Source organism: Phasianus colchicus, chromosome 3 (assembly GCF_987193195.1).
Source record: "Phasianus colchicus chromosome 3, bPhaCol1.hap1.1, whole genome shotgun sequence".
Classification (NCBI taxonomy): Eukaryota; Metazoa; Chordata; class Aves; order Galliformes; family Phasianidae; genus Phasianus; species Phasianus colchicus.
In genome coordinates this window covers 36,129,498-36,331,673 of record NC_143438.1, presented here as the reverse complement: position 1 = coordinate 36,331,673, position 202,176 = coordinate 36,129,498, and the positions used below count along the sequence as shown (strand labels likewise).

The 202,176-nt window shown below is 42.0% G+C and overlaps 6 protein-coding genes, 1 long non-coding RNA gene and 2 other non-coding genes across 11 annotated transcripts; 6 read left to right on the top strand and 3 right to left on the bottom strand.

Moving 5' to 3' along the window:
• Positions 1–1,360: 1,360 nt before the first annotated feature.
• LOC116226532 (uncharacterized) lies at positions 1,361–6,722 on the top strand. The gene is made up of 3 exons (XR_004166344.2): positions 1,361–1,448; positions 4,338–4,460; positions 5,626–6,722. It is a non-coding gene; the product is annotated as an uncharacterized LOC116226532 (long non-coding RNA).
• Positions 6,723–28,095: 21,373 nt separating this feature from the next.
• On the top strand, positions 28,096–86,166 carry PARD6G (par-6 family cell polarity regulator gamma). Its single transcript, XM_031589067.2, has 3 exons — positions 28,096–28,397; positions 38,932–39,154; positions 83,370–86,166. The coding sequence occupies exons 1-3, from the start codon at positions 28,326–28,328 to the stop codon at positions 84,227–84,229; spliced, it is 1,155 nt and encodes a 384-aa protein (XP_031444927.2). The 5' UTR covers positions 28,096–28,325; the 3' UTR covers positions 84,230–86,166.
• Positions 86,167–87,051: 885 nt separating this feature from the next.
• BLOC1S4 (biogenesis of lysosomal organelles complex 1 subunit 4) lies at positions 87,052–93,425 on the top strand. Its single transcript, XM_031589068.2, has 5 exons — positions 87,052–87,291; positions 87,397–87,468; positions 87,660–87,761; positions 89,083–89,217; positions 92,477–93,425. The coding sequence occupies exons 1-5, from the start codon at positions 87,052–87,054 to the stop codon at positions 92,570–92,572; spliced, it is 645 nt and encodes a 214-aa protein (XP_031444928.2). The 3' UTR covers positions 92,573–93,425.
• A 7,366-nt stretch (positions 93,426–100,791) lies between these two features.
• GLIPR2 (GLI pathogenesis related 2) lies at positions 100,792–124,989 on the top strand. 2 transcript variants are annotated; one of them, XM_031589071.2, is made up of 5 exons: positions 100,792–101,017; positions 111,495–111,603; positions 115,267–115,370; positions 122,120–122,197; positions 123,240–124,989. In XM_031589071.2, the coding sequence occupies exons 1-5, from the start codon at positions 101,005–101,007 to the stop codon at positions 123,398–123,400; spliced, it is 465 nt and encodes a 154-aa protein (XP_031444931.1). In that variant the 5' UTR covers positions 100,792–101,004; the 3' UTR covers positions 123,401–124,989. The 2 variants fall into 2 exon arrangements, with proteins under 2 accessions (XP_031444931.1, XP_031444930.2); XM_031589070.2 differs by lacking the exon at positions 100,792–101,017 and adding an exon at positions 104,008–104,385.
• Positions 124,990–130,321: 5,332 nt separating this feature from the next.
• Positions 130,322–130,394, top strand: TRNAV-AAC (transfer RNA valine (anticodon AAC)). Its single transcript has one exon. It is a non-coding gene; the product is annotated as a tRNA-Val (tRNA).
• Positions 130,395–136,027: 5,633 nt separating this feature from the next.
• TRNAV-AAC (transfer RNA valine (anticodon AAC)) lies at positions 136,028–136,100 on the bottom strand. Its single transcript has one exon. It is a non-coding gene; the product is annotated as a tRNA-Val (tRNA).
• A 10,467-nt stretch (positions 136,101–146,567) lies between these two features.
• On the bottom strand, positions 146,568–150,022 carry LOC116226268 (uncharacterized). The gene is made up of 3 exons (XM_031589072.2): positions 149,845–150,022; positions 146,971–147,117; positions 146,568–146,752 (listed from the first exon to the last, which is right to left on the bottom strand). Exons 1-3 carry the CDS (start codon positions 149,990–149,992, stop codon positions 146,724–146,726), a joined length of 324 nt encoding a protein of 107 aa, XP_031444932.1. The 5' UTR covers positions 149,993–150,022; the 3' UTR covers positions 146,568–146,723.
• A 13,879-nt stretch (positions 150,023–163,901) lies between these two features.
• Positions 163,902–168,452, bottom strand: ALG2 (ALG2 alpha-1,3/1,6-mannosyltransferase). Of its 2 annotated transcripts, none has more exons than XM_031589074.2 (2): positions 168,200–168,452; positions 163,902–167,541 (listed from the first exon to the last, which is right to left on the bottom strand). In XM_031589074.2, the coding sequence occupies exons 1-2, from the start codon at positions 168,335–168,337 to the stop codon at positions 166,639–166,641; spliced, it is 1,041 nt and encodes a 346-aa protein (XP_031444934.1). In that variant the 5' UTR covers positions 168,338–168,452; the 3' UTR covers positions 163,902–166,638. The 2 variants fall into 2 exon arrangements, with proteins under 2 accessions (XP_031444934.1, XP_031444933.1); XM_031589073.2 differs by having other exon boundaries at positions 163,904–167,541; positions 168,002–168,452.
• On the top strand, positions 168,385–173,054 carry SEC61B (SEC61 translocon subunit beta; the record flags this gene model as incomplete). Its single annotated transcript, XM_090138292.1, has 4 exons — positions 168,385–168,738; positions 168,863–168,960; positions 169,379–169,480; positions 172,732–173,054. Coding segments are annotated over 4 exons (642 nt in total), but the record flags the coding sequence as incomplete, so codon positions are not given.
• Positions 173,055–202,176: the final 29,122 nt, after the last annotated feature.

The window sequence follows — 202,176 nt, the reverse complement described above, 5'->3', positions numbered from 1 at the left end:
GCGATCTGCTTCTGCCTAGAAATGCTTTCTAATTGCAGGAACCACAATTAGAACTGGTGCTTAGGAAACAGCCCTGACCTTAATAGGTCCTCTCCATAGTTGGTGCAAGGGACACAAGCAGAAGCCCCTCCTCTTGGGGATCAGCATCTGCTTTGGCTTTGAGTCCCGTATCTCCCTGTAGCTGCTTTTTGTGGATATGACAAAAAGGAAGATCCTCATCATGTGTGTGTTTACTGGTCAGCTGTGACAGCCTTCCTGAGCAGAAGCCAACCAGATGTGTGGCATCTCCACGTGAATCCTGGAAACGTGTCACTGTGGGGTTATTTTTCAGGGCTGCTTGGAAGAAAATCCATTTACTTTCTGCTCTGACCCTCTGCTTGGAACAGTTGTGTCTGCCTTGTTTCTTTAAAGCTTAGGCTTATGAAACCTACTGTGTTATTTCACCTGGGATTATTTGTCCATTAAACATCAGTATCATTATTCTCATAGTAATGGCATTTAAAAGGCATTGCCATAGGGATTCCAAATTAGATCGTGGTGACTGCAGTTTCAGGCACTGTATATGCACAGAAACGTCTGCCTTGGGGGTGATTTCAGGCTCTTTTTCCCTTAACCTCTTTCTACCACACCTCCACACTGTTGGTGGGGTGGCTGTGGTAGGTATTATCAGCAAACACACACAGAGGGAAAAATCATGAGCAGCTGTGAGGAGGTAGAAGCTCCTCACAGCCATGGACAGCCCCTTATATGCTGCTTTAACACCCACCCTCAGCCAGACCAGACAGCAGCTGAGATCAAGCAAGCTAGGACAGAAATGCAGAGGTTTCTCAAACACTATGAGGTAAGAGGATGGTGCCGGGGTAAAATGCTAAAGCTGTGTTTTCCAGCTGCTCCAGATAGAGCATAAATGCAGAGGAAACAATGGGTGGAAATGCCGTGCCTGGAAGGCAGCGGGGTGGGCCTGTATGACTGTGCTGCGCAGAACGAAACACCAGATGCTGGAGCAGACCCAGCCCAGCTGTATCACACCACTGCCCACGAGGTTCAGATGGCATATGCTTCTTCTACTTCCCATTTCTCAACTCGTGGCATTTGCCTGAAATCTGATTTGCTCAGATACAGCTGTGCTGTGTAAAATATCAGAGACATAACCAGCAAAAACACAAAAGCCAACATGCAAAATGTGTCACTTTGTCTGAGACCTCCCTGTGCTTAGAGGTTTCCCAAGACCACAGACTGACCACCAGCTTTGCATATCCTTTGGCTGCTAATAGGGTAGCAGTAGGGAATCATCACTGATGGCACACAGCTGTGAAGTTAAATCCCCACAGAAGGAGGTCTGGAGGAGCAGCCACAATGCCCCACCTCCTGCAGACCATAAAGAGCAAAGCTGCTGTACTTCAGTATGGTCCCTAAAAGGTGTCTCGGGCTGAGATGTATCATAGGAGGTGAGTTAGAGCTCTGAGGGATGAAGTTTAATTGACAAAATATATTTTATCCCTTCAAATAAATGGTACTGAGCAGAAAGCTCAGCGGAGGAATGCGTGTCAGATGTTAATGGTAATTACAGTTTTTCCAGTTTACAGTGCTTGCTTTTCCCCTGGTCCTAAGCCAGGCTTTTAAATGATGTCAGCTAGTCTTGCATAGCATTTGATTATACTAGTATCTTATCTTAAATACCAAATTTTGGTAATGCTATGGAATAATTAATTACTTGTTTCTGTTCTGTTACTTTTAATTAATTTAGAGATTTGTGAATGTATATTTTCTACACCCTTAAGAGAAGCTGAGGTGTTCTTGCTGATACATGGTGTTAGCTGAGATCTACATATCTTTGTGTTGTGAAATTGTTGTGCTATTGGTAACTTTAGGTGCACAAAAGCAGAGATGAGGGTGCATGGAGAAACTTGGGCTCCCTCAAATTCTTTGGTGGTTGCCTTTCCCAGCTGGGTCAGTAGCAGGTGCCCTGCTATAGCTAAAGGAGAGCTAAGCTGTGCAGAGGTCTGCTCTCTGGCTACTATGCCAAGGCTACTTCTAGTGTTGACAGCAAGAAGCTGGCATGCTGATAAGATGAGAACCTGAGTAGAGGGTATTAGTACTGCCCATAGCTTCACACTGAAGTGCTCACATTTACATGGACCTCAGCAGGGTAGAGCATAAAGTCACTGCACATTCATTAGCTCTGAATGCGTACTAGGCTAAGCAAGCACTGTTAATCTGGTTGTGCTCTTCACCTCAGCAAACAGATACTTAAGGCAAATGTCTCTTAGCTGCAGTATCACAAACCAAATGTGCTAGTTCAGTTAGTTGAGTACTCTTAAGGCAGGGCCACAAGAATGACCCTTAAAAGCCACGATTTGCCTTTGGAGCTGTTTAGGTGCTTCTCCACCAGATAGACATCAAGAACAGCATTCACACAGCTAAGATCACTCAGCAAAGGAGGAAAGATTACTTTAGCAAATGATGTAGATGTGTTATGCAAGGCCTTTGCTTTCCCTGAGCTGTTTTCTTTGGCACTTAAGCAGAAGTGCATGCATATTTGCTGGTAATGTAGGCTTGCTGTGTAACCTAGTTACTCTGCCCAGACTCAGTGTGGTTTCAAGACACCTCCTGTCCCTGGTCCATGTGAGCTCTAGCTGGCAGCATTAGTAATCTTCTATGTAAATAATAGCAATATGCTCTTGGAAATAATTATTTGTTCAGTTTTAATGAAGCATACCAATGAATAACCAGATGCTAATGTTGTTGTTAATAAAATGTTGATGTGAATGTTTAACTAAGACTCTTAACTGTAATTAACTGGTGACAGCTGGGTGAAAGAACTTCCAGAACCCCTTTCAGAGACCTAGTTATGGGAACTAAAGACAGAAATAATCTAGACTTGCTTGGCTGATTACCCATGCGCAGTTGGGTCATCTTGCATGTCTGAGAGAGCCAAGACAAAATAGCAGTCCAGATCAGGCTACCTCTGCCACTGTGATTTGGTTGTGATGGTCCTGACTGCAACTTGTGTGTGCTGGAGAGTTGAAAGATAAGGTTCCTCCTGTAACAAATACATATGAAACATATAATTATGCTTCAATGGCATGTGAAGAGTTTTGCTTGGCTGACTGAACACAGCCTTTGCTACCTAGTATCTTAGACTTGGGTTATCCTTTTATTGTCTTAGATGCCCTATTCTAACTTCAACCTGTGTCTTTATGCTATTTTATTCTGATGTTCTTATGTTGTGCATGCTAAATGAAGGCATTTAACACCAGAAAGAGCACTTGATATCAGTAAGAAAACCCAGTTGCTACCAGGAGACAGTAAAACAATGTACAGTAAAACAGAAGCACCTGGAGAACAGAATGAAGCCAAACTACTGTGAACGGATAACAGGATCCATGCACAGGCATAAAGGACTTGAGGAACCAGAAATTGCTCTGTAGATTGAAAAAACTGTTACAGATGAGAGCTTATTCTACAAAAGCAGGGTTTCTAATGCCCTAGAAGGAACGTATTCAAATTGGGTTGGCTAAACAACACAGACCTCTCAGGGAGTTAGGAGAGCTGCTATCAGAAAAAGTCTAGATGCAGCTGATGATGATTAAAGGCTGATGAACTTCAAAGTAGCAGGAGGCCATCAGGTGCTCTGAGCTATATAGCATGAAAAGTTTAGGAAGTGTTAGTGGCTATCCTCACTTGAAGCACTGATTAGATGGCAAAGTTGTGGTCAATGCTATTTGTGAGTATTCTTTTCTGTTCTTGGCTTGCTGCCATCTGGAGAGCAACAATTCTACTTCTTGATTATAGCAAGTGATTGTGTTCTGTTGTCTTGTGAAAGGTGCTTCTCAACTTTAGCAGAACTCTCTCAAGGTTTGATGAAAATACTGAAGAACAAAGCTGGAAGTTGTGCTGTTCATCTTTGAATTTGTCTGCTATTGTTTGAAGAGTTTGTTCTCTGACGTCACTTACTTAGCATTACTTGTATTCATTGCAGTGCTGAGAAAAAATAATTTTGTTGCAGACTATTTCCCTTTCCTTGGCTGTTAATCTTCACTTGTTCAATTGAGGTGCCTGTCGTATGATATACTTCTACAATCTTTAATACTTATGCACTGTGCAATAAAGTACTTAAGAAATCATTAGACCACGGTTCTAGAGCAGGAAAAAAACACCTTCTAAAAGGAAAGTGGTTGCAGTAGTTTATAGCACTAGCTGCGGAAACTGTATTTGCACCAGAGCCTGTGCCAATCTGACAAATCCCAAATACAGGAAATGTCCCTATGCAAAGTGAATCTATTTTATTTTTTTTCCCTGTAAGTTTTCTCATGGTCTTTCTGCCTATCTTTTAGGTTGTTTATACTGGGAAAGTGTTCTGATCAAACAGTGCTTGTGACAATTCCTTCTGCCCTCACATGCAATACCTTCTACAGGGACTGGGACAGATACAGGCAGTGGAGCAGGAGAATATGAAGGTCAGAATAAATCCAAATCACAATGAAAAATTTAACAGGGACCTCTGCACCTGACACACAGGAAATGATCCAAAAGGGAAAGAATGATTTCCACCTTTCGGGAGGAAAATGTCTTCACTTTATCAATATTCTCTTGTTTGCACGGACACCTTTCGCTCTAACTGAGCTGTCAATGGGCTTGCTGAACAAGGTGACTAGAAATGCAGTTGAACCCAATCTGATAAGATCACTGTGGTCTTTATTGCTTTCCTACTTGGTTCTGTGCTGATAATGGCTTGTCTCACTGTGCAAAAACTTCATCTCATATTGAACTGTTGCTCAATTCTGTCTGGCTTTCACCTCTCCTCCTCCAAGTGCACAGCTGTGAACTACTGATGACTTTGCCTTTACAGCCTGCAGCATCATGGGGGGCACATGGATGCTTTAGTCCCAGCTGCAGGTGGGAGAAGGTCCAAGGCCTTGCTTCTGGCTTAGAGTCTTTCAAATGATTGCCTGCAGAAGAGCAAGGAGGCAAATGCCACCAAAATGGCATTTTGGCAAGATTGCAAGTCCCATAACAGTTCAAAGTGCTGTTGGGGTTTTTTTTTTTTTTTTTAGTTTTAAAAAATTAGATTGACCTAACAAGAAAATTCAAATTTTGAAATAAAATTAAATAGGACAAAATATTTCTAGTGCTAAATCTTTTAAAAGGCAACTATGGCTCCTAGTTCACCTTCTTGTTTAAGACTACGTATAAAGATGAGTGACAAGCAGTGACCCCATGCTGGTGGTTCAGTAAGCCTGCTCTTTATATCTTATCACATTTAATTAAGATCTGAAAAGCTTGTGGCCAACATCACTTGTCGTGGCATGTTCATTAGTATGTCAATCCTTTCTCCTTAACTGGCTACCAGTCTGAAGGTCTACAGAACGCCACCATCCAAAACGTAGATTTTGGGTGCTGTTGGCTTTTATGCCTCTGCTGAAAGAGCAGGTGCCTTTCCCAGTGTTCTCCATAAATGTTTCTGACTCTTTGTGCCTCTGCTATCGTGTCTTGCTCACGAAGGATTTGTTTACTCCTTTCTGAAAGCAATTTTAAAACATCTGGATGCAATTACCTTGCTTTCAGGGCTCTTTATACCTAATTTTATTTATTTATTTATTTTTGCGTTTCAATTTCATTCAGGCACTGGCATCTCTGAAGGACTCCTTGCTGCATATACTCCAACATGATTGAAATAAGACGCTGGACTTACGGCCATAAAGCAGGCTTTATTTCAGCTCAAACAGAGCTCCGCAGTTGTAGCCCTTCTCACAACTCCCTGCTGTCGTCTGTGTACTTCTTCAATCTTTCTCTTATGTGAGCCCAGACTGGCCACAAGGGGTGGCCTGAAAGGGATGGTCCTTAGCAATTCCTTGAAATACCAGGACTGGAGAGGTAGCAGCACATTATGCTTGAGCCCCAAGTGCTTCAGGGAGCATTTTGGATACCTGTTTGTGTCCTTGGTAACTACTCTCATTCTTACGTTTCTTTGTCTTTATTTAATCAATTTATTGGAGGAATTAATATAAAAAAAAAAAAAATGCAGATAGGCAAGAGGTTAATACTGAAGAACGTCTTTTCTTCATATTAAACAGACCAGGCCAGAGAAATGGAAGAATATTTCCATTTAAAATACTGTGAATATTTCTAACTTTCAACCATACAAATGGTAGAAAATGACCATATAGTACACAGTTTATTCTCTGAAAAATCCAGAATGGCACCCTACATTTCTGCACAGATTTAACGGCAATGCTGTCATCACAGGCTTTCTAGTGTGGGTTTGGATCCGGTGCTGGTACCATGCAATCTGTACCATCCTGTCCCTTTTTGAACGCTTCCCTGACTTAATGGCTTGGAAGGATCATCTCTGTTATTAGAAATAAATATATGAACTAATACTGTTAATTGACACTGCCGATGTCTTTGTCTCGCATTTGCTGCCATTGTGGTGTATCAAAAATAGGTAACTTTCTCATGTGCTTGTCACGTTAATTAGACACTTTCATACAACATTAAATATCTCTAAGAGGCAGAGCAAAAGTCCCCAGACTTAGGGTAATATGGGGTGCTTTAGGAAGTGTGTGAGTTCAGGAGTAATTTGGAAAAGTAATACTCTGTACCCAAGAGCGTAATTGTAGCTCTGGCTGCTTTTTTCTCCTCTTCTCAGATGGGGAAAAGTTTTGGAGGGGGCTGTTTGAAATGTTTTTGCTACACATCTTAATTCCTGAGAGGGTTCTGTGTGAAAGCTAATAGGATACAGGAGAGTTTTCCCTCCTCACTGTTTTCTGAGAGGCCTCAGCATCGTGCCTGAGGGATAGAGGGTACATCTGCTCCACATCAAAGCTGATTAGGCATTTCTCTACCCTTTGTCATTCTGTATTTTCAGTACATTCTCTGCTCTTTCCATAATTTTCCTTTCTTCCCATTCTTGGCAAGCTTCAAGGACACTGAAAAATTCACTGTTGTACACAAAAACAAAGAAGTATAAGGCTTTGTTCTTTGAGCATCATCAGTATGATTTCTGGTGAATTCTCAGCACCCCTGCCTGTGGCCTGCTTTACTAATTCTGTTATTGGTATAATTTCCAATATAAATTCTCTTCATCCACTGTTTATTTTATTAGCTTTTGGTGAGCTTTGCTGCAGATCTCCAGATGGATAGCAGTTTAGATTACAAAGGTACCTTTAACCCTGTGACAGCAAACTTTGGCCTGAAAAAAGCAATTTTTTCTTTTGTTTACAGTGCAGAAGATGCCAAAATCCACAAAAAAGTGTGATAATCCTCAACAAAAGTTGACTCATCAGCATACCACCAGGTTACTAAATGGCATACTGTTGAGTTCACCTCTAACACAACATCTTGGAAGTGTATAGGCTGATTTCTACTGTTTTTCCTTCAAGGATGGAGCCAAAGGCTTACTCAGACTCTTGGCTAATTGGTCTATGAAGCAGCAAGTACACAATACATTTAAAATGTTGAATACATTAATCTCTTGATCTGCTCCTGGATGGCAGCCCTCTGACCATCTGCCCTCTGTGCCTCTTTGTCTGGGCACCAAGGATGGGATCCTGCTGTAGGTGATGCTGGAGATGTACACAAGTCTACCTAGGAAAGCTGAAAACTGTCCCACCAGAAATGCCAGCCAGCACTAGTTCTTTCTATGGCACAGAAAAATAGATAACAGCTTTGGGCATCGATTTTGCTGAGCTCAGAGTGATTTTGGCTTCTGCATCTGGCACATAAGTAATCAGAAAAGCTGTGAACATACTCCCTTATATGCTATCCCTGTGGAAGGCTGCAATGTGCTGGCTTATTTTGTTCCTTGTGTTTTTCCATGAGCCTTTCAGTACCAGAATGCAGCACTGAAGCTTCAGCAGATCCATAGTTTGGTCTGCTTGTAAACTGTTCTGAGAGCATAAGGTCATCTTCATGCAAACTAGCTTTCTCATCCTTAAAGTCTTAAAGGACTTTGCTACTTGTTCCCAGTTCCCTTACCTTGGATTCTGACTTTCCCTGCTGGTTTATGCAGTTCTGAATAGTTTCTATTGACCAAGGGCCAGATCTTGCATGCAATGTTATTTTGCTGTGCTCAGAAGACAAGAGTGGAAGGTGATGACATCAGCAAATAACTGGAAGAAGCAGGAGAGGAAAATACAAGCTTAGTTTTTTGTAACATCTCGGATTGGACTTTGGCATAGGAAGACAAAATGCACAGAGGGCTTTGTCTCTCCTATCCAGGCCTCCTGACTGCTACTTCTTTCATGAAACAGACTTAACCCCTTCCTGTCTATTGCCTTTCTTGTTTGGGGAGGCCACTCACCTGCATAACAGTGGATCAGCCTTCAAAAGCTGAACCATCATGTGTACAATTGCAGCACTATACAGCTACCATGGAAGAGTATTTTGTGTTTCTTCCAGGATTCATCTGCAATGTGCTTCTTGGTAATTCTCATCTGTATTATGTTTTCTGTTTCATTTTCCAGGCTGCTTTTGTTTTCAAGAAAATATAAACACATTGTGCCATCACATCTCCTTTCTCAGCAGTAGCGGTGGGATTCCACCGTGGGCATCTGCCATGTCTCTTCTGTACTCCTCACTGCTCTCCTCTGACCTTGGAGAAAATAAGCCCTCCTGGTATTCTTTGCCAATGGAAAAAATCGTTTCAGTTTTAATTTGCCTTTTAGGTTGTTCTGTTCTCCATCCCAGTGCGGGCTTTACAGAGCACAAATAGTTAGAATGTGCCATCTATGGGTCTGAGAAAGGCTTGCAAGCTTTAATGATTGATAATATAAGATAGTTCTGCTATTTAAAGAGGGAGTCAAGCTATATATTTCATTAAAGGAGTAATAGTAACTATTTGAAGGCAACTCCCAGCCCTCATCTCAAAACACTATATCAAACTGCATCACCCCATGACTGCTTCCTGATAAGAAGCAGGTATTCATTGTGTTGTATTCAGTAGTGCTTTACAGGAGGAAAAAAAAAGGTTGAACTGGAGGAAATAAGGAAATAAAACTCGCCTGAAGCTTTTCCTTTTTTTTTTTTTTTTTTTTTTTGTGAACCTCACTGTGTCATCCATAGGGATTAGTAGCTGACTTCACACAGCTGTTACTGATGTCCTGGCTGCTAGGCAGGCCTAGGTTAATCTCAGACCAGAGCTGTCCTCTCTGTTACTCTTCTCAGTGTCATGTTCAGAGATAACTAAGGCTCATTTGGCTGGTAGAACCTCTTTAAGCCAAAGAGCAATTGTTTGGTGATAGGGGGCTGGAAGAAGTTAGATTCTGCTAGAAGCTGGTCTGCACAAGCAGAACTTTTCCCAAAAGTGCCCTGCAGAATGAGCAGGGAAGGAATCTCAATAACAATATTTATCCAAATCTGGGTGGCAGTGAAAAATTTAGGAGGGGATGTGACCAGATTCATGGTGTTTCATGCTGATGATTCCCAAGAATCAGGAGAGCAGGATCTGGTCTGGAGTCAAGACGCACACTAGGCTCAAGGCAATCTGAGCCAGTGAAATGCAGAGGCTTCCAGGCATGTCAGCAAATCAGTGCTCCACGTGGTTCATGGTTTGCTATCCACATGTGTGCTCTTAGCCCAAGGGAACTGGAGTTAGCCCTCCATGAGGAATGGTTAGCTCATCAACTCAAATTACTTGAAATTCGTTGTGGGCTTCGACAAGCAGGGGAAGGCTGGCTCTGCAGGAGCAGGAGCTGTGGTGAGCTGGTGTAGCCCTCAGGCTGGCCATTTCCCACATGGCTTGGTGGCAAAGCCCTCTCTCTCAGCCACAAGCATCCATCAGCAGGAACATCACATGGATCAACAGAAAGTGGATTGTGTCCCTGTTTGTGTAATGGCCACCAGGAATGGACCCAGTGAGACAGCAGTTCTATCAGCCAAGATGGAGCTCTTGGTGTCACCTGAGATTTATATTTAGCACCTTCTGATAAACAAAGGGATGTTTTCTGTCCAGCACCTCTCAGTAGAAACAACTTAGGTTTTTAAGCATCCTAAACATTTAAATCAAAAGGAACAACTTTTGTGGCCTCCTCGGAGGTTGTCCATCAACAGCATGTCAAACAAAGCATTTCCAAGAACAGCCTCATTTCTTTGCTTTACAGCTTGCCCTAAGCCTTGCAGTTTTGTTCACTAATGCCAGAGAAGTCATTCCCAGAATAAAAACAGGCATTGGAGTCTCCAGATCCTCATGTGGAGCAATAATGCTGAAAATATATATCCTAAAAAGTTTTACAGCCACACAGTAGAAAATGCAACCAAGTTATGAAATAACCACTGGTGGGCACTTCATAGTGGATACAAGACACCCAGAATAAGCAAGAGAACAGGCAACAAACCAGAGGCACTCAACCTGTCCACTCCACAGGCATCAGTGTCCTCTGAATTAAATCTGCTGCCACCATCTTTACTAAGGCTCATTCTCTGTGACCTGCTGGTGTAGCTCACTGGGTGCTTTCTTAGAGCAGAAGTAGTGCAAAGCCCAGATGTCCTTCAGAATGTCCTCAGTGATCCTTTTTAGTCATATTCTCTTTGGGTTAGTGGCCCAGAGAAATACTAGGTCAGTTACAGACAGTAAGGAGAAGAACAAGGCTGAAAGGAGGATGTTTTAATGTATGCAAGAGGTTTCTATGAAGAACGAGCTAGTCTGCAGGGTGCAACCACTCTATATTCTCATTTAATCATTTCTGAATAAATATGTTCCTCAGCAAAGCGTGATATTGATTCTCCTGAAGTCACGCCTGGTACTTGCTCCCTTGTTTACCATGGATGCAGATGTCATTCAGCTCACCCCATGTGCTTATAGTTTATCTGTCATCTTTTGACTTGCTGCTCCCTTTCTTCGCATCCCCAGATGCCGGCTGTGTCTAAACCGTACTGCCTTTCTGTACCGCCTTTCACTCAGCTCATATGCATACCAAATTCAGCTTGCTTTAAAATCCTGGACAACTAGAAGTTCTCATCTTGACTCATACTACTCTCATTGCATCCCTACCATGGCTTCCACTTCTCAGTGGTGTCAAATATGTACATTTTCAAAGCCCTTTCATAAATAAAGAAGGAGCTAATCTTCCTCTCTGGTTACTGATAGGACTCCTGCAGATCCTCAGTGCTGGGCTCTGCAGCTTTTTGCAGAGCCACTGAGAGGAATACAGGCATCTACTGCTTGCAAATAAAAAAGACTAAAATGATAGTAGCCATACTAAAATCAGCGCCAGCCCTGGCCCACCAGCCTCCTCCTTATAGCACTCCTGCAAAGGCTGCTAGCATCACACCAAAGTGTGTGCACTTTGACTACACTACAGCACCTTGAAGAGCTCCAGGAATTAACTACAGGAGCTGTACATGCTGCCCTCTTCTCCTTCCCCAGTGGTAACTTACAAAAGGAGGAAAGACAATCCAAGGAAGATCTCAGGACTTATCACAACAGTTGTTAGCGACTGCTTTCTAAGACCTCTGACTAACAAGCCATGCATTTGGCTTGAAACAACACTGAAACTCCCTAAGCAGAAGTACTGTAAGGGATGTATATCATGCCGATGCTGTGCTATTTGATTTGCGCTCCAGCTTAGAACCAGCCTGTGCTCCTGGAGATGTCAGAAGCTAACTAGCTAAAAGGGTTGGAGGTAGCTCCAACTTCCCCTTTTTTGTTTCACATTTGTTAGGTTGGGTAGTTTGCTGCAGAGTTCTGCTTTTTAAATCTGTGCAGTTGCATGAAGTGATGGCTACAATATTCCTGTTCTTTTCTATTATTCCAGGTGCACACGGGCACAGAATCATAGAATCTTTTGAGTTGGAACAAATATTTAAAGGTCATCTAGTCTAACTCCCCTGCAAATGTTAGTACTTGGATTTTATTCACAGAGAAACTTATTTCTGGCACACACATCTGAAATAACCATCCCAGAATTAAGGTTTCATTATGCTTAATTCCAATATTTTTCCTGTGGGTTGTTTTAAGAACACAAGAAGATCAGGGTGACAGTTAACTAGTAACTGTAATCTTTGCAGAGGCAGAAATTAGGTATGATGCTACACACGTGCTTTTAAATGGAGTACAGAAAGGGGGGAAAAAAAAAAAAAGCTAAGGTTTGAGACACTCAAGATTTTCTTTCCAGTGGTCCACCTGTATTCATTCTACATGCATCCTTCCTGCTATATGCCCTAAGTCTGATACTGTAAAATATAAATCAAAACCATATGCTGCAAGCTGTCGGACTTGACAGCCTAAAATATCCAAGAGACCACAGGATAGAAATCTCATTACAGCCTCACGGCTGTTGTGCAAATGTTTCAAGTTCATATTTTATCCTGACTGTAATGATCAGGGACGTCAGACTGGGAGCAGAGTGCTCGTGTTTCATCCACTTGGCAAAAGATGGCTGTGCATAGCGGCGCATTCAGTGCTCACGTGTTTTGCTGCTTGATTTGTGGCTCACTCCGTTCTCCCATTGCACTGTGGCAAATGCAAGAGGATTCCAGCATTTCCAGCTGGTCAAGCACACAGCTGATGAAACTGCAGTTGATTAAAAGAGCAGTCCTTGGGTGTGCAAAGCAATTAGCACATTTGTGAGAGTGATGGAAGGAATAACAGTGACTGAGACGGAGTCCCCAAGGTGATGGCTGGGCAGGGCAATACTGCCCATGACTCCTCCCCTCCTGCACTGGCTCTGTCTGGGACACGGAAAGGAAAATGTGAAATGGGGGTTTAGGGACACTATTACAAATGATGATTTATTTTAATCTGACACATGACCTGTCTTAGTTTACAGCTGTGGTCAGATGGTACTTGCCACCTAACTCCAGGCAACCTCTGACACCTTTCATTATTTCTAAATGAATACAACAGCAGAAATACTGGCATATGTAAAGGGATTATGCATAACTAGAGACTTCAGAAGAGCTATGTCTTCATCTGTTCTTTAACGAGGAGATTTGCTGTCGTGCAATCCTTTGGATATGTTTTTCTCAGGGATCAGTGGATACAGGTGGTACTCAGGGTCTCCCTCCACCTCTGTGCTGGATTCTCCATCTGCTAAGTAAGTTTTACCAGGTGCCACAAGCTCCAAAACTGTATGTACTCTTATTCATGAGGACAGGCATTGCCTACAGCAAGTGCACCTTCTCCTGAGTAGAAAACACCCAGTTATGCTAGGTTTCTGCCCAACCTTTCTTCCTCTGCTGCCCAGCAGAGCCCAATTTAAGAGCTTACACTGCACTCATTGATAGATGCTTGAAGCTCCTTCAACACATTGCTTCAAGTCCATCCTAGAGCAAAGGACGAAGGTGTGCAATTAAAGTTCTGCTTAGCAGAGGCTGTATGTCCTAATGAAGTCAAGGAGAGACACACTAAGAGTTATGTAGGTACTTGCATTTGTTTACAGAGGAAAACACCAGTCTTCACCAACATGTAACAAAGCGCAGTAGGTATTTCACAGACAGGGCTTCAATGAGGACATGGATAGAAAGTACCAGAGTGAGTAAAATAATGTAATGTCAGTCTCAGAGGAAAAATACTATGCCAAGTGCCTATTTGAAATTAATAATTTTGGATGAAAAGTTTCTTTAAGTCTCCTGAAGTCAGCAGAAAAGATGGTCTGGCATTGAAATGTCTGCCAGATCAGATTTCACCTCTGAATAAGAAGATTATTTGGGATTTAAAAGGTAACTGAAATACACTTTTAAAACATACAACTATTTTTTGCCTTTGTTTCGACTCTTGTCAAGACTAGCAGCTGGGGAACCTTTGTGCAACACATGCCTGGTTCTCTCTTCCCTCAGGCGTGGATGCGCAGGGTTGGTGGAGGCAGGAATTCCTCTGGCACATCTGCTGACGTGAGGCTCCTGGAATCTGCATCCTCCCTGAGCCTGCTTTAGCTCACTGTCCTGGTGTCTCGGCACCCGCCTCCTGTTCAGGAGATAAGAGTGCCTTCACAGAACCAGTCTTGCAATTACCCACCTTCTAGGTTTTCTTTCCCTGACCTTTAAAGGGATGAACTGCTTACATGCCTTTGTGCAAGAGCCAGGCTTTTGGAGAGGTGGCTGTTTCAAAGGAGCAAGTATGGTCTTTTCGTAAATACCATGTCAGGCCCACGTAACTTGCATCTTATTTATAGCAGTCTTAATGCACACTGTGGAGACCAGGGTTGCTGTTACACAAGAATATTAATCTGAAGCATTTCAGAACTGTGAGTGAGGTAGATAGCTGCATTTTTTGAGCAAGCTGCATAGCAGTTGTTGACTTTAGCTTTGTCTCAAGTTTCATAAGCATTTTAAACTATTCGGTGCTCTAAAGAAAATGATAAATTATTACAGATGAGCAGCCAGCCTGTGAATTATTTGTTAAGCATTTGGTTTTGGCACTCAAAACCCAAACTGGATACCTAGGAATGAGGACAGAAAACTGTTTTGTGATGTCAAGCATATATTTTTGTCTCTGTATGCACTTAGGTAAATATTTGAAGCCTCCTTCAAAGACTCTTCAGCTCACGTCCCCACAGTACTCACCTGGACTGAACAGAAAACAATTTCTGTAAAGAAACCTTAAGACATAGCTTGCTTTAATAAATTAGGGCTGTATATCTTGTGCTTGGTAGAAGCAAAGAAAACAGCTGAACTTTTTTCAAGCTCACGAGCATTTTTAGAGGCTTGAATGCTTCTTGAAAATCTGGACCTAAGACTCTTGGTGAAAGCAACAGATATTCCTGCTTTATGTGCTTAGGATGAGACAATGATCAGGGTCCTTTTGTCTGCAGTAGACTGAAAATAAAATTGATAATATTTGCCATATCCTGCGGCAAGAGCTGTTATACTGGTACCAAATCCAGCAGGAAAAAACAGCACTGCATAGTACTTGCTTCACTCTGTGCTTTATGGACATAAAAAAAAAAGCACATAGCCAAGTATTAGTCCAAAAAAGCTCTGGTGTAGTACACACTGCTCTTAGAAACACAGAACATCACAGCTTGGAAGGGATGCATAAGGATCACCAAGTCCAACTCCTGGCTCCACACAGCACCACCCAAAAATCAGACCATATGTCTGGGAGCAGCGTCCAAACTGTCCTTGAACTCCAGCACTCGGGGCTGTGCCCACAGCCCCGTGCAGCCCGTTCCATGCCCACCGCCCTCTGGTGCAGACCCTTTCCCTCAGCCCCAGCTGCCCTCCCCTGACACAGCTCCATGCCGTTCCCTCGGGCCCTGTCGCTGTCACACAGAGCAGAGCTCAGCACCTGTGAGGAGCTGAAGCCGCCATCAGGCCTCCCCTCAGCGCCTCTGCACTAAGCTAACACAGGGACCTTAGCTGCTGCCATGCTATATCGACCCTCGCACTGATAATCCAGAAAGCTTCACTATCTGCTGAGCTTGGGGGTAGATTCATTAGTACTCACCACATCTTATTTGAATTACGCATACGGCTGGGTGTGTAAATTACAGGAAGACTCTGTGTTTAAGAGTTTCCGCATCATGCTGAGGCTTGGGGAAAAAAAAGTAAAGTTTGACATATAATAAGGATTGATGTGCTACTTCAAATGGTAGTGTTACTGGAAAGGAAGGAACTTCCACAGGAAGAGCAAGGGAAATTATACAGGAATCAATAAAGGTTGCTAAAAATAGTATTTGACTTATCTTCCACACGAGCTAAAATGCCCTGTGTAAGGCATGCACATGCTATATCTTGGCTGGCACATCCAGACTGCTCCTACTGGCGTACAGGTTGTCAGGATTTCCTCAAAGGTCACTGGGTAGAGGGAAACATCTCTAGAGGATAAGCGAGGTTGATCCCACCTACTGGGATCCCACCTACTGGAACTTACAGCAAAGAAAAGGAGAGTGCTGTTAAGCCCACTGTTTTCCTAATTAACATTAGCTTTGCATGCTTAAAGTCAAGCATGTGCTTAATTACTTTCCTGGAAAGAGCATAGAGAGCTGAGCACTCAGGGAGACTGAACTACTAGCTAGGAGGAAAGCAAAGAACTGAGCAAATATTCTGGATGAACCTGACAAGCAAAACAGGGAAATGGGGAGAGCTTGCCTGCAAGGATGACTAAGTTGTAAGCTCAGAAGCATAATAGGTCTAAGGTGAGAGAACATGATTAGTCAGGCAATTTACAGGTAATATGCTTTCATCATTTTCTATTCAGCATTAATTTTCTACAACATTGGGCAGGAGCTTGCTCAAAGGGGAGGAAAGAGGCAGCAAATGGGGCTGAGGCAACATGGAGCAGGTCCCTCTTTCTCCAGCATCATTACTATTAGTGAAGGCACTAACAAGTGGAGTGAATGTCAGGGACAGTGATGGGTGTATGGCTGCTGGCTGGTGAGGGAAGGCTGTCATTCTGCTTTCTTCACGTCTGAGAGGTTCTTAGAATTTCAGCACTGTGGCTGCTGTTCTATGTTCTTTGTTCTATGCAAACTCCACTATCAATTAGTTCTGATTTAAGCCTCTATTTATGTGAACACTATTAAAGAACAATAGATTATATGGTTGGGGAATACATTAATACCAAAGATTGTTCTGCAAAATGTGAGAAAAGATGGTTTGGGCAAAATTAAAGAGGTTTTTATTTCTAAGACATTTTTAAAGCCTATTACACAAACTCTCCTCAGGGCTTTCTATGCTCCTTCGTGAAGCTTGTGTGGATAGATTGAGAGCAGTACAAGGCCCTAAATTTGAAGATTATAGCCCGTAACAAATCACAGAAGGTTTTTAGCATTGCTCCTGTTAATCGGCACCAGAAAAACATGTGCAAGAAATAATACCCTCCCTGCATGCCCCCACCTCTAGCCTCCCCATCTTGCAAGCAAAAAACTACAAGAGCCAACAGATCTGTTCTGGCTTGTTTTATTTCACTTTATGTTTATTAAAATGCTGTGTTTGCAGTTTATATTTCTTGGCACACTTATTTCAATGACATTTAAACAAGAACAGCAGATTGGCTGACAGGGTAGATGGTTTCATTTGGAGTTTTGGAATGAGCCTGTGTCTTATAATCATCGACTGCATTATCTGTACTCTTCATTTGCTTTTGTTTAACTTTGGACAGTGAAAACATGCTCAGCTGTTTCCCTTTGTTCTCTACTTGTTTCCGCTTTCAGTTTCTCAAGTACCAGAGGGAGAAATGCAGCAACATCCAAGTTAGTCTACCAGAAGCAAATGTTTACAACCCAAAAGAATCGTCAATGTAGATGTTTTTACTCAACAGCAAAAAAATCTTTATTGAGAACAGGGCTCGTGATGTGTGATTTTACTTGCTTCTTTGCCCAATAAACAGCACTTGGTATCAAAATTGCCTGGCACTGATGAGCAACCCTTTGGAGGCTGACCAGCTCCTGGACGATCAGCTGCTCTCCTGCTCCCAAAGGTTTTTGAAGGGCAGCAGAGGGTAACACTCGGAGTCATTTATAGTTTGGGATCATCTGAAGCATTGCTGACGGCAATTGTTTTGGCTTGGTAAAGCCCTCTGTTAAAGGGGGCTAGTTTTCAACCAGGTTGCTCAGGAGCAAAGAATCAAGCTCTGATATCTTTTCCTCTGTGCAAGTTTTAGCTGCTTGTTTGACTAAATTCTTTGTGCCCAGAGCCATTCCTGGTGCTAAGCACCTCCATTCTATATAATTAACCTCTCCGACTCACGAAAGAGTGTGCCCCATACCCAAACCATCTTCTGGGAATGGTCTCTCTAGGACCTCTGAGGAAAATTCTCTTTGGCCCCAACAAAACCATGCCAGGGGCAATATGAATACTTCAGAATGCTTTGCAGTCTGAACAAAATTGTTTAACAACAGAACAATCAAGCTCTGTCTACTGAGAATTGTCCCTGGCATCATTAACGGTTGTGTGCCTATATTAGCAAATTAGCATCCACATGTGGCTCTTCTTCCTACAGCTTGATGAAGCTTAGTCTGTGTGTCCTGTTCAGAGTCTGGCTTCATGCTCTTTGGCCCTGGAACTGGATTTTCACAGCCAGACAGCACAGTCTTGATGCTGTCCATGAATGGCATAAGCTTCCTCATGCTCTGTCTTTCAAATAATCTGACCAAAACACTGACTACCATCAGCCCACTATGCCCACTATACCATCAGTCCACTCACTTTGGGCATTCTTAATGAAAGAGCCCTTTTTCAGGAAGAGCTGAGCATATGTAATTCCCAAGTACTTTGTGAAACCTCGCTCTGAACTCAGGAACCAAAGCTCAGTTGACTTCAGTGGTACACAGCTGGGATCGCAGCTCTGTGGCTGCTCTGCGTCCCTGAATACAGGGATGCCTTCCTCTGGTCATGAAGGCTCCAGTTAGAAAATGTCAGTTTTAGTACAGGCAAATTCATTCTCTGTAAGCCAAGCAAGGCAGCTTCAGCTCTATCTGCTGAAAGCAAGCGGAGATGAGAAGACAGGAAGTTTCCCATAATCCAGCAATGATAACATTTAATATCAGGTTCTTTTAGGAAAATTATACCATTCCTGCATGTTTTATTTGGATGGGAAATTTTTTCAGACTAATTTCTTTCTTTACTTGTCAGCTTCTCTCTCTCTCTCTTTTTTTTTTTTTAATAAGATCTGAGAAATGAAGAGTTCTTCCTTCTGTATCACCAGAAACAGATGTTTTACATGATCTTGTGTTTCATGAAGCAAAACTAAATCAAACTTTCCCTACACACTGAATATTGAATATTGGATATCCTGAATGCAGCAGCGCTTCTTCTCTTCTGTCAAGGGTGGAACCAGCAGTCAAATATCTGAAAAATGTCAATGAAATTTTTAATCCTGTTCTATGTTCACAGGCTTGCTATGAAATCTGAGGAGGTGAGTACAGTCTGGACTGATATCCTAGCACTGATGCTGAGTGTGACATGAAAGAGCTGAACAACAGGTTGCAGGTAGTCACAAACAAAATATCAGCATATGCTGTAGATATGCTACTAGGAACAGAAAAGATAAATTCAAAACTCAAAGTCAGATGCCATCGATCCAAAAGTAGTGAGCACATATCATGAATGAAAAGGGGAAGTATCTGTAGGTTCCTTTCCTAGGAGGAAGTGTGCTCATACCACAAAGTCAGTGGGTTATTCCCAGCAGGGGAAAGAATGAGGTGAGTTGAAATTGGCCATGCTGACTGTGGAGGAGAGTGATGCTGGGGAATGCCGAGGAAAACACAAGATACTGTGCTGTGCCAGACGGTACCTGCCCATGAAGGCCATCTGAATGCCGTCAGCAACCTTGAAAAGCTATGGTGGCCAACAAAGAAGTCGGAGTGTGGAGCTGCTGGAAGTTGCAGTTGTGGAAACCTCTCATCCTCACTAGGAGCAGACCTGAAGTGCTTTCAAAGTTGGGCTGACACTGGGTGCAATCTAGAAATGTCAGGAAGGAAAGTACAAAGTAGCTTCAGACAAATTCCTACAAGAAAAAAAACCACCAAACCAACAAAACAAAAACCGAGAAGGACTTTTGGCCTGAATTTGATGTTCATTCTACATACAGGTTCATTAGCAGCCATAATTGTCCTGCAGGCAGTGGAGATTCTTCTGCTTCACATTGTTTTTCCAGCTTCTCTGACAGGAGATAATGACTCAACAGTTGTTTTAGCCTTGTTAGCAGTGTAATTTCATGCATTTTAACTTTGCTGTTACTGTGTCTGAGGCCCAAATCCTGGCCTACCAGTCTATGTGAACTAACTCTTCCTTTTCTAAGTAAACCCTTGGCAGGATATTAAAGGGAAGAGGTACCTTTGGAGATTTTTTACTTGTGTTTTTTTTTTTTTCTTTTTTTTTTTTTTCCAGGAACATCCTTCAGTCATTTGCCTGGAAGCTGACTTAAGCTGGGAGACCCGTTCCCACAGTTTGGTGGCTGGCTTAAGAATGAACAGGCTGTAAGGCAGTGCTTATTTTCTCAGGAGTGTTCAAGACACACATGACAAAGTCATTGACACAGAGTTCATTGTTCTTGTTTTATGTTTATGCCTGTCACCTACTTCTTCATTCAATCTATTTCCAGAACACCTACAATTGGTAGCACGTTTTCTGAAAATAATTTGAAATCGCAAAACCAGACACTTTCCACAAGGTTCCCAAAGGAGAAAAATGTAGGTTTTATCATTATTAATTCTTAGCTGGCACATTTTTCTGAGAATTACTGGTCACCTAATAAATGGTTTTGAGGCAACTTTACAGTATAGCTCAAAACGTGCTGTACATTACTCCAAATTTTATACTTTTTATGAAAAGATAAAACTAGCATCCAAGCATAGCATATTTTGTACCTGCATTATTTATAGCTATTTTATAGACTGCAACCTTTCTTAAGAAACACAATCAATTATAGACTGCAGCTTTTCTTAGGAAGCATAATCAACCAAACCTATCTGGAAAGGACTAGCATTCCAAGCAGTTATACACAGTTCAAAACAAACAGTAAAAATGGATCCCTGCTGTAGCTCTTCTCCATCCCAGAGAACCTTGTTTCAGCCTTGTTTCTTTCTGATTTTCCTCAAATGATAGACGATTCATTTCTACTGTTATTTTACTGTAAGTAGACAGCCATTCCTGAAATGTCACTCAGCCGGTCATCTTTGTAACAGGTTAGGAATGAATGACAAAATATCCACGACTACTATAGTGCTAGTCTTTCTGGTATGCTCTTTTGATTTCTAGCAATTGGCAGCATAGGGTTTTCTAGAACCCAGAAATGCATCTTTGGATGTCAGGGGGAAATTCTTTACTGTGAGAGTGGTGAGGTGCTGGAACAGGCTGCCCAGAGAGGTTGTGGATGCCCCATCCCTGGAAGTGTTCAAGGCCAGGTTGGATGGGGCCCTGGACAGCCTGGTCTAATGTTGAATGTGGAGGCTGGTGGCCCTGCATGTGACAGAGGAGTTAAAGATTCATGATCCTTGAGGTCCCTTCCAACCCTGGCCATTCTGTGATTCTGTATCTGCTGCTCTGTGTTTACCAGCTCTAACATCCTTTCCTCCATGAATGTAAGTACTTTTGAATTACAGTCTTTTGTCTTCACAGCATCCTGTGGCATCCTATTGTTAAATGGTGTGTTACAGGAGAAAAATACTGTCTCTTCTTTAAACAAATATATGTGATAATTCCACCTGATGTTTTCCATTCTCGTATTATAATAAAGTGTCAGTAATTACTTCTTGTTCACCTTCTTGATACACTTAACAAGTTTATAACTTCTCCAGCTTCTCATCTCAGTCCTCTTTTTTTTTTTTCCTCCCAAATTGCAGTACAGAAGCTGTAACATATCTCCAGCCATCATCGATACCCCTTTCTGCATCATTTCTTATTCTGTCATGCCATCTATGAGAGATGAGACTAGAATCATGCACCAGATATTCCAGATAGAATATGGAACACTATATAAACTGTGGGTTTATATAATGGCGTTGATAAAGCTTTGCTTCTTCCCTTCCTAATAAACCCGTGAGTCAGTTTGTCTTCTCAGTTCCTACTGAGTGCTGAAACAATGTCTCAGGAGATGACTTAGAAATCAGGCATTATGTCTCTGCGGGGTGATTAACCAAATTGCCTTATGTAGTTCTTAGATCTTCACATATTTCTCATTGTGTTGCTTTAAAAATGAAAAAGAAAAAAAAAAAAGTGTTTTTATTGTTAAAGTGCAAACTTGCCAACAGGAACTCCTAATAGGAATTACCTGCTAGACACAGCCAATGAACCCAGAATAGGGCAGAGACCAGGGTGGCTGCAGTGGGCAGCCTGCCTTGCATTCAGGTTTCTGGCCCTTCCTAGCATAAGATCTTGTCTTCACTTTTTTGTGGCATTGCCAAAAGTGTTCAAGCTGAAATATTCCCCGGCTGCCTACCTCAGGCTAGTTTAGTCTTGCTGGGAGTTTATTTCATTTGTGGATTTTTGTGGTTTGGAGGGGGTTGTTTGGTAATTTTTTTTTCTTTTTCATTGTTTGTCTCAGGCAAAACAGCTTTACCATTGCCAAGTAGGAGGCTAGGGAATTTTCTTCTTATCCGTATTTGATGGAAATAAATTGTGTCCTTTCATTTGGAAATTACTAATGACAGTGGGATTGGAGAAAAAGATTGTACTTGGGCAGAATATATTTGTCCATTATTTTGTTGAGAAGGAGCATCCCCACTGGCATGCATCTGATTTTTTTACAAACCCTTATCCTGTGAGGAATCCCAGTTTGTACGAGGAGAGGTAACAAGCTGATGAGGGAAGCTGTTACTTACAGGATCCTATTTCAATTCTGTTCTTCAGTATGACCTGAGCTCATCAATGTCCGGTTTCATCTAAGTGAGCTTCCAGCCTTCACAGAGTGTACCCAGCTCTGGCTCCCTGCTGCCTTCTTGCCTTACCCCCTGCACCTCCTCGGATACTAATAAACTGCTTCCCTGTTCTGCAGGTAGGAGTTTTCCTGATCACTCACAAGTCTGAACTATAGATTGGGCCAAAACTATACACCATCATTCCCCCACCAACACACTTATGAAAACCAACAATCTAAACCAGTTGGCATTTTGCTGACTCTTCACAACCACGCTGTCTCCAGAGACTGTTTTGTTTTGGCACTCAACATCAAGAATAACGTCAGATCCTAGCCAGTCATGTGGCGCCAGTGCAAAGTGAACTAAAGCCAAGGAAGGGAGTTATGGGAAAAAAAGGCCACTGTTCCAAAGGAATGTAAATGATATCACTTTTCTCCTTAACAGCCCCAGTAAAATATCCCTCCCAATGGCAAGTGCTTCTTTCTGCAGTTGCCTGCAGTAAGGGCACAAGTATGGATTGGATTAGTGTGCTTCACAGAGGCTAGATATTTATCATAAAACAGCATGTTTCAGTAAAAATTCCTTCCCCTTCAAAACCGAGCTGAGCAGTGCTGTCCCTTGAAGTTAGCACGAGATGTGAGGGCGTATGGATAGCCACGAGAACTGGAGCATGCGTTATCTGGAAGGGAGGAGAGCCAGTCGTGCGCCTCGTTACTGCACTTGTACTTTTCAGGAGTCATCATTTGCATTATGACATCTGCTAGAGATCTTAATTATGGGTTGTGGCCCCACTGGAGTAGGTCTGAACAGATGTAAGTGTTATGTTTCTAATTATCTTAACACCTTTCTGGCAGGGTGTCATAAATACAAGTTAATTAAGCCCTATGATGCAGAGATACAAGTGTTTTTTTTCATTCTGGTTTATAAATGATAAAGCTGAGTGACTAGCTCATGCCTATTACTCATTCCTTAAATCCAAACCCTCTCCAGGTCCTTCTTCTCAACTAGGTGCCTTCCACCTTGTGGAAAAACAGCACATTTTTGCCTGTTGCTGATAAAATTAACAAAGCACATCCCATTCTCCTGCCAAATCTTAGGAAACTTTTCTTACAAAGATGAAAAACACAAGGCATTTCAACTTCATGAAAAACCTCCCTTCCAGCTCTCTTGCTACCTACCTATAGACTGGGTCCTTCCAGAGACATAAATATTCCCTGGCTGCTCTAATTGCAGAGAAAGGACTGCAGGAAAGGAGCTGGGGCAAAACAGGTTGGGTGGGCATTTTCTCCCTGCCTCTAGGTACAGCATGTGAACCAGCAAGGCCAGCAAAACATACACCCACTTTGCAGCCAAATAATGATCTCTTTCCACTGGCAAGCATCCGCTGAAATCACATTTTGTTTTGCAGATCAGTTTCTGAAGAGAAAAGCACAAGAACTAAACTTTAGATTTTCCAGAGCTATTGAGGGAATCTTGAGCAGTCAGGTAGAGAGATCATTAAAAGGTCTTAAACATGACCCAAGGCAGACACTTAGAAGTTTAGATAAGCAGAATTAAGCAATTAGAATGCCCTCAGCTTGAGTTTCCAGAAGTCTTTTATAACACTTGGTATGTGAAACTTGCTGATGTTCATAGTTATGACAAAAATCCCAGGCACCAGACCTCAGCTGGAATAATCTCATAAATTAAATTCTCTCTCATTTATTTCATAGTTGTTTTATTGCAAAATCTCTGTGGTAAACTGACCCATACCTGGAGTGCTGAATTCAAGCACTCTTTGTTCTAAAGTCTTCAACTGTAAGGGAAAAAATAAGAACTAGGAAGTTCAGTTTTCATCTTTTGAATATGAGGTTAATATTTTTATTGTTTATTCATTTATTGTTCATTTAAAGGAACTGGCAAAACTGATCTCAAAGATGCCTAAATTCAGGAGGAATTGCTGTTATACCATACTGCTCTGCAGGACCCCTGCCAGTCAAAATAGTACATAAGAAGATACACCTTGACAAATATGTGAATTATTATGTGTCCTTAGTGGTGTTTTGTATTATGAAGAAAAACTCGTCATTGAAAACGGAGGCTGCTTTGTTGAACTGCCCAGACTGGTGAGCGAGAGGCAGCCCGTACTTGGGGGGATTGCTGCTGAACAGATGGGATCACTGTTTTGCACATGATCGTGGAATGCAATAAAATTGTTTGGTTCTGGGAAAGAGTTTTCCTCCCATGATATTATCGAAATGGCCAGAAGGCCTGGTTCTGAAATCCACAGTCCCGCGTGTAATCCCCACACATGCTTGAGGATGACACGAATTACGAAGGAAACAAAGCATTGAAACATCAATTTTGCAGAGAAATATTCTTATTTCTTGATATTAAGACGGTGCAAAGGGAAGAAAACAGATATACAAGGAGCCTTTTTCTGCTAACAGCAGAAACAGGGGAAGGACACCGAGTTACTGCCTCACACCTGACAGCCTGCAGTGACTTCAGCAAACTGGGATGCAGAAACACTTTCAGGAGTGTTCTGTCAGAATGCCTCTCTCCAGCACCTTGACACAGCAGTCCTTAATGTCTCACTTTCCGTTTCAAGTCACTGAGGATGGCAGCGCAGGATGGAGGCTAGGCCAGAGGTTACAAATGGAGGCTCCTCATCCATAGAGGCCAGGGGAAGTCACTCCGCTGACAGGCTTAGGGCCCCCAAAGAGCTGCAGCGAGGCTCTGCTGCTTTGCACCCGCTGAGCATCTGGCCCTGAGCCTGTGGGAAGGAGGATTTAATGTGTCTCTTGCTCCGTACAGTTCTGAGCAGCTGCTTTGAAGGACTCTGGGAACGTGTGCCCTAGCTGAAAGCTCTGGAAAAGATCGATTGTGCAAAAGCATTCCAAAACTTCAGTGTTTTACAGGGCGTGAATGCAGGCTGGAAGAAATATGTAATGTAGTAAGCAGCTTCTTGGCAAATCTCTTTGCAGATCAGGTGGGTGAGGAAGAGATTATGTCCATTCCTACTGATTAAGAGCTGCATGGTGCCTGTCCATGGACTAGCTCTGATGGGATCAGGTGACCCCCGCCTGGTACAGCTATGTGCAGTGGTCTGGCTAACATGGGAGGGACTTTGCTGCGTGAATAAGTGTGAGCTCTCCCTCTGATTGGTTTTTATCATTATTATTAATCAGGAGCTACATCTTTCAGTCTATCTTTATCTTAATATGGTAACTGCTTTAGTAGATCTGCCAAAGAAATCCTGCAAGGAACAGACTTAAAAAGTCATCTGATAACTTTTTTTTTTTTTTTTTTTTTGCTAAGAAGCTTTCAGCTGCCGTGTGTTACATTTTTTAGAGATTCGGAACAGTAAGTCAAGATTTGTATTCTGTAGGACTGACTACTTTTGCTACAGCAGTTCCTTGTTACTTTTCCTTAATAGAAGGTGATGCCTTTAACCACCTCTGAGAGGGCTTGACCTAATAGCTAGATAGGGGGTTCAGCCTCTTATCCCTGGTAATAGTGATAGGATGAGAGGGAATGGCCTCTGGTTGTACCAGTGGAGGTTCTGGTTGGATATTAGGAAAAATTTCTTCTCAGAAACTCTGGCGAGGCAGTGGCACAGGCTGCCCAGGATGGTGGTTGGATTACCATTCCTGGAGGTGTTCAAGAACCATGTGGATGTGGCACTGAGGGACGTGGATTAGTGGGCAATATTGTTGGTAGGTAGATGACTGGACTAGATGATAGTGATCTTTCCAACCTTAACAATTCTATGATTCTATATAGTACATTGCAAATTCCTTAAATTGAGGAATATTGAGGTAATTTATTTATTTGTTGCTTTACCTTTCCAAATAGAAGTTTTCAATAACTTACACTTTCATTAAGATTTTGTAGTTTGTTCCAGTTAACTGCATCCCACGCCAGGCTGAAAACCTCTTGGGTGTTTATATGAGAAACTGAGCAAAAGTTGTACTATTCTATCTTGCTACCAAAACCCACGTTTCAGCTTCCAGCTCTTCTTGCTGTGTGTTAAATGGTTACCCAAGAGAGAACAGACACAACTTGTGGTTGAAAAGAACTGCAGAAGGCTGCCGTAGGACAGTTCTTCTGTTCACTAAGCAAGTCAGGTAAGTACTTGGACCATAAACAGAAGGAATTACATCTATAGCAGCTTTCTCATATTGACATTATGTTTTAAAATTAGCAGTATTACTTTTCATAGAATCATAAAATTACAGGATGGCTTGGGTTGGAAGGGACCTCAGCAATCACCTAGTGTCAACCCCTTGCTATGGGCAGTTTTGCAAACCACTAAATTAGGCACTTTTCTTTCAATTTCTTTAATTTAATGAAGATCTGATCAGCTTAAGCTCTTTAGAGAAATTGATAACTACCACAGAGAAGTTACACCTCTACCATGGTGTGTGTTTTTACAGCCCATTCTAACTTAAATCACAGTTTCACACAGCAAAGATGCTTGGGAAGATAATGTCAACTATACAAATTATTTAGTATTACAGGGATAATTAGAAGATGTATCCTGAACTTGCCAACTTACAACTATGCTTCAATTCAGCAATAGGACCAACTAAAATGAGACAGAGTGAGGCACAGGGAAGAGAGGCAGGCAGACACCCCTGCACACTGGGCCTATGAGCAGTAGTATCTTAAATTTCAACTGTATTTTTGAAGTGTTTACAGTCATCATCCTAACTTCATAAGTAGCTGCTCTCTGTACAGCAACTTCCACCTAGAGACCTAAAGAGCTTTCTGAAAATCTACTCACTGCTTCTTGAACAGGACAGCCTGAACCCATGCCACTATTAGTGAAACCCCATCTCCTTTCCCAGAACCTCTGCTTCCACTATTTCTCTTCTTCTTTTCTTCCTTTTTTTTTTTTTTAAGTCAATCTATTACTCTTACTATCAAGCCATAAATCATACAATGGCTAGAGAAATTCTGCTGTGCTATTTGAGGTATAGGAATTTGAAGGCTGTGTTCATTTCAATGGTCTGTGGCAATGAATCAGGTGAGACTTGAGAGCAGCCTTTTAGTATTTAAGGGAGTGCAGTGAGAAAGAAGGGGACAGATTCTTCGACAGGATCTATTGTGATAAGACAGGGGCAATGGTTCCAAAATAAGAGAGGGGAGATATAGGTTGGATGTATGGAAGAATAACCAACTTTACAGTAAGGATGATGAAGCACTGGAACAGGTTCCCTGGAGCGCGGTTAGACTTAATGATCTTGAAGGTCTTTTCCAACCTGATCAATTCTATGATTCTCGGATTCTATGAGTGGTGGTGGATGCTGCATCCTTGGAGGCGCTCAGGGTCAGGCTGGATGGGCTGTGAGCAACCTGATGTAGCTGTAGGTGTCCCTGCTCACTGCAGGGGAGCTGGACTAGGTGGCATTTAGGGGTCCTTTCTGACTCAAATGATTCTATGAATCACAGCGTAAACACAATTTTTATCCCACACGGAGGTAGAGGAAGCTTCTTCTGAACAGACGGTGGAGGGCGAGTTCTGTTTTTCTGCTGAAATGAAGGACACTGGGAGACATTCTTACTAGTTTTTCCCTTTAGCAAAGAATGGAAAGCCAACAATGAAAGCAATAACAAGGGAGACAGGGATTAAAAAAAAAAAAAAGAGAGAGAGAGAATGAATATTCTGCACTCTCAAAAGCACAAAATTAAAAATCCTATCACTGCAGCAGGTACCAATATTACCAACCAGCCGGGGCCCGTCAGCATACGCCTGACTCGGGGCACGAACCGCGGGGCTGCGGACACCCGCAGGCTTCGGGGCGGAGGCAGACGGACGGGAGGGCGTGGTTAAGCGCGTGGGGGCGTGGCTACGCGGTTCGGGGGCGTGGGCCGCCGTCCCCCCGCGGCGGAGCGGGGGCGCGCGGCTGTCGGCTGCTGGAGCGCGAGCGCGGTGGAGCGGCCGCTCTCATTGGCGCGCCGGGACAAAGTGGCCGGAGCGGCGGGGAGCTGAGCGGAGCTGGGCGCCGCGTGCCGCCGGCCGCGCGCGGGGCGGCGGGGGGAGGAGGAGGAGGAGGAGGCGGAGGAGAGCGGGGGGGGGGCGGCAGCGGCGCCGAGAAGATGAACCGGAGCTTCAACAAATCTCAGACTCTGCGGTATCTGGAATGCAGCGCAGTGGAAGTGAAGAGTAAGGTGAGCGCGGCCTCGCCGCCGGCCGTACGGCCCGGGGCGCTGAGGGCGGGCAGGCGAGGTCTCCGCTCCCGGCGGTGCGGGCGGGCGCGAGGGGCCCCGTGCCCGCCGCCGCTCGATCTTTTGTTTCGCCGCCGGCGCTCGCTCGGCGGGGCAGCGCGGGGAGCGCCGCCGGCCCGATACCGTTCCGTCTCGCCTCGCCGCCGGCCGGCCGGTCGGTCGCGTCTCGGTGTTCCCGGCCGTTCACAAGGTGCTGCGGCTGCCGGGGCTTCAGCTGGTACGCCTCCGCGTGGGGAAACGCGCGTGGAAGCGCAGGAAAGCTGCCCGGCCCTCGTCACCTGCCCGGCGGCGGGATGGCTGCTGCCCGAGGGGCGCCCGGCTGCCTCGGTCCTCACTGCCACCGAAATGCCGCGGGGTTACGGGCGTCCGCCGTGCTCCCACGGCCGGGCGGTTTGTACTGCTCCCGAGGTGGGACGTGGCCCCTGCACTCGTGGCGACTTGTGGTCCCGTTCTGTGAGTGCTGAGTGGTGCCCTAAGCACGGAAACTCCAATCTGAAGCACTGGCCGTAGGTGAGAATTGGCGTCCTCACTCTCTTCCTTTGGCTTACCGTATCCATAGCGTGAGCTCGTTCCCTTAATAACAGCTTTAAGAGAGTCCTATAACAAAGACTCGGAGCCCTGTTTGCAGCCGCAGCGGTCCCAAAAGCGAGCCCTGTGTAGGTGCAGGGTGGTAGGGGGCTGTGAGCACACCCTGTGTTGTGGATGGTGAGAAGGAGCTACTTGGTACTCATCGAGTGATGTCCTGCTGTGCATCAAGCCCAGGGGGTCCCTCTTACGGCACTGTCCTGCGGTAGGGATGGAGCCAGCGAAAAGCTCTGGTCCGTGGTGCCACATGAGGGGCTGTGCAGGACTGGATAAAGCTGCTGTTGGTAACTCCTAAGCACTCAGTTGTCTCTATTTTGCAAGCACGAGGCCTGCCCCAGCCTGCCGTAAAACCAGAAAGTTGAGTCTGCGTGCTGTTGGTTGTTGCCTGTCGGGCAGCAGCACTGGGCCCCAGCTGGGTGCTCCTGGGCACCGTGTTGCAGCCACCAGCTGGGGGGCTTGGGTGGCTTCAAAGGGCTGGGGTGGGCTCTGTGGTGGAGGGGCCCACTGGGAGCATTGCCTTGGCACGTGGCGTGGGGCATTTCTCTCCTTGTGGGTTGAGTCAGACCTGGAGGAGCTGTGGGGAGTCATATAGGCTGCAAACTTGACTTCTAAATTGTATTTATTTATTTATTTAGCCTATGGTGTGATAGCCAGGTGATTTCCTGCCTACACCCAGCTGGTGTGTTGTGTTAGGCCGCTGTGTGGAAATGGCTCCTGTGAAAACGAACAAAACGCTTTCTGGATTAGTTGAGGATTGGCTACACCTGAATGTTATTTCTGTTCTCCAAAAGAAAGACCTTGGAAATCTGTTTGTGCTTGTAGTTATTGGAATGGGAGAGTTTATCAGATCCTTAGTACTGTGCTGGATGAAACAGTTGTTTAGCAGTCCCCAAACACCTGTAAATTTTAAGATTTCTGATGTGTGTCAGAGGATTATTTAAAAAAAAAAAAATCGTTAAAAAAGGGAAGGAGCATCATGGTGGCTAAGCTCACTCTGATTCATAAATGCCTTTCTTGCACACAGTAAGTATGTGAGCTCTGTGGTGAGGGGATTGTAGCTGCTCTGAGCCTGAACTGAGCCAGGCCTGTGGCCATAGCTGGGGACATAGTTGTGTCCATGGTTATTCTGATGCCTTGCTGTTTTTGCAGCAGGATATTTGGGAGTGATGTACCCTCTGCCTACTGGTCTCTAACCCTAGCTTTGTGGCACAGCATAACGTGTCCTGGTGTGCATCAGGCCAGCTTTTTTTCTCTGGGCATATGGAAGGTGCTTTAGAAGTGTCCTGGTCACTGACTTGCAGCAGGTCCTGAAGGGGAGGAGGGAATACGAGCCCTCTGCATGCGTCTGCTTGCAAACATGGCAGTTACAGTAATTGCAATTGCAGAGTCTTGTGCTTTAGGGAGCTGTCTTCCTTCAGGCCCTGTCCTGCCCCCATCTCCACCCCTGAAGCCGGCCTTATAATCAAAGCACTTACGAGCTTATTGCTGGATGGGAGAGGAAGGAGAAGGAGAAACCTGCTTAGAAATTGGCTCATGTCAAAGGAAAATAATAATTGAATTGTAATTATATCTTCTCCCTTTTCTCTACTTCAGTGTTTCTCAACAGAGTAAATTAGAAGCTCAGTTGTTATCTAGGTGTTGTCCCTGCCGCTCAAAATAAATGTTTCAGCCCTTTTAGACAGGATCTGAAGCCACTTTATCTTGCAGGCCTGAAAGAGCTGTGTATTCTCCTGTGTCTCATACTCACCCAGTCTGGTGACAAGTGGTGTGGCTGCTCCCTTTGAAGAAATTACCTCTAATCTCTAAAAAAAGCTTTCCAGATGACTCTTTCTCTCCCGTTCACCACGATTTCTAGAGCAAACAACGTGTGGGGATTCTTGTTTTATTAAGAATCCTTCCTGTTGGCACTAGATCACAAACCTATTCTTCATTTCTCTCTCTCTAGCTTTACCAAGAGGTTGAAGGCCCCTCTCTTTGTGAATGTAAGCCTACAGAAGAACCAGAACTTAGAAGATAGGAATTCCTGCATTAATACTGAGACTTCCTCTTTAATTACAGCTCCGTGTAGTCCATCTTTTCACCCTCCTCCAATTGAGTGAAAACTGCATTATTTTCTGTAAGCTGTATATATCTATAAGAATTCTTTTTCAGGTTTTCAAAATAGTTATTTGCCTGAAAAAAATAATCCTTTACAAAAGCCACCTTGTTTAGTTGCTGTTGAAGAGTAAAAACTTAGAGCAGTAGTTGGGCACTATGAAAGTACAGCTGCCTGCGTCAGGTGCTGTTTTGGGTGCTTGATGGTAGACCTTGACACTGCAGCCATGTTAATAGTGTCATGTTTTCTTGTACTACAAACTGATACACAAATTAACAGTGTGACTAACATCCTTCTACTGTAAACAAGCCCATTAAGATAAATATACCAGTTAACCATAACTGTATTTCCTTTCCTCTCATCTAATTTCTTTTGTTCCATTTAATGTTGGTGTTTGTCTGAATGTCACTACTGGATTTTCAATAAACTTTCAGCTATATTCTGTTGCATCCGCAGTATGAGCATGAGATTGATGTGGGCCTTGAGGACAGGGCATGCTTGTGGTCAACTGTGCTCTGGGTTTTTACCTAGTGACTAGCAGGGGAAATAGTGGCTTCAAATCTTGTGCATGTGTATGAGCTCAATAGTGCTTCAACAGCTCTCCTCCCAGCTGCTGTTTGGGTGTAACAGCCTAACACCTCTGGGGTGCCTTGTCCTGCCTACGTGTCATCGCCTTTTGTTGGAAATGTACGCATACCCATTACATAAAAATATCTGGTTTAACCTTCAGCATCCTTTCTTTTTCCTCCAAAAATTGCTGGTACGGTTCACATACCTTAGCAATCTGTGTCAATAGAGATAAGAACAAACTTATGCCATTTCTGTGCAAAGAGATTGTAAAGATCTGCTGCTTCTCTCTCAAGTTAGCTTAGTGAGAGAGATCTACAGATCATGTTTCCCAGCCTTGTGCACTTTTACTGATCTCACTCTAACTCTGAAAGTTGTACAGGCCTTTTGGAGTTCAAGGGATGTTTTCCATGTGTTGCATGCTTTAAAAATCATGAAAAAGCTGAAAATCCTGTAGGTTTAAAAAGTCTTCAAGCCTGCTTTGTGATTTTAAGTAGTACTTTAGTTTCTTTCAAGTTAGGATCATATTTATCATACCTAGAACGCAATGAAAATAAGTGCAGTGAAAAACCTTATGTCCAGATGTTTGAACTGCTGGTTTTGAGCTTCAAAATACTTGATTACATGCAAAACAAATGTGGCATGGTCACAGAAAACCACAGAGCTTCCCCTTTCAAATGAAGACATTATGCCACAGCAACATCAGCTCAAGTCAGTCTGGATTTTTGTAAAATGTATCAAGAGTAGGTTCTTATCCTTTGAACATCAGTCTTTTAAGAGGTCTTTTCCTTGTTCCTTTTCCTCCCAGCTTGCAGGGCTTTTGGCTGTAGGTACAGTGTTATTGCAATGTACTAAGCAGCATTTGCTAAGCTGCTGGTTCCTCTGTTATTACAACTCCTTGTTTTCCATAGCAAGATAATTCTCTGAAGTGGTCATACTTGATAAACTGAGGTCTGTCTTTGAATGTTAGGTCATTTGAGAGGCAAGTGACTGCAGCTTAACAAGTTACCATCCATCAGCTGAGCCCTGTGCTTGCTCAGTGGCTTTCACAGGTGAGAAGCCAGACTTCCCAGCTGCAAGGAGAACCATTCTGCAGTGGTTCTGCTACCTTGTGTTTTGGCATTTCCCATACTCTCCTGCGAGGTGCTCGATCCACCTCCACGTTCTCACCCTTGCTTTTGTGGTCACTTTTATGCTAGTGACTTGGGAATTCCTGATCTGCTTGAAATTCCATTCAACAAGTCTGTCTTATGGAGTCGTCTTCTAGATTTCCGTCTCGTCACACTGAAACTGTCCTGAAGGCCACAGAACAACGGACCTTTAATTTGCTGGGGTGCTCTTTAAAGTTGAAAAGCTGTTTACAGCTGGAGTCAGAAAGGAATGTCTTCTGTTGCAGGCAGAAATACCTTTGGAGGCTCCGTCTGGCAGCCTGCAGGATCAGCCACCTCTGAGGAGTTCTTCAGGGCTGCAATTAATAGCGCTTTCCTCAGTAGTGCCTTATCATGCCTTTGTGTGCGCTTTTACTAACTGAGAAACACTCTCCCAAAGATTGATTGCTTGCCCGTAATTACATTTACAGTGCAGCCAGAAATTAAGGATGAAATGTACCTTCTGAGACATTCCCTCCCTGGAAGTGAAGGCAAGGTCTCCCTGCACAGTTAGTGCCGTTCCCATTGGAAATTCCTGCAGTTAATTGAGGCAGGGATGTCTGGGGCAGGGTGCGTTGTACCAGCCCCAGGCCACCCAGCCTGGGGCCATCCTCCTGCTTCCCAGTCAGGTCTGGTAAGGTGTGCCTGTGCGTCAAGTTGCTTCTCTGCAGCTGCTGGTGGCTGTGGAGAGCTCTGGCAGAAACTAAAAGGGTCTTAAACGAGTTTGCTACCAGCCAGAGCCCTTACTGGTTACGTCACTTAGAAAATGGTGGGAAAGTGGTTCGCTCTGGCTGGAGACATGTACTAGTGCAGGGCTGCCTGTCTGCCTGCAGGCTTGTGTGCTGCTGGCAATGTGTAATACCAGGTCTCCTGACTCAGTGCTGCTTTGTCCTACGGGTGGCAAGGGGCCAGCTGCTCCTTTTTGCCTTGTGCTGATGGTGGCATGCCATGGATGCCTGCTTTCCGCGCTGTAATTGTGTTAAGGCTTGATGGTGCATGGGGTGCATGTTGAGCAGTGCTCTTGAAAATACGGGACCAGTTTGCTCCACATCCTTTGCAAGTAGGCTTTGGTTCATCCCTGAAATTAGGAGACTGGAAGAGGAGAACAGCCATGTAAGGCAAATATTTCTTTCTTTTAAAGGCTTTGTTGTGAACAACAGCTACATGAAGTAGGACAGCACTGTGGATTTGAAGATGTTTATCATGAGCTGAAGCAGAGAGGGCAGTTATGCTGGTGACCCTAATTGAGAAAGTTACTGAAGCTGGGGGGGATGGGTGGCAAAGAGGGTGTCTTCAAAGGAACAAGCTGGGAAAAAATATCTTTTGTTAGATGATGGTGTGGCAAAATGGTGCTTAGGAAAGCCACTGAAAAGCACAGATCAGTAGTCAAGCAGGAGTCTAACGGTGTGTGAGTGGTGTTTCTGAGTTTCAGACGCTGGTCAGAAAAGGTCTGAAGGTAGCTAACATAGATCTGTGGTTCCTCCATGAAGAGTGGTACAGTAGTTGTACAGAAGTTCTAGGGGAAGCTGTGTAAGGTTCTTGTGTTCAGTGATGAAGAATTTAGGTGAGGAAGGGAAAAGAGCGTGCATAGTGTGGCTCAGCTTACCCTTGTGCATCTGATGGTTGAGGTTCTGTGAAGAGATCTGTGAGAGATGGCTAGAGTGGCACATCTCGTGGAGAGGTGTTGGTCTGAGAGATGTGGTCAGGCAGGAGATAAACTTGTCTGCCAAGCTGTGGAGGGAGAAAGATCATCAGGGACAGGAGAAGGTTGGAGGGGTGAAGACTGCCTTGCAAATGAAAGTCAGAGAGGCAGAAACTGTTATGTTGAAGTACTGTGGAAGTGGAGGGGAACCGTCAGGGATAGGGGAGGATAAGAACTGAAGATAGTGGAGCATGACTGTGATTTATTGGGGAGTGACAGGGCAGGCTATAAGGGAGAGAAGAGTAACAGCATAATGCCAACCAGGAAAAAACTTTGAGGTTAAAGTAGTAAAAAGTGTCTGTAATGGAGTTCACGTGAGGATCAAATACAGAGGGGCAGTTTTGTTCTCCTGGTTACCTCTGTGAAGAACTGGTGAACAGGGGACTGAACAGAATGCAAAATGCCCAATTTCCCACCAGCTTGATGGTTGGGATGGAGCAGAGCTGCTTTGGGGCACGTAGCAGAAGGCAAGATGAGAACTTGTTGCAGAGAGCATCTGCTTGGTTGGGTGACATCTTGCTGTTAGAGATGACCGTGGTGAGATGGAGAGCAGTGCAAAAGAGTGCTGAGTGAGTCAGGAAAGACATGGCTGCAGGAGAAATGGGAAGACAGAAGGATGACAGATGAGCTCAAGGCCCAGTTGAAACCACTTGGTACAAAACCATTTACCTTTTGTCTTCCCTCCTTCTTACTGATAAAGTTGCCCTGGTCAGGGCAACCTGTGGCAACTTTGGTCATCTAGTTGCAGATGATTTTGAAAATCCCATGGGTAAGCAGAAATTACAGTCTGTGCATGGATGGGAGTGTTTGTTTTTCTTTCTGTCCCTGATACTTTGTGGGAGAAGTAAGTGGTTAATGTAATTCATGTTTATTGCTAAATGTCGTTCTCTGATGTTCTCTTATTACAATAGCTTAAACTCAAAGCTAGCAATAAGCCAGAGGGATAGCATCTCATAAACATAGTACTTTTTCTTATAACCCCATAAATTTTTGAAGTTACCTTTTTTAAAAAATGAAAAGGTCACTTTGGCTTGCAGAAAACTCCGTTTTGTTTCACAAAATAGCAGCACTCCGAGGAAATAGACCTCAAAATCCTGTTCCTTCTGCCCTCACTGCTGCACCCCACCCTTTTTTTAGAAAAGTTTTTAAAAAAGAATTTGATTGCTGTTGTGGAGCCCATGTAAGTTTTGGTCAGCTGGCTGTGACTTTCTTCTTTACCGTAACTTTCATCAGAACACTTTTTTCCTTTTCTTGTCATTATTTTTCTTGGCCTCTGGTTTTGCTCAGGGCTCCTGTGTACTGCATGGCATTTGTTCTGGATGCTTTTGGTCATCTAGTTGCAGACAGCAAGTACAGTGGCTGGCAGATACTTTGGAGGAACTTGGGACAGAGTGTATTCTTTGTGAAGCTAAATTGACAATTCTTTCTGGTTTTTTCCTCTCCCTTCCCCCCCCCCCCCCACAACATAATTAGCTCCGTTAGACTAAATTCATTTAAGTTCCCTTGGGTTTTCCTGCCCTCTGACTTCTGCAATAGTAGATGCAGTATTTGCATTAGATAAAAAGGTCAGAATCATTTACTTCATTATAGGAAACTAATCTGCTTGTTAAAACTGTTTGTTTGTCAAACAGTGTAATACAGTATTGTTCTGGCAGCGACTGTGCTAGCAAACACCAGTCCTTGTGTCTCTTTCAATTGAAGTGATAGACTAAAGATGAACTTTGTAGCTTAGAAAAGCAGATAGCCATCTTTGACAGTCTTTGAAAAGCCCTCAGAATTTGAAGTTTCTGGAAGATACACGGTGGGTGTTATCTTGAAATCCTGGCTGAATACAATGCAGAGCACCCGGTCTCCAAGCTGTGTGGTACTGCAAAACCTATTATTACTGTGATACTCTCTATCAGCCTCATTAGGGATGATGAATGAGCGGTCACTGCTGCAGCATTTTTTACCCTCCTCTGAAAGGACCCGCTGACAATGGTTGCTGCCTGTGCATGTGCCCAGGGTATATTAATCAGCTAAGCTACAACTACAGCAGTGCTAGCCTTTAAACAACAAAACATCATCTGCATTTCCGTTTAAATCCCTTTTGAAGGGACTTCCTTCCCCTCTGCGGAGTCGCCTTCCAGCTCCCTTGCCTAGAAGGGCTGCTTCATGCAGAGACACGTGAAATCTCTTACACTAGTTTATTGCTGTCATTCTCCTACACAGAATAAGTTGACTCTTGGCTCTCCCAAAGCTGAGCAAGTTGATTTGGCTAAGCATTGTTAATATCAGCTCTCAGTACCCCAGGTCTGCAGTAGGATCCCCATAGTATGCCAGTACTTCATGTTGCCTTCTACAGATACCTGATGTGCCTCAGAACATGCTTCCTGCAGGGCCTAGGCTAGGTGGCCTGGTCTCTTCACTGATGTCCACCACTCCTGTAGCAGTCTAAGCTCAGCCTCGGGTCGTAATGGCTGTCCTTGCTGCTTTTCTCCTCTCCTTTCCCATGTCACTTTTCCCCTGAACTTGGTGTTCCTAGCGCTGGGCACGTCAGGACCCGCAGGCTCACCAAGGCAGACATAAAGGTGTTTTGTAGGCTGGGGTAAGTGAGCACCATGCCTGTTTGAGGGACTAAGCAAGTGGCCTGCCCAATAACTGAGTGTTTGCTGGGACTGGTACCCAAGGGATGTTGCTTTGGCTAAAGGAGTGCTGTGTTCAGGTGTGCTGAGGAGAGTAGCTCTAAACAAGACCTACAAGAGATCTCGTTGCTGCCTCTTGAGCTTGCTCTGTAAGTGTTCAACTTGTCAGGTGAACGTGACTTCTTTCGTACCTAAAGAAAAACTTTTAGATACTAGATGTCGACTTTCCTATTGACATATTTGAAACTGAGAGAGTAAGCTGTCACTTGGATATTTCTTCGCAGAGGAGCGGGGGTTGAGGACAAAGAGACTTTTTTTCTTCCATTGGAACCAGCTGTGGTTTGTTTGCCTTTTGTGCATTATGATGGGCACTCTGAATTGAAATCCAAACTGGAACTAGCAGTTAATATTACAAACAAGTAGCTTAATTTGACTAAACGAGCTTTCAGATGATCACAACTAGGCTTTGATGCTGAAGAGTGGGATTTTCATAACTGCGGATGTAATTTGAGAACATGCTTGCACCCAAAAGCTAGCAGGGCTTTTCTTCCCCCTCAAATAAATATGATTCTGGTAATGATTCATACTTTTGTTGGCCTCAGCAAAAGAGTGGCTTGCATATATAAGTTGATTTAACAACCGAGAGCCTCTGCTTTGAGAAAGAACTTACAAAAAGTTCTCAGTTTTCTTTGATCTTTTTGTTTGGCTGTTTTTTTTTTTTCTTTTGTCTATGGTCTCTTGTCTGGCATTGACTGACTTTGCAAATGAGAACTTCCATGAGATGCCAGTCACTGCCTTATTCCTGGATTTGTACTTATGTGTTTTCAGAAATGAGTGTGATGAAGAGATTCAGTTGATAAACAGTAGTACTAAATGATGTAAGTTAGGGAAAGAAACACACCAGACAGTTGTCTTATTGGTTTAGCTAGATGCCTGATTTTTCACGCCATTCATTTCTAAGATTGGAGAATCTGATAGTTTCCTCCTGTTCTTAATAGCATACTTGCTTTCTGATATCAGAAGTGAGGCTAATTAAAGTCTTTAATGCAATCACTTTTTGACTTATTTAAAATAACTTCATGTATTTAAAACACATTACATTGTTCTGTGCCAAACCATCTCTCCTGGATTTTTAAAACTAGAAACTGAAGGAGTGACAGAAAAATGAAATCTGTAGAAACACACTTTGAAGGACTTCGCTCATTCTGTATGGATGCCAGGAAATTTTGGGGGCATGTAGAGTGAGTGTAACTTCCTAATAGCAGGCTGTGTGCTTGCATACCACACTAAGAAGTATCGTGGTTGGGATCCCAGTGGTATTGATGGAAAGCATGTAAAGAATTTTTATTAAGGTTGTTTGAATAGCTGAGGAACTTCTTTTGAAAGCAGTAGAGTGAGTACGTCAGCTTCAGAGAAGACTAGTTCTGTGGATGTCTGAGATCATGATGATAATGATGGCACTTCAGAGTTGAATCCTACCAATGTAATCCTCTGGGATGAAAACTTAGTGTGTATTTTCAGATATTAAGGTGGCATGTGAAAGCATACCTATTGTCGAGCAGGGTGGTGTCTTAGTAGCTGTGGTTATATTCTAACAGGAGGGCTTAATGGGGTGTTTGTAGACCTGAAAGCACTGATACATATAGCACTGATACATATAGAAGGGAGAGATGGTAGACACAGTGTTTAAGTGCCAAGCTAAAACATTGTGCTTTAGTGATGTTTGAAAGCAGATATTCTTTGTTTTCTCTTGCAGTTTGGGGCAGAGTTCAGAAGGTTCTCCCTGGACCGCTACAAGCCAGGAAAGTTTGAAGACTTCTATAAACTAATTCTTCATATTCATCACATAGCCAACCTGGAAGTGATGATTGGATATGCTGATGTGCATGGAGACCTTCTCCCTATTAATAACGATGACAACTTTTTCAAGGCTGTTTCAAGTGCTCATCCGCTGCTCAGGGTTTTTATACAAAGACAAGGTAAGATGTGATTCTCATTTCAGTGTATTGAAAAGAGCTGGTACAAGGTGACCCTCATTTAAAGGCTGGGGTGATGTAAAAGGAGCTTAGGATCTCCTTTCAGGGTCACAGGCTGTTCTTTCAGGCACTTTGTTATGATGTGCAGAAGTGGTGTGGTGTCAAGGGAAGTATGGCATCTGGGTATCACCCCAAAACCTTTCTTTTCCCCGGGGAATGTGCCTCGTGCTGCCTGTGCTCTTTTATCACTGCAGCATGCCAACAGTGCTGCCCTCCCTGACTGTGGGAGGGGGATGGTAGTATTGTACTACTGCAGTTCATTTAGAAATCCCTGGTCTAGTGACTACCGACCCTGCACATGGCAGGGGTTTTGAAAATGGATTATCATTATGGTCCTTTTCATCCCAGACCATTCTATGATCCGTCATGATAGTAACATCATACTCAAGTATTCATGCCTGTGTAGCGTTTAAACTGAAAGATATATAGGCATTTAAGAGGGGAAAGAAAAAAGTTATGTTGCAAATGAAGTCTTGTTTGATTCTGATCTGCAGACAGATGATCTCCCCTCTGTCCTTATGTAAATGACTGCTGATTTTTTTTCCTTATTTTTAAATCAAGCACTGGGTAAAATTGCCTGAATGTCAAAGTGACTTCAGGTTTAAGCAGCTGTGTGTTATTCTTGTAAAGCTTTTATTGCAGATAACTGAAACTATTCCCTACCTTCCCCCCACAGACTGTGTTTGACAGTTGCTTCAGACAAGGTGTCTTCCCACAGAACTCACTAAATCCCACAGGAACCTGGTGCCATGTTAACACTGCTTCCACAGTGTTTTCAGACACGTAGTGATTTCTAGCACAGGATTAGGAATTAAACTCACCTCAGTAGCAGAGTCAAAAATGGGACTTCATCTGTGACTTGGAACACTCTTTTTGGAACTGGACTCTGCTGCTTGGGTTTTGTACTGATTAGGATTTGGCAAGAGGCTCCAGCCTGCTCACTGATAGGAGCTAATTTAGTGTGTGGTTTTATTTGGTGTCGTCAGATACAGAGATCTCTGTGGCGCTCCCCATTCAGAGTGTGTTATCTGCCTCCTTTTAGATCTAAACCTAGACAAGTTTTGTTTGTCTGTGTGTCTGTTGTATGAGTGGGAATGTTTATGAGAGAGGACTTGAGTTGCTGTCTCTTCTTTCTCGTACAGGAAATGCCAAGTCAGATGAAAAACCCTCTTATATCTCCTTCCTGCAATGCCTGTTAGGGCTTGAATGTTCATGGTGGATCAGGTCATAAGAAGTTGCTTGCATGACTTTGTCATGCCCGCTTCAGTTCAAGTTTATTCATGTGTCTCTGGATCAATCCTGTTCAAAATATGGCTGTTCTTGCTCTGTGCAGACCACTGGAAGTTGAGTATCCCTGGCTGTGCTGAGATAGGAGTTGAAACAGAACTGCTGGTCACACAAGGAGGGAAAGGAAAGAAAGCTTAGCTAGGTGTGGGAAAAGTGCTCTCTCCCGTTATTCAGTAGGAGATAGTATGCTATTGGTAAAGGTTTTTAACTTTTAACCTTAGTGGAAAAATGCAGCATTTCCCTCTTTTTATTTATTTATTTTTTTAAATTTTTAAAAGCTTGTTATTCAGTGGAAAGAATTATGCTGACTCAAAAAGGAAGCTTATATAAGAGGAAAGACAAGTCAATGCCTCTCTGCATGCGGCAATGCCGAAGAGCTTTTCCAGTGCGCATTCTCCTGTGCTCCCTCTAAAGCCAAAATGAATTCTGGTCTGTCCCTTTGATTAATGGCATCTTTTAATATGGGACTCCTGCAGTTAACACTTGAGATGCATACTTGTCCAAGGTGGTTTGGAAGCATCCACGTTTCCTTGTATGGAAAACAACCTTTAGAAATTGTTCCCTTCAAAATTAGCATGGATTCCTGGAAATCTTGTTTCTCTTCTTCCTTTTCTCTATCAGACCTCTCGCCCCCTGCTTTCTCTGAAGCAGTGCTGGCCCTTCTGCTGGAGAGCTGTGCTGGGGAACAATGTGCTAGGCACCTTTCCCAGAGAGCAGGAAACCATTGTGCCATCCAGGGGAATGTGGTGTGTCTGCACTGCTTCAGCTCACACCCTGAACTCTGGCTGCGGAGGTGGGAAATTAAGTTGACAAGGATGCCAGTAAAATATGAAGCCAGTCCTCTTCTGTGACTTTGAAGGAAACTCCAGAGCACAGACTCTTAAGCCTGTTGGATCATGGATTGCTGTCCGTTGGTGGGAGAAATCCCAGGAGGTGGCTGCCAAAGGTTGTTCCTGCAGTGTTACACAGTAGAGCGGTTTGGGGGACAGAAGTATGTAGGCATGGAAAGATTGAATAGTTGAGCTTCAGGCCTTTTTGTACTAGAGTGGACTGTTTATCAACTGCGTGATGAGTCATTCTATCTATTTTCCCAGATTGTAGCTGGGTTATCCTTTCTCTTGTCAAGTAGGTTAAATAATCGCATTAAATGAATTTAACTGCTTGTTAGCAGAGTGACAGAGCAGGTGACTTACTCTTTGCATAAAAATCAAGCAATAATTTGCTAGCTTTTTTTTTTTTTCTTTTAAATCTGAGTTTTGTCTTGCACTCCTTTAATTTAAAAGCACTTTCCCAACTTGTCCCTAGAGGCCAACCACATAGATTGATTCTCACGTGCCAGATTGATGTCTAGGTGTGAGGTAGCTGTTTTATTCTGTGTCCTCATTCTTGTCTGTGCCTCCAGAGTCCCAAAATTTTCAGGATCATAGCAACTGTTCCCTCTTCCAGGCAGGGGATGTCAGTGCTTATTAGCCAGCCTTTTCACTGAGAACTGGATTGCTATTCCCTGTGTGCCTGCTACAATTACTCTGGATGCTTTTGGGGGTCTTTAAGCCGTGAGGACATCTGCTGGTTAGATCTGAGTGAACTCAGTTCAGAGTGATCCATCTGCTGGAAGTATGTGTTGCTCTTCCCTCCAAATTACAGTGCAGATAAAAATCCTAATCAGACAACCAGACTATAAAAAGAAAAGCCAGTTTTTCTTTGACTTGCTTTCCCAGGCTACAGTATGGGCTGTATCCTCAGTTGCTGTAAGCTGATGTGGCTCTTGACTTCATTAGCACAATAGCAGTTTATGTCAGCTGATGCTTCTAGCCCAAGAATTTGTTCACTTGGCTGTGATTGATATCAGACATATCCAGAACTCCATGGAAGATACCTGTTTTTGGAGGAAAGGATGGATATACCAAAGACTCTAGAACAATGCAAGGAATTATGGATCAGTTCACAATAACTGAACTCTTGTACTCTAGCCGAAACCTGTGTGAATCAAGAGCTTATCTGAAGATACAGCTGTTCACTGTTTTTTCAAGGCTTCATTCGTTCTATGTCTGACTTAAACTACAGCTCTGGAGAGGTGCAGTCTTCTGAATACAGCAAGAATGTTTAAGCTGTGAAAGGGATCAGTATTACATACCACAAATGCATTTCATTTCTCCTTGTATGATTAAATGGAATGACATGACTGTCAAATCTTGTTTGTAATGCCTGTCTGCCGGAGTCGGCGTGTGTGCAAACTAGGCTGTTTTGGAGGCTTTTAAATAGGATGGAATAATCGGAAGTATAATAACTCTCATCATAGACCTGCCTTGAAACAGCTCCTTGAATTCTGTGAGTGAGACACAAGGATATGAATGAAGGTCTGTGAGATAAGAGATTCCAGGTCCCAGTCTGTGATGCTGAAGAAGAACAAGCATAGTGAATGGACAGATAGTTCTAATTCTGGTTGGGCATGCTGTTGTAAATCCGGGCTGGGTTCTGGGAGAAGTGAGGGAGACTGATGATGACCAGACTTTCAGTTCCTAGTAGTCGTAGGATTGCATGGGCAGTAACATAAGAACTGCTGCAGTTAAAGTAGCAAAGCAGGTGAGAGAGCTGTTGAGCAGCTTGGCCTCATCTTGATCCCAGACTTAGGTCCCATTAACTATTTTTTGTTGGGACTGTTTTGCTTTGTCCCCATCACTGATGGAGGTGCATCCTGATGATGGTTTGAGGTTTTAGACCTCTGCTTTCTTTGCTGAGTTTCTGTAAGCATTGCTATTTCTCTGAGTTGGTAGTACAAGCGTAGAAGTATCTCTCTTGGCAGAGCAGTTCTGAAAGAATACTTGAAGGAGTTGGGGTTTGGAGGAAAAAAAAACCAAACTTGTTTAAATATTCAGGCAGTCTTGAGGAGATGTGTAGTGTGTCAGCAGGAACTGAAATAGTGGCTGTTGTGTGAGTACAGCTGTTGATTGTGTGAATCAGCAAGTGTATTGCTACAGCTCTTAAGCAACTTCAATAAAAATAACAGCGAACTAATGTATCTTGGGAACCTTTATCAAGCCTAAAGCATGCTACAGATCAAATTTACAGTCTTTCCATTAATGGAGTTAATTTTAAAACTTTCTAAAAGTTTGAATGGTTTCCTACAGATGAAATTCTGTCCTGTCAGATGCTAGATCAGCATTTCTGTATGTTTTACCAAATATTAGACTTCCTACAGGCACATAAAAGAAACAGCAAAAACCTTAAGAAGCTGAAGAACTTTCTAACAGAGCAACTAACCCTAAGACACTCTGTGAAGCTAACCAGAACAGAGCATAATGTAATAGTTAATGCCTCAAACAAACTGCAGCGGTTAATTGAGGTGGCCTGAAGCTAGTGAAGGCTGATGTCTTGTAGTACATTTGTTTTGTATTTTGCAGTTATCAAAACTGCAAAAAGCTATTAAGTATCACCTTCAGAAACTCACAGTTCAGAGCATGTTCTTCTGTACTTATATTTTAATGGTCTGTTATGATAACAGTAAACCATTACATTGAACACCAGACCTTGATTTTTCTGTGAGAGTGGGTAGAGCTGCAGTCTACCCCCATTTCTCACTTAAAACTTAATCCAAAGTCAGCAGCAAGAAATGTGCATTTACCAGGCAGGCTTTTGAATCTGGTGTTGAACATGGCTTGTTTTAACCGATTTGGAAGATGCTATTTTTCCTCAGCAGCGTGCAGTGACTAATGTGTTTGAACTGCTGTGCCATGCAGTGTGAAGTCTTTTCTTTATGTGCAGATGCAGTTCATAGCTCTACAGTTTATTTACCTGGCGAAGTTCTGCTTTGCTTAAAGTACCAACATCTGTGCTTAGCTTTCTTGTTTCATAAAATCATAGCAATCGCAGTTTTAACATAAAAAATGTGCTAATGGGAATCATGCCCAGGTCTGACTGAAAAGCTGATGGCGAGTTGTTTTATTGTCTTTCATACTCTAAGCAGATAATCCTCAGGAATGGTGGTTGGCGTCTAACCATATGTGTTAAACATGAGAACTGGCTTTGAGGCAGCAACTAAAACCTATTTTCAGCTGTCTAAAACATTCAACCCTCTGCTGAGACTTCTAGAGGAAAAGTTTAAGAGTTAAAGTCTTAAGCAGATTTTGGTTCTTTAGTAACCTTCCTGTTTATTTTACAATGCAGGCGTTGACTTTATCATCTCAAAGTGTTGTCCTTTGGAAAAAGAGCGATGTGATTTTTCTACTCTTGTTAAAGGCATCTGGTATATTATATAATAAAGCAGGTAGCAGTGCATGTTGAGGCACTGAACTGCTTCTGGTCTTGGTTGAGCTGTGCAGATTTTCAGAATACCTTTCTGTGAGTCTATGAGTATTCTTTAGCATCTCTACGAGATGTTAAAATTAAAGTCTGGGTTGCAGAGATGACGAATTGAGGCTTATATGCTCTTGTAGAAGATGAGAGAGGAGAAGCAGCTGTTCTGGCACAGGGTCTAGTTGGTTCAGCAGGAGATGCAGCCCTTCTGCTATCCGCACCATTCCAGGGCTGCTACTGGATCTTTTCTGCCTTGGCACTGGTGTGACTCAGTGGCTGAGCCCTCTGAGTTCTTTGGCAGAAAACTAGTTGCTCTTCTGAGGCACTAGCGTGGGCTGGGCAGGACCGTGGCAGTTTTACGCTGACTTACGTTGCTGTGAAACATTAACTTCATAGGAGGAAGCACTGGTCTGCTTGCAGCCTTTGAAAATGGACAGCACTGCTGTATTGAAAAAGAAGGAAAAGCATCTTGCATGATCTCTTGACAAGATTAGGGGATGCTGGTAGTTCGTGCTAATATAATAGGAATTGCTGCTAGGCTTAAATTAAGTCCTTTCATGATTTTCTTTAGAAACATCTCCCTCTTTGAGCAGGAGGGGTCTTTGAATGCTTGTCAAATCAAGTGATCTTTGTCCCACTCAAGTTCTTTGATATCTGAAGATAAGTAAAAATGCAGCTGTTTGTTCCAGTGAAGTCTGGCAACAAATTACTGTAGCTTCTTTGCTCCACCTTTCATGTGCAAATGATGAGACTGTGTAATCTTTCAAGTACTTTATTAAGCATCCTTGAAAACATTGTTTTATCTGGCTCATCAGACATAAACACAAAACAGCCTTGGATTTTGTTGTTGGCATGGTTAATGATACCTGTTGGCAGAGCAGAGTGAGCAAGGCTGCTTTCCTCCTTGAAAACTCTGTGTTTAGAATAGAAGATATTTTTTCATCTCCAGTTAATTAAATTGCAGCTAGAATAGCTGGTAAGCAAGAATTTTAGGTGTTAGAAAAGTGCCTGGAAATAGTATTGTCTACAAATTGGGTTTCTGGAATAAATCTGAAGCTGGTGTTTCTACAACACTGTGTGCTGCATAAATATTAGCATGCAATGGATGGAGCAAAAGCTTTGTGAAAATGCTGCTGCTTTATAATTGGCCGAAAAAACTTGTGGCACTTTTATGTTAAAGCCATGTAGGATTTGCTTTTGGTTTCTAAGTACAGAAATTTTTGAAGAATTAACAATTGAAGTTTAACTGGTTAAATTTTTAAGTTGAAGCTTAACTGCTGCAGATAATCCTTCTTAAATTGCTTCTAGCTGGCAGTGGCACCACAATTCAGCTGAATTTAGTTAAAGGAGCTTATTTGCAGTGGAAGCTCATGCAACCTTTAGTGGGAACCTCTCCTCAGCTCCTTGCTTGGCTTTCACTGATGACCCATATGTCACAAAGTAAATAACTGTAATCTCCTTATTTTCCACACTCATGTTTGTTGTCTTACGATTGCAGTTTGCTGCTGTGATGTTACTTTTAAAGAAAAAAAAAACAAACAAACTCCCCAGTGATGCCAAATCATGTCCACAAAAAGACAGTCTCTGTTGAAAATTATTTCATGTTTTCTTCCTTGATCTGACCACTGTAACAGGTGGCCCAACTGTATTAAAACTGGAGAGGAAGGCTTGTCAGATGATCCACTGGTGTTGAGGTCTGTATGAGGGAATTTTCCACTATTTATATTTCCTTATGTTACCAGTCAAAACATGAGATTCTGTTTCCTGTGCATGGCTCAGGTTTTTTCCTGTTCTGCAGAGCTGTCATTTCCTCTCTTGATGGAAAGAAGTACAATGTGCAGATAATGAAATGCACCTGATGATCTCTTCTTGACACGTGTTCTGGATTTTTACCTCGAGAGACCTTGCAAGCTCAAAGCGGCTTTCATGTGGTGAGGGAGGATAGATACCCAATACAAATGCACACATTAACTCAGTGTTCAGGCCTTCGGGAGTAGGCTTTCTGCTGATTCTCTTAAGTACTTTAAAGGGCTTATGACAACTTAATGGGTGCACTCATGCACTGAAACCAAGTGAGCGTTGGTTGATGCTTCTTCTATCTGGAGTAAACACCGAAAAAGTAGCTCAAATGACTGAAGATATGACTCAAAAAGCCATAACACAGACAATAATTGTTTTTAAAAGTGAAAACTCCTCCTTTGTCTTAGGACTGCCTGCATTGTTGGGATTGCACATTCCAAACTTAAATGTGAGCTTCAGCTTTAATACTGTGTAAGCACTCATGATATTTTCTAATTCTGAGAGTGAAAGCGGTCTGGGGGCAACTGAAAGCCATCACCTTGATCCTGCCCCTAATGATGTTCTGCTCAAGTCTTGTTTTTTCCTCTGTGCTATGTTTAGAGTAACAGAGAACCCTCTGGGAATATTAAGGAAACCATTAACCTAGAAAACTTCACTGTTGTTCTTGCTCTTCAGTCCCCTGAGATATACTGACACTAAGTAACATCTACAAAATTCATATGAAGAACTTCCACACCACTCATCTCCTTCCTTCTCCTTCCTTTATTTTCCCATATTTTTCTGTCTTGCTGATTTCTCCCCTGTATGCTTTTTTCTTTCTTTCAGCTTTCTGCTCCTTGTGATAGGTTTTGAATTGTTCTGCAAGGCTGTTACTGGGAGGGAGTTTGGGTGAAAGTATACAGGTGCTGGTGCCAACCTGATTTCAAGTGTTGGAAGGAAGCTTAAGGAGCATTAAATGGAGTGAAGTAGCAGTGACAGTGCAGGTAAGGAAATAATTAGTGAGGAGAAAATGCCTGTAATTAATAGAATCAGAGTCATTAGGTTGGAAAGGACCACTAAGACCATCTAGTCCAACCCTCAGCCCACCCCCACCATGCCCACTGACCACGTCCCTCAGTGCCACATCAGCACAGTTCCTGAACACCTCAAGGAACAGTGGACCCACCCTTCCCTCATCAGCTTGTTCCAGGGATCTTCAGTTAACTTTATTCTCTGCTTATGTATGCAAGTTTAAAGGAGAACAATTGATTAAGTTGATGTTACCAGTGGGTAAGAAATTCTGTAGCGCCTGGCTGCTGGCTCCTAGCTGGGTATCTACTATCCTGCTGAGCTGGTGGAACACAGTGTCTGGGCAGGGAGCAGCACAGGTGTGTCCCAGCCTCTGGCAGAAGTGGGCTTTGAGGCTGTGTTGTTGCCACCTCAGCCACTGCAGATGACCACTGCTGATTCTTTGTAAGATGAGGTACCAGCTGAGGACTTGAAAAGGTTTTAAGCTCTTTTACTCACCCATGGATACCACAGGCCTATCAGTTCCAACACCTTCCTGATGACAGTTGGTTTGTTCACTTTGTTAGCCTGATTGGTGCCTTACTGCTTTGTTTTTGTTCTGTCAGGCAATTTACTAGGAGCAGATGCAGTGGCTTTATTTACAAAATAATGCCATCTTTAAGTCTTTGTTTTTGTGTATTTACTGCAGTCAAGTTTTAAGTAGAGCTGGCATGAGTAAAGGGACGAAAACATAATGTATTAAATCAGAAATCCGTAAGGTTTCAGAAAGAGAAACTGTTAAGAGTCTGAATGAATGCTTTACAACAGATCCACAGGTGAGTCCAGAGTAGTGTCTTTGTCACTAGCAACAAAGGAAAAACTGAGTTCTCAAAGCTGCTTCTTCATCTGTTGGGTTGCTTCATGTAGGAGTTACTTTTCCATGTGGATAACCATGTCTTCTTTCATCAGGCTGCCATACCTGAAAGGTTATGTCCTAAGGGTTCCCCCTAAGGCACAAACAGCACTGATGATCTGCTAGTGAGCTTTATGTTTGCAAAGGCAATTGAGCTAATTCTGATCTTGGTTTCTGCTAGGTCTGGCTAACACCTCTACTTGGGCAAATAGGCCAAGCCCACAGCCACGTCAGATTTTATTTTAGTTGAAGATGTCTTTGTGACCTCTTCAAGGTGTATGACCCTGTGCTGGGCATGGCTATCAAAACCAGGAAACATTCAAGTCTCTTGCCTTCTGCTGGTGAAAGCAAAGGTGCTGGTGAAGTGTTGTAGAATCTTCTCTTCCTGATTTTTTGCAGATTTCAGAAAACAAAGAGGGCTTCAGTGGCTGTGCGACAGCATTACCCTGCAGCTCTTGTCACACTGTGGAGTTTGGAGCCTTAACTCTTTTTGTATAAGTACTATCTTCGGGTTGTCCTGAGGGTTGCCAGCCTGCCCTTTTAAAAAAAAAAAGTGCTGGCCTATGCTGTAACTTGCTCTACTCAGGATTTACTTTCTCCTTCCCTGATCTATTTGCCTACTTTCCACTGGTTATAGGGAACATTTAGACAACTTGTTAGCTTAGGCAAAAAAACCCCAATAACACAAACCACCCCAAACCCACCCTCTTGTTCTTTCCTACTGTGCCATAGCACGCTTCCCCTTCTGCACACTTGTTTTTCACTTTATGGGGGATGTACAATGTAATGAAGAAGTGTGATAACAGAGGCTTAATACAGATTTCTGTTTTGGAGGCTATAGCCAGGAATTGCTGTGCAGTGATCTGTTGTATGTGTGCTGTTGAGTACTCAGAGGTGAGGGAGCTGCTGTGGGGGTGATATTTAAGCTTATCTCAAGCATGCCATGGCCAGAGGGGGCAGAGTGGAGATGGGGAGCTCTGAGAGAAGCTGCTGGATGCATATCCATTGTGGCTTTACATCTGCTGCTGTGGGCAGACTGGCTTGGCAGCACCTCAAAACCCACCTCCCATCCCTGAATTATTCCCAGAAGCTTCTGGCTACAGGAGCCAGCTCATGGGTTGCAGATCACAGGAAACAGCTTGCTGCAACAAACGTGTCTTCCTTTGCTTGGATGACCCTCAGTAAAGGTACACCTGCATCGTTTCTGGGAAGTGTAGTAGTGTTGGCAAGCAAGAGAGGGGATGTTGCTGGTGTGTACAAAGCCCTGTCTTACAGCAGGCTTCCACCAGTGTCAAACCCCAGGCAATGTAGAGAGGTGGTGTTTGAGCACCTCTGCAACTAACTTGCAAGTCTTGCCTCTGGATGACTGGAGTAAAGCTAGATATTTCCTCAAGTGTGGGGGTTGTTTTTTTTGTTGTTGCTGTTTTTATTTTTTTTCATTGCTATACCTCAGCTGGTGAGTGGTGTCTGTGTCCCACACCCTTCCTCTCACCAGTTGCATCCTGAGTTCCCAGGGCCGTGTTGCCTAACAAGGAAATGCTACAGCATGCTGTGGGTACCTTTCTACCTTGATGAGTGTCTTACGATGTGTAGGTAGCATGCTTGAGTCCTGTTGGTCAGGTTTATGGGTGTGTGTGCTTATCTGGGAAGATCAGAGTCACTAGCTCCATCTGTCTTGGGAGATGTTATTGCCTGTTTCAGTCTTTCCATCAGTTCCATCCAAATGAGAGAGCTGAAAGACACATGAAGATGGTGCTTCTATATCAGCAGCAGCTGAGAGGAATTGTTTCCCTGCTAGCATAAACCTGGTTAGCTAGCTTGCTCACCAGCACTCACTGAATGAGTTGCTTTCCATGCTTGCTTTCTTGTAAGTGGTGTGGACAGATTAGTTCCAGCAAACCAGATCACCCTTGCTTACAGACCTCCTGGCACTGTAAGGGCTGTCTGTGTTGACGATGCATGCTGCTGGAAAGCTGCTTGCACATAAACATAACAAGGGGGAAGTGACATCCTGGCTTAGGAAGGATGCTCACTGTTGCAAGAATTGCTGTCAGAGGTATTTCTGGGGGTGTGCTGACTCCTAGGTCCACAGGTCCATATAGACAGCTTCCTGCGGTCTCACATCTGTGTGGTGCACAGCAGCTATGTAATGGTCTCACATCCCTTTTGTGTAGCGAGGCTGTGTCAGCTCATGCAGACTTATGTGGCTCGTGGAGATGAACATATTCATGTTTTGTGCTGGGTGGGCTCCCAGCCCCCCCCCCCCATGCCCAGTAGATCATGTATCTCAGTGCCACATCAGCCCTCTTCATGAAAACCTGCAGGGACGGTGACTCTACTACCTCCCTGGGCAGCCAGTGCATTACTGTTCTTTCTGAGGAGAAATATTTTCCTAATACCCAACCTGAACTTTCCCTGGCACAATTTGAGGCCTTTACATCTTGTTATCACTTGATAACTTCATCTGGCTAGAACTGGTTCTGGAGACCTTACTAAGGAGGTTATCCCAAGGAAGCTGGATGTACAGAATTCAGTTCAGAGTTTCTATCTGTGTCAATAGCATAAAGAATACTGACACTTGGAAGGAGCAGAATGACTGTGTGTGGTATCTATAGATGAAAAACTTAACATGAGCCAGCAGTGTGCCCTTGCTGCTCGGAAGGCAAATGGTATCCTGGGCTCCATCAAAAGAGGGGTGGCCAGCAGGGACAGGGAGGTGATTGTTCCCCTCTACTCTACCCTTGTGAGGTGTCCAAGTGTGGAGCCCCCAGTACAAAAAAGACAGGGAGCTGTTGGAGAGGGTCCAGAGGAGGGCCATGAAGATGATCAGGGGACTGGAGCACCTCCCCTCCAAAGACAGGCTGAGGGAGCTGGGCTTGTTCAGCCTGGAGAAAAGAAGGCTGTGGGGTGACCTCGTTGCAGCATTTCAGTACCTAAAGGGAGCCTACAGAGGGGAGGGGAATCTCTTGGAAAGGGTAGATAACAGCAGGATGAGGGGAAATGGTTTTAAGTTGAGGAAGGGGAGATATAGGTTGGATGTCAGGGGGAAATTCTTTACAGAGAGAGTGTGAGGTACTGGAACAGGCTGCCTAGAGAGGTTGTGGATGCCCCGTCCCTGGAGGTGATCAAGGCCAGATTGGATGGGGCCCTGGGCAGCCTGGTCTAGCATTAAATGGGGAGGTTGGTGGCCCTGCCTGTGGCAGGGGGGTTGGAGATTCATGATCCTTGAGGTCCCTTCCAACCCTGTCCATTCTGTAATTCTGTGATCTACCTACACATGCAGTGTTTATCTGAGTCTGGGCATCAATGCTTAGCAGCTTGGATCTCAGTAAAATATGACAAGTTCTGAAATAAGGTGTGGAAGAATAGAGCTACCCTGAATTTGCTTGGTAATGCTGCTGTGGGGAAGCTTTTCTTTTACTCGTTCAAAATGATATTTATTTCAGAAATGAAAGGTAGGAACTGATGATTACCAAAGTTCTAGTTGACACAAGTGCTGTATCTGGCACAGTCACTACCAGCAGACAGCGTGGTTGTGTGCATTTTCAAGGAAAAAGGTATCTAAAGGGAAATAACATATTTAGGTGTCTATCTTATAGGAAGGAAAGTTATTTCATTTTGGCTCTTTTGAAACCGTGTGTCTTCCTATCTTCTTTAATAGTGAAATACTTGGATGAAATCTAGTGCAGTTGTGTTACTCTCTGCTGCTCTCTGTGCAGTAGAACTGGTCACCATATCACTGCCCAGAGCCATTCAGTAAGTTTTTCAGCCAGCCCCTCTTTGAGATGAAGAACTTTCATTTCAAATGATCTTTGTTTATATACAGAACAACAGAACTCAAACTTTTTGCATGTTCACTAACTTAGGAAGCTGCTGTGATGTGTTACATGTGTAGCTTTATTATCTTAGCAGAAGACGTGTGGACAACTCCTGTACTAGCCTGACACATGTAAAACAGTCAAAGAAAAGCTGCTTTGAACAATATCACGGTTTAGTTGAAGAAAGGAGCTGAGTTCTGGGTGTGTTGTCTTATGTACCTTCATTATCTTTGTGAAGCAGGTGAGATACCAGCTCTGTAAGTAACAACTCTAGTCTTAAGCAAGCATTTCACAACAGTTACTTTGACTCATGAGCAGTTGGGAATAGCAGCCTAGATCCATTTTGCTTGTGTGGAAAGGGCTCCCTAGGTGAGACCTTACAAAGGCTTAACACAGTTTGCTCGACTGTCATTAGCCTGTATTTTCTCTGGTGGCTGTGATGTAGTGGGGTGGTTAAATTGGTTAAGCTTGGGGTTTGGGGTTCTCTCCTAAACTGCCCTGCATGGCTCTGCGGTCCTTCTTCAGAAAGAGGATAGAGAGACCATATATTGGAGTGATGCCACTGTGTCTGCTGAATCATGACCATGAAAACTGCCAAAGTGGGGGGGTCTGTGCTAAATAACAAGTGTTGTATGCCAATGGTTATTTTTGGTGGTTTCAATTACAATCCTTCTTTCTTTGACGACTGTACTGGTGTTTGTGTAAATGGATGCTGAGCTGCAACAGCAAAGCCACTGAGTGCCTAAGCCAGATCTGAAGAACAGTGGACACGTTTGCAGCGATGAGCCTGCTCTTTTCTGCTCTTCCAGCCCGTGACCCTGAGAGCCACTTCCTTGTGTAAACATGGATGTAAGCAGTCAGGATATTTTTGCTCAGGAGGAATATCAGGAGAGTTAGCTGGGAAGAGGCAGTGCAGAAGATGGAGCAGTGGTTAGGCTTTTGAGTCTTTGTCTCAGTGGGAAAGTATGAATGCATTTAATAGTGTGTTTGACTGGCTGGGACCCAGCCCTGACCGCAGTGCCTGCTGATGCTGCAGGGATTGCTTTGGCTTTTAGCATATGGATGAAGGAAAAGCACTTTTAGGAGTTTATTAGTAGGCTGAGAAGAGCAACTCTTTTTCTGCCCTTCACCCTTTTTTTTTTTTCTGTCCTCTTTCAGTGAGACTCAGTGTTTAGACATCTTGTGAATGAATGGTGGAAAGCCTTTGACTTCTGTTTTGAGGGGAAGCCAGGAGTGACTAACATTCCTTAATCTGATTTTATTGCACATTCTTGTCTTGGATATGTTTTTTCTTTTGCCCAATCAAAAGAAGAAAACAATCCCTGGTGCAAGTGGCTTCTAAGCTCTGTCTTCCTGTAGCTCCACATGTGGCTCTCTTTATCCACTTGGGAACTGACTTTGTGCATTGTTTTGTTTTTATGCAAAAACTCTGTCTCCAGATTGTGACTTGAATAAAAGCAGGAGGGAGTTCAGATGCTCAAGTCAGTGATACCAGCTGTGGCAGACAGCAGAAAATGACTGTTCTGCTTTTTGCTTTCATTAGTGTTCTAGAAATACCTGGCTTGGCTGTTTCCTGATTAGGGAATCTTTAGGCAAATGCCTGGTTTGCTGGTGTATGTATTTATTTATTTATTTCCACAGGAAACAAAGTATTCAGAACTTCTCTGGAAAAAAACAGGAATGCCTTTCTGTGTGCATAACCGTGGCATTCTTTCGTTTGCACGTGTTACTGGCTGCTGTATGCTGGGGTCCTCTCTGTATGCTGGTAGAATTTTGGCACAGAAACAAAGTGCCTGTGGTCCCTATGTGCAGTTCCATTCACTCCCATTTCTGCCTCTTCCTTTAACTGACAGATGTAGATGGCTTTGACAGGAGTTGAGAGCATTGAAAATGGTTCCAAGGAGACGACAGCCTTACGAATTGTGATCAAAGCCTGCTGGTGTCACTGAAATATGAGTGTTGTTCTTGATGCTTGTTTGTAGCTTCTTGAGTAAGTCTTGCATGCATGTACAGTTTCATTTCATAGGCAGATGGCTTTTAAGTAAAATAACTTCTCAGTGTGCTCTCCTAAAGTAAAACACTGCTTCCTTCCTTTCCCCCACCTCCCAAAGAGAAGTTTGAAGTCTTCAGCTACTAGTAGTGCTCAATCCCATCCTGTTTGTTTAATAAATAATCAGCTGGCTTTGATTTTCTTTTTGCTTAATTTAGTTCGAGTGCTTGGAGGTGCATAGATGGGAATGTAGCTTCAGGAGTGGAGACTTTCAAGGAAAAATTCAAGGAGTAGTAAATGGAAGTAGCAGGGGATGTATCCTTCAGCTAGGCTCTGGGAGACAGCACTGTGGCAGCTTCAGAGAACGAAGCAGTGATTCCCAGAAAAGTATGCTGTAGTTAGCTGTAGTTAGCAGTTAGGTAAACTTCAGCTACTTTATTTAGCTTTGGCAATGCTGGCCACTTTTATTTGCAAATCCCTTGTTTCTAAAGCTTGTGGTTGGCTGCTGAGGTGCTCCTGCACGTCTTCTCATTTTCATAGTTGCTGAGGAAAATCCTTGACCTGAAAACACGAGTGAAGTATCTGCAGGCCTGGCTACACTGATACTGCTCCGGGCAATTGCCTTTTGGCTCCCTCTGTGTCTCTTGGCAGGATATGAACCACTTTTGCTCCAGAAGCCGCATAGTTGGGTTAGTGTGGTGCCAAGCTTGAATTCCTGTGCCTGGTGTCTGGAGCAGGGTAGGTGTGTCTGCAAAGGATGGGACAGCAGTGCCCTTGGCATTGGTGCTCCAGGGGTAGCCCAACAGAGCTGTGTGTGTAAATATATATTCTTAATTTTTCTCTTCCCATGCTGTGTCCTTTTTAGGTTGAGGAAGTGGAAGTGGGTATACACATGTGGCTAGCATCAGATATTCACTACGCTGTAAGCAAATATTCCTCTGCACAACACCTAGATTTCTCTAGCATACATTCTGTGAACAGTTTTTTACTGGTATTAATACAGGTATATCCTTGGACTATAAGGGGTTGCACGGTGACAGCTAGCAAACACATGCCCTCCAGGGTCATGTTTTCCTTTAAAACTTCACATTGACGTTACCACCTAACCTTACAGGAAGGAAGAAAACGGTGGTTTCCAGAGGCTAACCTCAGGCCTTCAATGGTGAGTCATGACTGGGGACTAGAAAGAAGGATGGACTTTCTAGAAATTCAGTGCCTCTAGGGAGGAGGGAGGCTGAACGAGGATTCTGCATGAGGGCAAAGAAACAAACTCTCTTGGAAGCTTTGTTAGCAGTGTTTTAGCTTGAGTTCAGTCCCCCTCTATATGCACATAACTGCCTGAACCACCTGGGGACTGTGACATGGTAGTTCAGGAGAGCTTCAGTGATTGGGTTGATGGAGGGGAGAAAGTGAAATGCCAGTATGTTGAGGTAAAACACCCTCTGAAAAGTAAAGTTTGTTTTTTTGAGAGAGAGAGAGAGCTTTTCTACTAATACTCCAGCTTTCTGCAACAGAGTAATTCTTTGCCTGGCTAAGTCTTTCAAATCATTGTTACACTAAGGCTCATAAGGCTGACTTACAGCATGCATGCTAATAAGAATTTATTGTTTTTGTGCCCTTGAAATGAACAAAAACACTCCCACTCGGTATTTTCAATCTGGAGGAAAGCACACAGTTCCCCTTGTGCATTGCTCTCCCCTTTCCCAGCCACTCTTCTGTGCTATGAGGGGTGCTGCAGATCTGCTTGTGCTGTAATTTGTGCAGCCTGTTTCCCTTTGTAGCCTGAGCCTGTCTTCATACTGGCAAAGATGGGTCTTAGGAAAACTGGGGAGGGCATGCACTTGAGAGGGAAGAGGTATATGGTCCTGTATTAAGCTGAGACAGCAGCTGGAAGAGTTGGGAGTGTTTTGATTAATCCTCCCAGCTCTAAGAGGCATATAAAAGGGAGAGGAGGAGGAGGAATTTACATTCTCTGCCAAAGCTTCCCACAAGTTGCAATCCCTTTTAAAAGGGAGTTTACCATAAAGGGCCAAACTGTACTTTGAGACCCAGCAAAGCATCCAGCTTTTGTCCTGTGGCCCCACAGAGCAGTGTCCCCATGTCCAGGTGGAAGCTGGCAGAAAGGTCTACTTTCTGGGGGAAGCTTCAGATTTTGGGAGCAGCCTTATCCCCTCATGTTTGACTGGGAAGCAGCCTCAGCTGAACCCCTGGTATCAGCATCCTCTCCTTGGTTCCTGCTTCCCAGCCACCCACTTCCTTGCTCCACACTTTCCCTATGGTGATGGACTTCTCCATGCAGGGCCTTCCTCTTCACTGCTCTCAGGCTGAGCCTCTGCATAAACCTTTTACACACAGGGAGGCCACTTCAAAAGCAGCTCTAGAAGCTGATGTTCAAGTCAGGAGTTTTGTCCAATGTTGTCAGTGGTATAAAACAGCTTAAAAAAAAAAAAAACAAAACCAATAAAAGTTTTTCCATATTTAAATGGTAAGGAAGGCGTGTAAGAGAAAATTGAAAGTAGTGTGGGAGGAGGCTTGCTTTTTAATAGGAATGGATAAGAAAAGGTAGAATGAGAGGATTTAGACCCATGAGAAGTGCTAACTTTCCTTGTGGGCAGTGTTATGTTGGTGAGGTACAGGAGGAGGTGTGAGCTGTCCTGTGTGTTCTGCAGTTTGCCCACAGCCAGTTCTGATTGAGCTAACTTCTTACATACGCGTTAACAGGTGGAGCAAGTAACAAGGCATCTTCTCTGCCCTCTGTCAGTTCCACTGGCAGTTTATATTTATAAATAATATTGTTCAGATATACACCAAAGGTCTGCTGGTGAAATCTGTTATGTTCTTAGAGACCAACTGCCTAACTCTTTGCCCTTCCAGAAGTCTGGGTCACTTCTTTTTCAAACATGCTTGATCTAAACATTGCTATTCTGTCCTTCTGAAGCCCAAATCTTCTGTTTGCCTCATGCAACAAATGATTGGCAAATTGGAAAATGTAAGGAAACTTGTGCAGTGCTGTTGCTCTTAGATTATGATATTTCAAATGCAGTTCCCAGTGCCATCCGTATAACTATTTGATTACTGCTAAAATTGCAACCTCAGCGTTGTAAATGCTTGGATTTTTTTTTTAATTGGAAGAAAGGAGAGCATATTATTACTTGTCCTTCCACCTACTCTTGTTTAAAATTGAAGGAGCATTTTTGACCTCTGTGAATAATCAATATTTAAAAGCTAACCAGCATTAAGGGTGCTGCATCCTAAGTGGCTTGCATCTCACACATGCTCATCATACATATTATGTGCTTTCCCTTCTTGGCCAGCTTGGGAAGCAATTCAATTAACCAGTCACTAATTGTCTGTGTCCATGTGGTTTGGGATGCACAGGCATTCCTGACGCAGCAGAGAGCAATGCATTCAAGGCTTGTTCGGCATCTTGTTCGGCAGCTCCAAGGTGGATGGATGTGTGACTATGCTCCTTCAACCCTTGGCAGTGTTGGTGACATGATGCAGTCTTCCACAAGGCTCTCTGCTGCTGGATTCTTAATTTCTGTTGTTTTCCTCTTCCTGGAGGTCTTGCTGCTTGGAGAGGTTGTTGGCCATGCTCTGCTTTGTTCAGGTCCTGTGGAATAGCTGAGTTGGAGAAAAGCGTCTGTGGTGGCTAGACTGGTTTTTGTACTGCTGATGACTTAATCTTCTGACTATGGGATGTGTCTGAGACTAGGTCTGCTGGAGACACACCTGAGTAACTTTGGTTGTGGAGATTATTAAAGAAAAATGCTCCCCCTCTAGTTATAATAAAACTTCTGTCATCCATTTCCTGAGTCCCAGCATAAAAGGTAATCTGACTGAACTATCATGTTTCACTTCTTTTAATTTTCATTGCTCCTTTGCTGTTTGACCAGCAGTCTGTGCCAGCATTGCTGGATCAGGTTAAGTTCAGAAGACCTCATTTTGCTGCCCTTATTTCAGGGAAGGAAATAGTATACTGCTCTGTCCTAGAAGAGGAAATCCTCTCTAGATCGAAGTGTAAAAACTTCATTCCATTAAATGTGGCACATTATAGCAGGAAAGGGCCCTGGTGCCTTGAACCTGCTTGGTTTCGGACTCTGAGTTGTCAGATCCGCATAATACTAACTTCTTAAAATGCTCTCTGCTAGACAGCTGTAGTTCCCCTTCCTGGTCTTCATCTCTAAATCAGTGATCATAAGGCTTAAGGAATTTGCAGCAGACTCGCAACTTCAGTAAGCAAAGGAGACTTCACCAACATATTGTGAATCTCTAGGTTTAGGATTAATTTAATCAGAAATTCAGGTAGCTTTGCATTACAACCTTGCAGCCATCTGCACTAGGTTGTACCTAATTTTATAGCATATGCTTCTAAAACCCTGCTTTTAAAGAAGCATTTCCTGGTTGTTGCTTACATCTCCAAGTCTGCGGGATCTGGCATTGGACCTTATTTGTGTTCATTTGTGGGGATGGAAAGGAAAGGTGTGCAGCTCATCCTGCTTAACAGCATCCCTTGCTGCTCCTGAGCCAGAGGTTTTTGCATGTGGCCTTGGGTGCAAAATCGTGTTGCAGCAGGTTGGATGGAAGGATTAGAGAGAGCCAGCTGTTAGCACAAAGGCTGCTTACTGTCTGTGACGCGGTGTGAAATCAATTGGATAAGTACAGCTCTTGCATCTTACTAGGAACTTTTTTTTTCTTAACCCTTTTAATCACTGTGGGAAATCCAGAATCAAACTTTTTTTTTTTTAATTCTTTTTTTGAAACTGAGGCTAAAATTCTGGGGATTCTTTGTTTTGTTCTTGGTGGGAATATCTGTGGGATAGATGAAGATGCTACCTTGACAGATGTAGTGAGTGAGCTTTTCTCCTGATGTGTCTTGACTGGGGCTACCCAAAGTTTGCTCACAAAGACTCTGAAATGAAGTTGCAGTCATGCTGCCAAAAAATAAAAAATTAGGCACCTCATGTACAGTAAAATTTTCAGGAGTCTGAGGGAGTTCTCCAGGGAACTGCTTAAGGTTAGAACACCTATCTTTCTTGTTCTCAAACTTGGTATTCGTCAGCTATTACCTGGGTGCTGTGGGGTGGCTGCTGGCCCACATGGGGAGAAATGCAGATGCATTTCTTGGGTCCACTAAAAAAACAAAGAACAAAAAAACGTATGGCAACAAGGAACTCATGACCTTAGCTAGCAGGCAACTTATCTATGATTCATCCTGCTCTGTCAAGTTCTCTTGAATAAAGAGATTAAAGGACTTTTAAGATCACACTTCAGATGGTATTTCAGTAGAGTAGGTAGCAGTTGTCTGTCTGGGTGCTTTTGGACTACACATCTAGTATCATGTTTTTCAGGTTAACTTGTTCTGAAGTTGTTTATGCTCTATATGCAAAGTATTTTTACATCCAGCATATGAATAAAATGAGCTCAAATGGGCTGATGCCAAGGTATGACTATGGTAGAGGCAGTGACTAAGGTGGAAAAGGAATGGGTCATTAGTGTGTGGGCAGTCTTTAAAAGAGCATATTGTTTTAAAAGTTCGTGCATTGTGCAAACAGTGGTGTTTGTCTTGGTTGGCAGTTATCAGTGATTTTGTTCTGAGATAAGTGACCACTAGCTGGGCTGTCAGGCAAATGACTTCATGGCTGCACAGCCCAGGCTGAACACCTAGCAGAGAACAACCACAAACCCAGGGCTGACTGTTTTGTAGCTGCTGCGTTTCAAAACTGCCATAGAACAATCACAGCAGGGCTTTTCCTTTCCAAAAAGTCAAGACAATAGACAGCTTCTTCTAAAGAAAAAAAGAAATGGAGGAGGAAGGCGCTAATTACCCTTTAGAAACAAAATCCCTATCTTGCTGGGCTGCTTCTGGTTTAAACTTAAAACATTAGATGAATCTTTGAAGCGGTGCAAGAATCTCCAGGTGGTTTTCCTCTCTCCACCCAACACGTGCCTGGGTTTCCCACTCACTTCGGGAACAAAACTTGTCTCAGGGATGAGGTGAAAACTTTGTTCGTTGTTGCCAGAAGCAGTGAGATGGATTCAAAAGTGGGGAGGCAAGGGAAGTGGAGCAGCTCATGAATCTGCCTTGTCCTCCTCCAAAACAAATAAGGGTTGGATTTTTATTAAAGCCATGACCAAGTTTTATTTTTTTAAATGAAAACATAAGCTTTATTGACTTTTTAATGGGATCTAGGAAGGCCCTTCCTGTTACGTTCTGTTTTTAAGTGTGTCCTCCCTGCCTATCAGAAATCTCTTGCAAGTAGAGTTTAATAATGAATTTTTGGTTTTGTAGCAAAGGGAAGGAGGTCAGGCTCTAGTTGCTCTATAAATGAGATCCCTCAAGCAATCTATCATCAGTATTCATCTCTGTTTCAATTGGTTGTACATTGGCTCTTGCCCCATGGCAAAGGGGGGCAGCTGCTTTGCCAACTGGCAGGAGTTGACCAGTTCATCCTGGTGTTTGTGTGCTGGTTGTGGAATAATGATCCTTCCAGCCCTCTGTTTTCCTAACGAGGAGAGCAACTTTCACTCATCTTACACCATGTGTGAGGATGAGAGAAATCTTCCTTATTTCTGGCTGTGCTGAAGGTGCTTCTGCAGCCTGAACGGGTTTGGGTACTTGAAGTATCCCAAATGAATGGACTCCTATCCTTGCTGTAGGACTTGGTTATGTGCTGGATGCTCCTTTGAACAGCTGTTTGCTGGAACCTTACTTGCTTGCAGGTCTTAGAGCGCAGATATTGCCACTGCTTTCCCTCTGACATTAATGCTACTTGAATTTGCTGGCTTTGGCTACCACTTCCCAGTGTTGAGGTCTCAACACATGCAGTCAAGCTGTGACTTCGATAGATGTGTGCACAGCCACACAGCAGTCTTCTCAAGCAACTATAATTTCTGTGTTGGCAAGATGCAAGCTGACTGTGGCAACTGTTTCATTGGGAGCCAGACCTATATGGGAAAGCTGAGTTCTTACCTCCCTTCCCCGTAGAGTAAGGGGCTTCCTGAGAGTCTCCAGAGAACCATCCCCTCTGACCTGCAGGTATGTGTAGCTGCGTATTACGTTGCCCTTGTGCCTGGAGTAGCAGCAGGTCCTTCGCTGCTGGGGATCCATAGGAAAGTGGATGGGAACTGTTACAGACTTCTGAAAACTGAGGGTTGCATGAGCACTACTCCTTCACCAGGTGTTGCTTGTACAGTATTTTCACTTGGGCTGTGGGAGAGCAGACTGGGTGATGGGTAGTAATGTTGACCTTGGCGTACTTGGAACTGCTTAAGCAGTGCGTTGGAGTCTTTCATGACTGGGTCTGGCATGCCAGGGAATATCAGGAGAGCCAAAGGGAGGGAACAGATGATAAAGACTGGCTGTTTTTGTTTACTGCCCTCTCCCACCTCCATCTTCAAGAAAGGTTGTAAGCAGACACAGTAAAGGACTTAATTACCTTCTGTTAAGTCCTTCAAGAGTAAAAGATGAAGTTGTAAATATAACTGAGACTTCTGTACTGTTCTTCTTTATCTATTTGCCACTGCCTTCTGCTCACTCATTTTCAAGCTCCAACTTGCCAAGACACACATGCCCATTCTTATTCTTCTTGTAAACTCTTTACTGAAATAATGGGATGGCGCCTCCAAAATCATCCTCTTGCAGGCAGATGTATTGAGATCATTTGTCCTGCATGGTTTTCTTGTGCAGAAACTCAAAGATAGAAGCTGCGATTCGTACGATGGCAAAGGTCTGGCTGTACCAGTCCAAAGATTTGGCTCCTGCTGAGAGAGCAGTGTAACAATGAGTTCTACAGATGTCTATATATGTGTGTGTGTGTGTGTATATATATATATATATATCATACATATATATGTTGTCTCTTGTTTTTGGCACAAGAATGAATGTCTGTGAATTGACCAGAATTGGTAGTAGGGGACTGGGCACACAGGCTCAATGGCATTCCTTCCAAATTTGAAGGCTTGCAAATACCTTACTCTGCTTTCTGAATACTGATATAAAGCACATCTTTAGTGACATGTGAACTTTGGTGTTTTAAGTTGCAGGAAATGGTGCTTTGGTGAGGGCAGAGCAGTTTGGGCCAAAAATAAAAGCTTGAGTATCCATGGAATAACGTGGCTGGGATTGGACAGGAGGTGTTGCAGGAGGTGGGTCAGTCTGGTGGTGCTGACTCAGGAAATGCCTGCTGGAAATCCTAAGTCATCACCATATTTGCTGTGTGACAACATTTCAGAAATTGAGAGACTTTTGTAGGAAGTGCTTTTAGCCCCTGGCTGGTGGGGGATGGTGGGGGAGGAGTGAAATGGCTGGTTTATGCTAATCAGCCAGCTGTTAATTAAGTGTATATTCAATTTTTGAAATGATACAGAAGAATTTTTAAGTGGGTTGAAGCCAGACTTGAATGGGCATGTTTTGAGGCTTAGTGTTGGGTACATTTGTGCTAAAATACCTTACAGTGAAGGTAGGGATCTTCTGTCCTGATTATCTAAACAAGCTTAGGCTGGAATATGTTTTTGTAAGGAGGTGTTGATTTTTTTTTGCAGGATTAAATCTGTAACCTAGTGCTAGTAGGCTTGCTTTCTTCCCTAGGAAGTAAGTTGATCTCTTACTCTGGACTGTTACAGTTGTTGATAAAGGAAATCAAAATGTGCATGGTAAAATAATATGGTTGTTCAGCGTATCTGTATGCTTCTAATTCTTGGTCTCCTGTCCACAGAATGGCACTATGAATTTTTCAATTTGGTTTAAGTTGCAGGACTTGTAAACCTACTGAAGGCTCAGTGTATCCTTCTTTTGGCAGCTGCTTGTTTTGTAGGTTGTAGCCCAGAGATCACCACTGCTGAAGGAGAAGAGATACATTGGGAGATTCTGATGAAAGCGGGAATATAAAGGACAGCAACATGGCAATGGCTATCCAAAGGGAAGGGAGATCAGAATCATTCCAGGCACCAGTGTGGCATGTGGGCATTTTACAATGTCTTAGCTTTTCCCAAACGTAGTGTTAGCACTCTTTGCTGTGTTGTCTTCTATGCATATCAGTTCTTCCTGAATCAAAGCCTGTTTGAATCATCCTTTTGAGTCTTGTCTTCTAGATCTCTTTCTTCAGGGGCTCGCTAATGTGCATGAGCAATTGATAAGTCAAATGTCTCTAGTTGCAGAACTGCTTCTACCTCCTCTGCTCTCGAGACTGCGGTGTGGTTTTGGGCTAGCCCTGTTCATGTTCAGACACCTCTGAACGTGTCTGTCAGGTGTGCTGTCATTCCTCTCCCTCCCTCCTGTTTTGCTTGGTAACTGCATGAGATCATCTTTTACCAGCACCACCCCCCTTATGCCTCCTCCCAACACCTAGCATTACTATGTAGACTTTTAAAGTTTTTTTTTCTCTGTGGTTTCAGTTCTTGCTGCCTTTGAAAGACCTCTGCTGAGTGCAGCACTGATTCTGAGCCAGTCTCCTGTCTCTGTGGAGTCTGGATTATATATCTGTATGTCTATGGACTCCTGAGGTACTTTACCTAAAATTAAAAAGAAAAATATATTGAAGAGTTTGAACCGTCCTGGTTACCTCAACCCATCATCAGGGAACAGGGATACTTGAATTAAGTGTTTCTTGGAAGTAAATGCCTCTAATGTTTAAGAAGCTGGTGGTGGGAATAGGAATTGTGAAGCCCAGCAAGGTACATTACACTGTGGAGTCTCACCATAGCTATTGGGCTCAAACTGCAGCCAAATGCAACTCTGCTATGAATCCAAGTGCTGTATTAATCTAAGTCCTGCAACTTGCTGAATTAATTAGACAAAATAAAACATCACAAAAGATCGGGCTCTGACATTGAAGACTTGATCACAAATGTCATAATTCACTGTTTTCAAAAAAAATCAATAAATGTCTGAAATAAAAGATTTATTTTTCTGCAGCTTGACAGTGCATCAGACTTATCTTTAAACTATGAAACTCATGGAGCAGATCTGGGTGCAGCTCTGCTGGCTTCATTGCACTGTGATGTGTGACAGCTGATGCTGTGGCCCTGTAACTTTAGCAGCAGCAGACAGATGCCTTCAAACTAGTTCTTGTTTTGTACTTGAAGGTGAAAACTGAAGCTGACTTTTTTTTTCCTAGAGGAGAAAAATAAGTTTTGGTGACAGATAATGGTCAGAAAATCCTATTCCAACTATTCCAGAAGATCCTATTCCTAATCCTTGGTGGAAATAAAGAAGATACAAATCAAGTAGCAGTTTGTGTCTAGGTGCTGGGAATTGCAAACTTCATCTGCTTCAAGGAATCTGCACCAAGAAAAGCACTTCTCAAATTGGCACAGGATGACTGAGAGATCTTACCCAAGCCTGTTTAGAGAAGTTCTCTCAGTTCTTAGCAATGGTATCAACTCCTTACTTCCTGAAAAAGTGAATTTCAGCTTCCTTCAGTGCAGGTCACAGTGCACCTCTACTACATCGTGATCTGCCATTCTTTTTTTCTTTCCCAGGCCAACTTTCTAGGACTATGCAGACTTCAACTGTTAAATACTTCTAGTGCTTCTTTTTAGTAAATGTAGCCATTAGCCTAGCTCTAACGATTTCCCTCTTTTTCCTGTGCATTTTGATTCTTTTTCCCCTTTGTACTACTCTGACTCAGTGCCCATGATGGTCTTTGGTTTTGTGTGTATACATTGGGCAGCCTTCTCCATATCTGTTGTGAAGTCCATATTTGAGTGGAGATCTATGTGTTTGACAGACTAAGGAGACTGCTGTTCTTGCATCTGGTTTTCTGGAAGACTTTTATTTAAGTAGCCACAGGTTTAGTGGGATCAACAGATGCTTTTTACTCCCTCCACAGGAGCACTTAACATTTCTTTCATCTGCTGGCACGTCACCATGGCTCTGCTGGCCTCTGTCAGTGATGCTGACCAGGAAGCTCCTGTCAGAACCTCCTAGGACAAACAACACTGTTCTTTATCTGTTCTCATTCCAAATATCACGATGGCAGATGTGAACCTTTCCTTTCTTTTGGAGGAAACGTGACTAGGTTGTCCAAGCAAGCTGTGGTACTGTCCCCTCTCTAGGACCCTCTGCTCATATTGAGATAACTGGCTTTCAGATCTCTGCAGATGGGGCTGGGAGGGTCTACCACAGTTAGAGCAGAGCCTGTGTTGTAAGTGTCTGTGTGGGTACTTGAGACTACATCTGTGAGTGCTAAATCCATAGGTCTGCTTCTCTTTCACCCTAAACTAGAAGGCTATGAGCAGTTGTACAGACAGCAGGCATCCTTCTGAAGCAAGTTGCTGTTCAGCAGGAGTGAAGCGTTGAACATCATGCAGTCAACGGTTTTACTGTTAAAGCATTTTTCTGTGCAGATGTGCTCATGTGGCTTACCATCCCTCTGATGTTAGCCATATGGCCTGGCTTCAAGTCTCTGCAGAGCCTTTCATTGTCTGTGCCATAATATATGTGTATGTGTACGTACATGTATGTTTCTTTCCCTAGAAGGAGCTTGATGAGAGCAGAGATTCTTCACTGTCCTTTTGATCCTGTGTTCCTCTGGGATTGCAGGAGAAATTTAAAAGGTTTATTCTGAAGCCAGGGCAGACAGGCAGGTTTTTTGTTAGTGATCCTTCAAATGTTTCTTCTTGGCTCCCTTATCTCCAAAGCAGAAGTTGAGACTTTATTTCCTGTTTGCTTTCCTCAGTAGGTGCTTTAGATGTAGTGCCCATATTGTCAGATGATAACATCCACAAGATTGTTGATTACTGTAAGGGTATACAAAAAACTAATAGTTGATATAGAGCGATCCCTTGTTTGACTTAATTCAGCAGGCCTCACTTGACTTGAACAGAACCTCTTCCAATGTTACATTTGTAGAACTGGGCTCTCAACCAGAGGCTCAGACTGTTGAACTAAGCATGCAAAATACTTCTAAGGGCCAGTATCTTCAACCTATGCCAGAACTTGCTAGTCCTGAATTGGTACCCTTCTGCTATAAACTTGAACCTCAGACTATCCGATCACATAACCTGTGGGTCTGTTTTTTCAACTCCCAGAAATTTCTTAGAAAAGAAGTGAGATGGCAGTGAACTGGGAACTTTAAAATGATATTAGTAATTTTGAGACGGAACTGGCCGGGCATGGCCTTGAAACTTCTTGTTTAGCACAGAGAACAGAAAAAGAAGTGCCTGTTAGTGTGTTTGATATCCCACAGTTAAAACTTAAGATGAAAATAATTTTGTTAATGTTGGTCTGTGGAACTGCTGGTAGCCTTACCATTATTTTGTTAACCTGATGAATCCCAAACCTGTAAACTACCACAAGGTGAGGCACAAAGCCATAGACAGTGACCTGCAGGAACGAGCAGTGACTTCCAGTTGCTCAGAGACTCTCAATAAGGATTTTAATTGGCCACAAAACCCACAAGCCACACTGGGGAAAGATAAGGCAGTGGGTTTAAATTGCTGTAGCAGTCCGGTGATTAAACTAGGGTCATGCAGTGTGTGGCTCACTGTAGCCTGAGTAGCTAGTGTTAGGGTCTGAGTTTAGCCACAAAGGCTAGCTGGAAGAATTGATAAGAAGTCTACCCAAATTCAAGCTTCAGTACATCAGGTAACTGGATATATAAAGCAGTGGGTTTTTTTTTTGCATTTTCACAAGGCTTTTGAATGCCAAAGTTGCAGCACATAGCATGGAGATGCACTCCTGAATTTCTCATGGATAGAAGCTGTCCTTCAACAAAGCTACCAACAGTCTGGATGTGGTCCTTGTAATTCATGTTTCTTTTGCAGCCCTTTCTTTGAGCTTAAGAATATCAGTAGTTCTTTACTACTGTGTTTCAAGTGTGTTTTCTCTCGTGCTTTTCTGCCCATGAAAAGGGTTGGAACACCTGCCCTGCAAGGGGAGACTGAGAGAGCTGGGGCTCTTCAGCCTGGAGAAGAGAAAGTTCTGGGGAGACCTGAGAGCAGACTTTCAGTATCTAAAGAGGGGCCATAGGAAAGAAGAGGACAGACTCTTAAGCAGGGTCTGCTGTGACAGGACAAGGGGAAATGGTTTCAAACTAAAAGAGGGGAGATTTAGATTGGACATAAGGAATAAGTTTTTTACGAGAAGAGTGGTGGCACAGGTTTCCCAGAAAGGTGGATCCCTGTCTCTAGGTATCCAAGGTCAGGCTGGATCAGGCACTGAGAAACTTGATGTAGCTGGAGGTGTCCCTGTTCACTGCAGGGGAGTTGGGCTAGGTGACCTTTAAAGAGCCCTCCCAATTCAAATGGTTCTGTGATTCTAAGAAATTTAATCACCTGTTTGTGTGTTGTTTTTCTTTTTTTTGAAAAGAGCACCAAAGAGACTCTCCTCTTTATTTTTGCTGAATGTCTTTAAAAAGGTGTTTTATCCTGAATCTGATTTGTATCCTAGCCTTTGAAAATTGTGAGATGTGTACTGTGTGTTTGCGTACATATCTACATGTATATATCAATATATAAATCTATACATACACATACCAGTTCTTTGCAGGCATTCTCCCTTCCGCAGACTTGAATGATCTCTGTTCTGTTTAGAATTTGAAGACAGTGTACAAAAAATAACTGGATGAAAGAGGGTGTCTGTGGGATGAGACAGAACAGCAAGAGTTTATATACTATCAGTGTGAATCAGATCAATAGCTGGCCAAGTATCTGGTTCCCCAGGTGGTTCACCCATCCATAGTCTTGCTTTTTATTGGTGTTTTATTTTTTTCCTCAACCCTTCTGTGTTGTGTGGAGTCAGCTTCTGAAGTGCTGCTTGTATTGGTATTATCAGCAGTAACACAATGCTCTAGGCTGATAAGCAAGCTGCTTTTGGACAAGTTAGTCTCTTGTCAGGATGAAGAGCTGGAGTTCAGTTGGCAAAGATCAGGTAAGGTCCACCAGGAACTGCATTGTTAAATGGCTCAGACTGAGCCTGTTGAGTGGGTTTGTCAAAGCTTTGTTATCTGGATGAAATGGCAGCTGTGAGCAAACAATTCAAATCTGGTGTGTGTGTTACAGCTCTCTAATGAGCCAATTACTGTTCTGAGGGCTTTACAGTCCTTGCTTGTGAGAAATGTGCTAGTCTGACTAGGTGCACTGATCTCTCTTCTCTGTATCAGAGCCTGTATAGCAGTTGGAGCCCCAGCATGACATTTGTGAGTGCAGTAGCATACATGTTTCTGCATGGCTGTCCTCTGAAAGGACTGGACCACATCTTCCTTCTAGTCTCAGTTCTTACCCTACAACAGGTGTTGAGCAACATCTTCCTGCCTGCCCCATTCCTCTCCCATTAGTTGCTGCTCAGCTTCTGCAGTGGTTCTTAATGAACAAACTTTAGGTTGGCCTTCTAGATAAATGTGTGTTAGTGACTCAAAAGTTGGTGTGGTGTTTCAGGTGTTAGCTTTTAATTGGAAGTTGCCTCCCAAATAAGTCGTCAAGGTTCAAAGTAAACAGGAATTTGTCCATTTTCTCCACCCTGCTGACAGCATTACTTCCTCTGATGGAAATTATCTGAAGGGTGCAATCCAGCATGTTTCTGTTTTTTTTTTGTTTTGTTTTCCACATCAGAGATGCTGACAGATTCTGGCATAGCTTGTAAATTTTAGATCTGGAGTCTCATGACCATGTTGCTTGCATAGAGTGTGCCAGCACATGGAATGCAGCAACAGTTTTTATGGTCCACTAGAGATGTGAAGAGGGAAAACTAAGAAGTTGGAGGAAGGAAGAAGCCTGATACATGCTTTTTCTTTTATTTTACATGATCAGTAGCATTTCCTACTGCAGCAATTGATTAAATCACAGAATCATAGAATCATTTGAGACGGAGGAGACCTTTAAAGATCATCTAGTCCAACTCTCCTGCAATGAACAGGGATACTTACAGCTACATCAGGTTGCCCAGGGCCTGATCCAGCCTTGCCATGGATGTCTACAGAGACGGGGATTCACCACCCCTCTGGGCAACCTGTGCCAGTGCCTCGCCACAAATATGAATATATATAAATGTTCCACTTAAGTATATCAATAGAATAAAGAGAAACTTTCCTACTTTGTTCTGAATTGTGCTCTGCAGAATGTGAAATCTGAAATTGTGGGCAAAAGTTCTCCAACTTGTAAGTTACTTCTGGAAATGCTTTTTAGCGAGATGCTCCATTAAATTTGTTTGTCTCTGTAATGAAAATGATTTCTTGAAATAGATACAGTGACAGCACTGTCATGCAAGGACAGGCTTTTTTTTTTTGAGAAGTCTGCTAATAATTGCGGTTGGTGATGTGTGCTGACGGCTGTACTATCTGCATGGGCAAATGATACTATCTGCAATAACTGGAAATGCCAGTAGGGATAGTATCTGTGTGCTGCCCTGTGCACTGAAAGCTTAAAAATGAGAATTTTAAAGCACAGTTATCTTAACTGATGGGATGGGAACAAACACACAGTGATGTCTTGTGCTTCCAAAGATACATTTTCTGTCTGCTAAGAAAAATGCCATTTTCAGTGACTGACGATGTAGACAGCAGAAACCTGGCATTTTATTAAAAGTAAATGAGATTCTTGTAAAGCTTTTATTTTGTATTTTGGGGTTTTGCAATGTTAAAAACATAAGCCATTTTTATTTCTGCCATTTAACCATCATCAGCTGAGAGGGCACAGACTGTATGCTATGAAGGAGAGGGATAAAACATGAGGATTAGGACAAGTGTCTTAGTGAAAATGTTCTATTTATTTTAATGGATACCTGAGACATCTATAAATTCCAGGGGAGAAAGGGAGTATTATGTGTTGATGGTTATCTTCTTCCAGTTGAAGCCCTAAGGAAAGTATCCCAGAAACTTTGAATGATAGAATTAAAAAGGCTTGAAAGGATACTTATGTAGTTTTAAAACTGTCTGCAGGCAGACTGCTTAAGACGGGGAGAAAGAGAGAAGATGTGTCTCCTGCTTTCTGAATGAATGTAGTAGAAAGGGTTTGCGTCCTCATTTTTTTCAGGGCACACGCTTTAAAGACGTGCAGTTGTTGCATGCGATCCTTGCTCATACAAATGTCCAGCTTTTATCCTTTTTGAAGTATTTTTGGTAATGAAGGTAGTTTGCATAACTCTGCAAAGTATGAATTGACTGGGAATAATAGATCTGTTAGAAACAGAGAGAGGGAAAGCAGCTTAAGGACCACACTCAATTAATGTGCTTTTTCTCAAGTGGCTGGTGTTCTTGGTATTATTCCTAGTGCTTCTTAGCCAGCCTTTTGTCTGACATTTGTCCTAAGTCTGGTTCTGTGCTGCTTCCATTAATGTCTGCTTCAAGGGTGGAGTTAATGCACTCCATTAGCCATTCTGGAAAGTAAACTTCTAGCTCAAAATGTGAGTAAGGCATATTAGGGTTTTTCTTTGAAGTGGAGTAAGGAAGGCTTCCTTAAGCGCACTGTACTCTTTTAGCACTTCTCATCAGACAGGCAGCAAATAAGCCAATTGCTTAGAGGTTATGCGTTAAAGGGACATGTTGAAAGCCCTTAGCTTTCTGTTCTTAGCTTTAGCTGGTGAGGAGTTGTCATCTGGTATAGCATTAAGCATCTTGCTTGACACGTAAGCAGTTCTCTTTTGTTATTCACTGTCTCATTTATCGATATCTCCCTCAAAACTTAGTTGGTTTGGGTTTTGACCAGTACAGAGAAGCAGTTGGGGTGTTCCTCGTGTGTGAGGTTCCTATCCCAAATGTGGCCCATTGCTCCTGTTCATGAAGGATCCCTCCGGCCAGCTCTTCCCCACTTCCCTCCTGATGCGCAGAGTCCAAGGTGGCAGCCACCTCGCCTAGTCCCCAAATGCATATCTGCTGTCTGAGTCTCCCTCTGCCAGAGACCATACTCTTCTTCAGCAGTTGGGGCAGCTTTTGAAGATGTCTTCAGGTATATTAAGTTGCAAATGGCTTCTAAATTGGAGGCTTTATGACTTCTGAACTGGGGATTTGCTGTTGGCCATACTTAACTAGAAGTACCAAGACACAAACTTTAAGCTGGTAAATACAGCAGCTGCCTCACCAGTTGGTGACATTATTTCCTTCTGGATATTCCCTGTTGCCTTGCAAACTACTGCCAAGGTATATAGAGTGACTCACTTCTTGCTTCCAGGATGGAAGTTCTTAAATCTGAGCTTGGAGACAACAATAGTGATGTTTTTGCCTGCTTGCTAGGTTCAGCAGTTGTCTGTGTTGAAATGAGCCCAAAGGTGACACACCCGTCCCTTGTAACACGCCGGCTAGCAGCTGCCATTCGTTGATGGAATCATTTCTGCGGGGCTGCCTTTTGGTCAGGGCATTTCACTTGGAGGGTTCAGCATTTTGGGCAAGTCTTTGTTGCACTCCTACAGAAAGCTCCCATTGTGAAGGAGCTCAGGCTGGCGCTGCACAATGTGACGAGTCTCCTACGCAGCGTCCTCCCACAGCCTTCCAAGCCAGCGATGCCGTGCTTGCACCCTGCAAGGCAGTGGTGAGAGTGCTGGGAGCTGTTGACTGACATTATTACATAGTTTGGCATCTCCTCCTCGCTTCCTGTGGGCTGTGTAGCACAAGAGCAGGACTTTTTAATTAACGCAATGATCTGAAGCTAGCTAAAGAGCAGAGCTCAGCTAAAACGGCTTCCTCGGTTGTTTGGGCAAGCAGCTGATGTGAAATCTGGCATGTTTACTTAATGTTGGCCTTTGACTGATCTGACATGAGAAGCATAAAAACAAATAGCACAGTGGTGCTTTTCTAGGAGAAATGCTACAAGCCAGACTCCCGCTTTCATGGACTGGCTTTTTGATATCCATAATCCCGGCTGCTCTTCAGTGCCTTACTCTTTCAGTGCATTTTGGTTACTCTGAGGATCAGGATTTTCCAGATTTCTTTCTTGCCCAGACAAGCAGGTGATTCATAGCCATAGTCTTGTTCTTTTTCCCCATTTTCTTTCTTAAACTTCCAGTACTGCATCTGTATATTAAAAGATGGAGACTAAAGGATCAGGGTTTTCCTTTCAGGTTAACCTATCATTTGACTTGCTGTGGCTAAGGGCCTGACTCCTGTAAAATGATACAGACAAAACCAGATGAGTTCCCTTATGTAGTTTGTGTGTTGATCTGGATGTTAAATTACATCCACCTGGAAAGAAAAACTGGACCTGTGCAGATGGTAAGCATGATCTGGATGGGTAAAGGTAAAGTTATCTCTTTCCTACTTCTGACACGTGCCCCCCCTTTTCCCCCCCATTTCCTGTGCAGCACTCTGTACTAACATGGTGTAATCTGCTGAGCCAAGGGTAGGTGTCATTAACTTTGAAACCTGTTAAACTTGTCTCCTGGTGCTCTATCTGCTTAGAATGGGAGGAAGCACTCAGATGTTTCTGGTCTGTGCAGAAGGTGTGCTGTGTCTGAGAGTCATGTACAAAATGCAGTGGTTCTGCATTATGCATTTTTGGCTGTTGTTTTTCCAACATTTGTTGGGCTGAATGTTTGCCCAGTGTAAATACTGGCTCCTAATGGTGATCTCCACAGTGCAGCCACACAACTCTGCAGAGCTGATAGGTTTCAAATAAGCTAACGTGCTAACGAATGCATGTGAAATACAATACAACTCAGAGTTGAGTGTTGGTATTTCTTCTCTGCTGTCTACCCCAGAGCAAAAATGTACAGTGATGGCATCAACCTGTGAACCAGTGTTTTTGTTTTATGTAACTCTTTGTCTTTATGTAATTCTTAGTCTCCACTTTCTTTGTCCTTGGAACTGTTTCTTCCTGAAGATGGGATACATCATCAAATAAAAATTGTCTTGGTCACCATTTGGCTCGTGCTGTGGGAATTCAGTATAGATTTAGTAATAACTGCCTGATCTTACTGTTAAAAGGCTTGCCAATTCCTGATGCTGTCTAGCAATTTAAGAGAATGAGGCAAGGAAAGGCTTAAAAAGGAACACTGGGCTCTTGTCAAAAGAAAATAGAGGGGCTGTAGTCATTATTGTTCTATTTAGGGGGTGAGGATGTGAGCTGTGTATCTGTGGCTGTTACCCAGGAGGCTGAAGGCAGAGGAAGTTGTCAGGATAAGAGGTGAGAAGTCGTGAGCTGAAGTTAATAGGAGCAGTTCAGTGTCTCTGGGCAAGGACACAACTCGTATTGAAGCCTGTCCGAGTCAGTTTGTTGTACTGGGGAATAGTTCTGTTGAAAGCATTCTTGGAAGCAAGCTATGCAGTATAATGAAACTAAGATCTAACATACTGCATCTGTTCTTTTCTGCCTTTGAACAGTACAGATCCCTCCTCCTTCCTCAGAGCTGCTGGGCTTTGCGTAACCTCTGATGTATTCTCCAGGTTTTTAGCTTAACCAGTGGGATGGGAGCAGAGTCTTGTGAACAGCAGACTTTTATTTTTAGCCCTTCAGGATCTACCAATTAGAAGTGCTTCTTGTAATTTGATTTCTCATGCAGGATGCCTTTACTAAAAGGTGACTCTTCCAGAATTTATAGTGCTCTAAATCACTTAGCATGCACTGAAGAGCTGTATGTCTGGTCTGGCTACAGCTCAGTTTTTTCAGGCATGGGAAAAGCCAGTATAGCCTGTGCCCTTCACCTGAAGGAGGGCTCAGGCTGTGAATGCTGTATCCTCTTTTAGGTACATGACTGCGCCCCCACCCTAATGATATAATTTAGCAAGCAAGCTTGGCAATGACTCAGTGTTATCGCCTGTGTAACAGGAAAACTGAGGTTGTGAAGGGAATTCCCAGAATCAGGAATAACGGGTGCTATGCCCAAGAGTGGCACTGGCAAACTCTGCTCTGTAGCAACAGAATAGCATTGCTAGCACAGAGTAGTGTTGGAGTCTTCGTGCCAGGCAAATCGTGAGAAACTTGCTGCTGCTGGCATGGCTGCACTCCCATTCAGAAAACTGGCTTGGCTAGAAGCAGGCGGTCTGTGCTGCAGTGTGTGGTATGGCACTGCTGATGGAATGCAGCGAATAACCTGTGCTCCTTGGGAGCTGTATCGATGCTAGCAGCTGCCAGCATTGATGTTTGTTAAGGAGACAGAGTACTTGCAGGAGGCCCAGGGCTTGGTTTGGTAACCAGAGAACATGCTTTCTTACATCTAAACCAGTAAATGTCAGCTTCACTTGCCGTGTTTCATGTTGCGTTCTGATATCATGGAGCCTGATCTAATCCTTTAATTTCTGAACAATCACTTCCTGTCTGCCACTCCCTTGTTTGTATCATGTGCTCATAGGGAGAAACCCTGTTTTTAGGAAAAAAAAGTACAAGAGCCACTAGTTTACCACACCTAAATAATGATGGGGCGTCTCAAAAACTGCTTAAAGGAAGAAGCCAAGTTTGCACCACTTATGAAACATTAGTGTATTTGTGTTGCTTTTTCTTCCTTGCTTCAGTGTTAACAAACAGTGCTTGATATTCTAGAAGAAGAAAAGCTTTGCAGCTGGGGTTGTGGTGGCCTGAGGGCCGTACCCCTCAAACATACTGGTTCTGATAATACTCACTGACGCTGGGCAATTGAACAATACTCTCTGTTCTGCCTTGCTTGCAAGAGCCCTCTCTGCTGTGAATTTGCCCAAGCTGCAGCCTTTAGTTAGTTTGTCTACACAGTTGGGCTTGGAGCTCTAGCTTGTCACTGAGGAAGGAACACAGTGTTGTAAAAACTTGGAGCAATCATTCAGTCAAGAACTCCACACATCTGGTCCTTCCGCTGGGATTTCCCTCACCCTTTAAGCTGACTGTAAAACTTTAAAACTAACAAATTGATTTTGCCTTCAGCTGTAGAACACATGCAAGCTATATATTGTGGTTGGCAACCCTGCCCACTGCAAGGGGGGTTGTAGCTCTGGGTACCTCGTAGTGATCCTCTATGTGAGGAAGTGAGGATCTTTCATTCCTAAGGCTGACTTGTTCCAGCACCTCCAGGACTGAGGACCTGGACTCTCCTAGCAGCTGGCTGGTCAGCTTCACGAGTGGTACCCGGTAGAGAGGGCAGCCTTTGTCTGCAGCTCTTTGCTTCAAAGCAGCAGTGCTTCGAGGTGCCCCAGAGGCAAGGCTGGGAGGGCATTACTGTGGAGGCCCAAGCTGGGCAGGCAGGGAGCATGCAGCCTGCTGGCTGACCCGCAGGGTGTTCAGAGGTCGTGACAGGCAAGTGCTGTAATAAATGTCTTGTGCCACGCTTGTTTTGAAACCTTTTTAATTCCATGATAAGAGGCAGAATCTGGATTGCATTTACGATCCGATGACTTGGAGGCAGAAACCAGCAAAGTGCTTTGTAAAGCAATGTACATGCTTTTTTTGCCTCCCCTCCAGTGCAGGGTGTATGTGGTATTAACGCATCTTGACAGTTAAGCTATAAAAATATGATTGTGTCCTTTTGTTTCTTTTTTTAGGGAGAGAAAATGAGTCCTAGAAGAATTTAAACTGTGTGAAAACTTACTCTTCCCTAATAAAATGAGGTAGTGACTTTTTAGGATCATCCAGAACAATGAGTGTAGAAGAGTGCCATTTATTCCTTCGAGTCTTAAATCTTCATTAAATATCAGTTTCTTTCCACAGTTTGGGTATTGTTTTGTTTTTTATTTCCAGTTATTTTTTATGGGAATTTAGAAGTATAAGAAGGTGCTTTGTAGCCTGCCTGTCTGAACTAGCTTGGGATGAATAAGGTGTTAGTCAGCAAAAGAATGCATGAGAAAGAGACTGTTTTCTATACTGCAGTAATTCTTCTTGATAGTACCCTTGTATTTCACAGATCTGATGTTTGCAACAGTTGAATGACCCCATTGCTGTGGTTGTGAGCTGTTTCAGTCTTTTATAAAGGGCTTGTCCTGGCAGTAGTGTGTTGGTTTTTTTTTAACTAGGGGAAAAAAAAAAATCTTAGGTGGCAAGAATTGTAGTGGGGCAGGGAAAAGGAGATGAAACCCAGAGAATTTAGTAGCTGAGCCGCAGACACCACGGAGGTCCATAGGTATACTGCCTCCAAAGCTGGTGTTCCCAGCTCTGGGATGTCTTTTCCTTCCAAACAGGAAAACAAGTTATGTATGCTGCAAAAACGTGATCAGCAGTTACCTGCATACAGTATAATAGGCAGTACTTGTCTGCTGTCAGTTTTGCCTGGAGCCATGAAAGGAGGATGACTCTGGAATGAATAGAGTGCTGTGGCAGGTGGCAGAAAGCAGCAGGAGGGAGAGCCTAACAGCATGCTAAATTTGGTTTCCCTTGGGCAAACTGCAGGCCATATTAGCTGGGTGACGAAGGTCCTGCCTGCCTAGTGTCTCTCCTCTGCTGCCTGTTCAGTAGAACTTAGGGGTGGTCTTCACTGCTGGTGATGCTATTCCTGAAATTAGGAAAAGGTTCTGTTTTAGGGTCTGTATCTTCAGGGTAGTGTTCTGACTAGGCACAGTACTGCAGCTCTTCTGAAGCTTTTTTTCATTGGACCTATGGACTACCTTTATTTTATGCTCCCTATCATGGTGCCTTTCCAACCTTCATTTGCAGTTTCTTCAGAGACTCCTGTGAGGCTTTTTTTTTTCTTGTTGGATATATAAAGATTGTATTTTGAATGAATGTGATCCTTAGGTGATTTTCTTTCATTACTTTGTGTTTTTCCAAATACCATAGCTATGAAAAATACAGTGATATTTTCCCAAATTTGCTCTGTGGTTCTATCTCTGTTTACCTTTCTTATCTTCCAAACTTCAAATGTGTGCAAAAGTAACTTTTTGCTGGTACTGGGTAGGAAACAGTCACATTCAGTACTCACAGGCAGTAAGAATCTTATTAAAGCAGTGAATGCTGTTACTTTGTTTAGTAGGAGTTACTTCAGCTTGGCCTCTTCATTTTGGTTTGGTTGTTTTTCTCTTTGCATTCGGTGTTGGCATTTTATTTTGGAAATAAAATATTTCCTTTGCCAATTTGTAGGAGCAAGTAGTCAACAGCAACTGCCTGATCTTCTGATGGAACTGAAGAAGTCACACATCTTTGTTGCAGGTCAAAAAAATGAGCTAAATAAAATGATTAAGCCAAAACTCAAAGCCTGCAACTTTCTACTGCTTCAGTGCTGTATCTTTGGCATAGTGTGGTTTGTGCAAGGAAGCAACATGAAAATTAAATAGGAAAAGGACCCTGATAATCTTTTTCCTTTAAATGAAGATTGTCTTAGCAGCGTTGTCCCAGGGAGAAAAAGAAACCCAAACAAGGACCGTTCTGGTAGAGATAAATGTGTTATCTAAGGAGAATGTACCTCAGATATAATGACAGCAGACTTGGCAAAACAACTGAAAAACCTCCCAAACAAGAAAGAGGCCACAACTTCACCTATAAAACAAGGAATCTGAGAGTTGCTTTTTTGGCTTACGAAGGGGGGGGAGGAGGGGGGTGGGGCGGGGGGTGCTGTGTGAGGGCTTGTAGGAGGTGAGGATTACTTAGAGAGGTACAGGCCTGGACACTTGCTTACATTTGTTAACATCCTCTTCCTCCTAGAGCCTCTCGTATTAAGGGCAAACTTGCAGGTTGAGCAACAGCTTCTGCTCCTTTGGAGCAGCACTGCTCTTCCAACATAAAGAGTCTTCTGCCAAGGAGGGAAGAGGTTCAGCAAGGGAACAGTGGCCTCTGATGACAAGTAGAGAGAAGTGCAGGAGGCTGCATATTAAATTCCAGAGTGATTGTCCCCATTCTTGATGCGAGTGGCTTTGAAATATCTCTTGTGTGTCTGCCACTGCAAAGAAAGCCTGCACCTAATGCAATTATACTTTTGCTTGCTGTAACATGCAAGACTAAGGAACAAAATAATGTTTACTGTCGTGAATGAGAGCAGAATGTTTTGAGTTGATAAACGTGTCGAGTGTAGAGATGTGCATTTGTATTCCTTTGATTTTAATCCTAATCAGATAATGAATGCTTACTACATAGGGAAGTATCTAAGTGGGAATTTACCTTTTTAATATTGAATCACTGTAGGAGGTTGCTTCTCACAGAACAGTGGTTAGGCTAGAGTAGGGTGATCTCAAATTTTATTTCTAGCTTAGTTATTTGGTGATATTTGTTTTCAAAAATGTCACTGTGTTTACAAAAAGTGGAAAAAAAAATTATTTTAAAAACAAATGAATTGAGATTTAAGATAGTGAGAATAATATGCTCTCTTATTAATTTGAACTTGTCCCATTTGGTCTTGGTGCTTCCAAAGCCCCACTGAATGTCATACCTAAGCTATAATGTTTAGGTGGTCTTCCAAAGGCTGGTGAGGTTGTATCATGAGGAACTGACACAGGGATGTGATGGGAGAGAGTAGTTAAGCATGTGTGTGTATGTGCATGCACACCTGAGTGTGTTACTTGACCTTCTAATGGAATAGCTTCTACAGCTGCTCTACCTGCTGTGTTTTTTTGGATTGGTATTCCAGAGGTTGCTGGCAGCAGATAGATGATTTTAATATTCCTGTAATGTGGAATGCTATGTTAGCATTTAGATAAGGTTATTTTTTCCCCATTAAATGTTCCTTGATGAGTGATACTGGCACAGGACTCCTGCCTCCCTGAGCCATAGTTCACTTCATATCTGTTTCCTCTTTAAATCCCTCTGCATGTGGTCAGCTTGTAAGTTGTAGTGAGAGCCTGCCAGCTTATATGTTGTCTGATTGCTTTCACAAATGTGGCTGACTTTGATCTTTCTGAGAAAATAGACACTGAATACAACTCATATAAAGCACGGACGGTGTCTGTAGAGGGGATATGGAAAGGTAGAAGGGTTAACCATGACATATTCCTTGAAATGGTTTTATGACTGCTGCAAATTTGAATGTTCTGTAATAGAGATCTGCTGGATTGAGGGGTTACCCTTCGCTATTAATGACTCATTGGCCTCCTTCCCAAGCTGCCTGAAGTGCTGCTCTCCCTAGTGGAAGTAATTTTGTCTTTGAAGTACTTTCCAGAGCTGTCAACTAATGTTCCACAGTTCCCAGAGGAAATAATGAGCCATGAGTGTATGTACACTGAAAAAATGGACTCTGAAATGAACTGTTCCTATAGGAGCCTGGCAGTCTGCTTCTCTGTGGAATTCAGCTTGTTTATACAATCTTATCTGGCTAAGCTTTGGTATTTCATCTGGCAGGCAGCTCCTATGAAAAGCAGCTGTCCAAGCAATGGGAGTGGTGCTCCTGGTGGCTTTTTCAGAAGGTCTGTAATTTCTTCCTTCATGTAAATTAAAGAAATACAATACTCTTTTGGCTACAACCAGATGCTCTAAGCAGTTTTCTTACCCTTATAAATAGCTCTTTAAGTATGCTATGCTGTGATGTATTCTGTGACTTAAGAATAGGATTCATGACGGCAACCAGGAAGAAGGTATAACGTATTTTGTAAGTCATGGGTTGACAAAATTGTTGGAGGAGTAAATACCTCAAAGGTGTGGGCATCTGTAACTTTGTAGATATGTTTTAAAAGAAATTCGTTTAGTAAAATATCCATACTTAAAAGCAAAAACCTCCTTTATTGGTTTTACTGCTGCTGGACAAGTGGAAGTAGTTCTACCAATAGAGGTGAGAAAACACTGGTATAAAGCAAACTTACCACAAGTGTTATTTCTATATGAAGAGAGCTGTAGCATACAGCCTACCAGCATACTCCCTACCAGAAAAGTTCTGATGGGTAACTAGGTTGTGACAACTATTTCAAAGAAAGGAGACAGGCAAAAAAATAATAAAAAAGGCACAAACATTAACAGGAAGGATGCAGCCTTCAAAGTACTTAAAGTTTTACGTAAGTCATTGCCAGACAGCAGAATGTTCTGAAAAATGTAGTTTCTGTGGAGGATTGGTGCAGTAACATTCAGTGCCTATAGGGGAAAAAAAAAAAAAAGGTTTTTTTGGGCTGTGCTTACATGTAGGGCTGAACTGGAGAGCTGATGATTCCTTCTCCAGCTGTGGTGAATGTTTTTTTTCTGTAGAAAAAGGTGAACAAGATGATTTGCTTCCTATTGAAGATAATGGGCCCAAATAAAATTCAGATCTGTCTTTCAAAATTCAGTGGTTATCCATGATTATCCAGTTCACAGCATATCTGTGTCTGAAATTGCACTGTGTTTTGTACAGGAGAATGTTCGGTGCAGTCTGCCACATTGTAAAGAATAGAGGCTGTACTCAGCACCTGAAAGTTAATTCTCCTTCTGTCATCTGTGCATCACATTTCACTCTGACCACATTCAAGACATAGAAAAACTTGACACCCTGTAAAATACAAGACATTAAGTACTGCTTAGATGTGCCACTTGATGGCACTTGTTCTTCCAGTGCACAGATTTATGTAGGCTTCATTCTGCAAAAGGAGGACTTGATATTGCAACAGGAGAAACATGAAATACAAGCTCTGTCTGGTTTATATACTGAGTACTTGTCGTCTTTGGGATCAGTCAGTTTTGTTGGCTAAAATGGCATTCTTGCTTGGAATCCTGCATGGTGAAAAAATTCAAAACCTAGTAACTGACCTTCATTCAAAGCGTGCTGTTGTAAATTATGCAATGATAGGTAGTTTTCATTTTGGTCTAACGCATACCACCTGAACAGCTCATAACTGGAAAGAGGTAACAGGCCGCTGTTTGACCACCCTGTAGCTGCTAAAAGGTCGTGATATTTGGCTGACTGCTTCTGGTTCTGGTGAGGAAGGAAATTTTTCTTGAGATTGACTTTCTGCTGCCCCAGCAACAACTGATGTTAAACTTCAGTATGGATACTTGGCTTTATTCCTGCTGCAGAAGTAGAAGCTTGGAATAGCACGACAAGCTGTTTTGTTCTAGCAGGTCATCTTGAATACAAGCAATGCAATAATCCCTGTATTGCCAGGGAACGTGTATTTCATACTTGAATTTCTTCTAGAAAAGTTAATTGTGTGTTATTGTTTTTTCTTTAAAAGCTCTCCAAACTAACTCCCTTTCTCCATCCTGCAATAGGTTTTTACCTTTTAAAGTTAGGTCTTCATCTTTTTCAGAAGTGATCCTATTGAGAGTCAGAATCAAAAACTGATGTCTGATGCTGTCTTAAAAACAGATCCAGTCAACAGTGCACTGACTTCATTTTTTAACCTTTTCCAGCCCTGAAATGCTTGAATTTAAAAAATGGTCAATAATCCAACACAACATAACTTGTAATCTCTCCTTCTGCCTGGTTCAAGTTTGGAGGAAAATGAGCATTTTTGTGGCAAACTGGGCTCTTTATTATTAGTGGTGGTGGTTATTTTGAAGTTGCCCAGAGGTCAGGAATTCTGGCAGGGCAGTCATCTAGGGAGACAGATTAGTGGGCTCAGCGCAGGTGAGGAGGTCATAAAAGCAAAATAAGGACTTTTTTTTGTCATTGCCTTCATTGTTCAGCCAAAAGAAGCAATTTCAGATTTGTCCCACCTGTATGTGTCAGATGGACCATTGTGCTTCTCTGGTTTACTTGTGACATTAATACTCAATTATGACAAGCTGGAATGTTGTGAGAATTAACTCTAGGTTGTTCTTGTTATTTTGAGGAAAAGAAAACTCTTGTCAAGGAATCATCTAATCTGGTAAAATGCTTGCAGGCCAGTCATACTCTTTCAGTCTTAATAATCATATACAGAGGTGCAGAGAACAGCTACGTGGGTATTGTCAGCAGAGAGGAGGATGACTGGGGCATGTTTTACCTGTAGTGCAACTGCAGTCACCAGACTGATTTTCTGAGTCTTAATGATGTGCAGCTTCTGTTTTGAGTTTAGTTTTCCAGTGCTATAAGAGACAGTTTGAAACATAAACTTGTATGTAATTTTAACTTTACCATCTTAAAATGAAAATCTGGGGTAAAGTTTGCCTCGATAGCATGCTTTTTTCAGCCTTTATTGGCTAGAGATATTATTTTACTTTCTCAAGCATTGTTATGCAGGATTAACTTATATGAGCAAAAGCTTCACCACACTTCTGTAAACTAATCGTACTTCTGTATTTTACTGTTTGTCTTCAACATAAACTGAAAATCTGTTAGTTTTTATCTGAATAGTGTTAGCATGTTTAAACCCCTGGTGAAATGCTGTTCCAGCTAGTATTGTGCTTCATGTTCAAAATATGCACAGTATTTTTAATATGAACTGCAATGGCACATTTTTTTTTACACTAGATAATTCATGAATATTTAGGTATTTTTTGCAAAGCACAAAATGAGTTTCTTATATGGATTAACACGTCAGTGGGCTTTTGCATATTGTTCAACTGGCTTAAAGTAGATCACTTTGCACCTGGAGATGCATGGAATACACTAACAGAAACCAAAGTATTTGAACTTCTGCAGTAGATCTGACAAAGGCTGCTTTGCTCTGGATTTTTCTCCAGGGTGGGAGAGTTTGTGCTAGCCCACATCTGTTCTGTGCTCCTCAGCATGTGGACTATGCAACTGGGCAGTTTCTCTCTTCCCTCTTCTATTCTGCTTGGCACCTTACTTCCACCAATTTTTTTATTTTTATTTTTTTTAATTTGACACTTTAGCACTTTCTGTGGCTGTCAGATTCTTCAGAAATTAAAATATTCTGAAGAGAAGAGTGCAGCATTGATAGATGCATATTAACATAAATCCCTCAGTGAAAAAGGCTAGGCTAAAAATACATATCCAGCTACTCTCTCATACCCTGCTTTTGTGTTTGTGCTTGAAGTCTGCTATCAGTTAATGCTGTGATGGATATTAAAATATTCTTTCGTTCAGACTTTTACATTATGAATTGTATACATATTTTTCCCCGTTTGACATATATGTATAAAATTACTATCTAACTCTGAAAATATGGTGTCATATAAGAAGGTGTATAAGGCTCGCAGCTGCAAGTAATTGCATTCCATACAAGAGTATGGAATCAGAAGTCTCCTTCCTCAAAATGTGGAAGAAATATGGATAAGGCATTGGAAACGGCTAATTCATTCTGGATGATGTGTCAATGGACTTAAACTGAAACAATGGTTAGAGTAAGCAGAAGAATTTGATTTCTTCCATATTATTAGGAGTACAGTTTCACTGAACCAGAATTAGGAGGGAAAACTCCCTGCAGTTTGAATAATTCCGTGTTTGATACAGTGGTACGTTTTATCTTTCAGATGAAGTGGACTACAGTAATTTTGGGACCAACACGCTGTCAAGGAAGAAGAAGGCTTTGGTGACACTCCGCAACGACAACCTCCGCCGGCGTCCTCACATTAATATTAGCATGCCTCACGATTTTAGGCCCGTGTCTTCCATAATCGATGTGGACATTCTTCCTGAAACACACAGGAGAGTGAGGCTGTATCGACACGGCTGTGAGAAACCTTTAGGATTTTACATACGCGATGGCACCAGTGTAAGGGTTACTCCTCACGGACTGGAAAAAGTACCTGGTATCTTCATCTCTCGTATGGTTCCTGGAGGCTTAGCGGAGAGCACAGGCTTGTTGGCTGTAAATGATGAAGTCCTGGAAGTTAACGGCATTGAAGTAGCAGGAAAGACTCTCGACCAAGTCACAGACATGATGATTGCTAACAGCCATAACCTTATTATCACGGTCAAGCCGGCGAATCAGAGGAACAATATTATTCGGAGCAGTAGGATGTCTGGTAGCTCTGGGCAGTCTACAGACAGCACCGCTAGTCACCACAGCTTGCCTACATCCCACGTACTGCAGAACTTCCACCCTGATGAAATGGAGAGTGACGAAGAGGCTGACATTGTCATCGAGGGCGGTCTGGAGCCACAGCACATTCCCAAACTGCACAGCCTTACTTCCAGTAGCCTCTCTCGAATCAATGGCAGCAACCTTAGCCACAGACTTCAAAGGGACCTGGTGCTCAACAACAACTCTGGCCGAGAAAGCAACGGCAGCATCCACAAATTACTCAGTTCCTTAAAAACTGATCCCAGACACAGTCTGGTTATTCCCCGAGGAGGAATTGAGGAGGATGGGACGGTCATTACGCTTTAGTAGCAATTCCTGCAACTCTTTTCAGTCTTAAGTGCCAATGGGGACAGTTGACTCTTAGAACTCATTATGCACAAAACAGAGCTGATACTCTCATAGACCTCACAGGTGCAGAACATTGTTGCTGTCTAGGAAACGTGGCATTTGGAGTTAGACAGAAGACTGTAATGCACTGCAAAATTGATCAGGAGAATGCCAGAGTGTAAAAGCTGGTTTATATCTCAGTCCTAAAGTGAGAAGGCAAATTAGTTGTAGTTTGTATAAATCTAAGCAGTTTTACAAGCTACCACTGGCAGTGCTACATGCTTGGGTTTGAATGCATGGGTGGATGTATTTATATACACGCATGTATATGAGTTAGGTTTTGATAGTAATAACAAATGTCTATTTGAAGTGGAATCTGTTTTTCCTCTAATACGAGTTTTAAAAGAGCTCTTCTCAGTAGTGTTACATACAGACCTTCTGCTAATTTGTTTATACCACATTTGCAGTGTCTAAACCAGACAAGCTCTGTAAAAGTAGTTTCCGGCCGTAGTGGTAACAATGGTAGGGAGATGCTGCAAATGCATTTCCCAAATGAAAAAATGTATGTATTTTTAAAGTGTAGGGAGGGGAGGTTAGAGGATGTTATTGCTTTGAGATCAGCACCACCTGCTGGTCAGAGGCAGATCTGCCTGCAACACAGATTTATACTATATGGGAAAACAAAATCATAACAATGAGAGCTTAAAACTGTTCATTATGTGCAAATGTATTATTTTTGATATTTATTAGATAATACCTCTTTTCCAAATTTTCTCATCATCTCTGTTTCTTCAGTATCAAGTTCATGTGAATTCTAGGGAGACATTACACGCAAGAAGGCAAAAAGAAATGGAAGAGTGCTAGGACTGTCTCCTTTCCCACCAAGATAGGCTCTTGCTGTATGTTTAGAGCAGCCTAAATTCTCAAGGTCCTTCCTTACAAAAGTTTGGCCAATTGCTATATAAAGGAGGGATGCTGACTGTCTTTCAAACCTAACTTAGAATAGTTCTGTTGTTTTTGAACTCTTCTAGTAATCATAAAGCTTTATTTCTACACTTGATTTCTAGAAACTTAAAGTATGCTGGATGTTGGCGATGGCCAGACATCCCTACTGGATGCTAGTTAAGGGGTAACCAGTGACTGCTGAGTGGATAACTGTTCACATCTGAAATGCCATGAATTTATTAAAATGATCAAATCTAAAATATTTTGTTACATCTCAATCAGTGTAAGGAGCAAAATATAAATGTTTTACAGTGTATTTTTCTACTTTTAGCTTGTCATTTTCTTTTTGTTTTTAACTTTGTAGTACATTAAAGGTTTTTTTTATATGGTGGAATAGACATTTCTTAAATATTGTATGAATATGAAAACTCAGAAGTCTTGGTTTGAAAAAAAAAATACATTCCATTTTGGAATATGTAATGGCTGGACAAAGGATATGTGGACTAATTGATTACTGCTAATTTAGAATGCCTGTGGAACAACCGGTCTTCTGCTCATTGTTAAGTATTTTTGGGACATTGAACTTAGTATGTTTCTTTTAGATTTGCTTTAAAAGTTTATTTTAAAACTCTTTAATTAAACCTCTTCTAGGTGTCACAGCAGTTATAGAGCTATACTTATTTTTCCCAGCACAGTAAGAATAGCACATTGATCCTATGTCTTAAATACATGTTTGTACTTTACCAAAGGTTTTCATTAAAAAAAAAAAAATAGTAATAATAATCTGATTATATTGGTGCAGTAAAAAACTGAATAGCTGGATATGCTTCAGTCAGTCAGACCATCCTATCAGGAGGGTTTTGTTACACCTTCTTTAAATAGGTTGTTTTGCCTGGCTGAAGGTTACTCATTTTGCCTTATTTAACTGATGAAATTGTGACCTGTCTGCAATAAAATGTGCACTAAGCTTGCTTCTGTGCTGTATCCTTTCCCTTATCCTGAAGGGCAGGAGTACGGTACTTCTGTAGGAGTATCACACGTCCTTTGTAAAACAAGGTATGTTTTTTGGGTACGTTTTTGACGACTTCAGTGACATAACCATTTCAGGGTTGCCTCTTGCTGTAATACTGCAGCAAGTAGAGGTGAATACCAAAAGAACCAACGTTTCTTCCCGCATCTTCCCATCCTGCCTTTATTAGTGGGTACTGTTGCATCGATCCCCACGGGGGCCAGGTAGCTTGCTCTGCTCTTTGAAGCAAGGCTTTCTTTGAGGCTCAAGTGTTCCTTCAGGCCTTCACCTAGTTCTGTCTCCTCAGAAAAAGCTTAAGGCACCTTTGTCATGGTGAGGTGCAGCAGCTGCTGGGAGGAGCTGGGTGAAAATACCCAAATCCTCAGCTGGTTCTGCCTGTGGAGTGGGAGACAGTGCTGAGGTGGGAAATGCAGCTTAGTGGAGAGGCGTGTCGGGGTCTCAGAGGGGCAGAGTAGTGACAGAATCAACGTTGGACCTGATGCTTTGCAGCGTCACTTTTAAGACTTGCAAACGTTGTCTTCATTTGCATCAACTAAAAAAAAAAAAAACAAAAACAAAAAAAAACACAACCCTGCTTCTGTTTTTGCATGTACCATCCTACAAACGTAAGTCCTGTGTGTAGATATCGATGATCTCCACGCAGGTTAGCGGGAGCCTCCTGAGGGAGCGGAGCCGACGATGCTCTGTAGAGGACGGACCGCCGTCGCGGTACTCGCGAGGGGCCGTAAAGCCCTGGGGGCGCAGCGAGCAGCGGGGCCACCCCCGGCGGCCGTGGGGCGGGGCGCGAGGCGGCGGCACCGCGCATGCGCCGGCGGCCGTTCACGTGATGGAGGCGCCGCCTGACGGGCGGCCGGGCGGCGGTATGGCGGCTGCGGGGATAGGGGCGGAGGCGGCGGGGGGCTGCTCCGGCGGGGACAGCGGGAACGTCTCGCAGAGCCACAGCAACGCCTCCGGGCTGGGCGGGCAGGAGGACGAGGATGGGGACGCGCTGGACGCGTCGCTCAGCGCGACGGCCGCCGCCTATAGCGCGTACCTGCTGGTCGAGCGTAGCGCCTTCAGCGAGCAGGTGGGCGGGAGGGGTGCCTCGGCTCTGTGCTCGGCGCTCTGCGCTTCGCTTGGTGCCCGCGCTTGGAGGTTGTGCGCCCTGAAAGCATTTAAACGCGTCTTGCAGGTGGAAAGCTTAGAGAAGAGCCTGGAAGAGCTGCTGACGAGAGTGGATGAGTTCGTGGGGATGCTGGATATGGTACGTGCAGGCACCGGTCTTCTACCCGACTTGCTGCTTTTAATCTTGGTGCTTGTTTTTTGTTTTTAATCCGTTTGTTTTAATCCGCTTAATGGGAGCACAGCTGTAGTTTCAGAAATGAAGTCTAGTATTTAACACTTTGCTCTATTCATCAATTTATGTATAATCTCATCAGCTCACCCTCCCTGTAGATTCGAAGTGATTCATCCCAAGTTGTCAATGAGAGCATACCTGAAATTTACACCAAAGCTACGGAGATGAGGCAGATATACAGGAGGATTGACAAGCTGGAGGTACGTGTTTGGCATCCTCTGGCTGTGTTCCCTTTCTCAGAAGGTCTCCCCTGTGTCAGTCGTTGGTATAATGGTGTGTGCATGCATGAATGTGCAGTGGGTTCACTTCTCTTTCATACCCACTCCAGATTCAGTGTTTGGGGATAATGAAAAGAATGCAATTGCTGAAGAATTTCTGACTTTTTAGAACAAAACCCCTTTTGGTTTTTAAATGGGCTGCTTGAAGCAAGGCAGCCATCCTTGTATTTTTAGAAAGCTAATAGTATTGCTTTTTCTTCTTCTTTTTTTTTTTTTAATAGCATCTCTCAAGGTTGCTGTCTTGAGAACTATCCTAAAATGAGAGAACTGTCAATTTATGGTAAAGCTTCAACATTCCAAGTGATTCACCTTCTTGATCCTGCTTTCCATAGAAAAACATATAAGCATCTAGATTCTAAGAAATTGCCCAAGGAGGGTGTGGATGCCTCATCCCTGGAGGCATTCAAGGCGAGGGCAGCCAGGTCTGGTGGTTGGCGACCCTGGACATAGCAGGGGGCTGAACCTGGGTGATCATTGTGGTCCTTTTCAAGTCATTCTATGATTCTATGAAATCTAAGTTAGTTTCTTGAAAAGTAGATAGGAAGGGTCAGACTAATTGTTTCATTAGACATGATCTGTTTTTGCAGTCTGAATATCTCATAAGTGATTTGTGGCAATGTCACGGAGTTAACTAGATCAATCTATGCCCGTGACAAGGGGCAGTAGGCCTCTGCCCTCCCTACCCCTTCCAGCCCCACAAAATGGAAGGAAGGAATGGAAGAAAAAAAACAGCGGCAACAATCTATGGAGGTAAACTTATTTTACTAAGTATGATATCGGAATGCAAGATTACACAATGCAATACAATCTAATTGAAATTGAGACTAATAAATCAAATAAGATAGGAGAGAGAGAGTTCCTGAGACTGAGTCAAACCTGAAAAGCTTGGAACGGCTAGGAAAGCACCCTCCAGCACCCACTGCCAGGCAGTAAGAGACCACCCGACCCAGAAGGGTCAGATCCCATGACTTCCGTAACGTATAAGGAATTGGAGCATTAACACTTTAATTCCAGTACACTACATGATGTTTTGATGTGGAATACTGAAAACCAAAAAACGTAAAACCATGACAAGCAATAAATTGGACTTGCAGATGAAAGTGAAATAGAGTATGAGTGGTTTTCTACTTTTTTGTTTTATTAACGATACTTTCTTTCACTGCTTTTTTGTAATACAAATCCTGTTTTAACGTATTAGTGAAAATGTTGTGCTGCTTTGTTCTTCTTTCTTCTCCTCATGTAGGCTTTTGTGAAGATGATTGCAAACCACGTGGCTGGAATGGAAGAACGGGTTGTAAAGGCAGAAACAGACCTTGGAGCTTTTCCAAGCACTTTCAAGAAAATCTTGCACACGATCAGCATACCGTCCTTCCGTAACGTAAGTAAGCTTTAGTTCTCATGAGTCTGGCTTAGTTTCTCTGTCTACCAGTGGTCAACTAGAATAATAAATCGTAAGTTTGTTACACATATAAATGAATTTCAACATCAAACTCCTGTGCTTTATTAACGCATTTGCAAAGTTCTCAGATTTATTCAAAACAACAATAAAAAAAAAACCTCACAAGTTCTGACAAGGTTTTGTGTTGTGCTCCAAAGTTTGAATATATGAAGAAGGGAACGTGAAAGGCCCAATAAAAAAAACATGTAATGAGCAAACCTCTATTGAAGCATCCCTGATCTCTGACAGTATGCAAAGCTGGTAGGAAGAGCCTGTACAGATGATACTGTTGAAGCACTATGATGCATAATGCAGTCACTGCCAAAATGTTAGCAGAATAGGAAGTCAAAGCTGTACTACACAATATACTTAATATAAAGGTTCTATTTATCCACAGTCCACACAGTTTGGTAATGATGTTAGCATCTTGTCAAACTGTCTAAAAGAGATGTTTTTTACTACCTTCCCTCATGACTGCATGTGGTCTGTTTTTCTGCAGAAGACGTGGAGTACCCTTTGTAGAATGTTTCAAGGTGATGCCATACCTAGCATTAAAAAACTGATACTGTGCACTACTTTTTAAAATAACCTTTGAATTTAAAGAAAAAATACAAATCTTCTGGCCCTAGTATGAACACCTTATGCTTCTTGTCAGCGTCTGGTATAATGTAACGTATACCATATTTAAGCATGTCTCTCTGCATCTTGTCAGCACCCAATCTTTCATTTATCCTTTCCTATGTGCATCCCATACTAGCTCAGGTCTCTATCTCATATTAGTGAAAATGCTGAAATAAAGTCAGTTTGTGGAGAGGGAGAGGAAGATGTGATTGCTGAAGTGTTATTTGCTACGTATTGTAACTATGTGTGGCAGCAAAAAAAACAACAAAAACAACCTAAAAAAAATGTTGTCTTGGTAAGACTTGGTTCAGGAGCACTATTCTTTGCTGCTAGTCATTAACTTCCAGGTCCCTCATTTTTCTTCGGTGTTTGAATTCAGTGATGCCTCTTCTTTCTCAAATAAATAAGAAAATAAATGAACAACGTGCAAAACAAACAACATCACAACTGCTATTTATGGGCTAATTAAAAAAGCAAACAACTCTGGCAGCTGTGGATAGGAGCATCATAGCTTTAAACTTCAGCCTTGAAAAATATTCAACAGGATTTTCTACAAAGTCTTCAATTTAAAAGTTTGAAAGTTGTAATAAAATGCTTTTTCGTGTTGCATGGGAACATTTTGTCAGCAGTTTTTCAGCAATTAATAAGGTGGAAAGTCTTCAAAACAGCAAATTGAAGCTGTTGCTTGGTTTGAGAATGGGTAGCAATATAATAAATGCTCAGAACTTTGGTTGTAATTGATTAAATAAATAAAAGCTGCATGACTGTTCCACAGTGAAACTGCATACTGCATGGTAAAATATGCATTTTCATTAATCACACTCATGATTGAATGAAAATGCATGTAGAGATTTCTCCCCATGCCTTTTGTTTAACTAACTCACACTATATATCAGTCGTTTGGGAAAGAATGCTGTACCAATGTCATGATTTTCACTGTAGCTCTTGGTACATGTTTTCCTGAAAAAAACTGAAGTCAGGTCCCCTCACTCTGTTCCCATGCAAATTTCATAAGCTGTGTATCTATAATCTCACTTTCAGATTTTGCCCCAAGTTCTTCCCTTGTGAATATCAGGCAATGTAAAGTACAGTATTGTAAGACTTCTAATATCACTAAGGATGTAGACACTCTCAAAAGGTAAAGATGTCTGCTAAGCAGTTGCAAAAATAATTATTTGTAAATGTATACTTAGGCAGCTGTGGGTACTGTGCCTGCCTGTGAATTTCTCCATCTGAATGAAATTATTCCCTTCTTGCACATATGCAAATGTAGTGCATCTTCAGTCAGTGTCATGAGCTGCAGTGTTTTCTTGTAGGCCATTACACGATAGGAAATATTTGATTTAAAAGATTGCTTTGACTTGTGGCAAAATTCTGAGGCAGAAAATTTCATTAATTATAGATTTACCCTTAGTTTATATATTTTATTTCTGTTTTTCCTAGTGACATGGATGGCAAAACAAAATTAATTTCAGAGAAATTGGTGGCATTGTAAAGTAAAAAACAAATACAATTTAAATATCCTAAATCAACAGTTTGTAATATTGAGACTTTCTGTTTTGAATAGATTTGCATATAAACAGGATAATGAGAACCTCTTGCATTCAGTTTGAAACAAGTACACAGCTTAACTGTATGCTGGAAAAAAAAATCCATTCATCTGTTTTGTGGGTGTACTCTTATGCTTCAAATATGCTACTGTTAACTCTTTATTACTGATGAAGACTCTTCATCTCTTTGTTCCAGACAGGCAAAAAAGTAGCTGAAAAACTTTACATACAAACTGACTGAGAGCTCTGCAAAACTGTTTATCAGATTCTGTCACGGGTTCAATAAGTTTTTAATGAATCAAAATATGATTTTAAGCTTTTTCTTTAAGGCCATACATTGAAAATGTACCCTGGCTCTGTGTTGCCATGCAGCGTTATTTACATACAAGAAGGCTGACAGGACAGTCAGTAGTGGTCCTTGCTGTTGTCTACTTGAGCTGTTTTAGCTAAACAACATAGAATTGTAATAATTATGTGATACATAGAGAATATTTTAAATGAATGTGTACACTTTTCCTGAAAAGCAGCATAACGGCTCTTTCCCAGTTCACTACCGTATTATTTTAACAGTAGTTCATAGTATGTATAGTCTAAGATATGCTTGATGAAGAAGTTCAGCAGGAGCAGCAGACCTGAAAGAAACATCTGCTAGGTTTGTTTTCATAAGAGGACTGTTTTAAGTAAATAAGTGACAATACAGGCTGAGATTAATTCGAAGGAAGCAGCTGAGGAGAACTCAGAAGGCTGGAGAAGGAAAGGTAAAGGTTTGTGGAGCAAAAGTTTCCCATTTGGCTCCTGCAAAGGCTGGCATGTTGTATACTTTTCAAGACTGAGTTTATTTAGGTGATAAAAGGGCAAAAGTCAAAGTAACATGAAGAATAAGTGAGATCCATCTGAGCTGCAATTTAAAGTTCACTGAGTGAGGGAATGTGACTTTAAAACTCCTTTTGTTTTGCATTTCAGTTCTGTAGGTGTTCTGAAACTTGATTTTTTACGAAAGCAAGAAATAAACTTTATCTGATTTGCAGAAATCGTCTTCCTCACGACAGCAGACTGCCTATGAGCCTCCTGTCCTCTTCAAGACTGAAGACTATTTTCCATGTCCTAATGAAGCACCTTATTGACGATTTTGGTTTTGGAGTTGGTATGAATCAGCCAGAATAGAACAAGCCAAGTGAACAAAAGAAATGACAGCCTCAAAATAGCTGCATTTCTGAGTATTATTAATGGCATATTGCCATTCTGATTCTCATTGTCTTCCTACAGGCAGCATTTTCAGGTAATCTATTTTGGGTATATTATTTGAAAAGTCTTCCAAAAACACAGTATATATTTTCAGTTTATAATGAGGAAGGAACTTAAAAATACTTCCACAGTAGGGTTTGGGGCTTTTTTTTTCTTCTTTTTTTTTTTTTTTTTAAACAGGAATTATAGGAGACATACTTTTATAGTACTCTTTTAACAAATCAGGTCTGCTGCACATGTAAATAACTACCACAAGGCAGTTATTTTTGTTTGGCTTTTTATTTAAACATACCGGGGTGAAAGAAAAGCTCTATGCATAAAATCATGGTAAGTTTTGGAAATTAGTCCCTGCAGTGTGGAGAATTGCACCACCTCAGAATGTGCAGGTGGCAAGGGGAGGACTGGGAAGATTGGTGAGGAGTCAAGGACATGACTTGGCTTGGGCAGGAACGTCCTGCCTCTACTGATAGTCATTGGGTCACTGTGACCACAGTTTCTGATTCTTGCAATGTGTTATCGTGTGATGTGTAACCGGGTGGGCATGATATATATAATCTACTGTCAGAAAGAAAAGGAATGTAAGTTGAGGCAGGGCCATCTTTGAACTGAGTCTATATTGGATGCCTCCACCTGACCAGATGCTATTCCCTTTCACACCTCTGTGCAGTGACTGGGACTGTCTGTGCTGCCTGGAATGTGAGTAAATTGTCAATAAACGAGTGGCTTATGTAACACCTGACATATTGTGTTTCACCTAGCAGTATTGAACTGCACGGTTACTTCTGAGAACCTCTTTGCCTACAGCTTCCTATAATATCTAGCAGTTGTTAATCATTAATTTCTATATTCCTGTTGAAAACCAATTTCACTACTGTTTTATTGCTGAAGAACTCACTGCAAATAAACAAAATTCAAAGGAATAAGACATACATCAGGGAAACAACATCATGCTTTTTGGTTTTATGTTGCAGGCAAAGAAAAAGGTAAGCAGTTGTAGATTTAGAGTTATATGTTAACAGATACAGCTTTCAAAAACATATGGTCTCATCTCCCAGCAGCAGTGACCAGATTCTGAGTGAATATCTGAGGTGATGTTTCTTAAAAGTTTTTAAGATTGTGAAGTCAATATCATTAGGCTCCAAAAATAATTTTAATACAAAACTACTACCTGAAATTAAACAGAGTGAGTCTAAAACATATAATTCTGTATCACAGGCATTTAACTCTTTGAAGAAGAGCCCCCCTCCCTTCTATTCCCACAGCCTCCTTTTGTCAGTACCTAAGCATTAAACTGTTTAGATGTTCCACTGTAGCAGCAGTTGCATTTCCAAGAAGTACTGTATGCTTGAGCTAATGCCTAAATAATGAAGTCTAATCAGTCCTTCTGAGTGAAATCTAATGAAAAGACGTGCCCATGTATGCTATTACAGCCAGATATATGAATGGTCTTATAACAAGTTGATCCTGACCATAGTTCAGAAAGTTTATAAAGTTAAGGAGTTCTCATAATACTAACTAGAACCACATGTTGACTCTGCTCAAGTGGGCTGATAAGTGGGCTACCATGGCTGTCTTCTTGTTCCCATTGAGTCTCACCAAGTAGGAATAGCATAAGGAAAAAAAGAAAAAAAAAGCAGGACTATATTTGCATAGTACAAGATACATGTTTATATATAATAAAAGCTGTATTTACATGATAGGAAGGATGGACTCAATCTTAGATCCCCTTATTTTTCCTAACTCTTGGAGAAAAACACAAACTGTCTTAGCTAAATATGTACTTAACTGATAAGCTACGTCTGAAATAGGCAGATGGGCTGAGATTTGTAATTTGTTACCTTTGGACCCACACATGTTGTTCCAAATGCTAGTCTATTACAGGTGCCATAAAAACTAGGGAAATTACAGAAGGATACACATTACTGACGTGAAAAGAGACAGGTGTGATGATTTATCCAACCAAATGATAAACTGCGTTTTAAGATTTGAAGATTCGTTAGATTGCACTGATGTTACCTGAGCTGACAGCAATTCATTACTTCTGCTGACAAGAACCTTCAATTTTAAGTAGTTTAAGTGCTAAGAAGTGAGTAGCAAGCTTAATTTGGATTCCATCACTTACAGGAACTGTTCCCAAAGATTTTGATCTTGAGATTTAGAGAGTGATCATGTGTGAAAACACTTTCCACAATTAGAAAGATGATCCAGATAACTACATCTGTGAAGAAAACTTTACACCTGAAAATGGTGAATACTTGCAGGTTAGCTTTCAAGGAAAAAAAAATTGACACTTATAAATTTTCATATTTTTTGTGGGGGGAAAAAAAAAATGCATTCTTGAGCCAGCTACCAAGGATTTCTCATACTCCCTTACAGAAGCTCTGGAAAACAAAAATTCCTGCTGGGTTTGGCTGTGGTTGAATATAATGTTTCCATAGCTGGTGATCTCTTCAGCCGGCAGCTAAACATCAGGCATGTGAAGCCTCCAGCTGCTGGCATCCACAGGCTGATAGAAACGCAGAGAGGAATGGGAAGTTGGGTGACTGGTAGGCTGTGCTGCAGCAGCTGAGTGCAGGCGATGTCAGTGCTGCTGCTGATTCAGCCTGAAGCCGGTGGGTGGTAGTACAACCTAGGGGTGGTGGCACAGCCTCCAGCCCAGCTGGAAAGTTTGGGGCGTTTTCTTCTTGCTTGAGGATATCTACTCACAAACTTACTGCTAGTAATTATTATGATTTTGCAATAAAAAACTGTAAGTACTGTTCATATGAAGCATAATATATTAAAGTGAGTAAATAACAAGCATAGTAGAAAAAAAGGAAGGAAGGTACTGCTTATGGGGCAGCGCTGTCCCATTTCACAAAAGAGAAGGAAAGAAGTTTCCACTGATTAATTATTTGCTCTTCAAGAAGTGGAGGTTTCTTGGGAATAGCTGGATGCCTACAGTATTTAAAAATAAACTTATTGCCATCTGTTTCCTAGAGGTGAAACTGTCAGGATTTTCTTTGCGAGCAAAAGGTCTGGAAAGCAAACTTTTCAAAGAAAAAAAGCAGAAGCTGGAATCCCTGCAACACTACAACTGTGAAACTGCTTGCAGTAGCAGTAATGGGCACCTGAAATCCTCTGAATGTGAGTCAATATGGGAGGGAGCGGTAGATGGAGAGAAAGTACAGCTTGTGTTGGATTTTCTTTATGGAGTTGTTAGCTTGGCTTTTCCTGATCTTAGTTGCGTTGCTGTAGTCATGGGAAGGAGAGCACAGGAATGCCTTGGGAAAATGGGCTGTGGTATGGATGCCATGTAATGAGGAAGCCGTGCAGCTCTGAATTCATTGGAGCTCAGCTGAATGAATGGGGCAACATTAGGAGAAGGAGACAGCAGCAGACGGAGGCTGGGGGAAGTAGGACTAGATGGTGGTCCAGCCTGGCACTCATCGCTTTCCACCATGGAACCTTTGCTGGGCATTAAATGGATTGGGTTTGGATCAGATTTAGCCAGGAAGCCACTCCAGAGCTTTATCCAGCCTGCAACAACTGCTGTTGGGTGTTTCTTCCGTGTACCGGCCTCAAGCCAGGCTTAGTTCAAGGTGAAACTCACTGGAGCATATAGCATGAGCATCAGGTTTCTCACTGCAAATCTGGCTCTGCTGTGCTTAACCACTTGCTGGTGCAGCCCTAGCCCCATGTGGGTGATGGGCACTGTTACGGAGAAGGACTGAACTGAAGCTGCATTGTGAGTGAAGATTTGGTGGTGCTGGAACTTACATTTGAGGAACTGAATGGATCATTAATAAGGAAGTGAAATTCCTGCAGGGAAACTGAAGAGCCTGATGTAAAGGAAAGCTGCTGGGGAGGAGGAGGTGGAGGAGTGACAGGAAGGAACAGATGCAAGACCTTCAGTGTGAGCTCAGACGTCAACGTATGGTGGAAGCAGGGGCAGCTGACATGGGAGTTGTATGGGATGCTGCTTGATCTTGCAGGGATAGGCTGATAAGGGACTGGAGCATTTCAGGAGGAGAAGGTGAGGCAGCTGGGGCTGTTCAGATGGGAGAACAGAAGAATCAGAATCAGAGGGATCTTACTGTGTATAGTCCCTGAAAAGAAGGGAGTGAAGGAGAGGGAGCAAAAAACTAACACTTTTCAGCAATGTCTGCTGATAGGACAAGAAGCAGTGAGCACAAAAAAGTATCTTTCTGAACATCAGAAAACACATTTTTTTCATTGAGAATGATCAGAGAGGTTGTGGAGTGTCCTGTCTGTGGAGACAACAGAATCACAGCTTGGCTGAAGTTGGCAAATCCATCAGGTCTCAGCCCTGCTCCAGGAGGGTCAGCCAGAGCAGGGTACCCAGGCCCGTGGCCAGGCAGCATCTGAAGGTCTCCAAGGAGGAGACTCCACAGCCTCTGAGCAGCCTGTGCCGGTGCTTGCTCATCCTCACAGGGAAAATGTGCTTCCTGCCATGGTCCTGAGCAATCTGCTCCAGCTCCCCCTGCTAGAAGATGATAACTTCTGGTAATAGTACTAGTTTTCAACTACTTGCAGCTCAGGGATTTCCTAAACCAAATGTGATTTCTGTGTATTCAGTAATTTTCAGTGACTTTTTTATCCATGTTTGTTTCCATTCTCTGAGACCTTTGTAGGCTTTTAGCATCTGTGGTTGAACTCCTCTCCAAAGCACCTTCTATGTTGCATCCCATATAGATCTATATCTACTTAATACTTTCTCGTCTGCTTCCGAGCATTTAAACTGAGATTTTCAGGACCCGTCATAATTGTGTGATCTCATTCACAAGTAACTGGCTATATTTGTTATGGGAGGCCAGCAGCTGGCCTAGCCATCTGATTCCTACGTCTGTTTGTGCTCATCTGGGATGTCACTGGACTTTCCTCATCACACAGAGCAGCTGTCCTAAAAATTTGTTCAGTTTTATGCAGCTCAAAGCATCCTTCAGGCCTGTGACCTCAGCCTTGGAGAAGAGAGTTAGAACACTTTGTAGCACTGACAAGAAACCCTCTTCCTTCTGAATGTCCTTAGAACTTTTCTGTGCCAAAAGATCTTCCAGGGTACCATCTCCACCCCCCTCTTCACTTTAACCCCTCTGTATCTCCCTCCCATAGGATGACTCTGCCCTTAGAGAGCAGGAGGGCTCTACATCCTTCTGCATGGCAGTTTGCAGTGGAAGGACCCTCAGCATCTCCCAGGGTAGGAAGTAACAGTTCTTAGAGAGGTTGTGCCATGTCATTCTTTTTCTCCTTCTTGGAGTTAGTTGAAAACAACTGTGGGTGAGTGTTCTCCTCGGGTTGAAGTGGTGGTGGTAGTGGTGGTTTTTATTTCCTGAAGTTAGAGCAATTTGTAATTCTATAATTCTCTGAGGCTGAAGTGGGCATTTCACTGCCTTGATCTGATGGAATCTGTACTTGTGCTGGGGAGGGTGCTGGGCCTCTAAAGAAAGCAGTGCCTGTGCTACACTCCCTTATGCACAACAGTATTTCCACATTTTGTCTCCAGGTTTCCCTAGCAGTAGCTTTTATTTCATCATTGTCTTTATTTCCAAATGCTTGATTGTATTCTTAGTTACAGACTTCCTCCAAATTGCCATCTGATAAGGTCAGCAATACTTTTTAGTCTGGAAATTTCACCAGTTCGCATTAAAATGCTAAAAAAGTTCCACTCCCCACTTCCTTTTCTTTTTTTTTTTTTTCCTCTTGTATCTGCACTTAGACTGCTTTCTAGTCTCTAATGAATCATTGCACTTAATCTGTACTGATCCTTTTCACATTTCACCTCCAGGCTGCTACTTTGATTTCTGTGTTTTGTGGGCAGAAAAAGCATCAGTTTTTCCTCTAGGTAATCCTAGATTGTTCCAGATTGGAGACACCCTCTTTTCCAAGATATGAAAATCTGAAAGAGTGGATACCAGGAAAAGGTTCTTCGCCAGCAGCTTGGCTGGGCACCGTAACAAGCTCCACAAGGAAGTGGTTATGTCATCAGTCCTGCTGGAATTCACAAAGTGTGTGGACAGTGCCCTCAGATGTAAGGTCTGATTTTTGGATAGTGCCATATGGAGCCAGAACTTGGACTCGATGGTCCTTATGGGTATGATGGTCCTCAGGATATTCTGTGATTTGATGAGAATCACACACAGGCATCTTTGCCAACTTTTGAAGATCTTTACGCAGTTGTGTTAACAGCAGTCAAGGTCATAAGGGGTGTTGCTTCTACTAGCTGAATATTATGAAGATCTAAAACACGAATGGAATAAAATATGACAATCAACTACGAGGAAATGAACATTTTAAATACCAGCAACGCTATGCAAAATTGAATTCTGTTCTACTGTTTATCAAAGCTGTAGAGTAGTACAGCATATTAGTGAATGTTGATGTATATCCTAGAGATAGAACTACCCAGCATTTCAGATGTAGGAGAGCTTTTTCAGAAGCTAGGGTTCATGTGGGCCCACAGTTTGCTAACTCCTACAAATAAAACTGCTGCTATCACCTCATTACAAAGAACACTGTTAGTACCTCATCCAGCTCTCCACCCTGCGTAGCCAGTGACTGCCAGCTCTCATGGTGAAGGAAGTGAACGAGTTTCTCATCTTCACCTTCTCTGACCTCTTCATCCTGCCCAGGCTTGCTACCAGCTATGGGAAGTGTCATGCAGTTGTGAGGCTGTTTTATCTCACACCCTGTGGTTTCCTCCTCCACCTGGTGATCGCTTACCCTACTCCTCTTCTTAGTGATCTGATCAGCTATCAGATAACGATATGAACTCAGCATGTGTTGCAGTGTTGGCAGTGAAGCAATCTCAAGAGAGATGTTGGTGAAGGGATGTTGTCCTCCTTGCCTGCTCCTGCTATGTGTATTTTTTTAGAAGTAAATCAGTTTTATTCTTTTTTTTTTTTTTCTTGTCGTGAAGCTCAGCCTCCAGAGGTTGGCCACGGATAGTTAAAACTTGCCCTTCTCATCCCCCTGTCCCCTGCTTTGGTACAAAGCCTGGAAGAGCACAAAGTGCCTGGATTCCTAATAGGAGTCTTGTTCCTTTTAAGATGAGAGGCAGTGGCCTCAAGTTGCACCAGAGGAGATTCAGGTTGGATATTAGGAAAACTTTCTTCTCATAAAGACCGGTGAGGCAGTGGCACAGGCTGCCCAGGGAGGTGGTGGGGTCACCATCCCTGGAGGTGTTCAGGAGCCGTGTGGATGTGGCACTGAGGGATGTGGGCAGTGGGTATGGGGGTTGGGGTGATGGGTGAACCAGATGATCTTAGTGGTCTTTCCCAACCTGAATGATTCTATTCTACAATTCTAATGCCTCCTGGCATGTTAGTAGATGAGGGAGCTTCAGTGGTTGCTGCATATGCATCCCATGGGGAGAGCTGTAAATGTGCCAAGGGAGAGGCTGAGCCAGTGGACTTGGCACAAAACCAAGTACAACCTTTGGTCCTTGAAGGGTATTGTAGAAAAGATGGGAATAATTAAGCCCAGATGATTTTTTGTGATGAAGAAAAGAAGGAAGTAGGAGGTAACTGAGTAATTTGGAGATCTCTGAAGTTAAAAACTTCAAATTGTCGTGTCCATGCCTAGCAGCTAAAGTACCAGTTAATTTTTGTCATGTTAGCATGGGGATATTCGGGTATAACATGAAGGCAGCCTTATCACCTTCACAGATTGAAGGAAGGTATATGCACACAAAACTCTTTTCATGGAAATAAACCATCAGCACAGATCCTGTTTAACCTGAAGAATCCTATGCTGCATATTACTAAGACCTTCTGCAGGTCATTTTAACTATGGAGAAAGTCCTTTTTGTACTCATGAAATGCGGTTCAACTATCTTATCACTTGTCTGTTTTAATTGTACATACAGCAATTCAGTAAAACTTTAACACGTACGTAGCTGTATGAATTAACCCCGTGGGTTATCCCTGCTGTGGCAGCATAGCTATTTGTCAGCACCATTTTTTTCACAGCATACTCTTATCAGGAAATAGTTGCAATTACGGAACTAAATCGGTATGTAAAAACATGCGGCGGTTTTCAGCTGCTTGGTTACTGTGGAGGCTACACAGCTCCTGACCCTAAACAGGATCTTTTTAAGAAAAAAAGCAGTGCCCCTATTCCTTATAAGGCATGGGCAGGCTTCCCTGAGCACTGAGAAAGGGGCGGTAACGGGTTGTTTCAGCAGAGGTTCTCCAGCAGCAGTCGCAGCGGAGTGAAGTTGCACTGAAATTACAAAGCCCTTCGTCTGAGCAGAGGAATTCAGGCAAGAGAGCGGGAATCAGGTGAAAACTGAAAAAAAAATCACGACGTGATCATGGGAAAATCAGGTGAGCAAATGCGTTCATGCAGTTGGCTGTATATCCTTGCCATGGCACCGCTCACTTTTGTGCTCCAAAAGCGTTACTAAAGCCTCAGTGGCTTTGCTATGAGCAGGCTGCTTTCATTTGCGCGTGTTGCTGGCTGGGAGGAGCATTCTCTCTGACATAGTGAAAATGAGTCTGTTTTATTTAAAAAGTCAGAAAAAAAAAAGAAAAAGAGTCCCCCCCCCTTCCAAACCTGGTCATTGTAGAGGTAGTTGTATTTTCCTGTATGGTTTTCATTTTGTCGCTGGTAACAGATGTGTTCCGCTGCATGAGTTTTATGGCATTCAGAGAAAGGATCGTTTTAAATCTAGTAGCTTTAAAGCTACACTGTGTGTAACTGTCTGGCAAAGCTTCTTTACATTGCAAATCATCAACGAACTGCTTGGAGAGGGAAGATGTTTTTATTGCCTAGCTTTTAGGATTTAGATTCAAAATCTGGTTACAGTTTAACCGAGTGCTGTCTGACTGAGCTCATAAGTTTTTCTCCAGCTGTGCAGATTTTTGTCAAGCCTCTTGTTCCTGCCGGCTGAGGGCTGCCTTTTTGGGCTCTGTTCATTGCCTGTGTGCTTGGGTTTGTGTTCTGAGTAGAAGAAAATCCCACTAAAGCTGCCTGGAAGTTGGAGACTTTAAAAGGAGAGATCGCCATGGGATCGGTCCATCTTTGACCCACTAGTGCCACAGGGAATTTCCTGCAGACAGAAATGTGTCTAGAGTCTGAAAATCCACGCTCATCTTTTGAAACTGCAATGAAACCAAATAGCTTGTTCTTGTGTTTGGGATGTTATTTCTGTAACTAATCAGGGCTTGGTAGCATACTATCTGTCTGCCCTATCCATCAGTAGCACATATAGGATGTGCTCGGTGCAATCTGGTCCTTTGTTCACTTAAAAACATGAAGAAACTCAGGGCTAACACTTGAATGGGCCTCAGCATGCAAATGTGCTTCCTTTTTATTTGATTTTATTTTTGATTTTTTTAAAGATCAGCATCCCAGTTGAGGTCTGAGGATCTGAGCCCCCTGAGAATGTGGTTAAGGGCTTGCTCTAACTCCGTGGTATGTGGCAGCAGGCCGATACCCAGCCCAGGCTTAGCACCACCTAGCTGCCAGTGCGTGGGCTTGGCCCATTTCCTGGAAGCTGTGTGCTTTCAGATAGGTTAGGATTTAGTAAGTGATCTTACAACCACTTAAATAACTGTAATCGCTAAGAAGTAGCCAGTTCAGCAGTTCCTTGCTAACAGCATAAGCAGTATGAGAGCCAGATGAGCCTTGCATCTATGTGTTCCATTGGCACAGTTAACAGGGCAAAAGCAGCAGAGGTTTCAATGTGCCACTCCCAACCCCAAACTGATATAAATCTCTTGTTTTAATACATGCACAATCTCTGTCTGCAGATTGCTGATGCAGTCATAAGGCAATTACTGTCTTTAGCAGTTATTTCCTGCACATTTGTTAGAGCACATCGGTTCTTTGTTCCAAAATTAGGAGCAATGGCAGACCAGAAATTCCTTTCACTAAGGTTTGGGTATTGTTTGCTCCACTGAGAAGTTATACAAATAGAGCTTCTAAGTACAGGTTTCTAGTTTTTTGTAAGCTCTGTCATACTTTTCAAGTTAATAGTGAACTGGGCCCTGCTTGCTGCTGTTTGAGCTATTTAAGCTGTACATTAAGCTGAGATCCTGTCCTAACAATCAATTCATTGACTAAATCCCATCTGCCCTTTCCACCAAACTGAAGTCTCTAAATTCCTTTCTGAGATTGATGTTTGCCTTTGCATGGGTGAGAGCAGCTATTCTGAAGAGCACAGCTCAGTGTTTTGTGTGAGATATTTCCCGCTCTCGAGGACACGCAGCAGGCACAGGAGATGCGCAGAGATTTGTCTCTGCTGGGACATGTAGTAGAAATGTAATGGGTAGGGATCTGCCCGACCTCTCAGTGACATGCAGAGCACGTGCTCCTTTCCTGGATCAGAAGAATGAAGAGATTGCCTGAAGGCATACATGTAGGTTTGTTTAGCTTGGAAAAGAGGAGGCTCTGGGGAGACCTCATTGTGGCCTTCCAATACTTGAAGGGAGCATATAAAAAGGAGGAGGAATTGCTGTTTACGAGGGTGGATAGTGATAGTCCTAAAGGGGAATGGTTTTAAACTGAGACGGGGGAGGTTTGGGTTAGATATTAGGAGGAAGGTTTTCACACAGAAGGTGGTGACACACTGGAACAGGTTGCCCAAGGAGGGTGTGGATGCCCAATCCTTGGAGGCATTCAAAGCCAGGCTGGATGTGGCTCTGGGCAGCCTGGTCTGGTGGTTGGCAACCCTGCACATAGCAGGGGGTTGAAACTCAATGATCATTGTGGTTCTTTGCAACCCAGGCCATTCTATGATTCATTCATTCTATGATTCATGTAGGGGGATACTCTAATTCATGTGAACTGGGCACTCTCTATTTTAGAACAAATGTCTTCAAAACTGTTTCTTTAACTCTGTATCTTTGGTGAATTTATCTTGAGGTATAAGTATCCCTTTGGAAAACCAGCTCCGCTGTTTAAAATCTCAGTTCTTTGCAGGCATCTTGGTTGGAGCTCCCTAATAATGTATTGTTTCTAGCTGTTGGATTATACTTAAAGCTGTATTCTTTCCAAGTATTATGACTAAAGACTTTGCATTGGTTTTGCTTCACTTAGTAGAACTGAGAGACATAACATAACATAAGACATCGGTACCTCTGGCAGCCTTTTTCCTTGGATGCTGCAGGCTGCTGAAACAAACGCATGCTGAAACTCCCCTATCATAGAGGAGTGCCTCCCCTGGCTGTAACTGCTGCAAACACTCCAGCCAAATGTGGGGACCTCCTGTATCCTCCCACTAGCCTTCTCCTTTTGAACAGCATGTGGATTAGCAGGTGATGCAGCCTCCTCTCCTCAGAGAGCCCAAAGCAAAAAAAAAAAACCAAACCAAAACAAAAAAAACCATCAGGGAGTATTTCAGCAGGAAATGAGCCGATGGTGAGCTGGCTGCTCTTTGTTGCTGTGTTGCTAGGGCTCCCGTCGCCGCATGGCTCTGACCCTATGCAGCTGTGCGAGGAGGAGAACGGGGTCTGGAGCAACGTCATCCCAGAGGGGATATCCACAGCAGCAGCTGCCTGGGAGCTGGGAAGGTGGCAGAGAAAAGAAAGTGTCATTTCTTCCAATCCCCCTCCAACCCTGTGTGTTGGGAAGGGACCTTGCCCTCCTTGCTTTCTAAAAACTAAGTGGAGGAGGTGGGGAGGGAGTAATTTGCTCTTTGACTTCTGGATGGTGAGTGCAGAATGCTCTCAGACAGAGAAGAATGAGCTCAGTAAGTACTGAGAATCTTTTTACAGTGCTTGCTTTCCTTATTTTCTTTCTTCCCACCATCCCTGCCCTTTGCAAATGTGGGTGGGACTCCAAAGAAGTGACTGGGAGTTACCCACTGCTGCCTGTTGAGTCTGTGCAAAAATAAATAGGGGCCAAGAAAGGGCTTTAACAAAGAGAAAAGAGATAGGAACCAAACTCAGTGCTTTTTTCCTTATTGCTTTTAATCTCCCTTAGAACTACATGCTGCTTTTAACTTTGAAGATGCATCCTTGGAGCATGGCATAAAGGACTGTAGTGCTTTCTTCAGAATGAGCTGCATCTCCAGCTAATGAGGGGTGAGAGTTTGTACTGCAGCATCTCAGGAGGAGACAGCTGTAGCAGCTCCTAACAAAAGTACAGCTATACAAGAAAAATGACCTGTCTGCTTTCTGAGAAATGTGATGCAAGCTGCCAAACTGACAGCGCATTTTGTGTTGTCTGGTTTTACAGGACCTAGGGGATAGAGAAAATGAATGAATCTAAGCTGCTGGTAACCAGGCATTCATGTTGGGTAATAATGGGGACCATGCAGAACTTAATGCAAGCTGCTTGCTGTTTCTTTCTACACCAGAACTGAATTTGAGGAGGAGTAGAAAAAGAACCTTTAAAAAATGTAGCTAATTTAATTAAAAACTCTTCACTTCTCCAGCTTTTGTGTGTAAATGATGCTAATTATTCAGTTCAAGTTCAATAAATGAGAAATAATGGAAAATTCTCCAGAAAGACGTCAGGCTTTGGCAAACATTATTTGATGCCTAATATTTACCTGTATTTTGAATAAAATCATGCTTTGGGCAGAGTGGAGTGGAGGAGAATGCAGAAACCATCATCCTTTGTAAAAGTGGTTGCTCCTGTTTGCTGTTAGATTGGCTTCTAATGTTCAAGGCAGACAAGTACCAGAAGTGGCTCGCAAAGAGTGAGACACAACTTGATGGTCTATACTAACCAAGAAACCTAGCAAGGTTTCTCATGCCATGTAGTTGCCTGTCCAAAAACATCAGCTCTCCTTTCTGGATCCCCCAGGAAATCATCCTGAAAAAATAATTAAGCATGACAAAAACTTATTTCTGAAAGTGAGTGAAAACATTCAGCAAAGCTTTGTTTTCTATCAGTATAATTGATACATTTGGTAGTTTCTATCTTGTTTGGATTTGAATTTGTCTTCGTTGCTGCTCTTTGTACAGGAATGGAAAGCATGAGAAAAATAAGTCACTTGACTGTAAGTATGGAGTTGTTCATTACATATCTCCACAGGCCAGAAGAATGTTTCAGATAGCTGTTTTGGTAAAGGCCATTCTGTTCTCCAAAAGATTAGCTGAAGTTTATCTACATTATGTTTTCACAGGCAAATGTAGCAAGTTCTGCCCAGTCTTTGACGGTCTGAACAGAAACTGTCTCTGAGTCAGAGTGTGTGGTCTGGCTGAGGAGGAGGAAGCAAGGCCAAAGTGTGGCTAATAATTCTACTCTAGAACTGCGTACTGTAGATTTGAGCCTGTACAAGACGGCGAAGTCTTGGGTGTTTGGGAGGAGGACAAGATGGGCCTCTTTAAGACCACTGCAAACATTATTTTTCTGTGTTGACTGAGCTGAAGTTAGCAGGGTAAATCTTGGCTTTGAATAGAAATCGTGTGGACTTTGCCTGCTCTCAGCTGTAAGTATGCTTGTTAAATAGCTGCAGGAAATGATGACATTAGCTGTCTTTCTGAAGGTTTGCAATGCCACCAGAGTAGCAGCAGGATTTGGAAGCCATCCTTCTAATTTTGATTGTGACGATTGTCCCTGCACATCACAGAATTGGAGAAACCCAGGACATCTAGAGTCGGAAGAGATCCACCAAGATCACGGAGTCCAATCCCTGGCTCCACACAGAACCACCCAAAATTCAAACTCTATGTCTGAGAGAAATGTTTAAATGTTGCTTGAACTCTGGCCGTGCCCACTGCCCAGAGAGCCTGTTCCATGGTTCCACCACCTTCTGGTGAAGGACCTCAGTAAATACAGCATCAGGGAGGGAAGAAGAGAAGAAAAAGAAAATATTGCTTCACTTTTTCCTCCTGTGTATTGTGGTCAGTAGGTCACCTGGGACTTTGCTTTTCAAATCATATGTACTCTAGGAATTATGTCCAATTATATCTAAGAATGTAAGGCCTTACTAATGAGAGGGTTTCCTTTTTAAAAAGGTTATCAGTTTCCTCACTGTCTATCAAGAGTGTGTGTATGTGCGTCATCGTTACCGAACTGGGTTGTCCCCCAGAATAGTGATAAAATAACACTTTTTGATTGTCTCTTATATGCAGAGTCAACACTGACTTCTCTAAATTTGATGAGCAGTCATTTCCAGTCTTCTGTGTGATAACCACTCCATGATAGCAGCTATTTGTTGAAAGGTTTGAAGATCTCACTGTTTGAAGGGGAGAAGGGCTCCAAGCAAAGCTCTTCTTTCTCTCACACCCTTTTTCCCCCAAAAATGAAAGCAAGAACTTTTTCAGTAACTTCTGATTAGCTTTTCTTTATTTATTTTTTTCTTCCAAGCTTATATATCAGAAGGCTCTGCTGCTTTTCTGAGCTGTGCAGTTTCCAGGTTAGCAGGTGTTCCTTTTTAATCAGGGGAGTCAATTGCCTAACGGTTTATAAAAGGTCTTAAGTGAGGAAGTAATCAACACTGTCTGTTATGGCAAGAATAGAATTTGCAATCAAACAGTGAAATGAGTAATGTCATTGAAACATTATTACACCAGTGGTTTTACATTCTCAGGCAGTATGCTTCAAATTGAAAATGGGAGGGGAATAGCATGCTATGTCACATGGAGCAGGTAATGCAAGCTTATTAAGCTGCCAGTTTCCTGTAGAGGAAACTTGGGTAATAAAATGAGTAGGGAGTGTGTCCATCTGATTCAGTTAACTTAAGCATCTTAGTATTGTCCTGAAGCTCATCCCAGTGGTAGTGAGTGAAGGAAAAGTTAAGGCATAACTGAAGAACATCAGAGAGTCTTCTTCCTGAAGAGAGATCTCCTGAACTGAAGGGAAAATTATTCTATTTCTGCTTAAAAACAAGAAAGTTGCAGGAAATTTCTCCCACTCAAGCTTGTATCTAACTCCATACCCCAATTTCTTTAATACTTTTAAGCAATACTTTCTGTTAAGTATGAAAATTCAGGTTGGAAAGGAAGTAGTCTAGCAACAGCTATGCTGAGCACAGGGAGTTTGGCACTGAAGGAGATCAGGTTTTGTGTTTGGAAGTGATACATGAACTGGAATGCCTAATCCATGCTCACAAATGACGTTTCTAGAAATCACATTAAGGGCCAGTCTTTGAAGAAATTTTTATCCCAGATGAGGAGCAGAAAGGAGCAGTTAAGTACATGGAATAAGAAAAAAAAAAAGTAATCTTTGTGGCATTGCAGAGGCCACCCAGCACAAGATCACTATGGAATGTTTATGTCCTCAAACCAAAACACAGAGTCAAAATGTAACAGAAGTGTACCTGCCTTCATTTTAAGCTTTCCCTGCAAGCTAAATATCCAGCATTTCTCCACTGAAGAAATTGTATTCTCACAGTGTGAAATATTCAGCTGTAGCTAGTTTCTAGAGAAGCATTTCAAGAGAAAATAAAGTTGCTGATAATATATTTGCCAAGAATCTTCGGTATTAGGTGAGAACGTGGTCATTAGCTGAAGTTGCTTTTACTTAAGAATTTTGTTTGTTTCCAATCTGTTAATAAACTTTGAGAAGCTTGTCAAAATACGAGTATCCTTAGTTATCTGGGAAGATAATAAAGGACTTCTTGATATATTTACTTTGCAGTTCCTAAAGCTTCCAATGAATTTTCTCATAAAATTGTTGGGCATATTAAGAACTGTGTTTGCTGCATCATCTTTCCACACTCCATTACTACTGTTAGAATAGAACAGTTTTGTACAGTCAAAGGAGACTGTAAAGCTTTTAGTATTAAAGTAGACCTGCACTTGATCTTCAAACAGTTACCTTTATATGTGTTTTCCATACAATTTGCATTTGTGTCTGCTCTGTGCATTCTAATATTTGGCTTCTTTCTGCCTGGAGAGTGAATGTTCCTCCCTGTGTTCTGGGCAGAAAAGAGTGTATGGTGGGTTCTTTGAAACATACTTAGCATCTTTCTTCAGAAATGTGATTCTAGCTGTTACATGAGTACATCTCTTCTTATTTATTTTGGGTGATGCACATGCGGAGTGGAAAGGTGAGGTCTATGTCATAATTTGAAGATGAATTGGGTATATTTCTGTGTAGGATTCTATGTGAGGTCCGGTTCTTGTTGCATCATCTTGCAAGGTTCAGCTGGTGACTGCAAAGATGACACAGAGCAGTTTGGTATCGTGGAGAACGTGTTGGGTAACTCATTTCAGTTGTGATGGCTAGTGTAAGGGAATAAGAGAGTAAGAGAAAATCTGACAGGAAAAGTCAGCCTAGATGCCTCTGCTTACTTTTCCATGCTCACATGAACAAAACAAAACTGAAAAAGTCTGAAGAAATCTGCCAGGTGTGCTCTGTACCACATCATGGGCTATAAATTCACTGTTGCTTGCTGTCATATCTTAAAACAGTGTTCCAGAAGAATCCACAACAGAGGTAAATATTTGAATAATGAGAAACAGGCAACTGTAGATAATAGCATTAATTGTTTCATGTAATGCAATGATTCATGTCCAAAACCAACTTCCTTGCAGTAGGAAATATTTTTTTCTAGAAACTTAAGCAGTCTATGTGAAGGGAAAAAAATGTACATCTCCAAAGCTATTTGGGAAGCTGTTCTCATTTGAGTGGGAGCCTGAGAACTCCTGTTAACTCTCGCTTTTAATATCTGGCTTCTTGGACTATGGAACGCTGATTAAAATGGAAAAACTTAACAGATATTCTAAAACGAATCTGTAATGCCTTTGGCAGCTGGGCGTCCCTCTCCACGCTTCAGAGTGCAGAGGAGAACGAGTGGGGAGAGGGTGGTTTTTAGCACATGAGCTTAAGTCACTGTAGAGAAGTGGTTCTGTAGCAGACACCTTGGGAAAGGAAGGGAAAGGAGAAGGATGGGAGGGATCTCTAAGCGCAGAAGAGAGGTATCTCCATGGCTAGAAGAAGCCATGTCCATGTTTTGTTGATCTTTGTAATTCAAGTTGTTAGTACAGAGCTGGATTGTGCTACATGTCTATTAGTGGCTGGCATTTCAGTCCAGTTCAAGCTTTTGTTTCCTAGAAATTTAATTTGTTATCGTAAGTAAGAACAAATTATTTAAGTTAAAACTCTCACATTTGCAGATCAGATTGTATGTGTACTCTTTAATGCTGAGCTGATGAGAAATTAAGTCTAGGTGATAACAGTCACAAACTCCTATGCAGAAAAATGCAGCCTGGAGTATTTGATGCAACTTCCAAAGCTGTGCATTTCAACTTTTTTGATTAGCAAACTGTCTTAAAATGTCTCTGCTGGAATCTTGGACTCCCATAGCAGTTAAGTCAGTTGGCTATAGGCTTGCCTTCCTCAGTAACCTGTGATAAGCACCCTTAGAAGTAGGCCATGACCTACAGGCCGCACACTAGATGAGAGTTTTAAGATTCTGGCTCAATGGAATCAATTAATGACAATAAGGAGGATGAAACTGTTTTGTTAGCAAAGAGTGAGTGGGTGCTTAAACACTGAAGTAGAGATGCCTGGTTTCTTTGATGGTATGCAACATGTGGCACAAAGTTGAAGGAAAACCTAAGAGCGGGAATGTGATGGGCAGATACCATTTCAGCAGGATTTCTGTTGGCGAATTCTCAGCTGTCTTATGACAACAATTTTATACAAAATAAATAAATATAGCCTGAAAGCATGTTGTTGGGGAATACATTAGGTACATGACCACAAAAACACTGTGGTTTTTTGTTGGTGGAAGTGAGAATTGAACTAACTCAACTCCGTATTCTGTTCAAAGTTATGAAGTACTGAGTGAAACGATAATGGCTTTTTATGTGCATTTAGACATTGTGATTATTTTAGGTCACCATATTATCTTAAGGCTGTTGTTAGAACCAGTGAAAACTCTGACAACAGCTAAAAGCACAAGTGTGGGCTGGGTAATTACTTTAGAAAAAAGTTGCAAGAACAGTATATGCAAACTGACAGCTATACTGTGGGAGAATGCATCATTACAAACAGCAGAAGAGTGTACATGCTAATAAAGGAGGAGATGAGTGATTATAGTTGTTAAAATCAAGCAATGAGAGGAACTTGAGAAATCTAAGATTAACAACAGGAAAAACTTTCTAGTCATGAGATCTACTTGGGCTTTGAAAGAATCTTAAATGGAAAATAGTGGGAGTCTTTCTAATTAGAATATTCAGGATTATAGAATAAAATATAGAATTATAATCCTCATATATATGTCATAAATTATGTCACAAATTGCATTAATAAATGTAAATCTGTGTCACCGTAATGGAGTAAATACTAAAGTATGTCTTGGCCTGTCCAGAAGCTTCTGCAGTACAGAGAAAGTGAAAACTGTTTTTCTGTTTTAAGGACGCTATCCATGCTTCTCTAACTGTCCCAATACCCTATTTCAGGTTTCAAATTTCTCTTGAAGCAGGAAATTCCATTAGGTAGCCAACCGCAGGGATGAGTTGGGTTGTTTTTTTTTTGTTTTGCTTTGGTTTTTTTTTCCCCTTTTGAATCTTCATCGAGGCAAAGAAGAGAGAACATTGAAGAGGACCTAATTCTCACTTATTCAGATTTCTTTGCAGTGGTCATGTGATATATAGAAATCTTGAAATGAGAGTCAGTCAAACTGACCTTAAATCACCTCCTTATTGAGAAAGGGAATGAAGTTCACTTTTCTCTTCAATCTTTAGTAAGACTGTACCATCCCACTGGAATTGCCTCTTAGAGTTCCTGGACAGAAGGCATCAATTCATATCGTCCTACTTGTAAGTAGTGAGAGTGGCATTCTACTGTTTTTCAGTCCCACCTTCTACCAGCATCTTAGTTTTCAGGGTATGTTTTTCTGTCTTCACTGATGTCTGTATTTGACAGACTTTTCCAATTTTTTTGATGTAATTTCAGCTTCCAAACAATTTGCTGAAGAGGTCTTGAAAGCACACAATGACTACAGGAAGAAACATGGAGTCCCCCCATTAAAACTGTGCAAGAAGTTAAACAGAGGAGCCCAACAGTGAGTTCAGTCCTTTCTTTTCTCTGATGAGATTTCTGTCACTTTTATTGGCTAGATTTGACTGTGCACACTGGAAAAATACTTTTCTTTTTGACATGCTGGTGTTCAGTGAAGGCTTACTGGATGGAAAGTGATGCACTCTACTCTTTTTGTCTCCTTACCCAGCTCTTTTCTTCCTTTCTTTTTCCATCAAATAGGACCACCTAATCATATGTGCACTTCTCTGGTCACAAGAGTGTAAATATTGCATTTTCTTTGAGATGTGGGCTGCATCTGTCTACGCTTATGTATCTCCTTTACAGAAGTTATTTGCCTAAAGCGTGCTTTGCTCCCATCTCCATCAAATGATTTATTGTCAGCTGCATGAGAACATCTGCTGCTGCTGAAATAGGGAAGAAAATAACTTTTTCATGGTAGGAAGTGATGACTGGTCTTCCTACTGCCTGATTTAAGTCTTTCTTACAGTAACTTAAGACCACTATTGCTTTTCCTCTTTGCTGCGTATATGACAACCAGATTGTTTCCTTTCTCTCTGTAGTAAACTTTTTCAAAGTGGTTTTCACAAAATCATAGAATCATAGGATGATTGAGATTGGAAGGGACCTCTGGAGATCGTAATATGAAGGAAATTCTTCAAGGAAAAAATGCTGACTGAACTCTTCCAGAAATAAATGTCTTCCCATAACAGCTAAATGGTGGTCATTTTGATCCCAGCAAACATGAGATCTCACCTCCTATTACACTTTCTATCATAAACATGCAGGGTTTTCCATGCCAGCTGGCTCAGAACCAGAGAGTCTGTGGTGTTTCCAGAACCCAATTTATTCTCTGCATCATGCTGCCCTCTGCCATAAAGATGGTTCAGTTCTCTCAGCCTAGAACAGAGATCTCTATGAGGTGTTGTGCCATACAACACGCCATGTACATGGTATGTAGATGTGCCCTCTGGCAGCAATCCATGTTAATTTTGTCTGCTTTCTTTCTACTTCTTTTTCTGAGACACCATGATAACTAGATACAGTATTTCTGTGACGCCAGTGACACGTCTGCATACCTATGCAATCTTGATCTTCTTCCTGTTCTTCAAAGGTTTGGGTTTTTTCTGCTTTATCTGATGCCTCACAATGAGGAGGAGATTTTATTGACTTGTCCCTTCTTTTCTCTTCCAGCTTTTACAGTTGGGTTGAACAAATCAATTTGTATGAATAGTTGAGATTATTCTGTCAAATAGACATTGCTCCACATTTATCTCTAAGTGCTCTATTGCCCTTCATGGGTATATTTAGGTTCTTCTGGAGTTCCTCACAATCCTCTCTGGTCACAGCTGACTTTCTTCACTGTGGTGAATAGCAGTTGGAAGCCTCTGGTAACTTAATTTATAAGTATTAAAGGTGTGTTTAGAAACTGGTGCAATTGTTGGTGCAATAGCAAGAAACAGAAATGTTTTGTTCCGAATAGCAGACATGAAATTTGAGAAATCTTATTTTTGTCAAGTTAGATGATGCATAATATAAAATTCCAGAGCTTCAAAGAGCTTCACTTTTCAGTATGTCTGGTATCTTTGTTGAAATGTGTCTGATGTATCTCTTCTTCTCTGTCTGTGTTGAAAATGGTGTGCTTTCTACTATTTTCAGTCCCAAGACTGGAGTCAGGCTAACTGAATTGACTATTGGATCCCTGTTTTAGGATGAGTGAGTCACCCTCAGCAGGTGTCTGTTTATATCTGACTGTAATGAAGCATTGGGTGATGATCTCAGATACAAATCTCATGTTTTCAGCTGCCTGAGCAGGAGGGAATTAATCACCCTTTGTCTCAAATCCTTGGCAACTTAGTCCCAGTCTTACCTCTTTCTTGGAATGTGCAAATCCTTGAAGAGAAGCAGTGCAGGACTATGGGGATAGAGACATGAAGGAGTGTCAAGAGATCCTCTAGTTCAGGATCTAGCAGATTCACAACTGGCAAGCTTTCTTTATTTCTAAACTACTGGAGGTAGCTCAGTGTGGTATTTTTGTTTGATTTCTTTTCTTAGAGGGATAGGACAAAAGGAAAGCAGGACCTAATGACTAAAGTACTAGCTTGGGCCAAAACGTTCCGCTCAGCAATCCTGTGTCTGACAGATGCCAGTAAGACAAGCTTAGGGAAGAAGCAGCAGAACGAGACATACATAGTGATCCTTGCTCTGTTATCTTCTCCTGGAAATTACAAAATTATCTAAGAAATTGTGGTCAGTTAGTATCTTTTCTTTTTTTTTGGTTCTAGGTGTCTAATAGCCCCTGAATACACACACTGTAATTTTCTCTAGCTCCTTTCAGATCCCCATGTGCTTTGGTGTCTGCCTCATTGGTGATAAGTTTTGTAGCACACTATGGAACAATTGTTTTGTCTTACTTCACTTCTAAATCTACCTGATGGTTTCTGATGCTGTGAGAAATAACAAATGGTCTTTTGAATTTGAATGTCTTTGTACTGAAGCCTTTCCAATGCTGACTAAAGAGAATAATCCTTTTACACATGAAGTTATTTTTAATTCCCATTGTAATAAGACAATCGGAGTACCTCCCACACTCTCATGTGTTAACTTCTATAGAAACAATGCTTCTTATCCCTGTGCTGGTACACACCTTTGTTGTTTCAAATTCTTCCTGTGATTTCTTTCTCTTTTCACTCACTTTGACTAAATCCCAGCTTCAGTCTATTTTTCTATTTCATGTAGAAATCAAGTTAATGCTGCAGAGTTTTTGGAACTGTTCTCTACTTATCAAATAAAACTGGTTTAAGTACACTTTTTATTTCTTAATAGTAAAACACTAGCAAAACATTGAAGAGGCCCCAGGACTACTGCAAATATATGCTGGAAATCTCCGTCTAGTGTTACAGTGAGTCATTGGCCGTCCTCTGCTTGAGAAGGGCTTGGATTTTGCTCCCTCTCCCATATGTACATATGATTTATGAATTATCTGCATGCTGATTTTTGAAGCTACGTTATCTCTTGTGCAGGTTACTCCAGTGAGAGGGTTTGGAAATGTTGAGAGTTGACATTTGTAAAAATGCTTACAAATGCTTCCCTTTCCCCATTAAAGTTGCAGCTGTGGATTTCCAGGTGCTGGGCAAACAGGATGAAGGGAGATCTACATTCTGTTTCTTTTAGACCTTTCTCACCCGTGGCACAAGCACTCATGAAAGATATGCAAAATGCTCTCTGGACTTTCCTTTCTCCTGAGTCCTAGATCTATATAGGCTTAAAGCATCCCTGGCATCAGAGATTTGCAACTGAATAACTTCACTTAAACTGCCATCTTCTAACTGGACAAGGGGAAATGGTTTAAAACTAAAAGAGGGGAGATTTAGATTGGGTATAAGAAAAAAGATTTTTACAGTGCGAGTGGGGAGGTGCTGGCACAGGTTACCCAGAGAGGTGGTGGATACTTCATCCCTGGGGACATTCAAAGTCAGGCTGGATGGGGCTCTGAGCAACCTGATGTAGCTATAGGTGTCCCTGCTCATTGCGGGGGAGCTGGACGAGGTGACCTTTAAAGGTCTCTTCCAATTCAAATGATTCCATGATTCTAACATTCCTTGTTTGAATTCCCTCTTCCTCTTCTTTCACCTCTCCATCCTCTTTAGCTGTAGTCTGTAACACAATTTGTGCATCCCTTTGCTAGGTATGCAGAAGAACTGGCAGCCTCAAGGATCCTCAAACACAGCTCTGAGTCTGCTAATGGAAAATGTGGAGAGAACTTGGCCTGGGCATCCTACGATCAAACAGGTAAACTTTCTTCTCTTGCTGTCTCACAGACACCATATAAATAGCCTGCTTCATTTTCCTTGGGCTCAGAGCATAAGTGAGCTGGATGTCAGGGCTGGTTGCAAGAGTACTGCCATTGCCTTCACTTCCAAAACGTGGCCACTGCAACCTAACCCACGTTCCATGGGCACAGGCTTCTGGTATGCAGACACCTACATATGCTGAAAGCAAGAAACACAGATATGCACTGAAAGGGTAATGCATTGTGGCAGCGGGTTATATCCCTTTAAAGTTAGGATTTGGTGGCCAGGCTGTTCCGTATGTCCCAGCTGTGCACCTACTTTGAATTTTGTTTCATGGAAGGGGAGAAGGAAGCTGTCAGTGCCCTGTTCTTCACCTTTATCCTTAGTTTGCCCTAGCCTGAGTAAGGGCTGACCACAGGTCAACTGTGGTGAGGAAGGTGGAAAAGTGGCAATTGCATGCTACACAGCAGTTCCTGTTTCAGAGGTCAAAAAGACAGTGGGAAACCAAAGTGACAAAGGCAACATCTGATCTCTTCTGCTCTGTCAGTAAACAGAAGCTTTGAGCCCTTTTCCCTGCCTTCATTTCTGAAGATAAAAGTTGTCCGTATATTTTCTGATCATAAATGTAGCACATAATTGGCAGCCTTCTGTTTGGATACCCGAGGAGCTGAATTTTGGCCATGCTGACAGCCTGTGGTGAGCACTCAGAGCTATGCTCAGCAGGCTCTTCCCTCCTTCCTCCTCCAGCATGCAGAGTTAATGCCTCTGCCTGCTGAGAGAGCAGGTGGTGTGTATTATAAGTGACCACTTGCTTTCTTTATTTCCATCCACCTCTGGAATTCCCAATGCAGTCTAGAGGAGATAGGAGCTCATTTACGTGGACTGTATGTCCTGTTTTAAGGACCGGGAAATTTTAGTAACTGAATTTTAGGTCCAGGGGCACTGCTGGATTCCTTCGCAAGTGCTGGTTGTAGCCCTGCATTGGTACCTTTTTATATTGAAAAGGAAACCCAGGGTGGAAAAATCTAATTGGATCTACTAATACTTGGCGTTCTGTCCATTGCAAGAGTCTGAGGTAAGACTTCAGAGCAGCATGGGAACACACAGATGTATGGCAAAATTTGCACAGTGCCTATGACTCACTGAGCTTACTTCTTCGTTCGTGTTTGTGTTGATGGCCTATGCTCTTCCCCTGAGGTTAAAGAAACAGGATTCTCATTCAGAGAGCTGGAAACAACACACATGGATCCTTCCATAAATTATATAATGCTAGTCCTTTTTTGGATCACACTTGTTTTCTTCTATGCACTGTTTCCATGCATAACTTGCCAGTTTTGAGCAGTTTTTTATTGCTATTTTTTATTCATAGAATTGACTGCCTTCCTGAGAAAAATAAGCTACATCTTTTGTTCTGTGCTACATTTCCTATGTGTCAGGATGAGTCAGAGCATCAGAGTAAGAAAACTCCTTGTTCAGAGAAAGCTGTTCTGTCCAGGCTTAGTTTTCATCTCTGTGGAGCTGGTTACTTCTTCCTCTTTTTCTCATGCAGTTCCCTCTGGATAGTTAATTTGTAGCCTGCTCAATGAGGCTGAAATTTGTATTAGGCATCTATTCAAGGGCTTAATAAAGGGAGACTGTCTTCCTCCCCACGTAGAGCAAAACTCAATAAACCTCCAGCTTAGTGTGTTTCTCTCTAAAAAAAAGTGATGCTATTGTATATTTTGACTCTTAAAGAGTTCTGTGATAATGCCAGAAGATAAATTTCTTGTTTCAGAGATGATTTAAGCTTTAAATTATAAGAGCCTTTTAGTTTCACCCTTCTCCTGGCTCAGGAATCTCTTACATTGTATTCAGGATTTTGGAGTTACACAGCCTAAAGCTGTAGCTGGAAATATATTTATCCCTGTAATCCAAGAAATAGCTGACAGCTGCTTCCTCCCTCCAGTCCTTCAGGAACTGCTCTGTGGCAGACTTCTCTTTGTCTCTGTTCACGTAAGTGAGCTGTCATCTGCCACTACTACAACAGAGACCACAGCCTGCCTGGGCAGCTGCACTGTGTCAGGCTTCTTAGGACGCCTCATGTCATTTCTCATGTACAGGGAGGCCTAAGGCAAGAACTGAATGATTCAGTTCTGGTTGGGATGAATACTGTCATGAAGAGTGTGTGTGTTGTCCCTGAAAACGCTGCAGCTTATGAACTTTGGGGAGTTTGTAAGAGAAATTCACGGCATATTATTATCTAAATCTATCATGAGAGGAACCTGGGTTTGGCTACAAAATCTGGTTTAGTGTGCAGAGCAGCACAGACACATTCTGCCCCAGCCCTGAAGGAGCACGCTCTGACTCACAAATATGATTCCTTGAGGCATCTGTGGCTCTCTATTCCTCTCCCATACCAGATTTTCACAGTACTGCTAAAAAATTCCCCCATCCCTGGAGGTGCTCAAGGCCAGGTTGGATGGGGCCCTGGGCAGCTGAGCTGGTAGGGGGCAGCCCTGCCCACGGCACGGGGTGGGGGTGGGTGGGCTTTGAGGGCCCTTCCAACCCAAACCATTCTGTGATTCCATGATTCTGTGAAAATAGACCTTCACAAGAAATGCTGAAAGTAGAGAATTACACCCTTTGAGATAACTTCTGATGGAAACTTAAATTCAATTCTCCTGCTTTCACCTAAGAAAGTGGAAGGGCAATTGGTAACAAAAGCTAAGAAACACTAAGGGAAAGATATGAGGTTGAGGGTACCTGGTTTGTAGATTTCCGTGATGTTTCCCGTCCTCACAGAGATGTAATGTGTGCTGTCATCTTATTAGAATGTTGTTAATAATTTTCTCAGTGAGATGGCTTGAAAATTTAAGGTTTCTTAGGTATAAGAAGAGACAGTAAGGGTGGCCACAGAGAAATTCAACATTAGATGAGCAGAATACAGTAGTTGGGCTGACAGCCTTGTGCCCCTGTGTCCAAGCAGTAATGAGGCAAGAGTATATTCCCAGGTGTGCATAGAATCACAGTATCATAGAATGGCTTGGGTTGAAAGGGACCTCAAGGATCATGAATCCCCAACCCCTCTGCCGCAGGCAGGGCCACCATCCTCCCCATTTAATACTAGACCAGGCTGCCCAGGGCCCCATCCAATCTGGCCTTGAACACCTTCAGGAACGGGGCATCCACAACTTCTCTGGGCAGCCTGTTCCAGTACCTCACCACTCTCTGTAAAGAACTTCCCTCTGATATCCAACCTAAATCTTCCCTCCTTCAACTTGAAACCATTTCCCCTTGTCCTGCTGTTATCTACCCTTTCAAAGAGTTGACTTCCCTCCTGTTTGTAGGCTCCCTTTAGGCATTGAAGGGCTGCAATGAGGTCGCCCCAAAGCCTTCTCCAGGCTGAACAAGCCCAACTCCCACAGCCTGTCTTCATATGGGAGGTGCTCCAGCTCTCTGATCATCTTAGTGGCCCTCCTCTGGACCCTTTCCAACAACTTCCTATCTTTCTTGTATTGGGGGCCCCAGATCTGGATGCAATACTCCAGATGGGTCCTCATGAGGGCAGAGTAGAGAAGCACAATCACCTCCCTGACCCTGCTGGCCAACCCTCTTCTGATGGAGCCCAGTATGCACGTATATGCATGCATAGACGGCATGTACATACATATACGTATGGGCAGGTACAGACAGTATTTACATGAACAGCATTTACGTGGCCCATCAGGACAAACATCTATTGTTGGAATATGTATAAATGATATATATGCATTTATTTCCAACAGTGGATTCTTAAAAATATATATAATCAAATATTATTGGCAATATAAAATAATGTATATAAAATATATTCTTTTCCTCTTAGTGGGAATTTGGGTGCCTTCAGCTGCTGGGCTCAGACACCTGGTCTGTCCATTAGCTGCCCCAGTCATCCCCGTTGCTGGCAGCTGGATGTACAAACCCATGGAGCTGCAGTTCCACTCCAGCTGCTGGTACAGACCCTCTCATCCATGCACACCCAGCTCTCTGGGCTCCCCTTCTCCTTTAGGGCTGATGCAGCCTATAAGAATGAGATTCAGCCTGATTGGAAATGAACCAAGCAGGTCATCAGTCAGCTGTTGTTAGAAGGGTGGAGCTGAACTACGTTTCCATAGAAAAAGTGTTGAAACTGTAAATGTGGTTTACAGCAATGCAAACAGGAAGGATGTTTAAAAAAAAAAGTAATATAGTAACTGGCTCTGCCACCCGAAGAGGAACTGCAGCACTGGTTGTAGGACAGGTCTGCATGGTTTTGATACAATTAACATAGTGTAGTCACTTAAGCACTTTGTTACAAAGTGCATATGCTCTATAAGGTCTGACATGTCTGCTGAAGACCTCTGTGCTTCTGTTCAACAATGATTTGTTTAGCTTTTGTACTGTATGTGTTTTGTTTTTCCTTTGACTTACACACAGATTGCTCTTGGCATGCTTTTTAGTCTTTTAGTCTTACTTAGAGTAGCAAATGAGCAGGTATTGTATTTGCTTTACAGACTCTAGCCATTAAGCAGGTGTTTCTGGGGTTGTTATTTGGCACAACCAAATAACAGGGAAAGAAGGAACCTGTTGTTACTCCCAGAGCATTTACTTCAGGAATCAAGACATGTTTGCTACGTCTTTATGTAGAAAATATAAACAAACTCACTAAGTGAGCCTCATTCCCAACAAGCAGTGTGCTATGGATCAGTTCCTAGAACTTCCAGTTCACAAACCTCTCAGAAATAGCAGTTCACTCAGTATTTTCTTTCAAGTGACAGCTCTGACAGCCAGGCTGCCAGGCTAACCACTCCATCAGTTGAGCAGATTGCACTCATAAGTCTAAAGAGGTTAACAGCTCAGCGTCTGACTTCAGGAACAGCGCAATTTTTTGAGACTTTTTGCTGTGAAATAGCAAATTGTGAGTCACTGTGGTTCTGCAGCCAACGGTCCGCCAGGGACCGGCGTTCTTCATGACGGTAGTCTTGACAGCTTTGGCAGCTTGCTCTGGGATCAACTGGCCTTGCGTTATGCTTCCTGGAATGCTAAGCAGAAACTTCATTACTGATGTAGTACAGGGAAAAGCCTGCCCCCTCCTCCTCCCTCCCTGTCTGAGACAAGAATTTCCTAAGAAACAGTAATGGAAAAGACGTAATATTTGACTTTTGAATGCATCTGCAAGTTCTGCTCTGAGCTTCTGCCCTCTGTGCTGTCTGTTCAATCAGATTCATTGCAGACTGTCAGAATCTGCTCTCGTCTATCAGGTTCCTAAACAGCTCAACAAAAGCAGATAGGGTTGTTTCTTTGGTAGATGTCACTGTCAGACAGCTACAGACACGTAGCACTGTGCCACTGGCTGTGGTTGTGACCCTTGTGTAGCTGCCATCCATGAACACCTCTGGTGAAATGAGCCAGTGCTGAGCATAGATTTCCATACAGTATCAGCTCCTGGAAATGTTGTACCCTGAGCTAGAGAGCTCAGAGTGGAAATTCACAATGGCTCAGGTGCTGTGTAAAACCATTAAGAAGAATAAATCCACTCAAAGTTTGAAGTATGAAGTGCTGATGGGAACGTATAAAGTTACAGGATGTAAGGAGTGTCATTTTACTTTGGTTTGCTGGGAGTTGTGAAGGAGCATCTTCATACACCTGGATCCACAAGTGGGAGGGCTCACTGTAGAAAAGGCCCCCGCATTCCTTTGCCAGAAAACCTGGCACAGCTCCCTGAAGTCTTTTCAAACTTGTTCCAAGATGCTGAAAGTGGTGTGTAGAAACCTAATGATAGGAACACTCATCCAAGATGGGGGAGATGCATCTTCGGCTACCTTCCAGGCTTACAATTGTAGAAAATTCTGGGCAGACACAAATCATGGACTCCATGTGTTAAATTGCCAGCCGGTGAAACATTTTGTTAAGGACTGCATGGATCTTTGCTCATCCAGGTCCAAATGCTGTGCCACACTGACCTCTTTTGTCTGAGAGCTTTTCTAACTTCAGCCCTATTAAGTTTTAAGTACATCTGAGAGTTGACTTGTGGTCCTGTTTACTGAGCTGTTGTCAGAATCCTGCTCCTCTTCAGGTCCATCTTATCCAAAGAGCACCTCTCCACAGAGGTCCTATTTCTGTACCTGCTCAGTGCATTGCTGCCCTATATCTCAGCCAGCCTGTGCCAACCGTGGCCACATCCCTTGCATCTCAGTGAAGAAACTGATGGATTGTGGTTGTATCAGGGAGCTGAGAACTCCAGAAACTGATGGCATGAGATGGTTAACAAAAAACATTAGACTGATTAGTAACTGCGTAGCAACAGCTATTGCAAAACAATAAATATTTGGTATGTAATGTGCTATACCGTGTTACCTACATATCAAAAACTCTTATTCAGTAAAAGTGTTCCTTTGTGTGCCTGGAAGTTGTGCCTTGGGTTGTACAGGTCTTGCCAGCTGTTAACTGAAGATCATACAATCACTAAGGTTAGAAAAGACCTCCCAAATCATCTAGTCCAACTGTCTGCATATCATTAATATTTCCCCTCTAAACCATGTTTCTTAGTGCAACATTTAAACGTTTCTTGAACACCTCTAGAGAGGATGACTCAGCTACATCCCTGAGCATCCCTGTTCCTGATCAGTCTTTCTAAGAAGAAGTCTGTCCAAACATCTGGCCTGAAGATCATGCTGGTCAGGCTGTAAGTGAACTATGTTCTTGTGTTTGTGTTACCTGTCCTGATTCCACATTTCTTCTGTGTTTCAGGGAAGGATGTTGCTGACAGATGGTACAGTGAAATAAAGAATTACAGCTTTCAAAACCCAGGGTTTTCTTCAGGGACAGGTAAGTTCAGACTGATCACCTTCTCTTCACAACCAGGACTTTTCTTTTAAGAAATTGCCTGCTCTACTTGTTTTAATAGTTTTTGAAAATCTGCCTTGTTCTTAGGAGAACAATATTAGAATTTCCCCCAAACTTTTATGTTAGAAACTGATAGAAAGGTAGAAGAATCTGTGAGAAATGAGGAAGGTTTGGAATTTGCATGGTTTTTCTTTTTAATATATTGTGGGTTTTTTTCTGCAACTCCCAAATTTTTAGAAGGCACCTTATTTTTAAGGCAAATCTATTTGTAAAAAACACTGAATTGAAATGATATAGGTGTCTCACTAAATACAGAGTGTCGTTGTTTACACTGGCATGTGTCTTCTGCCAAGATGTATCACTACAGTTGCAGAGATTGCTTCAGCTGTAATTTGGAGATCAGCCACGGGTCATTGACTGCATGTTGTCAGCCCAGTGCTCAGTGAACGTAAGAACATTGTTCCTTGAATAATAATTGAGCAAGAGATACAACTAAGCTTGTTTGAGATGAAGAAAATCTTGCTTTTCTCCCATGGTGCTTGTTTGTGCATAGGGGAAACAACTGATAACACAGCTTAGGGGTGGCCATTAGAGGTAAGCAGAAGCAGACACAAAAAAACAAAAAAAAAACAACCCAGCAACAAAGAGAATTATCTTGAATTGTTCTCCATGCAGACATAGGAGGGAAGGATGAAATGCTAGAACTGCTATTCTTACTGCAGGAAGTAAGCACCGTAGTGTCTTTGTGGAATTTTATATCAATTATTCATCAAAGTCCTTCTTTCATGATTCTTATTTGGGAATAGGACATGGAGCCCACTACACTAATATGGAACCAGGTCAGAGCAGGCTTGTTCAAGACAAAATGCTAGATATAGGTTTTTCCCATACCTTTAGTGAGCTCTCCTGTTAGAGAAAAAAACAGTTTTGTATGCCTCTTTCACCCCATCCTCCTCAGTACGTTTGAAGGAATAATATAGATTTAGTACCTAAAACATCTGCATATGCTTCTCTCTTTCTTCAGGTCATTTCACAGCAATGGTTTGGAAGAACACAAAGAAAATGGGAGTTGGAAAAGCATCTGCTAGTGATGGTTCTACATTTGTGGTAGCTAGGTACGATCCAGCTGGAAACGTAGTAAATCCAGGCTACTATGAAGAAAATGTCCTTCCTCCAAGAAAATAACCTTTCTTTAGAGGTAGTCTTATTGCTTTGTGACAGATGAACCTAGGTTTGGACTTAACACTGTTTGAAGTGAAGTACAATTCAATGAAATTTCCTGTTGGATACTGCTGCTCACTTCTCATTGCAGAAGAAGCAATTACATGTTGCTTGAGTCAATCTGCACATTAGGTCCCTATTGATTCTGAGGAGACTTCAGTTTATCTGAGGATGAAGTATATGCAGCATTTCTGAGGGGTAAAAGTTTCTAGCTTGTTCTTTTTTCTGTTAGCTTGCATGAACTCTGTGTCGGCATGTGAAAATACACATGTTGGATGTCTTTTTCTAAACAGGCAAATTCGTAGCTTTATGTAAACTGAAGATACCATTTGTAACTATATCACGTATTCCAGGTTTTCTATTTTTTGCTATTAAGTGCAACTTCTTTGCTCTGTCTGTACCTTTTTCTACTGTGAGGTCTCATCCCTACAGCTTGAACATATGCAAAGCCTCCTGTATGAAAGTTACACATATAAAATGCAGTGGAATCCAGACATATATGCTTTCATTAAAAGGATCTCACAGGACACTAAGACTACACTGGCAAAGTTGTATCAGTCAAGCAAGCTATAACTCATGCATGACCAAAAAATTAGAAGAAATGTTTAAATCTTAGCTTTACATTTTAGGTGCTAATATTTAAAAACACAACACTATCTTACAGTTTACAGAATATACATTGTCTTATAATCAAATTGATTATTTCCGTTCCAGAAAAGCAAGGTACTGCCATTTCTCTTTGATATTTACACACAAAATAAAGTTCTCTGGGAAATCATCATGGATTTCATTTCACAATAACTTATTTTTATTTCCTAGAGAATATCTTCTGCAGATATTGATATTCCCAAATCGTAATTAAGAGATGTTTACTCTTAGTTCATACAATTCAAAAAGTTCACGTACTGTGCTTCAATTTGGGATTTTCTTTTCTATGTAGGGATTTCTTTTGACTTCTGCTGAGATTTGGCTCATGAAGAGTGCCATTGCAGAAATACTTACTTTTGTTTACACAGTTGTAATAAACTGCACTGTTACAGCTTGATGATATGTCACTGTGATGCTATATATTACAATCCTTTTGCTGTAACCAAGAATTTAATACATATTATAAGCATCTGAAAATGATATATTTTTGAATATGAATCACTGAAGTCTTTGCTGTTACCTGAATGTTTGTTGAATAATCTTTAAATTTTATTTCCAAGACATTAACATAGGACAATATTACTTAAGTAATGAAGTGAAAAAAAAAAAAAAAAAAGGCAGCAAGAAATCTAGCCCAGGAAAGACAGGAGACCTAAGAAATGATAAATCATAACGTAGATAAGAGATGACTATCATCTCTTTATACAAACTTTGAACTAAGCCTTGGATTCAATGCTGAACTCCTGCTTTGTGTTTTAATTTCTCTCTCTCTCAGTTGATATGTTCTTGGTAAAGAACAGCCACTCCACTTCCACACAGACATGCCTGTTTAGTAACTGCAGTTGTGAGGCCTTCCCATCTTCAACTTTCATTTAAGAAATGTCAAATAAATCAAATTCAAATACTCTTTTTTCTTTTTGTTTGCAATTACTTGCTGCTGTTGGCCCTATAACTCTGAATGGTTGGTGTATATGTTCAACTGAGTGAATGAAGTCAGAGTGTTTCACTGCTGCCACCTAATATGTTTTTTATGTTAGAACTGGAAAGATCTTGATGAAGAGAGGACAAAACAAAACCAACCTAGTCATTACCTTTATTTAGAATGATAATGGCAAGTGAACTTCCAGAGCTTTTTAGAAGGAACATTTTGAAGTGGTGTCTGATCATCTGACATAGAAGGAACTCAAAGCCACTCAAATAGATCCAATGCAAGCTTTGTACACCCTACAGAATTTCTATGCAGGTAAGTAGCAATTTAAAAACAAAACAAAACAACCCAGTCAATCCAGTTCTTAATGACCCAGGCTCACAATGTTGATGCCTTCTGCAAATGAACTGTCTGCGCAGTAAACCATCGTGTAGTTAAAAGGCCAAATGCATTGAGAAAGGTAATGTTGATTTTGTGGCTCACCCAGAAGCCATAGGATTTGGAGAAATGCGCATTGAAACCTGACTTCCCAGACCTCTGTGTTGCTCTACCACCTCCACTACGTCTTGGTGAGTTGTGATGACTGAGAAGTGGCAAAGAAAGGTTATCTCCTGTGATGTAAGGGCAGAACATGATGTTCAAGCACACACAAGAAGACACTTTTGCTCTGGGAATAAAGAGATGGCCTGATCTGACAGCTCTGATTCTAGTGAATTCTTGAGAAGCCTGGAGATGGTTTCTAAATTATTTGTGCAGAAAGAAAAGGAGGAAGAGGAGTCCTACCTTGTCTGAGGCTTTATTTCTAGTCTGCTGGTTTAAATAATAACAAAGCATGTGGGTAAGAATTGGAAATGGTCTTTAAAAACTGCAGAGGGGGACCCTTGTTTGACATATTTTGATTTGCTATCTTCACTCCTTCATCTTCCCCAGACCTCACCAAAATCTTGAAGCTGACATTGTGAAGATGGAGAAATACAGATATGTTTTTACCTGAAACCAGCATTGGTTTTTTTGGTACAAAATAATTCCCCAGAAGATCACCTCTGCAAGTGTGGGTAACGAGGATGGTGTAAACCTCTCAAAGGAAGGGGAGGAAGAGGACTTGAAACTGAAACAGTAGATTTTGTGGGTGAGCAAGAGGAGCAGGCCCTGCAGTGCTGTTAGCAGGAGGGCTCTGGAACAGCACCAGGCCACAGGCAGAGGCATTTGGGGAAGGTTTGGGTGATGTGTTCTTGTTTGCATCCCACTCTGAAAGGCCTTGTAGGCTGCTGGAAGCAGTGAAGCCTGCCTTGCTCGTAGCGTGTGTTCCTATAAACTTCTTTGTAACCTGGCTTTGGCTCTGCAAGGATGTAACCATTGTTTAACCATCTGAAGCAGGCAAAGTGATGTCATTTCACAGCTGAAGAAGCCAAGCAATCAGCAGAGGTTTCAAATCTCCAGAGTAGGAACTGGAACCATGCATGCCAATTACACTTTGTGAGTGCGTTTTTATTGCATTAGAATTGTCAGAAGATTTTTAAGTTCTGAACCATTTAGTAGCTTTTCTGTTCAAAACTTGATTTGAATTCTAGGCATAATGCAATGAATTATTTCAAAGTAGACATACATACAGGGTGTTCTGTGTTTTGTGGTTGCGACACATGACAGTGCTATAATCCATAGGCTTGGTGAGGGAAGTGCATTGTGGGATGGCACCTGAGGATTTTTTGACTCCAGACGGAGTGGAGAAAGGGCAAGTAGAGATGGCACAAAGAAAGCCGCTTCCTTCCCTTTTTGAACCTAACAGTGAAATCTCAGAAAGCTGCACTGCAAGGGAGAACACAGGAGAAAGTCAGGGATTAGGCTGCTGTGGTTATTGCATGCTAGGAAAGTGAAATGTGAAAATGACATAGTTATTTCTGTCTCCTTCATACAGGCTGAAGACCAGAATAACTGTCTTCACTTCTCATTCTGCCATGAGTTGTTGCATTATTGTACCACATTTTCCAGCCATAATGGAGATGGGAAGTCTGAGTTTTAGTGCCATTCATCTCTCTTTTTTGCTTCTTTGGAGGAGATTCTGGGTTAAATCCTGCTCCTCCAAGCCTTGCTCACTGAACTGTGGGATTTTACTTCTTGCAGTGGGGAAAAAAAAAAAAAAAAAAAGATTTGCAGTATGCTTGGCCATCCCTATATGAGCAGCCTTAAGCAAGTCACAGTCCAGAAGATAATCTGCCCCTGATTAGATCATCATTCTCACAGGGAGAAAATTAGAGAGGCAGTGTCCAGCTTGAATTCAACTTGGCCACTGAAGTAAAAGGAGAACAAAAAACTTTTTTACAAATATATTAACAGTAAAAGGTGGGCTAAGGAGAATCTCCATCCTTTTTTTGAATATGATGGAGAACTGAGGATAAGGAAAAGGCTGTGGTTCTTAAATGCATATTTTTTTACATCTGTCTTTAAAAGTCAGATAAGTTACCTTCTGGGTGCTCTACCCTCTGACTTGCAAGTCTTGAATAGGGAGCAGAATAAGCCCCCATGATTCAGGTGGAAAGAGTTAAGAGATCTACAACATCACCTGGATTGTCACAAGTCCATGGGGATGGATGGGATCCACCTGAGGGTGCTGAGGGAGCTGGCAGAGGTGATAGCCAAGCAGATTTCCATCATCTATCAGTGTTCCTGGTCAGCCAGAGAGGTCCCAGAGGATTGGAGGCCTGTCAATATGACTCTCATCTGCAAGAAGGGCCGTAAGGAGGATTTGGGGGACTACAGGCCTGTCAGCTTGACCTTGGTGGTGGTTAAGATTATGGAGCAGATAATCTTGAGGGAGATCACACTGTGTGTGCGGGACAACTGGGGGATCAGGCCTAGCCACCATGGGTTTGTGAAAGGCAGGTCCTTCTTGACAAACCTGATCTCCTTCTATGATCTAGTGACCTGCCTGTTGGATGAGAGAAAGATTTTGCGTCAGTCCACTGAGGCTTCAGCAAAACCATCAACAGCGTCTCCCACAGTATTCTTCTGGAGGAGCTGGCAGCCCATGTCTTGGACAAATATAATATTTGCTGGTTGAAGAACTGGCTGGATGGCCAGGCCCAGAGAGTGGTGGTGAATGGAGATAAAGCCAGTTGGTGACCAGTCATGAGTAGTACCCCACAGTAGTCAGTATTGGGCCCTGTCCTGTTCAGTATCTTTATAGAGGACTTGGACGAGGGCATTGAATGCATACTCGGTAAGTTTGCAGATGACACCAAATTGGCAGGAAATCTGCCTGGAAGGCCCTATAGAGCAATCTGGACAGCCTTAGCTAGCTGGGCTGGGGTCAATGGGATGAAGTTCAACAAGACCAAGTGCTGAGTCCTGCACTTTGGCCACAACAACTCCAAGCAGTACTACAGGCTAAGGGCAGAGTGGCTGGAAGATGATGTTGGTCAGTGCTCAGCTGAACATGAGCCAGCAGTGTGCCCAGGTGGCCAAGAAGGCCAACAGCATCCTGGCTTGTATCAGAAGTAGTGTTGTCAGCAGGATCAGGTAAATGATTGTCCCTCTATACTTAGCACTGATGAGGCCACACTTCAGTACTGCATTCAGTGTTGGGCCCCTCACTACAAGAAAGACACTGAGGCCCTGGAGTGTGATCAGAGCAGGACAACAAAGCTGTGAGGGGTCTGGAACACAAGTCTTATGGGAAGCAACTGAAGGAACTGGGACTGTTTGGTCTGGAGAAGAGGTTTAGAGGTCAACTTATCACTCTCTACGACTACATGAAGAGTGGTTGTGGTAGGGTGGGGGTCAACCTCTTCTCCCATGTAACTAGCAATAGGACAAGAGGGAATGGCCTCAAGTTGTGTCAGGGGACATTCAGGTTGGACGTTAGGAAATACTCCTCCTACGGGAGAGTGGTCAGCACTGAAACAGGCTGCTCAGGGAGGTGGTGGAGTCACCAACCCTGGAGGTGTTCAAGTAGCGTTTAGATGTTGTACTAAGGGACATGGTTTAGTGGAAAATATCGATGATATATGGATGGTTGGGCTGGATGATCTTACAAGTCCTTTTCAACCTTGAAGATGTTATGATTCTATGATAGAATCACAGAATATCGTGAGTTGGAAGGGAACTGTAAGAATCACTGAATCCAACTCCAGCTTTCTAGATGAATGAAACACTGAAAGCCAGAAGGAGACTGAGAACATCACACAGTGCCTGGGTTTGGCCTCTCTTCTCCATCTTTGTGGAAGATGTGACAGTGCATGTCTGACTGTGCCCAAAGACTGGCCTGGAAGCTGAGAAACATCTCATCTTCCAGCTTAACGTATGGCGAGCATAAAACCACAAAACTCTTACAGGGTTCCTCTTATGAGCTGTTTACTTTTACCACCATATCCTCTAAATCTTAAGTTCCCTTTTGCCTAAAAATTACCACCTTAGAATTACAGCCCCACTCCCTGCCATGGGCAGGGCTGCCCCCCACCAGCTCAGCTGCCCAGGACCCCATCCAACGTGGCCTTGAGCACTTCCAGGGATGGGGCACCACAGCTTCTCTGGCAGCTGTTCCAGCACCTCACTGCTCTCTCAGTAAGGAATTTCTTCTTAACATCTCACATAAATCCCCCCTTTTTTTTTACACTGTGGACATTTTGTCAGTCTCTCCAAGTTTGTCTTTTGACGAACTGCAAATTTTGGAAGGACGGATGCTTACAGACTTTGGCCCTTCTAACACGAATGGGACAGGCTGCCTGCTTCGGATGGTGCAGTTTCGCCCTCTGGAAGAATTTGCTCCAAGTCGGGCAGAGTGGTGTTTGCGGGCTGTTAGCCAGGCGGGCGTGCGGCAGGGGGCGGCGTTGCTCTTTGATTCGCAACTCTCTTTAATCCTGGATGCGAGCTGAGGAGCGCAGGCAGCAGCAGAGCACCTTTCTGGGGCTGGGCTGCGGGGTGATGCGATTTATGCGGCACAAGCTTTTCCTCTAAGCATAATTTTTAATATTCTAAAGCTATGGCTCCATTATTGAGTATATTAAAAATACCTCATCGAGTGGAATAAAGATGGGCTTTTGTCTTTTTTTTTTTTTTTTTAGTTGCATGAATTTGACTGAAAATGTAATTTGGAAGGGATTTAACTGAGCCTGTACAGCTTTTAATATAGAGTGGGGTAAAGTGAGCAGGCTTCTATTCTGTGCTGTCTTTTCTGAATGGTCCCAGAATTGACACCCGATGTTCCTCAAGCAGAGCAGCTCTGGGGATCTGCTTTAACCATACCTGCACCCAAAGTCACTGAATGTTCACTCAAGAAAACCAAATAATAACAAGGAATAACAACAATGAAGGTTTCTGTAGTGTAGTGGTTATCACGTTCGCCTAACACGCGAAAGGTCCCTGGTTCGAAACCAGGCAGAAACATCATCTCTTTTGGGGTTGCACTACGTCAGCTCCAATCAACCTTGCCAGCTCCTGCAATTCTCTGCAATTTCACGCATGGAAATCTTGCATTTATTCAACTGTATCGCCTGCTGCACTTCTCAAGGTACCGCCTCACCAAGTACATACCCTGCCTGGCCTTAGGAACAGAGTGAGGGCTATCTGTCACTGTGCCATAAGGTGGGCACAAAGATGGGAGGAGCGGCAGTAGAGAAGAGGAGGAGATCCATGGCCACCTCGCTGAGGCAATGGCACTGGAGGCTGGTTGGAGGGCCGTGGCAATGTGTGCTTGGGATCTGTAATGTCTGTGCTGTCCTACCTGGCCACACAGGCTTGTAGATGGCCTCCCAGCTCCTTCTGACTCCACTTTTCTCCACTCCCCAGCATATGCTTTGGCCCTGGGGAAAGCCTAGGTGTGGTTAGATATAGCCAAGAAGGGATTAATGCCTGTGGCAAATCACTACATAGGGCAATCTGTCACAAATATTTCTCCTGTATAGAATCATAGATTATCCCTAGTTGGAAGGGACTCCCTGGGATCATGGAGTCCAACTTGTGGCCTTAGCTGCTCCTCATACATCTTTCCCTGTAGATCCTTCCCCATCTTTGTAGCCCTATAAAAAAATAGTTCTTTACAGTACCTTGCCTTCTTTGTGTCCTGTTGTGTGCATGCTGATTCTCAGAAGTGTCAGCAGAAAAAGCATGCAAGTGAAAGAAGCCTAGAGAGGATTTCCCCTTTCTTCCATCCTAAGTGCATTACCAAGTGCCTCACTCTGGTCAGTTACAGTGTGAAAATGTATTTTTGCCAAACAGTGTCCATGTCAGCAGTACCTACTCTAGAAAGCACAGACAAAGCTTTTCCTGTAATGTTTAACCAACAAGAAAGCTATTTCTCTCCTATATTTGATAATTAGTGCCATATCACGTCCCTTTGGCTGCTTGCCCACTTCCCTTGGAAAGTGCAAAGCTTACATATAAAGCTCAAAGAGTTTTATTCAATTATTTTGGTTTGTCCTCCATCTCCCTTTCTTGGTTGCAAATTGCCAGTGAATAAAGTGCCTTCAGGCTGTAATTTCCTGTTGCATATTTTCTGAAACAGTGTGACGGGTTGTTCTTGATGAGCTTTCCAGGAGCCTGCTACAAGTGAATTTGTCTCATTATCAGACAGATATCCCCTTCAGCTTCTTGCTACCTTTTTTCTCTCACAGTCTAGAATTGTTTTATTTCCCCTTCCTGGGATTTAAATACTAAAGTGGGCCATGGCGTCTCAGAAAGTAGGAGGACCTGGACCAACTCTGTGTGGCTGAAGGGCTGTTTCCAGGAATTTCTGTCTTAGTGAATCTGCTGCTCATCCTCTCACCGCCCCCCCCAGTGTGGTGTTTCAGACACCTGTGACCTTTTTTTACACAGTGTAAACAGTCTGAAGTGGACTACCAGAGTGTTAGAATCTCTTCCTCTGACAGCTGAGGATTCTCTCCCCAAAACTGCGATAGACACTGTAGTCTTAGCAGGGTCTGAGTCAGTCCAGGTATGAAGAAGAACTGTCATGAATTATCACAAGCACTGGGGTCTCTCAGATGTTCTCAGGGAGGCTTTGGCAATTAGAGTTGTGGCAGACCAGAGGTGGCCTGAAACCTCATCATTCTTTCCTTCAGCCCTTGGACTCCAAGCCTTGTGCTGTTGCAAAGCACAGCTTACTATGAAATTTATGAAATTATGCCTTTATGAAATAAAATACATTCTAGGACGTAATCTCTGTTCCTCTCCTTTTTAAAATAATAGGATTAATGAACAGAAGTGAGTATTTGTATTTACATATAAAATCTCCCGTGCACTTATCAGGGATGTGTCCAAATGCTTTGCGAAAAGAACACCAAAGCAAACCAAGCCAAACAAAACCCTTGCCTTTCTCTGTCTTGTAAAATTCCATATAATTGAATGCAAGAACAAACCAGTGATTGTTTCTCTCTAACCATAACTTGCATTGCAGTATGCTCTCGTACTCAGCGAAACACATTATAAATGTTAGCAATTGTTTCTCTGTGCCCATCACAATAGCTGAAGAGTTAAAATTGCTAATGATCTGTCCAACAGCCCAGCCATTTTTCAGCTGCTCACTGGGGCCATTAATCAACGTAACCAAGATGCTTGAGCAACATTTACTAGCAATTAACCTATGGTTATGGGAATATTTTTCCCTATTAAATTTCTATTCTAGCCTGCACATCAAATGAAAGATGTATCCTAGCACTGCTTTTGCTAATTGAAAAGGCTATGAAACAAAAGTTCTTGGACCTACATGGACCAGTTTGATAGGAGGAAAAGAGGCATCCAACACACTGAAAACATTACACTGAGTCCTTTCTGAGATGTCTGAGTATTAACTGAGCTCTTCCTTTCCACTTACTCTTCCTGAAGTAATTTGGAAGATAGAACAGACATTGGAGGTGTGTTGCAGTTGATTAATGTTCATTTTAAAGGACATATTAAAAGATTCCCTTGTAAAGAACTGTAAACACGTGTTTGTTCCCTAATCTTCACATTACCCTACTTTTTCTCTATTCTGACTCTTCAAACACTGAGTAATTTTATGACCTCAATTTTCTCTAGCAAGATGCAGAACTGAAGTATTTCTTACGTCAACAATGTTACACCTGGAGTAATCTCTACCTCTGATGTTTTCTCCTGCCTGCAATGTTGATTTGACTGGTCAGTATTGCTGTGCCCCCTGTGAGAGTTCTCCACATGTCACAGAGGAAAAGAAACAGGAAAGTCTGTGGTTTTTTGGTATTGGAGATAGGAAGATGTTAACAGACATATTGCTGAAGTATCAACGGCGATATTCTTTCTTTTCTTGTGTCCCCAAACTTTCATGTTTGTCGTCCACTTTCCTTCACCTCAGAAGGAATGCCGTGAGTGCTTTCGCACTCTCAGATTGGACTGAAATTCAGCATTGCTAATTTTTGAAGCATTCATCATTCAACTGTGTAATTCTAATACATAGGAATGTAAGAGAAGGCTAAATATAGCTGTAATCTTGGCCCTCACTTCTGTAAGAGACAATGCCAGTTTCCAGCCCACATGCTTGTGGGGGAAGGAGACTTCAGCGTGTGACACAAAAGCAAACAAGAAAGATGTCTCCAAACACACTGAACAAAACTCTCTTGCTTTCTTCTGGAGTATGACTCACAATTTCTAAGTATTTAGCAGAGCCATAGCTTCATTGCTACTCCGATTCAAATAGTCCTTTTAGCTCTGGTGAGAGAGGAGAATCAGGATTACAGAACCAGAAGCTGGCACTGGGCCTGAATGTATTGCAAGCTAATTAAAATTAGGAATGGTTGAAAATGTGCTTGGTTAGATTCTGCAGACAATGAAAGGCTATTTTCCTAAAAATGCTATCTTGATGATTTCCTCCACTTATATTCTTGTCTTTTCATTTATTAGTTACCTAAACCTTATAAAACAGAGCTTTCTCCATTCTCATGAGGCAGGTGTGTATACAAATGGCAGGTACTGATGAAATGTTTACTGAAAAGATTAGCTTGTCAATGAGGCAAAGAATGGATATTGATCCCCTTTCTATGTTTGTCAACCCGTAACCTGTTTAAGAAATGGCCTACAGCAATGAAATCCAATCAAGCACTCTCTGCAGCTCCAGTTTTCTTGTAATATAGGGAGGGGATTCAATCACAATAAAGGAAATGAACCACTTATCATATAAATGAGGATAAGGCAATTAGCAGGTTACAGGTTCCAACTCCAGGGGAGTTCAGACTGCAATACAGGATTACATACAGGATGGATATTCTGGGCAGCTGAACCTTTCTGCAGTCCTTGTTACACAGCACACAGATACACTGCAGTGCCAGGTTAACAGAGTTAATAGCAGCACGTCTGTAGGTGTGTATCCTAGCCACCCCTGCCTGATGATTTTGTAACTGAAAGATTCTCAGAGAAGTGGCCAAAACAACTTTCTAAGTGGTTAATACCACTGATATCTGTCCTAGGGCTACCCGAAAAACAAATTTTCAGTTTTATGAGAGAATGCATTATTACTTGAATCACCATTAGAAGAAATTTTAGCCCTTTCTATTGTTAATTCCCCCCACAGCAGTAACATGAGGCCCAGGTTTGGTCCTCACATGTTTGAGCTGAGTGCTGTAGCTGCCAGGCTGCAGATACAGCCTTTAGTAGTCTGTTCTGAAGCTGGTTGTGCTTGCATGTGTGAGGAAGAGAGACTTGTAGACCAGCTGATGCTCACCCTTTCTTCTCAGAGTGGGCTTGCAGGTTCGGATCCCTGCCCTAAAACAGATGAAACAGCATGGGACACTGAATCATTTGCCATCTGAGAGGAGCGATCTATCCCTATGCTTTTTTAAGGTACAGGTTTTCTTCTCCAGAAATACAAAAAAAAGGAAAGGAAAGGAAAGGAAAGGAAAGGAAAGGAAAGGAAAGGAAAGGAAAGGAAAGGAAAGGAAAGGAAAGGAAAGGAAAGGAAAGGAAAGGAAAGGAAAGGAAAGGAAAGGAAAGGAAAGGAAAAGAAAAGAAAAGAAAAGAAAAGAAAAGAAAAGAAAAGAAAAGAAAAGAAAAGAAAAGAAAAGAAAAGAAAAGAAAAGAAAAGAAAAGAAAAGATCTGAGCAATGTTTAAGCATCACCAAATTTGCATCTCCAGTGTATTTTTTTACCCTTTTCTGAACATTATTCTGCCTGGATTGCTTCAAATGTGCACTGAAATGACTTCATTAGATAAGCAGCCTTCAGAGCAGATCTTGTGGGAGATTATGTGTGCCACTCAAGAAAAAGTGAGAATTTGATGAACTAACTTATTTAGGGTAGGCAGAGAGATAGTTAGCCCTCAGTTCCTACTCCTTGTGTGAGCTGGACCTCCGGAGAAAGCAGCAGTCTGTCCTGCCTGGTGTCTGGCTCCAAATGCCAGAGTTCAAGGAGCGTTTGGACACCACTCTCAGACATAGGGTCTGATTTTTGTGTGGTACTGTGTTGAGCCAGGAGTTAGACTCGATAATCCTGATGGGTTCCTTCCAACTTGGGATATTCTATTATTCTATAGAGAAGAAATATATGGGACAGATTGCCCTATGCAGTGATTTGCCACAGGCATTAACCCCTTCTTGGCCTTATCCTACCACCAGCCAGCTCACTCCTGCAGGGCATTTTTTCCCTCTCTACTTTCCCCAAAGCCAAAACATATGCTGGGGAGTGGAGAAAAGTGGAGTCAGAAGGAGCTGGGAGGCCATCTACAAGCCTGTGTGGCCAGGTAGGACAGCACAGACATTACAGATCCCAAGCACACATTGCCACGGCCCTCCAACCAGCCTCCAGTGCCATTGCCTCAGCGAGGTGGCCATGGATCTCCTCCTCTTCTCTACTGCCGCTCCTCCCATCTTTGTGCCCACCTTATGGCACAGTGACAGATAGCCCTCACTCTGTTCCTAAGGCCAGGCAGGGTATGTACTTGGTGAGGCGGTACCTTGAGAAGTGCAGCAGGCGATACAGTTGAATAAATGCAAGATTTCCATGCGTGAAATTGCAGAGAATTGCAGGAGCTGGCAAGGTTGATTGGAGCTGACGTAGTGCAACCCCAAAAGAGATGATGTTTCTGCCTGGTTTCGAACCAGGGACCTTTCGCGTGTTAGGCGAACGTGATAACCACTACACTACAGAAACCTTCATTGTTGTTATTCCTTGTTATTATTTGGTTTTCTTGAGTGACAAATAGTCTGATTTTTGGGTGGTGCTGTGTGGAGCTGGGAGTTGGACTCGATGGTCTTTGTGAGGTCTTTCCAACTAGGGATGTTCTGTGATCCTCCAGAAGCCATAAGTACAATCATCATTCACACTAATTATTATAAACATTGAAATACTTGTGATGGAACTGAACTCTTGATGCGTGTTTTGTCGTTGCATTGCTGTGTAGATACTGGTACCAGCAGCATCTGGTTCAGTGCTCCCAGCTGGGTGTACCCGCTTCTCATTTATGGAAGAGAAGACAATCCTAAAACCAGTTCCTTCTCTTTTTCTGATACCATGTCCCCCAGAGGCTTCCTGTCTGCTTTGTTAATGATTAAGAACTAACTACAGAAGGGCACGTATCAAGTATGGACATATTATATTGTGTCAGAATTGAGGAGGAAGCCTCAGGCTTGTGTCCCCTGTGCCTCTCTCCAGTATTAATCTTCTCAGTACATGAAACATTTTTCACCAATACATAACCTCACTTATTACTTCCTGCCATTAAGTGCAGCAAATACTCAGACACTCTTCTGGAACATTTCCAAATGAAATCTCAGAGTCATTACATTAACCTTTTCCATTACAGAGCAGAAGGAAATTAGCTACTGGCACACAGATAAATACATGGAAAGTGGTACAATATTTCACATAATTGTATTTTTGTGCTTTTCATCAATGCAAAGAGTTAAACATAAGTGTTAAAAGTCCTGCATGCTTCATTAAAAACTCTCAATTTCTCAATTTTCAGCAAAATAAGCCATCAGCGTTAGATTCTATAATTGACACCATTGCTTAGGGAACAAACCTATGAATCTTATTAGAGACAAATTCATTACTTTAAGTCCACCCTTAGGATGCAGAGCTCATAAAAGAAACCTCTGGAGGGTTCAGCTTAGGGGATGAGATGATTTCAGGCTGCAAATCTACAGATTTGCTGTAATTAACCTGAACTAATTATTGCCAGGCGATGGGTCAGACATCCTCGATAAAAGCCCCTGACTGGTTTTATTGTCTGCCGGGTTTACAGCAAGAGAGCTTCTTGTTAAACAAAGAAAAAGTACTGAAAGAACAGTCCTATATATTCTTAAAGTAAAATAAATCTTTCCACCGGGAGAGCACAGCAGAGTCTATTTAAAATGCAGAGTCAATAGGCACAGCCGAACTACATGAATGTTTAATACTTTTTCTAGCTAGCTCACTACAGGTAACGATCAGTAGCAGTGTTCAAAAACAACTCCTGGGTGGGCTAAACATGTCTCCATAGGAAGAGAATGAACTGCTTGCCTGCTTTTGCAAGTATCATAAGAAGGGATCCATTTAAACACATTCATGCACTGCAGATATGCCATTACAGTCAAAGCACAATGAGCATGCAATGGATGCTCTCCTATTACCATTCTTCTATTGCTTACAAGGGACAAAACAGATGCACCTACTGAAGCTTCCACTGATCACACCAGAAGAAGGAATAATCTAGCCTGTATGAGATAAGCTTGTATCCCTGTAATAATGATAATCTAAGTTTAATTTTCGTGGACTTGAGAAGCATTGACTTCAGTGAAGGTTTTTGTATGTGTTTAAACTCCCAAATTCTGTTGAAATCAGTGGCAATGACAAGCATGAAAGCATTTAAAGATAACCTTTGAGTCTTGAAGATTCACCTGGACAAAGCTGACAAGCTTTAGTGTAGGCAATAGTCCCACTTTGAGTGTCAGATGCTCTCCAGATGAAGTTTCTGGACAGCAATTTGACCGTCTCTAGTTGTTAAGAAGTGGTTGTACTGTGGAGGGACTTGTGTGTTCTCCTTACTCTCTCAGCTGAAGATGTTTATGGCTGCTCCTTGTTTAAAAGATTCTTTTCCTTTGATCCAGAGAGTCACCACTACTGCTTTTCTCTCATAAACTTTAATCCTACCTTCCCTTTCAACTCTTCTCTGCATCATAGCGTTGGTGTTTGGTTTTGGCAGGTTAGCACAGGGGGGGTAAGCAAAGTGGGGGCGGTCACTGAATTCTGTCATGTGAGTGAGAGTGACTTAAAAGCCATATTTTGAGCTTCTGCAGCTCCCAAGGGGGAAACAAGGAAACAAAAAGCCCAACCAGACTGTACCAGGGCTACCTAGGAACTTCTGGGTTCCTTTTGCCCAGGGAGGTGGTGGAATCCCCTTCCCTGGAGGTGTTCAAGGAACATTTGGATGTTGTGTTGAGGGATATGGTTTAGCAAGAACCATTGGTGATAGGTGGATGGTTGGACTGGATGATCTTGTGGGTCTTTTCCAACCTTAGTGATTCTGTGATTCTGTGATTCTCAGCTGTATGATCCTGGGCAGCGTCCTTGGTATCCTTCTGAGCTCATTTTCCCCCAGATAATCATTCCTGCCTCACAGGGTTACTGTGAATGTAACCTGTACTCACATGTACTAATCTAAGAGGTCTCACTGCACTAGAAAGATCTCAAAACTAAGAAATTTTTGGCTAGTCCTCAGTCATTATTTTTCATCCTTTATCAGTAGGTTTGCTATAGATTTTCTCTCTTTGGGTCATTACCTTTTTTTTCTCCATTAACCCTTTTCCTACTAGCATAAAAACATCCCCTTCCAAAAAATAAAAAAATAAAATAAAAAAATAAATCAAAATTACTGTGTAAAAATGGCACAAAAATTGAACAGTGCCTGACCCCTGTGGCCACTCTTGCCTGCAACAGTTTCCATAAGGAGTCTGCAACACAGCCAGCCCTATGGTACAGCAAATGTGAATCTGCAATTCTTCTGTCTGGGGGAAAAGCAAACAGAGCTTTTCTGGGTCAGTGTCCTTGGAGAAGTGGTCTCTCCCTCATGAGCTCAGGGTACAGCACTGCAAGCACGCCCCATGCCAGTTTATGACATGCCACAAATAAAAAGTAGTAACCCGCACAAGGGAAACTCATATTGCAGTGGGAAAGAGCTGCAGTTTTCATGTGTCACCACTGTATGCCACTGCAGCCTAATCGCTGCGCTGCATCGCAGCAACCAGGCACTGCTACAGCCCACCCCCAGGAACCAGTTAGTACTACACTGTAATCCCATTATGTTTGGATGTTTTCAGAGCTATTAATCTCCGAGCGAGCCGTTCAGAAGTGAATTATCTGAAAATCATAGCACTAACCTCTTTGTGCCTACACCATTTCTAAATACTGGAGGGAACAGGAGTCAAGTTCATAATATATATGTAGTATATGTATCTGTATCTGTACCTGTATATGTATATGTATCTGTATCTGTATATGTATAATATAAGTATATGTAACTCACTTCTTAAGAATATTCCGTGTGTAATTCAAAATCTATCAGAAAAGAACCAGTCATCAAACAGTGTTTTTGTAACCTACTTATGCTACGGATGAAATAAACATGAATAATCAGAAATGAATGATCTCATCCACTGTCATTTCTAAGTCTTTCTCTGGACTGGTGCAAAATTAATGCTAGATTTATCCTTGCAAGAGGGGTGGGAGAGTGAGAATGGCCAGGACAGGGATTCATAATGTAATTCCATAATCACTGAAATTATTACTTTGTCAAAATAATCTATTAGTTGAAATTTTTTTGGCAAACCTAGAAATTGCAGGGAAAGTATCCTCTAGCTTAATGGCAAATGCCAAGTAACCTAGAGTTTTAGTCTCAGAACAATATTGTGATATCTACTGGACAGGTTGAGATTGAATATTAGGAAACATTTCTTCTCCAACAGAGCAGTGCTGCAGTGGCACAGGCTGCCCAGGGGGGTGGTGGGATCACCGTCCTGGAGGTGTTCAAAGCTGTGTGGACGTGGCACTGAGGGATGTGGTCAGTGGCCATGGTGGGGGTGGGCTGGGGTTGAACTAGATGATCTTAGAGGACTTTGAAACCTTGATGATTCTATGGTTCTATGATTCCATGTAAACTGAAACACTGATAGCCATCATTCTCTTACAAGTGCATTATCACCTAACCCAGAGAAATTACAGACTCCCATGCGTCCCATCCTGTCCATTTCCTGATCAGTGAGGAAGAAGAGGTTATGCAGCATGTGGGGCATGCTTCCTTTCACTGTTTTTGTGCCTCCCCATCTTTGAGAAATGGTAATAATAAGGTAAAAAGAGAGAAACTGAGAGCTATCTTTCCTTGTTCTCTGCAAAAGCAGCCGTATGACCAGTAATAACCTATTCCCCAAAGGGATAAATAAATAAAGACATACCAAAAAGCTGAAATGACTGAAAATAAATAAATAAATAAAGGGATTCCTAAGACGCTCTCTTTGCCCTTTGGGTTTTCTCTGGGCAGCGAGGCCTGTGCTTGTTACCAGCACACAGGCTTCAGACATGTGATTCAGACATGACTTCATCCATCTGCTGAGCTATGTGTGTCTAAGAACTACCAACTCTTGCAAGTTTTACATTGTACTTCACACCTTTGCTAGCTTCTGACTGCAGTGCCTATGGGTTGGTTTGTACTCTGTAAAAGTTCAAACTCATCCCAGGCTGGATGGGGCTCTGAGCAACCTGGTCTACAGGGAAGTGTCCCTACCTATAGCAGGGAGGTTGGAACTAGGTGATCTTAATCGTCCCTTCCAATCCAAACCATTCTATGTTTCTGTGGTTCTAAGAAAATAAGGGGTTACTCCTGTCCCATAGATGAGCAAACCCTTTCCATAGAAGTTACCTTTTTGAAGTAACTATTGCAAAAAATGGAAATGTAATCATGAATCCAGTAATGCCTCTAGTGGAAGGAAACTTCAGAAATACTGGATCTCTGAAATGTTGTATTTGGCAAACGTGGCAATCTTCTTTTCTCTAAAATCCAAAGTCCATAGAAGAACTAAACCAGCACAGGGGTGGGAGTAAAAGGGAAATAACTATCAGATGTGAAATGTCTTTGGATTGTTTAGCAGCATTACCATTCACAGCCACGGAATACATTACTTTTTATTGTAAACTCCATTCCTTAGTGTAGTATAAATCTTAAAAATGTGTCAATACATGGCAAAATAAATAGTCTCTGGAGAGAAAAAATGTTTTAAACCATCTATCAAGTCTAAGAAGTTGATAGCAATTAAAATCAGGGCTGTTTATGTATAAACATAAATTGCAGAGCTAGCCTCAAACTAGCCAGTAAAAACCTTGGCTGGGTGGAAATTCCAATTGCAAAAGACTGCGAAAAGCAACATCTGAATGTTAAGAAATGCTTTTGTAGATGATGCTTTTTGTTTCCATAGGGATGTTATTTTCTATGAAATTTTATGACATCAAGGGAAATCCACTTATTTATTTATTTTTACATTCAAAGTCAAGCATTTAGGGGAAAAATAAAAATAAAAATCCCAGGTAAAAATAAGATACCTGAGAAGGAATATTGCCCATAGTAGATGAGCAATAAAGTGGATTATATTTCAGTGCTCATTTTTCCCCAGAAGTGTTATGGAGAGAGATGAGGAACTATTTTAATTTTTGTAATCATTAATCGTGAATATTTTCATAAGGGTATGTAATTACTTTTGAATTTCTGTGTGCTTAAATTGAATTATTAATTGTGACTCTTCAATATGTGAGGCTCTAAGGAAATGGTTCTTGTGGTGGTGAAGAGGAGTTATGCTCGTGGATCCTGCCTCTTCTTTAGCAGGGTCTGTTTTGGTAGAACAAGGGGAGGTTGTTTTCAAATAAAAGAGGGGAGATTTAGATTGGATGTAATGAAGAAGATTTTTGTAATTAGGGTGATGAGGCACTGGAGCAGGATGCCAGAGAGGTGGTGGATGCCCCATCCTTAGAGACATTCAAGGTCAGGCTGGATGGGGCTCTAAGCAACCTGATCTATCTGTAGGTGTCCCTGTACACTGCAGGGGAGTTGGACTAGGTGACCTTTAAGGGTCCCTTCCAACTCAAAAGATTCTATGATTCTACGAAGGAAATCTCAATTTGGGATCCAAATGAGGAACTGGTATTGAGATTTTGATGTTCCTGACATTAAAATCCACCTTGAGTTAATTGTGACTCCACCAGCAGTGGGTAAAATTGTGGGTAATTTACCACCAGCAGTGGGTAAATTAGACAGGAGAAAAATGCCCCTGTAGGAGTTTCTTCTCATCTTCCTTACTTCTGGAGGCAGATAAATCCAGTAGGAGTTTCTCCATCTCCTTCAGAACAGCGAAAGACAAGAGAACTTTATGAAGTGCTCCCAGCTCTCAGAAGGAAAAGAGACTTGGGGCTTCCTCCAAGTCTCCATGCTCCTGCTGTGTGCTGTTCCCTGTCTGATCCGTGGGAACATGGATTATATTCATTTTCTTCTTAGAGATGAAATCATAACACAAGTGAGGTGGTGAGATACCATTTCACTGAAGGTAGCTGATGTGCCTTGGGTCCCTCCCCATCTGTTTTTGAGGAGTCCTCAGGCAGGGGAACATCATTCCTCAGCTTGCCAAGGACAGGGCTGCTGAAGGGTACCCTGGTAACACAGGAGGTGAAGCGAAGCTGCAGGAAATAACAGAATTATTCTGGTATTTTTAAACTTAGACTTTGTCATGTGGTCTCTCCACTAAAGATCTGTGAGAATTTCGCAAAATAAGACATGAACAAATCAATAGAAGAACAGGATCTGAACCACAATGCAGGCATTTGTTGTCTCCTTGTGCATTAAATTACCCAATTAATGTTTCCTGTTGCCTTAGCCCGTTCTAATAAGGCTTGATGTCGCTTATCAGCCCTAATCTTCTAAATGATGAGCAAGAACTGCAGCTGGATTTACAAGAGCCTTTGGGGCACAATACCAAACTCCCAGAGAGCTGAAGATCCATCCCTGGAATGAGGCTTATTAGGGGTTCTTATTCATTACCATTTACTTCACACAGATATTGACTAATAAGATCAGATCAGCTTTATTTTTTAAAGTGCTATTAAAATAGATATGCTGGACAACCAATCTCTGTGTATAAAGCATTGCTCAAAAATTAAGCTTTTTCTTGCACAAAACCATCATTTCAGATATATTCAGAGATACTCCTTTGAGTCAATTCACTCTGTCTGGTTTTTGGGCTTATTTTTCCTGAAAAGGTGACCTGCAGTTTAGGGATTATTTGAGTGAGAAAAATGTTTCCAGAATTAACTGAGAGTGATTTTTATGGACTACATGCATAAGTTAACTAATTAGAATAGCAATGTTGGAAAGGAGTTGCTGGTAATGAGTAACTAACAGGGATAAATGATTTTTAATAGACAGTGGTAGTGGCTTCAGCATGATAAATGCTTTCCTGTTGTATGATAAAAAATAAAGAAATCTATTTTACTTAGAGATCCTGCTCTGGCATTACGAGGCCAGTGGGGTGGAGGAATAGATTCATTTAGATAAAATGCTATTAAATTGCCTGTATACTGTCCTGTCAGACAACTATCGACCCCATCCCATGGGAGAAATTGATTTCTGTGCAGAGAGCTATGTTCTTTCTGCAGCATATTGTTTTGCTGCTACTGCTCTGGTAATCACATGCTGCTGCCTCTTTTCCTTTCTCTCTCTTTCTATCTATTTGTTGTGAAAGATTGATTGAGAGACGCAAGGGATTTACATTGCCATATTTGCTCCTATTGGACCGTTTCAATTATTTTTGGTTAAAAACATGAATATTTCCTTTCTAATAATGCACATGTGAACTTCCTTAAGTGGTCTGTGAATGACGTGTTCCAGAGGAAGCATTTACCTTTGTTCTCCCGTAAGGAACATTGGGCACTATGTGGGGCTATCCAAACTCATAATGCCTGGATCATACAGATGTTGAAAGGGAACTGATAGGGGATAAAGGATTGTTGCGTAGCTTTGGATCATCTTTCCATCTTTTATGCTTAAACACTGTTTATTAGATTTCACTGATGATAGACATTTTTAACTAGACAAAGCACTTGAGATCAATGCCAAGGCTGAAGTTGAACTTTGTTTGAAGTCTTATATCTGTGCAGGAAAACAAGAATCAAAATAACTGTCGTCAAAAAGGTGTGCAGTCAGATTATACAGCATTAGTTTAAAAAATTAGTTTTAAAAAGTTAGCTTACAATAGTTTTAGGACAAGAAGAAATTGCCTCAAGGTGTGCCAAGGGAGGTTCAGGTTGGATATTAAGAAAACTTTTCAGAAAGAGCGGTGAGGCAGTGGCACAGGCTGCCCAGGGAGGTGGGGGAGTCACTGTCCCTGGAGGTGTTCAGGAGCCGTGTGGATGTGGCATTGAGGGATGTAGTTGGTGGGCATGGTGGAGACTGTACATGGTAGTTGGACTAGATAGTCTTAGTGGTCTTTTCCAACCTTAATGATTGGATGATTCTGTGAAAATTGTTTGCCTGATGAGTTACATGCCTGATCTTTTCTAATTGTCTTTCATTTCTTACATTAGTCTCATTATTGCAACTCACTTCAATATTATCAGAGCTGAAGCAGATGCTTGAAGATTTGTTTGTGGGGATCTAGATCTTTGCTGCTCACTGACAGCATTTGCATGAGGGAGTCTCTGACTGGGAATCAGCTCTGATCAGGTTCCTTGCTCCACTTCACGCAGAAAGGAATGAGAGCCTGCTGTTTACTGTAATTTGGTAGTCATGAGTTGCTCTACCAAACTTTTGGACAGAAGCATGGGACGGCTTGAGCAGAGCCATGTACCAGCCCAGGCTTGAAGATGATGCATCACATCAAACTAATGGTTCCATCTTTGCACATAAATACTGAGGCTATGCCAAATATCCAGAATTTCAACGCTTTTATGTTTGTTATGCTGAATGGTCAAGGCTGCAAAAGCAGAATTACTGGTGACATTTTAAAAACAAACAAACAAACCAGGATGGAGCTTCTCATTTGCCTTTTCCTTGCCTGCCTCCTTTAGTTTGTAGTAAATAGGAGTTGGACTTGATGATCCTTATGGGTCGTTTCCAACACAGGATATTCTATTAATCTATGAAATAGGCATAAAATGCTGTTTGACCACATTCATGTTGGCCATGGGGCATTGCCAGAGTAAGGTAAGGTAAGGGTGCCAAACATCTGGCACCCACTCCAGATGTTTGAGTATGGCCATATTATAAGTATGGCACACTCACAAGCAAGCACTGTACTAATCATGACTGGGACATGAGTGGAAATTCTTGATGCAGACACATGGCTGGGACATGGAGATTTCCTGGAGGAGAACAGAGACAGGTGAATCACAAGAATCCAAGAATCACATCTGGATTATCATATAGGAGAGTCCACCCCACATTTCTCAGTCAAACTCACAGGTCCTTGAAGCTAGTAGGTATCTGTGAGTCCTGAATACTTAATTTTTTTATTCATACTATCTTATATTTATTTTTGTTTCATCTGGACATAGTGGTCTTCATATCTGCTCTTTATTTTCTAAATAATACAACATCAATATTACTCTAAGTAGATAGCCAGCCTGCAGACATGGAGCTTCATTCTCCCCACACCAAGGTTTCTTTGAAAGTAACGTTCATATGGTTTTATAACTACCACTCATGTCACATCCTACTAGTCCTTTACAGCTCACAGTTACATTTCATTATTTTCCTGAGATATCTCAGTATCTCTTAACTCCTCACCTCAGGGTACAAGGTACTCTTTGTTTTGAGGTGTGGAAATGGAAGGGGAGGCTGCACTGTCTGGTGTTATTAGAAATACAGAAGAAGGGAAGAGACAGAGGAGAGAGGATGAGGAGCTGGAAAGACGTACAGTGGAAGAAGCAAGGGGGGGGGACATGTATGTACGACTAGGAAATGGACAACGTTGTGTGGTCTGGGGAAACAGCATAGTCAGAGCACAGCTGAATGAAAAAAGTCAGGTGGGAACAGCAGAAGGCCCAAATAGTGAGACCTACACCAGAGAAGGTGGGCTCCCTTCCTCACTCTAATCAAATATCAACCACAGATTACAGGGGTAGTTTTTGTCTATTGGTGACCAAGACAATGATAAACTAACAGGGTCTTGAAATACTAGAGTGAAAAGAATCTTACAAATAGGAGATGGATACAAACATTAGTTGGATTTATTAGTTGAGACCTGTTGTCATCTGATTATGTGTACTTTTAACTAAGTAAAATTTAATTTGATAAGCCATTAGAAGTGCACCCAAAAGGAACTGATAGATTCACTTCATAAAGAGTTTCTAGGCTTCTTTCTCACAACAGGGTGAATTTTGCTCTGTGATCAATTTTTGTAGAGTAAGCAAAGCAAGCAAGCTACTAGGAGAGCCAAGTGCTGATAAACGATCAGCTTTTGTAAATTGTATTCTGTAGAACTGTATCTTATATTTATTATTTTGTGTTTACATTTGTTTGTGCTTCAGAACACAGTTAACCAAGGAAGAACCTGGCCCTCATTCCCATCCCCATCCTTGTTCCCACTGATTTCATGCAAACATCCATGATTTTAACAGAACTTTTATTTTAGAGAGTGAAAAATGCTTTGTCTTTCATGTCAGGTGCAAGGAGAGTAAAGAAAGGAAGAAGATGTCAGATGAATCTGTCTGTAAAGGACGAACAGTTCACAGGACCTGCTCCTGGACCATGCTTCTTTCTATTCAGTGCCTCCCTCCTTTGCCGCCCATTGCTAAAGACAAACACAAAGAAACACAAGAGCAGTTTAAAGCAATGCTGCAGTACAGGGTAACATATGGAATATCTAAGCATGGCTTACAAGGGTTCTCGGGACAGAGGAAGCCAAAGATTTGTGTTACACTTTGAAATATGCATTTCAAAATGAAGAGCTTCAAATCATTTTCCAGTTCTCTACCAAGCCTCCTCTGTATTAGGAGAATTCTGACTTACAAATAGACTGGATAGTGGAAGTTGTGCCACCCTTGGGAACTCCGCCTCCATGAGAGGTAGCCTCATTGGACATCATGTGGGAGGCCCTGGAACCACCGGAGATCCCACTGCTGGTAAAGCCTGAGGAGTGTGTTGAGCCTTTGGCACCTGGAGAAGATACAAAAGAGATGTTGCTGTGCTTTCCTGAGGAGAAGACTTTGCAGGATAATTGTAAACTACCATTCTTTTCTAAAAAACAAACAAACAAGCAAACAAAAAAAAACCAACCCAAGAACAAAAACAAAAAACCCCCACAAAGCTAGAAAATGTGTCAGAAGAAAATGACTGCTAATTACTTGACCTCTTCCATCAGTGCACTGCCTTTTAGATGGCATCCTGGTGAGAGAACATCTACAGTATTTTGTTGATGTTGCTGCATATAAAGAAAATGTACAACTCAGTCACAAAGACAGCTTTGATTAATTTGGTTGTCTAAAACAATTTGGGCAAAGTTTGCCCCTGTTGGAATTGCAGTTTTCTGAGGAACTGCCCGAGGGACATGGTTTAGTGGGAAAATGTCAGTGATGGGTGAACAGCTGGGCTAGATGTCAGGGAGAAGTTCTTCACAGAGAAGTGGTAAGTGCTGGAACAGGCTGCCTGGAGAGGTTGTGGATGCCCCATCCCTGAAGGTGTTCCAGGCCACGTTGGATGGGGCCCTGGGCAAAGTAAGGGCTCCCTTCTTTTTCTGGGAGAAGTGTAAAGCATTACCAATGACAAATGCTAGTGACAACCCTTAAAACATTCCTTGAGGATGCTCAAATATTTTGGTGATGAGCTTGTTATAATGTCATCTGTAAAGTGATACTGAACAATACTCATGCCCTGCTGCATGTGGGGGAGGGCTTCCAGCCTGAATGGAAAGGTTAAGAAGATGCATTTGAAGAGCAAGAGATTTCAGGAGCACCTGCGGAAATGAAATCAGGCCCTTTTAACTCTCAATCAGGCAAAGAACGTGTGGCAAGCTCTCCTGCTGCAGGGAGCCAAAGCTCACACCTGTCTTGGCAATGTTACAGAGCAAGTATTTTTCACAGGGATAAAAGCTCTTCTGGAGTGTGTCCTGTAGGCATGGCTAAAGTTTCCTCTAGTCTTGTAGATTTATCTTCATCAAAGCCAGTGTTTTTCCTAAAAGCATACAGTTGGTACAGACATTGCAAGAACAAAGCAAGGCTCTGTCAAAAGTCTTTGTCTCTCTTTCTTCTAAATATTCCCAGCACTTGAATTGAACTGCAACTTCATGCCTCTGTAGATGCCACTGGTTATTGGCATGCACGCTACTGCTATACCACCATTATCTGTAACAGTAGGCAGGGTTCTGCAGCTGTCTGCCTTATTATGGTATTAGTGATGGTTCTTGTGTAATGGGTTCTGTGCTGATAATGCAGTGAATGTGCCTTAGAATAGCTCTTCCTGCTTTTTAACCCCTTGGTCCTCCTCCTGTCAGTCTCTCATGTTCTGTCCTGCTGCTACCATCCCTTAAGCTCTTTGCTACTTTATTCTGTAACTTAAACTCACTGATCAAATTATACAAACTAAAATATAAACAATACCTGTTGAGAGTCTCGCACAGTATCTCTGTAAACTTTATGTTACTTATTGTCTCAGAGCCTCACACCATGAAAAGCATTGTCAGCAATGTAAACCACATCTAAAAAAATAACTTACCTCCTTTCAGTCAGGTTTATCACCATTTTACTTATTAAAAATTGTGCAAATCTAGACCCTGGACAGCTTACCTGGCCAACCACTCATTCTATGGCTGGACAAGTCAAGCTCAGCTCCATCCTTGAGTAGATCTGTAGCTGCTTACCACAAAAGCAGCTGGCCAGCAGTTGACCAGCTGGTGACCAGTTGACTAGGAATTTTCCAGCAGTTGATCAGCAGTTGGCAAGTTGACTGGGAGCTGCCAATATAGCAGAAATCCCCACTTGTTGCCATCCCACAGACTGTTGGTAAATGTGTTCCTGATATGTGAGAGGGTGAGTCCAAGATCCCCAAAGCAGGAAGGTGTTCGAAGCCTTCACCCAAGGTCAGCCTGTGAACCACTGTGCAGCTGGGTAAATCAGAATCACATGGGGCTCTCTTCTCTGTGGGGTTATGCATACTCGGTGTCAGAGAGCTGAACCAGGTCCCATGGATAGGATTAGCAGACAGGATGCCTTGTGTGTGCATCCCATGGGACATGGGGTTAAATAAGAGCCAAGACTGTCAGATCAGGATTGCTCTGTGTGTGCAACAGAAAAGCAAGCACCAACAGAGTTAGCTTGCATAAAGGCCAGTTACTCCTATTTTTAGTACTTGGATACATGCTGCAAGGATATGTATATTCCTTTATGTATGTAACTCTCAAACTGCAGGTAATTCCCCTCTGTTATGCAGTCTGCATAAGATTTCATGCTTTCTCCCTGTATGTGTGATACATATGGGTGTGTAAGAGCAAAGAGCAAGGGGAATCTGAAAATTTATATGAAATGTTGGTACACAGATCATGTTCTTGCACACGTGTATGGATACTGACTGCCAGCGTGACTTTCTGTATTATTGATGATTGGAAAAACAACACAGACTTTGAATAAACACTGTCCCAAATCTCATGAATACTACCTATACATATATATATACTCATGCATATGTACATTCACAGAAAACCTCCTCAACAGCATCCCACTCATAACATGCAGTTTCATATGTGAATCTTCTGTCTTCAGTGCAATACAGGAATGTAGGAAAGAAGTGATTATGTGACAAGCTTGTTTTCAAGTACATAATTCTGTTTTTCTGTTTTTCACAAAACAAAACAAAACAAAAACTGCAAAGGAAAAAAGAAGTTTCTCATACCCATTTCCTGTAGAGTAGCAGTAGCCCCTCCAGAAGGAACACCTCCCCCGAAGGATTTTGCCTCACCAGACATGATTGATGAAGCAAGAGAACCTCTTGCAATTCCAGAGGAAGTGAAACCGGCTTTGTGGACGTTCTTGTCAGACATTTTGCCTGCTGGAGGTGCAGAAAGAAGTTCATAGCCACCCCTTTTATACCCAATCCAGCTAACAGCAAAGAAACGAAACTGAAGCTGGAAAGTATCTGAAACCTGCAGTCACTCAGGAAAACGAAACTGATCTTTATAAGCATGCTAGATAAAAAACAAACACATCTTATCAGAAGAATTTTAAAAAGGGTATTTCCTCATTTTAAGTGTTAATGTGACTCTGACAAAAGACAATAGACAAAAAAAGGCAGCAAAGAAGTGCTGATGCAGAAACTGCAAGCTGAGTTTGTTACAGTGCCCAGAGTTGGACTGAGATGAGGTTATACCCCCCCCAGAAAAATTGTTTACAGGGAGTCGTAAATCAGAATACAATTAACATAGGATGATTGAAATTAATTTCATTATGGAAGGAACTGTTAAAGGACTCTATGTCATAGAGCAGATTGACACAGCTATTTAGTTCTTCCTCGTGCAAATCATGTTAAAGCTCCATCTTTAATGAACAGGACATGACATATGCTCCTTTTATTGCAGCATTTCTTAGCCAGCAGTTTAGATTAGACAGTATAGAAATCCATAGGTCTCCTTCCTTAGGTAAAGAGGACTATCTGGTTAGTTCAAAGTACCACAGCAAAGGCTCTCACAGTGTAAATAATACAGAAAGAAGATCAAGAATTTTCACTGTTGTGTAATGCCCTTATCTTGTACATGTTGGGTTATGGGACAGATGACATAAAGTCCATTTCTTTGCTACTGGACATGGTATGTATCTGAGCAGTGGGATGCTTGCCCCATGCATGCCTGAGCAATACTGCTCTCTGTATCTATGAACACTTTTCTTTTATTCATTTTTATTCTTTAATTCAAATGTGTTTGTCTTATTTAACTGCAATACAGTTGCTTTTATTAACCAGTCTGTTTGCATTAGGCCTTCTGTCATGATGCATCTTCATCCTCCAAAATCTCTCTTTATCTCATCTCTCATTTATCATTTTGAATTATTTAATATAATGAAATATCTAAAGTTACAGCTTAAATGCAAGTAAAATTTCATGTAAGAATAAGACAATTAAGTTGTAGGCCCACTTTGAGTCACAATATAACAAAAATGACTCTTTATAAGTATTGCTGCATGTACTTCCTTCAGAACTGCTAAAATCTTTTGATGCTTGGTTAATATCACTTATTTAATATTCCAAACACTCCAACAAGAAATGATGATAAAATCTGGCAGAGCAATGGGGAATTAAAACTTCATGATGTTGCAGAGGCACTGCATATGATGAGTTTTAACCAAATTCTAAAGCACAACAATTCATAATGAATACACATAGAGTTGTTTGACTAAATACAATACAAACTAGATAAAACAAAAGCTTAATTGAAAGTGAAATGCCTCAAGGCAGTTCATGATTGATAAAGACATTGGTGATCAAGCAGGGAAAGGAGGAATTACTAGTAGTCTCCTAAAGACAAGGTGGAGAAACTGAGTGTAATAAAGCTACTAAAGAGATTCAGGGTCAGGTTGCCCAGAAGGTGGTGGATGCTCCATCCCTGGAGATACTCAAGGTCAGGCTGGACTGGGCTCTGAGCAACCTAATGTAGCTGTAGGTGACCCTGCTCATTGCAGGGGAGTTGGACTAGAAGATCTTTAAGGGTCCCTTCTAACTCAAATGATTCTATGACTCTATGATTCTAAGTATGCCACAGGTCAATCCATAGGGAGATGCCTATAATATCTTGTGTGTGGTTGCAGTGAGTTGGGTGATGAACATCACATCAGTAGGCATAGATGACACGGCACTAAAAGCAGCTGACCTCTACTTAGCTGTATGTTCATTATGACTACTGGTACAGCAAATTTCTGACCTGGAAGAGATTTGGTTTTACATGTTTTCAGCTTATTGTGAAAATTTGGCATATTCTGTTTATACATATAGAAAAAAATAATAATCTTTGCTGAGTCCTAGTAAGCTTCTGACACTTCACTTTGCAAATAGTTCAGCTTAGCATAATGTAGCAAATCTCTCGTGAATGCATCAGAGCTAAGCCTCCCATTAGGTCTGAAAGGCTCTGAGCAGCCTCCCTGGGGCCCTCCACACTTGCCCTCTGCCTGTGGACTCTGTCCCTGTCTCAGCAATGCTGCAGATGCACCTGTCCGCAGCTCCATCACAGTCATAGCTACCTGACCCAGGCTCTACCTGCAGCCTGTATTCCTTGTGCCTGCCTGATTACGATGGATAGGCTTGCTCAGTGGTCTCTGAGCTGTGACTGATTCTGGTTGTTGTCACCACATCTGAACCTGATCCATTGACTCATGCTTCTGGCTTGACATTGAATTTGCCTCCTCACCATAATCTCACCTGATGATTTGGGCCTTTGTTTCATCTGATTGTCATCTCTGAGTCTGCTCCACTCACCTTCCTTGGAATGGTGGGGCAGGGCTGCAGCAGGTGGTGCTCCTGGCCGTTCTATCATACTTAATTCCCTGTCCCTTTGGGAACAGCCAGCCCTTGCTGTGCCCTGACAGCGTGTGACATGGCTGACATCAGAGCCTCCACTTAAAAGATCCAGTGCTGAAATGGGACTGGGAACAAGAACTCAGACCCCAAGATTACAGCTTCCAGAGTTCTCCTCCCTCCTCCAACCATCCAGAAGGACACACTTCTTTTACCTGCTTACTTTGTGTAAGATGCTTTCCTTAATGATCTCCTACCTGTTTTACTTCCTTCAACCAGTATTTCGGGTTCAAATGTGTAATTTTCAAGCTGTTTGTCCAGTATATTTGATGTCCAGCTGAGTTTGCAAGGAGCACAAAGAACCCAGAAGCACAAAGGTCTGTGGGCTGTCAGCCAAAAATTCACTGATAATTTAAAACCGAAAATGATGCAAGGAAAACGAAAACAGCTCTTATCATTGAACCTGACAACCAACCTCACTGGGGTCTGGGAGAGTATATGAGTAACTTCCCTTCTTCAGGAGATGCAAATTGGAGGAGAGGAGGTAGGTGGTGTGAGCTGACCTGAGAAGTGTTTGGCAGCACTTCTGAGCCTCAGAGAACAGAGTCAAAGCCATCAATACCAAGAGTAGGATTACTTTTATTTTCAACCTCACCATAATTTCGGCAGCTTTATGTGCTGAAACATTTACACATTTCAGCTAGCACAGTTGGATATTTAACTCTCAGAGTTTCAGGTTCAAATGAAATCTTTAAGAGCCAGAAATGTCTTTAAGAGCCTGTCTGGACCAGGTGCTCATTAAAAGTAACTGGAAGACCAGAAGCTGGCTCAGAAGTACTCTGAGTACTGACAATTTCAGTCAGGAGGATCCTTCCCTTCTTCAGGGAAAGAAGCGTGCAAAGATGAAAATACCAAACAAACCAATACAGACAAACAGATATGCACTCAAATCTTCTATATTTCACCCCAGAGTGAACTGACTCTCTCATGACTCTGGATACAACCTGCTGTGCCACTGCAGTCCCTTTACCTTGAGGTTCTCACTAGTGTACCACTTAGACATGTTTCCTTCATAGCGAAGCTGGGCAGCTGATGGCAGACATTAATCTCTGCGTAACTTGCTTTTGGTATTCACCTTTTTCATTCTAATAACACGTTCATTGAAGTCACTTTTTCATAAACATTTTCCCATAAACCTTTGTTTCAAAAGAGATTATTCAAACAGCTTTTAAACAATTACTCTTTTGAAGGGTCTAATTGAAGGAAATAAACCTGTAGAGAATCTGACTGAACCAAAGATCTTCAGCATCCAAGATTATCTATCTGTCACCCTGTGACCTATTTCCTTCACACTACTTTTTAATTTTTGTAGCAATTATAGTGTATATGGATAATACCTATTAGCATATTTATGGTCATTGCTTCATATTTATTGTCTGCACAACTCATTAATCTTCATCTAGTGTGTGAGGCTGACAGCTCAATCTATTTTGCAATCTCTGGGCAGCAGCCATATCCAAAAAGCCTTTGTTTCCCTGTAAATAAACTGTGTTCAGGACCAGAGGACAATGGTACATCACGCGGTGATTGACACAAGCCATGGCTGCTAATCAAAAGTAGATTTTATTACCAGCTGAGTCAAGTGCATTATGGGGCCATTGTTCTTGTGCTGTCAGGGCAAGAGCATACGTAGTCAGTCACCTTCTCAAGATGGGTTGATTGTTCTCCAAGATTAGACAGAGTTGCCTTATTATCTATCCCAGACAACAAGGCATCTCACCCAAACAGACGCCTTTACAGAAACTGCCTGTACATCGAATTGATTTGAATTGCTAATGCATAATCTGTCCAGCACAGATGTGCAATGAATATTTGGATGTTGTTTTGCATGTCAGTTGAGGAGGCTGAATGATGAGGTGATGATCATTCAGTGATGGGTACTGGACATTTGCCAACAATTGAGTTTGAGCACTTTCCCTGACAGTAATCAGATCAGCTTCCAAAACGTCTTTTCTTCAATTCACTGACAATTTATGTTAGAAGATAATGCAACTCTCTCACAGTTAACACAGTTGGCAGCAATTTGCATTTTTTTCATATAATTAAATTTTTCATTTCACCCGAGAAGAAGTGCGTACAAGCCATATATAACTGATACACATATTCCAAGACACTTCCAAAGTAGTTCCACTTGAATAAGAGACCGTCTAGGTAAGTAAGAAAATTGAAATGCTCAACAATGCAGGTGACTGTAATTTTATTAGTTATAAAAACTACTTTTGATGCACACAAAAAAATAGGAACACTATTATAGGATCTGCAATAGGATCATGTGATCATGGTCATGTTGACAGAAGGCCAACCAACATAATGTTCTGATTTAAAAAACTGTGGTCTCTGTCAGGACTGACTTAACATAAAACAGTAACAAAAAGAAAATTACACAAGGCTGATATTATGACATCAGGGGATTGACGCAAGTTCACACAGTGACATTGTATGACTCCTGTAAGAGTGGGGGAGGTTTTTGTATAGCCACAATTGTAGAACCTAGAATTTAGATTGGAAGGAACCTCTGGATGTCATCTGGTCCAGCCAGGGACTTATACTTCTACTCAGAAACTGATTTCGTTGATTTCTGAGCATCTCCAAAGGTGAAGATTACAAATGCACTCTGGGCAATTTGCTCCAGTATTTGATCACCCTTAGTGTGAAATACTTTTTCTGTATATCAAATCAGAATTTTCCATGTTGTGACTTATGTTTGTTGTTTGTTGCCCTATCTCTGTGCAACTCTGGAGAGATTTAGGGTCCACCTTATTCATACCTACATCATTCCAGATCTAAAAAGCATGGCAAAAAAAACCCTACATCTAGGACATAGGTAGCCGAAAAGTACCTGTAGATTTAGAAAATCGGAGCCTCCCAGGGATAACTCTGCTACCTTAAAAAATTTAGCTCCTTACTTTACTTTGATATTTAGCTTGTTCATCTATAATCATACAGAGACACGCTTTTCTTCATAAATAAAATTAAAATATTTCTCAACAACTTGCAGATTACATTAATGCAGATTTATTCTCTGTCTAAGGTAAGGAGGAGTACTCATGAACATGTGGTGGAGGGAACAGTCACTCCCTTTAACTTGGTGAATGACATTACAACTGGGAAGAGCTCACAAAGTGATTGAGCTAGAAGCTTTACGATCCAGATCAGAAAGGAGCTTTAAAGGTAAGTCTGATTGTTCTGTATGTCAGCCTTGTTCAGGGTTTGGCTAAGTCACTCTCATTTCCATTTCTATTACTAGAATCCAGAAACAAAGCATTTCAGTAAATGGCCTGAAGAGATGTTAATCTTAGACCTCAAATACAACTGGATGGCAAAATCTTAATGGATGTTCACTTCTCACATCTGAATTTCACACTATACTCCTCAGAGCTCCTCTACCTGGACCCTACACCACAGTGACACTTCCAGTCTTGACCTTAGTAATATGTTTGTAAGCACAGTCAGTCTTTATGTTGTAGGCTAGCTTATTCCAGGGCTTTGTGCCATACTCCAAAGACATTGGATAAAGCCCTGCTCAAAATAGACTCTGCAAAAGAGGAGGCAGTCTTGCCTTAAAATGCAGTAGTCCAAGTTCAGAGGATTCACCCAGATCAGAATTCAGCCCTTTGAGAGCCACACCAGGTCTCAGTCACTATAGGAACTGGGAATAGAGGCACCACTCAGCCATGGAGATGTATTCTCTCATTTGTTCTCTCTCTCCAGGGGATTTTTCATTATTTCCTTATTTTGGCTGGTCCTGTCATGCCTCATGTTGAGCTGTCTCATGCTTTTGAGGCACTGAAATCAAGGTTCTCAAGGCTGCTTGTTTCTACTGAGAGGAGTGGTGCTTGAAAGTTGGTATGGGGTAGCCAATGCTCAGTGCACTTAGCAAAGCCATTTTCCATCCCCATAACACTTAACATGAGACACCAGTCCTACACTGAAGTATCCTTTCCTGAAGGTTAATAGCCTTGTTTTCCAAAGCATGGAAACTTACTTTGGCTGATAAATAAATGTCAGCATCATGTCTATTTGTTTATTATTTATCTTTGAGACTGAAAATGGGTGTAAAAGTAAAGAAGAATTCTCACAAGCCAAAAAACATGTAGAATATCTAAATAGAAAGTCTCCTTGTATATTATTTTGTTAAAGAAATATATAGATTTATGGTAAAACTGTCATCTGCTGAGTAAATGTTCCACTCAATCTTGAGGTTTCAGTCTTTCCACGAATGGTTGTATTAGCCATGAACATTTATATTAACAAAGATTCAGGAATATGGGAATACAGACAAATCTATGTTGAAAGGAAAAAAAATAGTTTCATGCAATTTTCAAGAACAGATGCATAGGCATGAGGGAAACTTGTAATTCTTTCTGAAACCTGGGGCAAAGTAGTGAAGGTGACAGATCTGGTATATAAACCACTAATCGGCTGTATCCCTTCTTTAAGGCAATATAAGGCTTGTTTTGTTTTGTTTGTTTTTTCTTGGAAGAAATATGGTGAAAACAGAAATAAAAGGCGAAGAAATCGAATGAATGATCAAAAAGTGTTATTTTAACAGAACTGAACTCCCATTGCTACCCAAATGTAATCACGGTAACTGATTTAGTAAAGCCATATCAAAATACACTGTCTACAAGCATTAAGTAAGTATATATAAATACAGGAAACTTCTTAATTCACAGGTGTTACATGGATGAGCCCATGGCACAGCGTGTGCCCCGGGGTAGGTGCTGAACCACAGAGTGGCTAAGCAGGGCAGGTCAGCTGCTCCCAGCCAGCACACCCGGCCCAACCAATGCTCCTGGAGCAGTCCCAGTGGGTCCAGTTCCATACGGAGTAGAAAAGGAGGCTGTGATGCCTTCTTGTCTACAGCTTAAGGCAAAGGACACGGGTTGGTGGGCTCTGCTTTGTGGGCTATCAGTTCTCTTCCTCATGTCCCTTATGCATGTGTCCAAGGAGTTCTCTCTGATCATGTGTCTGTGATCCGTGTTGCAAGGTCCAAGGCAAAGTCAGTTTTCAGAAATGAAGCGCAAGTCTTTTCTGAAGATGAAAGCTAAGCACAGACAGTTTAAAACATATGAATCTCTTCTTATTTTTCCTCTCTGAGGCAGGTTTCTGAGGCTGCATATATCATGCTACTCAGGCATGTTGATAATAAGCACAGTTTAAACATTTAATGTACATAAAGAGGTCTCAAATGCTAATACAAGTGAGTATTTATGAAAACATAAGTGCTGGAAGTGTTTTTTATGGCCAATTTGAAAAGATGTTAATAACAAAGTGGCCAATCTGTTCAATGGGTAAGGGATCTGAAGACCAGATGGCCTGATTTACTTTTCAGCTCCAGCTGCAAGACGTGTAGGTAAGCTTCAGGCCACGCTTACAAAGGACTGAGAGTTTTCCTTGGAACCAGAGTAAGAGCGGCTGGCTTGTTTTGCCTCTCCTAGGTCATTACAGCCTGTTTCAATAAAGAGAAACCTCTTGTTTTATGTTTCTTGTCAGAGTTTTGCATCTGAAAGATAATTATGTTTGACATTCATCTTTTCTGATTTTAGAATCCAGGCTACGTCTTTATATGACTTACACTGGAGATTGAGTACAGTCTGATTGAACCTGGTGAGTTGGCTTATATTATTATTATTATAAATAATAATAATAATAATATTATTGTTGTTATTATAAATAACTGCAATCTGGCATCTAGAATATTAGAAAAAGCAAACAGTTATAGTAGCGTAAATTAGGATGCTATACAGTTGTGCCTAGGATAGAAGTGAAAAAAGCCTGCACTGAAAGCCCCGTCTGGGAACATCAGAGAACGTCCTCTTAGAATCCACTTCTGAGCACGAGAAGGACAAGGAAGCAACCAGGACTCATAGAATCATAGCATCACAGAATCACAGAATGGTTTGGGTTGGAAGGGCCCTCAAAGCCCACCCATCCCCACCCCGTGCCGTGGGCAGGGCTGCTCCCCACCAGCTCAGCTGCCCAGGGCCCCATCCAACCTGGCCTTAAGCGCCTCCAGGGATGGGGCACCACAGCTTCTCTGGGCAGCTGTGCCAGTGCCTCACTGCACTCTGAGTGAAAATTGTTTGTCCTAACATCTAGTCTAAATTTCCCTTTTTAGTTTAAACTGTGCTTGACATGAATCCGCCAAGGGCACACTATGCCTGGCCTGTGTCTGTGCTGTGACAAAACGCTGCAGAAGTTTTTGTAACACAGAGAAAATATTATTTTACTCAAGAAAAGCTCTTGGTAAAGATCTTTGAAATTGTATGCTAAAGAATCTACTTCCTCATCTCTTCAGTACTTTTGGGAAACACACCTGCTTTTAAGGCCTGAACGAGAGTTACCCTGAAGCAATAGTTTCTTCGTTGGTTAGATAACTTTCTTCACAACAGAAGTCCCTGTACACTTCTGAATATCGCTTATACATGGCAACATAATGCAAGCCTCACAAAAATGTTTATCAAAGTAGATCTGAATCCTTGCGGCTTGTTCTTAAACGGGAATTAAAGTCGCTTCCCTATTTATAATGCTGAGGCTGCTGGGCAAGACACAGTAGACAACTTAAATTAAATGTCAAATCATGAGGTACTAACAACAAATAACGGAGAGATTTCTCTTGCCTTCAGTGGCTATGGATAAGCCAACGGAGAAACTATTTACTGCAAATAGGTTGTGCAGTCTTAGGTGGATCATTCATTTGGATGAAGAGAGCAAATCTATGTGAGCCTGTAATGCTCTCATCTCAGAGCCTTTGTGGTCCAGGGGCCATAAGGTAGTTGGGAAAGGACCCCTCATCAATCATACCAGCATCATTTTCTCCTCAGGAGGGTATTTGCTGTGCCCTTCCCTTGCCAGGAAGCCTTCCTTTGCACTGTCCCTACTCAGTGCATGTTATGTATCTGCACTGTGGACCTTGGCCTGACTACTCAGGGGACTGCTTGCTCTGTTGCACAGCTGCTGGTTGGAAAGGAGTTACCAGGAAAAGGGAAAGCAGAACAAACAACAGAGGTAGAAGGGAACAATCACTTCTCTTCTGCTGTGTGTTATGCACTGCTAACAGCCCCATGTTCTAGCATGCCCTCTAGAAATGGGTGTGGATTTTGAGACCAGCAGTGAAGTGTTCACTTTGTTGAGCAGATGATTCTACCAAGGTGAGTGTGGGTTTTCTCCCCTTTCCCTTGCCCTGGAAGTAGCAGCAGAGGCTGTTGGTGGTGCTACAGATACAGCTTACCCATACAGACAGTTCCACGAACTCAGGTAACTGGAAGGATGTGAGTGCAGGTTCCCTCCAGTGTATCTTTACTATGTGACTGTCAGGAGGAAGAATCTGATGGAAATTTCCCCATTTGTAACTGAGCACCATGACCTAGTGACATCTGAATATATCCATTTCTTACCAATATCTTTCCATTGCACCTCTGTCTACTCCCATTGGTCTCTTCCATTAAAACATTGCTCTATCATGAGAGCATTGGAAAAAGGGAACAAGAGCTAATCTGTCCCATTATGAAAATCATTCCTTGGTTTGTACAAACACAAAGTAGGATTTTTTTTTTTTTTTTTTTTTTTTTTTTTGAGTTTGAGCATCTTGTCCTAACAGCAGAAGATCCAGTAACTTCATTCCCCACAGCTGAGGGATATTTAGAAAGCTGTCCCACCCCTATTGGAAGTTTGGCTTAAATAGTAGCAGCTATTCTAATTGAAGGAGTGATTTTGGAATGCTTTGTGGGGTGCTAGTGAAGCTGCTGAAGGGAGTTAGTTCTATAGGAAAAAGCAAGATGGATGTGCAATGGGGTAGGACCTTAGCTTTTATTTCCTCAACAAGATTTTGGTATTAGTCACCTCTGGCCATTGTTATGTCACAGTTCATCTGAAGGTGAGTTTTATGAGCTTAAATAACATACCATCTGAAAAGTCTGTGGATAACTTCTGGCTGTGAGCTCACTTGCCTCTATTTCTCCCACCCTTTCCTTCTGTAGATGTTGCAGTAATCTTTGCAATTGGCAAAGGGAGACTAGTATGGGGAGAGTACAAACAGCCTTGTTAAGGGGAAAAGCATTTTTAAATCTTTCCTGTCTTACTCACCACACTGAGCATAGTGTAATGGTAACTTGAATTGTTGGGGGAGGTGACAGTTTTGTATCTGAACTTAGTTACTTTGCTTAGCTTGCAACACCCTGGAGTATGCGTGGTCTAACCTGTCATTCTGCGATCCCCTTAGGTATGAATTATTTTTCCTTTTGTGTCTTAATGATTAACTGCACAGTTCTATGGTAGACTTTGAGCCAAGAATTGCGATGATGGAGGAAACATATAGTCACTTATGAAAAGGAAATTCTTGTGTTGAAATCCACTGTGGGAGTCTATTGACAAAAAGTAGATGCTGCCTGAGTTTCAATCATCTGTTTAATGATCTTATTTTTTTTTTTTTAACTCTCTGAATCTACAGCCTTTATCGTTTGTTCTAATCAACTTTATATTGCTATTGGAAATAGCCTTGCTCTTTGCCAGGGTAAGAGTCTGTTATAAAAGGGTTGTAAACAAGGAAGGTGAAAGCGAGAAGAGGTCCTGCAGGCAAAAGAAAGGAGGTTTGAATTAAGCTGTGAGAGGAGTCAATCTTTTTCCTGCTTACTGTTGCTTATAATCTAGAGGTGTTTCCATCCAAGCAATAGCAATACTGCAATGACTGTACTGGTACCTGGCAACATAATAGAGCTTATCCTTAAAGCATTTTTTCCTTGTTTCTGGACTACTCCTCAACAGGCATAAAGCAGTTATTATGAAATTGCCTGCATGTAGAAATTATTTCATAGTTAGCAGCTTGGTGATGTTCTATCAGGTTCTTGATTAATACATAAACTCATCTGGATGCAGTAATATTCTTCATAACATCTTACAGAAATTATCTTCTTAAATCAAAATATATTTGTCCAGTTGGAATCAAGGTGAAGAGACCACGCCGTCTTTGTTTGTTTAAAACAAATTGCATGTATGTGTAGCCATTATATAAATTCTGATCCTATTACTAAGAAGAAAATGGCATGTGAATCATTCTACTCCCTGCTGTAAATTTGAGTTTCCTCTTTTAAGAAACAAATGTAGTTGGGGGTGTATTTTATATCTGGTTGAGAAAGATTCCCCTTAAGAGCCTGGTCTAGGGAAGAAGCTACCTACTATGGAGAAAGGCACACTTATAGCTGAGAATCCTGCCTTTATGATCTCCTGTGGAATTTCTGTTTTCTCCTGAGTCTCAGTATGAGGATCCTGGAACATTGTTTAGCTCTAGGCCATTCCATATCTTTCCAGTTCTTTTTTGTTAGCAATTTAATACTTTTTGTGCCTGTTTTGTGTGCAGTGGATCTGCTTCTTCAAAATGGATCTTTCTGTGAAATTTACAGCACTTTTGTACAGTACTTCCAAGGATTTACTTTCTCTTGTTCTTTTATAAGGATTAGCAGAACAATTAGTACTCCTTGGCATTGTGAGGCTAGAAGCATACAGTTTCATGATTCTATGATAACATTTCAAGCAGTTTTAGGGATCAAAAATTTGTCAGTGATGTTTTGCAATACTATTTGCTTTGTAAATCAGAGATTGTTTGATTAACTTTTCTTGAACACACATTTAAATGCTAGAAGAACACTTTTTCTCAAAAATGAGATGATGTTGGAATAGATGACAAAGTATCCTCCCTAACTGTTATTCTAATAGAAAATAGCACAGATTTTCTCAGCTGAGGTGCTGTGTTCAGGAAGGGAGTTGCCTTTAAACACTGTATATATAAGGTGCCAGACCAGCTCCAGCAGAGCCACTCAGAGCAGGGTGCCCATGCCCACGGCCAGGTAGAATCTGGAAATTTCTGAGAAGACTCCACAGCATCTGGGCAGCCTGTGCTGGTACTTTGTTATCCACACAGTACATAAGTGCTGCCTGATACCCAGAACCTTTTGGATCCTTTCTGTTAAGTTCTCAGCTTTGTCTGAGTATAACAGAAGATGGTTTCTGGGATTTTTTTTTTTTTTAATTTTTCTAGCAAATCTTGCTGTTGTCACAGGGTTATCTCTAGATATGAGCATGACAGGGGGCACAGGCCCTGGAAAAAAAAAAGAGACATCCTGTATTCATTATACAAAGAAACAGTAATTAATATGCATTATATATACACATATATATGTGGAATCACTGACTGCAGTCCCCCACCATCAAGTTCCCCTGTGGTACACGCTGAACATCCCCATTTTTCTCCATCACCCACAAAGTGCACCCACATCCCTGTGCAAAAACAGTTCCACCAAGAGGTTTGCCCTTTCCAGAAGCTGCAAGGACCCAAACAGCTTTTCCCAACATGCTTTTTACATGTACTACAAGGACCTTATCTCACTCTACAGTATGTAGGGAGCTGGATTTTGCAGGACCATCTTGATTGACGAATCCTCTGGTGTTAACCAACCAGGTGGCTTCTGCCAAATGCTTCTCCCAGTGCTTAAATGTGCTTAGTCCTCCAGGGATGCTGCCCCTCCCATTAGAATACTCAAAATGCCCCTGAGAGGCAGTAAATGGAACCAGAATGTTAACTCTTTAACTCCCACTGGTTCACATGATGTTCTGATGTAGAAAACTGTCTTAAAAAAATAATAATCCGCTATCATAGAAATGCAGTAGGATTAATTGCACAACTGAAACACTAAGATAAAGGGGCTCTGGGCTTTTTAAAAGAGAGAGGCAGGGCAGGAGGAAAAGGGTAGTTGCCCTCTCTTTTAAGAAGTGGTTTAGAATCACAAGATTGGAAAGGACCCACAAGATCATCTAGTCCAACCGTCCTGCCATTGCTACCACAATCCTCTAAACTGTATCTTGTAGCTCCTCATCTAGATGCCTCTTGAACACTGCCAGGGATGGTGACTCCACCACCTCCCTGGGAACTCTGTTAATCTTGTGCTTAAAGTAACTGGCAATGAAGAAATGCACATCCATAAATCAATGGATACTAACCTCTGATTTATTTATTTATTGGGTCACATGTTCTACATTCACCATAAACACAGATAAAGGCAACTTATTTCCTTCTCTACTCTTTGTATTGGCATTCATGCTGTTGAATACACTCCTTTCATAATATTATATTTTGTCAGTATTCCACAGTTATTATTTCCTTAAAAATACTCCTGTGATATCAACTGTATAATAAACTATAATTCAAAATAAAATATCAGCCATTTCATCCATGAGAGAGAATAATAAAGCCATAATAAAAAGGAATAAAGTTTAACAATATGATAATGTAGCATGAAGTTTTATGGACTCCATGTAAATGTTAAAATCTATAAATTTTTTTATATTGTGTAATATAGTAAAAAAAAAACAACATAAAAAATAGTTAAAAAGAGGACAAAAGAGAGTGGAGAAAGGCAACAGAAGCAGGCTAATTTACTGCTGAAATTCTGATTTCTTTTTATAATGTGGAAAAAACTATGCATGTGAAATAATTTGTTTGTGGCTTATTTTAATTATTGTAAGTATTACAAGTAAACTGAATAAGGAAATGTAAGTAAGTTTCTACTTCCAGCCCAGTCTACTTGTAAATTAAGAAACTTTAACGGCTAATCATCTCTCTCCTTGCCTCTCTTTGTTCACACCTAGTATCCATGAATGCACTTTGCATTTTTGCCTTCATACTCCTCCTATTTGTTGTCTATCTATTTTGGTTCTAATTGAAGGTGAAAGGATGCACAAATATGGAAAAGAGGACAGAAGATCAAATTCTCCTTAGAACCATTTTCTCTATGTTGTATCATCCATTCTATAACTTGTGAGATATGAATACCAAACCTTCATTTTCTAGCAGTCAAATGATTATTTCATTGTACTCATCCATTCCTTAATCTATATTCTGGCACTAAATCATGCTAGGCATTTGCATTTAAATAAAACTTCTAAAAACCGAAGTAAATACATACTCTTAAAAAATAATTCTGCCCTTGGAAACATCTGAGGTTGGCTGTACAGGGTTCTGAACAGATGATGCAGCTGCAGGTGTTCCTGTTCATTGCAGGGGAGTTGCAGATGATCTTTAAGAGTTCTTTCCAACTCAAATGTTCCTATGATTCTATAAAAGGAAGCTGTAGTGAGGTGGTTGTCACTCTTTTCTCAGGTGACAAGCAAGGTGAACAGCCTCAAGCTGTGCCTTGGGTTAGATTTGATGTTAGGAAGTACTTCCTCATGGAAACTCTGGTCAGGCATTGGAACAGGGTGCCTGGGCAATTGGTGTAGTGGTATAACCCCCATCCCTGGCAGCATTCAAGATGTGGATGCAACACTCAGGGATGTGGTTTAGTCGTGGACTTAGTAGTATTAATTGATGGTTGGACTTCATGATTTTAAAGATCTTTTCCAAGCTCAATTGTTCCATGATGTAGCTGCTTCTGTTGACAGATGGTTGATCACTGACAACAGCAGTGCATTTTGCTTGTATAATCAAGATTCTTGTAGGATTTCCAAAAAGGAAAAAGAGTAAGCATTAAAATAAAGAGTTGGCTGAGCACTTCTATAATCATTCACTTCAGAACTTCAAGTTGAGGAACAAGAGTTTTTCAAGACTCCTTAAGGGCTGTTCCACATCTCTACATGCTCACCTGCAGGATTCTAAGGGTAACCTGAACCTAAGAGGGAGAGAGGCCAGTTTCTGTTCACCATATTCATCCTGAAAAAATACACAAAGTTTCAGGAAAACTTCTGTATATTTCAAGAGGATTAAGGGGGAGGAAGAAGCACAAATGCAGGAATAGGCAGCAAAGGTAACACCGAGAAATGCTTGGACTAACACCTGCCATGCCACCTACTAACCAGCCATAGTGTATAACTATTACAATTCAAGTTTCATATTAAAGATGAGAAAATAATTTCTTCATGGATTTTTGTTTTGTTTTATTTTATTTTACTATAAGGAAAAACCTTATACTGAGACCTTGGTTGCAGTCCTAAGCAACAGAAGGAGCAGTCTCTCTACAGTAGAGATTTTCACTAAATGTGGAAATCCTTGAATTTTTATTATACAGGCAAAGCACAGACTGCAGAAAATGATACTTTCAATAAAATTGGACTTCAATAACCAAGGGAATTATACTTACTCAGTCTACTCTGAGATTCAAAACTCAACTGTATGAATTACAAAGAAGTGTGTTATTGTGAATCTAGCAACCAACCAATAAAGATGTGCTTGAATTGAGGTAGATACAAAGATGTTCCTTACCTAAAATCCAGTACTGCACATAAAAAAAAATAACAAACAAAACCAACCAGTAAAATTACTGTCATGTGATGGCACTGCCTTGAGAGAAAAACATGTGGGAACTGTTTCCCAAGCTAAACTATTCAGAATAACTATATTAAGCAACTAAAGTAGGTAAAGTAAAACCTACTGCTTGTTCCACAAGTGCTTTCTATAATTTAGAATTTAATGAAACATTTAATTAAGAACATTTCTACAACCCAAAAACTCTTAAAACTACATTAGGCATAGCAGTTGTCCACAAAGATGTAGAATTTCAGTACCAACAATTCTGCCTGATCACACACTTGTTTGCTCATTTATGATGCCCAGAACACATGGATTATGCAATTCTAGAAGAAAAGCACAGTAAAAGGTAATTAAAAAAAAACAAAAAACCATACAATTCATATCCCTAAGGTATTTTCTTTAAGCACTTGGTTGAATCATGTGTTCTCTCATACCATAGCTGCATCTTTTGTTTGTAAGTTGTTGATTTGAAATTCTCAGAAGAGTAAAGCTATGCTTATCTGTACATATCCATACTTTGTAAACTGAGTTAACCAGAAAGTCCTAAAGTAAAATGTGCAGTAAAGTCTAGTAAGTCACTGCCATTTGAACCATGCATTTATCCAAGGCACTGCATAAAAAACAATCAGTCTAATACATGAAAATCTGAACCTTCTAACAAGATTGACATTTTTTCCTTTTTTTCACACCAAGTGACCAGAGGCAGCATACAAAGTATAACAAGGCAGTTCACAAGTTCTGGGTCCTTCATCATAGTCACACTGAACGCTGGCCCCGTATGTAAGTCACAGACACAAAGCTGTAAAATGTAACAAAAAAATACAATTTTATTGTGTTAATCTGCATATGTATTGATACAGTTGTTCCGAGAATGCTTCTGAGGAAAATTTTTCCATAAATCTGACTCTCCCAGCTGCTCCCATTGAGTCCTTCAAGAGAGGATCTCTCACAATTTTTTCCATGGCCTCAGAGAATTGTGTTGGCAGAGGATCACACAAAAATCCTGTAACGTTATTCAAAATTGATTCTAAAGGACCACCTGAATTAACCGCTATAACTGGACATCTCATATACATTGCCTCCAGAGGAACAATGCCAAAGTGTTCATTACTTGGTGTGTACAGCACACACACACAGTTACTAAGAAGAGAGATTTTCTGTTCATCTGTGAATGATCTTAAAAAAGTGACATGGTCACTAATGTTAAGCTTAGTTGCAATTTTCCTTAGTTCTTCATAATGCTCCACATTTTCCAGAACTCGTTTATCATAGCCACCTGCCATAACCAAGTGAACTTCACTCCACTGATGAGAATCGAGTCTTCCTCGAAGCTCATGCAAAGCTTCAAGAGCCAATGCGAGGTTCTTTTTTCTTTCATACCTATTAATAGATAGAAACAAGAACTTGGTCTTTTTGGGAATCAAGTCAGCTATGTCCACAGGAACCACCGTCTCAAAGCTACTGGTGTTGAGTGATGGATAAAGGACATCTGGATTAATGTGAGACAAGGATTTAAACGTCTCCTTGAACACACTGGCAGTGAATTTGCTGTTCACAACGATGCAGTCTGCCATGCCAGTGGTGTACTCTTCCAGCCAGTCCAGTGGCATTCTGTAGAGGCGCTTCAGGAAAGATTCTCTCTTGGTCAGGAGCTGATCAGGAAAGTGACAGTAGAACAAAACCTTCTTCCGTGTTCTGGCCAGCCTGAGTATCGGAATACAAGCAGATACCTAGCACAAACCAGCAGAGAGAGGACGAAGCATTTATTATTTGTGGTAGCACTACTGCAGCAAAGGGTATGACAGAATCATTAAGGTAGGAAAAGACCTCTAAGGCCATCTAGTCCATCAGCCCACCCCCGCCATGCCCACTGACCACGTCCCTCACTGCCACATCCATATGGATCCAGAACACCTCCACGGACGGTGACATCACCGCCTCCCTGGGCAGCCTGTGCCACTGCCTCACCGCTCTTACAGAGAAGAAATTCTCTCTAACATCCAACCTGAACCTCGGAGCTCCCCCTCTCAACCCAAAAACCCACTCCCTATATCCCGTACACCCCCAGCCCGCGCTCCTTCTCAGCACCCACCACCACGAGAAAGCCTCAAGAATACGAGGCGCGGTTCACCCCGTCCCCACAGGTCACCCCGAGGCGTTCCCCCCCCCTCAAGATGGCGGCCGCCGCACCTGGTCGCAGATGAAGGCGTCGGCGTGCTGCCCGCTGAGCAGCAGGACGTAGAGCGCCACGAACGCCATGCGCAGCGCTGCGCACACCGCGTGCCCGCGGCCCCAAAGGCTGCGCGGCAGCCAGGCCCCGGCGCAGTGCACCGCCAGCTGCCGCGTCTCGGCGAAGCAGCGCCCGGGATCGTAGTGCGCCGTCCACACCTGCACCCGGCAGCCCCGGGCCTTCAGCGCCAGCGCCGCGTCCACCACCAGCCGCTCCGCGCCGCCCAATCCCAGGTCCGGATGCAGGAACAGCACGGACGGGCCGCTCGCCTCCTCTTCCTCCCCCCGCTCCGCCATGGCGCCGAGCGGCAGCGCGCGTGCGCCGCCAGCGGGCTCTAGGGCCACGTCAGCCCGCCCTGCCGGTCGCTCCTCCGTCTCCCTTGCCGGGCCGCCCGCGCGCTGCCGGGCCGCCCGTCCCGCTCCTTCTCGGCGCTGACGCCTCGGCCCGGCCGTCTGCGGGGCCGAGAACGACGTGTGAAGGCGTCTCGTTAGGAAAGAGGCCCGGCGGCGGGCGGAGAGGAGGGAAGGGAGACGGGCGCTGCGTCAGGCGTCGCCGCGGGCAGCCCCGGGGACCTGAAGGGCCGGGCCTCGAGCGGGCGGGGCGGCGTTGCGGGCAGGCATTGCGGGCGGGGACGTGGCTGCGGGAAGGGAGCCGCGTCCGCCTGATCTGGTCGACTGCAGCCAGCGCCGCCGCCATGGTGAGGTTCCGCGCTCCTGCGCTGCTGCTTCCGAGTCGGGGAGCTCCCCGTCCTCGGCTCCTTCCCCTCGCTTCCCTCCTTACGTTCGTTTCTCCCTGACCCCGCTTCTTTCCTCCTCCCGCAGCCCGGGCCGAGCCCCAGCGCCACCAACGTCGGCACGTCCGGCCGCTCCCCCAGCAAAGCCGTGGCTCCCCGCGCCGCCGGCTCCACCGTCCGGCAGAGGTAGGTGCCGCGGCAGCCCCGGGCTCGGCGCTGCGTTGTCCTTCACGGCGTTCCGAGCGACTGCCGGAGCGACGCCGTGCGAGGGCTGGGCCGTGCGGTGCGTCCCGCTGCGGACGCGTCGGTGAGGTGTGCGGGAAGGGGATGGCTGCCGTCGGTCCGGCTGCCGTCGGTCCGGCTGCCGTCGGTCCGGCTGCCGTCGGTCCGGCTGCCGTCGGTCCGGCTGCCGTCGGTCCGGCTGCCGTCGGTCCGGCTGCCGTCGGTCCGGCTTCTCAGCTCTGGTTCTGTGTGGGCGTCGTGCCCGCGGCGTGTTGCGCTGCCCGGGTTGGTGCGGTTGTCTCGTTTCTTCGCTTTGTTGGGCGCTCTGTTGACTGAGAGCTAACGGATTGTGGCCTTTGCTTTGTTCTGTTGCTCCCTAAAGGAAGAATGCCAGCTGTGGGACGAGGAGTGCAGGCCGTGCCACGTCCACGGGCACCGGTGGGATGTGGCGGTTCTACACTGAGGACTCCCCAGGGCTCAAAGTGTAAGTTGGGTGTGTGAGCGTGGGGTGATGGATTTCAGCTGTTTGGTTGTTCAGTTTTTGGGTTGAGAGATCAGTGCTGTGGTGCACAGGGGGAAGTGTGGTGAGCTGATGACTGGTTAGGTGCGTTCAGCAGGAAATCTGGTATCTGGTCTTCAGACCTGGAGGGAGGTACCGACTTCTACAACTGTGAAATTGGAAAGGTTACTTGTCACAGTGAATTTAGGCATCAAAAATAGTTGTGTGATTTCTCTTAGTTAAACTGTTGTCTTTCCCTACTAATTGGTGTGTGGTGATGTTTCGCACTTTCTGGAAAATATAACGCTACAGATGTGGCTATGTTTACACAGTCTGAGGTATTCTTATTAAAAATCAACAACAACAACAAAGCTTATTTCAGAAAAGCTTTCCAACTAACTAACTTTCTTGTACCTTGTTTCTCTCTGTTACTATGAGAGGAGTATTCCCAGGTTATGATCAGACATCTGGTGGTAGCTTCTGTTCGCAGCAAGAGGGGTACCGTGTTTTTTAGTCCTGGGCCAGTCTAAGTCAGATCAGTTTCTCAGACTCACCTCACAACCTAATGTATGAGTAGCTAAGGCAGGAGTGCTTCAGCTAACAGGTGCACATGCAAAGTTATGCCCTCAGGTATGAGCTAATGCTTTTTGTAGAGTTCACAGCCTCTAGTATTTTGTTACTGGGCTGAAGAGAGCCAGTATACTTAGGGGTGCCTTTGGTTATGCTTATTGTTTATTTTTTTTCTAGGATCAGGGTTCCTTAAGTGTGCAACTGTCAGTGTGAACGACTGGGGAAGGGCTCATGATATCTGGGTTACTTGTGTGTTGTCTTTTTCATATGCACTTAGCAGTTTTTAACAAACTTCCTGCAGACTTCCAAAGTAGTGGTGCTCTGCTACTGCAGAATCACTGAAGGAAGCAAGGCAGAGACAATGGAAAGAATATGAGCAGTAGTGGTGTTCTAGAGTGCATTTGTGTTGATAGGTAAGGCAAGTGTTTTCTGTATTATCTGGCCTACCAAAAATCAATTAAGAATGGAGAAAATAGACTTTCTTCTGGTAGGTAAAACTTTTAAAATTTAACAATGATGTAAGCTGTCAAAGTAGATCTACCAGCTTCAGCATGTTCCCTTGTGAATCTTTTAGTTGTTGACTGGTCAGTTTTAGACGATGCATTGATCTAGTCTTCAATGCAAGCAGGTCTGTCAGCGGATTTTCCCATTTACTTGTAAACCAGTGGCTCTGAATTTTAAGGTTTTAGAACAATGAAAGTATCTTTTACAAGCTATCATGGGTAGCTGTATGGCTAGGCTTTTGATGGGTGACACATCTGTAAATGTGTGTTGATTCTAGAGTTTGCTTGCAAATGAGCTGTAAGATTTTCTAAACCGTGTCTTGTGAGCAGCTTCCTTCCTCCCAAGCTTTTTGCTTTCTGTATTGATTTCCCATTGCTATCATCTGTCCCATTCAGTGCGCTTAAAGATGAAAATGGGTTATAGATGGGTTGCAGTTGCCCATCTAAATGCTTCAGCAGAATTTGTGATTGCTGTTGCTTAAAGTAGTATAAATCTAAACCTGGGATATCTTCTGCGGGGTGGGGTTGGAAGACTACTCTTACTCATCTAGTCCAAAGTAAGAGCTCTTTATTTTTAGGAAGGATTATTTCATGCTATCCATGATCAAGATAACTCCACTGCAGATCAAATGTTTTATATTGTGCGTAATGATACCTCTGATGCTTCAAGGTTTTAGCATCTGTTCTCAGCGTCAGAAATAATAAGCAAGCCAGTTTCTTTTGTTTCAGGAAAGTACTTTTTTTTTTTTTCCTGAAATGCAAGATGTTATAAAATATCATTAAAAGCAATGCTCACAAAAGGAGCTGAGGGAAATCTGAGAAGGAGATAAGATTATATTTGAATGAGCATTTTGTGCTTTGAAAGAAAGAGTAAAGCCGAAGTTGCTTTGCTTGCTATGGCACCCATACCTGTGGATTCTCTATCTTGTCTTAAACTTGATTACTTGAAGAGCTATAGGCAGTGTTTGTGGTGGAACCATGGTGAAATGAAATTTGACTTAAAGTATGGTATGCAGTCCCATGAAAGGTGCATCTGAGAATGCACAGCTCCAGACTTCTGGAGGTGCTTAAGCCAGACTTAGTATTTATTTTAAGTGTACACAATGAGCTAAGAAGATCCGGATGTATGGAGGAGTATTAGGAGTTGCTTACTTAGTTTCTTTGTGTGCAGTCTGTTTTGCATGTTATGTGATTGGTTTATATCCAGTGTGGTTTACATCTATGTGCAGGATTCTTCGTACTCAGGACCACTAAGTGTGATCAATGATGACTGAGACTTAGAATTCAATGGCAGAGGAGTTTAGGTCTGTTAGAAAAATGTGTTAGTGAACTTTCTCATTTTAATCAACTTTGAGGTTGTTTTTTACTCTGTATTCAAGTAATATTTGCCTGCTTCTAAACAGTAAACAGAAGGGTAATTTGTGAAGTGTGACTGGTTAAGAGAAGTCAGTGTTTCTCCCAGCATAATGTTATACATCTGACACACAGTTGGGTGAAGTAAGTGGTGCACAGCAGCATTGAGAGAACAGTAGATAGTGGGAGAAGGTGAAAAAGCAAACAAATCTGTTAAATTGTACACTTTGGGTAATGATTTGATGATGGACTTAACTTTGACATTCTGTATATCTTGGGGAAAAAAAAACAAAACAACAGCGATCCCCATCTCCCTCATTGCTGCCATTGTCTTTGAATGAAATAAAACCTTTAGGAATAAAAGACAGCCAATGTGAATTTTACACCAAAATGTGAGTAGCCGCTAGAGGACTCTGTTGTTTCTTGTATCTTACCACATCTCTGCTCAGGCGGCTTAGTAGTAAATACAGATAATAATTTTCTGCAGATTGGTTTCACAGTGATGACTAATAATGAACCATGAATTACTGCTTAAATAAGTGGAAGTTGTTAATGTGATGTGATTTAGAATTTTACATATCCTAATTGTTATGTAACTGTCTCTTAAAGCAGAGCAGCAGCAGCATTTGTTTAATAAAAGGTGACTGTCTCATTTCTGTGTATTTTATGATTTCTGTGGGAATGGGAAAAGAATTTTCTCCTTCAATTGCATATGAACTGATGAGTTTGCTAGGCTGGTAGTGACCGGCCTTTGGACAAAGCAGACCTTTTTTGGCTTTGTGTTAATGTATTTTTTTTCTTTGTTTTTAGTGGGCCTGTTCCAGTTTTGGTCATGAGTCTCCTTTTTATTGCTTCTGTATTTATGCTTCACATCTGGGGTAAATACACTCGTTCATAGACTCAGCTGTCAACTTAAAGCATACATCTTGGACCAAAAATATGGTGGATCCTGGTTGTTCTTGGAGAGAGACTGGGGAAGCCTCCTGTCACCTATTGAAGTCCTACAAACTTTGTAACACAGAATGAGCTTCTCAGTTGTCTATGTGGGCAGGTTTTAAAGTCTGTAACGGGTCATTGCATCTGTACGTTTAGAATACAGGTATTACAATAAAATTTGTATATGGAAATCGAAATAGTCTTAACGTTTTTCCTCCTGTTCCAACCAATAACTAAAGTATTGTACTTGTGGTTTCCGTATATCACTATCGCTGATTAAATGTCATTTGACAGTTAAAACCAGTTCTTTATACTGCAAGTTGTCGTATAACTTCATACCAATCCTTTACTGGATACTGAACGAGGAAGGCAACATAGGGTGCATAAACATGTGATGCTAACAAATGTGTTAAAACAAAGTTGAGTTACATGAACTTTGTTGGTTGTGTTCTTCTATTAACTCCAGAAAAACAGATGCTTTTATTTTCTGATTGTTAGTTAAGCCACTCAATACTGATTATGCTAAAAGTATAAAGTTTGCTTGTTTTTCAAACTGCACTTAAGGAAAGGCATAAACAGGTATTCTGGTTTAAAAAGAGTAACTGCATGGATGTCAAAGACATGTTTCTTCTGTAGATCTAGGCTCTTTTGAAGAGACTTAAGTTCCAAAATGGAATGGGAGGGCTGGGAAAGCAGTGACTGCTTTTTAAATAACAGGACGTGGAAACATACTTGAGGTTCGCTTAAGTGGCTCTTCATGCCCTGCACGTTTTCCTTGTGGGTGTTGTTTTTAGTTTTCCTTGCAGATGATCAGGCAGCTCTTCTTTTTAAACATAAGCAACATACTGCTGTGTTGTTTCTTATTGTTGGTATGCTCTTGAGATTCAGATAACTGAATCAGGCTTTTCCATGCAGTTGGATGGAATTATTTTAGCCTGTTATTCGTGTTATGATTTCTCTTTGAATATCTGCTTGTACTATACAAGCAATAATCTTGCTTATCCAGCCTTGGTAAGTGTTAACTGTTGACAAGCTGTGGAATAGATGCTGATCTGTTGCCCCTACCCACTGTCCTATAAACCAGTTCTTAAAGTAGTACTAATTCTGAAATGAAGAAGTGGCTTAAAAACAAGGAATGTGGTCGTATGTCTATAAGGATAGCTTTTGAGCTGTGCTTAAGTTAATTTGTACTAGAGATGTACAGAGAAAGATAGATGATTTAGAGCAGAAACTGAAATTTTCTTACTAAATGAAGTGGTAGAAGAGAGTTGTTTTAGGAGGACGTTTAAGTGGAAGTCAAGAACAGGGAATTCTGGTAACTAAAAGAGTGGTATCAGAATACAACAGTGTGGTGGAAACTGCCCAATACACTGTGTGTCAAAGGGGGAAGTTCCACAGATTACCACTGTGTGCATATGGATGGGAAGTAAAAATGAGATGAAATATGGGAATTGTCTTACTTCAAAAGACAAAGGTAAGGAACTCTTGCTTAAATACTTTGCCTAGCAAGAAAATAACATTTGTACAACCACTGACTTTATTTTAAGGCAAGAAGGAAAACACTGTTGAAAAAGCAAATGCAACAGTCTCCATCTCCCTCATTGCTGCCATTGTCTCTGAATGAAATAAAACCTGTGGGGGAAAAAAGAGACAACCAGCCAATGTGAATTTTAAATAAAAACTTGAGTTTAAAAAGGGGGGATAGGGGGACCAGGTTATGCTGCTGGCTTGGTTTGTGGTACTTCAAGGGAGAAGAATAGTGGATTCTTCAGATACCTCAAGGGAAAGAAATAATGGATAATAGTAGTATCTAAGTAGGTATCCTCTGCTTATTATATCATCAAGATATAATTGTCTTTTAAACATTTATAGTCCTTAAAGGCTATTCTGCCACATCAGTTCTATTTGAAGCCTTCAGTGTTTTTGTGCATCCGATATCTTGGTCTTCAAATCAGCTGTGAACTTTGAAGAAGAAAAGGGGTAAGGAGGAGAGGGTTTGCTGTATAACCCTGCATTTTGATCAACTGAGTACAGAAATGCCGACTGCTTCAACAGTGCTGTCCTTAAGTGTTCTGTTTCTTAGACTGACCTCTTAGACTGACTTGTCTTGTAGGTGCTTACATATGCTGTTAAGGAGCATAGTGTCCTTAGTTCTGCACGAAGTTCTTCCCTCCCCTTTTGGCATTATATTTGAGAAGTGTAAGCTTTATTATGGTGTTTAAAAAATGGCTGCTTTAATTCATTAAATAAAATTTATACCTAGTTGGATGCATTTAGCTGGAACGTTGATAGCACTGCTTGATGTTCCTTGTACATCATAAAGACAGATCTCTCTGTATGTTTTCAATTTATGATCACTTTAATGGTTTGCATGAGAGCATTAGATACGTCATGCCTGGATACTTAAACATACCATGTGCATGAGCTGTAGTGGATTATTACAATCAGTATTTATCAAGAATTTGACTTCCAGCAGGGCAGATTGCCAAGACCTACCAGAATACTGGTTAATAATGAACATGAAATTCTGCATAGCCTGGATGATTAAATTATGGCTGTGCTGGTAAACAGCAGCTTATCTGTAATACAGGAAACTAGAGTGTCTTTTAGTAATAAGTTGAGGAAGAAGAAAGAATAATTATTTGCAAAGCTTCTTACCAGACAGCAAGGAATTAATAAGACTGTGAATTTGGTCTCTAATTGTATATGATTGAAATACAAACGTGTCTGAGCTGAGTTAGAAGTCATAAATATCCTTGTTGTCTACGTTAGTGCTGCAGGAGGAGCTAGGTCCATGAAGATCTTTACTTAGCAATACAGATAGCTTTAAGAAATCTGTGAGGATTTGTATCTCCAAAGGAAATATGATGAAGTACTAGAATCTCTTATTCTCGACTTCTAAAAACAATGTTTGCCACCTCAGGCTTTGTTATTTCTCAGGTAATAAGAAAGGATTTTATAAGGAAGTGGAGCTTGTGTGGCTCTGTCATACATGGATGTGTCTGTGCCACATAAGCCTGCCCTCCCCCCTGAGCAGTAGTGCTGTATGTGAGACAACTGCAGTGAAATTTAACACAAGTAGAAACCAAAAAATGCTCTTCTTGAGGGTTCTCTGAATGTGGTAGCTAGTGGAAGGAGACTGTTGGAGTTCCCCTAAGCACTCTAGCTTGTTACTTAATGAAGAGCAGAAGAGCTAGGCTTCTTAAATTCATTTATGTTAGGAAGGACTTTAATCTTTGCCCTGGCACCTTCCTGCACTGAATTTGAATGCTACAAGCTGTGGCTCTGTGGGGGTATGGGCTTCGTGAGTTCAGATGTTGTAGAACTAGCTCCTCCTTTTTGCGGTCTGTGCAGAAGCCAGCTATACTACACAAAAACAAATGTTTTTCCTCTAAGCCACACCATTTATTGGTACCCAGTCAGTCACATGCAGGCTAGCCCTTCTTTGTGGTGTGCACAGAGCTTGTGATCTATCTTCTGCCATGACGTTGGGATAAATACTGTCTCTCTGATGGTCACTTCAAACATTTCTGGTTCTTGAAGGAAACAAAGGGAAGGGCAAGTTTTAAGTACAGGTGTCATCTTGAGAAGACTGTCCCCTGCATACGCTGCTTCCTACAGCAGAAAGATTCTTTTTATCACATCAGACTCAGAATTTACCCTCCAAGAAGAAATGGTTAGCTCTTTCCAATGTTTTGTTTATCTCCAGCTGTTTCTTAGGATCTCTGAGACTGTCATAACATACCGTAAGCTGTCCTCAGTACTGTTTTGCTGTAAGTTATCATGCCTTTACTAGAGGCACAGATATACGTGCATGCCTCTTTACAGATATGTATATGGTTGCTCTGTCTGCTTAGAAATGCAGAAAGATGAGTCTTTGAAAATGTAAGATTTCGTATCCTTATTAGTCTGTGCTGTGGCAGCAGTGTGAGAAGCAAATGGAACAGCTTGTGTTCTTTTCCTCAGCTGTGCTGGCTAGAGATGAGTGGATGTTATATTGAGATCACATGGTGAGGGCTAAATGATTTTATAAATACATTAATGGCTTCCAGGAGGAGATTTGCAGAAAATTGTATTCTTTTTTTTTTTTTCTGGAAAAAAAAGATATACTGCTTTTTCCTTCAAAGGCTAAGCTAATACGCTTCCAACATTGATAGCATGGCTGTGTTGACAACTTTATATTAGCTGTTTATATAATGTGTTGCATAGAGGGCTATATTTTGTAGCCTTGGCATTGTTAGTAAAATATTAAGAACATTAATTATTTTTAATTTGGAGTGTGTCTTATCAGAAGGGATTGTCTGCTTTTTACCTTTTTTACTGAGGGAAAGTTGTGTCTCATTTATGAATTCTGCTTTTGATTTCAGAAGCCGCTTGAAAGAAAGGCAAAACAAGAACAGATATGAAGTTACTGAATATACCTAATTCCTGACTTGTCTGTGATCTCTTGTTAGTACTGTATTCTAGTAATCTCTTATCCTCTGGAGGCAGCCAATTATAATCCATAGCACAATTCAGTAGGATAATGCTCTGATAGAGGAGCATGACAGGTAGTAGTGAACAGAAAAGACTCATTCTCCTTGTGAGAAAATCACTGTTCAAATGTGGATCACAAGAGATCTGACACGCTTGTTGTATTGGCCTGCAGGTTGCAAGTAATTGTTCATGCTTCATATTTTGAAGGATTTTTAACAATTCCACCTTGAAGTAACTGACCAACTACAAATGGAAGCGCTTGAAATAACACTTTCATTTTATGAAACAGAGCTAAGGAAAACTTCTCATGCACAGAGTTGTTTGTCATAATGTTAACCAAATGAAATCGTGCTTGCCTTGTAGTTCAAGTCAAACTAAAACAATGTATTTCTTCCAAAAGATTGCCTTTTAATGTCATTCTTTTTTAGATATTTGGAGAGCTACAAAGATCAGGAAGAAGGTCACGTTTGGTTGAAGTTGCATACTCTGGGCAGACTGTAAGCGTTTGTGGTATCTGTGATCACCCCCAGGTTACTGTAGGGATGAGATGGTCATTTGTGGAGAGGATGGGCATTGTAGCCATGGGTCAGTGTACAGGCGTTCCTCTTGGTGGAAGGGAGAGCAAGTCAAAGGACTGAAGCACTTTATCTCCTGTTCTTCAGCTTGATCGACTGCTGTTCTGTAGCTGTTCCCTCAGCTTTCCAAAAGGACAGTTAAAAGGTGTTTGTTTCCCTAGAAAAAAGTAGTCAACAGCTAATGAACTTCTTTATTAATGTTTCCATGTTCAGCAATGTTAGCTTTTCATGTCTCAGTACATTTTCAATAAGTAGACATGAAATGATAAATGCAGTTAGCCACAACTTGTAATAAATGATAGATTGACGTGCAGTAAGCCACATCTTCCCCTTACACAAAGGAAAATAAAGCCATCTTCCTTGTAAGTAACAGCATTCAGGAGGATCTGCTACTATTAGATTTGTGGTATTTTCAGAAGGTAATCCATGAACAAAAAAACATTAAACCAAATATTAAAAGTACGTTTAAAAATAAGATACTTTCTATAATCATAACAATTTTTAAAAATATTTCAGAAATCTTTTTTAAAAAAAATTTGCTTTTGATTGCCAAGCATCAACATTTTCCATGAACTGAAGATTCAAATTGTAGTCAGCATTTAACACTAGCTATGGCAATGTAAAGGAATATTGGAAACATGAGTAGAGGTCATAAAGTGGACTCAGGGAAGTCACTGGTCCAGCTCCTTGCTTATTGCTAGCAGGCATCAGAAGTTGATCAGATCCTAGGCCAATTGCATTTTGAAAGATTGCAAGGTTGGAGATTCCAGTTTCCCTGGGTACGTGTTCCTGTGCTTAACTGCTTTTGTGGTAACACCTTCTATCTGATCAGAAGCTTCCTTGTTTGACCTTGCAGTGGTTGCCTTTCATCCTTCTGGTGTGTGTTGCTAAGAAGAATCTGGCTCTGTCTTCTCTGGTGGGCGAGGAAACTAAGTAGGTTGCCTTCTTAGCCCTCGTGCTCCAGACCCCTAACTGTCTGTGCTCTAGATGGTCCCCTCCTGGACTCTCCAGTTTGTTACTGTCTCTTCTGTACTGGGCTCAACAGTGGATGCAGTATTCCAAATGAGTGTCAAATAAAGGGGGTATCTTTTATATTAGTTTCCTTCACACCTTGGCTGTGTATCTTACGGTATAGTTAATCTTCATCATTGCAGGCATGTACTGTTCTTTTTTTGTTCCACTTGTCCACTGGAATATCCAGACCCTTTTGCGTAGAGTTGCTCTCTGAGCAGTCAGTCCATGTCTTGGAGCAATACCAGGCACTATTCAAGGTGCAGGACTTTCAGAAAGGACATTTGTATTTGCTGAACATTTCTCCAAATTGCTAAGATCCCTCAGATGGAAGTGCTATTTTCCAGCCTAGCTATCACTTTATGCAGGTTGGTGTCTTCACAAGCTTGCTGAAAATGCAGATAATGAGACCAACTGTGTTCCTGCCAGGGAGCATGCAGATTAGTCTGCATCACTGCAGGTTCACATTAAGCTTCTGTCCTGCTTTTGACCATCTTCAAAAACAAAACAACAACAAACCTGGTCTTGACTTCAAGGTTAGCATTAGAGACTGAATTTGATGTAAGAACATACTTTAGCCCCATGATGTATTTTACATGGAGGAAAAAGAGAAAACTCAGATGTGCTTGAGAGGTTTCCAAGTGCCTTCCCAAAATTCACTCGGCGCTGTTCCCAGGCCTTCTGCTTGTTCATTTTTCACTTACCACCTGTGCATTCAGATTTATCTGCTGGCTTATAAAGTTATTTTTATATGAAGTTCTTGCTTCCCAGTAGCCTACACCATTTCTTTTATTTGTAGGTCTCACACAGACCAACATAGAACACCTCTTTAACGTGTGTGAGGTAGCCAGAGCAACACTTAAAAACTCATTTCTGATACGACTTCAGCAATTAGTGTTTACTTTTCTGAATTTCCTTTCGGCATTCCCAGCAATCCCTATTGTAGGAAGAAAACTGTACATTCATACATATTTGCCCTTCATTCCTTCTTTCTGTGAGCTAATTCCCTAAAAGAAAAAAGAACTGTAGGTATATAACTGTCACCATTGTGAAAAAGGGTTAAGCTTCTAGGCAATAAAATGACTTAAAGGCATAGTAAGCTGATATCTCTGTATCCAAGTACCGAGTCTGGTGAGCAGCTCCTCTCTCCTTTGTCTCTGCAGACAGATTTTTTTTAGATTTTCCAATGCTGCTGCTCCTATCCTTCTTACTTGCTCTCTGACTGGACACTCTCTAGGAGGCTTGTTGTTTGTTGCAATGAAAATTCTATTTCTTTCTCCTTCACCCATCTGTAGTCTCAGTGTTGGGTGGTCTTCTCCCCATTCTCAAGCAAACTGGATGCTAAAAGCTTTGAGGTAGAACCTCATCTGTAATCCCAGGTGGGTGCCTGTGCTGACTTGCACAGCCGGGTGCCATGAAGTGACTGAAGAATGTATGTTTTCCAGAGAGATAGGGTACAGGCATCTGGGTGGTTATACCCAGCTCACCTTTGCCGTATAGACATCAAAGTTTAGAGGAGCAGCCATGAAATCCTCTTGCTTTGCGCTCACAGGCATTGCATCATAAAAGCCTTTCCTAAATGGATGCAACTGTAACCTAAGATACTATGAACTTCCCTTGTCTTGTTTGAGAAATTACCCTGGCATAAGTGCAGCAGCTAGCTATCTGTGTGTGTAAAAAGACACCTTTTATCAGTGAGGTTGTAGGCGTAGTCATGCCAAGCTTAGTAAAATCTGTAGCTGATTCACAGTCTTAAGTAAATACGTCTGTACTTTGGGAATATGGTACTGCTGTGACAGAGTGTATCGCCTTGCCCCTACAATGCATGGGTGTCAGGAAATGAAATAAATTGATATCTTAAAAGACCATCTAATAATTATATTTTGTTGAGAAGTGCTGTGAAACAATTGTACTAATGCTTCATAGTCTGTTTCCCCACCATCTGCTGTTACACAGTGACTCTCAGAACATTGAAAGTTAGGAAAAAAGATTGTTTCTGATACTGATAATTCATGAATCAAATGATTGAGGATCTTTGCTATTAAAAATTGGCATAATTTCCCTTTGCGGCATCCTGTCTTACCATGTCTTAGTGAAGTACTCAGATGTGAAGAAGCTGCAAAGGCAGAATGCAGTGATAGAGGGATGGCGTTGCAGGGTCAGGCAGGTCAGGCATTACAGGTGGAATAAGCCTTTTAAAAGTATATGTATACAGATACATATGTGTACATTTAAAGGAAAATCCTGTAAGAACTTTGTATTAGCATACAGTGACAATAAAATTACATAGTTACTGTAAAATTGGGAACAATCAGAACTTTGATAGCATATGACCTTCATTAAAATACCAGTTTTAGAGTGGACAGTGAGTATTTGCTTTTGTTTGTGGAATCAAACTTGATATTATTTGAGTAATAAAAGACCTAGCTCCAGTGGCTGAGGTCAGGGAGTTATCTGAGTCTATTTATGACAGATAGAGTGTTCAGTCCGGTCTTGATTCTGTTCCCCAGCTGGTCACAAATCACCCAACAGAAAAGGCTGTAGGAGAGAACTGGGAGGGATTTCTGTGCTTTTATACTGTGGTGGAAGCTGTGAAAAAGAGCTAAGCAGGAATGCTCTTGCTTTCTAGGTGCGTCTGTTCAAGACTCTCACACACGCGTGAAATGTGAACGTTCACTGCTTAAAAGAATGGTTGAAATGAATTCAGCTTCAAATGTTTAAACATACTCGCGCACAATTGTTAGTGGTATTCTTGCAGCCCTAATAAGCAATTAGAAGTGCATGCAGAAATTAATCTCTCAGACTTGATATGAATGCAAAAATTCCCCCAGTTATGCCCATAGACTTGGTCATATGGAAACTCTGCAAGAAAGGTTTAGTGGGTAACTGCTGTGAACCATTTGTATAGTTCTCTATCTAATCTCCCATATAAAAGGAGGAGCTCTGACAGATTTCTTCTTTGTGAGTCAAACAGAGATTTAACAAGGGAATATTTGATCCTGCTGATTCCAAGTTTTGGCCAAAGTAATCCCATGGCTACTTTTCTACTTCAGACAATTATAAGGCTTCTCCCTGCTTTCTGATGTTCTTTCTAGCTGCAATTTCTGTTTAATGGGTGATGCATAGTTCACGTATAGTTCAGGTTCGTGAATGGGTTACAGTCTGTTAAAAAAAAAAAAAAAACTGCCTTGGTTCTGACGTGTGGTTGTTTTTGTTACTTCATAGGCACTGTCTCCTTTTGCATGTGGAAAGAGACAGTCAGGGATCACAGACAGCCCTGTCTAGGTCCTGATCTTTTTTGCTGTGTGAGGTATCCAGCTGCTTACATCTGAGCAATGCCAGTGTTTTGCATCAGCTTTTATTTCCATACTGTATCAATGCCACTTCCATTCTCTTCCTGTTTGTGCCCATCTCTATTGCCAGGAATTTTGGATGTTGTGCTGAGGCATATGGTTTAATGAGATCTACTGGTGATAGATGGATGGTTGGACTGGATGATCTTGTAGGTCCTTTCCAACCTTTGTGTTTCTGTGGTCCTGTGAAAGCACTGTTGAGCTCTCTGCTAAGAGGATCTGTAGGATTCCTGCCTTTTCCAGGAAAAATGCAGCTCAAGAAGATGTTGGGTAGGTCCTATAGTGTTATGCTTGCCTGGGACCTTAGGGAATATGTTTCTTTGTAGCATTTATGAAGAAAGAATGGTACTTGTCTCAAGCGAGACTTGCCAAGTTGGGACAAATTTTGTATGTATGTTTTCTCTAAGGTTTGTAATATCCTGGTGTGGAAGCAGTGTGAAAACTGTTTCTTAAAGTTATAGCTATTTCTCCACATAATGCACACCTGACATTGAAGTATAAAATTGATCTAATAAGAGCTAGCTAACGCATGAGCCACCAGTGTGAGGAAATACATGACAGGGACAAAAAGTGTCAGTTTACAGCAGAGGCTGTGTGCAACTTTGAGCCTCCTCAGTACAGGAAAGACAGTGATAAATGAGAAAATCACCACCAGCAGAGGTGATCAGGGGCTGGGACACTTGGTTTATGAAGAGAGGTTGAGGGAACTGGGCTTGTGTAGTATGGAGAAGGGTAGGCTTAATATCAGCCTTCCAGTACCTACGTGGATGTCATGGAGAAATTGAAAGTAGGCTTTTCACAGTAGTGTGTGGCAGAAGGACAAGTGTCAATGGGCATAAATTGAAACAAGAAAGATTGGATATAAGGTGAAGCTTTTTCACCATGAGGACATCCAACCGTTTGGATCAGATTGCCCAAAAGATTGTGCAGTCTTCTCTTATGTTTTAAAGATCTTGAGGATAAAGTCTTAGGAAGCCTGGTCTGATCTTGCAGGTGACTCACCATTAAGCTGGAGGCAGTACTTAATGACCTTTCAAGATCTCTTCCAGCCTGGATTTATCCTATGAATCATGTAATAGAATCGTAGAATTACCTGGGTTGAAAAGGACCTCAAAGATCATCTAGTTTCAACCCCTGCTATGTGCAGGGTCACCAACCACCACACCAGGCTGCCCAGAGCCACATCCAGCCTGGTCTTGAATGCCTCCAGGGATGGGGCATCCACAGCCTCCTTGGGCAACCTGTTCCAGTGTTTCACCACCCTCTGTGTGAAAAACTTCCTCCTAATATCTAACCTAAACCTCCCCGTCTCAATTTAAAACCATTCCCCCTTGTCCTATCATTATCCACCCTCATAAAGTATCCGTTACCCACCTTCAAGTATTGGAAGGCCACAATGAGGTCTCCCCAGAGCCTTCTCTTCTCCAAGCTAAACAAGCCCAGTTCCTCCAGCCTCTGATCATCTTTGTGGCCCTCCTCTGGACCCACTCCAAGAGCTCCATGTCTTTCTTATGCTGGGGCCCTAGGCCTGAATGCAATACTCAAATGAGTATAACGGTCTGTGATTGTTGTAGGGCCTTTCTGAAACTGACTTGAATGCCTACATTCTCTGAAACTTGGGATATATCTGTTGTGCAGCAGCTGAGTTAAAAAGCTGTGAGTAAGCAGAACCTCAATAAAAGCCTTCTCGAGGTTATCAAAGGTCTTCAAGAGTTGTGGAGATTAAGTAAGTTTTCAGTTTTATTTGTGATTTTATTCAGTCTTTAGGACTGAAGTTTTGATTTTTGAATGGAGCAGAAATGGTTCCATAATATTAGCCAAGAATTAATAACCACTCCAAATAAATAAATCTCTTGTCTGCAGGAATCATCAAAGCTGTATGTGCTACTCCATCTGGTGGGGAAATCAATAACAACTTCCAGTGTTTCAAGGTGCAGATATTCTTTAATCACAAAGGCAGGTTTTTTGGCTTTTTTTTTTCCCAAGCTATTTTGCGTCTTTCAGCAAGTGTCCTTGTTTTTGCAATGCTTTCTCAGATCTTAACTTGGGAATTTTGTTTTTTGTACATTTCTGCACCTATTTTCCCCCTTTTTCACAATGAGTAGCCCAAATCAATAGGGATGATGGGCTACAAACAGAAGATACAGTCCTGAAAAATTGGACCTCTTCTCTATACATTGTGAACTCAGAATGTGAGTATCCTAGATTAGTTAAAATTTCCAGAGAACATCTAAGAAGTCAGTCTTTTTGATCCAGAATTGCATTCTGTTTGTTCCTGTGTAATGTCTCTCTACACAGCGTCATCACCAGATTGCTGAATTAATTTATATAGAGTAAAATGGGAATGATGGTGCTTACAGTGTCTGAAAATAACATGAAGTATGTTAGGTTGGAATTTAAATCTTGCGGATTTTTGAAAAATAGCAGGAATAAAAGACTTGTTCTGTTTTCTGTGAGCTGTGAAATTCCATGTCCAGTAGTAATTTCTTTCTATAAGTAAATGAATTTCAGGGCAAATGAAGGAGTAAAAGTCTAACTAAGAATTATATGGATTTTTCAAATGCTTATTTCCTTTGTCAAGCATTCAAAGCAGTAACTTGGTTAGAATAGTTGTTACATTTCAGAAGTTGTACTGAGAGAGCTTAGCTTGGTAGCAGGTCTGTGAAGTATCTGTGATGGTGTTCAACACAGGACAAGCCACACTAATATTATAAGGAGATCACAGAATCACAGAATTGTAGGGGTTGGAAGGGACCTCCAGAGATCATTGAGTCCAACCCCTCTGCCAAAGCAGGTTCCCTACACCAGGTTGCACAAGTAGGCATCCAGGCTGGTCTTGTATGCCATTCATAGACTGTTTCCTGTGAGGCCAAAATGCAATTCCTACGATTCAGATTGCGCTTCGTCTGCGTGAAGGACAGATTTAGACCCACCAGGGAAAGAAAAGCTGTGAAGAAGAGGAGGAGGGCTAACAGCTTACTTCTTGGCTGTTAACATTGAATAATTAAACACTAACAGCCAAAAGGAAAGCTGTTGTTTTCCTAGTCCAAATACCCAGCCAGGAATAAAACATTAAGCAGCTATACAAATGATTTCTTTCATTTTCCTTTTATAAAACAAACAAGTGAGTTAAACAATATATACTTTGGATACAGGGAATATAGATGCATTTCATATATCCTGAAGCATCATTTCTGGAATTTGAGCTTTGCATGTTGCAGGTGAATTAACCTTACTTAGTGTGCTAATTTTTTTTCCCTAAAGAGAGGCGGGCAATTTTCATGTTGCATTTGTTTAAAAAAAAAAAAAAAAAAAAAGGCTAATAATCAGAATACTAAAGCTTTAAATCATGAATACCTTATGGTAAAAATCCGTTGAAGTGCTTGTGTGTACAACTTACCTGTTTCTTTTTTTCCAGTGTATTGTATTTAATTTAAAAATATTATTATTTGTATTTAGTAACCTTGTCCTCCTTCTGGAAAGTGAGTCATTATCCTGGAGGGCCTCAGTGAAACAGAGGCACCACATTCATGATTTCAGACTACAACCTATACCCATTCACACGTTATATGCAGTGAGAAAAGTCAGAAGAGAAGGAAAAAAAAAAAAAAGACATGAAATGAGGGAAAGATAGCACTCAGAATTCAGTATGTCTGACAGAAGAAATACCCCCCAGAGCCAGAAAATTGTCATCGAGTAGCAGTGATACCAGTCTCGAACTCCTTCCAGCTTTGGATCACGAGGCCCATCAGCAGAGCTCCCTGTACACAGCAGCCCTTCACAGTCACTCGTCAATCAAGCAACTCTGAAAATAAAGACCACATGTCATCAAGTTTGCTGAGTTCTTCCCTTCCTGTTTATGCTACTCTCGCAAGAACTGCCAGATCGCTTATGTAGCTGCACCAGCTTTCTGTCCTCAGAGAGGCGGGCGATTTTCTTTTCCTGCAAGTCCTTTGATTCTGACGAGAAAATTAAATGTTGTTTTATGATAGTTTCTAACTGCACAGGACCCAGGGCCAAAGCCCTGGTAAAAATCCTGCTAACCCTTTTGTGGTAGGGCTAATAGCTTGTCAGTACTCGGTCCTATGCCCACACTCCATGTAGTTTATTTAGATAAATGTAGTCAGATGTTCCCATGCCCAAGTAATACTGGAATATCAGATATATGACATAACAGCCCTATTTCAGTGAATTTCACTTGTGTGTAACTCATGCCTATGCAGACTCAACCTACATGTTCAAAGGAGCCATAATTAGTGATCACTCCTTGTAATAATCAGCACTCTTTTCTCTCTAACAGAGCTGCAATAACAAGAAAAAGGTTGAAATTCATATTAAAAACATTCCAAAAAATAGCAGTACTTCTATTGGCAGTTTTCCCAGTACACCATATGTCGACCTTTTCTGGTCAATGTAAAAACTACAAACAGTTGAGGGATTAGTGTTTCACCTCAAATGTATTACCCTGTGCTTTGCATTCTCACTGATGCCACCCTGCCATCTTTTCCAAGTGACTTCAGGCTCCCTTCATGTGACGTTTTGCTCAAGGCTGTTTCCAGTGTGTTTTCACACAGAAGCGAACACAGGCTCACAAAGCGTATCTCCCAAACCAGGATTTTATTCATTTGTCTGCATGCCAGTTCCACTTGTGTTGCTTGTCCAGTCTTAAATTTTTCTTTGTATGGCTTTTTTGGTGGTTTTCAGGTTTCTTCACAGTTTGATTATCAGAGGAATAGTCTTTTTCCCTTCTTTACCTGTGTTTTCACTCTCTTATCCCCACAAGTTGCATTTCTGAAGGTTCTTTACCCTCCTGGCCCATGAGAGCAATGTGAAGCCTGCTCTTTGCTCCATACACTGAAGATGGAGGCTGTGTATATTTTTACCATTCTCCCATAACATTAATTCTTTATATCCAATATGAATTATTGGCAGATTAACAGCAATCTGGGAAAGCAGATGGTGCTTTCCAGACCTCCCTCCTCCTTCCCTGTCATGGTTGAAAGGAAGCTAACATTAATACAGCCCCAGCCTTCAATTAGAGCACAGGCCTACTCATTGTGTCAGGCTGCCAGATCTTTACATACAGCTTTACTCATACACATATTTCCTTTATCTCCTGTATATATAGAGAAATTTTCAATATATATCAGCATTTCTATACCGTACCAATATTTCTAGCTATAGTTATGTAAATGAATATAAACCTACCATGTAACCACATTCATATATAATCACATAATTATATGTCAGTTGTGGTCCTAAATATACAGAGATGTGTTCTTAGAAATGTGTGTGTATGTATGTGCACACATGATACATCAAAGGTATTTATCTATACTTGCTAAATCCATTGGGCATCAATATTGACGTGCTTCCCTGTGGAAACTCTGAAACTTAGGTCTGATTGAAAGTTGTTAGCATGGCTTGGAATAGCAAACATCTGCCAACTGCTAATTAATCACAGACATCTCCCCTGTCTAGAAACAAACTCTTGTATCGCTTTCTATATACAATTGCACACAGTGTCCTGCCTTTATGCTTGCATCATATTTGGCACTTTATTGGCCTATCTCTTCTGGGGCAACTTTCCTCAAAGATCTCATGTCAATAATATTTATCAAGCTATTTGTACGTGTGTACATGTGCCTTTTCCTGCGCTGGCACTGCTATTTGGCACCATTTGCATTCATAACAAGGGATAAGATCTAGTTTGGATGTGCACCAATACACCTCAAGCTCTTCCATCAGGATTCTTCCAGGAAAATACTCATTTTTTAGCAATTCTTAAATTCCATAGGAGGCGAATCTAGTACGAAACTCAGAAATGGTTAGCAAGTAATATATGTACATGAATGTACCTACAGAGGTTTCAATCTGAGACAAACAACCTCTTCTTGGTGGATGCTTTCCCTTTTTCTTCAGTAGTCTACTTTTGACCATCTTTCTGTCCTTCAGTCCACATTTAATCAAATCAGAGGTAGGGAAATTGTTTTGTGTTTATTCTCTATCCTGTCATGCATTACTGAACCACACTTTTTCTTGTGTTACCTCTAAGAAGGCCTTTGATGCAATAATTTTCAAGACAGATAAGATCCCACTGAACTGGAGGTTAATGAGCCCTTGGTGCTGCCTTAAATTCTGCAGTCACCATTTGCAACAGTGATGCTATGAGCTTTTTGAAAGAAGAGTGTTTAGTTGGTCACAGCTACCCTACCTTGAATGGCAAGAGGCCACCTCTGAAGAGGTGAGTGGTTTTGATGTGGCTTACCAGGCCACAGAGAGGTCCTATGGTGATGCGACCAGAGAAATGTCCTCTCGGCCCTCTTTCAGGAGGATTTCAGTGAAGCTGGATGTTGAACAGGCATCGGTGTACGTACAGAAAAGCTGTTGGCAAGTGCGGCAAGAGAATGTTGACAAAGTTGTGGTGTTTTATGAGATTTTGTTGTGCTTGCCTTTGGTTTGATTTCTCTCTTTCCTTTCTGACACATTGGATATTGGTTAATTAACAAGTGTACTTCTGGCAAATCTTGAAAAATAACTATTTTTCCCCATCCATGAAAGAAGTGCCATCTCATTTGACATCAAGTGGATTAAATGTAAAGTTTACCAAGAGAATTTGAAGCTCCACAATGGAAAGGAAAATTTGTTTATTACTACTGCCGTCAAGTCTCTTTTCAGACTGTTTCAAGCTCATCATATAAACATCCTGCTGCATTTACCCAGCTATATACTTATACTCCAAAAGGAGTAGCATATGGTGTGAAAACCAGATGCCCCTGCCCACATAAAAACTCTATACATTTGTTTGAATGTAATCAGGAAACAGTCACGATCTTCTTCCCACTCTCAGAGGAGTCAGCTGAATGCAGCGAGACCTTGTTCAGCTCCAGGAGATGGCTGGTATTGCCTCGGCTCCTGTGGGGGTGGTGGGGGACGAGACACGGGTATGTTTCACTATGCTCCTTTGAGAACTTTCCAGCCTGTCTGCATTAATTCTGTCTGCTGATGACTCTTTGCCCTCAAAGGCTGTATGGAGCTGCAGCTCCATGTTCTCCTAGGACCTGCCATGTGGGGGCAGAATAGCTCCACCTAGGGAAAGGAGCTGCAGCTCCTCTCTCCACTGGAGCAGATAGTCCACCGAGCAAGTCTGTGGGATAACCTTCAGTTCCCTGAAGCCCCTTGGATTCAGAAGGGTCACATCAGGTTTATGTTGTCCTTCTTTGCTGTTGCACGTTTGCAATAGCTGATTCTGCTGCTCTTAGAATCACAGAATCACAGAATAGAGCAAACAAATAAAATACAGTTGATAAAATAATCAGAGAATCATAGAATACCCTAAGTTGGAAGGGACCCACAGGGGTCATCTAATCCAGTTCCTGGCTCCACACAGCACCACTCATGCTTCAAATCTGAGAGTCTGAGAGTGATGTCCAGATGCTCCTTGAACTCTGGCAGCTTGGGGCCATGCCCACTGCCCTGGGCAGTCTGTTCCACACTCACTGCCCTGTGGTGAAGAACCTTTTCCTAACACCCAACTTGACCTTCCCCTCCTGCAGCTCCATGCAGTTCCCTTGGGTCCTGTTGCTGTCAACAGAGACTTGCTGGATCTCCAGGGCTATACCCAAGAGGTAGGTAGCCCATAAGTGTGAGAAAATTAATACTTCCTTCTGCATCTGTAACATTAAACAAGCCAAATTCAGCCCCAAATATTTAGTGAAGATCAGAATAAGCCAACAGTACATGTGACTACTTTGTGTTGGAAGCATCGTTGTACAGACTTGGTCAGCTGTGTGGCCAATGGGAATTCCATATACATGTCATGCAAAAGGGTCTTCACATATGGACCTTCCAGTGTATGGACCTCTGCATCCCATATATACTAAAGCTCTAAGAAGTATTATATGCATGGCTTACAAGTAGAATCAATATTATTCTAATATTCTACTTTTTTCAAGAATTGTGGGCATGGACAGTAAGTCTTGGGTATTTTTAGTGATGCTATTCTGAAAGACTTCCTGTAGAAATTGCAAATACTATTTTAAAAAGTCTTCTACAGCTCTAAGTTGTATGAGTCACTAAAAAGTGGTTTATGTCTTCTTTTTTAGACTTAAAAAGAGTTTCTTCTTTCAGTAGATTCTCATTTTGCTGTTCCAGAAAAACTGACAGGGTTGTTCTCTCGGTTGAACTGTTGTCCAGGTATTGTTGTTGTTTCTCTTAAGGATATCAGATGATACAGGTCATGAGTAGACAGCGCCATTTTGTACTGGGCTTGGACTGTCATTTCTGTCTTGTTGGCAAAGCCATGTTTATTTCATGCCAGGTGTTTATTTTTTTGTTGCGTGAGACATGTTACTAAAAGCCAGATTTCAAGTGAAGAATCTTTGTGATGTTTTATAAGAAAAATGAAGTGAAACGAGGTAAGGGTGAGGACCGCTCCCCCCAACTTTCACCTTTGAATGATCTTTCTTCTTAACTGAGTAGCAGTATATTTCTGGTAACACTTGAATTTCAGTCCTCTGTATCCTGTTCTGGAAAAACCTCCTACGGAAATCTGTGAAAACTGTTAAAAATATTTTTTTTTCCAAAATCTTCAAGAAATAGTACAGAGCCTTTAAAAAATCAAAGTTAAATTCAATTCCTTAAATCTTGATGGAAGAAATCTTATTATCTTCAACATCATTATATGGAGGATGAAGCCTTTGGTTAGGCTTTGCTGAGTGATTGAAAAAGGCAAATTAATGACAGCACTTGAAATTACCTGTAATTATCACTGACACAGGGTCAGCATCACTGCAGTGACAGTCTCACGGAGAGGTGACTCTCACTGGTTCAAAATTTATACAAAAGTGCAAAACAAAACGTGACCTCCACATTCAGTATTAAGGTATCTCTGGAATATTTAAGCATCTTGAATTCAAAATCTACTGTCTAGCTGCTTTCATTTTTTGAAAAGCAGTAAAATTCTGAAGGAAGGGGTCCCAAGCGCTTTTCTGGTCAAAATCACTTCTCCTTTCCCATTCATATTTACACAGACCTCTCCTTTCACTGTCACCATCAAACAAAGCCTCTTCAACAGTTATAACAACTGCTTATATGGAAAAGTAATAATAGGAAAGCATTTAATGAATTTTAAGCTGACATTAATGTAATTTAGCAGCTGGAAACAAGGAGAAGAGCCAGCACTGTGAGACCTGCCAGCTCTCTATGGATCATCAGTGGTCAATGGAGCACAGATTTCAGAACTGCTCTCCAGGGTATGTTGGCAATGTTTCTTTTCTCCAGCTACATTCCTGATTTCAATTAAATCACAGTCAGAAGTACTCTTTCTGACATAGCTAAGACCTTCCAATAAATGCTCTTGGCTTCATTTCTCCCTAGATGCTGTCCTTCCTCGCAGTTCTTTGCTAAGTAAGTGAAGAAGATACCACCTGAAAAGCAGAGATGTTCTTTTAAAAGAGACTGGCACCAAAATTTGTCTTGAGAAAGCAGGGGAGAAAAACAACTCCTTTGATTACATAGCAGTAATTCCCCCATCCCTGGGCAGCTTCCCCAAATCTTTCTTTTATTCTTCCACTGTTACCATTTCAATATTAGGTTTTCTGTCTTCACTTCTGGTTGTTTTTTTCCTACTTTTTCTGGAACTACAAAGGAATTTCCAACATAAAGTCACTCATCAAACTTTACAGTTGAAATTTTTAGTTTGCAGGGAGCAAGAATAACTTTAAGTTCTTTTCTCTCTATTTTCCACCAGTGAACAGATTGTTAACATATTGACCCAAAACCTTTGAGACGTTATAAAGCCTTTTATAACTGCCTACAATTAAGAATATATGGTTTCTCTTGAAGAAGGCTTGCAACAGGTGTCCTAACTTTCTGCTCTTTGCTTCCTTCCTCTCAAGTTCAATGAAAAATATGCAGTTTAACACCATTTATAAAGATCACCCATATTTGCAGTTCAGGTGAACCTGTGCTAGGGCACTGAAGGAAACTAGTTGTTATACTAAACTTGGCAAGGACTGCTTTTGCCTTCATTTTCACAAAACTTCACTTTGATACAAATTCATTTTTGTGGTTCTTTCAGCTGTTTTGACCTCCTCTGTCCCTCACCCCACATCCTACTCATGTGATGAATTCCACCAGCAGCTCTTTGCAGAGGTCCCACTGTTGAGATCTAAAAGAGTGAGGAGTTGTGCTGTAGGAATCTGGAGCCATCTGGCTGCGTAGAGCCCTGCAGAAACCATCCCAAAGAGAATGGTGGCCTCTGGACAATTTCCTTCACCTGCTACATGGGAGCTCTGTAAACCACTTCATATTCATCTGGCTGGGTTCCAGCATTGCTCTTCACTGTGCTTTGACATTCTAATTTTGTCTGTTTGGATTGATGGCCAAGTGGGATAACCTTGAGTCTGCTGAGCCATGATAACCAGTATGTCCATGGCTTTGTGCAGCAGATAGCGGGAGTTGTAGGAACCTGACTGCCCATGATTCAATCTCCAGGGGTATTTAGGCAATTACTGATTGTGCAGGGCTTCTTAGCACTGTAAACCAAATTCCCTCCTCCAAACTGCGGTACTAGAGAGAGGAGGAAGGAGAGAAAGGAGCAAACTCAGAGAGAGTTAGCTGGGGAATATAATTGATTGCTCTTGTTAAATGGGATGAGTGTGAAGACCCCAACTGAAACTTCTGTCTTTATCCCCTCATTGCTGTTAGCAGCTTCTCTGACGTGGCTCTCTGCAACTCTGGCATAGTCAGAGCAGGTATGAGAGCTGTGGGCATTCATCAGTGTGCCGCCCAAGGCAGGTGCATTCAGTGTACTTAGAATTAGCCCTGCCATGCATGTAGATGATAAGTAAGCAATGAGAGGTGCCCCAGTCCCAAAAATACAAGAAAGCATGTGCAGGCCATTGAACCCAGATCTCTCACTTCATATCCCATTATTGTACTTCCCTAGATAATTTCACAAGCTATCAAGTCTCAGGCTGCAGATAAACAGCATTAAGTTGAGGCCACTGCTGAATATCCCTCCCCAGCTATGCTCTTGTAACATTGCTGGCACTCCCCTTCAGTGAGCAGATTGGAAGATTAACCAAGTAACAGAAATACGTGCTTTTGGTTCACTGAGGTTATGTCAGTGCTGAGATTAGATGAGACCAGGCAGGACTGTTTCGGCAGGCTCAGATCAACACAACTTTTTGATTTACTAACTTCTGTTCATGTGGCTGTTTTTGGGATCCTTTGTTTTGGAGATTTTGGGGCGCACTGTGGGTTATTTCTGATGGAACATCTCTTGTTTCTAAATCAGACAGTTTTCATCACAGAAGAAATGCATTTGCAGTTACTGTCACTGAAACAAAGGGAGCTAACTATGGCTCGTCTGGAAAAAACAAACAACAACAACAACAAAAACCAACAAAAAAAAGCAACCCAACCCCATAGCATTTCCATTCCATTTGCCCTTTTCAAGTTGACCCTGTCTCCTGTGACATTTCCTTTAAGCATCAGCTTTAGAGATAATTCCAGTTTTCAAAATAAATAAATAAATAAAACCAGGCATGTTGGCAATATAATTAATATAATTAATACCTGGAAAAGAGCTTGGTGCATAACAAGATCTTTGTGTTTCTGATGAGTATGTATCCACATCCTATTTCTCTGAGACTGTGAAAACTCCACAGCCAAATTTTGAGACCGTTTGATTTCATAGTCCACAACCATGACTGCACACGTGCTGTACTATTACTACAGTTTTCAAGTCGTCAGCTAATAGATGAGTTCTTTTCTTATTTATATAACTGAATTGTGAGCATTGCATTCTAAAAGTAGTTCTTGTTTGTGTGAAATATGAAAACAGAGAATGTTTGAGCAAGCCTGAGGGTTCCCAAGGAATAGAGTCTGCAATTGTCAGAGCTAGAAGAGCCTAAAAGCATCACTGAGAGCCCAGAGCTGAGGTGTGAAACACATTACTGAGTGCTGGAGGACTCATAGTTACTCGCAGACCACAATGTGAGTGGGCAGGCTTCTGAGTCTTTCTGAAGGGAGGCAAGATGCTTTGATGTGCCCAGTAATTACAGTATGAGTTCTAATTGATGTAAGCAGTAAAGAGACAGTGCCTCATTGTGTGGAAAAAAAGACTGGCAGATACCTCTAGTCATTTGCTGTGCCTCGGTAAAAGATTGTCCAAGTGAACATTTCTCCATTCAATCACATTTTCCACTGGAAATTCCTCCTTCCTTCACGTATCTTTCAACATAAAAGACTCTCTGTGGGCTCGTTTGAATTGTTTGCCACACAGGTACCTCAGATGAAACCACAAGCTGTAGCCACAAAGGAGGTGGAAATACTATTTCAGAGATCTAGTCTCTCTGAGAGTCAGGCTCGCACTGCCTGTTGATTTCCTGCACTTGCCAAAAAGAATCTCTACTCCTTAAGGACTGAAGATAAATCAAAGCCAACCAAATAAATAAAAATCACTCTCAAGGTCTGAAATGCCTCAGAATTAAGTGTGCTGTGGTTGTGCTGCACTTTCAGAAGATCAAAGGTTGTTTCATTATACCCTGTGTTTAAGAAGATTGGAGCAATGTTTAACTACTGAGGTGTGTCATATGTCTAATTACTGTATCTGTCTCTGCTTAACAGTAAGAGCTCTTTGTGAGTAATTGGGGCTGGAGCTGGTGTCTAAAATCCTCTTGCAGACCTCTGATAAGCAGCATCACGCAGGTGAGCAATCAGTGACAGCGTGGGAAACGTGAATCATGTTGGTTGTGATCATAGAGATGAGATCAGAAAATAAACTACCTTCTAGCTAGAGTGCTGGGTGGTGCCAACGGGTTCTATCTGGCATTTGACTCTGTCGTTTGCCACCTCAGTAAATCGCCATTTGGGGCCTTTGGTTCCCCATCTGGGAAAGCACTGTTTGTCTTGGTAAAAGCAGTAAAGAAGAGCTCTACACAGAAGTAACACACTATCAGAATTGTGTCCTTCATTATTATCCCTCCCTAAGAAAAACTGAGGTGAAGAAGATCTGCTTTTAGGCAACATGAGGAAGGATGAGTGCTTGAGACAGACAGATGGGAGTCAGCCGTGGGGGTGACAATGAATTAAATCACCAGTTTTGCGTTAATTTTGCTACTTGAAGAACTGTGTTTCAACAGACACTTCACAGTGGGGATACCAGTTGCAACTTGGCATATAATATGATCTGTGCCATACTTACCACTGAGATTTTTCACTAGCGAATTAAAATCTCCATTTTGTTTTACTGCTTACTGGGTTTGAGAAAGGCCTTTTACAACTACAGTGTCATGGGATGTAGTGGTCCAGATACATAGAAGTGATTTCTTCCTCACCTACTGAACTTAGCACAGCAGCCAGCTGGACAAGTAGCCTTGGCTGCTGGCATGAGCAGGTACTGTTGGATGCAAGATGCAAGCCAGGAGTCACATTCACCATCCTGTAATTCAGGCACTTAGTCACGACAGGCTGTTTCTGGTCCTACTGGGCTTTCACTGGCTTACTAGAAGCTTCCTCCCAAGCTGGCAAAGGCACTGTTGGTGTGGCTCTCCAGAAACCGGGGAGTGCAGCCTGCTGCTGTCCCTGCATGGTGGTACGTCATGTGAAGGCAACCATAGCAGTTTAGTTTGTGATATAATCCACCCAGCTTTTGTATAGTAAGTGCATCCACCCAAGGCCTGCAGCATAACGAAAGAGACACCTTCACTATGTTTTGGGAAGAAGTAAAAGGGCTCAGCTTTCTGCTAGGAAGCCTGCTTTAGCGGAGAAGAGTTGGACTAGGTCATCTCCAGAGGTACCTTCCAGCCCTTGCGATCCTGTGATTCTGTGACACAGAAGAGCTTGGAGTGAAAGGTGGAGCTGAGAATGGGAGGATGGGTTCAGGAGGATCTGTCGCTTCATGAATGCTACAGGCCTTCCATAGGCCATGCTGATGGGCTGCAGCTTTTTAAAGTTTTAAAGCACACCTGGCATGTGGCTCTCAAACATGGGATAGGGAGAATTCAGCTGCATCTGCTTTTACACTCACTCCAGAGACTGCTGTGCTGCTAATTCCTTTGAATATTCTCTAGGGGGCATTAATTGCCATTCATCAATAACTACTATGCTATTCTGTTAGAAGATTAGCACAGAAACTTCTGTGTTTTTATGCAGTTTTGTCCTCTCGGGTCTCACAGAAAGAATTGTAGAATGTAATTGGTGTATTTTTTTAAATTAATTTTAACTTCAGTGAAACAGTAGTGTAATTATTGTGCATAATTTTGCAGTGAATTTTCAAGTAAAAGTGGTATAATTACAGTCTATTCACTTGATCACCTACAGGTTTATCTCCCATTCAGTTGAACAGATTCAAAATTAACTGTTTTTCCTCTTCCTAACAATAATAACTGACCGTAACCAGATTAAAGAATTTTGCTTACATGTGTAAATGATGTTCAATCATCTTTAGGGGTTTAAAGAGCATCTTTTTTGAGTTTGATGAATTGCAAATTATGAGTTCTGGGAGTCTGTTTCTTTTCTTTTTTGCCCCTCATCTCAGACATTCACCCGTTTTATTATGCTATATTTTTTTAAAGAGGATTGTTAGGGTAGGGACTTCTGTGTAAAATTGGTATGTTGGTCAGACTTATGAAGCTGAAATAGTAGTTAAGAAAATGATAGGAAGATGGAATGTAGGAAAAGAGAGAAGACAGAGTGGTACTGGTGGGATGTCTTGGACATGATGGAGACTTCTGGTGGAAAGCCTTCTATAGCATGTAAAGCACTTCTTAACAAAAATTGAGAAAGGTCAAAGCCCAGTTGGAGCTAATATGAGGAGAGTGCATTAAAGGTAACAAGAAGGAATTCTGCAGGTACACTAATTACAAAAAAAGAAGTTTAAAAGAGTGTGAGGCCACCAGTGAATGAGGAGGAACAACACAGTGGTTTGAACAATACAAAAGAGTGTGCCCAATGTGAGTTGGATTTTTTTTTTTTTTTTTTTTTTTGGATCAGTTTTCACAGATAAAGCTTACTTCCAACTCCGTACATACCATCACAATTTATTATGGATGACAGCCTGCAGTGAAAGAGTGATGAGTTAGGGACTACTACCACTGGATGTACTTAGATCCATAGTGCTTGATGAGATTCATCTGTTAGTACTGGAAGAGGTACCTGATCTGACTGTGAAGCTTCTGTCTATCATCAGTGAAAGTCAGGATGATATACAGATGTTCATATAGAGTGGGAAGGCCTGCCTTTCAAAAGGCAAAGAGAAGAATCCTAGTATGCTACCTTCATTGCTGAAAAAGAACATCGTTAAATTCATTTTCAAACATAGCAAAGATAAGAAGACAGTGGCCTGTATGAGGAGGCAGATGGCACCATTTGCAAATCTGCATACAGTGTTAAATGGTGGGGAGTGATTGACACACACAGTGACAGAGCTTTAGTCCAGAGGAATCTGCAGGTAGTTGAAGATTGGACCAAGAAAAAATTCATGATATTAAACAAGAAGAAATGCAAGGTTCTGCTGCAGAATAAAGGCAGCATTAGTATCAGGTGGTAACTGGTTGAACTGCAGCCCAGCTAGAGAAAACTTAGGGGCTTTAGGTAGACTGAACCATGTATGGTTGAGCCAAACCTCAGAGTAAAGTAAACCACACAGTGGGTTAGAAGGAGCAGCACAAGCAAAGCTGTTCTCGTCAGTCTTTACTTGACACTGATAAGATCAAACATGATACTTTCCCTCCTTCCCAGTTCAAAGAAGGCTGTAAAGAAACTGGAGGAGTTGGACAGGGGGCTGCCAAGATAGTGAAGGACCAACTGTGCATCAAAAGTTGAGGTATCTAGGCTGGTTTCTTCTGGTGAAGAAGAGGCTATAGGATGATCTTAGCAACAGCCTACAGTAACTGGAAGAGGAAAACAAAAGAAATGGAACCAAACTCTTCTGTGTAGCAGCAGACAATATAGCAAAGCAACAGCCAGGAACTGCAGTTGGGAGGTTCAGGTTGGGTGGTTGGGAAAACCCATGAAGTGGCATCATGTGACCTTTGAACATGTTATTTTAAGAGGCTGTGCAATCTCCATTCTGGGAAAACCCACAGCTGAGCTGTATCAAACAGAAGGAAGGACTACACAACCTCCACAGCTCCCTTTCAATCAACATTTCTGTGACTCTTTAATAAACATTGCCTGCAAGTAATAGTAGAAACCTCTGATAGCCCAGAAGCTAAAACAAGAGTGATCGAGATGAGGAATGAAAAAAGCAAAAATCTCTAGGGTTTTTTTGTTAATAATATTGCTTTTTTTCTTTTACATCTGTCCTGACCAAAGTATGGTCAAGTTTTTCTGCCTGTGGAAAGTATTTCCTGAAATGTTGTTCCTTCCGTTTCTGAAAGCCACTGAGTAAAGAGCTTTTTCTCTTTTCCATTATTAATCTGTGTGTCTTGTCTGTCCATAGGTTCCCTTTACACTTCTTTAGGAAGTCTGAAGTCACTTCAGCTGAGCTTTTCTCTGCCATGAGTTTGTAAAATCATCTGGTGCCTGAGTCATGACTCCTGAATCTTTCTCTTGATTTTCAGTCTTGGGTGCCTCTATGGGGTTTTGTTCTTGCTGTTACTGGTTTTAAAAATGTTTATACTAGATCATATAATTGTAATGATCATAACTTGTGTAAAAGTTTAGTTTATGGTCTTATCATTTATCCCGCTTCAATTTCCATTGCACTGGGGGTTGCACAGTTCCTGTCATTCACAAAAATGAGAAGAAAGCCAAGCAAGAGATGCAGACTAAAGCAGTGAAAGCAGTACACTCTTATAGTACCCTCCTCTCCCTGCACCCCTGAAGAAAACATTGGATGTATACAACACCTGCAGAAGCTTGGAGGATTTAGTGAGATGATAGAGGGTGAAGAGCTAATGGAAATTAGCTACTTCTTTGAGAGTCCCATGATGCTTAAGCAAAAACCAGCGTGCTTCAGCCAGCATTGCTCCTCTGAGCTCTCTGAGGAGAGCAGTGTGTAGTGAGACTACAGAAGTCAGTATTTCAAGGGCTGTGGGAATGAAAGAGCATGGAGATAGGTGCAGAATAGGCCATCAAACTCAGACTTTATAAATCTCTCTACATTTTGACCTAAACCTGAGACAGTTCAGTGCTATTGCAAGTGCCTGCTCTGCTGAAACTAGGTTGTGGCCTTCTTACTCTCCAGACAATACCTTTTGCAAGGGAGTATGTGTGGGACTTTCTCAGGCTTTCCTGTTGCGTCTGTTCTGTCTTGTATTAATAATCACTGAACCACAGAAAGACTGATGAGGCTTCATGTTGTGAATCAGGCAGAGTTGGAACTGGCATCTGATTCTCTCACATGCTGCATGAATTTGCCTCACAAGCAAATTATCGACTATCCTGGGGTTCCTTTCTTTTGAGCAAAATTTGTAGCTCTCCGTGTTGATATTGTCTTGTTTTCACCAGAAGTTTGCATTTTACTAACTAGCATTTTCTGACAGTAGCAAAAATATTCAACAGGTCATCACCCATCATACTCTGAAGATAACAAGGAAACTGCAGTATAGGGATCCCCTCCAAGGGATTCAAAGATTTGTGCCTTTCAGCAGTTTAGTACCATAGTAAATCTTTGAGATGCAGAGTTTGCTCAAATGTATTCTAGAATCTGCTGGATTTTGCCTCTAACTAGATTTTTATACATTGTTGCATAGCCACAAAACTAGAAATCTTACCAGTTTCATCATCAGGCTTTTACCAATACATAAAAGGAAAAAGGTCTGTAGACCCCAGACAGCTGGTGAGCAACAGGATCCAGTAGGGCGAAGGCGGGAAAGAAATGGAGGAGGTGCGTGGGTGTGAGAGAGAAGGGGAAGATGTTGATGCAGCGGTGAAGTGAATGTAATACTGGAAGTTTTCACTTGTCTATCTTTCCACCTGTCCCACTTTCCCCAACACACTTTCCTCAGCACATCTTTGTTAATAAAATATATTATTTCGTTAAATTCAGCTTCCAAAGGTTGTGTACAGTTTTCTGGGACTGACTTAGAACTTTGCTAGGATTAGGGATCTTATTATCTATTTCTTTTCAGTTATATTTCGTGGTTTCCATTCCTTTATGCCATTTCTACATTACTATTTCCCTTGTTTTTTATTTTGATATGTGCTGATTGATATTTGAATGCCTACTTCTCTGGGAGGTGCCAACTGATTCTGTCCTCCTTGATATTTTTATGTTCAAGTTCTTCCCCAGTTTCACCTACTTTTGATTGGGGTTGGCTGAATTATGGCTGTTACAAATTAGTTTCTGTTAGTGACTGGAGGTTTCACTGCCACATTCAGCCTTTCATCTGCACATTTTGGTCTCACTGTGCTACTGCTTCCCATTACTATCCCTAAACAATATGACTCTACAGTCTTCCATCATTCAGATATAGAACACATATTGCTGTAGTTGAAACTAGAAGTTAACTGTGGTGTTGTATTAGAAGGAAAATGAGCTGTTCTCTGAGTTTCTGTCTTGTGTGTCCTTGTAGGATTCTAAGTGGTGGAAGGAAAAGAGGCTTTTAGACAGCAGTTACACAGTAGAAACTTCCTTCACTGTGTGAGATGGAGCCCAAGTATGATTGACTGTAAGATCTTACCTATTCAAGCAGTCTCTCACTGCCTCCAGAAAGCAGCAGGACAGATTTTTGTGTTTGGCTGCTCCTTTGACGTTGCTTGCATGCCATCAGTGGGTTTTGCACACTGCATATTGTAAATCTCTATTTTAGAAGAGCTGGCAGAGGAATACTGTAAACTTTGAACTGAGGTTGCATAAGGAGCTATTCTTGGTTCAGCCCTGCTCAATACCTTTATCAACATTTTGGAAAGGAATGTGTAATCATCACATAGATGCAGATGATATACGTTGGAAAGGCAGCAAATCACCCTGTGATCTAGTAGCTGAATGCCAGCATTTAAGGCCTTAAGGCACTGTCTTCACTCTGGTTTGCTCAGAATAAAAAGGCTGTTCAAACCCCTACTCATACCACTTCTTGAAGTGGGTATGAATGGTGAAACGACTAGCTTGGCATGTTCCCCCATCTATTCTGTTCCACTGGAGATAATTCTACCTCCATGCAATGCTATTTTGTAAAGGAAAGTGTAGTTTTCTGAGATTTAACAGAAGACCGCTCCCTGGAGGTGTCTGAAGGCACTGCGGGACCACCAACACTGCTGGGGTGTGCAGCCTACCTTTCTGTCCATCCTTTGATAAGGCTAGTAATGCACAAGCACAGATTATCATAGAGTCACGTAGCTGAGCACAATACTGTTCATGCTTTTTTCTGCCCTACATATTAACACATAGAGCAAGGTGGGTTTTTCCTGGCAACTAACTTTCTCTTATTGTAGTAACAGCTCACCTATGGCAAACATGATTATGGTTGATTCTACATACGTAAATGTTAAATATTAACGGATGGAAAAATGTGAAACCAGAAGTTTTGATCCAGTAGTGTATATTGTAGACCATGCACAATTATTTATCACGTGGATCAAGCAGTTTAGGGCATCTTCTAAGATTAAATCCTGCAGAAGTCTCACTGTTATTTGCTGTCAAGTTCTGTCTGCACAAGCAGAGATTGCCAGTGGTGCAGTGGTTTTATCCTACCAGGGAAATATTTGTGTGTCCTTTGCATACGATTCTTGCATTTTCTCATGTAGACTTACATGTAAATTTTATAGTTTGGTGAGCAATATCAGCTGAAATTGAGGTGTTTGAAGGACTTTGTGTCTTCTCAAACACAGAAAACAATGTGTTTTTCTGAAGGAGGGTTATTGTCTCAATGAATGGATGAATTTAAAACCTTTTGAAGACAGAAGAGATGAGTATAATGAAGACAGAGAACCTTCCTCTTCCTTTTTCT

Excerpts from the sequence above, each read along its gene's own strand:
- ALG2 (XM_031589073.2), bottom strand. The coding sequence starts at position 168,337 with ATGGCGGAGCGGGGGGAGGAAGAGGAGGCGAGCGGCCCGTCCGTGCTG. Across the intron at positions 167,542-168,001 it reads ACGCCTTCATCTGCGACCAG|GTATCTGCTTGTATTCCGAT; the intron begins GTGCGGCGGCCG and ends GGTTTGTGCTAG.
- BLOC1S4 (XM_031589068.2), top strand. The coding sequence starts at position 87,052 with ATGGAGGCGCCGCCTGACGGGCGGCCGGGCGGCGGTATGGCGGCTGCG. Across the intron at positions 87,292-87,396 it reads GTAGCGCCTTCAGCGAGCAG|GTGGAAAGCTTAGAGAAGAG; the intron begins GTGGGCGGGAGG and ends CGCGTCTTGCAG. Across the intron at positions 87,469-87,659 it reads TCGTGGGGATGCTGGATATG|ATTCGAAGTGATTCATCCCA; the intron begins GTACGTGCAGGC and ends CCCTCCCTGTAG.
- GLIPR2 (XM_031589070.2), top strand. The coding sequence starts at position 104,052 with ATGGTGAGCTGGCTGCTCTTTGTTGCTGTGTTGCTAGGGCTCCCGTCG. Across the intron at positions 115,371-122,119 it reads GGCATCCTACGATCAAACAG|GGAAGGATGTTGCTGACAGA; the intron begins GTAAACTTTCTT and ends TCTGTGTTTCAG. Across the intron at positions 122,198-123,239 it reads AGGGTTTTCTTCAGGGACAG|GTCATTTCACAGCAATGGTT; the intron begins GTAAGTTCAGAC and ends CTCTTTCTTCAG.
- LOC116226268 (XM_031589072.2), bottom strand. The coding sequence starts at position 149,992 with ATGTCTGACAAGAACGTCCACAAAGCCGGTTTCACTTCCTCTGGAATT. Across the intron at positions 147,118-149,844 it reads TGCTACTCTACAGGAAATGG|GTGCCAAAGGCTCAACACAC; the intron begins GTATGAGAAACT and ends TATCTTCTCCAG. Across the intron at positions 146,753-146,970 it reads TTCCACTATCCAGTCTATTT|CAATGGGCGGCAAAGGAGGG; the intron begins GTAAGTCAGAAT and ends GTTTGTCTTTAG.
- PARD6G (XM_031589067.2), top strand. The coding sequence starts at position 28,326 with ATGAACCGGAGCTTCAACAAATCTCAGACTCTGCGGTATCTGGAATGC. Across the intron at positions 28,398-38,931 it reads CAGTGGAAGTGAAGAGTAAG|TTTGGGGCAGAGTTCAGAAG; the intron begins GTGAGCGCGGCC and ends TTTCTCTTGCAG. Across the intron at positions 39,155-83,369 it reads GGTTTTTATACAAAGACAAG|ATGAAGTGGACTACAGTAAT; the intron begins GTAAGATGTGAT and ends TTTATCTTTCAG.